At 39.8% G+C, this 208,268-nt stretch overlaps 7 protein-coding genes across 9 annotated transcripts; 4 read left to right on the top strand and 3 right to left on the bottom strand.

Annotated features, from left to right (window-relative positions):
• Positions 1-239: 239 nt before the first annotated feature.
• On the top strand, positions 240-2,802 carry LOC145429919 (E3 SUMO-protein ligase ZBED1-like). Its single transcript, XM_080304051.1, has 3 exons — positions 240-1,158; positions 1,785-1,812; positions 1,857-2,802. Exons 1-3 carry the CDS (start codon positions 240-242, stop codon positions 2,800-2,802), a joined length of 1,893 nt encoding a protein of 630 aa, XP_080160177.1.
• A 1,759-nt stretch (positions 2,803-4,561) lies between these two features.
• chrna7a (cholinergic receptor, nicotinic, alpha 7a (neuronal)) lies at positions 4,562-29,486 on the bottom strand. Its single transcript, XM_026162679.2, has 10 exons — positions 29,197-29,486; positions 26,518-26,657; positions 26,048-26,092; positions 21,645-21,754; positions 18,450-18,529; positions 13,103-13,270; positions 12,799-12,993; positions 7,699-7,785; positions 7,192-7,301; positions 4,562-5,758 (listed from the first exon to the last, which is right to left on the bottom strand). The coding sequence occupies exons 1-10, from the start codon at positions 29,402-29,404 to the stop codon at positions 5,216-5,218; spliced, it is 1,686 nt and encodes a 561-aa protein (XP_026018464.1). The 5' UTR covers positions 29,405-29,486; the 3' UTR covers positions 4,562-5,215.
• Positions 29,487-30,672: 1,186 nt separating this feature from the next.
• On the top strand, positions 30,673-40,838 carry cln6a (CLN6 transmembrane ER protein a). Of its 2 annotated transcripts, XM_026162705.2 has the most exons (7): positions 30,673-30,903; positions 32,783-32,903; positions 33,036-33,134; positions 34,147-34,335; positions 37,073-37,128; positions 39,189-39,311; positions 40,053-40,838. In XM_026162705.2, the coding sequence occupies exons 1-7, from the start codon at positions 30,857-30,859 to the stop codon at positions 40,321-40,323; spliced, it is 906 nt and encodes a 301-aa protein (XP_026018490.2). In that variant the 5' UTR covers positions 30,673-30,856; the 3' UTR covers positions 40,324-40,838. The 2 variants fall into 2 exon arrangements, with proteins under 2 accessions (XP_026018490.2, XP_080163391.1); XM_080307265.1 differs by lacking the exons at positions 30,673-30,903; positions 32,783-32,903; positions 33,036-33,134; ... (1 more) ...; positions 39,189-39,311; positions 40,053-40,838 and adding an exon at positions 34,800-35,699 and having other exon boundaries at positions 34,196-34,335.
• A 2,519-nt stretch (positions 40,839-43,357) lies between these two features.
• Positions 43,358-47,150, top strand: calml4a (calmodulin-like 4a). Its single transcript, XM_026162708.2, has 5 exons — positions 43,358-43,484; positions 43,592-43,622; positions 43,837-43,977; positions 44,370-44,558; positions 46,575-47,150. The coding sequence occupies exons 1-5, from the start codon at positions 43,482-43,484 to the stop codon at positions 46,670-46,672; spliced, it is 462 nt and encodes a 153-aa protein (XP_026018493.1). The 5' UTR covers positions 43,358-43,481; the 3' UTR covers positions 46,673-47,150.
• Positions 47,151-52,336: 5,186 nt separating this feature from the next.
• adamts7 (a disintegrin-like and metallopeptidase (reprolysin type) with thrombospondin type 1 motif, 7) lies at positions 52,337-132,210 on the bottom strand. Of its 2 annotated transcripts, none has more exons than XM_026162719.2 (24): positions 131,245-132,210; positions 127,452-127,819; positions 120,627-120,810; positions 117,289-117,488; positions 109,037-109,120; positions 108,254-108,378; positions 105,347-105,496; positions 101,825-101,968; positions 91,845-91,989; positions 87,736-87,828; positions 87,060-87,205; positions 84,670-84,839; positions 84,438-84,571; positions 82,394-82,514; positions 81,458-81,702; positions 80,984-81,125; positions 75,560-75,686; positions 73,482-73,695; positions 70,746-72,515; positions 70,305-70,457; positions 67,490-67,663; positions 66,396-66,542; positions 65,577-65,739; positions 52,337-52,553 (listed from the first exon to the last, which is right to left on the bottom strand). In XM_026162719.2, the coding sequence occupies exons 1-24, from the start codon at positions 131,369-131,371 to the stop codon at positions 52,411-52,413; spliced, it is 5,469 nt and encodes a 1,822-aa protein (XP_026018504.2). In that variant the 5' UTR covers positions 131,372-132,210; the 3' UTR covers positions 52,337-52,410. The 2 variants fall into 2 exon arrangements, with proteins under 2 accessions (XP_026018504.2, XP_080163283.1); XM_080307157.1 differs by having other exon boundaries at positions 131,625-131,726.
• Positions 132,211-132,629: 419 nt separating this feature from the next.
• Positions 132,630-134,488, top strand: rxfp3.3a2 (relaxin family peptide receptor 3.3a2). Its single transcript, XM_026160576.2, has one exon. The coding sequence runs from the start codon at positions 132,825-132,827 to the stop codon at positions 133,953-133,955; it is 1,131 nt and encodes a 376-aa protein (XP_026016361.1). The 5' UTR covers positions 132,630-132,824; the 3' UTR covers positions 133,956-134,488.
• Positions 134,489-142,110: 7,622 nt separating this feature from the next.
• itga11a (integrin, alpha 11a) lies at positions 142,111-193,733 on the bottom strand. Its single transcript, XM_026162768.2, has 30 exons — positions 193,586-193,733; positions 187,055-187,169; positions 174,481-174,593; positions 173,921-174,012; positions 173,556-173,670; positions 172,911-173,038; positions 172,569-172,717; positions 172,336-172,480; positions 171,696-171,861; positions 171,098-171,168; positions 167,784-167,928; positions 166,775-166,923; positions 165,411-165,554; positions 158,981-159,184; positions 157,907-158,037; positions 157,578-157,744; positions 155,655-155,794; positions 155,304-155,414; positions 154,870-154,955; positions 154,542-154,752; positions 154,283-154,381; positions 150,362-150,438; positions 150,106-150,189; positions 149,780-149,870; positions 149,581-149,694; positions 148,388-148,471; positions 148,177-148,287; positions 147,950-148,045; positions 147,169-147,282; positions 142,111-143,414 (listed from the first exon to the last, which is right to left on the bottom strand). Exons 1-30 carry the CDS (start codon positions 193,632-193,634, stop codon positions 143,337-143,339), a joined length of 3,579 nt encoding a protein of 1,192 aa, XP_026018553.1. The 5' UTR covers positions 193,635-193,733; the 3' UTR covers positions 142,111-143,336.
• Between the last annotated feature and the right edge of the window lie 14,535 nt (positions 193,734-208,268).

Raw genomic sequence — 208,268 nt, forward strand, 5'->3', positions numbered from 1 at the left:
TATAACGATATGTATTGCGATATAACTTCTTCTCGATAGGAAAATACAACTATCGCGATAGACCTCATCTCTCTCTCTTCCTCTTTAAAAAAAAAAAGAAAAAAAAAAAAGGAACAGCCAATCCAAATTAAGTAGCGCAGAGCCGAACCACGTCACGTGACTTGTTACGTACAGCACAAGTGCCAAGCCGCACGTGCTTATTTGTTTGCGAAGCAGCTAACCGCCGTGTCGACCGGGTAATGGAGAAAATGAGTGTACCAAGTAGAGAAAAATCAACCGAGAGCTTGGGTGACCACGTTACCGAAGAGAACACAGATGACGGTTCAAATGCCGAAGAGATTGTCGAAAAGAAGGGCCAGAAAAGTTCCGTAGTGTGGCGATATTTCGGCTATTTGACGTCTGACAAAAAACAGAGTAGCACGCACTGTAAGTCGTGCCGAAAGCATGTTCCCACCAAGTCTGGAAATACAACAAACCTTTTTCATCACCTGAAGCAGTGCCACCCACTAGAGCACGCTCAATCACTGACTGAAAGTGCTAATTTGTCATCGAAAACAACCAGGGGAATCCCTGCGAAGCAGCAACAGTCAATTGAGTCGGCTTTCTCCAGCGTCTTACCATATGACAAAAAAGCTAAGAGACATAGCGACATAACGAATGCCATAGCCTACTGTCTTGCTAAAGACATGCTACAAATAAACACGGTCAAAAATGAAGGATTCAAGCAGCTAATTAAGGTACTGGATCCTCGTTACCAACTCCCTGGACGTAAACATTTCTCTCATACAGCGCTTCCAAAGCTATATAGAGAGTGCCGTGAGGCTGTTGAGAAGGAGCTACAAACTGTATCGTTCTTCGCTACTACATCCGACATGTGGTCAAGTCGCACGTCAGAACCTTACCTTAGCCTTACTGCCCACTATATCGACCAAGACTGGAATCTGAAAAGCAAATGTCTTCAAACTGCCTACCTTCCCGACGACCACACGGGTGAAGTAATTGCATTAGGACTGTCAGAAGCGCTTGCATCCTGGGGACTGAGTGAAGACAAACAAGTCTGCATCACAACCGATAGTGGGACAAATATAGTGAAGGCCACATCCCTGAATAACTGGACCCGGCTGCAGTGCTTCGGACATCGACTTCACTCAGCTATCGGTAAGTTGGGAAGCAGAATAAAATTAAAAATGCCTCTTTTAATTGTGTTTTTGAGCCCATGTAAATATATTAAAAGCTAGAGATCTAAATCACTTCCATGGTTATTGTTAAAAAAATAAACATCAGAAAGAATATTCTTCATGTCAGCCTATTTATTTGAGGTAATAGTTGCTGTTGGCATGCATAACAGGCAAATATTCAGTCACTCTTCAGTGTAAATCAAGTTGACAAAATGTGCCAAATAAAATTTAGAATTTTGGGGTTCTATCAGGATCCCAATTGGCTAATACAGAACCTCAGCTGTTTTTCCTATAAAGAACATTAAATTCTGATTCCACCAAATGGGGCAATTCAAGAAAAAAAGAACAAGTGATGAAAACGTCAAATATAACAATGATGTTGATAACACCAGCCTCTGTCACCTTTTTAAATATAAGGGAAAAAAATTGGTCAGTCTGTCAGCAAAATTTAAAAAAGTAAAAGTACAATAAAAAAAAAAAGTACAATCATAGCAAGTAAGTGGGTTTTCAGGGCAGTGGATTTTATTTGTGACTGAAAAAAAAATCCAAAATCTTAAATTAATTTCTGAGGTTAATATGTGCTATTATTTACCTTTTTATCCACAGAAAAAGCCGGCAAAGACAAGAGGGTGGAGTGAGCTGTGGCCGTGTGTATTAATATTTTGTGGCCGCCTTCAGTTTCTCTTGGAAGAAGAAAAGGGAATTGGCTGCTGCTCAGGAGGAGCTTCACCTACCCCAGCACAAGTTAGTGACAGAGTCGCCCACCAGGTGGGGCTCACACCAAAAAATGGTTAGGAGGGTTCTGGAGCAACATAAAGCTATCTCTCAGGTCCTCAGTGCAGATAAGAAGACCAGGCACTTGGTTCCCTCCTGGCAAGATTTAGATGTTCTGGAGTCTGTGCATGTGGCCCTGAACCCACTACTGGAATTCACAGATTCACTTTCTGGAGAGTGTTACGTGAGTGTGTCCTACCTCAAGCCGATGCTTCACCTTTTCAGAACACAGATTCTGAAACCATCTGAGGATGAAACACAACTTACAAAAGACCTTAAGATGACAGTCATGACATACCTTGATGAAAAGTACAATGACCAGATTACAAATGAACTGCTTGATGTTGCAACCCTGGTAGATCCGCGCTACAAAGTACAATACATTAATGCAGAACACGTTGATGCCATCAAAATGAGAGCAGTGTCTGAGATGTTGGGGCAAATTGAGCACCCGTCCACTTCAGCTGGAACGGAGGAAACAGAAGATGGTGGAGCTGCTGCAGTACTACCAACCCAGAAGAAACAGAGAAAGTCACTGGGCAGTTTCTTTAAGAAATCCCACCCCACCAGCACAGGGCTCACTGAGAAAGAGACAGTTGAAAAGGAGCTTGAAAAGTACTTGCTGGCATCTGATGCAGACAGTGAAATGGACCCACTTGAGTGGTGGAAAATCAACGACAGAAGCTTCCCAAGAGTTAGCTGCCTGGCAAAGCACTACCTGTGCATCCCCGCAACCAGCAGCCCCTCTGAGAGGGTATTTAGTACAGGGGGTAATATTGTGACTTGCCACAGGGCCGCTTTAAAGCCTGAAGCAGTGGATAGACTTGTCTTCCTGTCCCACAACCTGTAGGCTTTTGTCAGACTAAAGTTTTATTTATATATAATGTTCTGTTAGCATCTTTATTTTAAAACTGTTTGAAAAGCTAAGCTATACAACAAGGAGATTGAGAATTTCCTTTTAGTTCTCAGTTTATTTGATATTGATAAAGTTAGTTAGTCAATTTTGTCTGTTCTTCTGTAAAACAAACTAAGATTTATTTTTAGAATTAATATTTTGTTTCTAAGTGGAATTGACAATTGAGTCTGTTTTGTTTGTTCTATTTTCAAACTTAAACGCTTTAGCGGCTGCCTTTTGTGTAGTTTGCAATATTTGCCTCTATTTATCTGAAACTGAAGTCTCATTTTCCTTAAGTACATCTGCCCTGTTTAACTTATTATGGGAAATAAATATTTAAATCAAAACAAGCTGCTGATTATTTCACATTTTACTTGTGAGCAACGGCACATTTAAATCTTACAAATTTAGTTATTTGGCTTATATCGTGATATATCGTTATCGCCTGAAATGAAAAAAACACATCGTGATATGAAAAAATCTTATATCGCCCAGCTCTATATGGAACTGATTACCCTCTCACTGTGGCTACAGAAGGAGAAAGGAGAGAGACTTTGGGAACGATGGGATCGTTATACGTCAAGAGACTAGAAACTGATACCTCTGTGATGCAGAGGGACAGCTGCGAATTTGTTTGAATGGAACATGCACCTGTGTAATATGTAATATGTGTACGTAAAACAAGGCGTTGTGTATTTTGGAATATGTGATCATTTGTGAATGTGTTGGTTTCCCTTGCCCTCTTTAGTTCTGTATGTAAAATAAGATGAAAATCAATAAAGAGAAAGTGTTAAAAAAGAATTAAAAGTGTAGTTTTGTTGTTGTAGTTTTTTTTTAAAAACTCTGCCCATGCAAGCAACACGCTTTTAAATGTGGAGGCACTGTTTACCACTGTGTTGCATCACCTATTCTTTGATCAGTGTAAGTGTTTGGGAACTGAGGAGACCGATGCTAGATGGATGGATAGATGCATGTTTGTCATGGTACATTAAAAGAAATGGTACACTCCATCTCACATGTTAGATTAATAAAGCATAGTACAATCACTATTGCTATGCATCCAGTGTGCACTAATGTAACAACATTTTTTCCACTGAACTGATGGACATAAGGATGAAATCCGTGATTTAACAAGTGATGTGTGAAAGCTCAGTGGTATTAGGCAGAAACTGAAATTCTTTCTGGTGAAAATATGAGCATAATTACCACAAGGAGGTAATCATCTCACCTCTTTGTAATCACCTGTGACCAGCTGCTACTTAGGATGGAGGAATTCCTTCAGTCTTTGCCTCATTCATTGAATCAGTGAAGTCTAGCGTTTGCTTCCCGTTCTCTCTATTCACCAGCTTCTCCTTTGTGCAGAAACTCCAGTGTGGAAAACTGGGGAGATCTTTTGGAGAGAATCCTACTGAAAAAAGTGGACTCACCTGTTTCACCAGGCCTCGGACCTCACTGCAAGAAAACGTCTTCATTGAGAGTAGTGCATTTGAGTTTGTTGGCTGTGACGTGTGAAAAACGAATTCTGGGGTTTAAGATGACACGTACTATCCTACTGCTAGAACCTCTGTCTAGTTTTCAGAAGGTTAAACTCTTGCTTCATAAACAGCTCCACATTTGCTTTACGTGTTTGGTTTTTAAAAAAACACTGAAAAAGTGTAAAAAAGGACATTATTCCCGTTGTCCCATGTGAGCATCTGTCATTGACAAGGGATTGTTTTTGAATTGAATGAATTTATTTATGAATCTTCAAAGTGGACAAGAATCAACCCATTGAAAGTAACTGATAAAAAATGAAACATACAACATTTTGAACTATGAGAAATTCTTAGTGATCAAATCATACAAATATAAACAGTAAGTAAAACCAAGTAAGAAGACATTTAAATCAAAGCTTTTGGTTCTACTTATGATTGTAATACAATGTAATGTATGATATAGAAATGTGCTACATGAAATACATTTGAATAGAAGGTACAGTAGCCGTTATGTATATGGACCACATTACACATTACAGAAACATTATAATACACAGTAATACACAGGTAACACAGCATAACTAATAACAGCATTCTTGCCAGGTTAGCAAATTGTATCATTGAAGCAATACTATGCAGTTTAGAGAATCATACAGTACAGGGTGTGAAGCCAGGCTGTGTGATAGAAAAGAGAAAAGCTAGTTTTCAATAATGTAATGTGATGCATATATTCAGCTGTTTATGTATCACATACATTCTACATTTAACTTTGGATTAAGTATGGGTAAGTGTATCCAAATGACTACCCCGTGTGTTTGAAAATGGTTACTTTGTGAGAACAGTGATTGGTGTAGGCTTTTATATTTGATGAATCATTTATTTCCTGGGAACAACTAAGTGAAAAAGTCTTTGGAAATTGCCTCTACAAAGTTGGGTGCTGACATGAGGATACCAATAGTGCAGAGGATAGTGAAGAGTGAGAAAGCCATGAGACAAAGCCTGTCGATAACGGAGGCGGCGAATTTCCACTCGTTGCACACAGACTCACCCTCGTCTTGGTCGCGGAACCTTTTCGCGATGTAGCGCACCTCATCCAGGATCTTGGCCATCTCTAATTCTAGGCTTCCAACTGGGGTGACCTGACCTGCTGGGATGAGCATCTCGTCCTCGCCTGCCCGTCCAACCAGGCGTCCGCAGAGGACCCCGGAGTCAGACGAGGTGGCAGCAGTGGAGCAGTGAATGCTCTCCAGGCCACGCACGCCGACATAGAGCATGTTGCCATTGGTGCATTGGGAGGCTGAGGTGCTCATGTTGAGGTCTATGCTGGTCAGGCTGCTCCGTCGAGGCTTGTTGTGACAGGCTGAACGCACTCGCTCCTCACCCGGACGCCTCATACGCAGGAACCAGGCACACCAATGCAGGAGGATCACACGGGTCTTTGAGATAAAACGGTGAATGAAAGAGTGGATTAAGGCTGCAATTCACTTTAAATCTGCCATTGAAGAAATAAGAATGAGTGCAGAATATCAGTCTCATTTGTATGGGTTAGACACAGTAATATTTACAGAGATGCTCGATGGCGCGGTGGCGCCAGTGTCCGGCAGCCTCACCTCTGTCAGTGCGCCCCAGGGCAGCTGTGGCTACAATGTAGCTGCCATCACCAGTGTGTGAATGGGTGGATTACTTGTTGTGTAAAGCGCTTTGGGGTCCTTAGGGACTAGTAAAGCGCTATACAAATAGCGCTTTGTCATATTAACTTTTCCCAAATTGACAAATCACAGTAAAAAGTGGACTGAGTACACACTCACTGGCCACTTTATTAGCCACACATTGCTAGTACTGGGTTGGACCCCCTTTTCATCTTCAAAACGTACATATCTAATGAACTGTGAGTATATAAAACATGCAGGTGTTCACTCCACTAATGTTATTGCATTCTTTGGCTCCATACCTTTTCATTAGGTTATTACCAGTTGCTCCAAATAAATTGGGAAACTGAATGAAATGTAAATAAAACAGGATGATGTAACAATTTGGAAATCATCTAAACCCTATATGTATTTTGACAATAGTACAAAGATAACTTATCAAATGTTAAAAATGCAAAATTGTAGTTTCTTTTGAAAACTCTGCCCATACAAGCAACAAGTTTTTAAATGTGGATTCACTGTTTACCACCGTGTTGCATCACCTGTTCTTTGAAGCGCTTGAGAACTGAGGAGCCCATTAGTGCAGTTTTGAGAGCTAAATGTTTTCCTATTCTTGCTTCATATAAGATTCCAGCTGAACTCCTCTGGGCTTTATTTTTCACATTTTTCATTTCATAGTGCAGATAATGCAATATTTTCACCATGTGACAAATCCTGAGTGCAAGCAGGTTATTGTAGATTGCTGAATAAAGTCATCTGGATGGCAGCATATGTGGAATTTATATATTGTTCTAGCATGGCCTTTATAGATGATTACTGTGAATTTGTATCCAATTATGTTACTAATCTGTTTCTTAGTAACCTTAATTTTGAACTGTTAGAGATTATTCTGTTCCTCTTTCCCAGGTTTCTGAAATATCTTTCAAATTACATACATTACTTACACTACATACACTTATGTTATATTTGTTACATATATTATATTTGATATAGTTTTAGCCCTTATGAATTCGCATATATATGTTTAATCAGTGTCATATTTGCTATATCTAGCATTTGTTTTTCAATTCATTACTTAAAAATGTGCATTTTATTTAGGTTTGTCAACAGTTTGTTTTTAATGTATTCCATATTTTTGCGTGTGTCTATAATGAAACGACATAAATAATAATGCCAGTAAAATTCACGAAAAAGTTATTACTGTTTGAGAAAACACTCACCCATTTTGGCATCTTGCCTCCATCAGGGTCGTGGTGATGATATTGCAGGACCAGAACTGTAGCAATCACTGAGAGACCGACAATGACCATTGTAGTGGCAAAATATTCGGCTGCATAAAAAAGAAATGCAGGCGGCAATCAGAATGGATCAGAAAGAAGTACTGTGTAGTAAAAAACAATGAGAAAACTAGATGATAACATCAAGGTTATGCATACAAGAAGAAAGGCCGGGCCGATCATTAAGGACAGCAAATATGTCTTCATCCCTTGAGCATTACTGCTCACTTATGTGCCTGAAGAAGTGCTTTCATTCCACTGATTCAAACAGACTGACTCAGATCCCTAAACCAAAATGAAATCTAAATACTGGGTAGCTGCTTGAATTTGGCTACACTGTGATATAAGGAAATCCCTGATGAAAAATGACTACAGAAAATTTCACCCTTTGCTTCTCTCTGATAGTAGTTGACATCCATAGGAACTGCTTTTAACTTTGGCCTGGCTTACCTATTAAAGGCACAGAGTCTGAGGTGGCAGGCATAATCTCTGCAACTAGCAGCATAAAGACAGTCAGAGAGAGCAGGACCGTAATACCTGGGGAGGAAACCAAATCTCAGTTATCAGCTGACAACAAAACGTAGTTCAACAAAAGTATTCACACACGTATGTTTTTGATCTTTCAATCAGCTACAAATCACCATAAGCTGGATGTTATGTCACAAACAGACACAAAGACCCTCTAATATTATAGCAATAAATACTGTTGCAGACGTATTAAACATTAAAATGACTGTTTTATCATTTTCAGGTGTTTGCAGTTGCTTTGTACCCAGATTTATTCTATTATTCACATTTTGTTCCTATTTCGCACAAAGCCATTCAATTTATTCCATGAATTTGTGGCACCTTATACTCTTTTAGTCTGCTAATTCTGCTTTGTTTTAAAGTTTATTCTACTCCACAGCAACTGGTTAATTCACAGTAGTCAAATGTGAAAAATTGAAACATATAATCTCTGTAAATCAAAATTCGGGAGTGATCAAACCTCACTGTGTCACAAGATGACCTGAAAAGGTAAAAGCAAGAGCAACACGTATCTTTAGCTATGGGGAGACAAATTTTCACTTCACCACTGGCTCTAATGACTAACTTCACAACTTCCCCCATGCATGCCCATGTGCGTTTGATACCTCTGAAAAACACTTTAAAAGCGGCTTGAGTTTGTCATAACTGCTACTTTAGTCCTTTCTTTGGATCAGGGAAGAATATTTAAATCTGAGAAGGACTGAGGAGAGTATTAATGTTCTTCAACATCTTCAAAAGTTATTTTTTGAATTTCTTAGATAGGGAAAAAGACCAGGCCAGTGACACAGGAATGAGGATCAAATAAGTAGCAGCCAGATGCCGTTAATGTACTTGATTAATCTATTGTTAACAAGTGTGAGCTCATCTATAAAACAGAGGTTTTGGTAGTTTGCTGGTCTGGAGCCTTCAGGTGTTTTAGGTATCTCAGGTGTGTTTGGTGTGGCTGTGGTTTAGCAGGTAGAGCGTGTCATCTACTAATTGGAAGGTTAGTGGTTTTTCCAGCCTGCACCCTTGGACGAGATACTGACCCCAAGCTGCTCTCTGATGCATCTGTCAACGTAGAAATATGTGTGAATGTTAGATAGAAAGCACTTACGTGGAAAACTGTATGAACGGGTGAATGAGCCAAGTTGTATAAAGTTGTGTTCAGGTAGGCTAAAAAAGCGCTGTATAAGAACCAGTCCATTTAACACAAACTTATGTGTGGACAGCCCAGCAAACTCATCCCAGGGTCAGACCATGCAGTACTCAGAGAAACTGCAAAAAACCAAGAGCTACATCACACACACTACAAGCCTCAGTTACTGTGTTAAATATGACAAATAGGAAAAGAATGAACAAGTATAGGTGGCTTGGAAGGATAACTAGGAGAAAGTCTCTTCTTTCTATATGGCAGCACAGCTTCAGGTTTCAAAGTTTCTGAACAAACTACAAGACTTCTGGAACAATGTCCTTTAAACAGATGACACCAAAGTGGAAACTGACCATAGTGCCATCTACGGTGAAAAACAAACACAGCATATTGACGCAAACACCTCATTTCAACTGTCAAGCACTGTGTTTTTTGCAGCCACAGGACCTGGGCACACTATCGACCATATATTCCTCTATGTACAAGTATTCTAGAGTCAAGCACAGTGATGTGAGGCCATCAGTTCAGCAGCCCAAACTGGGTCATGCAATGAATCATGGGTTGTGCTCTCTTCTTTGCATAACTACATACACAATAATCTTTCTTAAAAATGTCATACTGTAGTTTAAATAGCATAATATCAAACAGTTAGCTATTCAAACATTCAAAAAATAACTAGTTTCATTTTATTTGGCTATTTTGTTGTTTTTCTTTAAATTTTCATCTTACCATTAAATGCACTATAATGTTCCTGTTGATCCATTTATAATATCACAAATCACACTTCTTATGGCAACTCAATTTAACTGAAATTAAACCAGGCAATAAATGCTGGCATTAAAACACATTTCTCACTCTGTGTTCGCCATTCTTAAAAATGCTGACGTTGAGTTGGGTAACTAGATATACTGATTTCATTTACAGTGGTTTTTATGACATAGTCAGCACACACATAGATTGAGAAGAAGCTATGAGACATTGAAGTGATATAAATTTTTTATACATAAACAATTTTAAATAAATTTTGTGTTAAAGAAGAATTCATACTATCATAGAAACTTATATCTTCACACACCCAATCCTCATTTCTCTTTCCTCTATAAGCTTTGAAAACATAAAAAGCAACATACAGATGAAAATGCACACAGTGAGCCCACACATTAGGCATCATTTGGTTAATGAAGGAATCCAGCTGCAACACAGGACTCTAATCATTTGAAAAAGGCAGAAACTACATAAATTAATAGCCTCTACTGAAACATGCAGTACACACACCTCAGATACTGTCTATATAAAGCATTTATAATGAATGAATGAAACACTCAGGCGACTCTGACAACTGCGATAAGATTAAAGGTTTTCAAAGGTCTTCTGACAATTCTGTTCGTCAATCTGTGGTTATAATTAGGTCACTTCATAAAGCCACGGAGCAATAGGATTGCTGGAAAGCCATTGGTTTTCATAAAACCACTGATTACCCAAGAGAATATGGGTAAGCAGTGGTTTTGAAGTTGTCTAAGATGGAGAAAAATTAAAGAATAATGAAAGAAGGTTTGACTGCGTGTCAAAACTACTTGGGCTGCAAATGATGTAACCTGGTTATGATCTCATTAATTCTTGGCCATTTTGCTTCATTTTTCATATCATAGTTATCACAAAGATCACAGTCACGTTAGCATAAGGTCGTTTACAAAATGATCAAACTTTCTGTAGCATGGGGGTTTAGGAACATTTGATTTTTTTTACAATAATTGTGACATTGAAGCTTCTTGGAAGGACTTGCAAAAGAACAAAATTGAAAATGTTTTAACAAAATTACCGTTGTAACCTGAGGATGGAACACATCATCGAGAAAAGTCAGTGTTCAGAAATAGGTTGGTGGATGGGCAGAAACAATACTGGGGTCACTCAGGACCTAAACAGAACACCTAAACTCTAAAGTCTAACTGAAAAAGATGCCACGGCAATTGAAGTATCAAAGGTGAAACAATGTCTGAAAGGTACACTCTAAGTAGCAGAGGTGCAGACATGCCTCTGAAACCCCAATTTAAATTGATAACGTCTTATGGTTCTGGCAACAAACGCATATTACAGACGGCTGCTTTAGAGTCACGCAGGATATAAATCTGGAATATTGCACCACAGCAAAATTAGCTGCCCAGATGAGCTCATCAGAAGAGAATGGATCTCGATTTCATCTTGAAAAAAAAAATGAAGCTAATGGAATTTTAGTTTAGTGTTCGGTGATACGACAGCTTAAAAATAATGTAGCGTATGGCTTGATTGGCACAAGGATTTCTGCACTAACAAAATGCATTCCAACTGAGAGTGATATCCCAAATCAATTCATATTAAAAAGGAGTCTATATCAGTAGCTTTGCTAGAGTTGTAATTTGAGTGGAATAACAACATTGGCAAGCTCACAATGACAATGCTGATACAGTGAGTTTAAACATATACAGGGTTTATTGTTCTCAATGTGAATTGATGCTCTGGGTTATTATTGTATTCGACTCTATTACAATTAAGGTTATGTCTTCAACTCATAGTAACTTTGCTTGGTAGCTCAGAAACTTAAAGTTTTAATTTTCTCAGCGTGGCGGAGAAAATATTTTATCTTTTCACTAATTGCAAAAGCACTACTGCAATTAGTGACATTCTGAAATGTGCAACTTGGAAATTCCTGGTTTCTAAACTATCTGCATTTTTAATTCAGAGCCACATCTTTAGGTAGATTGTGTCTAAAAAAAGTAGAACCACATTTGGCGCTAGCTATGTGTTCACAGAGTGCGATTAAAGCTTTCAATATTGGTTAACAGACTTATCAGTATGGTTGTGATACTGAGGTGATTTGCATTAACTTGCTGCTTAAAGAACATATTGCAGACAAAGAGTTTTGGAGTAATTTTAAAATAATGGCATCACATTGTTTCCCCAACTTTATTATTTAATACTAACCTCACGATTGTCTTTAGCACATATAGCAGCTGAGAAAACAGTGGTAAGAAGTCAAGAAATGTCTTCGCTGTAAACTGTCCACTTAGTTAATATGTTGTTTTTCTGTGGTTGCTCTAAAATTCTGCCACCAGTGCTATCCTTCGGCCTCCTAGCAAATGCACCTTTGGTATAAATTTGAAAATCCTAGTTGACATCTTTCTGAGTTCCTGTGTTCAAAAGATTTTAAAAAACAACAACTTGACCTTCTATCTTGAGGTGAAGGTATAAGATTCAATGAGATTCAAACTCATCTGAGATTTTTAGTAGATGTACCATTTGTATCAATTTGAAAATCTCACATACCCTCATTCCTGAGTTATTGCATTGACAAAATACCCAAATAGCTTTTCAGGCTGAGGGGTGAAAAGCACAAGGAAATGGATCTGACTGTGTGTCAGGTATCCAACAATATAACCAAAAATGCATGGTGGTTTCAGTAATGTGAGCACAGTAAAGGGACTTTCACATAGTCTTTGTCGCTTGTGGTTTGTTGCTAGTGGACATTCCAGGCTCCGGTTACCTAGGTAACCCTGTAATGTAGGTAACTGTGGTAGTTGCTTAAATCACTCATCTGAGGGTTGAGAAAAGATGGGACACACCTTTTTCTACTATCAGAAATTTATTTTGCCTGGTGTTGCCTGAAGTAGCTGGATGTAATTCAATTTTTATGACCTCTGGTTGCCACGTACCTGCTAGTTTCTTAATATGTGGACTCCCATTAGCGTATCATGGCCATCCATTGCTTGCTAACTTTTGATGGGTTTCCATCTATAATGCAGGTTCTTAACTTTGCAATTGAAGTCTTGAGATTACAGTTCTTACAAACTGGTGTTACAAAAAATTGCTGTCAAACTGAACTTTTTGGGGTTTTTTTTGAATGAAGCTGGTTTTACCCAGGGAGATTTTCTCTCCAGAGTCAGCAGGCAGGAGGAAGACAAGCAGGGCCAGAGTAGAGATCAGGACGCATGGGATGAGAAGATTGAGGCCATAGTAGAGCGTCCGTCTGCGCATCACCACGGTGAAGGTGACGTCAGGGTACGGTTCCTCACAACAGCCGTAGAAATGCTCATTCCTTTGTCCTGGAACCTCTGATTCAAAACAAGGCACACATTTACTGTGGTCCGACGGGTTACAGAAAGTTGGAGAGAAAGATTAGAGCAAAATATTTTCAATGATTTTACTGACAACCTTACTTACCAACAAGATCCCACTCTCCGTTGGCAATGTAATTGCTGATATCTGCATCCATCACCTTTAAGTCCAGAGACCAACCCCCGTATGTCCAGGAACCAAACTTCAGGTCACATCTTTGGACATCAAACGGGAACCAACGCACATCGATGTGGCAGGTGCTCTTGAAAATCCCTGTTGTGGTGAGAAACACTGAAAGATGCCGAAAGACTTGCTTTCATACATATTGTACTTCACCTGTAGATAGAAACGGACACATGAATATTCCAAGCTTAGTTAGAGAGCACACTCGATTACTCTGGTATATAGGAAGCAGAGAGAAACTGAAAAATGAAAAAGAGAGGCAGCAAAGAGTTTTACTCTGAGGAGATGTGAAGTCAAAGTGCCATCCATCCGAGAAAGAGTACAAAATCCAATATGACAATGCGATGAAAGTGGAGGGTGATTCTTCAGGACAGGCAGCCACCAAACTATTTTCATCCATATTTAAGAAATATAGAAGACACTGGCAGTAAACAATGCCTCTGCTAGCGGCATTAAGGTGGCAAACGTGAATATGAAATGAATATAGACAATACTGAAGAATGAGTCCGATTTACTGTAATGAACCTCAGTCACAAAGACAAATGTCTGGAAATTCAAATGATTTGTCCAATCTGCATACAGTTTTATCCACATAATGCAGTTGTGTTCAACTCAAGCATGAAATGATTATTTGGTACCAATAAGGCATCCAATGAGGAATCATTTGGAGAAAAGTTGAGAGGCAATTTTCTTGAGACAGAAGTAATCAATCCAGAATAAATCTAGTGATCAAGCTGTATTGATTAAAGATGCTAAGGGAAAGCCAGCCAGCACTTTTGCTGGGTAAGGAAAAAGGGGAAGAGCTTGGCAGGGAGAGCAGTAATCACCAGCTATGACAGGAAGGCACTCTGTTTCAGTGTGCTCCCTTGAATCCATGCTTATACTGCATATGTAGAGTGATCAGCCATGTCATTGAAACCACAGGTGATGTAAATAATTACACTATTATTTTTAGCCATTTTTTTTAGCCAGTTACACTGTGTCACTTCACATCATATTTTCCTTTGTCTAAAGAAAGCAACGAAAGCTTGTAGCTTGTGACTTTTTGGTGACTTCTTCCCCTGATGGGCATAGGGGCTGACCTCCACTCGTGGGTACAGAGGGACACCTTGTCATACTTTTGTTATTTAGGTTTTTATCTTTATTTGTGGTTCTCTTTTGATATTTATTGTGTGTAAATGGTTGTACAGTGCTATATAAAGAAACTTTACTTTCTTACTTACCCTATGATGGGTCAGCGATAACCTTTGCAATATTTAAGCAGTCGGTTTTAACTTTATGATTGGTAGGCGTGTGTGTGCATATGCACTGATGGTTTTAGAGAGAGATTTATATATATAAAAACATAAGGCCCGTGGGCAAGAATCAGCCCAGCAAAAACTCCAATCCGTCCCACAGTATGGCTTTGGAAAATGTGAAAGAGGACGTAAATTTCAACTTTTAAACTGCATTTTCACAAGTTCGACAGCTTTTCCTACAGATAAAGACCTCCCTCATGGACATTCATACTACACCAGAGCAATTAAATGAGACATTTCTTTCTTTTACAACAGCAGCGTGTCTTTATCGTGTAGAAAAACTGAGACAAACTGGTGAAATTGCATTTTTTTTTCTTATGTTAAGATATCTCATTGAATAAATATGTAGTTACATTTCTGTACATTGACAGGATGTCTGGGCCACATAAGATTAGTATGTGACCTGCAATGTAAATTGAGTTTAACATGCCTAATATATAGCATCAAAATGTGAATGGTGTCTCAGAACCAGGTGGATTTGGAAAAAAAAAATGTCATTCTGCTCTAAGAAAAACATTAGAAGATGACACTTTCTTTGCAAGAATGAGATGAAAAGAGTAATAACACAGTTAAACATGTGACCAGACTTGCTAAATGAAAAACCACATTTTTATGCTAGCCTAAGTCGAGAGCTCCTGGCTCATATTTCATACTTAGCAATACTAATCTTCTCATGTAACACGTCATAGAAAAGACAAAAAAAAAAAAAGAAGAAGAAGAAGAAGCTAAAAACCTAACATATTAAAATACATCTGTGGGGCATTAAGTTCAGGAAATCAATTCAAAGCTGCAGCTTATGAGAGCTCATTAGCATCTGCTATCCCCAAGTCATAGTTTGTCATGTTACTGCACAATGGTAAGAATCTGCTCGGTATAATAATAATAATAACAATAATAATAATAATAATAATAACAGGTTTGTTTCAGTTCATAACCAACTAAAACCTCTTTTTGTAGAAAATAATTCAACTTAAAGTAATTTATGAATCAAAGACAGTCATCCACTCTCTCAGATTTTATTGTGAATACTGCAAAAATAATTTGAGTTCATTACAAAGCCAATATGAAAAAATAATGAGACTTCTTGTTCTTTATGTCAAATAATGATATACTATCATAATTATTATGTACAAGTATTCCAAAAGCCCTCCAGGGTTAAAATTTCATATATTTGCAAAGCCACACCAGACCCACATTTGTTCACTGCTCTGAATTATTAAAGTCGGGTACTTGTCGCTACAGAGAGAAGTGACGAGTACCTCTACAGTAATACTCATGGGGGTGTAGATGCACATTAATGGCAGCGAGTCGCTGTCCTCTGAGGACGAGTGTAAAGCAGATGTATTTTGATAATTAAAGAATAATGAAACATTTTCAAAGGTTTGGATTTTAGTCACACAAACAACAAATATAGCACGGGTATTTTCTTTTTTAGCATCATATAAAATGTCAGTTAATTTTTGCCATTACATGTAGGTTTTTAGTCACAAAAGACTCTTCAAGTCTTGAAATGTGATCGAGTGGTTATCTGCAGCCTCTAAACATTGGCCTGTTCTGTTCTGTAACTGTGTTTGACAAAAGGTTTTATTAGGACATCATTCTTACTACCTGTGTTTATACAGGGAGTGCAGAATTATTAGGCAAATGAGTATTTTGTCCACATCATCCTCTTCATGCATGTTGTCTTACTCCAAGCTGTATAGGCTCGAAAGCCTGCTACCAATTAAGCATATTAGGTGATGTGCATCTCTGTAATGAGAAGGGGTGTGGTCTAATGACATCAACACCCTATATCAGGTGTGCATAATTATTAGGCAACGTCCTTTCCTTTGGCAAAATGGGTCAAAAGAAGGACTTGACAGGCTCAGAAAAGTCAAAAATAGTGAGATATCTTGCAGAGGGATGCAGCAGTCTCAAAATTGCAAAGCTTCTGAAGCGTGATCATTGAACAATCAAGCGTTTCATTCAAAATAGTCAACAGGGTCGCAAGAAGCGTGTGGAAAAACCAAGGCGCAAAATAACTGCCTATGAACTGAGAAAAGTCAAGCGTGCAGCTGCCAAGATGCCACTTGCCACCAGTTTGGCCATATTTCAGAGCTGCAACATCACTGGAGTGCCCAAAAGCACAAGGTGTGCAATACTCAGAGACATGGCCAAGGTAAGAAAGGCTGAAAGACGACCACCACTGAACAAGACACACAAGCTGAAACATCAAGACTGGGCCAAGAAATATCTCAAGACTGGTTTTTCTAAGGTTTTATGGACTGATGAAATGAGAGTGAGTCTTGATGGGCCAGATGGATGGGCCCGTGGCTGGATTGGTAAAGGGCAGAGAGCTCCAGTCCGACTCAGACGCCAGCAAGGTGGAGGTGGAGTACTGGTTTGGGCTGGTATCATCAAAGATGAGCTTGTGGGGCCTTTTCGGGTTGAGGATGGAGTCAAGCTCAACTCCCAGTCCTACTGCCAGTTTCTGGAAGACACCTTCTTCAAGCAGTGGTACAGGAAGAAGTCTGCATCCTTCAAGAAAAACATGATTTTCATGCAGGACAATGCTCCATCACACGCGTCCAAGTACTCCACAGCGTGGCTGGCAAGAAAGGGTATAAAAGAAGAAAAACTAATGACATGGCCACCTTGTTCACCTGATCTGAACCCCATTGAGAACCTGTGGTCCATCATCAAATGTGAGATTTACAAGGAGGGAAAACAGTACACCTCTCTGAACAGTGTCTGGGAGGCTGTGGTTGCTGCTGCACGCAATGTTGATGGTGAACAGATCAAAACACTGACAGAATCCATGGATGGCAGGCTTTTGAGTGTCCTTGCAAAGAAAGGTGGCTATATTGGTCGCTGATTTGTTTTTGTTTTGTTTTTGAATGTCAGAAATGTATATTTGTGAATGTGGAGATGTTATATTGGTTTCACTGGTAAAAATAAATAATTGAAATGGGTATATATTTGTTTTTTGTTAAGTTGCCTAATAATTATGCACAGTAATAGTCACCTGCACACACAGATATCCCCCTAAAATAGCTAAAACTAAAAACAAACTAAAAACTACTTCCAAAAACATTCAGCTTTGATATCAATGAGTTTTTTGGGTTCATTGAGAACATGGTTGTTGTTCAATAATAAAATTATTCCTCAGAAATACAACTTGCCTAATAATTCTGCACTCCCTGTATACAACACATTATGTGTGTTGCATTTATGTTTAAACTGCACCCACAGGAGGCTTATGTAACATGATGCATCATTCTAATACACACTTCACTGAAGACTCGCACAGGGAAATGTTTTTTTGTTTTTTTGGATGATATGTAGAGCCTATGGACCACTTTGTGCTTACTCTACTGCTGTATAGAAAGCATTACCCACACATGAGCCGGGACAGAGGTAAAACACTTGGACTGGATCTAGAGTAAGGTGTAACAATTAATGCTTTAACATACAGATGAATGGGTCAGAAGATTCAGGAGCCATGTATTTATTTTAAATGTACCCAGCTAATGTCTGCTCCTGACAGGACAGGCCACCTCTGTGGGTTGTTTCCACATATCATTTGTTATCGTTTTTGTTTTCATATTTCATACAGTAAGTGTTGCTGCTCCACATCGAAAGGAGCCAGCTGAGGTGGTTCGGGCATCTGACAAGGATGCCCCCTGGGCGCCTCCTGGGTGAGGTGTTCCAGGCATGTCCCACCGGGAGGAGGCCCCGGGGCAGACCCAGGACACGCTGGAGAGATTATATCTCTCGGCTGGCCTGGGAACGCCTTGGTGTTCCCCCGGATATGCTGGAGGAAGTGGCTGGGGAGAGGGAGGTCTGGGCCTCTTTGCTTAGGCTGCTGCCCCCACGACCCGGTCTCGGATAAAGCGGATGAAGATGGATGGATGGATGGAAGTGTTGCTGCGAAGGTAAAAATGTCTTTTTCCCCAGTCAATATGTGTCAGTGACTAAGATATGGCTTTTACCTGGAGGTAGGTAGGAACAGGTGCCCGAGGAGTTGACCAAAATGTTGGTACGGAACGTAGCATCGAACCTTTCGTCCGCACTGTAGACAACATGGAACAATTCCAGCATTTAATGTTGAGTTATTTGCCACCAGTATTATTTCAGTGGAAGTTACCAAGCGAGGAGGGGCAGTTGTGGTAGGAATATATAAATAATTCTCTAAGTCATTATTTCTGCAGATACACAACAAACAAGGAGTCACATCTCATGCAAACCTTCCCAGGAGATGAGTATTTAGTTGTTACCCTGCTACCCACAATGCACTCCACCTAAATAAATTCCCAAAGGCTGGGGCACGGTTGAGCTAAAGTTGAATAAAGAAAATGACATTCATATGAAGTACAATGCTCTCTCTCTCTTATTAGCTGCCAGGGGAGTAAGGTACCTTTAATGTATTTTGTTCAGATGTTCTAGAGATTGATTAATGGTGATCGCTATAGCTTTATTTCATTTGGGACATATAATGAAATGCTCTTCCTACCATTTCTATACAATTTTATTAATTTGTCTAAATGATTTATTGCAAAGTGCTTTTCTAGCTTTTTACTTAAAGTGCACAGCTCCCCTATCCTTGAAGTGTAATATCCCAGCCGTGTAACCAACCTACCAATAAGATAAGAAGATAAAGTTAAAATCTTTTATTTGCCATTTGTACACATACACTGGGTGTGGGTACTCAGGAAATCTTGTGCAGAGCTTAGAGCCAGAGGGGAAAAAATGAAGATAAGAAAGAAAGAATATGTCAAATAATTTCAAGTATAAAACAGTAGTTTCTGTATTGCACTTACACTAAATGACTGTGGCACGGAAAAATATCACACGTTATTAAGATGTATATTGCACAGTAAAATGTGTATTGCACATAAGAATATATGTTACAGTGGATAAAGCCAAAATACACACAAATACTAACTAACTAACTAACTAACTAACTAAAAAATATATTTGTGTGTATTTTAGTTAGCCTTTATTTTGTTTTTGACCTCAGAATGACTGTGACAGCGAAAACTTCAAAAATGGCATTGGACTGCATTTTTATAACAGATGTATTTAAGCTGAGTTTCTCATTGCAAAGAAAAGGGATATAGTTTAATAGCAAAGCCCATCACCTGATCTCAACCCAGCACAGCATGCCTTTTAGTTACTTAAGACAACACTGACATCAGACAGACCCACAACAGCCGGTGGCTGCAGTAAAAATCAGGCAGAGCCTATCAAGGGAAGGAAATATCAAGTGCTGATGTCTATGTGTTCTGGACTTTAATGACTGTAGAGGATTTTCATCCAGGTATTTAAAACCATCCTGAATTTAAAATGATGTCAGTTTGCCCAATTAATTTTGAGTTTCTGAAAATGGCCATTCATTTAAAAAGCTATAACTCCTAAACAGTTAATGAGACACTCTGTTTTCCTCAATTCAATCGCGTATCATTCGATTTAAAATCAACTGTGTTGGTATACAGAGTTACAATTACAAAAACAAAAAACAGAAAAGGACAAGGACCGAGCTGCATGTATCTTTAAATTCTCTGCTTGTCTGTCTCAGCAAGACAGTCATAATAATGCCTGTGGCAGCACGGGGTCTGATGCTTTCCAGAGCTCATGAGCAGAAGCCTGAACACAGTATCTTTTCACATGTTGCCACTTGAATACAGTTATTCTATTCAGGCACTCCCACTCTCTTTGGGAGCTATGTCATAGTAAATAAAACAGTCAGTAGTATACGCTCATTTTACATTCTTATGTGTCCTTGTTTAATAAAATGTCTAAATGTTTGATGGGATATTTGTGCTGGTTGCGCCCAATCAGTTGTAGCCATCTCACTCTGCAGCTGGAAATCTGATGGCGCCAGGGTTACATTTTTAACAGCATACACACACATAGTGAACGTTTAGGTCAAAAAACAGATGACAGCCTGCCAAATACAGCAATGTTCGAACTGTAATTTGGGAGACAACAACATATATAAAGTTGGAGGCTATAATTAAATATACTTGTACTTAATGTCATGGTCCTGGGTCAGTGACCCAGCGTTTGAGTTTATTGTTATTATTTTCTAGTTCACTCTGATTTTGTATTCTGTTAAACAGTCTGGGAACTTCCTGTTTTACTTTGTAGATCCATGTGTGACTTCATTGTGTTCAACTTATGTCTCCCTGTCTCGTCATGTCAATTAGGTTCAGCTGTGCGTCCCTGCTGTGAGTCATTTCCTGATTACTTTGTATGGTGTTTGTCTGCCTGCTCGTCTGCATTTGATGGTGTTTTGTTCATCACTCTGCATCTCTTGTCATGTTTTCAGGGTTGTCTTTAGTTTTCCCAGTGTAGGTTTTGGTAGCTTTTCGTTCCTCATTCCCTGTTTTGCCACTTTGGTCACTTAAATAAACGCTCACTCGCATCATAACCTTTGCCTGCATTTTGGATCCTTTTCTACACAAACACCACACCGTGACACTTAATACCATAAAAATAGGAGGTGTTAAAAATATTACTAGCTATTTATGTTTAATTTAGTAACAAGTTTAAATTTCAAGTTTACTCACAGAACATCCAATAATTACAAAATTTTACAGGTAACTATATTAACATTTTGTTCATACCAAAGATATGCTAAAGATTATACAGTATTCATTGGATTTTGTATCTCCTGTACATCACATCCTTCAAAACGAATATAGTAGAGGATGAGGCACAACAGTTTTCTTTATTCGCCATTTTTAAACCACAAGATATTGTTTACAATATTTGGTCTTTAGTGTATCAGACAGCGTGACTGCAAACAACCTTGTTTAACCTCTGGAGCACCAAAATCTAAAAATGCATCACATCCCTCTGAGATCCCTGTGCGTTATGTAGAAGAAAATGCATGCACACTAATACTTACTTAGGCTTCTTGGGGAATCTATATTGTAACCAGAAACCCCTTTTAACCATACACGGTAATCTTCCACTAACCTGACGTGCACATCCAGAGAAATGTAACTACTCTTCAGGTCGATGGAGTCTGTAGAGACTGAATTTCATGGAAGCGTACGGGTTAAAAGTAGCTTCCCTCTATGTTGTAAGTTATGATGTAGATTTGCTGCAGAGGTCTAAATCAGGCACAAATCTAACACCATGTACAACTACAGTTTACAACCCAGCAGATCAGTGCCTACCTGTTATACAGCAGAATGTCTGGTTTCCAAATGAGATGGTCAGGAAATCTCACATTGGACACACCTGGATAATCCAATGGATTCCACTGGAGGTAATAGTCAGTCCAGTACTGCAAAATGCAAACACATTTGACACCTTGACTTTCACATTCCACTTACTTATTTTTAATACATTTAAAGGCCTATGGGCTTATTAAGCCTTTTTAGAGGCTCGGGGATTTAACACGGTTTCCTCGTAGCAGTGACAGTTACTATAAAAGCCAAAATAAATGTATGTGACAACATCACAGAGTGACATGGAACAAGAATGAGACTTGATTTCTGTCTGGAAGGTTTTCTGTTCAGAAAAAATGCTGCTAAGCGCATTTGAAATGTCAACATAATTGGAAAACTCAGAGGATGATTACAGTTCCAGCTTGTAGCTGTTGAGACATTTCAACCCAAAATGTCAGAAGATTATTATATTTCAGTTATAATAAGCACAAGTACTGTTTAAAGGGCTCTTAATACCTGCTTTCTGTGACATCAGACCTGGCCTGAGATTTATGGTGATGGTGATGGTGATGGTGCCTTGGCCAGGCTGAAAATATGAGTTTACAGTTGTGTTGGTCTTTACTGCAATGTCTATTATATGTGACTACAGAGGCTGAAAGACTCCAGGATTATGCAGAAGGTGATGCTGTATATGGGTGAGGCAGGCTGTTAAACATTTAAACTAAACTTTGGTACTTAGTGGATACTTGGTTTACACACTGTAGGAGATACAGTGTCTATTCATTTATAGACAGTATATATGTAAATATCAGAATGTATAATTAAAATGGATAAATATGATGAGCTAAATAGCTTAGTAATTAATAAGCATTTGATTCCTTTTACTCCATTTCTAACTGAAAATTGTCAATATTTTTCATCTTGTGAATATGATGGCTTTCATTTATTTCATGTTAATTTTTTTCAAAGGTGCTTCAACAAGCATTTAGCATTTTTATAATATATTTTTAGTTTTTTAAGAAATTTAGACCGTTTTTTTTTATAGATTTTTTAATAAATTTGTGAGAATTTTAAGCTTTCTTCCACTTGTCATTATGAGGTATGGTGTGTAGAATTGTGAGGTGAAAAATGAATCTGATCCATTTTGGAAAAAGGCTGTAACATGAAAACATGTGGAACAAGTGAAGCGGCGTGCATAGTAATGTTAGAAGTTTATGCCTTTGCTTTATCATTCATATGCATCTGGCTCTTATCTGTGCACACGTGGTTTTACATCTTTAGTTTATTTGATTGTCTGCCTGGAACTGCAGGAACAGCAGGAACTGCAAAACAAAACCGAGTCTGTACTAAATCTGACCCTAACTAAGTGGAACTAAGCGGTCAAATTAATTAATGTTCATTCCCTTTTCAGATAAAACATATTTTGCACTAGAAAAATGCGCCTGAATTTTGGAATATCCTTTCCTTTAATGGCAGCATATAGTTTAAGTAGTATGAATTCCAGATGTTTCTGAAAAATCTGATAATCTAAAGCCAAACTGTGGGTTACACAGCCCTGGGTTCAAATGTAACGGGACAAAACAATATAAGGCACAAGAATGACTTTTGTATTACAGATTATTTTCTTAAAACACACTGTGAAGTGTGGAGTAAGTGCATATGAGAGCATGAGGGTGGGAATGGATGTTTGTATCTGTGTGTGCCTGTATGTCTGTGTCTATATGTCAGGTTGGGTGTCAGGCGCCACCTCTCTGGGGACATCTCAGGCCCTCCAAGGTTTGGAGGCCTATCTCCCCCTACCACCACTTCCCCTGCCAGTGGCGGACTCCCTCAGGTGTCGGTGCGTTGGAGGTTCTTTGTGTCTGGGGATGGGCGTCCAGGTACACACCGGCTCACTCCTTGGCGGCCGCTTATCGGGGCCTGGAGCCTGGGGCTCGCTCGGACCACTTCGGAGGTGGGGTGCCCCCGGCCTCTTGGCCTGGGGCTCGGTCACTCTGGCACAGCTGGCTGCCGGCGGAGCTCACGGGCACATCACTGCAACCCCCCCTGGCTTCTGCTCCGCGGCTGCTGAGTGAGCCCTCATCTGGGACTCTCCTCAGCTCTTTCTGGGACAGTGGCGCGGCTGCCCCTCTGTTGGTCTTCCTTGGTCTCTTGTGTTCTGGGGGCCTCTGGATGTCTGGAGTTTTGATCTCCTCCATACCTGCTTCATGCCCTGGAGGACGGGGCTGTGGCCCCCCCACACCCTCTAGCAGATCATCACATGAAGGAACCTTTTAAAAAACAAGCGCGTCCATGCTCACAGGTGTACACACGGGTGATCACACCCACAAACTACACCCTTTTTGGCTCCTACCTCAAAGCACACTGTGTTCTGTTGATCTTATGTGCTGCACAATAATGTTTAATATTTAGTATTTACTGTCATATTCCCATATATCATTGTGATGCTGTTTATTCTATTACTCTTGTTCTCTTCTGCTTGTTTTCTTTTTTCTTTCTCAACAGGTGATCCAGGTGATTGATATATGCATTTTTTTTCTTTTTTTTCTCTGCCCGTTCTGTTGGTTTTTGTTTTTTGCCCTTCTCCCCCGTCCCTCTTCTCAGCGGTTTCTCCGTCCTTCTTTCTTTCTCCCCTTCTTTCCTCCAGTCAAGTCTGTCCCGTATTCAGTAAGTGAAAATAAAATAAACAATAAAAGGTGAATCAAATGGACCATTATGGGAAGGCTGGGATGGTCAATTTGGTAAAGTAAATCCGTTGGGCATCTTTCTTTGCCTTTAGACAACAATTCTGATGGCAAAAGAGCCAAACGGGACAGGCCAAAAAAAAACAACACACTGTGAATGGCATCTATCCCTGAGGATAAATGAAGGTACTGATTACACATAATGTTTAAAATGAAGCTCCAGAATTTCTTTTAAAATATAAATATGAATAGAAAGGTGAATATTTCACTGAATACAAAACTCCAACTCCAGGTCCACAGCCGTGGTGATATGTATGAACACATACTGTGAAGACACTTCTCTTGATTACATGGCTTTCATAAGGAGTTTTCTAATCCAATCTATAATTCACTTTTAATTAACTCAAAGTGCCATGTTCAAGTTCCCAGTATAATGAACCATAAAGGTCAGTTAATGATAAAGGCAAAGGAAAACAAACTGAGGAAGGATATAATTGCCTGTGCATCTCACATGGTGATTTTGGAAAATGGCATTTCCACAGCCAGGGAACCCTCTTTAATTTGCATCACTGTTTAACAAGAAACTTTCCACCTACTTTTTAATCTTTACAACAAGTCTTTCATTCATTTAACATCTACAAAACTTGCTGATCTATTATTTCATTTGAAAAATAACTGGCCTTAAAATGACCAGACGTAACTCTACTCTCCGTTTTGTGCTTTATTAGTATGTGTAAACGACTATGCAAATTTGTCCATGTCTCATGCCAACTTCTGCCTGCAGGCTTAAATGCAGCCCTGTGTCTTAAGACAGCTGGTATTACATGAAACACAGCACTGCACAAGAGTATGAGGGCATAATCGTGCTTAATAATCAAAATACTTGTGTATCGAAGAGGTCATCCAGTTTGTTGGGCATTGTAAGATTTATAGTACAATTACCCAGTGGCACTGATGGAGGGCACTAGATAGGTCGATCACATTTAATGTTTCAACATGTAATCTTAAAGAATCCTTCTCAGTATTTCAAAGTCGTATATGTAGCAATGTATACATCTTGTATGCATCTTTATGGCATTTTCCTTTTTTCCCCTTTTACTTTTCTCAAAACCTACGCAAGTAAAATAATCCAACAGATGCTGGATTGATGCTAAAACAAAGTACACTGTGGATGCTGTCGGCGCGATCATGTGCCGAAGAGCTAAAATGAATTTTGCAGGGAGCAGAAGGAGAGAGAGTGAACAAAACTCCCGCTGCGATGCCCCAGAATGATTTAAAACAGACCAAACAGCCTTGGTTCAGCCTTAGTAGAGCTGCTGACGATGCAGCAACAGGGATCTATTGTCACTGTATGGACAAGCTGTAATAAAGCATCTGCGTTAATACACTTCATCTCACTGCATGAAGGACAAAGTGCTGTACTGCCCATGAGGAAGACGAATAGAAAGTCTGGGTAGCACTATGCGTGAGTTACACAATTCATTTCATCACATGCTCACAATATGATAAATCTCTTTGTGGTACATGTTTGCATAAACTAAATACCAGATTAAATGCCAAAAGTAAAGGTACAATGTAACACTTAGGGTGAAAATGGTCTTAGAGTTAACTGAGAGGATTTATATAAAACAGATGGCTCTATGATTAAAATGCATGATGTGTGTAAGTGCGGCCGTAAAGCTTCGCAACTCAGCTTTTCTGTGACTTTACATAAATTATACTTACCAGCTGTAGCCAAATGTTGGTTGTTAAAACCTGGTTCTTCTCATCCTGTTAGAAAAACAGAATTATTCATGTTTGTAATTAAGTACATTTATTTTATTTTTTTCTTTTTGATTTTTTTTAAATGAAGTGTATGCTTCATAAATGGGAAATCACACTACTAGAAATGTACAGATCCACAGAGGCGTCAGTTTTTAAACCTTTTATAATGCCTCACTCACACTAGAGAAAACAATGTTTGTAGACTGTGGCAAAATCAAAACTGCTGCATCAGTATGCACTAAACTTGGGAGCTTGCTGTTTTTGGAATAGTGGCTTCAATGATGGGGATCAGGTCTGTCATCTTTAAATATATGAAAATTGCTTACATAACCATGCATGACGTATCACTTTACTGGCATGTACAGTATATGTAGTAGACTACTATGTAGTATGTATAAACAGCTGTGTTTAATGGGCAATCATTTACGCACCACATCCATTATTTGCATGAGGGTGAGGCCGAAGGAAACAATGAGACTCTGAGAGTCATTCTGGACTGGTCTCACTAGTGGGTTGTATCCATTCATCAGGTCACTGTACAGTCTGCGCTGGTTTGGCCCTTGATGAGAAACTACAGAAAAAAAGAGAAACAGGTAACCAGGACTCCAACGAACAATTAATAAGTAAAATAAATTATAATTATAAGCAAGAAAGACATTGTTAGTCACATCAAATCATTCCTTAACTTCCAGCAGCCATATTGCAAAACAATTCACTATGCAGTATTTTACATCGTAGAATATGAAGTGTGAACAGTTATTTTTTTTAGATGTTACTAAAACCTGAGTAAAAACAGTGATATTTCTAATATGCTGAAGTTCAGACAGCGACGCTAATTTATATCAAACATCAAGTACACACTTCTTTGCGTATTGTGCAAACTGAAATAAGGATCCCGTGCAATGTGAAATGCACAAAAGTCATGTTCATTTATTAAACATTATAAACTCTAATGTGGCTGACAAAAAAGAAGTAAATAAATAAAAACATGACCTACAGCCTGTCTGTAGCTTTCTTTTCTACTTTACACACTGAGTTGCCTCCACCCTACACACACGCGCACACAACTGTAATGAGAAAGAGCCCCACCAAGTAACACTGCTACACTGTACCTTCACATGCAAGAAGAAGAAGAACGTCTGCACTGATCTACGGAACAATCCATCCAACAGCTGTTGACATCTTCTAGTCTGGACTGGTGTGACAAGACTGACACACAACCACTGCCCTTAGATACGCAATGCTGCCGTGGCTCAAATGATCAATAAAACAATTTATTTGAAGTGAAGTTTACATATATTTGTGGATGAGACTGAGACAGCTAATTGAATTTAACTCAGCCTCTCCACTCTCCTGCAGCCTTTTACATCTTCCCCTTTTGCAGCCACTCACTACTACTCCACTTCTGTTCTGGGTCAGTCTCACTGCGTGGTGCTGATCCACCTCCTGCTTCATTCAAGTTGTAAATCTCGCACTTTAGAATAATTTTGCAATTGATTTAATGCATCTAAAGTTGGTGTTGGAGTTATCAACATTACCTGGGGTGGTGAAACAAATGCAGCCCAGACATGGCAATCTTTCAAATGCCATATTTGGACATGATTCATCTCCCAATCTCAAATCAGACCCGTCCCTCATTTTAACACACTCTTAGTTCCTCTCCTGAGTTATGGAGCGTTTTTGGCAGCATTTCTTCACTTCACTAATGGCCCAGTTTTCCTAAACCTCCTATGAGAAGCACATTATCCTGATGGATTGGCACAGAGCATACTGTCTATCTGCATATCCCTATTCCTCTGTTCTCTGTTGCATCCACTTCTTTCATTAAAAAAAAGGTTAGCTGAAAGCTTGTCTTTGTCCATATCCCAAGTGGATATCCCCCCACTCCTGATCTCACCGTAATCAAATTTCAATGCAAGGTGACATTAATGTGTTGTATTGTCCACATACTGTTATACACCCCAGTACCATGCTGTCCGAAAAACCACAGCGGGTCCACGAGAAATGAGCTTGGAGCCATAAAAGGGAGAAGGAAAGTCTCTCAACCTCTTAATCAAATTTATCAGCCTTAGTAATATCAAAGGGCTGGACAGGGCCTATAAGTACTCCACACATGCCCTGACATTTATATGTGCATGCACCGTATGCACACACACCAACAACACTTGCTTCGCTCTCAAAGAAACCTTCATTAACCCCTGCCTGTAAAGTGCAGACTAAAGAGCCCCAGTCAGTGATTATTATTAAATGAATTGCCTCAATTAAAATATTCAGACTCAGATCAGATTTGAGTAAAACCGATGAGAAGCAGTATTCAATTAAAATAAAACATAAAGCATTGAAGATTTTGCACGGTTTGCTTATTTCCCCGTAGAAGGACCAGAGCCAGGATGGCAATATCTTGTGAAAGAAAAAAGACTGTTATTCTGTTTTGTTTTTTTAAACATAGAAGCATCTGTCCAGTCACTGTTTGCCCCAATCTCTTTATCACTCATAAACCACAATATTAGAAATGCCGTGATCTTGCAGCTCTTTTTATTCATTTTGCATAATATTTTTTCTAGTTACATCACGAGAAACCACACAGTTCAACAGCAAAAGAAAGTTCAGAGCTGACAGACAAATCAGCCACACGTAACATGTAGTATAAGACATTATAACATGTTTGTTCTCTGCAAGCTGCATATCGGACCTTACTTTAGTATAGTAATATTACGTCATAGCTTCTGAACCCATGAAAAACACACTTAATATCAAATACTAATAATGATGACTATAACTACAGTCACACCGAATCATTTGCACACACACGCACGCACACACACACGCACACGCACACACACACACAACACTTTCATATGATTGCTAAGGCATCTAGACCAAAAGTGTCTGAAACTCAGTGTTTGGCACAACAGGTCTGCAATCTCAGCTAGGGAACCGCTAAAATCAATCCACAGCGGAGCAAGGTTGAACGCACATTAACACGTCTCGTTCAATAACACACACACAAAAATTCTATTACTCCTAATCATTTAAACAATAATTGTTATTTTTAACATGCATGGCGCGCGATAGAGTTAATTAGCCAAATGAAATGCATGCAGACATACCTTTCACTGTGCAGGCGGTGACTGCAATAGAAAGCAGAAAATTTACTAAGTCCATGTTGAAACGCGTGAGGAGTGAAAACAGAAAGACTCTTCTGGATGCAGGAACGGGAGCGATAACACTGTGGGGCGGTGTGAGTGTGAGATGAGAGGGAATTCTGCCAATAAATAACTCCTCCTCCCAATGAAGAGCCGCTGTTTGGCAGCCCATTAATGATTTAAGCTGAAGGATCAAAACTTTCTGCCCACAGTAGAATTTTTTATCCTTACCTTTAACATATTTTGTGGTACTCTGTCGTTTTTACAAGTGAACATTTTTGACTTTCAACACTGTTGACTGGATCTCCGTGTCCCCTTTCTGTTTTTTTGCGCATTGTAAACTACACAAATGACTAAATAGGCTACACTAAATCTATTGAGTTTATATAATTTATATTTCGTTTAAATATATTGTGGTTTTATATCAACCCACACTACCTCTTGCGTAACCTTTTCAGTCAAAAGCACGAGGACGCGTCTGCGTAACTAGAGGCCATCTACTGGTCTGTAAAAACCACTACAATTATATTGCAGTTGTGGGATGGAGTCTGTTTAATTATCAGTTTAATGTTGCAAACACTGTACAGATTGTTTTTAATTTACCCCTATTTTAAATTCCTACACACAGAATGTGTTTAACATATCATTAAGACACACTCATGCTGCTTTAGGATAGAAACTCTAACAGGGGTGGGCAATGAATTGTCCCAAGGGGCCAAATGAGTAACTGGGAGTTCAGGGTTGAAGTGGAGCAGCAGGAAATCTCAGCTGACACTGGGTGAGAGGTAGGGTAGGGTAAACAATGGGTAGGTCACTAACAAAGGACCAACAATCCCACCTCGCATTCACACCCGTTAACCTAACATGTATGTCTTTAAACTGTGTTTTCCTGGTTTTTAACCCCTTTAGTATGGAGGACCACGAGAGCCCTCCATATAATCCAGCTGCTAATTCAAATGTTAATCCCTGAGCTAATCTGTGAGCGAACAGGAAAGGGAAATGGATTTTGAAATGAGGAGTGGAATCGCCATTTTAAAATGCATTTTGAAAATCAGTTAAATTGGAATTCGAAAATGGTTTTTGAAATGAAGTTTGTTTTTTTTTTATATTTTGAAAATCAGTTTTTTTATGAGGAATTCAAAAATGAATTTACAAATGCGGAATGTATTATACAATTCATTATTTAAGCACAGAATTCTGTATTTCGATGTGCGTGGCTCCTGAATCCTTACATTCATTATAACAACTTTGAACTTGATGACTAAAAAACGTCCTTATAAGTTCACTTATTTGCTTATTTATTTATTCAGGCTTCGAAGATTGTATTTTATAGTTTTTAATCTGTAAGACTGAAGTTGGTAATTGAGCTGCCTAGCCTACAAATCACAACTCGGGGTGAAGTGTGCCCTCTCCACTTCTAGTGTCTTTGCTGCAGTTTGATTGGTGGATTCTCCTGATGGGCGGAAACAAGGCGACAGCCCGGAAGCGACAGCGCTCGTGACCATTAACTGTACACAAAATGTTTAGGGTAGTTGAATCCCGCTAGCTTTCCACACCTGTGACCACGGAGCTGTATGAGTAGGTAAAGTAAACGAGACCATCGGCTGCCTACACGGAAACAACGATGCAGACTGTACGAAAGCGTCAAGGCAAGGATTTACACCTGAAGAGGTTTGTACTCTAAACATGAAGATGTCGCTGCTGTTATCGTCGCCTTGCTGAAGGGCAGTCGGTTCATAAACACAGAAAGCGTAAAGCTTAAAGAAACGAACGTCTGTAAAACCCGGAGAATAAATGTTTTCTACAGTACAGGATCTGCTTATCTCTTCTTCTCCTGCATGTATCCAGGAACAGATGCTGGAGGCTGGACTGCGCGCCAAGTGAATGATTGGACGTACAAATGAAAACGGAGGCGCGCATGCTCCGTTTGATAGCGCCAGTTAGGCGTTATTTCAAGCCAAATGTTGTAGAAACAAAATCCTGGCTTCTTGCGGGGAAGCCTGTTGTTGTATTTACCTCGCTCTTGTCTTCAGGCTTTCTGATGACATGACAGGAACACCAGCTAACTCTGGAAAATCTCACACTGGCTGTGTAGCTGATCTGGATGTAACTAGTCTGTTTTCAGTCTTCAGACATCTGGCCAGCAAACACAATCATGTAAAAAGAAGACAAAATAGATCAGGTCAAGCAAAAGCAAAAAATCAAAAGGGGCTATAGGAAAAGAACACGTGGAACTACAGCATTTGAGACCTTAAGTCATATAAAGCCTGACTTGTGTCTTTACAGGTCTAGACCAGTGTTGTCAAACGTCACAGGCCATAATCGGCTCTGCAAAGACTCCACTGTGGCCTACTGGATCCTTTGGAAAATGGGAAGGAGGGCATAAATTCTTGGACTATTAAATGCATAAGTTTTGAATGTTTTCCTATTAATAAAGCCCTCCCACATGGGCATCTTTACTACACCAAAGTAATTACAACTTTTACAATTGGTCCACAAAAACTGGGCAGTTTTTGTGACTCACTTACTCCTGTGAAATTTTATAATCACAGGGCAACGAGCTACCTCAATTCCTTTTGTAATTTCACACATTTAGTTGTTACAATTTAAGCTCAAAGAGTCAAGCTGAAAGATCTCTTTCATATATTACAGCAGCATTTCTTTATCATGTGGAAAAACTGACATGTACCATTGAAATTGCCTTTCTTTTTCTTATATTAATTAAAGCTCAGGGATGAAATGTTCAACTGAACTTCTTTTTCATTGACAGAAAGGGGGAGTGTCACTAGTCCAGCCCACTTAAGATCAAAGTGGGCTATATATATTCCATAATATATAATGAGTTTGAAATTCCTGGTCTAGACACATAGGTTAGACTGACACAGCTTTAAGCTGAATCAGCAGTGGTTGCTACTAGCAGCAGTATGTTGAACTGAAACCAACAAGTGGCTGCAAAAGTTTCCCAGCAGCTGAGTTTTGCAAAAAAATTTGTGTGGCTTCATTAATTTTTGCAGCTTCATGATCAATATGTCTGGATGGCAAGAAAAAGGATTTCAGGCAGATGCAGATGGTCACAGCACTCTTTGCAGTAAATACTGGTTTTGCTGGTGTTACAAGGGAGCCTGTAATCCTTGAGGAAGGCTGAAAGCCCATGGGGGATTTATCTGCACTCATCTTCCTGCTTTCCCAGTGCATATGTTGAACTATAGGGACTGTGCTCAACATGCTACAGGAAATTGCACAGCTGCACACAATAAACAGCAGGTTGGATAGTTCAGCAGTTTCACAGCTGCTGCATAATTATTACTCTGAAATCAAAGAGTGGAGGATGCAAGGGGGGGTGAAAAGAGAATAAACTTGTGTTTTAAAATAACATTTTAAAATACTGTAGTTTTACCATCAATATAAAATACTCGAATTCAAGTAAGGAAACCACGTGCTCTTAACCTGAAATAAATGCAGTAACATGTCTGTTAAGGGCTCGGCAGCTGTGTTGCCCTTTGCTTTGGTAATGCTTGCTCTATTACAATGACTTACTGTATGTTTACAGCGCTCCTGGTGTTTCAAAGGAAAATGTGCCACAGAAGAAAAAGCAGCGCTTCCACTTTGACCTGTGGCTGTGTCTCACTGTGCAGAACTGGATATTAGACTTTGGAAGGCCCATTGTTATGGTAGGAAGGCTCAGTGCAATTTCTTCGTACCTCTTGTGGTTTAAATCTAATGAAGGAAAAAAAGGCAAATGGATGGTTACATCAATATTTTCAATTTCAGTGGAAACCAGTATTTTCTTACATATGTTTCAGATCATTCTTCCTCTGGAGTGGTTTCCACTGAACAAGCCCAGTGCTGGAGACTATTTCCACATGGCCTACAATGTCATAACACCATTCCTAATGCTCAAGGCAAGTCTTAATGCAGCAGAGTGTCTTAGTGATTGTGAAGACAACATCAGGTCTTCTGTATTCTCTCCAGTGAATAATTTCTATGTGAACACTTGACCTACTGTGTAACTCTTTATTTCAATATTGCTTTTACTGCAGTTGCATCAGGACAATCTGGTTTTCTGTTGCTTTACAGACTGAAATCTGTGCTGACTTTTAATGTTTCGTATCTTATTGCTTATGTGTGATTCCTATACAGTTAGGACAGTTCAAGACTCTCAAGTCTAGGAGAGGCAAAGATTTCAGCATTCCAGATCTTGTCATTCCTTTTCTGCTCTGCATGTTGTGACTGCTGGCCATGTTTTGATTTTTGATAGTTTAGTTTTCACCAATAAAAATCTAATTTTGGGCAGGCCCTAGTTAGAAAAACTTTCCAGGGATTACTGAGCTTGTTTAATACCTGCTTTAAGAGACTGTAACTCAACATGGCAACATTATATCCAACATCATTTTGGGTTAATTTTTTTTTCTCAGTTTCAGGAATCAGAATTGCATCAGTTAAAATGTTGTGTAATAATTTTGTGTTATGATTTTTCAGGTGCATTTTGAGGCAGACTATTTAGGTTCTTGCAAACCAACATAAAAACCCATAATTCAATGCCTGACTGGCAAAGAGACAGTGTTACTTCTAGTCAGTGTAATGACGCAAGTTGCATGCTTTTGTTAGAGGATGTAGGTCATCCGTGTGGTTGTGTTATGAAACAAGCTATTTGCCCCGTAATATCCATTACCTTTAAGGCAGATCTATATTTAAGAGACAGGAAGAACTAGGCAGGTGCAGCTGAATAGATAAAAACACAAACACACCTAGATAAAGTCAAAAACATATTCAAGAAAAGAAAAACGGCACATGTAGGCTGTGTGAAAAAAAGTCTCAGAGATAACGCACAGGCGCTGTGGTTGAAGCCAGTTCTTAAAGGTGTCCCCAGAATAACTCTTTTAAGGTATACATGTTTGTTTCTGCTCCATTCAGCTGATTGAGCGCAGTCCGAGAGTGCTGTCTCGCACAGCCGTGTACCTCTGCATCATCACGTTCGTCATGGGAGCCAGCATCCACCTGGTGGGAGACTCCATCAACCACCGGCTCATCCTGAGTGGCTATCAGCTGCACCTATCAGTGAGGGAGAACCCCATCATCAAAGACCTTAAACCAGCTTCACTGGTAAGATGGCAAACAGCTAAGATCCATGGTGGGCTTAGTGGGAATACTGGAATACATGGAGAAGGTTGTCAAAGTGTGTCGTTGTATGTTATTTATGTAAGTGGGACAACTTCATGCATGCTGCTCGTACAAAAAATATTGTTTGTCTTCAGCAGTTTAAAAAAGCTGTTCTTTTTGAACTGAGAGCACACCGCAGAAACACGCGTCACCGCAGCTGTTTAGATGCAGCAGACTTTATCCTGCTGTGTGGGAGTGGAGCTTATTTTTCTCTCTGCTCCTTCGTCGTCATCATCACATCTTTTATTGTCACATCGACCAGAAGCAGAACATCGTACCTTTGATAGTGTGGTGTTTGTCAACGCTTATATACTGTGGGTTAATGTAGCAGCACAACAGCAGTCATGTTAAGATTTTATACCCTGGCTTTATTTGTTCCATGTCCCTATTGCTGGAACGGTTCGCAGCCGAGTGTGAAGCAGCGGGAATGAGGATCAGCACCTCCAAATCTGAGGCCATGGTTCTCAGCCGGAAAAGGGTGGAGTGCCCACTCCGGGTCGGGGATGAGTTCCTGCCCCAAGTGGAGGAGTTCAAGTATCTCGGGGTCTTGTTCGCGAGTGATGGGAGAAGGGAGCCGGAGATCGACAGACGGATTGGGGCTGCGGCTGCAGTAATGCGGACGCTGCACCGGTCCGTCGTGGTGAAGAGGGAGCTGAGTGTAAAAGCAAAGCTCTCAATTTACCGGTCGGTCTACGTCCCTACCCTCACCTACGGCCACGAGCTGTGGGTAGTGACCGAAAGAACGAGATCGCGGATACAAGCGGCAGAAATGAGCTTCCTCCGAAGGGTGGCTGGCCTCTCCCTTAGAGATAGGGTGAGAAGTTCGGCCATCCGGGAGGGGCTCAGAGTAGAGCAGCTGCTGCTCCTCATCGAAAGGAGCCAGCTGAGGTGGTTCGGGCATCTGACAAGGATGCCCCCTGGGCGCCTCCTGGGTGAGGTGTTCCAGGCATGTCCCACCGGGAGGAGGCCCCGGGGCAGACCCAGGACAGGAGAGATTATATCTCTCGGCTGGCCTGGGAACGCCTTGGTGTTACCCCGGATATGCTGGAGGAGGTGGCTGGGGAGAGGGAGGTCTGGGCCTCTTTGCTTAGGCTGCTGCCCCCGCGACCCGGCCCCGGACAAAGCGGATGAGGATGGATGGATGGATGGCTTTATTTGTTCCTGATTTATTTCCCTGCTGATTCCAGGGGAAGAAATCACTACGGATCTTATTTATTACAAAACCAAGATTCATATGTAGTTGTTCAAACATCTGATTGATGCACAACTTCTTACCCCACAGTTAGACCAACAGAGAGTCAAAGAAGGTTTTTAAAAACATTTTTTTACACTGGTTCATGTGAATTTCATTGTGAGGTTTAAACCCATTTACTGCCTACAGAAATGTACGTTTGCTCTCATCTTTCAGCGTAGTACTTTGAGGTGTCGACTGATGTTCCAGATCTCTACTTTTATATGTTTTTTTTTCCAATTTTTATTATACTCCTTTATTTATCCAAGTAAAAGTGTCATTAAGATTTAAATCTCATTTCCAAGAGGGACCTGGCATCGTGGCAGCAAAAGTTACAAAACATGACAACATAGCAACAATTCGTACAAACATGGGAAAAATACGCAATAGCAGATCATTAAGAGCCACATTTAAAACGGTCACACTGACTAAAAGAGTTATTCTCTCCCTTCTTGAAATGCACTTAAACTCCTTTACGGCAACCATTTCTGACAATCAGTTGTATGATGTTGTGAGAACGAAGGCTGTATTAGTTGCAGTTTAAACACATGTAAACACACAGACAGGAGGAAACGAGCCAAGGAGAGATTTATAGTTAAAAACCAACCAATGGGAAAGTCTGTGGATATACTGTACAGAGATGGCCATTTAACAGCAGCATACAGAGAACAGTGATGTACACAATTTCCACAGCCAACAATAAAACATGGTAGATAGTATCTAATCTCTTTAGGTACTGGACTGGTGCATTCATAAAAAGCAGATCGCCGTAATCCAATAAAGGAAAAAAAAAAGTGCATAAATTTAAATGTTTTCTCACTTTGAGAGAGAAACAAGATTGATTTCTAAAAAGGTAACTTTGTCCAAGTTTAGTTTCAACTTAGACACAAGCTTTTGAATGTGAGTTTTAAATGACAAATTCTGATCTATAATGATACCTAGATACTTGTAAGATTTGACCATTTTAATTGCAGTCCTTTGAATGGTTTAATCTTAGGAAATGCAGACAACAACTCTTTGCCATTTGAGAATAACATTAACTTGGATTTCTCTAGATTTCATGTCTGTAATTGGCAACTGTAATCAGCAGCTTTTGTGTGTGTGTGAGGCTTCATCAAATGCTTAAAGTCCTCGGGTCAACAGCTTTCAACAACTCATCATCTCATGAAATGTGATTTTACACATTCGGAAAAACATCAATTGCGTGAAATCTTTTCTTCAGTAAGTTATAACATTTTTAATATACAGTCACTTCAGGTAAAGCCAGTGTCTTTTTATATTTTTATATTATTTAATGTTGTTCACAGCTGTTTTTTTAAATCTTGTTTTGCTCTCTGTGAGTTCTGTAATAAAGTTGAAGTTACACACCAAAACACTAGGTGGCACTGTAGCATAAGGTTGTGTGTCTGGGAACGTTTTAATGAATTTAATTTGGTCCTTCTCCCTCAGATTGACTCCTTTGAGCTGCTGTATTATTATGACGAACACCTGGGACATTTAATGTGGTATGTTTACAATAATTATGTTGCATGTACAGAAATGGATCGCTTTGAACCACAATTTCCCCTGGTGGGGCGCGGGGTTATCATGGATGTGTTTTGAAAAAACATACAAAGGCAAGTAAAGTAATCAGAGCAGAGATTTTGAGGAAATCTGTACACAGTTAGCATTAAGCTTTAATGTGTGACCAGTTTTTGTCTCTAATGAATCCTAATGAAAATGAATCCTATTACGTGCAGGAAAACGGAGAATTTTTCCAGATCACTTGGTTTTATCTTAAAATGAAGAAGAGTTATAGCTCTCCTGCTATTTCTTATTATTGCACAGACTTTTAGTTTTATGGGTTTGTTTATGTTTTATTCCCCTCATAATGTTCCAGCATTGCATTTTCACTGCTGAGGTAAAGGAATTACAGTTTTCAGTGGACGAGTCTGCTGTTCGCTCAGTAATGCAGATATGGGTGTGGTTTGAGTATTGCAGTTCTGGAAAGAAGATAGAGGGTGAGTAGGGAGATTGCTAATATGTTGAATCAGGATGAACTGTACTGTAGTTGTCTTTTTATCCCCTTGCTCTCCGGTGCTGCCAAAGAACTCATATGAAATTAGATGAGTGAGTTGAGACAGTGTTTAAGCTTCCTCTGCTCAGGCGTTACATAAGCAGCCTCATGAAGGGTTGAACTGCTTTGTGACAGATGACAGGGCACGAGGGAAGGTGCAGCTGTGAAGTGTTCAGCGCCTTGGCCCCAAAACCAACAGGTTACTTTTATACACATTCTTTTATTTATGTTTTAATATCAGAATCAGAATACTTTATTGATCCCTGGGGGAAATTATTTTTTGTTACAGTGCTCCATTTTAAACCAACATTAAGACAAGACAGACAATACGCTAACTAAGAATAGTACAATATATACATATATATACATACATACATACATAAGTCACTTATAAATAAATATTTGGAAAAGAAACATGTGTAGTTGTAGCAGCAAACAGTGTGTTAAGTGGATGCGTTGTACAGGGAGATGGCCACAGGCAGGAATGATTTCCTGTGTCGTTCAGTGGTGCTTTTCGGTAATCTCAGTCTCTCACTGAACGAGCTCCTGTGACTGACCAACATGTCATGGAGTGGGTGGGAGGTGTTATCCAACATTGTCTTTATGAAGAACATAATCTTTTAAACATGAAAATATAAATGAGTACACAAACCTGGATATGTGCACTTTCGTACACATATCCAGGATCCTTTGAATTCTAAGTTGCAAGCATAAATTGTAGTACTGATGTGATTTGTGATACACTAATAGTAGTACGCAAAAATCGGTGTAGTTGTTAAGGAAGCAGGAATATGAGCAGAGACTATGTTAAACTCATATAGTCACTTGCTGTTCTCGCCAAATTAGTTTGACAAATATAATGAAAAGCCGTTAATGGAGCAAATAAGTGGACCTGATGGGAAAATAATGTTCCTTTTAAATCTTTGGGCTCATCCAAATGGAGATAATCATTTTACAGGAGATGAAACATATTTACAGTCGGACTAAATTTACACAAATAAAAACCATCAATAATAATTACAAACTCTGGGTGGTATGAAAGACTCTAGCTTGAGACCAGCTGACAGTTTAATAGATTTCAGAGGTGTTATTAACTGACCATGTACAGCACATCCCTGTAATATTTACTCTGAAAATAAAATGCAGTTTATTTTATCACATTCTTGATCAGCGATTAGATTCATTTATTTTTACAACTGTTCTGCTAAATTGCCACTTTCATTTTAATTCACTGCTTAAAAATGTACTAATAATTTTTGCAGATGTTAAGTTAAACAAATGACCTCATTATCGTTATCATGTCTAAACATTTAATAACAAAAAGAGAAAGAAATGGGGTTTTTTTTCTCCTTCTGCTTTTGTGGTTTGTTAAATACTGTTTACTTTTTTTAGGGTTTCATTGAGCCGAGCTCAATAATATTTTTCATTGCCCGTTTATAAAGATGTACTTGAACATAATGTTCATCCTGTGCAGAGGATAAGGGTTTGCTTCTTTTTTTTTTCCGCCAGGTATATTCCTTTCTTTATCATTCTGTTCATCTACTTCACTGGTTGCTTCTCCAGTGGTGAAGAACAGAAAAAGGTTCCTCTTGCTGGTTGGCTGTTGCTGGGACCAAGCGCTCTCTACTATTGGTCAGTCTATCCTTTAGACACACTACATAGATTACCAGACACACAAACTCACCATGAATACATTCAGTTGTTATTAAAGTGATGAAAACTGTGAAGGACATCTGAAGTCTAATCATGGGCTTTAGAGAAGAAATGCTTAACACTAATTGGGATGATTACAAATAACTTTCATAATCTAAACTAACTGAGATAAAGAAAAGAGTAGACGGACAGCAGTAACGCTCACATTTAAAGTAAAGCCAGGGAAACATTCAGTACTACAAGTGAAGTTAATAGCTTATGAACAGTCCCTCCAATTATTCTGCACTTCAAACTGTTTTAATTTTTTTAGAATGACCTTTAGTATTCTGAACTCCAGTATTTTCTAACCTGTTTCTAAAATCAATTTCTTTCTGTCTAAAAAGTCTGACAAAAATGAACATGCGACTAAACCAGATAAACAAACATCTAACAATTGTCCAAATTGAATTTTACACACAAAGAAAGATATAGACGTGCTTGAGAGCAGCTTTGACGATCCTCTGAAACCTGTGCCATTTTGGAAAAGCAATTACTTTTCTTATCTGACATCTAAACGGTAATATAGTTAGTAATGTGAATAGGATTGTTGCAATATATAGCAGTATTGATGTTTCCATAAAGATTGCAGTTTCCTTATAATAATATTTTGTTGGACATTTAGTATTTGGTTCTCCCTGATGTTCTGACTTCTCCTGTCTCTTTTTTTTTAATTTCTTCTAGGTACTTGGTCACTGAAGGACAAATCACTGAACTTTTCCTCCTCACCTTCGTTGCTATGGTTGCTATGGTGATATTCCAACATCATAAAGGACTTGGCCCCGACAGTAACGGTCTGTTCCTGTTCTATAGTTTCGGTGTTACCGTGTTCCTTGTGGCTCTGTGGGTGGCCTATCTGTGGAATGACCCAGTGCTACGCAACAAGTACCCCGGGCTCATTTATGTGCCGGAGCCCTGGTCCTACTACACTTTGCATATAAAGAAGAGCCACTGAAAGGGTTCACCAGTGTTGTACGTTTTTATAAGTGAAAGAAACTGCTCTCTTTTCTTTCTTTTTAAAAAATACATTTTCTCACATTTTGTGTGGCAGAGACATTAGCTGTGCTTAACTATGGCACTTAATAAAACTCATTGATGTGCACTGGTTTTCACTGTTAAACTCAAGGATATTCTGCCTCCTGTCCCAGTACTGAGCAGGGAATTTGCCTCCTTTGTAGATTTTTATATTGATGTATGTGAAATGTTTCGCTCTTTGTCTCTTTTTTAATGCTTGAATCTTGTGGCATGAGAAATCATAAAAGAGACCAGCACTGCACACTGTCATGCATCATGTTATCAGTATTAGGGTAGATTTTGCAATTCTCATGTCATACATGTTTAATTTACTAATGCAAATTGGGAATAAATCTGTTCATCATTTTTAAAATATTTTGGCCAAATGGGAATGTGTTAAAATTAAAGATATAAATACTGGACTGGGATTTAGCCAATAAAGACAAAGTGAGCCCCTATGGTCCTTTATTTACCTCTCAATTACCATTACACATGTTCTGTTTTACTTAGAAACCAATCACTGCCTCACGACTGCAACCAGTCATTCAAATATAACTTGTGAATGTGTTGCATTTAAAAATCTATTGCACAGGACCCTAAGATCAGGCACAAATTCAAGCCTCGCTGTTAATTCAAATGAATTAAGTGCCACTTAAACACCTGTGGAGCATTGACATTTTGGGAATGTTTGGTAATGAATTATTTTTAAAGAATTCAATTAATCTGACATATGACGGTGCCACGAAGCAACCTGAATGGAAAAAGAGAAAGCTGACGTTGCATAGCCTCAAAGAATCCAGTCTATTAACAGCTGAATGCTGTAATATTGATCTTTAACACCCCTGAAGAAACAGGTGCTATGGTTACACATGGTCCTCTCTTGACTGTGGGAAAAGATAAAAAGAAGTAGTTACAGTATATAAGTATATTACTTTATCTTAAAATATGCATATTTATAGAAATTTAGTTGCATGGCAAACAAAAAACCCCTTAATAATAGTTGTTTTTTTAAAATGTGGAAAGTATTCACTCATCTGCCTTCAAATTTGAATTTCAGTGACATCCCATTCTTAATCCATAGGGTTTGAATATGATGTTGGCCCACCCTTTGCAGCTATTACAGCTTCAACTCTTCTGGAAAGGCTTTCCACAAAGTTCAGGAGTGTTAATGGGACTTTTTGAACAATCTTAAAGAAGTGTATTTGTGAGGTCAGATACTGAGAAGCCTTGGCTAATTTACCCCTATTGGGTTGAGGCCATGGCTCTGTGCAGGCCAAAGTTATCCACTTATCCATGTCTTTGTGGACGCTGGTGCACAGTCATGTTGGAACAGGAAGGTGCCATCCCCAAACTGTTCCTACGTAATTGAGAGCATGAAATTGTCTATGATGGTGATGTAAGGCTTGAATGCAGCTGTTCAGCCATGGAAGCCCATGAAGCTCTCTACACACTGTTCATGAACTAATCTAAAGGCTACATGAAGTCTGGAGGTCTGTCGTGATCGACTGCACACTAAGTGCCTAAGCATCTGTTGACCTCACTCTCCTCGTGGAGTTGCTGTTGTTTCCAGTCGCTTCCTCTTTTTATAATACCACTAACAGTGACTGTGGAATATTCAGTATAGAGGAAATTTCATGAGTGGACTTGTTGCACAGGAGGTATCATGTCACGGTACCATGCTGGAAGCTCCTGAGAGCGACCCATTCTTTCACAAATGTGTGTAGAAACAGTCTGCATGCATAGTTACTTGATTTTATACACGTGTGGCTGTGGCAGTGATTGAAACACCTGAATTCAATGATTTGGATGGGTGAGTGAATACTTTTGGCGGTATAGTGTATATGGATTTATAAAAGGTAAAAATAAATAGCAACACAATGACAAAATATTAAAATAACAAGATTAAACCTGACTAATCTTTAAGTGGAGGCCACTATAAGAAGTCTCAGTTTAACATGAAACATCAGCATTACATAAATAACAGGCTCTCTGTTGATTGGTCAGTCAGTCTGGGTCATATGACTGGCTGGCATATGATCCAGCTTAAGTGATTTAGCATCTTTTCACACCTTCTTGTATCACCTAGTCGAATCCCATGCAATGTCTTAGTAAGAAGGCTTTCTATTTCGCCTGCACCCAAACACCCGAGTCTTTTGCACCTCCTGCCTTTTAAGGACACTGTGAATTACAATACAATACAACTTTATTTGTTTATTTATACAGCAATAAAAGGGAATATAAGAACAAAGTTACTAAGAACAGATATAGCTAAAAGATGAAGTACATAAATAAGAAATTGAACCAAATATAAAATAGGGACACTAACTACAGTAGATGGAAAAGCTATGTTGAATAAATGAGTTTTTAAACAGGATTTAAAAGATAAAACGGAGTCTGACGCACGCAACAAAACATCAACTATTCTCTTGTTGATGTTTTGTTTCACTTCAGAACTAAAGCATTAAATATAAACCTCAAGCTGAAGTATATTTAATCCCCTGCTGAATTTCTATGTTTGCTCACTTAGAAAAAAAAGTCTCTAATTTTTACGGTAGTTTGATCTTAATGGAGCGAAACAGAATATCAGCACAAATCCAGAAAAAATACATAAATGTATACATTTATTTGCATCATTACAGGTGGGTTCAGATGTCTGCAAATATTTGTTCCTGCACAGTTTGTTATTGCAAAATTTGGATTCTAATATGATTTGTATAGCACTGCTCCATGGTGAATGGGATTTTTTAAATGTGCATTTTAAATTAAAAAACAAAACAAAAAACGTCATACTATCACTTAGATATTTATCTGAAGTTATCTGGGAGTTTTAAATCTTGCTTTTAACTTGATGTTAGACAACGTTTGTATGATGTGTCACTGTGGTAACATATGGTAGTTGTCTAGTAGTAAGCGGTCCCTTTTATGGGAGGGGTGGTAAGAGGAAGGACAATGCAGCGCTGTGGATCCGATATCTGTGTTTCCACAGCAACAGATATTAAATTACGACGGGTGTTGGACTTTAAACAGAGGTGGAGGGACAGGTGACGCAGGCTTCAGTAAACTGTCTTCTTCCTGAACAGAAACGCAGCAGTCTCAGACATGGTAAGAAATTCCATTTTCCATTGAGCCTTTTTGTGTATTTTCTTACACAACAGACCATTTTTCTGTATTTACCTAACAAGTGACGCCACACTATTGTCACCTTGCAGGCTAAATTCCTCTCACAAGCTCAGATCAATGGTAAGATTCATCTACAGGTGCATGTTGTCAATCACTGTTTCACTCTGTTACTGATGTTTGAAATTATTTATTTGTACAAAACAACCAAACTCTCTTCTTTTTTAGTCTAATTAATTCCTGTTTACCGAAGATTTACTGTGAAAGCTCCTCACTAATTACAACAAGGGGGGAAAAAAAGTACTGTCATTCAAAAACTTTGTTTTCCCCACTGCAGAGTACAAAGAGTGCTTCTCATTGTATGACAAGAATCAAAACGGCAAGATAAATAACAATGACCTGATCACAGTTATGCGCTGCCTGGGTACAAGCCCCACACCTGGTGAAATCAGGAGACATCTACAAGTCCACAAAATTGGTAAACTATAACATGCAGTAAATCAAAGTCTTTTTGTCTTTGAATAACAGCTTGTTGTGGGTGTAGCATAAGGGACAAGTCTGAGAGGTGACGTTTAAATGACAGTAATTTCAAATTGCACTGACAGTCTTTACTACTACCGTTGAAGCATAAACTGGTGTTTGTGCTTTAAAATTCGTGGTTTTGTACATTTTTCTTACAGCCTTCTTAATGTGTGCTACATACAGTATAACACTATATATCCTTAAGAAATGCAGGGAAAAGACAGCAAATAAAAATAACAAAGGGCCTAAAGAAGTACAAGAGCAAAGGGCATTTTCTTTTTAAACTTACATTAATCATCAAGTCAAGGTTAAATAAAATGTACCACCTGATTTCACATTTGTGTTTAGAAAAGTCTGCTGAGGTGGAGTTCTCTACGTTCCTGTCAATAATGCACAGACAGATGCAACAGGAGGATCCCAAAGTGGAAATCCTGGAGGCCTTGAAGATGACGGACAAGCAGAAGAAGGGATACATCGAGGCATCTGAGCTGCGGGCCAAGCTCACCATGTTAGGAGAGAAACTCACAAACAAAGAAGGTAGAGCAAGTGAGGTTTCTAATTAATGAGATGTTACGTTTTTACCGGCCTACAGCTGAGCCTTTTTACTGATACCTCGCAACAATACTGCCAATATTAGATGATTACGTAGTGTTTCATAATCCAAAGTGAGTCTTAAGGTCTCTAATAAATATCTTGAGGACGTTTCGATCTGAGCTCAAATAGCTGAGCTTGTAGGGCATTGCACGACAGGAAGGACACCACTATGGTCTGTCTCTCCACAAAGTTTGTGAAATTCATTTTGGTAGTTTTAATCCTGCTCACAGGAAGATGCAAAGAGATGCACCTCTCACCTTTGCAGAGAAATAACCAATAAACCATTTCCATATTTCTATAAGTACAAAGAACTTATTCTTTGCTTCAGTATCGAACATCGAAACGCCAATAAACCACCATTTATCTGAATACTTTATGACTGCAGTAAATATCAAATGTTGAATCAGGAGAAAAAAATGAATTTATAATGAACTCTGAACCTGATAGTTTTCCACAGTTGATTTCTTTAATGATACACGTGTTCTGCATCTTGACACAGTAACTGATCCACCCCTCAAAAAGTGACTAATCGCAGGAAGTTTGTCTTTAGAGCTGAGCTCAGAATCTCGTAGGTAATTACAATAGTTTCTCTCCTGGTATTTACTCTGTGGCTCCTAAAGGCCACTCCCTCCTTCCTGTCAGGAAATGCATTTGCTGTTGTGTTGCATGCTGATTAAGCGACAATTCGTTTTCCCATCAGAGAGATATTGTGTGAAATATTTCACTAACACTACCCGACAGAATATTATGAATACTAGTAAAGCCCTAGCAATAGCAATGTCAACAAAGACATATGTTGAGGACTATTTATAAGCTTTGTTCTCTGAAGGGGTTACAGCACAGAGGTGTGTAACATCATCTGTGACCTCTATAGAATTTTTTTTTCAACCTTGAAATCATAGCTGAAGTCAAACCCTGGCAGATGTCTGACCGTACAGGTCAATCCAACAGGGGGCACAAGTTTTGTGACACCAGGGGGACGGACTGGGCGACACCACCTTTGTACTGAACTTGTTCCCCTGACAAGCTGCTGAATAGTTGATCCTCAGGCTTTGTTTTAATTTCCACAAAAAGCTAAAATCTGTGACTGATTGGCATATGATGCAGCTTAAGTGATTTAGCGTCACAACTTTTTGTATCGCCTAATTAAATCACAGACAATGTCTTACTTAGTAAGAAGGCTTTTTATTTTTGCCTGCACCCAAGCACCGGAGTCCCTTGCACTTCCTGTCATTTAAGGACACTGTGAATTCTCTTGTTGATGTTTTGTTTCACTTCAGATGTAAAGCGTTAAATATGAACCTCAAGCTGAGAGTTTTAATGGAAGGACTCCTGCTGGGATTCGGATATCTGGTTAAATCTCCAGGGTGGATTTTTAAGTTTTTCAAAGCCACCTCATTCACACAGTGACAGGTCTCAGAGCAACATAAGCTGTATTTCAAAGTCTGTGGATGGGTTCTGTGTACATTAAGCTGTTTATAGTTAAATGAAGCTCAAAAGGCTTCTCAGTGGGGAGACATTTATCAAGTTTTTGGATTCCCGAACTGCTGAAGAAGATAGTAATGCCAATTTCCTAAAAGAAGAGACAACAGACAACCATTTTGAGTATTCAGGACATTTTCAAGACATGAAAAAGTACTGGAATGAAAATCTTTAACTACACTTTTGTAGTTAAGTCAACAAGGGTCCATGGTGTATGATATGAAGAGACATAAACCCTTAGGAAACTAGTATGAGTACAGCTCACAGATAAATACTGGAAGGGAATATTTGTGACTGAAATATAATGTGTTGTGTTGCAAAATATTATTTTCAGTCAATATTGTTTTTCTTTATTTCATCCCTGTTAAATATCTCACAATAGCAACAGCAATAACACTAATTATAACCATAATTTATGGTGCGATTTGGCTGCTTATTCACTTATGCTCTTATGTTTTCTCCATCTTCCTCGTGTAGTGGACGACCTCTTCAGAGAGGCACACATCAAGTCAAATGGGATCGTCAAATACGAAGAGTTCACAGCGATGCTGACGCTGCCACCTGTTGATTACTGATTTTTAAAAAAAGAAAACAACTACGTCAAACGTCAGGACAACAGGCTACGTTGGAAAACTGACTCTGAATATCAAGAAGGTGACATCATAGTCACATTTTGCACATGAAGTTCGGTTGTATTAAATTTGCCTGTTGGTACAGCAAAAGTTTTTCACAATGATTATTTCTTGAATATTTTATGATTAATACACAATACTTTAATTTCTTTCCATAACTCTCCTTTGTAACTGAACACTACACAGTACGTGTTAGCATGTGACCCTGGTGTAAAGCCATTAGATCCTCAGCGCCATAGCTGACCACGCTTCACCCAATTAAATCCTATCCCTTGGGTGTTAATACTGACTAGTGAGTATGTACCAATCTCATCTTTTATGAGAGTTTCAAGTGTTCACACGTTGTTGTTCAACAAGCTTGTATGTAAAAGTTGTGGAATTTGAAAGAAAATAAACTGTAATTCCTGCTGGTATTTAGAAACTCTGACAGCTCCAATTTCTCTGTCCTCTCAAATCTTGCATGCATAAATAACTGTCTCACATTTGACATTTATTAAAATTCTATTTAAATAAGTGACATCTCATATTTATATTTCCTTTTATTAAGGGCTACAGCCATAAAATCTTTGTGTTTCACACGTTTTAATTAGTAGCGTTTAGCACAGTGTAGCACTATGCATACTTAATGACAAAACACTCACAGACTAATTCAATGAATGCCATTTTCTCCACATTTATTGTATGGGCTAAACTTTAATGGTTCATTAAAGTTAATTATACCACGGTGTAAGTGCTGTGAAAAGATGCTACTTAACAATCTGATTGCTTCAGTGTGAACGTGTTTAATGACTACTACACATGTGGCATTATGTCCATTCAACATAAGTGGTTGATCTTATGATTGGAAACCAACAATTTCATTAAATGTACAGAGATGAATCTTTAAAAATAAAACAAAGTACAGGAATAAATCACTAACAAACTAAAAATAAAAAAAAAACAATAAAAAACAACTATGCAACTAAACGTGGCAGGTATGTAAAGTTCTTTACTCATCTAAATTGTCTGTAAATATAAAGGTTGTACATGTCGAAGTACTGGCTTGTTTTTGCCTTCAAAAATAAGAAGAACTACTAATGAGAATAAATGAGCAAAGGTGTGAAAAACAGAACATTTTATCTTAGTGGTAACAGCAAGGCTGATATCAAACATATATTAGTAAAGTCTGAGTTTCATGCAAGTGTAACCTGAGTTCACCTGTGCCTTCCCTGTTATGACATATCAAAATGTTGTAAAAATACTATGTCTGCTCCAAGATAAACAACTACCATTAGCATGCCCAAATACTACCTAAAGTAGGCCAGGCATAATATCCATTACTTTGAGTTGCGATATAAATAACCCTGGTCTCTAGGCCTAATGTTTCAGTGGTGTTAATTGGCCCCAAATGCTTTTATGTCAGTGCTTAGTGGTTTTGTCCCATCCTTTACTGGAATCAGACAGATTAGAGTCCTCATCCATTAGCCTGTTGTTTGGTAAAAAATGAAACATGCTCCCTTCTACACACATCAATAACCACCTGGCAGGTTTACCATCTAGGCTTCATTCGTCATGGTTATATCTTAAATTTATCTTAAATGTCACAGTCCTTGGCTCTTTGTCATGATCCGGGCAAAGACTTTTCCCTATACAAAGTTAGGAGAAAAATCATTACATGTGTAATCCAGCAGCATGCTTCAGAGGTATTTCAATGGCCTATTTCAATGGCCTTTGCAGTTACCAAATTTTGGTAACTGCAAAAGTAATTTACGAGTTCTTTCATTTCCCAAGAAGCTGCTGCTTTGAACCACAAGTGAGTCCAGCATTAATCTCGTTGATAGTCGCACAAAACACCAAAACGTTTACATGTTTACTTGATATCAAGTTGGTAAATCTGCCACTGCATACATGTTAATGCTACAGTACTGTGCAAAATTCTCAAGCAACGCCTCATTTCTTTATATTTTGTTAGGAAAATAGGACGTAGGTGCAGCAAACACATGGAAATACAGTATATAAGGCAAAGCCAGTCTGTACCTGTACTCTTGTACAATTAATACATTTTATATTTGGTATGAGCACCTTTATTCTTCAACTGAACTCTTAGGCAAGCTTCCTTCTCATTTCTTTAAGTAGTCTTCTAAGAATAGTTCTCCAGGCTTCTTGAAGGACATTCAAATCTCTTCCTTTTTTGTTCCATTCTGTCAAAAATCATCCCTCACTACACTAAAACTACACTACAAGAAAATTTAGGTGTTTGGAAGCAAATTTTAAAAGGATGAGGGGTAGATCGAGACATTTGCACAGTGGTGTGCAATAACATTAAAAATGTGTCAAACAGAGCAACAAGCAACTAAAAAGCCAGGGGTACACAATAATCCTCTGTAATTGTAAAGTCATCATACATTCTGATGATGTATGAATCTTTGATAATAACAAATATATAAAAACTTGGCATTCACTGGACAGAATTTTAGGTATTACAATTCTTTTCAGCTACACTACATACATATGTAATTTGGTCTTTTTATTGTGATTTTTGACAAAAGGATATAGATATGTGGTGATTTTTCCCCTTTACTCCTTATCATCACTTGTTTAATAGCTTTACAGAAGCTTGCTTATTCGTTTTTAATCATTAGATATGTAAGACCATATATGACGGCACTGAACTGAGAAATCTGAGTTACTTTCCAGTTTCTGAAGAAAGTTTTTAATGAATATGTAATTATCATGAATTCTCATAACAGAACATGGCAATAATTAAACACCTAGAAAAGTATAAAATACCACATATTACTGATTCTTCCACTAATTTACCCTTCTGAATCTATTGTATTATGATGTGCTATGTTATCTTAATTTCCCTCCATTCGACCATTATTTTAATCAAGAGTTATTGTTGACATCAAATGATCCAGTACTCAAGAAGTTAAGGCACTGGGCCTGCCAATACCTGACACAATGTTTTTTTTTTGGCTATGTGGCCTCAAGCACCAGGTATTGACTGCAGCTTTTCCTTTTGAAATTTACATTTTACTTTGTAACTTTAAAGTCACAAAGTAAAAGTTTGCTTAAACTGTCCCTCGAAGCGATTACAGTATAATAATCACAGCATAAAACCTAAGCTTCACATCTCTGCTCGCTTGTCAAAATTTGGAAGAGTATTTGCTATCTTGGAACCAAAGGTGACCCTATTTGAACAGTAGGAACACTATGTTTGCAGGTAAAGCTAGCTAGCTCGATTAGCGTAGTGTATCCATAGATTGGATAACATATAAACAAAATTCTTCGATTTAGTTTAATAAACTGCAGCAGAGACTTCATGTGGGCAAGTTGCTAATTAAATAAAGCCATGCACCGCCATCTGATTATTTATTTTCCACAAAATTTTCACAATAAAGGCTCGATATCCTTTTGAGACTTTCCAAAATAAAAAAGGAAATAAATACAAATTGCGCTTGCAAATTCTGTCAGTGCAGCAACTGTTTCTCTGTGCTGACAGAGGGAGAGCATTTTTTGGTAAAGGTCATTATAAATAGAATTTCAGAGACTAGCTTTAACTTTTTATTGAAATCATTTTTCATGTTCGCATGTGTAAACATTACTGGGTTGCACACATCTCCTAGCCACAACACAGCCACATTCAACATGTCTAAATCCAGAAGTAGCTCCTTCAGTCTTTTCTGGACAACACTGATCAGTTATGAACGGCTGATCTGAATAAACTGGCAGATGTGTCGAGTTCCTCTGTTATCAGGGTCATGTCTGTGGGCTTTTTATCAAAGGCAGCAACTGCTATAATGAATGGTTTATTGCTTATAAGGAGAGCATTTAATGTTACCAGTCTTTGACATTTTTTTAATCTTGATTTTAAGTGCTTTTCAAAGGTGTTTAGACACATTCTGTTTTCAGTAAACTCTCTTAATCAACTAAATTCATCATGCTTCAGAAGAGAAGTGCCAAAAACACAAGCACAGGTCTTTGGTAAGCCATCTTTTTTCATGACCTTCAGGATTTTCCCACCTATTTGTCTTCTTCCTATCCACAGAAAAACTGAAGGCTAATATGCATTCTCTTGTTTCCATTTAACTGAAAACCACAATCAAATGCAGATTTTGTGATGTAACCAAAACTACCAGTTGCAAGATAAATGCAGAGAGTGGGGGCGTGGTCACTAAACAACGGTGGCCTTCATAAGTCATGATAAATGTTAAAGGTGTAGGATTTGAAAAGAATGAAAATATTTCTGAATTTTTAACAGCCTGCATTGGTAGGAGAGCACATTTATAGCATGTCTAAACCTGAGAGCCAAAACACCCACAAAAAATTAGAAATATAGCTGGTTAAAATAAACTGAAATCACACTTTAAGGGACAGGGCTCTGCAAACAGTCAGTTATTTGTTACTTAGAAAATATGCACCACTTATTTTTTCTTTATGACATCTGTACCACTTCATGCTGTATGTAAAACCACAGTGAGAGCTATATCCTGTCGGTTCTAACGTGTACAGTCTCCGTTGCTGTCCAAAAAATTAAAGCACTGTACCAGCCATAAAGATACAATAAATGAGTGGTTTGTCTATCCGGTTGTTCAGTCTGACGTCACTAGCCGTGTCTGGGTCTAAACTCCGCTGCAGGTCCATATATCAAACGATCACCATGGCATTACTGAGAGTTGAAAAACTGTCTAAAGTCTTTCATCTGTAATAAAATGATCAGCGTTCTGCTGTACCAGGTGTAACAATTGAGTATAACATCCAGGCATCCATGAAAACGGAATTTATGACATTTAACGGAGTTAGAAGTTAGCAGGGAGTTAGCTCGCTAGCTTCTATCTAAATACAATATAGCATGTCCTGACTGCGGGGTTTTGGAAACAAATTAAAACGTACAGCTCTGTTATCACTTCCAACATAAATGAAGACAGAAAACTAAACAGCAGTGACGTTTGTAGGGTTACTGAAGTTTGGCTAGCTGGTATATAATGATGTGCTACGTGACCGCTAGCGACACAGCTATGTTAGCATAATATAAACAAGCTAACTTTTTTTCCACTCGATAAAAGTTACCGTGAGTGTTCTCGGTGGTCAGGAACAAATGTAATCGCATGGCAGGATGCTGTAAAAGGACCAAACTTCAGCCAGGAGAACAACTGAGATAATCCATCCACAATACGAGGTTAGTCATTCATATACTGCTGCATGGGCTGGGCTGTAGTTACATCCTAAGGTTTTAAAAACTGAGCTTAAATAAATGATTAGTGGTAATAAAAGCCGAGGGAGGTCAACAGTGATCACTGACTGTTTTAGGAGCTTTTTGAGATCAAATAGAAGAAAATACATAACATTAAACATGTTAACAACACAAAAGCCATATTAAACGCAGACTACTTTAGACCCGGAAGTAGGATTCGTCGCGTCATCACTGAACAACCGGATATCTAAAAATGCATCATACTGCTGGCTACATTGATTGGATACTCCCATGTCTAATGTAACAAAGAAATGTGCAGCAAACAAATATTTACAATCTCACTACTTTGCTTGTTCAATTTCATCAGCACAAACATGCAGAGTCCAGGTGTGTGTAAGATTCATAACCAGTCCGTAGTTCAGAAAAAGGGCTCAGATTGTTGACTTTTAATGATGATTAGATTACATCACTCAGTGGTACAATCAGTGTGCTTGTGAGCTGCACCTTAGCTGCGAGGCCTGCTGAAGTGGGAGTGCTGGCTGCAGGATTTACAGCACTGTGCTTGTACGTTGGGGAGGTGGCAACGGCCGAGCCATCGAAGTGTCTGACAGAAACGAAATGTCAGCCGATCGTGGAGACAGACTGTTCCTGTGTAGGTGAGAAGCAAACAGAGGTCACACACGCAAAGGTTAAATACAGACCTCATTCGGGACACACAAAGTCACATTTACTGACAATTCAACAAGCTGATATATAAGTAAGCAAGACCCCCTGAAATGACACAGAGTGGATACAAAAGGGGATTAATAAAAGGAATCAGTAATTTTAATTTGTTCTTAAGTACAGGAGAAATAGTTTAACCTCGATTCTGAACTCAGAAGTATAAAACACGAACCAGAGCTCTTTGAGAAAGAAATGTGGAGATGAAATCAACTAGCGGCGTCGTGTGATCTCGTAAATGCCTGCTTTTAAGCATCAAAAGCACAATAAGTGTATTAAGGCAACTCTTAACACTAACGTGGGACTTCAAGTAAAAACACAGCTTTATGTCTACTTAGGAAAATTAACTTTTTTTCAGCTCCAGATGTAATTATTGCCTAGCATTAGTCCGTGCTTTCGTAAGCATATTTCTAATATATTTAAAGACTGGGATCACATTTTCCACAAAACAATCGGACTTTGAGGTGTCTGAGATGTAAGCTGATAAATCCTGAAAGAATGTTAAAAAAAAACCATCAGTGTTGTCAATCCAAACTAATGGTCTTTTTATGCTGGAGAAATAGTTGATCAGCGGTACTCATGTGCCCCTTTATTAACACTAATTCTAGTGCTCAGTGTTGCTGTTGCATTGTCTTCATTTGTTTTAGACAAATTAAGAGTTTCCTGTGACTGTGCTAAAGTACTTCTTGCACCAGACCCTTAGATATTCTAGACCCAGTGCATATTGTCAGAAATTCTTATTTCATCCACCAGCAAGGCACCCTTGTACCATTTCCTACATTTTGTTTCTGTCTACTCTCTATATCTATATCCTGTCCAAAAAAGGCTAAAAATGCCCCCAAAATAAAAGACTGGGATTGTTTGTGACTGAATGTGGTTAAGTTGGCAATTATATCCCATTTGCTATGTGATAAAACAGCAGTTAGCTTTGATAGAGAAACTTTCTAAATCTGCTTCCATCTACATATACAGAAATTCATCACACAAAATCCCTCCGCAGTGATGTAGCTGCTGGAGGATGGCAGGTAAATGCGCCTCTGTTTAATGACACTTTCATATAGAAATCTAGCCCGAACACAACGCTAACTAATGCCCCTATCGAGATGCAGACTGACTCAGATTGATTGCAACATTTTGACAATCTGTCTGTGTTTATAAATTAGAAGCTGAGCTCCATTTCATGTGATGACATCTAACGACTTTGTATAAGCAGGAAAAAAAAATAAAGATGGATCTCACACAATGGAGCTGTATTAAGCACAGAGTTAGCATGGAAAGGAAGAACATTGACCAAAAAAAGGAATGTGTTTACCTACTTTAGCCTGTGAAGAAAGCTTTAAAGTGATAAATGGACCGGCATTTGCATAACAGATTTCTACTGCTAGTATGCACTGAAAGCACTTTTATAATGCAAGTTACACTTGATTGTTGTGCGCACACGGTCATACCAGTGGATGCATGGGTAACATTTTTTAAGAGCATCTGAGGAGCTGGGTTTTTTCTGCCTACCCTCCTTTTTTAAACACCCACCACTGCTGAAAAAATATTAAGGAAGAGAGGGACGAAAAAAGAAAAGCAGAAAGAAAACAGCCCACACACCGCTGCTGAAATCTCCGTTTTGGTGGTTAATATCAACATTTTGGAGCAACAAAGGCAACTATTAATGGCTTAAACAGACAAAAATATTTCAGTGCTGTAGATCCTCCGCCTTTGAGCCCATCCCCTCAATCGAGATGACTACAGAGGGAAAGCAGATGTTAAAGGCAAATGTGAAAGGGGGGAAAATGGTGTTAGATAAAAATCACCATTCACTCAATATATTTTTATATATCGAGGTGGCCTATCAAGATAAAAATGTTACTTTTTCTTAACAACACACTGTACTAGTCTGTACTCTAAATATGGTTATACTATTTAAACATTTTCTCTGCATAATATAAACCTAAACCCACCGCTCGAGGTTCTCAAAACTCCTCTATGTAGAATTTGCAATGTCACTCAGTTCAGTTCACAGCTGCCTCTCAGTGCACAGTATTTCCTGTTTACTGCGCCTCTCTTTCTATTCCTCTTTCTGTAAAGAATAATAAACAACAAAAGAGAAGAGTGGGACTATGGGACTCTTCAGTTATATGTATTTTTTCACGGTCTGTGAATGCAGGCTTTGGTTGGATGACAGTCTGCAGTGGATGTGTCTCTGCATCTGTGAGCTACTATCTATAAACTGTACAGACATAGATATTCTAGAAATATATTTATATTATAAAGCTAGTGACAAATAAAAAGATAAAAATGAAAATAAGAGTTGAATGACCTAAAATATATAGAACTAAAACATTTCACATATAATAAATAAATGGAATAAAAGTTGGTATTTTTTTATTATTATCACTTTATTAAACAGTGAAAGTTAACAACAGTTTTGCATAATGTAGCAAAAGCAACGTTCTGAATCTGTTGGACTTTAAATGACAAACTTTCTTTCACCACTGACAAACAGCTATTTGTTTAAATTAGTTTGGGGTAATTATGTTTTTGACACTTATGGGAGAATTAGAGCCAAGCTGGGAAAAAAGATTATCTTTTAAATTTCATTTGCATATTAATTTCAGTTCTCAGTTTTCATTTATTTAGGGCTTTTTCTGTGCACTTTGTCAAGGACTCACTCTTGTTTAGCTCTGAAAGAGATGCCTGCCAAAAACAACATTATGTGACAAGTGAAAGTGAACCAGAACACTAGTTATGCCTTCAATATTGTCATTTTCTACAGTACTAGTGCAGTTGCAGTTACACTGAGATTGTGTGTGGATATTTTACATTCTCGCGGCCGCCTGACCTCCCACATCTTCTCATTACCAAACACCCACTGAGTCTGAAGTAAATCTGATGAACGAGCGATTACAGTTCTCTCTGTAACACCACCGATGATGTCGATGTCACAGCACAAGAGATTTTGATGACGATGCCTGATTGCATTGGACTCCCAGGAACATAAAAAATAGTTTTTATTCAAATGCCATAAAGTTTGAAACACATGAGGGAACCGTTGTCCTACATTGTGATTTCAAATTGAAGACTTTTTTTCCTCTCACGTCAAATGAAGAAACGGAAAATGTTTCTGCTTGGTCTGTGGAGTTCAACGGCAGCTGGAGAATCGTTTCATGTTTTTGTGGCCTCCAAACTCCTCCACTGGTGAATGATATACCATTTCAGTAAAGTATGCATGCTCTCTGAGGGGCATGTGGGCTGCTAGTTTGCAGATGAAATTGAGGAGCGGACCCCACTCCCACGCCCTGCCCCATATATGGCACTTATCTATTATGTACTCCAAGTTTCGGTATTTGGATTTTAATTTTCAGTAAAATATGACAGATATTATGAAACCAAGACAGATACTTTTGCATGCAAAAAGTTATATGAAAACTTCATTAGTATCCTGCATTAACTCTGTGCTTTGGGAATGTTTGTCTGCAGACAGACGCTTAGACTGTATGTAGGTCATGCATCTGCTTGACCTCCCACTATTCTCCCTGTGGCCTTTCCCAGACAACATGCACAGACTGCAGAACTTATGTCACAATGTTGCTGTGCTGGCCTACCAAATCCCTCTGCCCTGCCCTGAAGATACAACAAACAGCAAACAGCACATGTCTACTGAAGCAACAGTCCAGCATTACTTCAAAATGAACTCGAGACTGACAGATCCCCATCCAAAGACCAGCACCCTCTTATTTACCTAACATTATAATTGTTGCTGCCGTCATAGGCAACTCTCGCATTTAAGTTCATTTTATTAGATAGTTAAGGTTAAAACAATAAGTAGGTGAAATAATAAATAAATAGTAATTCATGTTTTGTTGATTAGATTTATATGTTTAAATGTGTTATTTGTGCTAACTGTGCAATTAGGATGGAACCTTTTCTATAGTTCCGTCTGTTGTTGCAAAGAGGGCTTTTTTTTGGCTGTCACACTCAGCAAGCTAATTAAGAGAAGAGCCGCGAGGTTTGCACGTCTACAGAAAGTTATAAGAGAGTGCTTTTTTGGAACTCCCCACGATGTAAAGATGAAAGTTTATTCCCTTTGAGTGAGGCCAATGAGATAAATGTTTTATTTTGTTTATTATCGTTGTATGTAAATACGCGAGTGTTGCGTGATATTCCAGTGCAATTACCGCAGTTTGAGGTGTAATGTGTACTTTATTGATCATTTTGTTGGAATGTCTCATCAGATATAACACTTAAGGACTTTATTAAGAATATTCATTTAAGTTTGTATTTCTTTTAGTTCTGATGGCATTCTATCGGCTGTGGTGGACATCATTACATGTTGAGGCATGTCGCAGAATCCTCCTGTCCAAAATAAATGTCAGGTTAAACGCAAAGAACAAGTTGAGCTTTAATAAGACTCGAGGGGAGTAACAATAATAGCTAATATCTCTGAAAGAAGTGGTGTGCCATTTAAACAGACAAACAAAACCACAAGAAATATAACCTGCAGGCTGTCAATACTTAATGAAAACAAAGCGGCAATTAATGTTTATGCTTACAAAAAGTAAATGAAAGAAAAATCTCCAGGTTTAAGTGTAAATTATGATCCTACTTCAGGCTACACTCATACCTTGAAGTAGGCCTTATATCTTGGGTTGCTTTGAAGTTGTGATCGTGCAAAGCACAAATGCAATTCACTTATGACAACATGACAATAAATAAATAAATAAAGTCAAGATGAGAGAAGTGTCTTAAAAAATTGGCAAAACTGTGTCACTGACTACGTGCTAGATCTAGATTTCACAGAAAAATATCTATTTCTAGCACATCATCAATCTGCTGATTTTTTAAGCTACTTCTGACAGTACTTGATGAGCTCATACAATCTGGTTGACCTCACCAAAATTAGACTTGAGATGTATAGCGAGTTCAGTAACAAAAACCTGACATATTCAATAAAAGAAAAAAACAGTAAAAAAAGTAAAATTTGATTATTGACGTCCAAGGAAAACATCCATATTAATTCTGCAGTCAGAGTTCATGATCAGGACTTCAGAGCCTCTGCTGTGGTTAAGGTTGTGTGTGTGTGTGTGTGTGTGTATGTGTGTGTGTGTGTGTGTGTGTGTGTGTGTGGGGGGGGGGTGTACGGTAGACTGAGCTCTTAAAGAGAGCATAATTAACAAATCCAAAGGGAGAAAATGCCACGCTGATTTTGTCCCAACGAATGCATCCCTGCTTCTAAAACACGTGTAATGTCCATGTGAAGGATGACCTCGCATCAATTTCATCTCATCTTGGTGAGAAGCACCCACTGCTTCCTAGTAGGATATTAATGACACACAGCCTCGGTAAATTGTCTGGCATACAGGACTCAAAATATATCTTGGTTTCACGCAGCTCCACACATGTTTTTACACGTTTTTATGCCACAGCACAGCGCATTCACAGTGAAAGTCAAAGGGGTTTTTTTCTTCTTCATCTTCCACTCCACGTCTCATCGGATTTTAATTAGAGAAGCTTTTGGAAATCATGAACTGAAATCAATCATGAAAAAAAAAAGGGTTTGATTTTTTGGTTTGATTAGACCGTCTGTTAAAATATCACAGTGATAAATTGACATGAATCCAGATTTCGTAAAATTTCAGATGGCTTGTTGTCTAATTCATATCTGAAAAGGTTCCCGTGCTTCCCCATCACTGACCACGCGAACGCACACCACACCTTTGAATTTGTGGCTGGAATTTAATGATCGTAAATCTTATCTTAAGAGATAAAATATATAGATCACTGAAACGCGTCTCCTCCATCGCTTTACATTTCTGTCACGCCTGGTCCCCTGTTAGCAAGAAATGTTTATGATCTATGTCCAGTTTATATTTGTGATCACTCTCGCTGAATGGCACTGAATTAATACCCGTCTCTAAGCTCTGATGTGGAGTGATACTTCAAGTGATTAGACAGGAGAACTGCTTTATGTCACAAGAAATGGGCTCATTTGAACAGATGCAAAAACAGTGGTGCAAGGTCAGACTTAAATCCATTAAAATCTATTATACTGCACACTCCGAATATTTTTTTTGTTCATCATCTTCAGTATTTCCTTCAATATCATCTGTTTAAAAAGGTCATGATTCAAGCTTTGCTGCTTTTATGTTTCCTTGGTGATCCTAATAATTGTTTACAATAACATCCTTTAATGTCATATTTAAAAAAATATCATAAGTCAACATTTAAAGTGTAGTATCATTAGGTTTTCTCCACTTCATGTTAGCTAGCACACAATGAGTCACTGGTTTTAGTTTGATATGCTATAATTACACCCTGATAACGACTGTGTTTAGTCTGTTCCTTCCCATTCCATGCAAGGCCACCTGGGTTGGCTGGAAGACTGTTTACTGTCTCAGCTGAACTCTGGACACGTACACACATACATATACACTGATATGCACACACTCATCCCCACTACCTTTCCAAACGCCTTCGATGCTTATTCCCTTCCGATGCTGCATCCTTTACCCACCCCTGTTGCTTGTCATGTGTTTCTTTGGTGTATTAAGAGTTTTTTCATGTGCTTTGTGCAGAGGTGTTTTTTTCTGTTCTCAAACTGATCTCCCTGCTGGAGCTCAGTCTGGGGGGAGTTATTTTTTTCTCCTTATCTTTCCTCGTGTGGTGCATTTTCCATTGTTGTACCTCTCTGACCTGTCTTCCCCATGTGATGTTTTGTGTAATGTATGTATGGTCGGAGGGTAAGATGGCGCCGCCATTGCGTGCAATAGGTCGGCAGCCTTATGAAATTTCCCCTTGTGGGACTAATAAAGGTATATCAATCAATCATGTGCGCTAGGAGCTGAGATGTTCCTGCTCTGTACTCCAACACCCTGACAGGGCATTAATCAGCTCAAACAGGCTTTATTGACAACAGGGAGGAAAAAATAACCTTTGCCACCATCTGATTACCTTATTCCAATGAAAATCCACAAACACATTATTGACTGTAACTGAGGGTGAAACACAAAGCTAACATGGCCAAATATTTGCTGCCACGTTACACAAGCCTCAAATATTTATCATTACACTTTTACTCCTCTGTGCTCTCAAAATGTCAGCAAAGATGGCATTCAGACTCCAACAGGCTGCCCTCTGAAGAACACTGTGATTTCATTTCTGATATATACAGCAGAAATGCCAAAGAACTGAATAGTTGGGAGTGAGAGAACCACTTATGTTATAAAACGGCTGCTATACCTCACTCTGTGTAGGTGACCTTCGTCTACAATCACCTACAGTAATGAGAGGCTATTGTAGAGCCAGAATGTACTTAATAAAAAAGATCGAAAGTGAAAACTTTGATCCAACAAGAATGAGTAAAAAAAAAAAAAAAGATGATGCACAGCCAGCAATTCTCCAGTTTTGAATGGAAGCTTTGAATGTAAATATCTCCTTCTTGGCTTCGTTTGAAAAGGAAGTTTCAGTTCATCTTGTGCGTGCCCGGTTAACAAAGAAGGCCTTTCAGGCTAACGTACTCAGTCTTTCCACTTATTTTGTGATGTGGCACCATTAAAGAAACGCTGATAGATCCTCTGTTGCAATGGTTTTTTGTAGATTTGCTTCGATATCACCTTGTATATCGAATGTAGCATCATGTAGCATCATGATGCTAACGGAGTCGTGGCTAACATCGCTAACTCCGGACACAAGCGTGACACTACCGGGATTCCAGCTGCTGCGAGCGGACAGGACCAGAGACAGCGGTAAGAGGAAAGGAGGGGGACTGGCAGTTTTTGTGAACGACAGATGGTGTAACCCTGGGCACATCACTGTAAAAGAGCAACTCTGCAGCAGAGACATTGAGCTGTTAGCCGTTAGCATGCGTCCGTACTACCTGCCCCGGGAGTTCTCGCATGTTATCGCGATAACAGCGTATGTCCCCCCCTCGGCCAACGCGGATGCAGCCTGTGACTCTCTCCACTCTGTGGTCAGCAGACTGCAAACACAATCACCGAGAGCCCTTCTCATAATATCAGGGGACTTCAATCATGCCTCACTGGACTCCACACTGCCCACCTTCACCCAGTATAGAAGAAGAAGAAGAAAGAAGAAAGTGTGTACATTATTGTACTTTATTGAGCCCCGTGGGGAAATTGCTGACCTGTGCCTGCCTGTGACCTGCCTGTGACCTGCCCAACCAGAGTCAATAAAACACTGGACTTACTGTATGCCAATGCAGAAGAGGCATACAGTTCATCACCTCTCCCTCCCCTGGGCAGATCTGATCACAACCTGGTGCACCTTGTCCCTGTGTATGAGCCCTTAGTGCGCAGGGAGCCACCAGCCACCCGCACAGTACAGAGATGGTCAGAGGAGAGCGAGGAGGCTCTTAAGGATTGTTTTGAGTCGACTGTGTGGGAGGTGATTTGTGATGACCACGGTGAGGACATCGACAGCCTTACTACATGCATTACTGACTATATAAACTTCTGTGTGGATAACACTGTACCTACCAGGACTGTACGGTGTTTCTCCAACAACAAACCTTGGATTACCCCAGAAATTAAAACCGTCCTCAAGCAGAAGAGGAGGGCCTTCAAATCCAGAGACAAAGAGGAGTTGAAAAGGGTGCAGAGAGAGCTGAGGGGACTGATAAGGAATGGGAAGGAGAGCTACAGGCAGAAGATGGAGAACCAGCTTCAACAAAACAACGTTGGTGAAGTCTGGAGAGGCCTCAGAACCATCTCGGGCCACAAACAGCAGAACTCTCTGCCTGGGAGGGATGTGAGATGGGCAAATGAACTGAATCATTTCTTCAACAGATTTGACTCAGCCATGAGGCAGTCTGCAACATCGGCTGCAGACTCACCCACCCCCACTGCTGCTGTTCCACCTCAGACACTTCACACCTCCTCTATTCACCCTGCTCACTCCCCCCCACCCCCAACAACAGCATCCAATACACACTCAACACAAGGCTCCAGCCTGTCTCTCTCAACCACCCAGGTTAGGAGGGAACTGAGGAGGATTAATGGCAAGAAGGCAGCGGGTCCAGGTGGCATCAGCTCGAGGGTCGTCAGGTCCTGCGCGGACCAACTGTGTGGGGTGATGGAGCACCTCTTCAACCTGAGCCTGAGGTTGGGAAGAGTCCCACAGCTCTGGAAAACCTCCTGTGTTGTACCAGTGCCAAAGACTTCACGCCCCAAGGACCTCAACAGCTACAGGCCGGTGGCTCTGACATCCCACCTGATGAAGACCCTGGAGCGGTTGGTCCTGGCTCAGCTTCGGCGCCTAATAAGCTCATCACTGGACCCACTTCAGTTTGCCTACCAGCCTGGCATTGGAGCGGATGATGCCGTCATTCACCTCCTACATCGTTCCCTCGCTCACCTGGAGACCGCTGGAAGCACTGTGAGAATCATGTTCTTTGATTTCTCCAGTGCCTTCAACACCATTCTTCCCTTGGTTCTAAAGGACAAGCTGGTGAACTCTGGAGTGGACCATCACCTCACTACCTGGATCCTGGACTTGAGGTAGTCCAGGATCCAGGTAGTGAGGTGATGGTCCACTCCAGTGAGGAGTGAGGTGAGGTGACCGACCACAGTATGTGAGGACTCAGGGCTGTGTGTCGGACAGGGTCGTCTGCAGTACGGGGGCCCCACAGGGAACGGTTCTGGCTCCGTTCCTCTTCACCATCTACACTGCAGACTTCTCCCACAATTCCACCCAGTGCTTCCTGCAGAAGTTCTCTGATGACTCTGCAATAGTCGGCCTCATCACTGATGGGGACGACAAGGAGTACAGAGGTCTGACCCAAGACTTTGTGGACTGGTGCCAGCTGAACTACCTCCAGATCAACGCCAGTAAAACCAAGGAACTGGTGGTAGACTTCCGCAGGCACAAGCATTCTCCACTGCAACCACTGAACATCCAAGGTATGGACATTGAGGCTGTGGACAGCTACAGGTACCTTGGTGTTCATCTGAACAATAAACTGGACTGGACTCATAACTCAGACGCCCTCTACAGGAAAGGGCAGAGCAGGTTGTACCTGCTGCGGAGACTCAGGTCGTTTGGAGTGGAGGGCCCACTCCTGAAGAAATTCTATGACTCTGTTGTGGCTTCTGCTATCTTTTATGGCGTGGTCTGCTGGGGCGGCAGCATCTCTGCTGGGGACAGGAAGAGACTGAACAGGGTGATCCGAAGGGCCAGCTCTGTTCTAGGATGCCCTCTGGACCCAGTGGAGGTGGTGAGTGACAGGAGAATGGCGGCTAAGCTGTCATCCCTGATGGACAACATCTCCCACCCCATGCAGCAGACTGTGACAGCACTGAGCAGCTCCTTCAGTGGGAGACTGCGGCACCCACGGTGTGGGACGGAGAGATTTCGCAGGTCTTTCCTCCCCACTGCTGTCAGACTCCATAATAAAGACTTTAACTGATCAAGCACACACATCCATACATATGCAATAATACTAAGTGCAATAATCCTTTCTGTCATCGTTGTATTTTTACTCAGTTGTATATAGTATTTGTATTTGTATTCTATTTTTATCTTATTGTATATTTATTTTATTTTATTCTACTGTGTATAGTATTTTATTTTATTCTATTCTGTACTAGTTTTTGCCTCATAACTTTTGCACTGTCCACTTCCTGCTGTGACAAAACAAATTTCCCACGTGTGGGACTAATAAAGGTTATCTTTTCTTATCTTATCTTATCTTATATTATTTTGTACTATAAATAACAATTGTAATTGAATTTTATTATTATTTTCATCACTATTTTGATGGCACAATACAGGTGGGAAATTGAGCCAGCTATCTAGCCACGCAAGGCTCAACTGCGAGAAACAGACATCACATAAAACTAAGTCACCCACATCACTGGGTTTGTTTTCTTTTAACCCCTTATGCATTTTGTTCCGCCTTAATGTCACTGGAGATTATGTCGGAATTACAATCTTAACTCATGCTGAAGCTCCACGTAATTGCCATTTTAACCAGTACCCTCACACCCAGAAGAAGAAGCAGTGGTGGATGCTAGATTTGAATTTCATGTAAATTACACATTATTTCTGTCTGATCACGTGTTGCATATGAGTTTGTTCTGTCACAATACATGACGCAGACCTACATTTTGCCATTTGGCGTGCAACTACTGTAAAAAAGCTGATTGGTTCGGCTGGAACAAGAGAATCGTTGCTTTGGAGCGCTTTTAAAAAAAATCATAATATGACATTTTGAGTAATTTAACATGTTTAGAACCAATTATTTGCTATCAAACACAAAAGGAAACACACCAAAAAACAACCCACATCTGCTTCTTAATCAGTTTCCTCTACTTATTTAAAATATCAGATTAGCTCGGGACTGGAGCCGATCACACAAAGATATTTAATGGCTGCAGGACATTGGCAGTGTGTTTTGATCATTCTTAGTTAATATTTCTTTTGTTCATCATCTTCAGTATTTCCTTCAATATCATCTGTTTAAAAAGGTCAAGACTTAAGCTTTGTTGCTTTTATGTTTCCTTAGTGATCCTAATCATTGTTTACAATAACATCCTTTAATGTCATATTTAAAAAAATATCATAAGTCAACATTTAAAGTGTAGTATCATTAGGTTTTCTCCACTTCATATTAGCTAGCACACAATGAGTCACTGGTTTTAGTTTGATATGCTGTAATCACGTGCACTACTCAATAAACCAGTACTATGCTAATAAAAAAAAGGAGCTGAGATTTGATGTTCCTGCTCTGTACTCCAGCACCCTGACAGGGCATTAATCAGCTCAAACAGGCTTAAAATTGAATTAACACTGACATATAATATTTAGGGAAGGTTTAAAAAAAAATCCTGTCTTAGTGAGAACAACTACACTTGCTGGCAGCAGCAAAATATAAATCTGTTAATCCTCACAATCTTTTTAATTTAATCTTTTTAATTGAACCGTCTGCAACAGGCGCGCAACAGTCTTTAAGTGCTCTTTGTAATCATTGATTATCACAATAATTCTGTTAGTGTGTTACATAAATAGAGGATTAGCTGGATAATCATTATAATAAACATAAACACACATTATGCAACACTTAATTCCAAAATAGTTGGGGCACCGTGTAAAATGTAAATGGCAACAAATGGATGATTTGGAAACCTCCTGAGAGCAAATTTTAATCACAATCGAAAACATGGTTAAAGTGAGACATTTTACTATTTCATACATAATTTCAGCTCATTTTGAATTTGGCAGTAATATATCCCAACAGGGTTCACTGTGGCATCCATAAATGCAGGTTAAACCTTTATTGTGCAGACAAGCAGCCAAAGGTGAACACAATCCAGAAATGCTGTCGTCTTCTCTAGAAAACCATTCTGTCATTAGTTATTTTTATGTTTTTACACTTTTTTAAATTCTGAAAACATGGATGGAAAGAGACCATCTGGCTTGTTCTCAGGCAACAGTCCCTATGACATTTGCAGTTTACAAAAGGGCCATCAGTGCTAAAAGGTATATAACGGCTTTAGAGGAAAATATCCTCCATAATGTCTTTTTCCAGGGAAGGCTGTGTGCGTTTAAGCTTGACAAAGCTAAACAAAAGTTCCTGCTGCAGCTATCGTGGCACGGCTTGGCAACAGAAGACTCCAGATTCGGAGCATCATGATACAAATAATACGACAAAGAAGACATGGGACTGTTTAGCAGCAAGAATCCTCTATCAAACAAGAGTGGACCAACATTCATCTCCAAAACTCCAGCAGCTGGTCTCCACAGCTCCCAGATGTTTACCGACTGAGGGGAGATGCTTAAAATGGCACATCTTCTTAATTTAAACACTGACTGTTTTATATGTTGTACTGTGGACAACATATAAGATTCGGCTTTTATTTACATTTTTTACAGCGTCCCAACTTTTGTGGAATTGGGGAAATATTTAACCAAATAACCATATTTTTTCCTTTCGAACGTACTCACCAGGCTGTACGCTCTCACACTCTTGCGTGTTACACTTTCGGGTGCTCTCAGGCGGTGGCTCGTGGTGACATTGAGCTTGATCAACTTCTCCATCTGTCTCAGCCCTGGTGTCAACACATTTAATAAGTCGATGCTGCACTCCAACTCCGCAAGAAGTTGAACACTGCAAGAAGAGAGGGAAACAATTTTAATGTGTTTTAAAGGCAAGTAAAACAACGTTTATCTTGTACAATAATATCAGTGTTCCCCAAACTCTTCTCCGAGTTTATGATTGACAATTAAGGGCCACATTTCAACTGACACCAGTTAGACTATTACAAGACGTGCAGAACTGCTTCAGCTGTCAGTTAGGAGGATAGTATATTTTTGACATTCTCAATCTAAAAGGTGAATCTGAGAGGCTACACTGCCTCAGCGCTCCTGATTGGCCCTGATTGACTGATTCTGACCTTACTGATTCTCCCTAAACTCTACTCAAACACTTGTGCTCATGTGGGTGTCTCATGAAATCCCCTGAAAGATTCTGGTCGTGTGACCAGGTTACATTGGCAATACACCGTGAATAGTCTGCAATGAACTCTTTTATAGGATTGCAATTTTTGTTTAAGGATTTCTACTTCAGGAAAAAAAACAAAAAAACGCTGTATGAAATGAAGTATGAAATATCCATGATAGCAGGATGGACATCAAATTATTTTGTAGCCTTCTATGCAAGGTAATCATGATCCTTTCGTACCTCAAGCAATAATGCTTCATCAACGACAGGGATGTTCTCGTGATTTTGGTTTTTAAATGCAATCAGCAATGCCTTCGTAGTACCTGTCCCCATGATCCGGTAAGCCACTGAGCACAAGGATGGCTATTACATGACTGGATGGTGCTGGGCTCGTGGTCTCTGTCGCATTGATCCTCCTCTGGACAGGTGACGATACGCTGCTGCTGACCTCCTCCGCACACCTCAGAGCACTGAACAACCCAGAGCACAACAGCAAACACATGGAGGCTGTAAATCTCAGTGTTTAGGTTGACTGATTGATTCTGTGGATTTCAGACATTAAACAAATCCAAGGGGATGTTGAAAAATCCACAAAACACAGCACCGAATTTTAAAAAAGAACAGTAATCCCCCCCATCAAAAACACCGAGTACAACAAAAATAATTTGATGGCTTAAGTAAAAATTGAAAATAGATTCCATAAATACGCCACAGCCTGACACCTATAAGGCTCTTTGGTTTTCAGCATCTAGATGTGTAACCACAGCCTTTCATAGCATTGTTAAAAGAAAATAAAACATCACGGCTGTGTTACTGGCACAACACACCTACACCAAATCATGACAGCCATGTGGACGCACCTCTATTATCTGTCAACTATATTGAGGAGCATGGCCATATTGTACAAGTAATAGAAACTCTGCTCTTATACTTTGAAGTGTAAAGCCTTACAGCCTTGACTGAGATGACTGCAAAGCTTAGATGCAAGAAGAAATTTAAATTCAACAAGGAGTTACTACAGATGACATTTAATGCCCTTTTTTCCCTCTAAACTTTCCAAGAAGCTAATTTTTTAAAATTGATTTGATAAAAATTTAATTGTGGAGGCTTCTTCGACATTGATAAGCCATTAACTGTGACCATTTTTGTTACGTAAAGATTATCAGGTAAACCACTTAAAAGAACAAAGTCTTTGTCTTTAACCCTGCAGCCAAAGTCATATTCTTGAGTGCAGGCAATTATAGACAAACACAGTGTGTCTACCAGCTGACTCTTTCAGATTTTTTCTTTTTTCCACTACAATGATAAAATCTAATGTTGCATTGCCTTCAATTTTATTGAATTGAGAAATTTTATCTGTGTATACAGAACTGCATTTCATCACAAAGTCACTAACCCTTTGTTTTATATTACTGACCTGACCCCAGGAGGAGGTGTACCATTCAAGACATGGCTGAAGGTTACAGGGCATCGTTGTTTGGGGCCTGGAGGACATGGCTCGGCAGTGGAAAGGTCGAAGGGGTCTTTGGTCCCTCAGGTCAAAGCACTGAACCTCCCGCAGTTTAATGCCGCCTTCACAATTCTTGGAGCACTGTGAAAACACATGGCCCAACAATTAGAGACAGAATAGTCTTCTGGCACATGCGAATTTGACCATGTGTTTTTTGTACCAGCAGACTTGCTGCAGTTTCTCTACATTTAAAGGCCTTTAAGCCAAACTGTTGTCTTTTCCACTTTTTGTTCATCTTTTTTCTGTTGTGCCTGAAAGAGCACATGCCAGTAAGCAGTAACTATGTGTTGTGTTGAGCTTACCAGTAATAGTTTTGTGTAACAGTTGAGAAACGGCTGCAATTTCAGCGTGTTAGCCCATTTTCAATGTAATGTTAGCCTTGAGCTAACTGCTAGATACCTGGGGCAAATATTCAGTAAAGTTTTCGGGATATGTTTTGTGTTTAGGTGAGATGTGCATGAAGTTTAATGACTCAGTGTTTGATATTGTAAAAGCAAGTCAATGACATCATAAATATAACGTGTTGTTTTTTTCTTTCTGTATCACAGTGCTTCTGACAGTAAACACTTAAAACGTACCAGCTGACTCCTGGATGCGGACTTGTTGTTAGAAATCAGCTTCACACCTTAGTGAAGGCAGAAAAGGCACAACTTCACTTACTTCCAAGGTCTGCAAAGAGCAGAAAGTCTAAAGAGGATGAATCATCAGCAACACTTTCAGTATAAAGGGCAGCTTTATTGTCTTGCTCTTTATTAGCTTGTAGCCTTCATTAGGGTAACCCATGAATATAAAGAAGCTTATTTGCAATGTGATTTTAATGAGTTTTTTCCACCCCAGAAAGCTGGTATCTAGTCAGGCTAGTCAATGGATGGCTTTAAAAATGGATTACCAGCAATTCTTGTTGCCTTTAATTTAGTATAACTTAAACCAGATGATCAGAAGTGTATTAATCCATGAAATCTTTAAACAAGCACAACTTTCTTCTCATTGCCCAACCTGTCCAAAAAGGTACAACTTTAACCTATCACTCTCAGTTTTACACAGAGAGCTGGAAACAAGAAGATTTAACACAAACAAAATGATGGTTTTCTTCTGCCTTTTGTACCATTTCCATATGGCGCTCGTTTTCTTACCCAAATCTGCGTTTACAGAACTACACAACTCGATTTCTTCCGTTGTATGGAACAGGTCCATTGCAAAAATATTTTCACATCACTCGTTTCTCTAGTGCTGGTTTAGCTTATTGGGTTGGACAGACGACCCATAAGTATACATGCATTGGTCTTTCTTCTGTCTTCTCTCTTCTACCCCATTACAACAGAGTCAAACTGTCTCTGTATGTATTATTGTAGGGTCTACCTTACAATATAAAGTGCCTTGAGGCGACTGTTGTTGTGATTTGGCGAAATATAAATACAATTGAATTGAATTGAATTGGGCACAGAAACAATGGTCTAGCTCTTTTTTAAGAAATCTTTTTGTAAAATGAACACTCGTGTTTACTTGAGGCAGATTTATTTATGAATTGTTTTTTTATAAATATTTTATAAATTAGCAGTTTTCTTAGTAAGCATTTCAGGCTCCAATATCTAACAGCCAGTAATGATATAGATGAAAAACTTGGTTTACTTCTATGAAAAGGTAATATGTCTAAAGTCTGCACTAAGATTGAGAGTATGAATCCATCCTCATGGGGAAAAACAAAGGTGCCATGGCAACAGGATCTAACACTGACCTCCCCGGGGAATGTTTTCATATTTCTCTTTGCATTAAACAAAGTCCGATTCAGTTTAAATTGGTACATCATTTGCACTGGTCAACGGTGAAACTTGTAAAAAAACATATCCTAATGTTACCCCAGCATGTTTACATTGCCACGAAGCTCCAGCTACTGTAGCTCATATGTTTTGGGACTTTGGAATTTTTGAAGATTTTCTTTCAAAGCCCTGTCATTTTTGTGCAGAAAAAAATAACACTGTACATACATCTTCATTTTCAAGGTCTCTTTTTTTAGAGCTCATGGTTCCTGCAGCACAACCAAAAACAATCGCTTTTGCATCTTTATTGGCCTGAAAACATTTTCTCTCTGACAAACCTCCATCTTTCAACATGTGGATGAAAGAAACCCTTTCTGTGACTTTTCATGGAATGTGTAAAAAAAGAAAAGGCGGCAAATCACAATGCAATGATGTTTATTCCTTCCATAAATGTATACTAGCTTTATCTTATTCATATCCACCTCCATGTATTATATCAAAGCTGTTTTCTTTTTCTTTCCATCGTGTATCTGTAATCCCAGGGGGTGGGGAACATTGCATCGGTTTGTTTGTTTGTTATTGAAAAACTATAAAATACGACTGCAAAAAAATAAGTCTACAGCCACGTCAGAGTCTGCATGAGGCTGAGTAAACACGACACTGAGCTCAATGCAAACAAAACATCAAAATGCCAACATGCCCACATTTATTACACCATGCATAATGTTAGCTGTTGTCCAACTTTGAACTAGAATATCAGACACAAAGCTTTGACTTGCAAATCCAGTCGGAGATATTAGAGTTCAGTCTAGACCAAAGTCGTAGACAAATCACCGTTGCCTAAAATCCTGCCGTAATAAAAAATAGTAAATAGAAAAGTCCACCGTATTACAGTTTTATTTATTTAACTTTTGATTTGTATATGATATATACATATATATGATATATAAAACAAGTAGTCTCACCTTACTCCATTCCCCAATTTTCCATGTAGAGCATGGGCGCAGGTAACACCTCTGGGCAGGTGCGGGCCTCTTTGCGGGATCACAGTCCGACTGTGATCCAGTACTGCAAGTCAAAGTTCTCCAGATAGCACCGAGTCCACAGGTGGTGGAGCACTGCTCGTAAACATAATAACTCATATTAGAATCATTTTGTGCTGCACAATTTGAGGCTGGATGCACAAAGAAAACCAGCACGCACAAGAAAAGCTTGTGGATAAGAACACATTTGAAATTTAGAGATGTTTTCGGTATTAAAGCAGTTTATTATGTACGTTGACGCTTGCTGTGTTAACCCTAGCTCAAATCCTGTCCCTAAAGAATGAAGATAATGCTTTTATTTTGTGTTTTTTATTTGCCTGGAAAATAAAAGCAGGTGTAATGTGTAAATTATTTCATACGTACAGCACTCCAGTTGCCAGCAATCCAGTAGGCAGCTGCAGTGTTTTGTGTGTGGACGTAAGTTTGGACAGATGTTAGGACAGCTGGAACGGTTGGCAAAAAGGCCACAGCAGGTGTGGGCGACTCCGAGTCTTGTGCTGATGTTGTGCTGTGTTGAGGAGTGGCTCCTGAGTTTGTTGAAACCTGGTATGAAGAGCCAGGATCACTGTTAATGCCGCTCCTCACCACGGGTGGAAAGGCTATTTCGTTGTAGTCATAATTCACTACATCAAACAACGGAGCTTGAGATGTGGGATACGTTCCAGTTGTTTTAGTGAACTCTGGCTTTGACGGAATCGGTTTCATCATATGCGTTGGGAAATCAGCTGGAGAAAACTGAGTAGGAGGTATGATTGCTGTTCCAGTTAATGATGTGGAGGCCTCTTGGTTACCTGAGATGAGCAAAGAGGAAACAGGGGGAGGAATGGATTTCTCAGAGGCAGGAAGTGAGGTTGTGCTGAGGTCTCTGTCGGTATCCCGTGAATAATTCTCGGTAGTGGCATATAATGTATCAAAATTAGTCTGATCCGTGTTGACATCATCCATTGTGAAGGCATTTGAAAATAATGTTGACCCACTGGCTTGAGGTATTTCTGCAGTATTTTCATCCAGAGGAAATTCAGTCTTAATCTGAATTGTAGTTTCTGATGTGGGGGGACCTGAAGGTTCTGGACTCTCGACATTATCTTGGTCTGCAGAGATATAGTCATAATTATCATATTCCTTTGTTTCCTGAGCCCCTTCAACAGTAGAGTCAGGAGTATTGATAGCTGTTTGTTGTCTCGGAGTAGAAACAGTCTGCTTTGGAGTCATAGTGACATCCTCAGTGTGATTTTCCTCCTCACTGAAGCTGTCATAGTTATTTTCAGCCTCCTCTGCATATTGCCCCCATTTCACATCCTGTAAAGGCTGCTTTGTAGTGGAACCCAGACTAGGCACTGCACTAATGTTTTCAGGCAGCCACAGAATGCCATGCTTCTCTGCCGCTGGTTTTGATTGCTGAGCTGTAGACAGTAGTGGAGAGTGAGTGGTCGACACAGGCAGAAGAAAATCCTCAGAAAGATAGTCATCCAAGTTTTCAGAATTTGTTTGCAAAACCTCTTTTGCCGCTGCATTTTTACTGTCCTTTGTTACGTTCACTTTTGTGTTCTGAGGATTTTCTGTTTCCAAAGTGTAGGCAGTGGGCTTTGGAACGGCTGAAGTAGCTGTGGGAGTGGCTGCAATTTCTATGTGAGCATCTTCTTTTACACTGTGGGTTGGCTCGACCTCCTGCGAAACACTCAAACCGTGACTGACTGAAATGTTTCCATTGCTCTCAAAGTCATCTGACAAGTCTTCATGGAAGTTGATAAAGTTATAGTCATAGTAAAAATCATCCACCGGGACATAGTTGTCCTGAGAGTGATCAGTATTTTCAATGTTGTTGTGGTAGTGGAAATCTCCCTCAACGATGTCATTAAGGTCGTTATGAACTCTTGGCTGCTCTCTGGTGGTGCTGTACTTGGCAGGAGGTTTGACTTCGGGTATGGGGTTTATTTCATTAAGCACTTCTTTGCTGGACCAGCCACTTCCAGACCAGTCGAAACCTCCAAAATTATCGACAATCTGTGGACATTCCTGGATGTAGCAGGTACTAACAGCTAAAGGTTTCTTTTGGGGGTCACAATCAACCCCTGTGTTTCTAGAGCAGGTAACATTACGGTGACGTACTCCACTTCCACAAGACAGTGAACACTGTAAGAGGGGGAAAAAAAAAGAAAAGCCCAAAGCATTATTAAGCCATGCAACAGCTCTGTAGATTTACAATGTGCTTAAAAAACATAACAAAGACTATAAAATGTGTAAAGCTCTGTTGGAAAACAATATGATGATGTCTTCCATAGCGCTGGTACCCGCATCAAGCTCAGGTTTAAGAGCTGTTCCAGGACAGCTGGGCAGCACAGGACTTCAGGACCTTAGGACTGATGAGATCAGGGGTCTAGACTTAGTGTAGATGATCCAGCTGTCACCTCACCAGTCATGACAGCCATGTGTCTAGGCAGGTTAATCTGAGAGGAGGATGGACAGCAGGGAGTTCTGAAATGGAGGTAGCTGAGGAAGGCTAAGGAGGTGTTAAGATTGGTACTGTGTGGGGAAGGGCATCAGCCATACCTTCACTTAATGCTATATCTTTCTCAACTAGTCCTTGTCACAAACAGGCTGAGCAGTTAAGACTGAAGGAGATGACTATCTAAACCATACATTTATGGTCATCCTTCAAACAGCTGTGGAGAAACAATTTGGTCTGGACAAAAGATTTTCATATATCCATTCAAAAAGGCCTGGCAAAAAAAAAAAAGTACAGAGAAATGCTGAGAATAGGGAGAGGTCAGGGTATAAATGCTCACATTTAAACACCCTTAAATCTGGCTTCTTGCCTTATTCCACACTGTGTCTATGTGTAATAGAGTCAGAGAATAGTTACACAAAAGACATTTAAGCAACCAGCAGTGTCTTAAATGATCAGTAACACTAAATGTGTAAAACAACTGAATTATACTTCAAAAAGCTTGAGATGTGAAAATTTTCTGTGTGAATGAATGCTTTCAAAATAGAAAAAACTAGAAAACTTTCTCCACGATTAGTAAATAATTCATTTTCCCCAAATGTGAAGGTTGCTGTCTGGTTACACCTGAACCTCAGATTCTGACCCACACTCACCTTTGACCAGCTGCCAGTGGTCCAGTCTGCTGGGCAGGGGATGTGTGTGTTGCAGGAGGATAGTGACTCAGGTTTGGGGATGTGTTCACAGTTACTGGGCTCCAGGGCTTTCTGCTCCTCCGCACTTAATGCTTGAATGCAAAGAACTGTCCTCTTAGTTTGGCCTGAGCTCCCACAGCTCGCTGAGCATTTCTGCCACTCCCCAACCCACCATCTACACAACAAGACACAAAGATTACACTGATTTCAAATGCAATGCTATGCTTTGTGTAGAATAAGAGTGTATTTAATGACTGTGACAATAAAGATGAGTCTTGGTGGTTTTAGATGGCTGTACGTATGTACGTACGTACATACATATTTTTTTTTAATTATCATGCAGCAATGTAGTGAGCATTCATTGTATTTTTTTTTTCTTTTTCTTTTTCAAAGTTATGTTTGACATTTAGTTTCAAGCAAAAAAAGGCTATGCATACATAACAGTATTTTTACCCTTTATATTGCTGATTTTTTTACAGTGAGAATGTATCCATCCATCCATTATGAATATAAACCTCGCTGCCTGTATTTGATGTGTGTCTGTTGTAATTGACTTTTATAGATTACCATCGACACTGGAAATAAATATTCTCTAAAAAAACTGTTATAGAGTTTCTACATGCAAAATCTTTACTGGCATGTTTTACATCTAACAGAGAAATAAAGAAGATATTTTTCACTCACTTTTTAACAAAGCATGGCAACAGCAGGGAGCTCTGCATATTTGATTTGTGTAGATTTATTTTATTTTATTTGTTTTACATCGGACCTTTTTCCTTATGCAACTCCAAAGTTTCCTCACAGAAAACTAAAAGTGGCAAACTTTGTCTTTGTAAAAAAATCTAAACATTACTAAATATAGAAAAAAATCATCTCCACATGAATATGTCTGTGAAGGTTCTCTGTCATCCAGGTCATTGTAGTCTAAGGAGCTTGGAAAGAAGGCGTCTGGTCCTTGAAGTTGGTTCACCTCTCATCCGAAGAAGCTTCTTGGATTAGAGGTGAAATGTCTTTAAGGACGCCTTCTTTTCAAGCTCCTTAGACTCTCCACATGAACTGAAACAAACAAACAAATAAATAAATGATTAATTATTTCTGCAAAAAAATTTTTTGTTATTCATAATTCAAGCAGCACGGTGGCACGGTGGTTAGCACTGTTGCCGCACAGCAAGAAGGTCCTGAGTTCAATTCCTCCATCAGGCCGGGGTCTTTCTGTGTGGAGTTTGCATGTTCTCCCCGTGTTTGCGTGGGTTCTCTCCGGGTACTCCGGCTTCCTCCCACCGTCCAAAGACATGCAGCTTGTGGGGATAGGTTAATTGATTAATCTAAATTGTCACTAGGTGTGAATGTGCGAGTGAATGGTTGTCTGTCCCTATGTGTTAGCCCTGCGACAGACTGGCGACCTGTCCAGGGTGTACCCCGCCTTTCGCCCTATGACAGCTGGGATAGGCTCCAGCGCCCCCCGCAACCTTGAAAAGGATAAGCGGAAGCGAATGGATGGATGGATCATAATTCAAGCACTGTCTTTTGAACATCAACTGTAACATCCCACAAAAGCGTAAACAATGGCACTCCTGCAGCCTCCATAGAGAAGGGTTGATCCACTGGCCAAACATCCTTTTCCAAGAAGACACTGGGCTCTTAAAACAAGATGATAGGCTGTACTTTGGTGGTGTAAAATGCATGGAAGTAAAAATGCCTGCTGGCTATTTCACTTCTCTTGTCTTGTCCAATTAAAAAAAAGTCAAAAGGTAATTTTTTTGAAAAAAGAAAATACATAAAAAACAATTTGTCTTCAAAGGCTTGAAAAAGTAAATTAAAATAAATGTCAAACTGCAATTTTTGAGTTAATTAAAAACTGTTACAACATGGAAATTTATTCTGTAGAATAATATTAAACTTGCTGTAACTTTAGGTTTGGCAGCTTTGATTGTTTGATGATTGTAGAGCACGCAGAATTTTTTGTGTGTGCGAGGGTTAAAGTACCAACACTGCACGTGTCCTTTTGTAAAACTGGGAGACAAAAAACCCCAACTCACATGGCTGGACAAGGATCCTTATTACAGCTGGTTTGGTTGTGGTCAAGTCGGGTTAAGTGGTCACAGAAGTGCTCCTCAACTATCCCAGTTGTCTTTTCCACACAGTGGATAATCTGCCTCTGAACACCTGAAATACAGAAGAGAGAAACTTTCTGTGACATCTAGTACACAACTTATAAATGATTATAAGAAACAAAACAAAAAGTGGCAACATATTTATCCGTTACACATTTTAAAAACTGAATCCGATACCAAGGGCTGTAAAAAGATGTTAACAGACTAAACTAAAGGATTACATTTACAACATAATTAAAAATATGGGTGGAAGTGGAAAAACAGAGCTGCCCATTTTAATGTACATTTTATTTGCAAACCCGTTCCATAGCTTTCACAACAAAAATAATTTTGAACCATTTAACATTAAGAAAAAAGACTGCTACACTGGCACGTTTGTGTTTTGATTCATTCACTTCATTGTGAAATGGTGTATGCTGAGATAAATGCTGCGAGCAATGTAAATGAGCCAAAAAACGAAGACGAAGAAGAAAAAAACGTATGAAACACATTTTGAATCTTTGCTTTAAATCCATTTTTCAGAACATCACTTTAAACCCTAACATAGTCAAAGCCTATTCCAGTTGATTTTAGTTCATGGAGGGGTTGGTAATACGTTTACCAAACACGAATTTACTACAGTATCACACAATTAGTCTTAAAATCCACAAAAAAACCCAGTATTTACAACACTGTCATGTTAAGCCACCATGTTGCAACTGACTGAAGGCGACTGAGGCCAGACTGGTGGCTGAAAGCCAGCACTGCTGGCAAGCCTGACTGGACAGAGGTACCAAGATGAGGTTCTCCAAGCTGTAGCTGTGCCACTCTTGTGGCTGCACACTGTCCTGTGGCTATTTCAGCAGGACAATGCCTCCTGTCAGAGTAGCGCCAGCCTTTCAGGATGACTCATATCCAAAACCTTCCTTGGTCAGCATTCAGTCCCGTTGTTCCTCCTATTGAAAATACCTGGGGACACGCTGGCTCGAGGTGTTCATGAGAAGCATCACAGTCAATAAACCATTTTGCAGATAAACCAAGAATCTGCATTTTTGTGACTAATATATAAATATTTGATCTAAATCCATATGCCTGTGGTTAGGCAGTTAAGAGCTATCGTTCTATTTCAAACATATGGACAACCAATAACAGATTTATAAACAAACACACTAGTAAAAGTAATTTAATGGCAATGATTAAAACAAGGTAAATAAAAATAGTGACTCAAGATGAGTTAAGAAGAAAGGAAAAAAGAACTGTGAAAAAAAATTTAAAAAACATTTTAATGATGATAGGTTTCCTTTATTTAAGCGATATATAGAAAATTTTAAAGCCATTTTTTAAAAGTCTCTGTAGGCAGTGTTTGAAATATGTGCATGTTTAAACGTGAAAGGATTCTGATTAAATATTAAACGTTTGAACAGTCCTGTTGAATTTTAACAGTATGCTGAGTACCAACTGCTCCAGTTCCAGTGCTACCTTTGCTTTTACGTACATGTAAAAAATATAACGAAAAATCGACCAAATTCTCAAAGCTTCTCGAAGCCCGTGTCACGTAGCTCTTCTCATCCAATATTTTACAAATTTGTTGGTTGTTAATTTTAGCCACCTGACGCTAAATGGTTACACCACAAGAAAAGATATCAACAGAATCGTGGTGTGCATTTACGGATGGTGAGTCTTTATGGTTTCAAAAAGCACTGCACTAACTGTACCTAATAGGCTGACAACAGGTTTATCTCATGTGATAACGCTCTCCATCATTCCTCTCACTCTCCTGAGGGGACTTTCATCCTGTCGAAGCAGAAGACAACCCTCAGTTCACAGCGCCCTCTGCTCTGATCCTGCTGAGGGCCACAATGCACATTTGATAGCTAATTTACACCTTCAAAGATACATCTTAAGGGTCATGACAGCTATGTGAGATTGGAAGCTGCACAGAGAAAAAAAGAAGAAAAGAAATGATATGGGGGGAAAATACAGAGAAACACCCCATATTGATGACATGATGTTTGTGGCTAAATTTAAACACTACTTGGACAAATAATGTTGTCTTATCATGAATTCTTGGTACACCGAGAAGCTTATGAATGTGGGTAAAACAGGGACACCCAGGGAAGATAAAGAATCTCCAGCTAGATATACCATTGTACTGTCTTTTTATCGTGTACTAACTAACGAATACTAAAGCAGATGAGGTTATTGTATTAGCTCTTCTGTACTTCTGCTGCTGCTGCCCTTATGGCATTTTCAGAATTAAGCCTTTCACTTCCAAATCTCTGAATCCCACCAAGTCTAGACAGCCCACTCAGTAAAATGATTTCCATCAACATATGCAGATGTTTCAGCTTTGGTGATCAGGATGAAGAAACTGAGTGGCATCCAAATATCTCTGATGGAAAATGAATCATGGTTTAAAGCCAGGAGTGATCTGAACTCTGGGAAGAAATGGTCAACAAGAAGAGCGCTGTTATATCGTGAGGCTCAGACTTTTTTCCTGCATAGCGGCGATATTTATCACTGAGTCACCATGCTATAAAAAATTGTCCTCTTTGAAAAAACAAAACAAAAAGACTAAACAATAAAGCATTATCAATGCTTTAGTAAAGGAACACAATTTGGTTTGTGTGCAGTTTTTACTTGAAGCGAGGCTCAATAGGAATTTCCTCGCTGGTGGTTGTAAAGTGATATTTATGAAAGGATCAACAAAGGCAGTAATGAAAGACACTCGGTGAAGCTTGTTATTGTTACAAGTATTGGCATGATTAAATTCATCCAAGGCCATCACTCTTGAAAATGCATTTGAAAGCAAAGTCAAATCTTATTTTTCATTTGTCTCCGAGAACAGGACAACAGTTTCACTGATTTAGTTTCACTATCATTGAAAAGGCTCTGACTGATCTTCAAGCTCAAAACAACACCCCTATTTGGGAGGTTAATACAGATTTCCAGGTTATACAGATAAATGATGTCTAATAAAATAAAAGCCTGAAAAAAGAAGAGGAAAGAAATATCTAAACACTGAGACTACTTGGCAAAATTGGACAAGCTTTAGGGGTTGCAGAAGCTTGTTGTTATACCCATTTGGCAGTTTAAAATGGATTTGAACTTTGAACACCATTCAATTACGTATTTTCATTTCCTTTTATCTTATTGAAAAAGAAGACATACACTGGTGCTTTCCAGAAACAGAAGTCAGAAGGGATAGAGTCATTTTTATCCATATTTAAAACAACATTTAAAGAGCTATATGACAAATAAAGAGTTACATAAATGAGGAATGAAGTAAACCACATGAAAATACCAAAGATGCAATCCTGAAAACACACAAAGAAGTAAACACAGAAACTCTACACCTGGTATCGAAAAAATCTCCCAGCTTTAATCTTTATGTTACAATCTAACACTAACCAATCTGAACTTCAATCTTGTTACCAGATCATCCAAAACCAGAGGCAGACTGGTGCTAACTATGTAGTGACTTTAAAACAACAACAACAAAATTACACAAAAAAAAGTAACGACAGAAAACCTTTCATGCCCACATTCGCACTGACGGGCAGTCTGGAATCAGCAATAAACCTAAACCCAACTAGCTGGATGTCTGTGGACTGTGGGAGGAAACCCGATTACGCAGAGAGAACCCACACAGACACGAAGAGTCCACACAGAAAGGTCTCAGCCAAATGGTGGATTCAAACACAGGACCTGACTGCTGTGAGGTAATATTGCCAACAACCATGCCACCATGGTGACATACAACTGACAAGTGACATTTGGGGTTTAAATGTTATGGTATACAGCAGCGGTCCCCAACCCCTGGGCCACAGACCGTCCGTGAGTCGTTCGGTACCGGGCCACGAGAGTTGAGGTTCAGATGTGAAATTTATGGTTTTCATGGTTTTTATCGTTAGCTCAGATTCCCTGGGTCTTTTCCCGTGTTGTAGTTTTGTGTCTTATTTTGAAGGAAATATTTACGTGTTACCACAGCGACCAGAAAGTATTAAGGGGCAGAGAGGAGGACGTTACTCTCAATGTTGTTGGCGCATTTCAGGAGGACACTGCTGATAAAGTTACACAATTACACAGCGAATTCCTGTTTATTATTATATTTGCAGCATACCACAGTTTTTGTCTTGGTTGTATCATTTTATTTTGGTGTATTTATCCGCATCACCTTAAAGGCCGGTCCGTGAAAATATTGTCTGACATTAAAACGGTTCGTCGCGCAAAAAAGTTTGGGGACCGCTGCTATACAGCATCCAACTGGGCACTAAAACTCCTAAAGCCCCACCGACTCCCTCAGTGTTTTCTTGGATACATAAAAATACAGCTTCAGTGCTACGACAAGCTTTAAAAGTTGAGAAAATCAATGTCAAATCTAAAAGAACCACGCGGTCAAGGTGTCCGCGAGTATATGTAAAAGGGATGAAAGGACTTGTCAGAAAGGCATTTCTTTCTTCTTTATGAAACTCCCCACACATTGGGAAATGCATAAATCCTGAGTGGGGTTACACAAGGCTGACAAAAAAAGGTCTCCACCTCCACCATAATCTTCTGTATGTCTCATCTTTGTAACCTGCAAAATGACTTTGATTCATTACGCGACAATTTGACAACCTTGTGACACTCAACTGAAAAATGAGGCCATTACAGTACAAAAGGAAGATGAGCAGATGTGAGAAGAAATTAAGAAGGCGAAATCAACTGCAGGGCAAGGCTCTGGGAGGGGGTCCATCCATCAGGGCCACACGGGAGAGTGGAAAGCGATAAGAAGCAAAAGAGAAAACAGGACGGCACAGCGAGGGCAACAAATAGCAAACAATTGATCATACTGGCCTCTTTAATCTTAACAAGATTTTTGTATTTGAAATGTGTGAAGCAACAGCATAAATGCTTCTTCATCATTCTTCATTCTTTTGTTGTTTCTCAGAAACTATTGACTGTCTTGTGACAAATTAAAGTCACCTCATGTTTGACCCCTATAGTGAGCTGATGTAGCTCTGGTTCGCTGGCTAGAGCAGAATATCTGTAAATCAATACAAAACTGTTCTGAACAACCACTTTTATCCTGTGAAGAAACACTTCTTGTGTTGATGGGAACAGCCTCGTCCAGGATAACAATGTCTCCACGAGAGCTCACTCATGGGTTTAATGACTCTGAAGATGAATATAAATCATCGATTTCACTGGTCTTCACATCATTAAACGCCTATGGGAGATTTTGAACAGTACGCTCCACCTTCATCATCAAAACGGTCTCTATTCCTCCACATGCAAAAATAGTGGCATGTGGCACATTTTACGCCATAATCTCTCTCACTCCCCGTACGTTTGCCCACTTATGTATAGCAAAGCTGTTTCTCTTACCTGTTCCGCAAGTAACGCTGCATTCAGTCCACGAACCGTATTTCCAGTAGAAAACTGACAGCGGGGTGTTGTTCTTTTCGGAGACATTTTGACTGATGGTGTACTCGTACCTCACTCCTGGATTGGCCTCCTGAAAGAGAAGCTGTAACACACGAGAGGAGAAATAAGAAACGTTTCATGGCAACAGAAAGTGAGGTGCAAGGTAGAATCGAAAATAGTTATGCTGAGTGGTGAAATTTTACTTCCCTCACCATCTCTTATTTGCACAGCTATAGACTATTTCCAGTGTCAACAAAAATTATTATAGTTACTACATTTGCTTATTTGGAGCAGAACTGTATGCAGTTTAAAGACTTGAAAGTAATCAAAATGCAAAGGACTTTGTTTCCCAGCCTTTTCATATGGGAATAAACAGAGTCTTTCTCTATGACTTAGAAAGGGATAATGCATTTAAAACCGTGGGTTTACTCATACCTGAATCCACAGAAGCTCTGTAGTGGGCCCTGGAGATGTCAGGTTTTCAAGCTGTCCGGTCCTCTCATAGGTGAATACTGTTCCAGCAGCCTTGTATTCTCCATTCCACTGGATCGTCCAGCCACCATTCAGGAAATACTTGCTGGGATTGTCACTTCGGAGTGCCAAGAAATTTCCAGCTGCTCCCAACTCCTCAATGTGAATGTCCCAGGCTCCCTCTGGGATCAGTCCAATGTCTACATAGCCTAAAAAGACGTGAAATTTTAGTGAAAGAACAATCTTTGTGAAATAGAAATACAAGTATTCTGATAAGATAAGATAAGATAAGATAAGATAAGATAAGATAGAACTTTATTAATCCCTCGGGTGGGTTCCTCTGGGAAATTCGATTTCCAAAAAAGCACAGCACCGACAGAAGTTACAGAGTTATACACACACATATATATAAATACAGAGACAATATAAATAAAATATACGAAGGGGATAAATAGAATAAATAGGAATAAAAATAAAAATACAAGTGAATTGCACATTTCAAGTATTGAGTCTATTGCACCGTTGACTATTTACAAAAGTATTGCACAAAAGGTATTGCACAGTGAGGTGAAGAGGCACTACAGCTTAGTTGTTAGTTGATACGCGGTGTTTTAAACGATGTATCCACAAAAAAGACATTCAAAAATGTTACAACTGTAAAAAACATACTATTTTGGGAGGTTATAATCTGTTTTTTCTCCCACAGCAAAGACTTTGTGGAATAATATGTTAAGACAACAACAAATAAATCCTGAACTCTGAAACAGAAACAGCTCGACTCAGTTTACCCATCATCCCTTTTGATTTCTTACATCTGTTCTTTGTACACATCTTTGTGATATGTCAAAATAACTTTTGTGAGTAGGGTTAATGTAAAAAACAGAAAAGAAAACAACATACCCAGCCCTTCACTCTCTTCAAATGTTTTCCTCACAGTTGTACAGGTGGAGCCGTTACCATTGCACACTCCACAGCGATCCTCTACAGCAGTGGAATCTATCACGTAATCACAGCCTATATTCTGTTAGAAACATGCCACAAAAATGATCAGTATCACGATAACGGACATTATGTAGCAAATGTGACTTGGTGACCCTTTGAACTGTGGTAGTTCCTGTTACATCGCTTTCTAAAAGCCAGAAAAACAGCAGAGGCTGTCTCATGTACCTTTGACTTGTTTGGAGTGGGCAGATGATGCAAATGAAGCTCAAAGTAATCCTTAATATTATAGTGTAGTATTTATTTATTTACTTTTTAGGTTGGGTTTGCTGGATACTGTACTCTGGCATGGTGCAAATGAAGGCACAACATGTAATCCAGATAAACAAAAGGCAGCAGTTGAGCTGCATCAGGTGGTTCTCTTACTTAAGTCCATGTAAACAAAGTTTGACTTTGGTAAAAGAGCAAACACAATAGCAAGAAAACATGGCTATTTTTAAGCATGCATTATGCAGAATTGCATCTATATAATATATTAAATAATATATCCATTAATGTTTAATTACATCACTATCTTGCTACCTAACTTATGGATTTAGCTGCCAAATCAATAAACTAATTTTAACTGTGCATTTCAATAGTTTTCTTAATTATGCACGTGCAATGGCAGAAGGCTATTCAATTCTATTTTATTCTATTCTAAAGTTAAAGCTAGGCAAAATAGCAAATAAATAGATATTCATAGCACAATAATACTACTGAAAGAGTTGAAAGCAACAGAAAACTGAGTACCTCAAAGTTGCATTTATATACAATACTTGAAAAAAGGTATGTACTTATTTTTTAATTAATTAATTTGACCAAACTTAGGATGGGAACATGCTTCCCGTGGTGTTCCTAGTGTTACGGCCCTAGCAGGGCCTCTCTCTCTCCTGAGGGTGCCTGTGTGGGCGTGTCCCACTACCTCCTACCTGAGATGCCACCTTTCCCTCCGGCGCAGCTGACTCCCATCAGCAATTAAGGGTATTTAAGCCCAGAGCTCAGAGTGCCATTTGTGTGGGTACAGCTAGTGAGCTGAGTGTTTCTGCGGTGTTTCCAGCTGGTGAGCTGTGTTTCCCTCTTGTTGTCCATTTTCCTGATTGCTCCCTCTAGGTATTTAAACCCTGTGTTTCAGTGTGTCATGGTCGCGATCTCCCCCCGTGTTGTAAATAAATAGTTTGTTGTAAATAGTTGTGAATGGGTTTGTCAATACTTTCGTTATGGGATACTTTCGTTTTGGGATTTTGGTGGAGAGCCTTAGTGGGGTTTTTTTTTCCTGTGGGGTTTTTTTTTTTCTTTATTTTTACTTTTTTCGTGTTGCACTCCGGTTGCCTAGGCCGGGGTGTAACATATGGGGGCAAGTATTATGTGAATAATACTTGCTTTTTATGTTACGGAGAATTAATTTTTTTGAATCAAAAACCACAAATGGGTCATCTTCGACAAAGAGAGTGTGGGTGTGTGACAAAAATGTCACGAAGTCAGAGACTGCTGTCCACTCGGTACCCAAATAGTGTCTGTTTCAATGACTGGCATTTTAGCCCAGGGCGATAGGCAAGAACAGGCTGCTATCTTAAGATAACAGCCTCCAGATTTGTTTCCCCGTCTTTCCTTCTTTCTTTTTCTATTTTTTTTTTTTTAATCAGCATGCTTATTGTGACCCAGAATGTCAAATGTACAAAATTCGCCAGCGGAGAAAACAAGACGAGCACCAACTCAGTTTACTGCATGAGCGACAAAGCACAAACGCAACAGAAGAAAAAAGATTCCCATCAATCAATACAAAGTTTTTTCAGTCAAAAGAAGAAACACCTTCAAACCTGAGGACAGTATATATATATATATATATATATATATATATATATAGAGAGAGAGAGATAGATATAGATAGATATATAGATATAGATAGATATAGATATATATATGTATAGAGAGAGATATAGAATGCCTTGTATTGCTTTAATACCTTACAAATGCTGTTGATGCATATATCTCGCTTTTTGTTGCCTTCATAACAAGGCGTCCCATCAATGACAGCATCGCGCATCTTCTCAGAAAAGTTTTCATTCAGTGGACGGCAGTGCAGCTCACAGGGGTTCACTGTTTTCAGAGAGAGAAGCGGTAACAAAGTGTTGGCGTGAAAATGGAAATTTAAAAAACAGAAGCAACAGCGGCTGACTCAAATTTAATCCGCTCACCCGTGTTGATGACTGCCTCCCACTTGTAGAACTTGCCCTTGTATGGCTGACTGTTGAAGTGACTACACTGGATGTCCCTGAACGTGGGCAGGTGATGAAGACAAGGTGTGGTGTTACAGATCTTGTATCTCTGTCGCTCTCCCAGACAATACTTCCCTCTGTACCTAGGACTACAGAACAGGGAACAATGTTATTTGAATGCTTTTGTACTTTTTTTTTTTTTTGAACAAGCATAGGAAGCATTTGTCTCTGAAGCACAGAACCAGTAGACAAGCAGCGGGTAAATTTAGACATTACAAAGGCCTATTAGAATAGGTCACATAAACATGTGAATAACAATTATGGGTTCGCGGCATAAAAAGGAAGTTTATACTTTTATCTAATCACCCTAAGATCGTTCACCTGTCCAATTTTATGAAACAAGCAGTCAAATGTACAGAATATACTTTTTCAAGCTGCACTTATTTGCATTTTCACTGCCAGGCTTTAGCAGAGCTTCAAATATGTTTCTCAGTTTTGGTGAATAGCAAAAACATTGCATGTTTAAATCTTTGCAATGAAACTACTGTAAGAACTGGGGTTCTGCAGTTAATTACGTTTATCGTCTATCGGAATATTACATGACATCATCCTTTGCTGACATTACAACATTTGCTGACATCCTGTTGACATATTCCAGTTATTGGATTTTCAATTCCACAATTACATATTCAATTATATATTTAAAAGAAATTACGCAGCTTAACCCAGATCACCTATAGAGCATGAAACTGATCTGCTGCACATAGAGAGCTTTTAGATCAGCTATAAATGCAAAACTACAGGGCGGGCCATTTATATGGATACACCGTATTAACATGGGAATGGTTGGTGATATTAAAGTCCTGCTTGTGGCACATTAGTATATGTGAGGGGGCAAACTCCTCAAGATGGGTGGTGACCATGGTGGCCATTTAGAAGTCGGCCATCTTGGATACAACTTTTGTTTTTCCAATAGGAAGAGGGCCATGTGACACATCAAACTTATTGGTAATGTCACAAGAAAAACAATGGTGTGCTTGGTTTCAACGTAACTTTACAATAAATACACATATTATAAGAATTTTATATAAAACAGTTGCCTGCATATGAATTTTGATAATTATATTTTATTTGAGTTCAAAAATATTTTTTACTTTTACAAAGAAAAAAACAAAATCGCTCCACCATGTATTTTTCCTACTTATACAGAACTAGTCTTTGCTCGTCTTATGTGTAGGGTTGAAAAGTCACATGCCTTCACCTTCAGTTTCACTCTGCCTCACTGCCCAAACCCATCTCAGGTCAAATAAGAGCTCAAAGCCTTAACATCAAGACTTTTCTACATTTCGGTATCGAACCGGATCCTTAAATCACTTCACAGAGTTCAGAAGTTGTGTTTACTCTGCAGAGTCACACACAGATCTGCCTGTACGAGCTCATCCTCACCAGAATGCGATCCAGGTTTACTGCAGCTACGCAAGGTTACCTACAGGATCTATGTGTGCACTTAGCCATATGGCAACAGTATAACTTCAGTAATTAGTTACAGCTGTTAAGTATTACTGACACAGAGATCTGACTGATGAGGATCATTGTTGTAAATGTACGCAATGTACAAACAACCGCTACAGAGTTACACAGCAGGTGTCCACACACTGAGTCCTAACATTTAATGCCATTAACATGAAAATATCCTTTTGATCTTAATACAACTAATTAAAGTAATTTTTTCTTGTTTATTTTTTTTGTTCAAAGTCAGCATTTGGAACAAGGATTATTGTTTTATTACTGTGTAGCATAACCAGATATAATGCATGACCTCAATTAATCTAAAGTAACTACTACCCTAATAATAAAGGCATGCATATATATCCAGTATGATGTATTGTTTGGATTCTTTTGTTCCAAATTAATCCACAGAAGGCTACAGGAGAATGAAAATGTATGAATTATTGCTGCTACTTTCATTATTTACACATCAATCAAATTACACTGTGGTGTTTTTTTGTTATTATTTTATTTTTTGCTCAGAATCGGTTCGCCTCTTCATTTTACTCATTACTGTCTGAAAGTGTGTCTTCTTGGTAAAAACAAGCAGCACTCTGTTTTACAGGACTCTACTAATAAAAACATGATGTAATTTTTTTAAATAGTATTTTTTTGGGCATTTTTGCTTTTGTTGGCAGGAAAAATCAAAGAAAGAATAGGAGGAAGACGTGCAGGCAAGAGCTGTGTTATAGCCGTGCGGCATATAAACACCTACAGCTTACTTTAAATTTAATCAAAGGATCAGTGTTTGTGTTCTTTTCTTCTACAAAAAAGGAAAATATCAGGACTGCATGCACTAAATAAATATCTAGGAGTCTTACACTGGGTTATCACACTCTCTTTCAGCGCTCTGGACACCAACACCACAGGTCCTCGAACAGGCTGACCACGGGCTCCAGGACGCCCAGCCGCCATTTATAATCTCAGGGTAATATCCAACTGCAACGCACTGCCCACCAAAGCACCACTAATGACAAAGGACACAAAAGTTTCATCATTAAATACATGAGCACAAAAGAAAGAGTTCCATTGTTTTGTTCTGGTAAGATCATAAGACAGTTTGAACTCAACATTTTCAGTTTTCTCTTGTGTATTTTGTCTTCTAAGTAATGCGGATGATGGAAAAGTGGGAGTACTCTTGCTCCATTGATTTAGTGTTATTTACTACATTGAATATGACACAAGATGTGTCAGTAAAAAAATTCACGCGTATAGCTTTTACACTCCTTTCTTTGAGGAATAGAAATTTAAACAACTATTTGCAGGAATGGGCGTTGACTTTCTAAGGATGCTTCACCAATCAGACTGTCCTGTTTCCATATGTTGACTCCAATATTCTCAGTCAAACAAAGATACAAATCAATACTGCAAACAGAAAAGACTACCCAGATACAAAACTCTTCTTCCTAGATATAAAAAACTGATAGTTGTCAACACCAATATAAGCAATCTCATCACGATCATCTTCCTGTCTCGGTCATGAGAGGAAAAACTCACTTTGTCCTCCCCACAACTTGTTCCATCCACAGCCCCATCCAGCTTTGAGTGGCAGGTTGTTCCCACAGTGCACCACAGAGTGCTGCATACATTCTGGAAGAGCAAATAAAGATTAATATCTCACACCCACAGCACTTTTTTTTTGCTTGCTTTTCATATATTTTTAGAGTACATCACACAAGTAAATACTGTATAAAAATAGTGGACAGGCATAACTATTGCATTTTACTGAAAATGTTGCATGTAAGAATGTTGATTAATTTTCATATTGCCTTGCAGATAATGCGTGTTTGATGCTCTTCTATGAGTAACTGGAGTTGCTAGCATCTTATCTTATATGCCAAATATCCATATTTTTAACTGTAGTTCAAAATAATATTATTAATAACGATAGCCACTCATAAAGCTTAATGTTTGCTCTTGCTCTGAGTGATAAGATGTGTCCTCTCTTCAGACACGGCAGATCAGATGAGGATTACCGGCTGCAGCTATCCAGCAGGGATGCCTGATATCGACTTTTTCTAGAAATGCACCACAGTGCCTTATATGAACGGATTTCTATTCTTTCACTCTGTCATCCATTATGCATCATATACTTCTGAATGAATTTACAATACCATTACTGAGAGTTAACCTGATGTCCATGTCCTGACTTTGTCTTAAAAAAACCCAAAAAACTAAATTATAATTGACTTATTAAAATATGTTTGTTTGCCTGGTCCAAAAACTAAGAACTCTTAATCAGGTGGCTCGCCCAAGCAATCCTCAGAACTCCAATGTTGATCAGATATAAAAATCAATGAGCCTTAGAAATATCTGGCTGATCAACCCTGATTTCAGCTAAGCTGAACATCCCCTATAGCGACAGCATCATATTTCCTGTACAAACATGTTCAGCTTCACAGCCAGCCTCTGACAAGTGAGTGTGTTCCCCAGAATTGTTAACTCTTCTGTAATGCTGGTCATGCTGTATGCTCTGACAGTGTGAAAGGAACTCTGACCTGCATTTGCACAAATAATCAATCCAAAGACCTACAGAGGTGGAAATTTATAGCTGATAACACACCAAAAGGTCAAAAATATCTAGGAGGTCCCCGACTGATTGGTCCAACTGTCTTGACCCTTTCCCCTTTGCATCTCTTGACATTTGTGATGAATATGTGGACAACACGATTATGATGTAGACATTTCTGAGATTTCAGCTTCTGAAACACTCAGGTTCTTACCTGGTTAAGTCACAGTTAAAACCAAGGAAAGACTAACAAAGGCATGCATAATTAATTCTCAACACAGAGATAAACTTCTAAGGGAAATGGAAAAGTGACAGCGACTGATAATCCCTTAATGGATGAAATTTGAAAGACTTGCGCTTTCAAAAATACAACCTGGATTAGAATCCTGGACTTCGCCACGTTTAGCTTTCAGCATGCAATGTCATACAAAAAGCGCAGAGAGTCAATACAAAACCCCCCCCAGCAACCTCTCAAATTATTCAATCTGTCTGAATCGAGCAATATATGTAATGTATATGTATGTATATGTCTTTATCTCAAAGCAATTGAGACTTCCTTGAGAATGACCCGAACTACTTTGAAAGGTCTAAAAACCCAAAACCTCAAATGTGTGATGCCAGAACAGGTTTGATTTGCACCGCACAACTAAAACATTTTTTAAGGAAACATTTAACTCAAAATCAAGTACAAGTGACAAATATTGTGCATTTTTGTGTGTGTTGATATCGTATAATAAACAAGTATGAATTTAATATTTAAAAACACAGACCATTTCATGCGTTACGTGGCCCCAGATTCCTCTAAATATACCATTTTATAAACAGCAGTCATTCCATGAAAAGTCTGTCAGTGTTAACATTAATGCATGTGATTACAAGAAAACTCAGGGCACTCCAAGAGCTATGTAAACAAGCTGTAAAAAAAGAAAAGGGATTTGTTGAATTTTCATAACAGTAGGCTGTAGGTGTTGTAAATCTCTAGGCCTCCCACAGTCGTTTTTCCAGTCAGGATGGCGCTTGTAAAATCCACACACTTTACTGCTCTTGCATTGTTCGTATAAAGAAAATGCATGTGTGTGGTCCTCATCTGTCCAGTCTTTTCAAGAACCTGTTGCTTGAGGCTGTATAGGATTTATTTATATGTGTTCCCAGACATAAAGAACAGCAGCCCTGCTAAACTTTGAAGGACTCAAATAATACATCACATTTATTTTGCACAAAAAAATCTCCCCATGAAGAGCTGTTTTTTTCTTCCTCTTTGTCAAAAAAGGTGGGAGGGAAACAATGCCAAGTGAGTGCCGGACACACAAATGCCCAAAGGAGCAAGACTTCCCTGCTGGCTGGATCATTTGCTGCATGTCATTCCACTATTGTGTCTTCATGTGTTCCCTGACTAAATAAAAGCATAAATGTATTATTTTCCTTACCAAAGTTAGATAAATTGGCTTTACCGGTGTTAATGAAATAGAAAAATATAGCACTTGCTGTGGTTCTAAATTAAAGGTTAAAAAAACAGAAGCAAAGTACAAAAAGCTCAAGCCATTGATTTTCAGTCCTTTATAATTAGCACACCTCAGCCTCGTCTCCCAGTTTCCCCTCCTTATGAATGGCTTCTTGACAGCCTCCCTTCCACTGAGACCATTTCTGGTGAGGCTTCAGTGAACAGTAGATGGATAAATTCAAGAGCCAGATGGATTTCTCAGGTCTATATAAATAGACTATATAAATAAAATTGAATTGAATTGAGGTCCTGTGTCAGGTCTTTTGTGAATTTGTTCCCATGTCTCAAGAACAAGACTACATTGTTCATCTACTGTAGATATTTTTTTAGGCCTTCCACTTTATTTTTTCTCCTCCAATAGTCCAGTTTCCTCAAATCCTTTTAAAGACCCACTGGACATCATGCAGTGATATACCAAGTTCTCTGTTAGGTTGTCTGTTATGCACAGACAACACTGGTTCAGCCTTTGTATACTTGAATGATTCATTGGTCAGTGTTAAATAACTTAAGAAGCAAGGAAACCAAAACAAAAGGTCAGGTCAGGTACAAACAGAAGAAGGACTCACCTTGTCTATGCACTATCAGCGACACACTATGTTAGATTCAGTCTTCTCTTCTTTTTGTAGCAACACACTACTTTCCTGCAGTACAATACTGTTCAACTGATGCTCACGAGGGTATGGTACCACGGTGTGCTGCCACACTGCCTTTATGCAGACAGAGGGGTTTGTAAGTAATCCAGAAAAGTTGGAGTGCCTGTAGGAATTAGTAGCGCCAGTTTTCAAGGCTTGATCAGCCTCCATTGCTGCAGAACAGATTTAAATTGTTAACATATTTTGCGTTCCCTGAAAAAGGCCTTTTTGTATGATTCAGAAATGTAAATTATTTTGAAGTTTTGGAGCTTTGAAGCTATTCATTGGACTTGAACGACTTGATTTGCAATAAATAACTGGAAAAATTGAGGTGTTCCAAAACTTTTGACCGGTAGTGTATGTATGTTTACACAACGTAAATGTCGTGGACACAAAATTAAAGCAGCCACATGGAAGAACTCAATAAATATTAAACTGACTGATACCACAGTTATTTTAAAATGGCTGTTTAGTCCATTTAGATTAGTTCTTTAGGCTATTTTTTCGCCTTGTGTGTTATTAAAAGGTTATAACTGTAATCAACACATTGTTATTTCATTGTACTCAGGGGAATGAGGTTAAAGAAACGCAGAAATTGGTGCAGAGCGGAGAATGTTTTCCTTATATGTTCTCTTAGTTTAATTCAAGCCGACAGACAGTTCTGAGGAATGGCCAAAGATATTGCCAAAGTCAGTTTATGTGGGGTAATATTTTAAATCACACTATTGTGGTTTAATGTCCTTAAAATTTGTCAGAAATAAGACAGTAAAACCAAGGAAAAAGATGGATGTATAGTGCATAGAAAAGAAACTCATGTCAAGAAAGAACAGAAGATCTAAAAGCTCTTACTGAATCAGGGAACAGTCGTTAAGGTTTTGGGGTTGATCAAAAACATCATAAGAACATTTTTAAGGATTACGGGACAAAGACTATCATTTAATTGTGTAATTTTAGAGAATCTTACATCCATGTCATCACAGAGCAGGGATCCTGATCCATACTGGAGCCGACACTGATGGACAGCACTGTACAGAACGCCGGGAAGCACCGTAGATAGAGACAACCTATCCTTCACCGGGGCATCATCGAGGCACCAGCCCCAGCCACGGCTGTGAGGGAGGAGGAAGGTAGAAGTTAGAGAAAAGAACGAAATGATTGCAGTTTATAAAAATGTCAGCGGCTGTGGAGTATAGTACAACTTTTCTGATTTCTTTATATAGGTGACTGAAGCAAATGTACAATAACAAAGGCTACATTGGTTATTACTAAACCCTGAGGGTTTCATTTATTGATTGTTTTTAGGAAACAACATGCCGAACGTACAAATTTTGACAGGTTATAGCTTTAAAAACTTAATGTGGGAGTAACACTAGCCCTTGCACAACTCAGTGGCTATACAAATACCTACAAACGACAACTTAGATGAGGGCACTGTAATTAAAAGGCGGAAACGTTTCAGAAAACCACAGTTGATACACAGCTACAAAGCCCATCTGAATATAATAATCAACTGCAGGCATATATTCTCTGCATGACATTTCATTCAAAAGAGCATTTCTCTTTCCCACTCCATCCACAGCTTGACAATCAACGTGCGAGTGTTTAATTATGTGATTACAGCAGTCAAGTATAATTATAGACTCCAACAGAAAAATTATTTACAGGCATCACAGTGTCAAGTGGAAGATGAGGAGAAAGATAAGTGATTTGGTTTACTTCGTCCTGTATTTTGTTTTTAGTAACACAAGAATTTCGAGCCCCATGAAGGTAATGCAAAGAAGGATGCTCAGAGTAAGGTCATCTTCCTCTACTACTCCTTGTTACGACCCATCTAGGGCCAGGCCATAACATGAGCGAGGCACTCGCTTCCCCCCCAAGACCCAAGCAGTCACACGAAACAAATCCGTTAGATATGAGGTGATTTATTTACAATGTGAATAAAGAGAACCAAAACGGGAGTGTCAACACTTCAGGGTGAGCCAAGGCCAAAACAATAAACAAAACAAACCTACACAAATCCCGCACCCCTGACCTTACCAAAACAAAGTCAAAAATAAAGACAGAGTCTGACCTCCTTAACTAACTCAAAACAGGAGAAAACGGGTGATCAAAAGAAACGGCAGCTCACCCCTACCCACTCCACTTCCACAACTTTCAAGCGTATACTGCAGCCAGCGGCTACCACAGGACTACTGCTGGGTGATGAGGAGAAACGCGAGGACCTCTCCCGCTGTAGCACTCCAGACTCCTTTTAATGGGCGGGTCCTCCAGCTGGATCCAATCACGCCGGGGCAGTATATCCACGCACCAATCGGAACAGGGCCCTGGCACAGCTAAATTAACATAGAAAAAAAACACAACACCTGCACAAACAAACACATGGACATACAAGTTCGTAACACCCCCTTCCATAAGAATTAAACAATCCTCCTATTGTTTAATTCCTGAACTACAAAATTGCTCTCGACAGGGCGTCCGTGATGACATTTTCCGTCCCTTTCTTATGCTTGATCTGCAGGTTGAAGTCTTGCAAAAGAAGGGACCAACGCATAAGTCTCTGATTTGAGTTTTGCATCTGGGAGAGAAATACCAATGGGTTATGGTCAGTGAACACTTGAACAGGGATAGAGCTGGATCCGATATACACCTCGAAATGCTGTAGGGCTAACAACAAGGCAAGGGCTTCCTTTTCAATAGTACTGTAGTTCATCTGATGTTTGTTGAATTTTTTTGAGAAGTAACAAATTGGGCGATCCACGCCGCAATGGTCCTCCTGCATAAGGACAGCTCCTGCACCAGCCGCACTAGCGTCAACCTCGAGCTTGAAAGGGGACATGAAATTTGGTGCCGTAAGAACAGGGGAACTGCACAGTAATGCTTTCGCAGACTCGAAAGCAGTCTGACAAACAGGCGTCCACACAAAAGGCTTCACCGGACTGATCAAATCGGTGAGAGGAACGACAACAGTGGCAAAGTTCTTACAAAAACCTCTGTAATAACCACACATTCCTAGAAATCGGCGCAGCGCCCTTCTCGTTTGTGGGACTGGAAACTCAACGATCGCCTGTATTTTCGCGGTCACCGGCAGTATCTGTCCCTGACCCACCTGTTTTCCCAGATATGTGATGGTGGCTCTGCCAAATTCACATTTGGCTAGGTTTAGTGTAAGCGAGGCTTTCTGAAAACGGCTGAAAACGAGGGAGAGTGTTTGTAAGTGGTCAGACCAGGTGGATGAGTAAATGACAACATCATCCAAGTAGGCATCGCAGTTATTCACGCCCGCCAGTACTTTGGCCATAAGGCGCTGGAAAGTAGCGGGTGCATTACGCAACCCAAACGGCATAACCGTGTACTGGAGAAAATGATCTGGCGTGACAAAAGCAGATATTTCAGAGGCTCTGGGAGTTAAAGGTACTTGCCAGTAACCTTTTAACAGATCAAGTTTGGTTACAAAAGATGCCGATCCCACTCTATCAATACAATCCTCCATTCTAGGAAGAGGAAATGAATCAGGTTTGGTAACAGCGTTAACTTTTCTGTAATCATTACAAAACCGAGGAGTGTTGTCAGGTTTTGGTACTAGCACACACGGTGAACTCCATGCGCTGGCACTCGGAAAGGCTAAACCGTGTTCTAAGAGATAGTCAACTTCCTTCTGCATTATCGCTCTTTTCACTGGGTTCACTCGATAAGCATGCTGCTTAATCGGTTTATGTCCTTCCACGTCAATGTCGTGGCACAGGACAGCAGTTTGACGAGGATGGTCAGAAAAGAGTGATAAATTATCCTCTATCAGATCAGTGATGTCAGCTCGAGTGGGTTCAGACAAGTGGACTAAATATGTTTCTATATCGTTTAAGATCTCCGAATTTTTCAATCGGCCGCTACCCAGCGCTTCACTTTTCTGGAGTAGCCCGTCATCAGAGGGTTCATAAGGAGAAACAACACTAGCGGCGCACACTGGAGACGGCGCACCCGAAGGACTCCTCGAGTGATACGATTTTAACATATTAATATGACAAACCCTAGACTTTCTCCGGCGGTCTGGGGTCTGGATCACATAATTGTTGTCACTGAGTTTCTGTTCCACCACATATGGGCCAGCGAACTGAGCTAATAAACTGGACCCTACCACAGGCAGCAACACCAACACTTTCTCTCCCGGCTGAAAACTTCTACGAACAGCCTTTTTGTCATAACGAGCTTTCATTTTTGCCTGCGTATGTGACAGATTTTCTCGAGCTAACTGACATGCAAGGTGAAGGTTTTCCCGAAGTCCGCTAACATAATCCAGAACATTATGCTGGGTTTCAGAAGTTTCTGATAACCACTTCTCCTTCAGAAGGCGGAGGGGACCGCGGACCACGTGTCCAAACACCAGATCCATCGGACTGAATCCCAAGGATTCCTGAGTGGTTTCTCTGACGGCAAACAACAATAAGATAAGATAAGATAACCTTTATTAGTCCCACACGTGGGAAATTTGTTTTGTCACAGCAGGAAGTGGACAGTGCAAAAGTTATGAGGCAAAAATTAGAATACAATAAGAATAAATACAGTACACAACTGTACAGAATAGAATAAAATAAAATACTATATACAGTAGAATAAAATAAAATAAATATACAATAAGATAAAAATAGAATACAAATACAATAACGGCAGACCCAATAACGGCAGACCCTCATCCCATTCTCTATCCGACTCTGCGCAGAACTTGCGCAGCATAGCTTTGAGGGTTTGATGGAATCTCTCCAGAGCACCTTGACTTTCTGGGTGGTATGGACTGGATTTTACATGTTTTAGGTGCAACTCCTCCACAACCTGTGCAAACACTTTTGAAGTAAAATTCGTTCCTTGGTCTGTTTGAATAACCTTTGGAAGCCCGAAAGTAGAGAAAAACTTAAGTAGTGCTTTTATCACCGGTTTTGCTTTCAGCGTGCGTAGTGGAATTGCCTCCGGGAACCTTGTTGCTGAACACATTATTGTTAGTATGTATTGGTGTCCGGATTTAGTTTTTGGCAGGGGACCCACACAATCCAATATTACTTTTTCAAACAGCTCACCTATTACTGGAATAGGATGTAACGGAGCAGGTGGGATGGGTCTATTAGGTTTCCCCGCCATCTGACATGTGCTACAGGTACGGCAATATGCCACCACATCAGCTTTCAACTCTGGCCATAAGAAGTTGCGCAACACCCGATGATAAGTTTTGTTCACCCCAAGATGTCCAGCCATGCTGGCATCAAGCGCTAAGCTAAGCACCTGCCCTCGATGTGGCTTCGGCACCACCACCTGCGTAGCACCAGGCAAACCACACCGGTCAGAGGACCACCTCCTCATAAGAACTCCATCTTGCACAAAATAAGAAGTGGGAGATTCACTTCCTGCACTCTTAGCTGCAGATAGAAAACAGGGAGCCAGTGATGAGTCATTCTGCTGAGCAGTTATCAATGCATCCCTATTCAATTTCTCATCCAGCTCTGGCATCAGTTTTGTTACATCATTTCCGCTTCCTATTCTGCCAATCTCACGGCTGGGAGATTTTCTTTCGTCTAGCGTCGCCATAAACGTGTCAGCAACATCCACAACATCATCAAATTTGCGCGATTGCGCACGAGTAATAGCACAAACAGGAAACACACTTGATAAAGGGGCGGCAACATCAGTGACAGAAGAAATAGGCATTTCCACCACTTCAGGCGGTGGAAAAACTGTTCCCCCAGCCAAGTCATTTCCTAGAATAAATGAAACCCCTTTAATAGGCAACTGGGAACTCACCGCAACTTTAACATGCCCCGTTTTCACTGGCGAACGCAAATGTACTTTGTGTAACGGCGCCCGAAGAACGCTCATCTTAATTCCCCAAACCAACACATCTGAATCACAAGCAGTTTTATCTGACAATGGCAGTACACTATCCAACATAAACAACTGATGCGCACCTGTGTCCCGAAGAATAGTAACAGGCACTTTATCCCTCTCTTCTCCCGTCACAGAAACAAAGCCTTTCGTGATAAATGGTTTAAAACGTGGCTCTATTTCCACATCCGCATGGTGCAAATCACGGGTGAGAGTGGAATGCGATTTAGGCAAAGGGACAACTTTGATGAGACCTACGCCCGCTGGATTTTTAGAGCCTTTGCGCTGCTCTTTCCTCCGGAGCGCAGGACAGACAGCGATCAGGTGTCCGGGTTTGCGACAATAAAAACAGTCGCGATTAACACCATCCTCCTGTCTATCTTTCAGTCCTATCTTTGGTGACTTTATTTTCCTTTCCTGTCCCACCCTGATATTCTGTGAGACAGCGGCTGAAAATATAGTTTTGTGGGTGAGAGTAAACTCATCAGCCATCACTGCCGCTTTAGCAAGTGAGGTCACCTTTTGCTCATTCAGATAAATGACTACTTGGTCCGGCAAACATTTTTTGAATTCCTCTAACAAAAGAAGCTCTTTCAGCCCCTCGAGATCCTTTACTTTACTGGCCTGCAACCATCGTTCAAACAAGCGACTCTTTTCACGGGCAAACTCCACAAATGTCTGATTGGCGGTTTTTTCACACTTCCTAAATCTTTGACGGTAGGCTTCTGGGACGAGCTCATATGCCTGCAACACAGTCTTCTTCATGATGTCATAATCCAGGCTATCTTCAATTGATAAACTGGTACACACCTCCTGGGCTTTGCCAACCAGTTTGCATTGCAACAGCAGCGGCCAAAATTCCTTCGGCCAGCTTAACGCGGCCGCTATACGCTCAAAAGCGTTGAAATAGGAATCCACTTCGGCCTCATGAAACGGGGGAACCAGTTTAACGTGCTTAGTGATGTCAAAACCTGTTGGGACAGCGGTGGACGTACCAGGATGACTAGAGGCAGATGTGGAGGGCTTTCGCTCCAGCTCCAAAGCTCTGACACGGAGGTGCATTGCTTGTACCTCAAGCTCTTTAGCACCTCCCTTATACGGAGGGTCAAACGGAGATCTTCCGTAGACCGCCCCGCCAGGGGTTCCCCGGCCGTACCAGACCCAGCTGCTTCAATCTTTGCCCCAGCAGCATCAGAGTCCGCCTCGGCTGCATCAGAGTCCGCCTCGGCTGCATCAGAGTCCGCCTCGGCTGGTAGCACGTTAACAGGCCCTTTGGCATCCGGCCCCGGCTCAGCCTCCGGAGCCACCTTCACACCCCCGCCATCAGGCTGCTCTACAGCTGCCTTCGGGGCAGGAAGGATGCCTCGCTCCACCAGCTCTGCACACAAAGCGTCCCTAACCTCCGCTTTGCGGGCACCATAGGACACTTGAATATCATAACAACTAGCAATAATAAGCAAATCCGCTTTCCTGCACTTCACTATTTTATCCCATGAAGGCGAAGTAACAAAATCATCCAAAGAAAACTCCATAATTCCACACACCTACCACCCCCACACCCAAGAAAACCGCCAACAGACCAAACACACGCGAAAACCCACAGAAAAAGGCAGAGGACGAGCCCCCAATTCATGTTACGACCCGTCTAGGGCCAGGCCATAACATGAGCGAGGCACACTTTAATGGGCGGATCCTCCAGCTGGATCCAATCACGCCGGGGCAGTATATCCACGCACCAATCGGAACAGGGCCCTGGCACAGCTAAATTAACATAGAAAAAAAACACAACACCTGCACAAACAAACACATGGACATACAAGTTCGTAACACTCCTCTACTAGTAAGTTTTACACTTACTAGTTTTCTACTAGTTACTAGCAGATCTACTCAATCGTCTCACACTGGTTTCCAACGAGCAGAATGAGAGGTTCACATCATATATGTCCAGCCAACAAATCTTGCATCATTTTAGGAAACTCTACTTATCCTAACCAATCACTAAAATATATAGAGCTTGAACACTTGGCAACACTTGGCCTATGTTAGCCTGGCGATGGCGCTAAATAGCTAATTGATAGTGCTCCTGTCAAGCTTGTTGGACCACGTGTTCATCAAAATCCTGGTTTAAGAGTGTCGGCCAAGGAAAAAAGTTGTTTGATGTACGGATGAATCACTTTGATTCTTTGGATCTGTCGATTTAATTGACCAGGACTTTGATCTCTGCGAAGATAAAGTTGTGATGATGTTAAGTAATGTGAGCTTTAGCTACATCTATGGTCAAGCTGCTAAATAACTGCATTTAAAACTGCATTTCCCAACATTCATATACTGACACTCGAAAACCAAAAATAACAGTTCTGCTTTAGTGAACCCAAAAGAGTTGTCCTGCATTGGTCTTTAATGCTTTAATCAAAATGGTAATAAGCATGTGAACTGGCTAATGAGATTAAATGGTAAATGACTGGTACTTATACTTTTCTACTCCAACTGAGCACTCAAAGCACTCAAGAGAGTCAAACAATCTCATGTATGTGCAGTAGCAGAAAAAAAGAAAAGAAAAAACATATACACAATAGAAAGATGAAAAGTGGCCTCTGTCACATTACAACAAGTAGTTTCATTCAGTCTTTGATGTCTCCAGAGTTGCTGTCTTTACCAACCAGTCAGGTTGCAGCTTACATCAAAGTCTGTCCAGATTCATAATAAATTTAGCTGTTTTCACACATGCACTTCAGGCTTGAACTTTTTCAGACGTAACCCTGCTTAACTGCACATGAGAACATGAATGAGTTTTAAGTAACTTGGTTCCTGCGTGCTCTGCTCAGGTACCACCCCCCATAAAAATGCAGTTCAAGTCCTGTAAATCTGTGAAAGGGCAACACCTGGACCTAGTTGTGGAAAAATACTCTTTGTACATTACAAGTCAGCGCTTGCAATTTGACAGAGGTCACTTGTTTTTTGCCCAGTATGAGTAGAAAAGTGCTACAGAGGCAGCACCCCATTTACCATTTAATCACAGTTTTAGTGACACATGCTTATTATCTTTTTAAATTAAAGCTTTACAAACAAGTGAAGGATGACAGTTTTGGTTATTTACTTTTGTTATTTTTGATTTTCAAGTGTGTTTCCAGGCTGCATTATTTAAAAGCATAACTAGATACATGCAGCTAAAAATCATGTTACAAAGCTCACATTACTTAACACAGGGCCATCATAACTTTATCTTGATGGAGACTCTTATTTTAGCGCTAATAAAACACCAGCTCTTTCACCATCTAGAACTTTTAAGAATTCATAATTGAAAACAATGTAATTGTCAACAATCCAGTGTCCATATATATATATATATATATATATATATATATATATATATATATATATATATATATATATATATCCATCCATACACTGTTATGTGTGAGCTATCTTAGGGCTTCTTTCAGCAGTCTGGACATTTAAGCGAGGCTCTGTTTAGTAGCCCATCTATGTGATTATATCAGTCGTTAGCTCAGTGTGACCTTTCACTTTCTACATGAAATGACACCTACAGATCAGACCTCTGAAGCAGTGCGAGCTATGGAGGCCTGCTGGGACAAATGAAGCTATATATACAATAGAGGCTTTGTCTTTCAGTCAGCGGCAGAGACGTGGCAGAGAAAAATGGGGTGAGATGGGTAGAGTTAAGTGAATAAAATGGAAAGAAAAATAAAACCTCACGTTAACCATGATTTAATGCATTGTGGCTTTGAGCACAATGCTAAAATATATGCTAACACACTATAGTCAAAATATTGCAAAATACATATAGGCGAGTTTGTTTTGATTAAAACACATACTGACTGAACTAACTGGAAGTGCTGGTTTTAAGTGGTTTTAGACTTTTTTTCCCCACTTTAAACTATCTGTCATAAACAGACACACAAATAAACACATAACTCATATAAACACACAAACCACTGGCTTTTGTGCCGCAAACTCCCACAAGTGTAAATATCACCGTGAACTCCCACAGTGGAGTCAAGAAGACGATACTGTCAAGTAGCTGAACACCCACTAAATGAATTCCAGATGCTCGGAGCAAAGAAACTGGGGCAGTTATGGTGAAATATTTCAGACGTTCAGCACATGTGCTGCTGAAGCAAGAATCAAGTCTTTGATGGTAGCAGCTGTCTGTACAGCTGAGAGACACTGGCAGACTGTAGTGTAAAAGTAGCCAGATGGTGGAACGTATGATGGGGTATACAGCCATATACTGAAAGTTACACTATTGAGTATACATTGTTTTTATCAAATACTATTATCAATAATTTAATAATATTGAGTATAAGTTAATATTGGCAAGACAAGCCCAAAAACTGCACAGTTCAACAGGAACATTGCAAAACTGATATCAGTACATGATGTAAAAAGCTCACTAAAGACTGTCACAGACAGAAATGTCTGTTTCAAAATCCATTTAAACAAAGCGTTGATTCAAGAAAAAGAAGTACTCTATTTAGGCTTTTACTCAACTTCATCACATATGAATTACTGACTGTCCAGTGAGCTTTAAATGAAGTTAGAAGTCACAGTTACTAGTCCTGGGTCACTATTTGACTATCAGATGTAGAAGAGAGGTGGGTTAGAGGGCCTTTTTTTAATGTCAGTCACTAAAGTAAGTGGGCGGCATTAACTGTGCTGCTGAACTTAAGGGGTTTAACAATGAGGTGGCCATTGCCCTTCAATAGAAATAATTTTCTAAGATAACATTGCCACAGTAATAAAAGCATTCAGCAGTGAAGAACAGCCTCTCTTCTGTACTAATGTGAAAAGCCATTATTACCCAAAGGGCTCTAATGTTAAAGGTCATTTGAAACAGTGTTATGTAACTTATTTTCAGTGTATCTTGGTCAGGAAGTTTTATTTTGTAGTGATGGTTTAGTTTTGTGATCTGCTAATGGTTCTAGATGTTGGTGACAGATGACAGCAAACAGGGAAACTGCAGGGAAATCCAAAAATGTTTAGGGCACGTGAATCCTCAAGCCTATATACATGTATGTTACACAGCAGCACAGTCATACAGAACAAACAGGCACTCACTCTAGGAAGCGGGTGATGTATTGGCGACTGCAGCGTGACCACCTGGGCAAAGAGGTGCCGTACAGGAGCTGTGGAGACATGACGAAAGGTCGTTTCCCAACGGGTTCACAGTCATTACCGCTGCCATCATGCTGAATCCCAAAACTGTGATAAAAAGGATTCACAAAAAAAGGGAAAAAAGTGAGGGGGCACAGCATGTAACATGTATATCAAGGCAAAGCGCCGCATGTGTAGTATAACAAAGAATTATGAGCACTCGACATGTTTAAAATACATCAAAACAGGCAGAACTTGTGTTTTTTTTATTCATGTAACCTTTGTTTATCCAGGTAGTCCCACTGAGACTTAATGTCTCATTTACAAGAGACACAGAGTTTCTTTCTTCTTGCAGAGAGCATGACTACACAAACATTACTTATGTGAATATGATGAGGAAAAGGCCATTCACCCCTTCTTTTTAGCCTGAATTTCTTTTTCTCTTCATCTGGAGCTCTAGGATCTATTTTCTTAGATACTACCATTGCACCCTGAGAGAGAAAGTGAAAAGCAATAGATTTAAAATTATAGGGCGCTGCCAAATACAGAAAAGTTTACGAGCGCTTAGTACTTTTCAAGGTTGAGAATAGTAATGCCAATGAAAACTTCAGCGATGACTGGCTGCAAGTTTTTCAACATCTGATGGATGTCGATTAAGAAAAATCCGCTTCTTTCAAGTACAGCAAATGCATTTCATCATCATTTTCTAGGAATTAATTTTTAAAGGAAATTGGGGTTTTAACATGTAACTTCTATTAACATGTGACGAGTTCCAAGAACAAGTTTGGATTTTAATTTTGAATTGAAAAATCTGCGCTTTGCTTATCGATGAATGAGCATGAAGAAAACCTTAGACAAACTAATCTGACTTCATTAAATCATTAAAATCATAAATGAAGCTTGATCAAACAATTACATGTATGATCATGTGTATTTCAGTATTATAGTTGTTCTTCGTTTCAACAAAGCATAGCAGCATTAATTTTCTCAATTTTAGCCAGAGACCCTGTAAAAAAGAAAAGGCTTTCTGTTATACTCTAGTAGACATATTCCATCTACAGAATAGCTGTTTTCCAGGGTAATAATACAACTTTACAATACAACAGCTTTTTTTAGATGATTCGCAGCACCATGTTTATACAATATAGTAGCAGGAGACAGTGATGTAGGATTTTCATGGTAACTGGAAGAAATACAGTACACTTGCACCATGTGTATCCTTATCAGTAATATAAAAAAGACCCTCAATAAAGTGGCAAAAAACCAAACAATCAGACCAATCACATAATATAAAACACAGGCAATAACACAAATATATACAATATTTTCTTTTTACCCTTTTAAGCAGTCTAATTGTACCATTGTGGTTTTGAATAAAGAAAATAACTTTCATAGCCTTTCATGCTCTGAATTTAGTTTGTCGTCATAATAAGAACACCCTTGTGTTCACAATAGGCTCCCTTCAGCCTAAGACCTGTTCAATCCTTCAAGAAAATAACCTCGACATATATTCAAGGGTAAAACCAAACAAACCATATATATAAATTGTGAAAAATAGGGTCTGTTCAGCACATTTTCAAGGACAAAGTTCCTAAGCTGACTTAATAAAAGTAGTACAAGTACACACTTGTAGTATAGGTTGATCTGAGTACAGTAATTAAGACATAAATTAAGCTATCAACCACTCACTCTTTCAAGTCACAGGAGTCAAGTTGAATTAGCTTGAAGAGGGTGTGATTTATGATTGTATAGATGCAGTCAAGGTGACAATAAGACTATAATGAAAGACTCGACTCCTTCGCGTGTCTCTTGTTTGCTTTGCTCAACAGCAGTCCGTCCGATCTACCTCAGACCTGATGTGTGTGTGTTGACGTAGATCCGAAAACATGCAGGACTTTGTTGTTGTTGTGTTCATCCTTTATTCATCTCAAAGAATAATAAAATACATTTTTAAAATACATTTTACGTTATCTATAACCAAGCTGGTCCTCGGGTTCACTTTGGAGATTTTGCTATATCATTTACCTGCAATACACACACACACACACACACACACACACACACTTTTTTGGTGTGTATGCTCATAGCAGTCGCCTTTTCAAAACAGCAAGGTTTTGTGTAGTTGTGTGTAGATGGAGTCCAAGCGACAATAAGAGCATAATGAGAGACTCAGCTCTTGCGTGTGTGTGTGTGTGTGTGCACCTGTTGTTTACTTTTCTGAACAACAGCTCATCCGATTCACCGCAGATTTGATGTGTGTATTGCTGTGGACCAAGGACAGGCAGCGTCGGGCATAAAGTTGTTTGGTTGTGCAGTCCTCCATATTTTTTATGTCAACAAAATCTACTATATAAGTTTATTCTTTATTCACAAATCTTGATTATAAATGTTGTTTGCATAAGCTGCTCTTTATTAAACTGGACTTATTGGCCTTACAAATTCACACGAGCACTGGCTCGTTCTTTCTTCTGGGCACATTAACGAGACTTTTCCCTCTTTTCTGCTTTACAACTAAATGTGGGCAGCCTGAATCAGCTGCGAATTTAATAACACGTTGTATTTATGCGGCGACAACTGACTTCAAGCACTCGCTCTTACTTTAAGCCAATAACAGCCAGTTCTGAGCAGACACACTTTGAATGAGTGTTGCACTAGCCGAATACAAATAGCAGTCTGTCCTTGAGGATTATGCGGCTGTAGCAGCAAGGTAACTTTTTTTTATTTTTTTTATTTTATGTTAATGTTTAAACAGTTTGGTTAATTGACCAATAAACAAACAGAGGGCAAAAATCAAATGAAATTAAAATAAGTTCAAATTGAGCAGAAAGCACTAATGTTCTCAGCAAACTGGTTGCTTTGGAATATCAATTATTTTGTCTTCCAAGGTTGTTTCATCCTGTTAAAATTAATACCTGACGAGGGCAACTTTGGTGAGTTTTATAGAGAGAGCAGAGTGGTCTAATTACATACATAATTAAACACTTAGATACACAATTTTCAAATATCATTTGTTTCAGAAAACAGGAAATGTGTTAACACCCTGACTTGAGATCACTTTAGAGTGTTGCTTTTATTTCATGTGTTAATCTATTATTTAGCGTCTTGTGTCGTACTGTTTTTCTTTATTGCTCGGTCTATTGTTATTAGACCAGCAGTTAAAAGAAGAAAGGGTGATATTTAAGAAGATCTTAGTAAAGTACAGTTGTAATGTGTAATGTTGTAATGAAAAAAATGTATTGATGTTTTTTTTACATATCCAGTGTTATAATGGATTTATTTTAGAATATGAAAAGTCGACTCCAGGATCAAGCTTCATGTTTTATAAAGAGGCTGATGAACAAGACACTAACAGAGCGTTTGTGCTGACGAACATGACTTTGGCTCGCTGGTGAAACTCTGGGCCTGAATGTTTGCACTGACTGACCTTCCAAAGACTAGAATGCCACAATGGTTGTGTTTGTATGTGTGCATGCACCAAAACCTTACTTGTGTCCTAGCTCGTGTGCTACAGTGAAAGCCAGTGGGAGGCCCGTGTCCTCGCTAATGCTGCAACTGCGATGCGGCTGACACATTCCTGCCACATGCGACAGACCCAGGGTTTCACAAGGTGTGTTGACGGATGCGCAGATGTCCTTTCTGTGGAAAGAAGACGACAGACTGTTGGTCACATATCAGAAGAAGGGGGTGAAGCAATGATTAAAAAATAATAATAATGATCTTTTTATGACTGGAAGCATTCATTCATTCGAGACGTGAATGAATGAATAAAACGCATAACTGGATTTTACATATGCATTACTTTCTACTCAGATCTTATATTTAAAAATATTTAACATATGCAGATAACAGCTCAAATTGCAAATCCAGCTTTTTAAAGCCAGAAGAGTGTTTTAACATTTTTGCTATCACGCTTCCTCCCCTTACAGTGACTTTGTGCTGTGTAGACACAGGTGGAGCATATGAGCTGCTGCTGCTCACACTACTACTTTACTTAGACAAGGTTCATTAGCTAAACAAGGTAGAAAAAGAGAGCAGATCATCTAGGGAACAAGAGGAGGACAGAGGAAATAAAAAAGATATCTGAGTGGTGGGATCATGAAAAGCACAAATGTTTGCCTTCCTTAAGAATGGCTTCTTGAGAGGCACCATTTCTGATGAGGCTTCAGTGAACAGTAGATGGATCAATGTGAAAAGCCAGGTGCATCTCTCGGGTCCTGTGCCAGGTATTCGATTCATTTTTCCCTGTTTGTTCAGAACATGACTCTCAGATGCTGCTCTCCCGCTCTAGATAGTGTTTTTAGGCCTGGCATTAGGGCTGGGCGATATGACCCAAAATTCATATCTCGATATTTTTTAGCTGGATGGCGATATAAGATATATATCTCGATTTTTTTTTTAAAGCCATAAGTTAATAACAAAAAGAGAGTTCTTAGTCACACTGTGTCCCAGATGTCACACGGGCACTTTTATTTACATACAGCGTAGATGTATATGAAGAAATTACTCAAAAATAAATTATCAGCATTTATTAAATAATCATGGTCCATAAATAAAAGAAAATGTTGTTTTTGTGCATAACAAAAAGCTCACAATTGTGCAGTCAAAATGTAAACTAATAGACGCTGAGTGTAATAACAAAGAGACAGATTTCACAGCTGCACCACGTCTCTGAACAAGTGCCATTTGTGGTCCTTATACACACACAGTACGTATCACTCCGCGAGGCTCCTCCCCGGTAGCCGTAATCCTCCGACATCAAGCCGTGCAGCTCCGTAGCTTAGCAAAGTCATATTAAAACATTTTTTGACAGATTGCTGAGCGCTGTGTACCACATAAAATCGGTTCGCGGTCAGTAAGCACAACCAGAATTCATACATAAGGCGCACTGTCGAGTTTTGAGAAAATGAAAGGATTTTAGGCCGTGCAGCCCCTCCGGGCTGCATGTCGTTAGCGCGGTTAGCTCGCTAACACGTTGACGCCGTCCAGCCCCACGCACGGGGCCATCCGCGGTAACTCGCTAACGGAGATTTTCCGCTTTCATCTTGTCATTGCCTGCAGGTGAAGCTATGGGGGAGGCGGAGTTGTGTTCAGTGAAGGAGAGGCGAGGCCGAGTAACGTTGCGTAGAGACAAAAGTGGACGAAAGAGAGGCAAACCTGCGGCTCCACAAGTATAATTATAACGTAACATAGACATATCGATATAAACGATATTGCCACATCTTATATCTCGTATGAAAATATATCGATATTTTTAAAAAAAACTCGATATATCGCCCAGCCCTACCTGGCATGTCTTCTTTAATCTTCCACTTTTGTCTAGTTTCCTACATTTTTTAAGGACACACTGCACATTATACAGAAATATGCCAAGTTTTTGGGTAACAGCTCTTCAGGAATCACCTTGATGTCGCAAAGATACTGTTTTATGTCTGTCAAACAGTGTTTTTTTCTTTTGGCATATTTCATAGATTTCGAGTAAAGAAATTGGAACAAACAATTTGTTTTTTGGCAGGTTGTTATTAAATTAGTGCCTAAAGATACAATTTAAAATTGGCTCTTTGCTAAGTTGTGTGAACACAACACTGGTTCATCCCTTGAGTTAAGTGCGTCACAGGTCATTATCAAGCGGCTTAACTAACAAAAAACATTCCTCTGGAATTGGTTAGGTACTGCTTCAAGGCAAACTACCAAAAAATGTGTGGGCACAGTACTTTTGTATCAGTGTCTTTTCCAAAAAGTCAAACTATTACTTCTGAACTGTGACAGTAGAGAAAGGTCGTGCAAACAAAATCTCAGTCATATCACAGACGTTTCAATCTTGGTTGAATGTTATTAACATTGAATTCTAAAGGGAACTAAATAATTTTAGTTTTAATAACAAAATCAGGCATTAGTTGGCCTTTTGTCATTGTCTTGAGAAAAAAAACATGATCTGATTTCAAGCTGCACAGCCCATAAACTGCAGGGCTGAGTAAAAGCAGTTCTCCCCGGCTACTTTTCATGTAAAAGCTGAGGCTGCGTCTTCTTGTTCCATTACGCCTTGCAATATCACAAATTGATGCCCTGTTGAATAATGCAGAAATGACTGTGGTACTCTTTGGTTCATTTTTGATATTCACCTTGCATTAGCTGTAAGGGTCGCCATAGACACTCGCTTTGCAAAACTGCAAGTATATAAATTTAGCAATATCCTAATCAGTGAGCCATAGGTTTAGTCACCATTGTGTGATCTCACGTTGCCACAGGGCTTAACAGACTAATTTAAACAGGAAACTTTATGATTGCCACTTGCACATCAATATTAACATTACACGCATAGCTGGGCTTTGGGCTCAAACAGTAAAAAGATAAATGTACTACGAAGGAAAGCAGTGATTCGGGTGTATATAGTACCTGGTGAGCAGAACAGCGACATCGTGGTGGAGCGGGTGCTCGTCCCCTTTCATGTTGAGTTTCTTTTGCCACTTACAGAAGCTGTTTAAGCTGTTGTCAGCGTGGTGTGTAATCTTCAAGTCATCCTATCAGCGACATGTCACAATCAGATGAAGAGAAGAAAACATAACAGCAGACAAATCAATCATTAGCAGCTAATGCACTCTAAGTACACAAAATTGCCCAGAATAAGTGCACAGCACAGAGATAAATATGGCTATAAACTGAAATGGAAAACCAAATTGCACCATGACTTTCACATTCGATGAACATAAGGTGATAGCGTCCTTGTCAGTGTTGTATATCTCGGCTATTACTAAGAGTGAGTTTTGTAATTCTAACAGCTGTCAGCAAAACATTTCTGTACATTTTACTGCTTACAATCGGTTTGTACATACAGTACAGCAATCAGAATGACTAAGAAAACCCATTTTCATTTATTTATTGCATAGTTACAAATTGCAAGTATTGACTGCACCCAAGAACCTAAAAGCAAGTAATGTTTCGTAGTTTTCAGTCATTCTGAATGGGATTTCATTCATTAAATGGAAAGAAACCCAGAGAGTAGGTAAAACGGGTCATTCTGACCCACACTTGAAAAAAATAAGAAAACAAAACTGGTAAAACTAACTTTCAGGACACCAAACTATTGAAGAATTTCTGTGGTCAGGAATTTTGGATTTGACTCTTTATATGGAAACTAATAAAACCACCCTTCATTAAAATACAGAAATCTGTTTTTACCTCGTCCTTCTCCAGCAGGATGAGTCGAACAACCACGATGTTGATTGCATTCCCAATACTGGCGTCTCTGTAGAGACCTGCAACCTGGAAGAAAACTTCTTTTAACACTATATTAAAATCAGGGCAGTGGCTAGAAAAATAAACTTGACTGCTGGATTTTCATTTATTAAACACATTTATGCTCAAACTGTACACCCTAGCTAAAGTATCAGCCTAGACCTTTTCAGTTAATAATTTGCAGTTTTCAATCCTTCATTTTCAACATGAATTATCATTTGCATTTTACAAATATTTATTTTTTTTAGAAACCTTTTTCCCCAGCCTTTCATTGTTTTTCTATGCGTGAGTCATGATCTGAATTTTCAAAGAGAGTCTGTGAGCGGGGACCTGTACAGCTTTTTAATACTTTTAACCTCTTAACATCAAAGCTTTCAAATCTATTTATTACAGCTAGTCTCTTTAACTATCAAAAGCCTAAGTACCCTGGTATTTAAAAAGAAATAATTATAGCCTGTAATTATGCACATTTAAAGCAAAACACGTCAGTAGTGGTATGCACACAAACAGCAACACAACATCTGACGTAATTTTTCACCTTTGGATTTCTGGTTTGCACTCAGGGAATATGGAGGATGTAAAAAAGTATTACCCTAAACTCTTCTAGTTTTTTTCAAATATGGTTCCCTTGAGCACTTTGTCACAAGGTTATTTATGTCTAAAGTGCCAAAATTTAAAGAGTTAGTCAGTAGCTTTAACAGTGGCACAGTCACCATGCAGCAAAAAGGCTCTGGGTTGGGGTAAATAAAGTGCTTTTAGTGCAAAAATAAAGAGCTGGATGAATGCATTAGTCAGTGTTCTTATGGCCAAAAGATCTCTGAGTGCAAGTAGAAAAGCTGTATATAAATGGTAGCCTGTTTTCTATTCCCACAAGGAAATCCTTTACAAAGGGCAGAAAGCAGCATGAGGTTAATTACTACAGAACAGGGAAGGATCAATTGATTCGTGAAATCTGAAGTGAGAAGCGTGAAAGGAAATCACCTCAGATCTTTGTTGGTCAGTTGATTTGAGAAACCAGAAATGAGAAGCATGAAAGAAAAACCTGAGAGGTGGAAGGAACTCGCTGGGATATAAAACTCTAAGCATCATTATCAACAGAGACTGATAGAGCAGCAGGTTTCAATGCATTTTTTGGGGAAGAGCATGAAAAGCTGCTTACAACAGGTTGGGATCGTGGCTCAAGAGTTGGGAGTTCGCCTTGTAATCGGAAGGTTGCCGGTTCGAGCCCCGGTTTGGACAGTCTCGGTCGTTGTGTCCTTGGGCAAGACACTTCACCCGTTGCCTACTGGTGGTGGTCAGAGGGCCTGGTGGCGCCAGTGTCCGGCAGCCTCGCTTCTGTCAGTGTGCCCCAGGGTGGCTGTGGCTATAATGTAGCTCGCCATCACCAGTGGATGAATGGATATGTAAAGCGCTTTGGGGTCCTTAGGGACTAGTAAAGCCCTATATAAATACAGGCCATTTACCATTATTGCTTTAGCATTAAAAAGAAAGTGTGCTTCAGACAGTATGCTTTTCGGGACGTAATACAAGTCTGGAACTGGGGTGTCTGAATTTGACCATTTGTTTCCTAACTTAGCACCAGGTTAGTTTTGCAGAGGTGAAGCAGGAATTCAACTCTTCCCTCTATATTGCCTTATTTTCTTCCTCACATACAGCACCATGAATGCCTCTGAGAGGAGACCATTGAAACACACACTCGTGGTTTGTACAAAAATCACATTCTGCCCCGTTTACAAAAAGGTCAACCTTTCTCCTGCCTTTGACTACCTCTCTTCTGAACAGCTATAAACAAGCATTCTGTAACTATGATTGTTTATTGGATGCGGTTCGTTCCACTGCTACACTGATCCAGGCTGCGAAAGTCATTGTAATTCAGATGGAAGTTCATTTTAAAGGACGGTTTTCTAGCAGTTTTACAGATAGACCTCGAAATATGCTGTTGATTATGGGAAGCATTTACGTTTGAGCAAACATAGTTAAAAGGGGGAAAAAAATAAATTGAAACCTCATTTTATAATGTACTTTATTTTATACTTTCACCCCAGTTTAAATCCATTGGCGTGTTTTTTCGTACATGAATTGTGTATTCATGGTTCATACTATGTTGAAGAAAGGGCATACGTCACTGGACATATCCCTTCATTTTCTTGCTGCTGGACAAAATCCCTACAAACTAAACCTTCTGTACAAATCATAAAACTGAGGCACTTCAGACAGAACAACTCCGGCACCGATAAAAGACTTCATTCATCAAAAATTATTTTTATAACCTCACTTGTGTCATTCAAAGATGTTTTCAGAGCATATAACAAACAACAGCAGCATTTTTGTTAAACAACCTTATCATCATTTCATATCATCTTTATCCACTTTTTCATACTCTGTGACTTGTGAGTACAAACAAAGCTGTGGCTTTTTAAAGCTCATGTATTTTTCTCCACAACAATGTGCTGTTGTTGTAACACGTTTCCCCTCGGCCCACAGAGTGCTGTGCTAATGTTTCGCTCGACTGTTAGCTCAAAGTGATACGAGGGTGTCATCCTTGTGAATACACAATGATTTTCCATTCGATTGGCTGCGCTGTGGGTTATGAATTTTTTCATAAATCCTTACTCTGTGTGCACAGAAAACAGCAGAAGACAGAAAACATGAGCCTCTTGCATGGTTGACGATTTCAAGACATCGCTGGTGAGGAGACAATAGAGCAACTGGCGGATGAGGAAGATGATGACATTGTTTGAACGGTTTGTTTCCCTTGAAGCTCTGCAAGCTTGTTTGGGCGTTTAAAGTTCAAAGCTATGTAAGCTGCTATGTAACACTGTAAAGAAATTTAAAAAAGAACCGCAGGAGGATGTGGAGAATAATAGCTGCTTCCTCCTTGTATTGCTGTGTGCTAGGTCAGTATATCTGTGTCCTTTTCTGTCAGTGAATTGCATTTCCTGATATTATGTCCTCTGATAGAACTTTCAGGTGCTGCGGTCTGAGTCAACATGGCACTAATTTGGAAAACTCCCTCATGCGCTACTCAGTAATAGTGAAGTCACTTTACTAGATCCATGAATACGATATAGTAATAACATTGATTGCAGAGTTGTGGCGTGACATGGTTGGAAAAAAGGAGAGAAAGAAAAAGTCTTTTTTATCATGATGCTTTAAAGAAAATCTGAAAATTTTCAATCAAAATGCACCAGATATTCATCCTTCAACTCTACATTAAAATAAATTCTAAAACTATTCCTCTGTGTGCTAGTATTAGTTTAAATCTATCAAAACATTTGTCCAATAGTGCCTCCACAGTGTAGTTCTCCACATTCCCTGGAGACACAAATCCCCTTCCGGGTGAGATAAAATGGCCTAGTTGCGTCCTCCCTACTTACATTAATAACTGTTCATTTTTATAGATAGTTCCCCTTTTTCAGAGGTACAAAATGAATTGGTCGATTTATTGACAAGCAGTATTTGGTAGGACTGGGCGATATATATCGAGTTTTTAAATATATTAATATATTTTTTTGCGAGGTATGAGATGTGACAATATCGTTTATATTGATTCAGTATATGTTACATTATAATTCTACTTGCGGAGCCGCAAGTTTGCCTCTGTTTTGTCCACTTTTGTCTCTACGCAACGTTACTCTGCCTCACTTCTCTCCTTCACTGAACACAACTCTCCCTCCCCCATCGCTTGCAGGCAACGATAAGATGGACACGGCAGCTATCCGCTGCCGGCGGAGCTCACGGGCGCGTCACTGCAACTCCCCCTGGCTTCTGCTCCGCGGCTGCTGAGTGACCCCTCATCTGGGACTCTCCTCAGCTCTTTCTGGGGTAGTGGCACAGCTGCCCCTCTGTTGGTCTGGATGTCTGGAGTTTTGATCTCCTCCATACCTGCTTCATGCCCTGGAGGACGGAGCTGTGGCCCCCCCACACCCTCTAGCAGATCATTACATGAAGGAACCTTTTAAAAATCAAGCACGTCCATGCTCACAGGTGTACACACGGGTGCTCACACACACAAACTACACCCTTTTTGGCTCCTACCTCAAAGCACACTGTACGCTGTCGATCTTACGTGCTGCACAATAATGTTTAATATTTAGTACTTACTGTTATATTCCCATATATCATCGTGATGTTGTTTATTATGTTGCTCTTTTTTTCCTCTTCTGCTTGTTTTCTCTTTTTTCTTTCTCAACAGGTGATCCAGGTGATTGATATATGGATTTTTTGTCTGCTTATTTTGTTGGTTTTTGTTTTTTGCCCTTTATCCCCGTCCCTCTTCCCCGCTGTTTTTCTTTCCCTCTTTCTTTTCCCCAGTCAAGTCTGTCCCATGTTTAGCAAGTGAAAATAAAATAAAATAAACAATAAAAGGTGAATCAAATAGACCATTAACCCTTGTGTGATGTTCTGCTACAACTCTGAATTATGCCACATTCAGAAGTTTGCAGACGACACAGCCATCATGGGGTGTATCTGGGATGATCAGGAAGAGGAGTACAGAAGTCTGGTGAGGAACTTTGTCGCATGGAGTCACACAAACCACCTGCAACTCAACACCTCAAAGACTAAGGAACTGGTTGTGGACTTCGGGAGGTCTAGAGCAGGTCCACTGCCGGTTCAGATAGAGGGGGAGGAGGTGGTCAACAAGTACAAGTACCTCGGGCTGTGGGTGGACAATAAACTGGACTGGTCATGCAACACAGAGCACCTGTATAAAAAAGCCCAAAGCCGACTGTACTTCCTCAGGAGGCTGAGGTCTTTTAACATCTGCAGGAAGCTCCTGAGGATGTTTTACCAGTCAGTGGTTGCTGGAGTACTTTTCTATGCTGTGGTGTGCTGGGGGAGCAGCACAGCAAAGAAGGACTCATCCAGGCTGGAGAAACTGATCAGGAAGGCTAGCTCTGTGGTCGGCATGAAGCTGGACACTCTGGTGACAGTGGCAGAGAAAAGGACATTAAAGAAACTGATGGACATTATGGACAATGCTGGGCATCCTCTGCACACGGCCATTAACAACCAGAAGAGTCTGTTCAGTGACAGGTTGCTTCTCCCAAAGACAAGAACTAACAGACTTAAAAACTCCTTTGTCCCACACGCCATCAGACTGTTTAACTCCTCTCTGGAGGGGAGAGGGAGGGGAAACAGGAGGACAAAGGAGGGAACAACTAAGCTGTAGTGCCTCTTCACCTCACTGTACAATACCTTTTGTGCAATACTTTTGTAAATAGTCAACGGTGCAATAGACTCAATACTTGAAATGTGCAATTCACTTGTATTTTTATTTTTATTCCTATTTATTCTATTTATCCCCTTTGTATATTTTATTTATATTGTCTCTGTATTTATATATATGTGTGTGTGTATAACTCTGTAACTTCTGTCGGTGCTGTGCTTTTTTGGAAATCGAATTTCCCAGAGGAACCCACCCGAGGGATTAATAAAGTTCTATCTTATCTTATCTTATCTTATCTTATGTTCGTATTTTTGTTACTCAGCCAGTGTTCATGGGTCTGGTGGACCCGCTAGAGTTTTGGCTTTCCAAATTAACACTATCAAACAATTTTATGTTAAATTACTCAACAGATGTTTACTTCATCCCAATTACAAGACATATGAACAGCAAACATGGTTAATTTTTTCCCTTTACCTTTGTTAGATCACATTTATGAATTAATGTGCTTCTCGTTTTTCTTTTATATAAAATGTTATAAATAAATCAGTTATAATCAAGTGGAGTGAGTGGAAAGACACAACACATTTACACGTGAAAAAATAATTAATTGTTTAATTTTTCTTTTGAAAAAAACTGAACACGGGTCTCACAGACCCGAACACCATACAAGGGTTAAGGCAAGGCTGGGATGGTCCATTTGGTAAAGTAAATCCGTTGGGCATCTTTCTTTGCCTTTAGACAATAATTCTGATGGCAAAAGAGCCAAACGGGACAGGCAAAAAAAAAACAAAAAACAAAAAACAAAAAAAAACTATCAAAGAGGATCTGGTCGGTAAAAAGAAAACATTTGGAGATTACTATTTTAGTGCTGGTAGCGTTAATCTAATTAAAATGACGTTAACGCCATAACGACGTTAACGCCATAACTACATTAACGCGGCAAATCTCTGTTAACGAGTTACCGCAGATCGCCCCGTTCGTGGGGCTGGACGGCTTCAACGCGTTAATGAGCTAACCACGCTAACGCGTTAGCGCCATGCAGCTTCACTTACGGGGGCTGCACGACCTAAAATCCTTTCAGTTTCTCAAAAATCAAAAGCGCGCCTTTTGTATGAATTGTGGTTGTGCTTACTCACCACGAACCGATTTTATGTGGTACACGGCGCTCAACAATCAGTCAAAAAAAGTTTTAGTACGAGTTTTGTAAGCTACAAAGCTGCACCGCTTGATGGATTGTCAGAGCATTACAGCTACGGTAGTCAGAAGCCTTGCTGAGTGATACGTACTGTGCTTCAACGTAATATTACTGTACTGTGTAATATTATAAGGACCACAAATGGCACCTGTTAAGAGACGTGGTTACGAAGCGGATTTCAAACTTAAGGCTGTCAGTCACGCAGTAGAACTTGGGAACAGAGCAGCTGCGAAATCTGTCTTTGTTATTATGCTCAGCGTCTTTTTAGTTTACATTTTGACTGCACGATTCAGCCAAAGAATATCGAGATATGAATTTTGGGTGATATCGCCCAGTCCTAGTATTTGGTAACTTATCACTGGAACTCTCCATAGAAGGTCCAAAAAGATGTAAACACAAGTGAAGAAGACTGAGAAACCAAAATAAATGTATTAGAGTGAGAAATCTTTTGTACCACATCGTTGATTTGGCCTTAAAAAGGAGTGAATGTGTCAACCAGCTCAGCAACACCAAAAGACCTGAAAGACCACGTGATCGAACACTTCAGTCTCTGATTAAGAAAATCCCTTCACAACGTCTAGCCAAGGCAGGAACACTCTCAAAGAGAAAGGCGTATCATTAGGAAAGCCTACAATCAATGGAACCAGTGAAACAGAGTCAATAGTGTTTATTGATGACGTGACTGCTGAAGGAAGAAGCAGGATGAATTATTTAGAGGCAAGAGTTTCTTTTTTTAGATTCAGCCAAATATGATGAGGTGTTGCTTTACAGTGGAAATGGATAATGACATAGAAGTAAACTGCCAAAGATGCCCAAGTGTCAGGGACTGTCTGTGACCCAGATTTTGAGTTTATTTTTGTATTTGTGATTGAAAGGATGTTAAGTTCTAGTATTATTATCAGTTTGCCTTGAGTTTTAAGTCTAGTTTAGGTTCATCTATGTCTCCTTAGTTATGAGTCTTTTCTCAGTGTTTTACTTTCAGTTACGCCTGTGTGTTTGTCTCTGCGTGTTCTATGTTCTAATTGTCCGGCTGGTGTTTTCATGTCTACATCTGTCCATGTTTTATTTTGAAAAGTCTGGTGTGTCCATGTTTAACGTGTTTAGTTTTTCTTCCCCTGTGGCGTCATTACGTTTATTCCGGTCAGCTGTTTCCCCATGTGTTTCCACTTGCCCTGATCACCTCCTGTGTGTATTTAGTCTGTGTGTTTTCATTCAGTCTTTGTTAGGTCGTCTGTTTTCCTTCCCTCCACATCACATCAAGTACCATGTACTTCATGATTCTGCTCAGGTCATGTTCACGTTTCATGTTCTTGTTTCTTCATCATAGTTTCTTGCACATTCCTGGTCAGAATCATGTTCACGTCTGTGTTCATAGTTACCACAGTTTAGTTTTTAGTTTAGTTTTCAACCCTGCTGTTCGCCTTTTGCTTTATTTTTGTAGTCATGTCTAACTCGCCATAATAAACGCCTCGCTTTTTGTTTAAACCCAGTTTGGTTTCCTTCTGTGTCCGCGGTTGGATCCTCCTTCTCACTCCCACCAAGAGCTTCTCAAGGCAAGTGAATGGTCTATTATCCAATAGCCAAGTCAGTCACCTGATCTCAGCCCAGTGAAGCATGCTTTTTAAAGACCCTCAGACAAGCAGCAGCTGAAGGCTGTTGCAGGAAGGGGCTGGCAGAGCATCTCAAAGGAGGAAACGCAGCATTTGCACAAACACATTAAGCTACTACTTCATCTAAAGTCTGTATATAAAGACACAGGCTGGCAGTCATCGCTTCATTGTTGATGCCTATACCTGTAGCGTAATAGTATTATTAATATCGAATACTTACAATATTCATGACAGCAAGTATGTAGCTTTCCACAGCTTTGCTCCCATGATAGTCCACCATTTTGGGGTCAGCCACCACCAGCGTTTCCACCCATTTCTCTTTGCTGACAGAGCGTTGACGAATTCTTCTCCTCCTTCTCTGCTGCCTGCGCTCCCAACGCTCCCGCTGTCTCTCAATGTCTTTAAAGCTTTGATGATAATCTGCAGAAGGGAAATATAAATAGATATTAAAATCTTTCACACTGACACACAACAACAAAGACTAACTGTGACTTTACCTTGTCACATGTAGTACACAGTGCTGTTAAACAAATCTTTGCCCTTGGTCATCCTCTTCAGCAATCTCTAGCTGATCTTTCTGAGTATTTTCTGATCGTGTCTTTATTGGATTAGACAAAAACACATATAATAGATATACACATGCATACTAGGAAAATGCTTAGCACTTGGGCAGGAACCTCCAAGCACATACAGACATACGGATGACAAACACAGCATACAAATGAACACAAGTGAAGCGAGCTCAGAGAAAAGGTCACGTGTTGTTTGTTTGCACAATAAAGGCCACTCTGTTTGTCAGCTGCAAAAAAGTCAATGTTTCATCCTCCTTATTATATTGTTAAAAACTTTAACATTTACATACTCTGGGACAGGAAGCACAGTGGGCACACCTACAGCAGACACACATATATTACTGTTGCTATGACGAAGCCGAAATATCAGCTTCAGAAATGAATGAGAATTACCGGCTACACCTCAGTTCACAGACCACTCAGACTCAGATCATTCTGTAGTGTTATTTATCAATCAGTTTAAACTGACATGGATGCAACGGTTAGCATTTTGTGCTGCGAAAGCCAAAAAAAAAAGTCTCAGTCAGGCTGATCTAAGGGTGCAGTGAAGCCTGGAGTATGTAAAATGTAATGTAGCAGTTTACGCATTAGCCAATTCAATTCAGTTTTATTTATAAAGCACCAAATCATGACAACAGTCATCTCAAGGTACTTATAAATAAAGATAAAGACCCTACAACAGGGGTGCCCAATCCCGGTCCTCGAGAGCTACTGTCCTGCAGCTTTTAGATGCATCCTTGTTCCCACACACCTGAATCAAATGAATGGCTTGTTATCAGGCCTTTGCCAAACATGATGGCATGCTGAAGAGATCAAACCATTTGATTCAGGTGTGTGGGAACAAGGATGCATCTAAAAGCTGCAGGACCGTAGCTCTCGAGGACCGGGATTGGGCACCCCTGCCCTACAACAATACAGAGAAAACCTCAACAATCGGATGACCGGCTATGAGCAAGCGCTCCCCCCCTCCCTGTGACTGGTAGGGGGTGAGGGCAGGGGGACAGAACAAAAGACATGTTATGGAAGAGCGCCAGAGATTAATAACAGCTAGTGATTAAATGCAAAGTGGTGTATAATCACATTTTGAGTGAGAAAAGGTGAATGATGGTGCTGTCCCCAACGACATCTAGATGAGTTGGATAGAGATGAGTCTGCTGTCAGATGCTGTACGAAGATCATGACATCAAGGAAGACCCAACAAGTGAAAGACTCTTAGTCCTGATTTCAAGAGGACACAAATCCTTTGTTTGCATCAAAAAGAGCATCAAACATCAAAATGCTGCCAAATAGGGAACAATCTGCTGTAAGTAAGCAGCTGAAAATAGCTTGAGCAGTTGTTCTCAAACCATTTCTTCCATTTCCTGCTTCAGAAGCTAAAAAAGTCTTCAATTCAAAACATGACCCTATCATGGTTATATGTATATAAATGTACATATAACCGTCATAAGGTAAGAACGAAACTAAGCTGAAGGTTTAGTGAAATAATAAGGCATTTCCTCCTACATAAATCATCTTCATTCAACTTACTCTCAGTTCATATTTGTGGTTCACACACCCTCCCAGTTTATGAACCACAGCCACACAGAAAGAAAAATCTCTAGGATTGGCTGACATATAGCGATACAGTGATTAAGTGCACAATTTAAACACAGGCCTAGAGGGGACGCGCTTAATGATTTGAAAATTCTGATATTACAGAAACTGCTTAAATCAACGTTCAGACCTTATCAGTCTGTTCAGCAAGCTGAAAAGAAATAACAATATAAATGCTAAATGTGTATTTAATCAATTAAAACCATACACAAGCTTCTTTGTCCTTGAAAATGCATCTGTGCTATCATTCTTTAGAAATCAAAACAAGTAATTTACTTTGCAATTTGGAAGATGCAATGAAGTTCATGTATTTCAGTGCAAGTAATAAGCTAATAATACATCTTTCCAAATACAAAAAACTGAGCTTGATTGGTGTTTAAAGTAGTGTTTAAAGTAATACTTAGGCACAACTATAACTCTGCCCTGATATTTTGTTGTTGGTGTTGTTGTTAAGCTGATTCTGAAAGCAAACCCTCAAATCCTCTGGGACATCTATTTTTTTTCCAGGGCCAATTAATTCAACTCAGAATTTTAAGCAGCTGGTTTACGAACGTCTGCATTTCAGTGGCTTTATTCTTCTAACCTCTGCAGATTATTACCAGGAGACAAATGAAAGACAAGAGATTACTTATAATCATCTTTCTCATCATTCAGTGCTTAGTAGCTAATGAGTTATCAGTATTTTGACTTTTAAATTAAGCATTTTCATTGAACAAGTAAAGAGATTTAAGGCCTTAAGATATGTAAATATAGTACTTATCTCCACTGCTGTTACAAAAAAACAAAAACTTGCACATCACCATGACCTTAATCACACTGGGAGCTGTTGGTATTTTGCGGCTTCTGTATTTGCAAGAAAAAAATAATGTACTGACGCAATATGAGGGCTTACATTTTAGCCACAAATGTTGTCTTTACAGTACAAACATTGATCATTTAGTTTTCAAACTGCCTCCTCTTGCTGCACGCCACACACAGCGACCTACTCGAATGGGGGAGACATGATAAGATGATGGAGGTCAGCTGCATGGGTCAGGCTCCCCTGGCACCACACTCTGAACCCACTGCTCCTCGCCTTCCCTGCAGCTGAGCCACAACCCACACCCTGTCACACTCATTTTTAAGATATTAACAGATATTAGCTTTGCCTTAACTACAGAAAAAAATCTTTCGGTAATGCATCCGTTTACGTGTTTCCATGAATGCTCAATCATTCAGGGAAGGAAGCACCGGAAAGTTAATGGTGTTCATCTGGATCCAGATGAAAACAATCAACTTTCTGGTGCATCTGTTTGTACTACAAATCGTTAGTTTGACATCCTGTTTAAAAAAAAAAAGTATAATTTCTATGCTGTGCTTTCTTTGCTAATGTAAGTAAATGTGCACGATTTACCTTTGATTCCACAGGTACCGTTGAAAGGTCGTTTCCCTGAGATGGGCTGTATGACTGGGCTCCAGGAGGGAGGAGACACATGCCGTTTGTAGATGGCATGGGCCTGTGGTGCTGATGTTTCATCACTTGATGTCTCCAGAGGCTGAATAAAGAACTCTTCATCAGATAACTTGAAGAGTCCCGTCTAAAGAAACAAAGAGCTGTAAGTCAGTTCTTCAAATCTCTTTAAACTATTTTAACTGTTGCCAAAGAGCGAACTGCTGAAATATTGAGAAACAAAACATTGCTCTTGATTTGCTCTTCTGTCGTCAAAGATACAGTATGTAATGGGTAGGCAAGACATCACACAACTGCATACAACATTGATTAGTAAGTTAATCCAAGTTTTTGACAAGAAAATTGATCAGAAGCATTTTTATATATTATGCTCTGCAATAAGGCGTTTTCTCTCACGGTGCCATATTTAATGATCTTACTTTAATGAACTTACATCATCTTACACCATAAACAACTGAAGATGTCCGCTTTTGAGTATTTTGATTGGAGAATTACAAAAAAGTGGAGACACTGTGTTTGCAAAGTATTTAAAATCTACATGTAGCCAGCAACATCTTTTAAAAAAAACAAAACGTTGGAATAAGAGGATTTCTGCCAGGTGTTTGGAAACTGAGATCAGCTGCTCCAGTTCTCTAGAAATTGAATTGTTCTTTTTCTTGTTCCAGCTACTCCAAACCTTCTTTGTCTATTTTTCCCCCATTTCATAATGTATCAAATGTTTGCAGTGGGAACAAAATCTGGGCTGCAGGTCAGCCAAGCAGCACTCTTTAACTATGCAGTCTGTTACTTTATCTGCTGCAAGTGTTCAATCCAAGTCCCTAATTTTTATGGTAGTAAAATGATGCATTTGCATTTTTAAAGGCAAACTGGCCCCAGAGTGTACTCCACCTCTGACCCACTAACAGCTGAGAGGCTCCAGCCTGGCACAACCCTGAACTGAACAAGCAGTTAAGAAAATACAACCTGAATAAACGCATTAAATTGGAAATATTTAATATTATTAAATACAAATATTATTATTAATATATATAAACATTACATACAGTACTAAAGACAAGTGAATAAAAATGCACAAGCACGTGAAAACACATCGAGTAAGCTCCCACTGAAACAGCAAAAACAGCCCCAAGTCATAATTTTTCTGTCGTACGACTGAACCGGGGAAAAGATCAAATGTCTTTTAAGCAACTGCATAGTGAATCAGGCAGGCACTAGGCCAAAACCAAATTCCCCTAGGCCCCCCGTTGACCATCGCTGTCTTATATTTCATTCTTATCCACCCTCTGCTCCAGTTAATCCCTTTTTCATCTTACACAGTGTCCAAGTGAAGCTCAGGCAGGAGGGCTGGCCGTTATATCCGAAGCCCACACACTAAAAGCTGAGCAGCAAAAATTGTTTTCATCTCATCTCCAAAAAAATACAATATCAAAGATATGCTGGCTTTAAAGGTTGGCTGTTGGTTGGTGCTGACATTTCCCAAAATGCTGCATCATTCCAATTTAGAGTCAAGTGTACTGACTGAGGTAACAGGTTGAGTAAATAACACAGAACCTTCAAATGTAATATTTGAAATGTAAAATAAGCCATTAAACACGTCAGTTAATCTAACATGTTCTTGTTTTAATCTGTCTTAGTAAATGCAATCACAGCTCACTGGATAACAATTTCAGTGCTCACTGGACCAATGCAGTAAATCAGGGGTGAAATGAAATCCAGTCATTAAAGTATGTTTCTATTGTAACCGAGTTTCCTTTTCAAATACCTGCATACCATTTAAGCTGTTTTAGCCTGACCACAGTGGAGGTGCGTATGGAAGCTGATCTACAACTTCGGCCCAGCTCCTTTTCTTTCTCTCTGACTCAGTTGGTGTTATTTGTCTTGTGTACTATGTTAAGTGTGGGAGGCTCTTTCTCCAGTTTGAAGGAAATGCACGGAGGCAAGAACAATAGTCATGCCGGGAAATATATTGTGGTTGGAATAATCTTTTGTGATTTCGTATTTGGGAGGAAACTTACACACATAGTTAACATATAAATATGTAATATATTTCAGTAAGAAAGGGAGGCTTGTTGATCTGAAGTTTTGAGTCATTTGGGAAGTGTTGCAGTCTGTCAACATGATAAGAGTCACAACCACAGGAAGAAACCGTCCTGAAACTACAGGTTTCTGGCTGTGATCTAAAACATGAGGACTTATGGGACTCCTTTGCAAGATGCTCTTTTGTGCAGCACTTCAGCTTTGAAAGTGAAGAATAATCTGCAGACAGTCAAAGAAGATGACGCACGTAAAATCGACTCTATCAACGTTAAAGATGTGTAAATGAATTTTCTATCAAAGTTTCTTCATATGTAATATCAGTCAGCTTTGAAAAACGAAAAAAGGATCACATTGGAAACATGTTTTACTTTCATCAATATACTTGGTTCTTATAAAGCAAACTAATAAGTGCCTTCAATATTCAAAATACTCTTAATCTCATCACTGTCTGTGTTTTACCAAAAGCAGACAGGCTGAGCTCTGGCAAGTGAACCAAGCTGAGGTGCTGGCAGAAGTTTACTTGCTGCTTTGCACCACAATAATTAGTTACCTGCATAGACTGTGTGCTAAAGATCAGTACTTTGAACCTGCATTCTTTCTTGTGAGTGCCAGCAGTGAGCAGCTCCTCATGTTGTGAAAAAGAAGTCCAGTTGTATAAAAGTCTGAGAAAACCCCAGTAAACACTTTCCTAATTAAATTATGGCTTCGGCTGTCGGCCTAAAGTTTCACTCATTACATGGATGCAAAACAGGGCATACTTTAGGGCAGGCCAACCTTATAAATGTCAAGTCGCTATCGTGCGAGTGTGGAGTGTTGCTCCAATTTTTTCACTCAGAATCACCAGATGTGACATCTGGTTTCAAACAGGATTTCACAAACTAATGTGTGACGTCACTTTGGCTGTGTCAGTCTTTTATATATGGTCTGTGGTTGTCTGCAAACACTTTTTTACTTTGTTTTATGTTTAGATCAACATGCTGAAGTGTTGAAAAAGACACAGTTATGTATGTGAGTTACCCAAGAAATAAAACTTTCATTTTTATTATTTAATTAGTTTCTTTATCTACAGGGAACCATCAGGAAATAAAAGGGTTTGAATATATACCATCATACTCTTTTGCTTTTCTCAAAGAAAGTTAATTTCACTGGAACATTTAAGGGCATTTCAAGTCAGCTGTACAATTTCTGGACTAAAATGCAATCAAGAAGTCTTTCAAGAACCAGCGGAAGGATGATCGTAATCCAGCTGATCGTGTGTTTTACTTGATGTAAATCAGACAGGCAAATAACCCAAATCGTGCAAGGAGCCGGCAGAGCGCTGGCAAAACACCAGCAATGTGGATACCATATGTCTGCTGATGTGTTTCTGACTTAAAAAAAAACAAATGTCAGTAAAGAGTCTACCACTAATTATTAAATAAAATAATTTATTTAGTTTTTTTTCTACATTAATTAAATGTTACTATACCACATACCTAAGAGTTTTTGACTGATACTAGTGCTGCAAAGCACTGCATTGTAAAATATGCAGTCCCGCCAGTAAATAAAGATGTGGAGGAAGATTAGAAGCAAGAAAACATGATTGCTTTTTAAGAGGAACCTGTCTTCTGGGAGGAAAATTTTTCTCATTTTATTGTAATTCAGCCCTGAGCTGAACAACTTCAGCTACACAGGAGACACACACACACACACACACACACACACACACACACAATCATCTGAACAATAAGACAGCATTTGTGGCTTTTACTATCACACAAATTCTTGTTGTGTCATGTTCAGCAAGAGAACATAATGAACTTCATCCATGTGACCATAGAAGGCATCTCTATCATCCATCCATCCATTCGCTTCCGCTTCTCCTGGGATCTCTATCAATTACACTTTAATATTTAAACCAGAGTGAGTTTACATATGCGTGGGAATTCTGCTAAATAGGTAGATACTCATTGACTACTTCATTAGGTGCACCTATTCGACTACTTGTTAATGCCTTTAGGCATGCAGACATGGTCAGGACAGCCTGTTAGGCATCGGAACCATAAAAAAAGGCCCTTTAAGTCAGCGGTCTCCAACCTTTTTTGCGCCACGGACCGGTTTATGCCCGACAATATTTTCACGGACCGGCCTTTAAGGTGTCACGGATAAATACAACAAAATAAATCTAGTACCGGTACCGAAAAAAGAAGATTTATTAATAACACACGTGAAAAGACCCAGGAAAACCGAGAGAAAATAACGCTGAAAACCGATAAAAACCTTGAAAACCATACATTTCACACCTGAGCCTCAACTTTCGCGGCCCGGTACCAAACGACTCACGGACCGGTACCGGTCCGAGGCCCGGGGGTTGGGGACCGCTGTTTTATATGACTTTGAACATGATAACTGGTGTCAGACAGGCTCGTCTGAGAAACTGAGAAAAGTCTGTCAGCATTACAAGAGAGTAACGCTTCGCTTTTGAGATCTGACTTTTGTTTCAAAAGTTGCACTGCAGTTTACACACTCACTTAGGCACAGGGCTAAACAGCTTCTAGCTAATCTCTGAAAAAAGTGCTCTCTTTCTAAAACTACAAATCAAAATGAAGAACAGCTTGGAGCATATTATAATAAACGTGAAATAGTGATCTATGTTGTGATTATTTATTATTGTGATCGATGTGAATAATATCTCCATTTGGAAATTTCAGACAGAGAAAAGAGAGGTGGTGAGTAAGTATCTTTTGAAAGCCCTGGTCCAGATCTAATTTGGAGAAATACGACTGCAGCATTGTGATAATGCAGTGTCAAGGATCTAAGTGGTCTGAATGCAAATCATGCCCACCGTATCCACTTGTGGTCTAAATAATCTCTCTTTTATGAGCGCACATCTGTTACAGACAGACACAGTGGAGAGCATAAATCACTGGCCTAATTTTGAACAAACTCAGATAGAGCAGGACTGCAGGATTGCTCCGTGATTTTAAAAAATGCACTCATGAGAGTGACACTTCTGGGACAAAAATGGAAGTTCAATATACATTTAGTACAAAATATAAAGGCGGGCTCCATTACTCGCAATACTCAAGTTTAAACCCTGCTATAAAAGGAAGTGCATCAGGCACAATTTTCCGTCTGATGGAATACGCTTCCACGAGAACGTCTGCAAATCAGGGAAATGCTGCATCCTTATTATGTGTGCAATGCAAATCTCTAAAAAATGTTACAACCAATATATACATCTATATATTTTATATATGGCTGAGTCTCTTTATATCCACTCGTTGTGTATAAATGTGGAGCTGTGGTTTCAAAGTGTCTTCTAGGCTTCTAAGCACAATTAGCTTTCAAGTCTGAAGGTCCTCCTTTTTAATGCTCTGCCAGGCTTTCACTGCAGCGGCTTTCACTGCTGTTTATTTGTGGGGCTTTCTGTGCAAAGTTTAGTCTTCAACAAGTGAAATGCAAATTTAGTTGGCTTAAGATCAGGTGGCTGGCTTGGCCATTCAAGAATATTCCACTTGCTTTAATAAACAGCTGGTTTGCTTTGGCTGTATGTTTTCGGTCACTGTCCATCTGTATTATGAAACGCCGCCCAGACAATTTAACTGCATTTAGCTGGATTTGAGTGGACACCTCAGAATTCATTCGACTGCTTCTGTCCTGTGTCACATCATCAATAAACACAAGTGTCCGCGTGCCACAGGCAGCCATGCACGCCTAAGCCATCACACTGCCTCTACTATGTTTAACAGATGCCATCATTATGGTACAGGTTGATCTTGGCTTCATCTGCCCAAACAATATTTTTTCCAGAACTGTGCTGGCTTTTGTAGGTGTTATTTATTTATTTATTTATCTATCTATCAATCAAAGTCCAATCTAGCCTTTCTATTCTTGAGGCTTATGAGTGGTTTGCACCTAGCATTGAACCCTCTGTATTTACTTTCATGTAGTCTTCTCTTTATGGTAGACTTTAATAATGCCTACTTCCTGGAGAGACTCCCTCACTTGGCTGGCTGTTGTGAAGGGGTTTCTCTTCACCATGGAAATGATTCTGCAATCATCCACCGCTGTTTTCTGCCGTGCACGTCCAGGTCTTTTTGCATTGCTGAGTTCACCAGTGCTTTCTTTCTCAGTATGTACCAAACTGTAGATTTTGGATGGCTTGTTTCACCTGCACGGAGAGCTTCTTTGACCACATGTTGTCCATTCAAAGCAAAATCTCCCAAATTTAAGCACCACACCTCAAATCAGTGCCAGGCCTTTTATCTACTTAACTGATAATAACATAGCTAAGGAATTGCCCACACCTGCCCATAAAATAACATTTGAGACAATTGTCCAATTACTTTTGGTCACCTTTAAAAGAGAGTGGCACATCTTAAGGAGCTAAAACCTTTAAACCCTGCATCCAATTTGAATACGAATGCCCTCAAATTAAAACTGAGAGTCTACACATTATGTCCATTTCCATTATATAACTATAATAGGAATGTGCTTCATAAACAGGTTAAAAACAAAACAAAACTTGTGTCACTGTCAAAATATATATGGACTGAACTTTTCTGGAAAAAAAAGAAAAAAGAAAATCACACCAGGGCATGTTGCTGTTTAAATGACCCTTAAGTGAAGATGAAATTTCACAGTTTTGAAAATAACTTCTTGTTGCACCCAGCTCTGATGACAGCTGCCTGGTCACCTCGCCTGCTTATGCTTTTCAAACAATTTTAAATAGTTCGCTTATCCACTCACCAGGCCATCACAAGTACTTATAGCTGCGCTCCCTTTCACAATGGCATCATCCCACACTTCGCCCAAGAAATGACAGTGGGAGGATCCAGCAGGTTTGATCCGTGCCCCCTTCAGGCCACCAAACCTCCTCTCAGTCATGAAGCCTGGAGCCAGCAGGTGAGGATTCAGAGTGAGGTTGAAGTGCAAGTTGTGGCCGCCGTGCCAAAACTGGTAGAAGATGCGATCTAGTCCTGCTGGTTCCACTGAGGCTTCCCTGCGCTGTAAACGGCGAGCATGGTGAGACAGGAAATTGGACAGGAAGTGACCCTTGGCATCCAGTCTCGTAGGGTGAACCACCTCGTACAAAGGGAAGTCATCCTGAAATCTTTCTGTAAAAGCGGTGATGGGAAGAAGACTCATTATTAAATCGCAGGAAACTGGATTGAAATTAAATAATCATGTGGCTGCAAAGCTGTAAACAAAACCGGGGAAACTCTAAACACACACATATGTGCTAATCTGTCACTTTATCTTTGAATATAACTGACATATATGCAGCACTTCTTAAAAATATATTCTTTGACGCTTCACTCTCATGTTTAATAGTTTGCATTGTTGCTGGAAGACTGAGTTTCACAAACCATCATTTGCTCTGACCTGGAATAGCTTTGTCCAATGCACGGAGAACAGTGTGACAAAAAATATAAGGACTGCGCCTCAAGAAGCAGGATGAGCAGTTTTTCCATCTTATTTCTATCCATACAATTTCATTGTACCTAGCTAAATCTTGCTAAACAGTGTTTATTTCTTTTAGTTTGCAATACTCAGTAATCACTGTACGTTTAGTATCCACTGACAGTACACCCCCCACAGCTGCTATGCTTATCACCACATACAGTCACATGAAAAAGGGGTTTTTCACAGGACTCCATGCAGTCCAGTGAAAAACTAAGTACACCACATGATTCAGTAGCTTCTTTAAAACATTGCTTCAGTTTATTAAGGTTTGCAGGCATTTATTGTGTTGAGGTCTGGACTTCACCACTTTAATTTTCTTTTCTTTTTCAGCTATTCTGTTTTAGATTTGCTTCTGTGCTTTGGATAGTTATCCTGCTTCACGACGTAATTTGTGACATGCTTTAGCTGTTGCTCTCACTCTAAAATACTCAGAGGAGCTCATGGTTAACTCTATCAATGCAAGATGGCCACGACTTGTGGTTACACAACAGGCCCAAAACATCACCCCTTCACTACCGTGCTTCACAGTTGGTATGAAGTATTCATGCTGATATGCTGAGCTTAGTTTTCGCCAAGTGTGCCGCTGTGCGTTAGGTCCAAATCTCCACTTTATCTCGTTTGTCCAAACAACATCGTTCCAGAAGTCTTGTGCCATGTGATGATGCACCTTTGCAGACCTAAGATGTGCTGTCTCCCGTCTCCTTGCAACCCTTTCAAAGACCTCATACTCGTTTTGTCTGTTTCTCACTGAACTGTCATAAACGTGAACATTTAACACACTAATGGAGCCCTGTACAATCTGAGATGTGGCGCCTGCAAGGTCTGATTTTTGTGTGACTTTGTCAGGATGTCCACTCCTGGAGAGAATTTAGCAAACTGCTAAAAATTTTGCTTTTATAGAGGTATTCATGTTTGCTGATGATCAATTAATCAACTTCATTTGATTAGCATAGCTTGGCTGCTACTTGCCCTCTTAAATCCTATAGAAGCAGCACTACTTAGTTATTCACAGAGTGCACAGAGTCCCCTGAAACCTTCTTTCTCACGCGACGTGTGTTAAAATGCATGAGAAGAGTTTAAAAAGTTGAATATTTAAATGATTTTAATGGTATATTTGCACTAAAGCTAAGTCGTAAATCAATTACAACTTTTTTTCCAGTGATAAGAATTTTAATGATAACAACACTGTGAAATATTGATGTTTTTATCCATGTGATGGACACTGTACACATTAAATAATAATTATTACCACTGTCAAAAATAAAATAAAATCACAGCTACTATCTGTTTCACATTCTTTCACTTATTCTGTGCACTCAAAGTACAAGGGTGCAAACCCTCACACTATCATCATTGGCTTTATCTCATTCAAGGGAAATGAAGGAGTGATTATACACAGCCTTGCTGACTCGAGCTCTTACCCTGTCTGCACTGCACAGGATTATCTGCACAAATATTTTCAAGCATACAGCACTTATAGATGATTTGGACAAATATTTGAAATGTCTGACTGAATGAGGAGTTTTCACCTTTCTATTGGCACTTTAATACCGTACCATCATTTTATCGACTTCTCACTTTACCACATGCCTGAGTATTCCAGCCATGCACTTCTTTGATTTGCACTTTTGCTTTTATTTATGAACTTCTGACCATCAACAAATGCCAAATAGTCTTGGATTGATTTGAATTAGTGTAAAGACATGGCTGCCTAAAGCAATGGGCTTGACTGGTTTTCATTTATGTGTATTACTGATGGCAAGAGATTGCTGGAGAAAAAAAAATTTCTTAAAAAATATCTTATCTTCTACTTAAGGTCAAAAGAAAATATAAATATCTTCTTGTAGCCTTAACAATGCACAACAAAGGCATGGAAGGCATTCTTCATGAAAGCAGTGACTGCATATCCATTCCTACCTTTGTTAGGGAAGCAAAAAGATTTTTAGATTTTCTTGTGACCTTAAGAAGATATTCTTTAAGCAATTGAAACAAATATTTTCTGCAGCTCTTCACAAAGGTCTTTCTCATCTAGAATGAGCAAACTAGCAAATTACTCTCCTGAGGAATTGGACTGTGGATTCGTGGTGATCAGAAACCCTCACATTCATCAGAAATAAGGTTTTTTTCATTGGAGTGATTGTGATAAATCTAGGGATCCTTAAGAGTCTTCTCAGATTTGCTAAGACAAATGAACAACACTGATCAGGTTCAGTTAATTTACTTTTTATTCTTTAGTCTTACAAGTAGGTAAGAATAAAAAATGTCTTTAAACATTTTGTCAAGCGGAAGCCCTTTGCTTATCAAAGTGCTTTTCTACTTTGGGAAACAGTTTCAGGCAGACATCGATATTCCTGTGCAAACATTTAACACCTGAAACATCACTATCTGACAGGTCCCTCCCTCAGTGAGTCATCCTTGCCTAGAATGCCAAACAGTAGCTAGCACACAGTTGATTTGTACAGGATGAGACAGAGTGCACCCACACTTCTTGATCTGTTTGTTTGCCTAATCTCTGGAGAACCCGGGAAGTCTGAGTGGATGAAAGTGCATGAGGTGAAGGCAGGGGGTGCTTCCTACCAGACATGAGGGGTTTAATCCTCTGATGTGATGATATGCACTGGAACAGCCAATACACTTTCTGTTGAAACTGGGTGTATTAAGAGAATAACAATAATGCATCCTGTCTATTCCCCTAAGTGAAACTCTGTTTCCTGCCCTTGACTACTGAAGTCAGAGGTCAGTATCAGTCACACAGCAGCAGCACTGCACTGGGATTCTGCGTTTTGATGAAGGGCACTACAACAAGGGCGGACCGGGCTTCAGCCTCTGATGATTCATTCAGAAACAGCTCTCTCTACCGCACTTGGTTATAAAAGTTTGAGCATAATTGCTATGGCTGTCCCCAAACGTTGTAAGCAAAAGTTCCAGCTGGCTTCTCATCAGGGAGGAGTGTGGCTGGATTCACTCACAGAGCAAATGCGCACAACAAAAGCAGGCAGTGTACGAGAGCGTTGTGGCATTCCATGTGTTTGAATCTGAAAATGTTTAAAATACTTTAGTTTTCAGGCTCACTAACCTGGTTCATGTGATAATCCCAATCCCAAAGTTTTGCAGTTTTCCAGGACCACCAGGACCGCGAAGAAGAAGTGAATGGAAGACGCTCTTTGTCCGAAAGCGTGAAGCCCGCAGTGCAAACGGGTCATTTTGTCAGGACGGTAACTTATATTTTCGAAACATTTAACGCCTTTCTGACACCGCGTCGACTGTCAATTCAAATAGTTCAAATCCATCTGTGCTGGGTGCGTTTCTCGCTTTGTTGCGCCCGTGCACTTACGCTGTGACAGCAACAACAAACTTCTTCACTTCAGGCCTGAGCATTGTCTGCCTCCGCGGGGGGGCTTTTGCTGCATCTTTTTGTGTGTGTTTTGTTTTATGTCGGTGTAAATGTTTGCTTACAAGTTGCTGGTCCCCCTGTCCTCCATCAGCCTCCTCCCGACAGCCAGTGACAGCTTAAAACTTTGCTGTGAAAACTTTCGCAGAGCCACCCCCACAGATGGGTGGACTTAAGACAATGGGCTCAAGAGAGAGCTGGAGGGCTTAAAGGGGAATGCTACTCCAAGAGATCGGATACAGAGATGCAGTCCAATTGGAAGTTCCTTGGGGTGATTCGGGTTCTCAGTGGGTCAGATGAGGACCAGACTGTTGCGTTCACTTGGAGTAAGACAAATGACTACGCATCGGGGGTCGCGCTCTGTACGTTTTGACCAGAGGTTCAAAGCATAAAAAAACAAGTGTTTCCCAGTGGGAACTGTGAGAAAAGCCCGAGTAAAGTCTTAAAAAACAAAACAGCGACTGACATCATCGAGTTCGGGAGATTCCTGATTTTAAAACACATCTGGAAAACCCAGATCTATATCAGTTATATCCCCAAATGTTTTACCACCTTAAGCTAAGCTGGAACAATTAAGAATTATGCCTATTTGGAGGTGGAACACGGCGTAACCAAACTCTATGTTCGACCGTTATTATCCCTCTCCAAAGTAAGCGCGCCCTCTAGTGGAAGAAAAATGTGCCACTATTGCTTGAGCTTACGAAAGTTCTACATGCTGGCCATCATTTTTGACCTATAGTATTCATGTAATATTACTTATAATGAAAGCATTTAAGAAGTACGTTGACATTCCTAAAGGCACGCTCATCTTGGTTTATTGTGTTTGCAAAGTGCGTGAACAGAAATCAACAGGTGTACCGGGTGAGAGAGGCAGGAAGAGGTCTACATCTTGATTGATGTATTCGTTTGAATTGTCTGGATTAAAAGTAACTTTCATCATTTATTTTCTTTTCCTATTTTGTGCATTTACGCACGATTCCTGTGACAAATACAATCCTTCATGGCGGATAAACTATAACAAGAAATTTAACCTGTTCTTCCTTAAAAGCTGCCGGGACCGTAATCCTTTCTGTCACGTCTCACTCGACCAATCGTGGCTCAGCAGAGGAGCGACACACCTGTATAAAAGCAGGTTTCTGGCCAGCTGTTATTCAGAAGGGTGTTATGACTACGAATTTGCATCTAATCTAAGATGAAAGGCTAAGGCTTTTTTTCATGGCGTGCCTCGTAGAAGAAAATGTTGTGAGTCAAGCTTTATAAATTTAATGATGGAGGAAATGTTTAACCACAGCGGAGCGCTCAACCGAAGTTCAGTGCTCGAAGACATCGACGTGAGCGCGGATGGCACCCCCATTCTGAGGATACTCATATCGGTTGTGTACTCTGTAGTTTGCGCAGTGGGTTTAGTGGGCAACCTCCTCGTCTTTTTTCTAATGAGGTTACGACAAGGTCGAAAGAGGTCCACTATTAATGTTTTCATTATCAACTTGGCAGTGACGGACTTCCAGTTTGTTCTCACTCTGCCCTTCTGGGCTGTGGACACCGCGCTGGACTTCAGCTGGCCGTTCGGAGACGCCATGTGCAAGATCGTCCTTTCGGTCACCGTGATGAACATGTACGCCAGCGTGTTTTTCCTCACCGCCATGAGCGTGACCCGCTACCTGGCCGTCGCCTCGGCTCTAAAGAAAAAAGCGCACAGAAGGTCACGGTGTGTGAAGTGGGTGTGCGCGGTGCTGTGGGTGGCGGCGACAGTTGCCACAGCTCCAACAGCTGTCTTCTCCACTGTGACTGTGGTGGCTGGCGAAAAACTCTGTCTCCTCAAGTTTCCCGAAGGACACGACTGGCTCGCCCTCTATCACATCCAGAAAATCTTGATCGCTTTCATTATCCCCATGCTCATTGTCTCCGTTAACTACCTGATGCTGCTGCGCTTCGTCAGACAGAGGAGCATGGACAGCAGCAACCCTAAACGGAGATCCAGAGTCACCAAATCTGTCGCTATAGTAGTTTTGTCTTTCTTCTGCTGCTGGATGCCAAATCATGCCATCACCTTCTGGGGCGTGTTGGTCAAATTTAACGCAGCAAACTGGGACACGTCGTATTACATGGTACACACCTACGTGTTCCCGGTCACCGTGTGCTTGGCGCACGCAAACAGCTGCTTAAACCCGGTGCTTTACTGCCTGATGAGGCCGGAGATCAGGAAGATGCTGAGAGGATTGTTTTGGAAAGCCTCCACTCCGTCATCCACGAAAGGTTGCGCCACGCGCTCCATGACACAGGCAGAAACCCAGGGAGCTACGCCTCTCCAGATTATAGACAATGCGGAGTACACGCTGTCCATCATAGACCGTAAGGGTTTATCAGCCTCTAAAGTCCTCCCGTATACTCGTTAACTGTAGCCTCGTGATAAACAAGACGACGCTTTGTGGTCCACCTGTAGATGTCTTCATTACGCGTGCGTAAAACGCTTTCGCATCGGTCCCAGTCTAAGTGTTTGGATGGGTTGCATCGCAGATTCACACCGTGTGCGCTTTTTTTTTGCACCGCGACGCAGAAAGGCGCAGAGTGTTGTTTGTTTCACTGTGACAACTAAACTTTGAATTTCTCCCAGTTTTGCTGTCCAGCTCCCATTTCTCCTTGTCGTGATTGTTAAAGACAAACAAGAAATAACCGTGACGAGAGGGAGACACGGGACAGCAGAGAGAACGTCCTCGAGTGGAAATCCAGCTGGGGACATTAGGATGGGGGTCTGGGGGATTTTGATTGTATTTTTAATTTTCAGTGGTTTTGCTCGTGTTTGCTACCATGATTTAATTTAAAAAGTGCCATGTTCATCAGTCCTGAGGCACCTCTTAAAGGACTGACGTGTACTGTATAGTGAGCCTGCAGTCTGTGAAAATAAAATAAACCATGTTCTAAAAGTGTATGCGCAGAGGAGAGTCTATTATTTGTTTTCTCACTTAAACTGACATCAACTAAAACTGTGTTTTAACACTGAATTTTTCTTTCAGTCAGCAAAAAGTGTGTAACCAGTTTGCTGTCCTGTGCTTACGTTTTTCTAAAGGTGGATTCTTTTCTTTTATCGTCCCAATAATAAATGAATTGATCCTTTGCCTTCAATTCGATTCAATCAGGAAACGGCTACAATAAAATAAAGAAGTCATGTTAAATGCATTATATAGTGTCAGCACCTCCAAGACGCTTTTCATCACATTCAGTCCTTTCTGTTGTAAATGTTGAATTCCTATCCTGGCACATGTCAAAAAACAAAAAACCCTGGGCTCTCACAGGTAGCCCAGGAGGAGAAGCTGACAATGGCTGCAGAGGTTCCAGCAGTCGCTTTGGCAGCCGTAGTGACGCAGATCTTCGTCAGACGATTCAGCTCACAAAATGCAAAATGAATTCATACAGTCCAAAATCACAAACCGGGGGGGTTAGATTCTAAGTGCCATCTTCTTTACCAGGACAGCAATATTTATTGAAGCGCTGATATAACAATGAATTATTGGGAGGAAACATTTCAGCAAACTGACGCGTGCTCATTTGCATTTGGGATTTGAGCAAACTGTTCAAACTAAGCATGCATTTTGCAGTTTTCCTTTGATGATTCCTGCAATAAAGGTTTATTTTTGCTTTGTTGTGGTCACAGGCAAAAAGGAAGAAACCCCAATTAATACATTTTGCACTTGACTGAATAAAAACGAGCACCTATTTCCCCCTTTTCACAAAAAACAAGTTGCTTAATTTTTGTGAAAATGCTCAGACTTTAATATTTCATGTCTACTAATCCACATTTGCAATGGGATGTGGTAATATATGTTAATGTAACCGCACTTATATTGTATGGTAATATATTCTGCTGCTTGCCTTGGGCTGTGTTTGTGTGGCTGTTTTCTTTTAGCTACCTCTGTCTTTTTTTTTCTTTATCAAATATTGCGGCTTTTCCTCTTCGGGGGTCAATATGCTTTCACGGCAACACTCTTGATGTCAGATTGTGCCCATGTGTCCGCTGGTTGAATCCAATCTGTTATCACAAAATACCTAATATGATGTAAACACTCTAAAGTTAATTTAGTTAGTTATGTTTTTAAGTCGATATGAAGCATTTGAAATGATTCTTCTTTGTTTATAGATTCAAATTTATTTTGATTTATTGACAGCACCTAAGCCTGGCAGAAACCTGTAGAATTTAAATTGCTCTGACCAGCAGGTGGCTATGTAGTCAGTGCTGTTTAATAAAATGCAAATTTCTTACTTTATTCTATTCATTTCAGTTATTGGTTGGCCTGCTGTTTTTTTTTAAATTGATATTTTGTGTAATTTACTGACTGCTAGTACTGGCTTCGATCCCCTTTTGCCTTCAGAACTGCTTTAATTCTCCGTGGCACAGCTTTAACATTCCTCAGAGATTTTGGTTCATATTGACATGGTAGCATCACACAGTTACTGCACATTTGCAAACCCATGATGTGAATTTCTCATCATGGCTTAATGTGTTATCCTGCTGAAAGCAGCCATCAGAACATGGTTACAAAGCATGCCAGAAGAGCGCAATCCCGGGAAAAGCAAAGATACTGCGTGGAATCCTCAAGATCCCAGGAGGACTGATTGCATATAAGGAAATATGGAATCCGATAAGTCACACACTTTAATGAATGTAGAACACAGAGTTAGTCAGAGTACTGCTTTAGGCTGATAAAAGAAATAGGTCATTATTTTTGGGAGATATTTCTGTCTTCTTCATTTTCTGGCAAAGATGAGAAGAGTAAATATGAAGCTAGCAGCAGGTTATCTTTGAATGAAAAATATAGTTGTTGGGCTCCCTTTAACCCCCAGTATATGTGACTTTCAGTATTTCCCCTGACGCACAGAAGCATAACCAGATCTTCTGAGTTTGTGATGATTAATCAACTTCGAGCAAAAGAATTCAGCCAGGCTGGTCAGGGGTCTCTGATGTGAATATTTACCTAACCAAACTTCAATTGTGTTTTCTCACTGTTAGTCAGAGAAACAGCGAAATATATTCACATGGGCTTTAGGACCTGTCCTACTTGATATTATGCATTAGTGATGAACATTTAAAGGAACTGGACTGAATCAAGCAGGAATACAGTAAACATGGGCTGCTGGAGTTTGTGTGCGTCTGGTAAAATTGAGGTTATGCTACTGTCTTTAGTTAATAGTGTGGTCCTCCAATTTAAGAGCATGATTCGTTGTTTTCACTTGTGGATGTTATAATGATCCCTTTTTCTTGAATACTCGAGTTGTCCCTGTCCAGTGTTAAAACTGAATTTTGTGTCATAAGCAGTGTTGGTCAAGTTACTTGAAAAAAGTAATCAGTAACTAATTACCGATTACTTCCCCAAAAAAGTAATCCCGTTACTTTACTGATTACTTATTTTCAAAAGTAATTAATTACTTAGTTACTTAGTTACTTTTTAAAAACACAATTTACAACCTGAAGAGGTGATAAAGCGATAGATCTTTCAGCCCAATTCTACTTTGTCTACATAATCCATCATACAAAATGTAATCAAATGGAAAAGTCTCTTTTTTTAACTTGTTTTATCAGTTTTAACCTTTTAACTTTATGCATCAAGCAAAAATTTAATTATATGCAACATTCTCTGACTGGAAGAAATTTGTTTAATATTTAAACCTATTTTCTGCACATTCCAGCACATAAAATATTTTTTTTGTGTTTACACTCACTCTTTCAAATAGATGCAAGTAAAACACAGCAGAAAATAAATAACATCAAAGACTAGCGGTCCTGTTGCTCTATTTTCACCTGTAAAGCAGGAGTAGCGTAGGCGGAGGCTTGCCCTGGTGCAGGTGTGCCAAGGCGGTCAGTTGAAGAATCCACGAGTTTCTCAGCGCACTTGGAAGTTTAGGGTTTTTTTTCGCTGTAAAGAGAAGTTTTCTTCCCACGCACAACGGACGCTAATGTTTTTGTCACTTTTTATGGAATTAAACTCAAAATAAGGTCAGTACTTCCACGCTTTAAACGCTGCACGCTCATACTCTCTCCTGCATTCCATATATTATCCATTGTTGATCTGCGCACAGCTGTTGTCATGAACGTAGCACTTGCTTACATCACTGTCATGAGACATTCTGGCAAAAAAAATCACGGTTTTAGTAACGCAGTAACGCAGCGTTCCTACGGGAAAGTAACGGTAATCTAATTACCGTTTTTGCAATAGTAATCCCTTACTTTACTCGTTACCTGAAAAAAGTAATCAGATTACAGTAAAGCGTTACAAGTAACGCGTTACTGCCCATCTCTGGTCATAAGTTATTTCCTTCGGGTTTGGGTATGCACTGCATAAGTGCAATTTCTTGAGGAGTAATCCCCCAGTTTTAGTCATAACAGTCCTCTAATTCTATTCTCTCAAATTGCTCTTTATTCCTGAATTCATCACGAGTACTGTACTGCTCAAAAGTCATGATTCACCCCAGATTTCTTTATATTTTGGGAGAATGGGAGCTGGTGCAGTCGTCTATTAAAATGTACAAACACCAAAACAGAGATTGTACAGTTCTTTTTTTGATCATTTTATTTTAAATGTCCAAAATATAACACAGAAACAACCCCCCCCAAGTCACCAACTCCAAGTATTATAACATCGGACCATAGCCCCTTAACAAGGTTTTCGCTTGGCGACTTAACGCTAACCTTCTTAAGGATGACATTTTTGTTAAGAATATAACCTGTAAATTGAAGAATTACATAGAACTAAATGATAATGGTGAGGTATCCGATTCAACTTTATGGGAAGCACTGAAGACTGTTTTGAGGGGCGAAATAATCGCTCATACTTCAGCTCTTAAAAAAGAAAGAGAGAAACGTCTATCGGAAATCAATAGTGTTCTTGGCCTGGAAAGAACATATCAAGTTTCTAAATCTCCTGTGGATTATAAAGAGATAGTGAAATTAAAATATGAATATAATGATATAATGAGTGGCCTAGTCAGTAATTTACTTTGGAAACTGCGACAAAAGCATTTCCAGTTTGTGGATAAACCTGGTATGTTGTTATCACGACAGTTGAAGGGTGTTCAAGCTACAAGAGCAACTCGCCTCAGAACGTTTCTTTAAGTAGTCTTCAGGAATCTCCAGGCTTCATGAAGGATATTCAAAGCTCCTCTTTAGATGTTGGCTGCCTTTTGTTCTGTTCTCTGTCAAGATGATCCCACACCGCTTAAGTATTGTTGAGGTCCGGGCTCTCGAGAGGCGAGACTTTTTTTCCCCTGTTCCTTTCTTAATAATGGCTTTTTGACAGCCGTCTACTGTCCGCTGAGACCATGAGGCCTCAGTGAAGAGTAGATGGATCACATAGCATTAAATCCAAAGCAGGAACTCTTTTAACTAACCCAATTGATATAAACCGTCACTTTAGTGAGGTCTATAGTGAGTTATATTCTCTTAAGCATAATGTGTTACAATTAGAGATGGACCGATCCGATATTACGTATCGGTATCGGTCCGATACTGACCTAAATTACTGGATCGGATATCGGAGAAAAATAAAAAATGTAATCCGATCCATTAAATATCACGAAAGCACCTCACAAAACTTGCAACACGCCGTAACTCACCTCAGAACGTTAGCACTCGGAGCAGTATGCATCACGTGATAGAGCGGCTGTGGCATGCGGGACCTGTAGGTGGTCTGGATAGCATGTGGAGCTTCGCTAGCAACCCGGCATTGTTGTTTGCTTTTGGCCCACTTTGCACCAGAAAGAGGAAACCAGCGGCTGAACAACAGCAGCACGTTTAAGCTTGATAAGCTGTTGTTAGAATTTATTTAATATTACTTTCTACACCAGGATCTTTTTCTACGTAGCTGACAGCTGGTAACTGTGCAGGGGCGGATCTAGCAAAGTTTAGCCAGGGGGGCCGATAGGGCATTAACAGGGAAAAGGGGGCACAAAGACATACTTTTCTTTCTTATTCTCATTTAAAATGTCTAGCTTTTAATAAATAATTATCTGACACCCAAAGTTTTAATTTGATGCAAAATGAATAGAAGTCCATTACTGTATATAGCAGTGGTTCTTAACCTGGGTTCGATCGAACCCTAGGGGTTCGGTGAGTCGGTCTCAGGGGTTCAGCAGAGCCTCCACCGTGACATGCACGGCTCATTTTGTGCACCAATAAAAAGCATATCTATGTCTTGAATTTGAAAAAAATCATATTTTATTTTTCACTAAAGAGGGGTTCAGTGAATGCGCATATGAAACTGGTGGGGTTCGGTACCTCCAACAAGGTTAAGAACCACTGGTATATAGTAACTATTAAGTCTAATATATATACCCTAGTAAGCTATAGTACTTTTTCCTTTGGGAAGGTACCATCTGTGCAGTCTGCAATTTTGTTGAAGAAAGATGTTGAATCTATTTAATATTTTAATATATTGAAAAATAATTTATTTCTGTGCATTTTTTTTCACACTGCATCAAATTAAGGTTGTTTACGTCAATTAAGCATCATGAAGTGGTTCCCTATTTTTTATTTATTTATTTTTGTTGTTGCTAGGAGTTGGAACCCTATTAGTTAGGTTGCTTAATATTTACTTAGCGTAAATATTAAGCAACCTAACTAACTCTTTAAAATACCAGAATAGGGAGGATGGTGTAGGTTTAAGTTTATTAGATTGATCAGTATTGCTGAACTATGAAATGTTTTTTTTTTTGCATACAGGTATAACAGAATAGCTTTAGTGTAGTTGTTGTTTTAAACTTGAGTATGAACCTATACAAAATTAATTCTTACTGTCAGATACTCTTCACCTGTGGTAGATATTGTTTAGGCCTGTCACTTCTTCTTTTCACCTCCACTTGTCCAGTTTCCTCAATATATAGGGACACGCTGCACAACATGCTGAGATATTCCAGGTTTTGAGCTAATAGTTCTTTGGAAATCACCTTGTTGATGCAAAAATAAAAATGATGGGTTATCTTTGGCATGTTTCTGCTGATTCAGCTAAAGAAACAGGAACAAATGATGTTTTTGTGACAGGCTGCTAGTAACAAAGTGCATAAAGTTACAATTTTAAAATGGGTTCACATAACAGAGAGTTGTCTGCTATGTGTAGACACAACACTGGGTGTGTTGGCTGCATTTTTAATGCTTGAATGATTCACCATTCAGCATCACAAATAAAAACTCTGAAAGCCTTTCAAAAAACTATTGCTTAAGAGCACTTAAAAAAAAGAATGAAAGTCTGACTCATTGAAGGTAAAATATAAAGAAGCAAGGGGCGACTAAAGACTTTTGCACAGTACTGATGAACTTAATGAACTTGTCTTTCTTATTAATCTATAACCGTTACATCTTATTCATAGTGATGGGTTAAAATATTGTCCATTGCTACTTTAGGTAACAGAAGTAAAAATATGTACACACACACACACACACACACACACACACACACACACACACACACACACACACACACACACACACACACACACACACACACACACACTTAGTATGCACATTCAGTAATGCACATACAGTCTTATATTGTACATATATTTATTCATATAACTTATTTACCCATTCTTATAATTTGCTTGTTCTTATGTTATTGTATTTTTGCACAACTCTGTTGCTTGTGAAGCTCGCACACAAGAATTTCACTGGCATGTACTGTACCAGTGTACCTGCACATGTGATGTGACAATAAAAGTGATTTGATTTGAGCTGGTAAAGGCTTTCCTTGCTTTCCTTGTGTCAGGATCATATTCCTTCCACTGTGATGCTCAGAAAAAAGATTTAATGTCTATTGATGCCCTGCCATCTACTTCCTGGCTTTTGCCCTTTGACAACTGTGATAGACTCCAGTGCTCCCGCAGCACTGAATCGGATGAACAGAAGAAAATGAACAGATGGATGTCTATTTACTTTTTTCTCTCTGTTATTCGTCAATCCCAAAGACAAGAACTAACAGACTTAAAAACTCCTTTGTCCCACACGCCATCAGACTGTTTAACTCCTCTCTGGAGGGGAGAGGGAGGGGAAACAGGAGGACAAAGGAGGGGGGAACAACTAAACTAAGCTGTAGTGCCTCTTCACCTCACTGTGCAATACCTTTTGTGCAATACTTTTGTAAATAGTCAACAGTGCAATAGACCTCAATACTTGAAATGTGCAATTCACTTGTATTTTTTTTTTATTCCTATTTATTCTATTTATCCCCTTGGTATATTTTATTTATATTGTCTCTGTATTTATATATATGTGTGTGTGTGAATATATATATATATATATATATATATATATATATATATATATATATATATATATAATATTCTGTAACTCTGTAACTTCTGTCGGTGCTGTGCTTTTTTGGAAATCGAATTTCCCAGAGGAACCCACCCGAGGGATTAATAAAGTTCTATCTAATCTAATCTAATCCCAGCTTCTGTTCTTCCTTTCTGTATGTGAAGAATTGGAATCTCAAAAATGGTGACTCATGCTTGTTGAGGCCTGTTTCTATGCAGCTGAAAGCGCTCAGATACTTGTGAAAAAGACACTCATAGACCTATATCGTTTTATTTGTAGGCATATTACAGGTCTTCACACTTCTTCAAAGAGAAAAAAACTCCAGACATTGTGCAATCACTGGACTCATGTTTACGGCTTCTGATTATCATTTACTTACATTTCTGTTAAGAATTGCTTCAAATGTAAAAAAAAAAAAAAAAAAAAATCCCATTAATATTATAAGCACACCCTTTGCTCTGATGCAGTGCATGTTAAAAGGCACGCAGCTGTCTCGTATTGTAACAGGTTCAGTGAAACAAAGCCGACGTACTGAACTGAAAAAAAAATAATGCCATGAACCACGCTGAAAACTGTCAGAAAACCATTATAGTACTGAAAGGATATAAAAAAAGCTAACTGACTATTTACAAAATTCAAGTTAATTTTATACAAAGTAAAAAGTGCATCAAATGTTTTAAAAATCACCCTGCATGATTCCCAGGATGTTAATCTTAAAATGAACGAACTCTTAAAGAGATGATGCATTTAGAGGATTCTTCTCCAAAGATTAAGAAAAGTCTCTAAAAGTTAAACATCACGAATCTTCTTCGTTCTCTGGTGACTTTAGTTCAGTTTTCTGTCGTCATAAATTATTATGCAAATTGACTGAATAAATGGCAGATAAAAATTTCTTAAACTTGGAATTTTTAATATACAGTATAAGAGCTTTACATTTTGTTGTAGCTTTTGGGTGGGAAAACACCCTTGAGGTTTTTTTTTTCATGTACTTTACCATAGGAGTTAAATAAATAGCCTACACATCAGGAAAAGACAAAAGAATGACTGGCTAACATTTGCCTCAAATGCAAATAGTGGCCTGAAAATCTTGAAACAGATCGACTGAAAGTGGCTCTATTCTTCTGTAGAAAACGGACAGAAAAACCACCAGAGCTCCGGCCAGAAACCGACGCAATTAGAGCTCCAAGATCTCTGAAGAGATGACATCCAGGCCAGTGGAAGACATAGACAAAGAAGGCCCTAATGTCGCAACAGTGCAGGAATGCTAAGTGAGTGTGACAGTGCTGATTGTTGGGGGTCAGGGGTTGTGGCGCAGGAAAGATCCAGTGCACTGAAAAAGCCTTTCTTCAGCAATAATGATCGTGTGGTGCTGTGTACGCGGTGCCACTGCAGCGGTGGGAGCAGGTGGGGTGAGGCGGATTGGTCCCTGAGTGTCGGGTCCCCTGTGGAAAGGGTGTCTGCTGGGGGCCCTCAGCCTGCGTTATCGCTCTTCTGCCACTTTGCCGTTGACCTCCTGCTCATCCTCTTCTTTTCTCTTTTGCCTTTGGAAAAATCCAAGCTGGGTGGGAGAGCAGAGATAAGTTAGATAAGAAGTAATGCTGCAAACACAAATGTGCTACAAATATTGTGGGCACTGTGCAGCACACAGATTGCATCACTTCCTTGTGACTGCAAATGTAAAATTTATGCAAACTTAAGAAAAAGCTAAGAAGTTTCAGAGTGTGCGGCTGTGCTTGCAGATCTGTGAGGCCACAATTTTAATGCTGACATACTGACGTAGTCACCATGTAAAATGCTGACTATGTTCCTAATCTCAAAATAGCATGTTACCCATGTGGCACCAAACTGTAGATGTAAAGTCAGTAGATGAGGTTATTAGTCATCACCCCCTAAGGATAAAAGTAAGTAAAATTTTATTTATTGACCAGCTTTCAAGAAAAATATCATAAAGTGATTCACAACAAGAATGTAGAGAGCTCTGGAGTCTGTGGACCACAAAAACTCTGTTTCCTTTAGTTCTCAGTCTTGCATAAAACCAGCAGGTTGTGATCATGTGACCTCAGGAACGCAGAATATATGGACACAAAACTTCACTATTGAGATGATGAGATGAGATGAGATGAGATAGCCTTTATTTGTCAGTTGCAGGTCTTTTGCCCACAACCGAGATGACAGACCTTGCCGACTGTACATACAATACACAAACATCACATTGGGTGGTGGTGTATGGTGCTTGCCCATGCAGAGCTCTAAAGGTCAACATCAGAATCTTAAAGTGACATTAATGGGGATCCAGTGCAACCGAATTACCAACCGTGTGACACATGAGCACTTGGTAGACTTTAGTCAGAAGCCTCGCAGCAGCATTCTGAACAACCTGCAGACGTTCCAAAGGAGGTTTTGTTAAGACAAGTGAACAAGGTGAATGCGATAATCCAGACGTGAAGGTCCCAATAACAATTTCCAATTCAAAGTGTGACACGATGGAACTCAACTTGGAAATATTTCTTAAGTGACAACAGCAAGAGCGAAACGGTGATTAAACGCGAGCATCCAAAGTGAAGGCTGAGTCACAAGTTACACTTTCAAAGTAGAAAATGTAGCAAAGGTACCTGGGGTTTCCATTACCGTAGGCACAAATCTGTCAGGGGCACAAACTTCTGTTTTCTCTTCGTTAAATTGGAGAAAAATGTCAGCCATCCAAGTTTTAATAGATTCTAGATGCAAGATGTGCAGGTTAGAAACATCTCGGGGCTTAAAAGATATATGACTGAAAATCGTCTGCACGGCAATGATAAGAAATGTCCTTAAAAGTGCTGAAAATGTGCTGAAGAAGGAGCAGATACAACAGAAACAGTACAGGCCCACCAGTGTGCTACACAGTAAGCAAGAGAAGTGGAAGATGAACTGAAATTAGAAGCAGCCACAGATAAGGATCTTTCAGACAGATTTGAAGAGACCACTCCAAAGCAGACCTCGATACACCCACACAGTGTCTCAGCCTGTCAATCTCAACGCGATGATCAACAGTATTAAAGCCAAAGATCAAGTCAAGTCCAGAAGATTATCCTGTGTCACTTCACATCAAGATGTCTCTGGAGACTCCCAGAAGAGCTGTTTGTGTGGAATGAGCTCTGGAAATGATCAAGGCTGCTGTATTTGTCCAAGACAGCTGTAAGCTGCTTAGGCACAGCCTTTTCTAAAATCTTAGCAATAAATGTGAATTTTGAGATTCATTTGTTAAAACAGGCACAGCAGGTGGTGCAGGAATACCAATTTCACTAATACAGTGTTGAATACCATCACAGGATTACCTCTGCTCTTTGAAACCAGGTTTGAAAAATCAGCAGCCCTCGCATCTCTCCCCGAAGTGTTAAAAGACACTGAAAGATCCTTTAAATGAAGGAGATGAATGCGTAGATGACTTGATCTCCACAAGTGCTCATTTTTTTCAACAAGAACGCTTTAATGCCGTCATTTATCCAAGGAGAAGAGTTTCAGGAGCTAATCTCAGTCAAACAGGACAGACTTATCTAAAATAGAAAGACAGTTATGGTTAAAATGATTCAGTGAGAGCTCAACATTGTTATAAGTGGATGTAAATAAATTAGAGGCAGAAAATTTATCAGCAGCTAAGATGCTGGAGCTAACCAAATATAGAGGCACATGAAACAAGGTCCAGTCTGTATCCCTCGGGGTATGTTTGAGGTCAGGAATATACTGGGGAAGATTAAAACCACAATGCTGATAAATCCAGTCAATGTCTGTGTGTGTGTGTGTGTACTGGAATCCCCAGCTAGCCTGCCCAAATATCATGACAGTTCATCAGATCCTTTAGATATCTGCTCATGGTGACTATCACTAAATATCATTTAGCTTTTTAACATCTAGTGGATCATATTTAATACATGTGATTTTGTGATTTTTTTAAAATTTCTGCATCATCAGTGGCATTTTTCTTCCCCCTGAAAAACCTAAATAAATAACACACAATCCATTTTTACACTTTAATATGATACAGAAACATGAGGCAGATGCTTCGGTTCAAACTGACTGACCCTTTTCCCCATAAAACAATACATCAGGAGATCTTGTGTAAAAGATGACTATTTAATTATATTAATATAAGCACTGACGCTGGTGCTAGATTGATGATTTTCTTGTGTGTAGAAATACCACAAAATTAAAATAAGGACGTGCTTTTAAACAGTTTTGTAATATATGATGGGAGACTCGCAGCTTCTTGTAAATGTAAGCATTTCAGCCAGTAAACCCCCTCCCCCAATCACACACATACATACGTTGGGTATTCATATGTTGTGGGGACATCTAACTGGCATTATGTTTTCTCTAGCCTCTTACCCTAACCAAGAAAAATGGATCCCTAACCCTTACCGTCATTTTGAGTCTCAAAATATGCCTTCAAACTTGAGGGGATCAGGATTTTTGGTCCCCACAAAGATATGAATACACGCTCACACACACATACACGCAAAACAAAAAGCGCAGCTCCACATATTCAGACAGATTCTTCATTTCTGTCAATGCATCCTGTGTTGAGCATAAATATGAGGCTGCCTTTATTGCTGGCTTGACCTTTACTTGACAGTAAAGGATCCAGGTAATGGATATAAAACAGCCGCTTCATTATTTCTACAGGAATATGAAATAAAATAGAAAACATGCAGACAAGAGTCAAGAAATGGAAGAATCTGGCATTTTACACAGTTTTGGTACATAACTATGGCATTTCTGTCAGACTCTTATTTAAAGACAATATCTTATTCTCAGCCACATGATGGCAGTCTAAACCTACACTACAATAACCATCTGACCATAGCTCACATTTACAGATGAGGTAGTAGAAAAATGAGCTGACTGCAGGTTTCGACCAACCTTGTAAACAGTCATGGCAATTTGCATATTAATGAAGAAACTGACAGCTCATTGTTCGCCAGTGGTGCTAGTTTCAGTTATTGTGCACATGTACTGTTTATAAGGTTGGGGAAACTGAAGAAGTCACATGGATAAGTGACAAAATATTTCTCCCACTTAAAACGTTACATCCAGATGAACAGTATCAACTGTTTGTGGGGCTTTGTGCTTTAAGGAAACATTTTAACCCCAGAGGGTGTGGTTTTTTTTTCCAGGATGGGAAAACCATTATCCTCATGAAAATGCTGGGAATCACATGCTACAGCTCCCCCCAAATTGTCACTCGTCAGTGACTAAAAGTGGGTATTTAGATAAATACCTCTAATAACTCAATGGCTGTTAGTCAGCTAACTAAAAAACTGCACGACGTAACTTACTTTCCATAGAGCGAGGCTGAGCAGGGCTAACAATAAGAGTCCTCCCAGCGTGCTTCCAACGATAATCCAAGTAGGAATTCTGTAATCTCCCTCCTTCCTGATCTCTAGTATTATCTGTTGGACATGACAACACATAAAATTTGTTTTCTCTTAAGCACGCAGGCTGAATTGTACACACAGGCAGTGATAAATGGTATTTTTGGCTTAAATATATAGCTTTAAATAAATATGATTTTTGCAGAATAGCATAACGACAATTCATGAATTTTGATAAAAAAGCGTTTTCACAGACCGATCAAGTACATCCATTCACCTTTTACTTCCACAAATACAGTCTCTTTAAAAAAAAAAACAAGATAATAGAGTCTGACAGTTTTAATGACCAATAGATGGCAGCACAGATTAGTGTTTGAGTCCTGACTCATACATGTTGTGCCGCTGGTCCTTTCGGTCCCTAAGCACCACACAGCCATGAGTGCTCCAATACTAACATTTACAGTGTGATTATTCCCTGTTTCAGTTCTGTGCTCATGAGCGCAGCTGAAGCAGAAACTTTGTTTTCTTTTCATTTTTTAATAAAAAGAGGTGCTTGATGGAAAATTTGTTTTTTTCTTCTTCTTAGTTTTCCATGAATGGTAACATCACATACGAGACGCTATTTGAATACTTAAAGTCCACTGAAAGAAATTTTAACAGCTGATCTCGAGAACCGGGCACATGGTAAGAATAAAATCCAGACGAGGACAGAAGCAATTTAGAGCACTGGTTGTTGCCGACTCACATGTCTGACAGGCCTCTCTTCATGTAAAAACATGGGGCTGGAGGAGGGGAGCTCCACTGATGCACTGGTCACCAATTCCAGGATTTTAAACTTCAGCTGGAGAGGAAATCAAAACAAGCAGGCGCATTTAACGAACAGATGACACAGCTACAAGCACTGCAGAGCCAAAGTTTTGTAAAAAGTGATAAATAATAATTCATGCAGCCATTGATGAGGTTTAAGCTCACCGCGTGTAAAGTATCTATTCTAAGTGCTCCAGTGATTCTAAAGGCAGCGTCTCTGTAGTAAGCCACATTGACTGTGCATTGAATTGGAAGAGTTAGTGTGTTGGATCGGTTCTGTGGGAAGAAGCAGATCGAAAAAAAAAAAAGTTAAGAAAATAAGTTGAGAATTAAACTTTTATCTGGGAAAGAATTTGATAGGTTTTATTGACTTTACCAAGCTGGAGAAGCGTGACAGGTCTTCAGGTGATGCCCTGCTCTGTGCCACATGCTGAGGTGGTAAACAGTGCGTACCATCTCTCTGAGGTGCGACATGGGGGTAAGAAATTCCTCTTAGTGCAGTAAAATGTTATGTTTCCAGAAAAGCAGTGAAATAATATGCTGATAAGCTGGAGCTTATTAGATCATGTTACTAAAAAGAATGATTATTGTTCAGCAATTAATGTAAAGTAAATGTAATGCACTGATAATATGTGATTAGGTTTGGACGCTGTGTAGCTGAGGTTAGTCTGTCGAGCTGACTCTGTCCTTCTTTTGGCTGCTCCCTTTAGGGGAGTCCACAGCTTCATCTCACCCTGTCCCCACATCCTCCTCTGTCACACCAACAATCTGCATGTCCTCCTTCGCTACATCACATAATCTTCTCTCTGGTCTTCCTCTTTTCTTCCTGCCTGGCAGCTCCATCTTCATCATCCTTTGTCCAACATATCCACCCTCCCTCATCTGTATATGTCCCAACCCTCTCAGCCTTGCCTCTATTACTTTATCCCCAAATGGCTCAACCTGAGCTGCCCCTCTCATTCCCAATTAAAAACATCAGAGGCTGAACCTCCAGACTCGAACATGTTAAGAGTTTCAGCATGCTGACCTTGTCCAAAATTTTAAGAAGACCTGTGAATCTGTATTATTCCAGAAAAACTTTCCAGAAATGATGAACTTCAATAGTAGAACAGGTCTGCTCAGGTCAAACCAAACAATCTTTCCCCTAAACAGTAGCAATACCACCACTGCTCTTCTGTTGTTATTTACCGCTGATATTTATGTGAGTTTTAGCAGAATAATCGCAAGTACCAACTGACGATACAGGGTAAATGCAAAAAAGTAAAAAAGCAGCATAGGTGGAAAGGAAACTGACTGAAACCCAAGTGGCAGCTCGTCAGCTCCAAAGTGCCAAAATCTCACTGATTACATTATGTCAAAGCTTAGAGTAACAAATGATTTAGTCCTAGCCACTCTAACAATTACGCTGCTAATTGTCTGCAAGGCATCTTTTATGCAGCGTGTTAATATTAGCCACTGTAAGCGTCTGTTATCACACCATGGAGTGCTATAATATAAAAAAATCTGCCACATGTCCCTCATGTTCTGTTTTTGTATTAACTGATAGACAGTTTGAAGCTCTGCACACACCTGGTTAATATGGAAGTCGGATATCTGAAGGAGCTGGTTGCCGTTTTTTGTCATTTCTGGGATCTCGATGTTTAGCTGCAAATCCTTTACCGGAAAGTATCCAAGATTCTGGATCTAAGGCACAACAGGGGGAATCGTGTAAACTATTTCCAAGCTGTACTTTGAATTAAGCTCATGGTGGTGATAGAACTGGTCTCACTTGGAAGGTGAAGTTGAAAGGAGGACCGATGATGCCTGGCTCCTCCAGTGACAGCTCTGGTTTGATTTCATATCGAGTCGGATTAGAATCCCTGTCAAAGCAAATAAAGAAAAAAGTAAATAAATAAACAAGCAAACAATTAACATAAAGTTCCCATTCCGGCTGCACAACTAGCGACTAATTTCCCCCACAGTTACATTCAGTATCTTCCAGATTATGCCAACACAGTTTGTTGTAGCCCACTGCACTTCTAAATTCCTCGCTTGTATTGTTTGGTAAAAAACAAAACAACAACAACAACACCCACCCCCCGAAAGCTGACTAACCTGGTGAAGAGAAGGTCTGCCTCGTACTTCAGCGAGTAATAGATATCATTGAAATTATCGGCTTTGCTATTTTCTTCACCGTCACTGTTGAAAAGACAAAAATATTCCACAAATAGAAGTGATGATCTTACAGCGAGACGCTTATCCTTGTATTATTTTTTAAATATTTTTGTTGATCATTAAAACACAGAACATTTGTCTACATGCAAAGCAAAAAGTAATTGGGATGCCAATAGATATAAAGTGATGTCCATACCTGCTGGCCTCCAGGATAACCCGGAGATGGTCAAGGAAGGTAGTGCGACTGAATTCGAACTCCAGGCGAAATGTTACCTACAAAGAAGAGGAAGTAAAGATTAGAAGCACACACTACCCATTTATTGCTTTTCCTAAATTATATTTCATCTTGCTTTAACAAAACTCTAAAGTACTCCAGATGCTATGCTATATAGCATTCCTAGAATAAAGGACACAAAAGAAGTCAAGTCCGCAATAACCTACTATAATTCCTGGGCTTTGACCCCAGGCAGCTGCTTGCACAGTTGTTGCTGCTTAAAGAGAGCCTGGGAATTTCCCCTCAGTTGAAGACTATGTCCACTACATACACACACATTCACTCACTCAAAACTTCCAGTGGAAGCCAGATTCAGGGCAAAATAAAAGCAGAGCAGTAAAAAGGAGACAGCCAGAAAGAGGAATGGGTATGTATCAAAATTGGAACCCAAGTCTGCAAAGGAGGCTTGATTGGCAGAAGAATGCCGATCTAGGAGAGCAGAGTTTAGCTGAGCATTGTTTACAGTCCTCCATGGTGTAATGAAATCATGAAGGATCCAGTCTGACCAGACTGGAATGCATAACGAGGTTTCCTCCTTCCCTCTTCCATATAGATAGACTCATTCTCAAAGCAACCACAGATTTAGCACAAATATAATGATCTCGTTGCGTATCATCTTGTCCCAGATGTGGAAAATGATCCCGGTCCTCCTTTGTTAGTCCTATCGCATATCCTGGTGAAGAATGGTTAACCTTGACTTCAGCCCACTGTTTCTTGAGAAGGATGGCTGGATGAAACACAAACATAGGAATCCAGACACGCGCACACGTGCACACACACATGCACACACACAGTTGTTCTGGGTTTTGAGGGCGTGATTGTCCATGGTTGGAGAATGTTCGTGCATCTGCATAGCTGAACACAGAAATTCAAACAGTGCATGTTTCTCCTCTTCCTCCTCTGTGTTTCTTCAGCCTGTCCGCCTCCTTAGGCCACATTCGTTGTCAGTCGTCAAACCGCTAGTAACTAGAACCCTTCTCTCTGCATACACCCACAAAACCTAAAAACACATTTGCTTCCACGATCACGTGCAAAAGGAATCGATTTTTAGACGTCTTGTCGCTGTTGGTTGTAAAGTTTACTGAACAAACTTGTTTTACACGGGTCAGAATCACCTGGTAAGATCCAAACAAGCGTGATAACTGGCTAATTTAAAAAGCTTGCACTGAAGTTCCCACTTTCCTTCAGCTCTACGGTGGTTTAGGCTGGCTTGGCAGTGGCACTGGTGTACAATCAGCCTTGTTTAACTCTGTGCCACATTCTTAAAAGGCTCTCGACCAGAGCACATCAGTTTTGTGGCTCTGGATGCTGTTTAGGGTCAATGAGTGGGTATGAATCATTCAGTGAGCTCTAAAGGGTGACCAGGTCTGCTCGGTTCAGTTGCTTGGGAGCATTACATAGAAATTTGGGTTTACTTGTTGCCCAGGAGATCACCATTGTTTGCGATAATCACATGGTTAGGACATTTCATGAACTCTTTCAGTCACCTTCAGTCCTTCATTCCTGCATTATTAGTCAGCAGACTTTGTTTCAGTATAGAAAGCTGAAAGATTATTGTTCAGATGTCAATGAAAAACACATTTAAAAAAGGGATAACAGCTTTTAATTGCACTTACTGATGTACGACCGGTGTCATCCCTATCAAAGTCAACACAAACATCACCCTCCTAAAAATAAAAAGTAATGCCTTGCTGTAAAATACCCCGGAAAGTGCACAGCCTCATAAATATTGTTGACTTTATAAGCCTGTGGAAAAGCTTGGTACAGCAGAAATGAATGTGAGAATCACTAACAGATGAGGAAGGAGAAATGCATCTCGGTGTCTTTCGTTCAGTCTCACCTGAATAATGCTGAGAGAAGAGCAAGTCTTATCTGTTGTGTTTACCCCGTTGCTAAGATGCATCTTCCTAATGCAATAACAATTAAATGTGATGTTTTTATAGTGAAAAGAAGAAGAGGGGTCCAGACTGGCTGATTTGTTTGTCTATATTTGGGACAGCTACTTTAACCTTTAAGACACGAGTAGCTGTTCCAACACGAGACACGAGAAGTCACTGTCATCATGAGTGACGACAACGGATAAGCTATGAATGGTGTCCTAGAATCTCCATATTGCACTTTCTTTCCATAACACTGGTATGATTTCCTCCAAATGACAATGCGCCCTCTTTCTTACATTGTGGAATTTAATTCTTTACATATAAAAATACAACATGATGTCAAAGTAGTCCAGGTACTTTGATCCAGGTACTATCCCTGCTGCTTTGCTTTTCAGTTGGATTCGGTGGGTGGATAATCATGTAGGTAAACAAGCACATTTAAGATGAGAATCTCCCGTTCCAGCACATCCCAAAGGTGCTGTGGAGGCCACTTAAGTGCAGTGAACTTGCTGATACAAAGGATAGATTCATGTTTTCAAGTTGTTTAGACCAAATTCTGAGTCAACCATCTGAATGTTGCAGCAGAAAAAAGACCAGGCAATATTTTCCCAATCTCCTACTGCCCAGTTTTGTTGAGCCTGTGTGAGTTGTGGCATCCACTTGGTGTTCTTAGCTGACAGGGGTGGCGCGCAGCGTGTGGTCTTCTGCTGTTCGTCTGTTCAAGGTGTTGTGCATGCAGAGATGCTCTTCTCCATACATCGATTATAACAAGTGGTTGTTTGAGTTTCTGTAGTGTTTATACAAGCCTTTGTCCTCTGACCTCTGTCATCAACATGGATTTTCACCCTGAGAACTGCTGCTGGCTGACACATATTTTCTCTTTTTCTCTGTAAACCCTAGAGATGGCTGTGTGGGAAAATCCCATTAGATCAGCAGTTTCTGAAGTACTCAGGACCAGCCCCCCTAACAACATCAGACATGTCACATTCAAAGTCCATGCCAACAGTTGTGTTAATGTTTCAGGCTTGTGGCATTCATCAGAGCACTGATGAATATATGCAATATGATATGATGAAGGGTACAGGGCTGAAACATTAGCATGTTAAGTTGGTGTATTTGATATTTGTTAACTGAGCTGCTGCCACTTTACAGGTTGCTCACATATTTGCATTAACGAGCAGTGGAACAGGTGTGCCCAATAAAGTTGCAGCACGTGTTCGTGGTCCCCAATGCACTTCGTGCTCGCATTATACATGAACAATGACGCATTCAGGTTTAATACGGGACAGGTCTGGGGAACTATGTTTATTATTACATATAAATGTGCTTTCTGAGGATGATATTGTTCTCGTAAACATGTTTTGGCAGAGTTAAAAGCCTGGATGAAACATACTAAAACAGCAGTTGGCTGAAAACTCTGGAGAAGAGCAAACAGGCAGAACATACAGAGCCAACATCTGGCATCTCCACCCCTTCTCTTCTAAGCAAATACAACCCGATGAGCACAGGCAGAGATACTGAAAGAAAATTAATGCCGATTTCTGTTTTGACATAGGGGTTTGAGTTCTCTCAGATTTCTAAATCCTGAAATCAGAACCCAGACGAGGAGCAAGACTTTAGTTTCTTCTTGAATGATGAATTACTTTATACTGGTGTTTCGCATCAATTTTCTCCAGTGGCACCAACTAATCTTATTTGGGAATCGGTACAAAAACTGGCATACGGATGAATTTCACTGGGCTGCATCAGCTTTATGCTTTTCCAGACACCTCTTCAAAAACACCTAAAACATTATAGTGTAATAAAGTTACAGCTTTTCAACCTGAGATGTTTTTTAGTTAACTCTCCCATGGAAATGAATCCAATTTATCCTTTTGCTGCCAATGACAATAAGCCTTATCTTATCTTATTAAAAAATCACAACGACACATATGAATTACGTGAAGAAACATGGTTAACTCACCTGTGTTTTGGCCCTCATGAAGGGTGCGCTGACATTGCAGAGCTTCTCGTTCCTCAGTTTGTCCTGACTGTAGCACTCTATTTTGATGTCCGAGTTGTCCTGAATGAAAAATGTCACTGCTAGTCATAAATGTAGAATTTATTTCGCCTTACCTGATGGTTAAACCTCGGACTCTTTGGAGTAACATAGACCTTTTAGGCTATTTGAGAACATCTGTCCTGATAAACCACATGAAGAGTTTAAGGTCATGATAACACACCTTGACAATGAGGCTAGAAAAGTGCAGATTGGGTGTGTAGGTGATGTTGAGGCGAGCGTTGTATGCGTTCTCTCCTTTGTTCTCCAGCCGAACATCCACCACCATCCTCCGCCTGGTTGCCTCTAGCACCCTGAGAGATCCCTCCATCTCCCCTTCACTTTGACGGCGACAGAAAGCACCACGAGACTGTACGGACTGTGCACAGAACTGTCTGGGAAGCAGCGAGGAAGGAAGATATCGCATTATTTATTTACTCGTTGCGAGTGTGCAAATAAAATTTGTCCCACTGTGCGACTGTAGGCATGGTGATGAATATGCGTATACCTACTTTGGAGTCATCAGGTCATTCATGCTCTGCAGCGCCAGGTCAGGGATGCAGCGATCGTCTTCGTCACAGCCGTTCCAAAAGGGCAGCTTACCAAAGAGACAAGATCTTTTTACATCAAAGGAACTACTGCTGCTTCATATTTCACCCAGATGATGATTGATTTTCCTTGTTTTCTGTTGTATTCTCTTTCTCAGGAGGCTCATATTAATCATGGCCAAATTATCTAAATATTGAGGTCAGTATATGTGTTAAACATCTACTGCTCAAACTACTTGGTGGGAGATATTTTTCTTTACAGGCATACAGCTCTGAAAAGCCTCATCCACCTGCTGTCCAAACCTCTTTGAACTATGCATTATGCAAAGCTAATAGCTATGTAGCTGTGTAGCTGAGCAGCATGTTGAAATATAGGACATTGCCAGATTGTCTCTTACCTCAGTCTTCACCACAGTAGGCCAGCTGTCATCTAGAACTGGTGCGTTTTCTGGATCTTGTAGTGCCACTTGTACAGTGAACACTATGGGTCTGGCGTAGTCTGTCGTTTCCTAATGTAAAAATGTTATTTTCAGAAATTAACCAGCAGATTTTCTGTATTATGACACTTTGTCTGTGACACTCAAATATCTGTTTTGCTTTAAACAAGTCTATAGATGTATGTTTTAGATTTTAGCCAGTGACTAATAGCCATAGTGATATTTTCTGAGCAATTCTGCCAGAACTGTTTTGATTATGAAATGATTTGTAAGAAGAAAAGCAACCAAAATAACATTAAAACTGAATCTCACCATGACGTAAAAGTAGATGTGTTCGCAGGTCTCTTCTCCCGGAAGGAGGGTCAAGTTTTGAGGCTGCATCTTATTCGGGTTATCCAACATCGCCCGAGGATTGTAACGTTTCTCCGCGATAGAGACATTGTACTTGATCCCTAGTGGGTTGTAGGAAGAATTAAGATATTACATTTCAATATGAAACCGTGAAAAATCCTGTTTGTGTTTTTAAGGCCGACACGCTTCTGTTCTTACTTATGTTAGTAAGTTATGTTAGTACAGAGTAATTGATAAATGGCAGCAAAAGGAGATGGTAAATGACATCATTGTAGCACTGCAATGCAATATCAGCTTGGCTCCTAACATACGCTACATGTGTGACCAACACATATAAGAATCCAAACCCTTTGGCCTCAGTACTGACTCATTTCCAAACCGCATTGTTTCAGAGGCTTTCATGGCATGAGGAAAAATCTACCAAGGCTAAACTCATGCATGTGTTATGTTTGAGGTCAGCTAGAGAAGCTGACAGAGCTGCAGAGATCTTAATATGTTACGCAAAAAAGATCCGTGCAGATAACGGATATGACATTTGGAACTTTTTCTGTCCCTTTCACCACATTGCAATTACCAGTAAAAGTTTTTCCTCTTTAGATGAGGAGAACTGCAAGTTCCAAAGCAATTTTTCATCCTCAGTCTTTAACTTGTACTTTTCCACTCTGAAAAAGTGTTGAGATACATAGCAACGCAGTACGCAGTAAGTCAGCCTGTCTGTTTAAAGAGCTCGCTATAAGACACTCTAAATAGATATTTGCATAAAAATGAATGGCTGAAAAAAAGAACCATTTTATGCAACAGACCACAGAGATTTCACAAACAGCAGCACATCTGCCATCCATTACTACCCAGACACGACAATGAAAGGAAAATTAAATAAACGTGTTCCACTGTATGCAACCATGAAGGGTAAGTTACCTCCCTCTGTTCCTCCTCTCCTCTGTTTTGGCACATATGATAGATATGATAAAGATGCCACGGGGTCAAGAGGTTAACTCAGAACATGCTCCACTACACCTCTCCTTCCTCCGCCACTGAGCCCTGCTTCACTGTGAAACTGGACCCCGTCATGATAGCTATTAAAACAAACTGCGAGCTGAAAAAAACGCTGCACTTAAATGCATGTGGGTTGCTTTTGGTGGCACAGCACATTTTTGCAGACTTGAGTTATCTGGGACCTTTCACCACCATCAAACAAATCTCTCTATTTTGAGGAAGCCGAATGCAGCCGAGCAGAGATAAACTTCCAGATGCATTCCTAACAGTGCTCGCGCACGAAAAGGAACATTTGATAGCGCCACAGTGGCTCAGACACGGTGGTTTTTTTGAAGGCAGCAACATTAGCTTTGGCAGAGAAACAACAGTGAGATCAGAACCTCTTATGCTAGAAAAGAAACATTTTACTTTGGCACCATTAAAAGTAAAAGGAGTCGTCAGAGTTTTTATGGGCAGCCATATGCTGAAAAGTGCATTGAAGCAAGGACATGAAAGATATATAAATATATGCATACATGAATTGCCTTTTTTCACTTGAAACCAGTTATATTTCATCTTGTCTTGAACAAATATCCACATTGCTGAACTATTAAGTAACTATGGGTCCAAAATATACATGAATACTGTTCAAATACATCAGAAAAAATGATTTGATAATGACGTGATAATATCCAGAGCCACTAACGTATACGTCTTTTTTGTCTCAAAATCTAAAACTGAGCGCTCTACTGTGAAACAAGTTTGTGTTTTTGTCTTTCATAAATCTTTTTTGTAACCTGTCAGTATTCTCGGCTGGGTAATAAGTAGTTTTATTCACCTTGCCAAGTGCCAATCTTGTCATGTGGAAGAACTAGAGAACTTTGCAGTGGATTATTTTTGCTGGCTTACCAATTTCCTGTGTGGGAGAAATGGCTGTCCTGGCTGTGATGTTGAAACATACAATGGCTGACATGCAGGTCACGTCTTTGCCACCTCTCTGGCAGTCTTTCACAAAGATGTTGATCTTACTGGGCTCAAACCTCACAGTGGTATAAATACGAACAACGCTCTGGGACCTGTGAGGGCATAGAGGGCGTGACAGATGACAGACTTTTAAAAATTGCAGTTAAAATGCAAAACCAAGGATCATGAAAATCTTTCAATTAATTGCCAAAATAAATTTATAGGAATAACTACAATGTCTATTTTATTTATTTATTTATTTTTAAAATACTGACCAAAGTAGAACAGCAGCACCGAGGGAACCTACAGCCAGGTCCACTAAACCATCATCGTTCATGTCCATTACGCCATGGATGCTACGGCCAAAGTACTGCAGGCCAGGAGCCAAATCTGCAGCTGCTATTCTCTAAAACAAACACAGACGGTTCACAGTGACAACAATCAATGCTTACAATAATCTGCTTAAAATTCAGTGCACTCATATATACGATTTTGCAAATGAAAACAAACTTTTTGCAAAGCTCCAGTGTTTGAGGGGTTGGGTTTTTATTAGAGTGAATATTTCCTGCAAATATTGTCTTTGTTACCTACAAAACAAACAGTCCTCTTCCATGGAGTCTTCTATGTTACTGCCATTTTTTCTACAGCATCTCTAAACAGACAAACCAAACACTGACTCTAAAAACAGGCTTTTACCTGTTTTCTAATGGAAAGTTGATATCACTTGATTTCAGTTGGGAACCATACTGCTATACACCAATAAATTTTACAAACTGGTCCTTTAATAGCATAGGAGTATAGGAGTATTTAATAAATACAGAAATTACAGAAGGGTCACTCATAATAATTAGCTTACAGTACATGCTGTAAGTTTCACCTACTAAGATAAAGTAGATTTTAACCCATCTGTCTATCCATCCATCCTCATTCACTTAATTCAGGGTTGCTGGGGGGAGTTTGAGCCTAGCCCAGCTGTCATACGCCAGGTAGAACCTGCCAGTCTGTCACTGGGCTAACACAGAGACAGACTACCAACCCCACATTTTTGTACCGTGTGGAGAACTCACACAGACACAGGGAGAACATGCAAACATACTGTGCCACCATGTCTTTCAGCTTTTAACCCACCTCTTAAACTTGCTTTTAATCTATCATTTAATCCAAGTTTTACAGTTTTACAACTTGTTGCATATTTGCACAGTCAGTGCATTCATCTAAGCTGTTATGAGTAGGAAGAATCAAGACTTTCACAGGTTTTCGCCACAGTGAAATATACATAAATCCACGGCTGCCCAGCTTTGGGAAGGTTTACATGTATGTGCTACAGTGTAATGCACCACACCACCTACCTGTTTATATTTGCGTAGTATTCTGTTTTGTTGGCTAAAGAAAATATAAATGGCTCCTTTATGCTCATCTTCCAATGGAGCTCCCACCACCAAGTCATTGAACCCATCACCATTCAGATCAGGGACAGGAGCGAGGGAAGAGCCAAAGCGAGCGTTTTGGACACCGTTGTGAATTTCCAACGATCCTTCAAGGAAGAAACGATTCTGAGGGGGAGGAAAAAAATGACAGTTGTAATTTTTACTCCTAATACAGTGGTCTTGTTTCTGTCTTGGTTCCCACACATAAATATCTAGAGGCTACTGTCCCATGGGGGAGAATTTTAACAGTTTGTTTTTATTCACACAAACATTCGTGACTATCCACTTTGTTACTGGTGTTGATAAATAGACATTAGCATTAGTGGGGATTCCCATAGTGGGGGATCTGGCTGCTCATCCCCCCCAAAAATCAACTACAATAAACAGAGTTAGTGAAATAAAACACTGTTAACCACAGCAAGAGATCAGAATGCTTTTCATTCCTTTCCAAAGCTGGATTCTCCCCCTAGACACCAGCCCATGTATTAGCAACTGGAGTAAATGACTGATCATGAGAAGTCTGGATTATTTTAGAGTTATTTGGATATTTTCGAGCCTCGCTTTTGTTACGTTTACTCACATTCATTAAAGGAATTCTTTCAAAGTCATATTGGCTTGTTGCATTGGTTTGTTTTGACTGTCTTCATGACCTCTTCTTTGCTCAGTTTATCACAAACTCTGAGTGGGCCAGAGACAGCAGACAACTGCTGCACTTGAATAATAATCTTTAAAGCTGACCTTTGTATGAGAAATAATTTGGCTGAGGTTTGTATGTGTCATTCCAACTTACTCACACTGTAGCACAACTAACAGCACTATAGTTTAAAGCAGTGTTTCCCAACCACTGTCCCACGGGATATAGGTGTGCCGTGAGAAACGATCACGTGTGCCATTGATGCTTGTCTGGTCCCAGTCAATTAGTACTCTAAGCGACCTGCGTGAGTAATGGGCAGAACAATTACATTCTCTACCACTAGAAGGCAGTAAAACTACCTGCTCTAATTAAACGGGTTGCCAACTGCCAGTAAAACAGAAGAAGACCAAGAATACGTCACATAACAGTCATCCTCTGAGTGAGAAAATGCAGCGGGTAATAGCAAGAGATAAATATTTGAAAAGAAAAATTAGTTAGTATGACCTGGGTCCTGGAGAAAATTCTGACCTAGATGAAGACAATAGCATGAGTAGTGGTCAGAAGAAAGCAAAAAAGGTATACTGGGGACAAACCGAGCATATTCCGCTATACCTGGTGCTCGGGGAAAAATGTATCAATATGCTTTTTGTGACAGTTTTGTTTGGTGGTGTGTCGTGTGATTTTTCAAATGCGAAATATGTGCTGTGGCTCCAAAAGGTTGGGAAGCATAGGTTTAAAGCAATGATGGTTTAAAGGGTTAACGGGGTTGACAGAATGGCTGATAATTTCGATAATTCAACCAAAACATAATCATGACCAGAGATGGGCAGTAACGCGTTACTTACGAGTAAAGTAAGGGATTACTATTGCAAAAACTGTAATTAGATTACCGTTACTTTCCCGTAGGAACGCTGCGTTACTGCGTTACTAAAACCGTGATTTTTTTTGCGAGAATGTCTCATGACAGTGACGTAAGCGAGTGCGACGTTCGTGACAACAGCTGTGCGCAGATCAACAGTGGATCATATGAGTGCGGGAGAGAGTATGAGCGTGCAGCCTTTAAAACGTGGAAGTACTGACCCTACTTTGAGTTTGATTCCATAAAAAGTGACAAAAACATTAGTGTCCGTTGTGCGTGGGAAGAAAACTTCTTTTTACAGCGAAAAAAACCCCCCTAAACTTCCAAGCAAGCACCGAGTGCGCTATGACGTAATGGGAAACTCACAGAGAAACTCGCGGATTCTTCCACTGACCGCTGCGGCACACCTGCACCAGGGTAAACCTCCACTCCTGCTTTACAGGTGAAAATAGAGCAACAGGACCGCTAGTCTTTGATGTTATTTATTTTCTGCTGTGTTTTACTTGCATCTATTTGAAAGAGTGAGTGTAAACACAAACACACAAAAAATATTTTATTTTATGTGCTGGAATGTGCAGAAAATAAGTTTAAATGTTAAACAAATTTCTTCCAGTCAGAGAATGTTGCATATAATAAAATTTTTGCTTGATGCATAAAGTTAAAAGGTTAAAACTAATAAAACAAGATTTAAAAAGAGACGTTTCCATTTGATTACATTTTGATTACATTGGATACTTGTATATGGGCGAAGGCACCAACAATGCTGGACAATGCCATGTTTCTCTGCGCTAAACTAGCCTTCCTGCTGTCCAGACCTGTCGGCAACAGAAAACATTTGGTGCAATTTAGCTCTCACGGTTCCTAAATGCCTTTGACTGTTATTAAAACTAAATTTCTGAAATCATTGGAGCAAAATATTGTTATTTATATTCATAAATAGCATACGTAGATATAAATTATATCTACGTATGCAAAGAGTTCCAATCTTTTTGTAAATGAAGAGCTTACTGTGTCAAAAAGCCATTTTTACAAATAGCATGCAAAAAGTCCCAGTGTACCATATGTTCCATTTAACAGAATAATAAATGCCTTCAGGCTCAGCACATTTCTCCATTAAAAGGACAGATCTGCTCGTTAAATCATCCGCAGTTCATTTATTTAGGCATCTCATAATAAGAGCAAGGACGTTTTTTTGTTCTCTGCCCTCGGTCCAGCTGCGTTTGTTGTTTCAATTACACCAAAACATCTTTAGTTAACCAATCATGTCGTGCTCTAAACAGAAAAAGAACCAATATTTTCTTCTAATCAAACAGAAGATAAGGCTTGGCAACGCTTCAGTGTTTTCTGCATAAGCCTTTAATTCTTCCTGTTTGAACTGAAATATCTTAAACATCTGGCAAAAGAGAGAAAACATGGAGGAATTTCACCTTCGGGCAGTAAAAGAACTAAAGACTGTCATATAACTTTAGTATATTTATTCTGACGCTCTATTCTTAGTAAGTGTTGAGTCAGATGGACGATAGTCACATCTATGAAAGCAACCACCCGACTGGAACATTTTTCAAAGAGGCAATCTGACAGAATGGAGCCAAATAATGGAGTCGATCAGTAGTCATGCATATCATTGCTCCACTTGGCATCCCTGATCATAACATAATTCAGGGCTGGCAGACGAAACATGATATCACTTGTTTTTCAGTTGAATAAACGTGAAAGGAGTTGATTTAGGATGGTAGTTTTAACTTCTCGGCTACCTGATGTGAGCATGTGTGACACAGAAGGAGATTGATAGAGAAACAGGGAAAAATACAGTCAGCAGTGTTTAAATGTGAAACACATGGCTCAACCAGAAGGCCGTGAAGGGTCATAACCAGTCTGTACTGGCTTAGGAGCAAGTTTAAAAAAAAAAGCAACCATTTTTCATCGGCTGCCAGATTTTAGGTAACTTTGGTTAGATTTGGACAAAGTTTTCTTTACTATTTATTTCTGTAATATGGGGAACTTTACATCATTTTCATCATCCCATCTGCATCAGGCAAACATTTCTTATAAGTGAAGTCATACTAGTCTATTCGTTTAGATGATACTCGGGATAGTGTTTTAAAATACAGGGCGAAAACTGCATGAGACAAAATCATTGCCAAAAATTACACACAAAATAAAAATAAATATATAACAAAGGAGAAATTTTGAAATTTCGCATTCGTTTGTGTTTTTATTTTGTTTTCATTTTGTGATTTGAAATAAATTTCAGTTTGTTTCCAGAGTCCGTTTAGTTTAAGTTTAGCTTCTATTAGTTTCAGTCTTGTCTTTATTTATTATTATTGTATGGAGGATATATGTCTAACATCAGAACAGCTACTACAATACACAGGGGCGATCGTGGCTCAAGAGTTGGGAGTTCGCCTTGTAATCGGAAGGTTGCCGGTTCGAGCCCCGGCTTGGACAGTCTCGGTCGTTGTGTCCTTGGGCAAGACACTTCACCCGTTGCCTACTGGTGGTGGTCAGAGGGCCCGGTGGCGCCAGTGTCCGGCAGCCTCGCCTCTGTCAGTGCGCCCCAGGGTGGCTGTGGCTACAATGTAGCTGCCATCACCAATGTGTGTGTGAATGGGTGGATGACTGGATATGTAAAGCGCTTTGGGGTCCTTAGGGACTAGTAAAGCGCTATATAAATACAGGCCATTTACCATTTACCATCCAACCGATACATCACTTTTGTATTAAGCCTACTGTAGCCTCCAAATTACCAGATAGGGGATAGAAGTGGTAACGATAGTGGTTAGAAATTATACTAAATGTCATGGTCCTGACTCTGTGGACTCAGTGGTTTTTTTTTAAATTATTATTATTATTATTATTATTATTATTATTATTATTATTTTATTATTATTATTATTATTATCATCATCATCTTGGTTCTAGCTTATTCTGATTATGTATTCTGTCAGTGTTTCCGGTTTTACTTTGAAGGTCTGTGTCTCTCGTCTGCTTATGTCAGTTAAGATCCGCGAGTGTATTGTGTGTTTGCCTGTGCTCGTTGTCGGTCCGTCGGCATTTCTTGGTGTTTGGCATCTCTCTGCTCATCATCCCGTGTTATTATGGTTTTGGGTTTGTTCATTAGTTCTCCCAGTTTAGGTTTTTGGGTAGCTCCTCATTCATTATTTCCTGTTTTTGCCACTTTGCCACCATTGTCAATAAACGCTCACTCGCATCACAGCCTTTGCCTGCATTTTGGGTCCTTCCTCCACAAACACCACACGGCTTGCCCCGCAAACCGTGACACTAAAAGAGCACAGAGTGACCTCAAAGTGAAAAGAGACTCCACAGAGCTGAAGAAGATTGAGCGCTTTAATTCTGCACACTTCATTTACAAGAGGCGTACCATTAAAAACAAAAGAAACCTGACCACTGTTGTTGTAAAGGCTCACCTTTCAGCACACTCACTTCACCAGATGCACCTTGTCTCTTTTCCTCACCTTTGATTGGGTGTGCTGCTTGCCCTTAATTGCACTCACCTGTCACCTGTTATATAAGGACTGCACTCACCTACAGCTCACTCTTTCACTCCCACATGGGGCAGCAGCTGAGGTGAGTTTCTGTTTGAGTCTCCTGAGTTCATGCATTATTTTGAGTTACTTAAATCACACTTTATTTCCTTTCAGAGATCGCAGTCCATGTGTGTCTTTCCTTTATACGCGTTATTCAAATAAAACGAGAAACCTGTAAGTGATTGATGACTGTTCATTCTCATCCTGACCGGATGAGCCATGATGGTAACAATCTCCAACCTCCTCTGAACCTTCCTCCAAAACAACTGTGGTGCTCTCAATCAAAATATTAATTATCAAGTAATTAAAGCTTCTTTCAGCTTCTCCTGTACTCACAAGCAAATAATTTACATACTTTATTTGGCAGATTTTCACACCAGATGTCATTCTTAATGAAACATTTCCTTCTTACCACTGATTTGTGTCTCCTCTCAGTTGCTAACCGTGTATCTTTCATGTGTGAGCCACCACATTGGAGCTTCTATATGAAGCAAAGTTAGAATAAAAGAATATGCTGGTCATCCTTTAAAAAAAAATAATTTTGGTGTCTACTAAGTGGCCAGCACTAACCTTTCTAAAATAATACATTCCTGGTTGCTGAGGATTGGTCTCTGGACAATTAAAAATGCATTAGTGCAGAATCACATTTTTGACTATAAATATCAACTATATGAGCCCAGCTGCATTTTTTTTTTTTTTTTTTTTTTTTTTTTTTTTAAACCAAGGAATTCCAACTTAAGAAATTTTCCAGGACGATATGACTGGGCAGCATCCTGGAGCGACACCTGAATCAACCACATTATTAATTATCCAGAACATGTGGCATTTCTATCCTGGTGAAGAGAGACTTTTTTTTAACATGTGATTTCTGTTTGTTTAGATTTTAAGCTGCCACCTGTGATGTGGTTTGGGGGTGCACTGGATATTTAAATACCCCTTCTATGCCTGTTCAATGGATTTGAGACAGCTGAAGACATTCATTATTCCAATGAGCATGACAGACCTGGAACACCGGGAAATTTCCTTCTATTAAAGAAAAGTTCTCGCCTCCAAATGGTTTGCTGGAAATGGGTTCAGAGGAGAGAGAATACTTTCCTCCTGAGTTCATGCTGCACATCAAATAAAGTCGGCACACTGGCATGGCAGGCTGTCATTTGATCTGCGCATTTAATCTGGACAAGATCATGTGTCAAATGTTGACAGTGGTGCTGGAAACCAGCAGAGTGTAACTGGGAAATCTGGGGATTGAACATGTGTCGACCCAGTTCTGTGCAGTCGTTGGCTAACGCTCGCGTGCATTTATATACCTACCAGCTCTGTGACTCTGTAGATGTAGACCTTTCCTTTCTCCAAGCCTGCGCTGAAGAACATCGGTGCTGACACCAGAAGGTTATCAGTTATGCCGTCTCCGTCGATATCCACAGGTGCAATCTCACTGCCATAATAGGAGCCAATCTGAAAGAAACATTAGTGCGTGCAGTGTGAAGATCTGTATGATTTATCAGTTTAAAAACATTCAACCAGATGATGACATTGCCTGCATTTAGTTTGGTAATTAAATCCAATCACCAATGACACAATATACAAAATAAAATACTCTTAAGTTGTGGTTTTTGCACCACATGATGTTTGGGTTTGAAGAGTTGCTCATGAGCTCGAGTGGCTTTTGAACTTCAATATTGTCAGCAAATGGCAGCTTGCTAGTGGTCAAAAGTCCTGACACTTTTGTAGAAGCTCAGACTGTGGGAGCTTTCCAGAGGGAGCGTAGATCAGTCACCGAAGTAGATAAAACATCATTAGAAACATCTGCCTTGTAAATTTTTATTTTTTGTTCAAGACTTCTCAGCTCAAGAACATTTTCTAAAAAGAAACATCTGCTATTTTGGATGAGCTGCTGCTGACAAGGTACAATGTAAGCTGCTGCAAGATCACTTCAGGCTTGCAGTCTGTGAACCGCTGCCAGTTCTGAGTGTAGTGGTCATTAACACACGGAGCCACATCCCCTTGAAATGATGACCGTCTTAAAACGTACTGTGACTCAGACGGATTAAATTCATAGCACATGATCTGTAATCCAGTCGAAGTCGTAAAGTTAAAAATGATATAACAACAATGACACCAAGTGAAGCACAAAATCATAAAAAACAATGAAACAGTAATGGAGATTATATACAGCCTTTTCTGAAAGGGTACTGCATGTCATGATCGTTTTCCCATTCATTTGATCAGATTTTATAGATTATTGAAAATCCAATGGTTTTGAAAGCTAAATTTGCAGGATATACTGGGTAACAAAATGTCTTTAACAGAGACAAAACAGTCCATCCCTTTGATCTGAGATAGAGTCCTGCACTGCCAGATGTGATCCTGATTTTTATACAGTGCTATACACATACACCACCGCTAGAGTTTATTAATATACACCCACTTTTGTGTTTTATCTATGAGTTTGATGTTTGAGTGGGTATCATTTAGGAATGGGTGGCATCAAAGGATGACGTCCTGTTCTAAAACCTTAACCAGTTAGTCTGCATATGTAAGGCAAACTGTGGTTGCTATAGCCTCAATGACTGTTATACTTCCAAGACCAATATTAGGATTGCATCATTGCATCAACTGGCATACAGCTGCTTAAGTATGAATCAGTCGGTTTTTGGCTGTGGATGCTTCTGTACCTGCTGGCCTTTGAGGGAGTGGAGGATGGTGAGGTTGCCTGAGTTCTTGAGTGTGAATATGATCACTTTGCCGGTGTGGTTAAATCGCGGAGCACCCGCTACGAGCAGACGACCATTTCTGGCTGACACCACAGACGTCACAGTGTACCCTGTTTATGTAAAAGAAAAAAACATGACGTATAAAAATGCAAACACCACTCACAGACTAAAAGCTACCAGAGTATGCAGCTTATACGTATCTTTTTGTAACTATCCGTTCTGTATGGCTCTTTAAAAGTCTTTTTTTAAGTGATCTTTATGTAAATTTAAAGTATAAGGAACAGTGGAAAACTTTATGTTCAATCTTACAGCAGTGATTTGCATGAGTCAGGGAAAATGACGATAGTGATGCAATTTGAGGACTTAAATCTCAGTAAGCTGGATTCAGTAAAAGCTGGTGTTCTGGTTTCTCAGGTTTCTCCGATTTCATCTTCTATTTCATTTTGTCTTTCCCCACTAAAAATTCCAATTGCTCGCTGTATACTTTTCCACCTTCATCTCCCATCTTCATACCTCTCTTTCCCCCAGCTTTAACTTTCTCCCTGTCTGTCCAGAATTCTCCTTCCACCTCATATTACGATTCAGACTAGAATGCCTTCTATTGGCGGCCTGCTGGATAAGCTCAGAGACAAAACCACTGATGGCAAAAGCAGAGGCCTGTGGTCATGGAGTGGAGATGGAGCTGGATATGGTGAAAAGCACTGGAGAAATGGGTACACTTAATAGAGATGGTTTGCAGCTAAAACAACTGGTACTATTCCACAGCAGTCATACATCTCAGCACCAGCAAAAACAAAAAAAAGGTTGGAGCAGAAACTAAACACCGATAAGAGAAAATTGCTCAAAGGTTCTTTGATCTAAAAATAACATTTTTCTTTCCTGGATTTCTTTTATCTTTTCAATCATTTCTGTAAAACGTGTCCAGATTTTTCCACTTTTTAAAACTCCCTTAGGCTGTTGCAGTACTTACCCAAGTAGGCACCGTGGTTTTTGAGCTCTTCGGGAAACTCCTGAGCGTAGGACAACTTAGGAGGGACCACCTTCCCCTGTCGTGTTTCCTTCAATACAGCTCCGTTCCAATCATAAGCCCCAACAGCACCCACCAGAGTCCCATCCTGTATGTGACGTTAAGTAGTTAATAAATGGATGTGCATGCATGTACTTCATTCACACAGCAGAGCAACAGAGAAAATCCTTCTTGTGCTGCACATGTTGCATATAGATGCAGCACAGTAATTTCTGTGTGACGATGATTGTGAGGACACAGTCATGGAACATAAAGGTTTCCAATCAGCATTATGTGGCAGAGTCTGAGTGTTTGGCTCACCTTAGCTAGATTAATGACCGTTCGACTCACTTATGGTGAAATTTAATCTGGTGATAACTCTGAGGGGAGTTATGAACTTTTTGTACTACTTAAAACAATACCAGGAAACTCTAATTAGGATATACAGTACCTCTGGCTCCCTCCAGCAGGTCATGGGATAACATTCATGCAGATATCAGGATAACAGTGGAAAACTTTCAACCTCACAAGCTCTTGCACATTTACCAAATGAGTTACCATACTGAAGGTATTATGGTCTGTGGGATTTGTGGTGTTTGTTTTTGGACTTTACTGCTATTAAGCGGTTTGACTTTTTCATGGTTATTCTTACGCTCTTAGGTTCGTTTCATTGTTTCCGAGTCGAGTTTGTGATTCTTGTTTTTATTCCTGGTGCGCTATCAGATACTGAACTTTTGGTTCCCATATTTTCTATCTTCTAGTAATGATTCTTGGTTTTGGCTTGTGTAAATTCTTAAAATCATTAAGCAGTAGTTCCTCTAGTGTTTCTGTTTGTGTCTTGCTCTGTGTGTCTTTTTTCTCTGACTTATTGTTAAGGTCTGTGTCTGTCCCATGGATAATTTTTTATCCTTTTACTTTGAAGGTCATGTTTCTGTTGTTGTTCCTGTCTGTCCTCCCCCGACTTCACTGAATGGTTTCACTTGTGTCTCATTCCTCACCTGTTTGCCATACCTGGTCAATTTTCAGTGTATTTGATGTCCTGTCCTCCCTTTATTCTTTATCATATCACCTGCATGTCAACAGTCAGGTACTCCTCATTTAGCCTGCTTCATTTTTGATTGCTGTTTGTTGGGATTTGTGAACTCTGCTTTTACTCTTCCTGCTGTGAGTCTGCATTTTTCTCCCCTTGTGATGTGAAACCTAACAGAATGTCTCTATTTAAGCAACAGCTTCAGACAATTTGGACACTAATCTTTATCAGCTCGACCCTCTTTGTCGGTAAACATTTTTATTAAACGTTCAAAATAAAAATGGATTTTCTTTCTTATATTAAATGTACACAAGTTTTTCCAGAGCCCCTGTTAATTCTTTTTCATTTTTTGGGCTCTCTGGTATTGCCCCTGTGGATTCTTTTGCCCGCTGAGCAACTATAACAAGCCTTTCAGGGAACACAAGTTTATCCTAACCTCATATTTCCTGTTATCCCTGAACTTCAGAGCTAAGTACTAATATAAAATAAATGAAAGCACGCATAGAAACCAATCAGATCTCTGCTAAATATGGTATTTGTAAGTTAACATTCAATGAAGGAAACAAAGCTGTAAGTAGAAATCAGCTGTAGCCATGAGGAGGGACTGAGGGGCGATTTTCTGTATTTCGTAGTTCACCATACTTTGTATCAGCGACACTGAAATTATAGGGTTCCTTGGTTCAGTCGGCCCATTTTTTTTCTCTCTCGCTGTACAGAATATGCCGACAGCACACTTTCCAGTATTTGAGCATGAGTTGGAAGGTTTTCTATTTCTTCCTAAAAAACGGAATTGTGTGCTTACCGCGCTTGCACTACGTCACTCTGTAACAGCAACGTTATGCCAGTGTGGTTATGTGTTTTGGTCAAAACGGTCTCCATGGCATATAAATGAAAGTCCAAAACAATTCAACCTCATAATCCAGTGACCTATTTCTACTGCAGATTCATTTTTGGACATAAAGTATGCCTTGCTTTTATTTTGAGATTGCAACCCTGTACTCTTGTACTCAAGATAGTCAGAGCTGCACAAACACACAGCTTTGTACTGGGGATGTACATTTTATCCCAGCTAAAAAACAAGTAATGGATATTCTGAAAAGTATTAAACACCAGAAACAGTTTTTGTGCAGATATGACTTTTTCTGTTTTAATATTAACTTTTATTTAACCAGCAAGTAAAACTCATCAGTTTAAGTATCCGTCAGCACAAACCTAGACCCGTCTTTTTTAGAGGGGCGAAACCGGAGCTCCTTTAGGAATCCTTTGCTAGCATAGGGAGAGTATTCAAACCACACAGAAGCACCCTGTGTGGGTTTGAACTCAGGAGCCTCTTGCTGTTAGGCAACAGTGCTAACCACTGAGCTCGAGCGCTGCTCAGAACAGAAAAAAGGCACACTGAGAAACTGCTCTATAAGAAGTTGCATGGGATGGCTAAAAAATATGTGACATACAGTAAGAACCCTTCCTAGCTGGCACTAGTTCAGCAAAACCATCGGGGACCTTAAAGCAGTTTTTCTCCTTTAAAGCACGGACATTCTTTCCAATGTTATCCTGCTCTCAGCACTCTGAATGGCGATGTCAAGCATCTTTGGAATCCAGCCTTGTGGACGAAATTTCCAGCTACCCCTGCCACCCAGCTGCAAAGGCTGCATATATTTATTTTTCAACATATATATGTGTGTGACATATTTATTTCTCCCTTGATAATCCTGCTGTTAAGGCGAACTGGAAAAAAAATCAAAGCAGTTGCATCAGCCAATGTCTCTAATGAGCCAGAAAGCAAGGAATGAAAATCGATGAATTGGTACTGTATGAACAGCAGCTGGAGGAGACTGACTTATCGTCCTCCTCCAGCTGTGTGTAAATCCAGCACACCTGCGTCTATCTGCTCTAAGATACAATCAATGTCTATAGTGAGTAAAAGCGAAAAAACCTGAGCCAGTCTACACCACAACTGTCTCACTTTTGTCTCAGCGTTTCAATAATATGCTTCCTTAGGGAGCGAGGGCTGTCTTCACTGCATAGCTGAAGTGGAAAAAGGGCCTGTTTCTCTTGTCAGTGGCTTCTAAATCAGGGTGACCTAAACCTCCTGGGCCACACATCACCTCAGCACCTCAGGAGGGACTGGAAAGTAATAAATGACAGGTTTTGGGAAGGAGTTATGATGGACCTGAATTTGAGACGATGTGTGTTGTCCTACGCAGTGACAGATGGTGCGAGACTAGGAGGTAGCAGAAGTTAGACTTACCTCAAGGCTGTGAGCGGAAAATCCAGCCTGAGACATCTGGAGGCCAAACGCCGTCCCATTCTTACTGGTTCCTGTGTAAACAAGTCAGTTTTTAGAGTTTTGAACCACTGCAGCGGCACAGACGTTTTCGGAAAGGTGAAGGAACTGGATACTTTTGTAGCATGACCACTAGGAGTGTAACAAATTATTGCTTTCAGTTTAATTTAAGACTTTAATATGAGATGTTTACAAGATGATGCCCGTTAAAAGGGGAAAGATGATGTTATCAAAAAGCGCTTTTTAACAATATGTATTTAATTTAAAGTTACACAACAGAGGAACAACGTTTTTGTGCATATTGCTATTTGTGTAGTTTCTTTTTAACAAAAGGACATTTCTGCCCAGAGACCAATACATTTATTAAACTCTGCTATAGACAAGATTATTGTTTGTTATTTATTAGTTTATATTAATCATTTATTGTTTATTATTATTGTTCTTTCATTATTATTTCTGAATTTTGCCACGTAAACTTAATCGTACCCACAGTGTTGTGAGTGCATCCCTAAAAGCCTCACTTTAACCATGAAATTTTGGTAAAGTAAAAGTCTTGTAAAACCTTCCAAACTGAAGATTCGCTCTCCGAGTGCGTCCACAATATCCTTCAGCGCTGACTCGTCTGTCACATTAAAGAAGTGTTTGTCATCTGGATCGCTGGCAATGTACTTGATTTCATTGAGGAAGGCCTCAGGGTTGATTCCTCTGCGGTTGTAGTAGCCAAGAACCTAAAAGGGTCAGATTAAACAGTCTGTCACTAAATGCATGAAGCCAGGACCAGCATAACAAATCTCCCATCCTTTAATTGCCCTGAACCGAGCTGATATTCGCACTCATTGAGCAGGTTTCTGATAACCAACTCCAGTTGACTTTCAGCCAAATGACTCAAAGGGTTTAGACACTGAATGGAAATATGTGTGCCCTATCTCCACAGGAGTAATGGCAAAAACTAAAAACCACTGCGGCTTTGAAGAGATCATTCACGCCTTCGTGTGTGTTTGGAGCTCTTGGAGGACTCTGAGTGTTTTGGCTCCATTTGTAACTTTTGAGAGAGCTGCTATAATTGAACCCCATGAAGTCACCTCATTAATGTTTATGGTGTTTCATTGCTCCACAGGGAATTTACTGCCCTTCAGAAAACCAAGTTCAACCTCAACTGTAAGCCATGTAATCCAGTTCAATAACTGATCTAGCAGACTCACAGCGATGGCATAACGGGTGATCCCGTCCTTCTCACTGTCCTCAATGGCTTGCTGGAGATCAGCACTGTCATGTGACTCTCCGTCAGTTATCACAATCATCACCTTCTTGGCTCCACGTCGTCCTCCGTGTTTGAAAGCTTGGGAGCTGTAAACATGTTTACTATGTTTAGTAAAATGCAGTACAGAACGGAGGATTACTGAAGTGTTCGTTTGGACTAACGGAGTTACTGTACCGTGCTGTGTTGATGCCAAGAGCTGTGTTGGTCTCCTCACCACCCCGCTGGTCGATACTGCGTGCCCTTTTCACTACTTCCTCTACTGATTTGTAGTCACTGAGTTTGAATTCATGGACAACCTTCTCACCATACTGCACAACTCCAACCTACACAAAGAAATGCAATGACAGTGATCTATAGCAACAAAAACATCGTCTTCATATTAATGAAACATAATTCTGAGGACACAAAAACACGGAACAACATAAAATACATTAAAGACTATGAACGAAGAGCAAAATGTAGATCTGTTTAACATACGTTCTCTTAGTATTTTTTTTGGTTTGTTTTTGTACAAACCTGTATTTGACCGGGCCCAATGTAGAACTTCTGAAGAATGTTGATGAGAAAAGCCTGCACTTCATACCAGGGATAGATGGAGTTTGAGCCATCGAGAACAATCACTATGTCCATGTAGGTTTCGCACCCTGGAAGGATAAGGTACAAGCTCCCAGATAAGGATCTAATCCTTTGCAGAGACTTAAAACCATCAACAACAACAACAATCTTTATTTATAGAGCACATTTAAAAGCTTTGGGCATACCAAAGTGCTTTACATAAAACAATAAAAGGTTCAAACATTGATAACGGATAAATAAAAATAAGGAGTTATGTTCATAGATAAAAGCTACCAATAAGAATGACTACAGCACATGGGTAATAGCAAGATAAAAGCTGTACCACCATAATAAAAAACACCAATAGAAAGATAGGAGGGAATTAATACAAGAGGTCAATAGGTCACAGCAACCAAACAAACAAACAAACAAACAAACCAGCAATTAAAAGGTGGAGAAGGCAAGTTTAAAAAGATATGTTTTAAGCTGTGATTTAAAAGAATGAATAGAATCAGATGCCCGGATGCCAATCGGGAGATTGTTCCAAAGCACAGGAGCAACAAGAGCAAACGATTGATCAATGAATCTCATCATTTAAAAACGTACTCTGAAAGGCAGGGGCGATTGTTCTGGAGAACTTGAAGCTTGCATTGACTCTGGAGCATATGCCAGTGCTGTAGTACGAGCTTCCACACTCATACGACCATAATGGTCCACAGGCCTGAAAGAAAGCATTGATACAAGCAAGATTATTGACCTCAGCATAATACAAAAAGCAAGGTTCATGCCAAGAACAGCAGCATTAAAACCATGTAATCAAAAGACAATCTTGTGGGAAGTTTTTCTTTTCCCCCTTATTTGGACAACTGCAATCTTATGTGTTCTTACACGCTCAAAAAGTTCTGCAGCAGCAGGCCATTACTGTTTGTTATATTTCATAAAACATAACTAATTTTTAAAGGGGCTCTCACCACAAAGCTGTTGTCTTTAGGGTTAGATGTAAGCGTCATTCCCAGTCTCATCTTGTCCTTTCGCTCTGATACGTTTGTCAGAGATATCCTTCCTTGAGGGAAAATAAATTTCACTGAGATCTATGATGGACTGTTTCAAACACACATAAAGAAATACGCTATCCACAATCTGGAACTTTGGTTTGTGTCAGCAACATCTACATCCTCAGATCTAAATGTTTACTTCATGAAACTTCTTGTGAGTACCTAACAAGCACAACATGTGCAACCCGTATGAAGAGGCATGTGGTAACATTTTGCGGCAAATCACACAAGTGGAAATGCACATAAACTGTTTAAAAAAATAATAAAATGTGGAATGCATGGTATGGTACCCACATTTCTGTCTGACACATGTCATCATGATGTTTACTGACACATGAGGTGAAAAGCAAGCAGGAACCGCGGTAAACAGCTTTACAAAGCATGCATTCATTTTGCATTTATGATGGTCCCTGTCAATGTTTGGACTCTTTTCGTGATGCTCTTGTAAAAATGAAGAGGTGTTTTTAATACTGCACCTAAATTGAGCTTGGCGCAACCGTTGCCGTTGGTTCGTTTGCTCAGTGAGCATTTATAAACATCCCCCGTCTGGTAAGCACCGTTCATTTCATACGGGGCACCCACTAATAACCTGAAAAACAAAAAACAGAATCCAAAAGTTAGTCACTTAAATGTTTAACAGCAACAACATCAAACTTTCTTATTTTTGCCCAGTAAGCAACTTTCTGAGGGAATATGATGGTGACTGTTAACATCAAAGAGGAACAAAAAAAACACATGGGCTGACCTAAAATGCTTAATCATTCTTTTTTCCATGGAAGTCACTACGTGTAATCTAATCCAGCACTGCCCCGTCTCATAATCATTAACAGTTCCACGCAGTCACACCTAGAAGCTGGCCAGTACAACCAGTCACTGCTTATAAGCAATATCTTTACAACAGAGACATCAGAGGTGCAGGTTCAGTAACGATAGGAGGAAATGATCTTATTTGCATTTAAGAATCTGATCAAAACACTCAAGTTGCTGCAGGACATAGCATCAAATTCAACAGCAAGGCTAGAAGCCATTCATATTCAGACGTTATCGTAGTTTTTAGCATCGCTTTTTCTACGTGCTGCAACGGCTCACTGTGTGACAATCAAAACTACCGACGCAACAGCAAAGGAAACAAAACCCTTGCTTATGCTTTATAACATGTAAGACAACTTTTGAAGAGTGGAGACGTGAACATTATTCTTATTGCAGGAAAAGACCATGGTGGTAAAGTGCAAACTGCAGCCAGGGCAGAAACAACTGCATTACACTCAGTGACGTTAATTTAGTTTGTTGGGGCACTAGGGGACCCCTCCAATTCATCACCACTACAGTATGATATAAACAACTGACAAAAATTTAAAAAAAAAAGTGCACTTTACTTAAAAGTTAGATTATTCAAGACTCTCTCTCACATAGTGAAGGCTAGAGTAGCAGCAACTGGAGAGAGTGGACTAAGGTTAGACCCTTGGGTGGGCTAGTTTCTCTTATTGTGACTGAAAGCTGCTGGAGTCTAGAGTTTGTCACTTTTCGGGGAACCCTTGCTGAGCAAATGCTCCAAAGAGTAAGCTGCCTTGCAAGCTATGCCTCTGATTATGCAGCTAGCACAATATCAGCTACTTGGGCGGTCGTGGCTCAAAGAGTTGGCAGTTCACTTGTAACCAGAAGGTTGCCGGTTCGAGCCCCGGCTCGGACAGTCTCGGTCGTTGTGTCCTTGGGCAAGACACTTCACCTACCGCCTACTGGTGAAGGCCAGAGGGGCCGATGGCGCGATATGGCAGCCTCGCTTCTGTCAGTCTGCCCCAGGGCAGCTGTGGCTACAACTGTAGTTTGCCTCCACCAGTGTGTGAATGTGAGAGTGAATGAATAGAGAAACTTAAATAATGTTTTCCAAGAAGGAAGCCAGAAAAGGCTGTATCCACAGAGCTGAATACATTTTTTTAAAGTAAACCTCAGGCTGAACTAACAGGGCTACTTGTTTCTCCTGAGAAACTCATGACAGCTTGGGTAATACAAAAAAGACAGAAGTTTGGACAATAAAGGTGACCGCGCAAATATTTAATACTCCTGCTAAGTGTCTTTGGATTTGGAGACTTGCTGAAGTCTGAACGTCTTAATGTTAATGTGTTAACGCTAAGGTCTAATCACTGCTACAGTAATGGTTTCACTGGGACGTCCGAGAGGAATAACTGACTTATTTGAGAGCTGTCACATTACTAAACAGAATTTAGATGTCCTCAAAGAACAGTGCTGAGTGCCAAAGATTCTTTTCACATGACGAATGTTTGTGAGGAGTCACTCCTGTACTTGACTTCACAGTAGGTTTCCTGTGTGGGGTCAGTGAGGTCTAATAAAAGTCACTAAAAAGTTTTAGACGACTTCATTTGATGGAGAATATAAGTTATCTGGTGATTTTTCTTCAGGGCTGATGGAGGGCGTAAAGATCTCAAGGAGGACTATAAATCAAAGGAGTTTCCAACAAGTCCTCCAAGGTAAACAACAATATCAGTTTCTTGTTCCTACCTTTATATGTGACCCATTTGCTGAAGCCCCCCCCCTCATATAGCAGAGCTATAAGAAAGAGCAAAACAATCCACAAACGGAGGGTGGAGGTGTCGTGGAGGCATATTCCCGCTGATTTCCAGCCAGGAAACTGGCACAAGATTTCCATTTTGGACCATTTCTTTTTCATTGTTAGTTTTTACATTATTTCTGAACCAAAGTTTGTTTGACTGGCTTTGTTTTCAATTTAACTTAACATTTGGTAAGTTTTATCCATCAAGGCTTGCTGTTTATAGCTACGATAATATATACTACTGTGCAAAAGTTTTGAGCCACATCTCATTTCCCACACACTGCACACCATGTCTTTTAGCTAATAGTTCACCTTTCTGGTATCTTTGGCATTTTTTGTATCTTTAATAAAATGGCAAGAGAAGATGTGCTTTTGCAATAGTCTGCTAGCAACAAAATGGGTTTATCTGCTAAGTTGTCTGTTATGTGTAGATGCAACACTGGCTCATCCCTTGAGTTAGGTGCCTTTTTTAGGTTCGAATGATTCATAGGGCAGTGTGAAGTGGTCTAACAAACAAAACACAAGAAATTGTCAGATACAAGACTGAAATGCAAGAGACAACTAAAGAAATATTCCTGAAGAAAAAGAAAAATACAAGAAGGCCTTGGTCATTGCGAGTGAAAAAGATTAAAAAAGGAATGACAAGGATGCTTTCTGTGTACCTGTTACAATATTAACTCCACTGTGACATAAATACAGTGGTCCCTCGCTTTAACGCGGTTCACCTTTCGCGGCCTCGCTGTTTTGAGGATTTTTTTTGGGTGCAATTTTGCATCCTTTTTTTTGTACAGCGCATTGTGTTCTGCGTCCTGATTGATTGACAATGGTCTACAGCCAATCTCGTGTCTCCTGTACAGTACAGAATGCGTTCAGCTTGTCAAATTTACATAAATCTTTGATCGCTAGCAGTGTGACTGTGACGTGCTGTACTGTATTTTTGTAAGTTTTCTCCCCAACAAACAACAATGTCAACAAAACGTTTTGCACCATCAAAGGCAACCGCGGGTGTCTTTGGTTTCATTCTATATTTCTGGACTTATTTTTCTACGAAGGTTTGAACTTTGAGAGTCGGTCTGAGCAAAGTGTATAAAGTGTGTAGTGAGGGGTTTTACAGCCTGAAAACATCTATAATAAGTTAACTACTTCACGGATTTCACCTGTCGATAAATGAGGGACCACTGTATTCAATCCTCTGTTATTATAAAACACCCTCTGCCGAATGTAAAATATCTGGTATCTGAGATAATGATGTAAAAGAAAATCACCCCCCTCCCTTGTTTTGAGGAGGGGGGTGATTCAAATGAAAACAAACAACAAAAAAACGTGTCAGCTCGACAACATTTTTTATTAATGATCTCTTAGAGTCAAGCATTGGGGTGTTTTAGGTTTTCAGTATCTCTAACTGTCATGATTGTGTTAGATTTAATGGCACATCATTTCTACATAATTTAACCTCAGACTGCCATTAGCTCAATCTTTAATTTTCACATGCAGAGCAGAGTCACTATGTACAGCATTAAACCTGCAAAAAACCTGAACAGCACCAGTCAGAAGCAAAATTTCACAATACATACACTGCCATGATAACACTGGAGTTTACACGAGACAGTTTTATTTAAACTCCACAAATAAATCAAACCTAAAGTACTGAATTAAAAAAACCCTCAGCATTAGTGGCAAATACCTACAGTTTTACTGTTACTCAGATTTCCTGAGCTCAACTAATTCGGGCATTAAAAGGCAGGTTGTATCCTAAAATACTCACATTCCTGGAAAGGCTTCGGAAAATTCTCTAAGTCTGCGACAAAATTAAACAACATTTCAGTCCAAGTGAAAATAACAGGCAAAGCAGCTGGCAAAAAACAGCTTTGGTGCCCCAAAGGAAAGATACCGTACACCACTTTATAGCAAAAACAGAGCAGGATCAACCTCCTGCATGGACCTTTAGGCCAAAATCTCACAATTAAACGAGGACGGATCTTTAGCTTAAGTACTTTGAGGTTAGGCTCATGATTGTCAGACTTTCTACCTTGTTCCAGTACTTGACATTACATGATGTCCATGATTTCAGTGGGAATCAAAGGCTTGCACTACTAGGCACTTCATTAATAACAACATTGTAACACTTTGACTGCACATTTACCATCTCAATCAGCAATCACAGCAAGAAGGTCCTGGGTTCGAATCTACTGCCTGGCTCGTCTCCGTGGAGTTTGTTTTATACTTCCTGTGTCTGCGAGGTTTCTCTCCAGCTTCCCCCCACAGTCCATAGAAATGCATGGGTTATATTAATAGGTGATTTTAAAATAGCCATAGCCTTTTATCCCATAGCAGCTAGGTTAGGCTCCAGCAACACCTGCCATCCTGAACTGGATAAAAGGAAGGAAATGGATGGATGGGTGGCATGTGTCTGATATCCCCATGTTGGTGTTGTTCCTACATCATCATAATAAAGTTGATCTAAGATCAACATTGCAACTGAACAATCACATTGTCATGATGTTATAGCTTTGCAATGTGGAGGAAAAAGAAAAAAAAGTGAAATCCTGCAAGTATTCCTACATAATCTGTTATAAAATATATAAAAAGTACCCAATGTTTGTCCTTTGGAGAAATGAAAAGTAATGGTTACATTTTTTGTGTTTTTCCTTTTTATTCGTATTTGTTCACCTGGGAAGCTAGCTCCCAATTAACACAATTCTTCTGTATTAACTTAATTGACTGTATTGACAACAAAGTTCCCAAGCTGAACCGGACTTTGTGGTGGGAATGTTTGATTGTGAGCTTTAGTTGGGAAAGTTCTTCTTGGGCAGCTGTAGATTCACTGTAGCCACATTGTACAATCAGGGCACAATCACTAAAAACTTAGCACCAGCTGTGATTTGACATTTTACAGCAGCGACTGCAGACAAGAGGAAATGTTGTTGTAACAGTCCATCACTGCACATCAAAGAGGACATCATATGGGATCAAGCTTCAGTGTTATTGCTCCTGAAGCCAACTTTAAAAGTCTCACAGACTCTGGAAGTCATTTTACCACAGGGGCTCCAGCAGTGCTCATATTTTCATAGCTATTAATATCACGATTATTACTTCGGATATTGCTATCCCTTGGCCAGTGGAGACACAGCAGCTTAAGTTCAGGTCAGGATACATCTACCTTGATGAAAAGGGACCATTGTTGCCTTTGACTTGGATGCCTGCCTTAGGACCTCCTGAATTTCACCAGAAGCTGTTCAAATAATCATGTTCAGGAGCTCATTATGGTCAAACGCTAGCTTTGGTTCATCATCACAGCAAGAATGCTAATGACGATGAAAGAAAGTATTTGACCCAAAATGAACACATGGAGCTTTTCTACCATGGTTACCAATGAATACAGGATTTGGGGGTTTGAGGAAGTGCCATCCCCAAGCCCAGCCTGTCATTAATGTGGTCATTTTTTTCATATTTGGAAGGCGGAGATGTATTTGCTGTGAAACCACATCCATGCCCCAAACATGAGTGTGCTACTCCAGTGTCACGCTTGCTCATCACATTCTGTCCATTGGTATTAACAGGATATGTTTCCTTTTGTTAGTGCTGCCTCATTAATTGAGGGGATTGTTATGGTCACATAATTATTTTTCCAAGACATTTATTTCCCATATCTGCTCTGCCTGGGAGCATTGAGTTGACGGTAGCAGTAATCAGAGGATTATGAGACATTAACAAGCTCTTAATAGTTTTTTTTTTTACTTACTGTCCTCAAGTACGGAGAGGGAGTGAACATCCACATCCACCTTTTTCCACCAGAATGGATTATCTCAACAGTTACTGAATGGATTAGACTGGATGACATTTGGCTCAGATATTTATGGACTCCACCAAACTTTGCTGACTTTTGTGAGGACTTGTCTTAGCATAACCAGCAGGTCCAAATTTTCAGTTGTTCAATAAGCTATTGTTATATTTACTTGGCACTATTGTGGTTTGGGGATTCAGATGATCAAATGGTGACCACAGTTATACATGTTTGTTTTACAGGCATTTATCATTCCCTGACAATGTAAAGGCAAAAAAACTCAAAACATATAACTGAATCTAAATATCTGAAAACTACAAATTTGTCTGCAGACACTATGGTTCCCAGATGATGAATCGTAATGGATTTGGTGGTAACTTTTCCTCTGGAAACATGTGGTTGACATTTGTGAAAACTGAACATTTAAATTTTGCCCTCACGATCAAATGCAATTTTTTTTTCTGAGCCTTTCACTCTGTAGCGCCATGATAAAAATATCCAACTTCTCCAATAGCTTAATTTTCAACTAAACACCTTGGTGTTAATGGACTATAAATAGGGAGCAATATGCTATTTCTGTTCTTTATTTTGGGTGTTTTTGTTCCTAGTCACATAACAGATACATTCTGCAATACTATATACAGAAATTAAGTTTGATAACACATATATAACAACTATAGACAGTAAAAAATATCTGTGTTTCTTCTGGTTCAGAAAAATTAAGCTAATGTGGAAGTGCCTTAAACTGGATTCTATCTGAAGGCCACCAGATTGCAAAAGTTGTGACTTCAAAAAGACTTCCAGTCCTACAGATGTCTACAGGAAAACAGCTTTAGGACTCGACCTTTTATAAACACTTTCCTGCTGAGTCTATAGGCTCAGTCACTCATTCTGGGTCATGTTGAAGTTTAATTCTACTTAAACTATAAGAAACCGATCAACTAAATTTGGCACATAGCTTCATCTTCATCTTCACCCTGAAGGTCTTTATCTATCACATATCATGACATCATCATGCAGCCTAGCAACAAAATATCATGTTAAAATGACCTCTTATTAACATTTTTGAATCTACAACACCTTAAGAAAGCATCACAACAACAACATCTAATTGATTTTTGAATTATCATATATATATATATAATTTTTATTGCTGCATTATGCGTTGCATATTATGACGCAATAAGATTGCCTGGCGACTACGTACCAATTGGCTTAAATCACCTGTTTTTAACCTTTATGCACCTGAAATATTTTTTTGACTTCATGACAATACCATCTCGTTTAGGATTACATGCCTAGCAATCACCTAGCAACAGCTAAAATGACCCATCTACTGCCACTATTTTTATTTTCTTTATTTGTACTTTTCATGTGGCTAAATCCATCAGTTGCCAACAGGTAAAAAGCCAAAGAATATCATAGCATGGACCTTTAACAGTTGTAATAACATAGTGTTCTTTTAGTGCCTGAATCAAAAGTAGGTACACTGAATTCTCTTTTATAACCTTTTTTTTGGTGCAGTTCTGCACAACAAGTGAAATAAAAGAAGCACTACTTAAAGCAGAGGTGAAAGCCCTCACAGACACTCTGTAGTTATGTTTCTAACTGAGCTGAGGAGTAGATGTCAGGTCTCAAAAGAGCAGACCTGATATAACTACAGTAAAATAAACAGCAGAATAGACAGTGGGGGGCCTCTGCAGTGTATGGCACAAGTATGCAGGTTAGTGCATCCCATCAGATTCAAAGACTTAAGCTCTTTGCCAACTGGAGGTAATGTGGCCTCATTTCAATAACCCAATGAGTGCCTGCTGTGGCAGGGTGTTTAAATCACCCCGTTGAGCAGACATGTGGAGAAATGGTGCATGCCCTTTCCTCCGTAGCTCCATCAGCAGTAATGCACAGACCTCAATAAATGTTGTTGGGCAAAATAATGTCCTTTACAGTAAACACTTGGCAAATAAAACAACCTTAAAACTCAAGAGGACTTTTCGCAACTTTTGCACATTTTAATAACTCCAATGGTTAAAGCCTCTTAAATACTGGAGATTATTTTTGAAACCAGCCTTCATTTTGATCTTGACCATAGACGACACGTTTCGTGGCTTTATTTTCTATGGTTATGACAAAATCTGTTGGCAAAATCTGTCTACAGACAGACAGAGAGGCCTGCCAAAGTTCTTAAAAGTGCCTTTGTAACAGTTCCCAACTAGCTGTCATTCCAACTGCAGTTTTGCCAAAGCCATTTGGGAACAAGGTAATATTAGTGGACACTAAGGGCAAACACTCATGTCTGAAAGAATAACACATAGGATGTGGTTAAAGCGACATAATTCACAAGACTGTTGACCAGGAGAGTGCTGTTTGAATCCTGTGTCACTTTTGAACTTCTTTTCATTGCTTTGTTGTTGTTTGCTGTTTCACTTCTTTATCCTTTTCAACTTTCTTTGGTTTTCCTTTTTACTCACTGCTTAGTTGAGTCATTGGATCCAAAGGATTTAGAAAAGACAGTACAAATTTACCCTTTCACAACATTAAATGACACTGAATGGTAGCTACCAAATTAAGATTTTGCTAACAAAGCCTTGACCAAAGTAATGTAAGTAATGCATGTCTTTTGGCCTGTCTCCCTCAGCCCTAATCAGTCACACCAGATGGCCGCCCAGCTGTGAGCCTGGTTCTGCTGGAGGTTTGTTCCTGTTAAACGGGAGTTTTTCATTCCCACTGTCACCAGCTGCCTGCCTGTTTACAGTGATTTGTGATTGTTGAGCCTTTCTCTGTATTATTGTTGGGTCATTACCTTACAATATAAAGCACCCTGAGATGAGGGTTGTTGTGATTTTGCACAAACAGAAGGGAACTGAATGACATGCACACAAAGACTCACAAGCTGAAGAAAATACCAGCTTTGCTATCAGCTGTGATAATAACCTACCTAAATGCAAAGAACCAGCAGATATCTTTGTCTACTATTCTATTTTGGTTCTCAAGTACAGCCTTTTAAATACAGCTGCATTCTTGCCTAACTTCAGGTTTTGGTCATAAAAGGCTTTTTTTCCCCACAGAGTCACTTTCCAGCTGTGATCCTGTTCCTATCCAAACATTCACAGCTGAGGGAATGAGAATTCAGTCAAGTCTGGAAAAGTTAACTGTGCTATAGATTGGCGCACAAGCTCACGGGCCCTGTCAGTAAGTGTAAAAAGTCTAGTTCTCCTGGAAGCCTAGTTGACATGAAATCAGTTGAAGGGAAACTGGAAGCCTAAAAAGCATAAATGATCTGGAACAATCCATTGCAATTTACAGAATGTGTGTAGTTTATTTAATTGACTTATTTAAATGTTAAATGTTAAACCACATGTGTAAATATACTAAATAAAAGCAGTTTCACATGATTTCAGGTCCATGCAATCAGCAGTTCATTCTGAACATTATACATACATGGAACCCAGAGATAAGGAAAACGGCATCAGTGACAATATACTGTAGTAGATATGACAAGGATTTAGTCAAATTTATTCAGTGGAGGTAAACTCCAGAAATCACCCTACAGATGTACAGCAACTGCATAGAGGAACTAGGAACTCATGTATGCAAGTCAGTGTGGATAAAATGATAACGTAATCTAAACTTGTTTTAATGATCTGTAGCTCTCATTAAAGTGGTATTTTTACATTGGCCACAGCTCATGCGACATTCCTGCATCCAGCTGAGAGCTGTCAGACTATGTACTGTGCACACACTCCCACATGCACATACAAATATACACAGACAGTCTTGCATAAGTGCACAGCTGTTTGATCACACACCAACTCTTGCTGCTCTGACTAAACAGTCTTTTAAAACCGAAATTCAACAGGATGCGTAAGATGTCTGGTGAACAGACAGACGAGTCATAACTGAGTAAAACACTGGAACACTTACTGCTGCAGGCCACAGCATTTTCAGCCAGACAGTAGACTGAGTAGCCAATACACAGAAACAGTATTGTTACAGTAACCAAATCACTGAAAAGACATCTACCGAAACCTGCACACTTTTCACCAATTTCTATTCATCATATGTGTTATATTAGATGCACAAACACCTAACAGTGACAAAATACCAATCCCCTCAACTCTATTTTGCTGTATGTGGTTTACACACTGTTTGCACCTCGTTCTCAGACATTTACAGACAGGTCTGTTGACCTTTATTCCACATGTGTCAATCTCATCAGATCTTTTCATTTCTGGTAGACGTGATCGACTGGCATGGTTGCTAAACAAGTTGGCTTTTCACCGTAATATCTTTAGTAAGTTGCAGGTCACAGCGTTTTTTAGACAGACAGTAGCCAATACACAGACACAGTATTGTTACAGTAACTTCACTAAATCCCTGAGAAGGCATCTATAGAAATCTGCACACTTCACCAAATTAGGAGTGGTATTTAGTGTCTACTACTACTACTGCGACTACTGCTAATAATAATAATAATGATGAGCAGATCCATTGATTGGACACATACAGTCCAAAGCTCTCTGTTAGCTTCTAGCTTTGCTGAGTTGCTGAGTCGTGATTTTATCAAGAAGCAGAAGATGGTAGTTTTGTTTCCACCTGGAATATTGTAAAACAGCTTTATATGAACCATGCATGCACAAGACTAAAGGCTTCACATGCCGGACTGCCATAGAAGACGTGCAGTAGAGGATGAAAAAAGTACAAAAAAAAAAGTACACCATTGTATCACCATTAAGTAAAAACACAGGTATTTAAATTCAGTTCTGCTCTTTGATTGAGCTAACTGGAAACAATTTCCTAATGCGTTGTACTGCAACAGTAGTGAGATTAGGTTTTGATTAACCCAGTAACTTACTGGTGCCCACACTTTGGAAGAGCAGGACATGACCTACTAGTCTGCTGTTTTGCCATTTAAGCCTTGTGGCCGACTGCTGTACTACAACAAGGCAAAATGAATGAATGACTGAATGAGTAGGTGAATGCTGAGCATCCCACACACACACACACAGAAAAAAGGAAAAACAGCGTCAAGATCGCAAAGCAGTCATTTTATGTGTGTGATGCTGCTCCAATGTAAAGTATATGTGGGGCAAAGATTTTTTGACTAGACAGAACCAGCAGGAGGGAAAAGAGACCATGACACTATAAATAATCATCTTTCAAATAAATAACAGGATTTGAAAGTCTAAACACGAACCTCAAAACCTGAAAATGAACTAAATGTCTGCACTTAGAATGGGTTTATATGCTTTAATAATTGGGGTATATTCAATAATGGGGTATATTTAGAGAGCACATTTTCAGAAACACTTTAGAGAAAGGCTGCAGTGAAGATACGTCATGTAAGAAAAGCATGAACTCCAAAACATCAGTGTATTCTGTGGGAGAGAATACGTCCATTTGGTGTGGTCACAAAAGCATAATAAGGGAATTAATTATAAGAATTATAACGTATAATGTTAAACATGTAAAGCTCTATAGGTCAACATAAAAAATGCGGTCTCACTATTACAATGTTGCAGTTTCTGCTGTCATCATTTAAACAACTGCAGGAGGTTACTGTCAGAAAACTGAAAGGGAGGTCATGGAAAGCCCATCCATCCATCCATCCATTCGCTTCCGCTTATCCTTTTCAGGGTCGTGGGGGGCGCTGGAGCCTATCCCAGCTGTCATAGGGCGAAAGGCGGGGTACACCCTGGACAGGTCGCCAGTCTGTCGCAGGGCTAACACATAGGGACAGACAACCGTTCACACTCACATTCACTCGCACATTCACACCTAGTGGCAATTAGGATTATCCAATTAACCTATCCCCACAAGGTCATGGAAAGCATTTCATAAAATTCGTCACACTCGTTATTTTCTGGTGAAGGACTCTGGAAGCAACTGAAGTCAAGTTTTCTTTTTAAAAAGGACATATAATTATATATCTACATAAACAGAACTAATGGTTGTTGCACACACACATACACAGAAGCAAAACCTGAACATGGCACGGTGCCAGCACAGTGCTGGCTAAAAGATATTTTGGAAATGCCAGAAACTAATTCTGGCCACCACGTGGTGCCAGTTGGCCTAGTGCGCATCAGGAGTTTGTGCTATGAGGTAATATGATGAATGTGAGGTATTCGGTTCAGAGCTACAGCTTGATTTGCAAGCACAAATTACTGGGAGGAAACCACCACAAGAGAGGTGCAGTAGATCACTAGCTTACACAGGGAAAAAATAGAGACATCCCAACATCTTTGCCAAGTCAGCTGTCTCTCAGCTCCACATCTTGTCAGCAAGTATTTTACAGTCATTATTTCCTTGAACTCTTAATCTTAGCAACTGATCACTAAGGTGAAGTTTGACAGTTTTATACCAGGCTAAAAATATGCATTACAGTAGGAGATACTGATATTTTAAATAAAATAAAGGCAGTAAAAATTCTGCAGTGCAATAAAAGTAGCCATTGCACCAGCAGAAACCATCATAATGTCAATATATGAGATTTCCACTTGATGAAGATGTATATCACACACAAATAAAGCCAGGCCTCCTGTCACATGGACTAAACTTGACTCGCTATCACTCACCAACAGCTTGATTTGAAAGATATAATATTTGCCAAGCTACAAAACATCAGTAAAGAGAATTTAACATGAAAAAGCTGTAATATTTTGCAAAGACGCCGTGCGTAAATAACATGAGTCCTTACCATTTTTCTCCTCCAGCAGCCACATGTTGCTGAACAGTGTATCCAAACTGTGCTTGTTTAGGGCCTTTAATGATCCTGTATTTCTTTGTGTCGATGTTAAAGCAGTCGTGGAACCCTTTGGAAAAGAAAATACAAGTCTTGTCAGCAGCGATATAAGCAGGACTTTAAATACCATCTCCAATGGAATTAGTTGAATCCAAATAGAACATCTAGATTGTATGGTAAATGTTTGTGCTGAACCTCAGCATCTGGCCTGAATACAACAAAGTGCGGCAAAGTCCTCCTTACTCATCCTCAAAATAATCCCAAGTCTCCTGCTCTAGCCTAAACACAGACTTCCCTCCTAACGAAACAAATATTATTCAGATAAACTGAGCTGTCTCTCATGTTTGACTGACACTTTTCCATTAGACATCTGCAGACCCGGAGGAGTTTTGGTTAAACGTGTGTCAACATGGCCACCAACATAGCACATTTTTTTACTTCCATGGGGCATACTTGACAGACATTGTTTACTTAATACCAGTATGTCAGTCTAAGGTGAAGTAGAAGAAGACAAAATGAAGAGAAGCAATTGAAATTGATATTATAATTAATAGCCGGTGAAATATACTCGGATGCAATCTGAGGGCAGGAAGAATACATGTGCACTCGAGTTTTTCTCACATTTTAGGCATCTTATAAAAACGTCTTCTGCAAAAGCAGATTTTGCATGTCACTAACTTAACCCATTATATTTTATTAATGCTGACAGTAAGATTTGGCCTTCAAATTTCCATGAAAGAGGAGGATCTTTGTGGAGGTGACGAAACGTTACTTTTGGCAACAAAGAAGGGAAAAAACGTAACTGTAATGCAGCTCTGCTTTCCTCTCAATTCATCTCCCTCGCTTCATCCGTCTTCTGCATAATTTGCTGCCGAGCTCTTTTCCGCTAACTGCTATACTTTATACTGAAGAGACCCTGCTCAGTTTTTTTCGCTCGATTAATATTTCAGCTACTGTAAGTTCAGGACTCACATTTACCTTTGCACTACATGTTACTGATATCCTCAATCCAAAACTACACCGAGTCACGTTTTAGGGAAAAACCATCGCCTAAAGAGAAGGACATAGGAGGGAAATTGAATCACGCTTGGGGCTTAATGAGACACAGAGGTTTCCTTAAAATTAAAGTGTTTTCTCACAGCTGGAACTGCAACACTGAGCTGAGAGCTCAGAAGTCTCATCTTTTAACCACCGCAGACCTCTGTACTTCTTACTTTGTGGCTCTTGTCCTCACACTGTAGGGTTTATTAAGTCTCTCACACTCAAGCAAAAAACCACCACTCACAGTTCATTCCCCATGAATGAGACTCTGGGGTCACATTGAGCCAAGTGAGACGTTTTTTTCTTTGTCTGGGAAATCTTTGATAAATTCAAGTGAAGGAATGTGCAACAAAGCTGGACACATGTTCAATTAAAGTTACTCAATAAGAAACTACAGTTCAAAATTCAAGACAGCTGACTCACAGAGAAAGAGAGGGAGAGAAAACTTGCTGCTGCTGTAACTTAACACTATTTTTAATCTGATGTTGCCATAATGAAAACCTTTCAACATTTGACTGTCAAATGTTTGCACTCTAATTACATTAACTGGTGATTCTAAATTGCCCAAAGGTGTAAATGTGAGCTTGAATGGTTGCCTGCCTTGTTTGTGTTAGCCCTGTAGTGATCTGGTGACCTGTCCTGGGTGTACTTTCACCCTGTGCCAGCTGGGATAGGCTCCAGCACCCCAGCCAATCCTGAAGTGGATAAATGGTTGAGAAAATAGGTCCATGGAATCTTTTCTCTTCACTTGCATCAATGTATCTGTTTATGTGGATGTCCAGCAGCTGATCACATGGTCTAACATCGTGTACATTTCTTTGATACACCTCTCAACAAGTGTTCACTGTTCATCACTTTCAAAAAGTAAACTCTGAGATCTTCTTGGGATGTTAGATGGACCTGTTGGGTATTCACGTGTTCAAATTCTTTTTTTTCTTTTTTTTTTAAAGTATCAAGGTGTTGGTTTGGAAGCAAAATACAAAATTTTGTGGTCACCCAGAGCCTCAGCGCAGCTGTGGCAAGTGTGGCAGGAGTCTGTTTGCTGATTCATAAAGCTGTTTTATTGGCTTACGGACCATTTTAATGAGTGAACTCTTTTATTAAAGCAAATTAGGGAAAACTTTACGTTAGAAACCACTTTGAAGACATCAATTTAAGTGGTCAATATTCTGCCACTGCTCCAAATTTAAAAAGGATAAAGAATAGCATCACAAGTATTGTCAGAATAACAACTGAATTGCTTGTAATTTATAAAGATGTTCTATATTATAAAAATATTGCATTTTTCTTAAATCATAAATACTGCAGAATTACCACTTTAACATTGCTTAACACAGCAGAACAGATTTTAGTTCTGCTGGTGCTTTGACATGTAGAGGAGAGGCTGGATGTTGAGTCCGAAGACAAATGGCCCCTCTACAGAAATGTGAATTTGTCTGCATTTCTTAGATAGTGAATATTTGGACATGTTAATAGGTTGTCTAAACACACATGAAACTAAATATTTGCTTTCCCGGTTCCCTATCAAGCATCTGTAAACTGTGGCCAAAACTGACAGTTTGGGGACTGCAGGCAGTTTAAAAAAAATAAACATAAAAAAATAAATAAACTGAGACCACACTTCTACCACAGCTACGCTTGGATTCCCAGCTACACAATGAATAAGTCATTCATATATTTTTTTCAGTCAAGTGACCTCAAGTATCTCATAATGTGATTGGCATCACCGTAGACTGTTTGTTCTGCTTCATGAAAAGTTCTCTTAAAGTGAAAGGCCGTCTCTGCCACGCAAACTCTTCAAGTAAATATTGACACATGTGCCACATTGCTCATTTCCTGTGGCACGAATGGTGCACACGACCAGCTCTTCTTTCACCCTATCCCATAACGTCCCCTTAAAGTTTCTATATAGCTACAAACATATTCAGCAAACAAGGTTGAAAATAAGTCACTGGGATGGAGCCGTGTGGAAATAAATCAGAAGGTGCTGCATCATTTTATAGTTATTTTTGCTTTTTGTTTGGGGGGGGGGGGGCTAATTATAAAATAGAACAGAATATTTTCTGTTCTGATATCTGGTGAATAAGCAATGCAAGCAATTATTCTCCTTATCTCGGCTGAAGATGAAGCAAGGAATATTACAGCTAATAATCTCACAGTCCTTGTAATAATAATAATAATAATAATAAACTTTATTTATAAAGCACACTTAAAAACCAAGGGTATGCCAAGGTGCTTAACAAGTAAAATAGAGTATAGGAGGAGGATAATAGAAATAGGACCAAAGCAAGTACTAAATATGCAAGCAGATAACTGTCACTAATACATAGGAAAGCAACAGGTACAGAGCAAACAAGAATTTAAATGAGCATAAAAGTGCATGATATAAAATCATAAAAGAAATATTAACTAGAGGGAAAGGCAAGATTGAATAAGTGGGTTTTTAATCGTGATTTAAACAGTGCAATGGAATCAGATGCGCGGAGGTCGAGAGGAAGGGTGTTCCACAGTACCGGGGCAGCCAGAGCAAACGCACGGTCACCCCGAGACTTCAGTCGAGATCTGGGTTGGGTCAGAAGTAGTTGAGTGGCAGATCTGAGTGTTCTAGCAGGAGTATGTGGTTTGAGAAGTTCACTAAGATAACTTGGCGCTAATTTATTAATAGTTTTGAAAGTAAGAAGTAATATTTTAAATTGAATACGGTACTTTATGGGCAGCCAATGCAGGCTAGCTACGACAGGGGTAATATGGCAAAATTTCCTGGTACCAGTTAAAAGGCGGGCTGCTGCATTTTGGACTGTTTGCAGTCTAAGAAGAAGAGAAGAGGGAAGACCATAGTACAAGGAGTTACAATAATCCAACCTGGAGGTCACAAAAGCGTGAATAAGCTTCTCCAGGTCCTCATGCGGAATATAATGCCTAGCCTTAGAGATAAGGCGCAGTTGGTGGAAGCTAGATCTCACTACAGCAGACACTTGCTTATCGAGTTTGAGCGAGCTATCCAGCAGTACACCCAAGTTACTGACATAGTCACAAGAAAAACTAGCAAAGGAACCCAGGGCAGCACAGAACAGAGAGAGAAGTGTCAGGGTAAAAAGCATGAGAACTGAGATCATCCAGTTTCCATTTAAAGACACTAAAGTAGCAAAGCAATTTAATATTCTCAGTAATATTAGCAGCTTTTAACGTAAGGTCAGAGTCTTCCTGGGTTTCCTGTGTACCGGTTTCTTTGCCCAGATAAATAAACCTCAGGCCGGTGGCTGCCGGTGTGACTCACATTAGTCTGCTGCTGCTTTTGGCCCAACACCAAGCCGCTGGAGCTCCACCGCAGACCCGCTGATATAGAGCAGCAGTTTGGATGAATTGTGCAAACTGCTGGCTTGGACACATCCTCATATCACACACACACACACACACACGCGCATGATACAGCACTGTGACGTCTCCTCTTCTTCGCTGATTTAAAAAAAAATCTATCCTGACAATCAATTCTGATGTGTGTGTGTATGTGGAAACAGCATCCGACTGGTGTTACATGACCAGGAGCGATATCTTTGGCATGGGTCTTTGTATAAAAGTAAATATCAGAAGAAACAGGATGCAATGACTTTCCATTGATCCATTCTGGATTTCCAGTGATCCAATGGTTTCTCTGGAAAGATACACTTCATGGTACTTCACAGTTGACAATGTACTTTCAAAGATTTTGGCGCCTTATTTCACTGTTATCTATGCCAAAGCAAATACTGTGGGAGGCATGGGGTGTGTAAAACCAGATGCTCCAAGCACACAGGAGCCAACTGGGCACTGCTAGGCTGTTAACCTTCTGAGTTGGTAAAAGGCTCAACAGGGATTCAGACTAAATCTCTGTAGCTGAAGGTGGAGCATAAATTGCTATCGGTCAGTATAGCATTAACTAACTGTAACTAAAACATGAGCAGCTTTTAAATACAGATATAATGGATTGAAATGGCTTTTCATTGATAAGTAGGTATCAGCCTGCAGGAATTATAGGTCTTGTCCACTGATAACAAAGGAGGAACTTAAGTAAAATGAAAATCTGTGGAGGGCAATTGAAACAAATTATTTAGCCATTAATTATAGGCAAGATGTGTCTTCAAACCATTAAACCCTGTTACAGTTTCTTGGATGTGGACACACTGAAATGAGGTCATTTTTTCACACAAATACACAGAAAGAAAAATAAACAGTTCATACTGTATATTCTGCTGGCAGAGTGAATCTAAGGGACATGTTTACACCCTTTATACATAATAGAAGTTTCATATTCATCAAATCCAAACCAAATAGACATATTTAAAGTTATCTTCTTTCAAAAGTCATGTCAGGCCACACACAGTAATCCACAGCCTCTTGCTTGCTTTCCAAAACATCTCCCGCTACATCACATCTTCTGCCGCAGACTCCAGCTACAAGGTCAGTGTCTCTATTACTGTGGCATCAATCCAGAGGTTTGCTCCAGTGAATTCCAAAACTGATACAAATATTTACAATAGACATTTCCTTTTCTCCAATCTTCAGTTTCACATTATTTACCAAACTTGTAAATTAAAGACCAGTTTGTTTCCTCTTCCAAATAGTTTGAAAAGAAGTGAATAATGCCTTTCTGTTGAGGAAAAAACAGGCAAAACATAATGTACAGCCACAGTGACAAGTTGCCCAGAATTTTATGGAAATGTGGCTGCATTGTGACTATACTGAGCTCAAAACGTAACCATACAGAAATCTTCAGCCCTGCATCGGTTACTGAAGCTTCTACAGGCCATTTAAAGGATGCGGTTGATTTAATTAGCTTTACTAAACATTGGGACTGTATATTACTTTAGACGATAATCATAATAAAGGTCTGGCTTTGAAAAGTACATGCATTTGATGCATGTCATCCTGTTTCTTTCACCCTGTCTGGATGTGGTGCTGCTAAAGTGATTACACTGGTAATTGACCACATTTCTGGCTGAGCACCACTAGTTCTCCAGTCTCTGTAAAGTTGACACTGAAAAGATGGCACGAGTTTTAAGAACATGCCTGCTTCCAGTGTGACACAGAGCTTCTTTGTGGACCTTTAAGAGACAGCGTATCTTTCAGTAAAGCAAATGACCTTTGCCTTGCAGTTTCTTGATACTCATGTGCACAAATAGCCTTTCATCCACTGAAGATACTCAAATCTCGCTGCTTTAGTACAAAGCACACAGATTTGCAAATACAATATCATAATACTAACAAAATAAGTCATCTAATGTAGTAAAAAGAGAAAACCTCTTTATTTTAGAAATGTTTCCTGCTGCTCAATTGAGACACAGTACGATTAAATAAGCATCGTATTTCTATTATTTTAAAGCTACATGAGGAAAAGCGGTTAGATCCACACATTAGTCTGATAGAAGCACACATATATAGTTACAACAATAAACTACTTTCACTCACCCAGCTGCTGGCTGTAGATCCAAAGCAGGAGAAAGCTGTAGTACTCCATATGGTCTGCGGTGCAAGCGTGCCTCAATGTGATGGTGTACGAGTGATGACTGCTGTGAGGGTGTAAGTGGTGGGCTGAGGCACGCACGGTTAAAGATCCCACTCTGATTGACTCGGAGTTAAAGTGCTGCCTATATCTCGGGGAAGTAGGAGGGGACTGTCGAAGAAGAAGGAGGTACACAAACAGCAGGGCAGGGATTCTCCGTCTCTCACAAACTCATTCAGCTCTGTTTGGCCTGACAAATGCTTTTGAAATGATTTAACTTGAGTTTTCAGTAGAGGACTTTTGAATGTGGGTTTTTATCATAGCATACATTTGGAGATTTGAGGTGTTAAGGTGAAAAGGAGATACACACATCTAGTTTCCGAACATATATTAAAAAAAACAATAACCGGTCATATTTTTAGAGTTAACTTGATTTCCAAAAGATTCTTTGGAAATAGCGTAAATCACCAGCAGCACCACCTTTCCTTTTCTCAATACAAGACTAAATGCGCTTCTTTCAGACTCGACAGCACAAATGCTATCATCATGGCACAACCACAAACTGACAGGTATATTAACAGTGGCAAGTAATTGCGGGGTTGGTATGTTACCTCATGTGCTCTCACTTGAACCATGTTCAAATGCAGAATGTAGACTGATCTAATTTTTGCAGTAAGGCAGATTTTGTGTACATTAGCTTTCATGAAATCACTCTGTGGTCACCTGGTAGATTTCCATGTCGAGCCCCGAAGAGTTTATGTTTCCACACAGCTAAACTGTATTCTAAATAAAGGGAACATAGTTTCTGCCAGGTCCAAACTGTTTTATGGCATTTTACAAATGTAAGCTCATCAATATGCGGTAAATTTGTTATATATATTCTTCATTTCCTTCTGGTGCTTTACTGGCAACCCATCCTAAATAAAGTGGAACAGTGCACATGACCCTGGTGACCCAGAAAATAGAGGAGAGATTTTATTATAACCCAAACCCAAAGATTTTATTTTCTTAAACATATCTAAGTAGTGTTGCTAGCAAACTTTCCCAAGTGTTACCTTTTGAGGCTCCTGGATTGACAAGGTGGAAGCTTTCCAACTCCTAGCCATGAGCTTGTAGTCAAAGCACAGTCAGTTCAGATTGCGAGCAATTAGGCAATAAAGTTGCTGCTACAGACACATTTTACTTGTTAAAATAAATCTGATCCAGCAAGAGGTTTCTTCAGTGCTCAAAACACCTCATTTAGCGGGTGTCCAGGAGGCTTTCTAGACAGGTGCCCAGAAACCCAAAAGGAGCCAGCTCTACTCTGAGCTGTTTGTGGGACCAGATGTCCTTTGGAGGAAGCTCATATTTGCTCCTTATATCCACAGTGTAATTTTTCCTCTCACTAAATGCAGCTAGCAAGCTGCAATTTGTTCAGAACGCTGCTGCAAAGCTTTTGACCAAGTCCTCCAAGTACTCCCATGTCACACCCCTGCTGATTCAGCTGCACTGGCTCCCTATTAAACTCAGAATCGACTAAAAACTCATCTTTTGCTTTTGGTTGATTTTTATTTTATGTTTTAGCTTCTTTGAAGCACTTTGTGATTTTTATCCTGGAAGGTGCTATATAAAGAAAATGTTACTTTTACTTTTTTTAATAGCAGCTATAGATCAGGTTAGGAACTTGGATCAACAACTAATTTTGGGCTAGGCTCTCTTTTACTACCATTAACAAGCTGATTGTCTCCCGCTTCAATTCTTGCCCTACTAGTGAACAATATCCTGTGGTGCATTAGATAAAAGGTTAGCAGACCATCTGGTCTTAATGCTGTTGGAGCTGTGGTCCATGGTTACTGCTTTTGGCCTCACCACCAACAACTTGAAGGCGACCAAGTTGGCCACTGTGTGTGGGTACAAAGAATAAAAATGTTTCACTTCATTGCATAAAGTTAACTAACACGTGTTAGAATTTACACTTACAGAATAACAGTTTTACCAAGAGTAACATATAAATAAAAAAAAGTAAAATAAAACTCTTAGCAAAGGCAACAGCTGTTCTGCATATCTTTCCAGCACAACGCATGCACTATCTTCAAAAGTCAAATGGTCCATGCGAGACTGTGAAATCCTGGACAAACTCACCATGGAATTAATCCAAGCTGACTTGTTTATATTTCTAGATTCGACACGTATCCTGTGAGCTGCTGTCTATTTAAAAATCTGGGAAACGCACATCTATGATTCTAACAGACACCTCCTCTTAGTTTGCAATCACAGTCCCTTTCCTTTTCAACACAGAGCAGCCACAGTTCACACAAATCAAGCCAGCGAGTTGCACTCAAAACCGCTTTAACCAAAGCTTTAAAAAACAAAAAAGAATCAAGACTTGCTTTCATTAAGGGTGCTTAAAAGCTCATTGGACTCATTCCTCCTTCATCACTTCTTTTCAGTAGGCTGCTGGCTGCCTTGCTTCTTTGAAGTCAGGAAATTAAGCCCTTGCCTACTGTGGCACTGCCTGTGTGGATGTGTGTCCGCATAGCATTGCTGATATACATCTTAAAATTACACCAAGACTAGGTGAGTGAAGGTAAGTGATATTCCATGGTCCAAATAGTCCACATGTCTGGATTTGATGGTGTGGACTTTCACTCAAACCTACACTGACATGCGATTGTGCTTCCTGCTGGGATTGTACTGTTTTAAAGGACAAACGGGTTACAGCAGCTTACGTTGTGAGCAGACAGTAAATTCTTCATGCAGACTACCAAAATAAAAGTACAAATTCCTCCTCCATCATAGAAATGATTTTCCATATTGGTGGTAAAATTAAAATTGTACAGAGGTTTGGCAGTCAATGTAACATAAAAAAAAGCTAAACATAAAAAGTTTCATAACATGAATTGTTTTATTCAGTATCGTGGGTAAAACTCACAGCTCAAGAATCTCCCACTGTCAGCTTGTAAGACAAATGATAGAGAGAGGAACCTGCAATTATTGGTGCTCTGAATGGAGGCTGTGTGCCAGTGGCGTTTAAGGACTTGGACTTATTTTGTCAGTGTTTCAAGTCCAGGGGGTTGCGAGCATGTTTTACTGCTTACCAAAGCTGCCATGAGGATTTTTAACTCCCTGTCTGTAGGGGAGTGTTAGGGTTAGGAGGAGCAGATGTGAACTTAACAGAGTGTGAAAAATTAGGTTTGAAAATCCTATTCTTTTTACCATATATGCCACACAGAGTCCTGCTGTGAAGTGCAGCCTGAAATCAATATTGAACAGAAGCTGCACTTACCTCAGCTTTTCAGGGCACCCCACCACAACTGCAAGCAATTACCTCAATCACCCCTGGATTATCTGCTTGTGTGTGATATATGGCTGGCTCCTCAGGCTATAATGGAACAAGTCCTATGGGACCAGACTTAAAGAGCCAACCATTCTCAAGGTTCAGGTTGGGTGCATGCCTCGTGCGGATACCCAGCATGTATCACCTATCATAATGTTGTCAAATTCGAGACCTCCAAGGTTGGCTTCTGGGGCCTTCTTTCAACTGATTCTGTCTGTGACGTCAGCGGTTCAGTTAAGTATTAGTTCAGCGGCCAAGGTCAGAGTTGATTGAGAGAGATTTTTCTTTATGACTGTTCCCACAAACATCTTCAAATATGATTTCTGTTTTTTTTTTTCATTACTGACCAGAAAAACGCCGGAGAGGGATTTTTGACTGATTTGGACATTACAGTTTTGACTGGCAGCACTTTAAAGCCGCATTAACAGATGTTTGACCACAGGGTGGCAGAAAAAACACCCAATCAAGTCAGTTAAAGTCAACATAATCTTCCCAGCATCTTAACTTACAATAGGTGTCATCACCCATAGTAAGTTCAACAACCCAACAACTTAAAGACCCAGTGAGTCTTATTGTGAAAACAAAAACACAAAAACTAGTGCTGTCAGCGTTAATCTGGTTGGAGCTGCACGGTGTCAGCGCGGTTAGGTCAGTAATGCGTTAGCGTCATCCAGCCCCACTGACAGGGCGATCCGCGCTAACTCGCTAAGGGAGATTTGCCGCGTTAATGCGGTTATGGCGTTACCGTCATTTTAACCAGATTAACGCTGACAGCACTAAAAAAACCCATATCTAACTCCTTGGCTTCTTTTTTATTTCTGTCTCTCTGTCTCAGCGGATGGATTTTCCAAAGTACATGAGATCTGATGGAAGAAGACAATGCAAGTGAGTGTTTAAGTGAATCAAAAAAACGAAACATGTTCAGATTCTCAGATTTGGGCGTGAACTTCGGCCCACTAGCGACAGCGGAAGTTCTTTATGTTGTTCTCAGAAACTGTTGAGGCCTGAGGCATTTCTTGGAAATCACTCTTGAAACAATCACCTGTATGTACTGAGAGTTACTGTCCACAGGGATGTTACTTTCCATAAATCATGGCCAAGTAAGTCAGGAGCAAGATAAAACAATGAATGCAATACAGCCCACACTCAAACTCCTCTAAGGACCTTTTTTTAAACATGTTGCTGCTCCAGCAGCTGGTTTTCGGGCCAGATCATCGGCTACAGGGACAGCAGGGAGAGATCACTGCACAGATCCAGCGAGTAGCCCTGGATAAACCATTAACCTGGAAAAATGTTTCGGAAGAGCCACTCTGCCAAATAATATGTGGTGTAGCATACAGGAACCAAACAAGACTCAACACTTTTCACACGTAATTATTTACTTTTAATTAAATGAAGAATAGATTCAACATGTGTACATTAAAGGCAATTTGAAGGTATTTACACTTGTTTATTTTTCACCCTGAATAAATGGCAGTAAAGCGTTTGTGAAGCACTTTGTTGTACTTGTGACTTTTAAATGTGCTATAGAAATAAAATTGAAATTGAAATTGAAATTATATTGAAACATTTTTTAACAAATGCATCCTATTTTCATTCAAACAAATTATTAATCATTTTAATATTCATTTTCTATTGAAGCCATTAAATGTGGATCTGTAGCTTTTTTGTATTGATCTGTTAAACATTAAATGATGTTGCAGAGTTGTGGTCAAAGGGAAAAGCTGCTATAGAAACAAGACATTCAGTTTCTGGATATCCAATCTAGTAATGACTGAATAAAGGAGGTCTCTGTTTCAACAGACCCCATAGAAAAAACCCTGGATTAACGGAGATGTTTGCGCGGCACGGAGCACCGCCTTTGCCTCCGCGAACACATCGGACTACAAACACGCACATTACCAACTCCGGAAGACGATCAAAGCAGCCAAACGTGAGTACAGGGACAGGGTGGAGCAACAGTTTGACAACCCTCGGAGTATGTGGCAGGGACTAAACACGATCACAGACTTTAGAGGGAAACCCAGCACACCGCAGACCACGGCCTCTCTGTGTGAGGATCTAAACGTATTCTACGCTAGATTCGACACAGCGAACACCATGAGACCGGACAGTGTGCGCACCACGGATGACGTCAGTGCGCACACTGTGTCTGAGGAGGATGTGCGGAAGTGCTTCAGGAAGGTGAACGCACGCAAATCTACTGGTCCGGACGGGATTCCCGGCCGCGTCCTCAGGTCATGCGCGGCTCAGCTGGCTGGAGTGTTCACGCACATCTTCAACCTTTCCCTCTCTCTGTCTGTAGTCCCAGCCTGCTTCAAAATGGCCACCATCGTCCCTGTACCCAAATCCTCCACCATCTCCTCATTGAACGACTGGCGACCTGTAGCCCTGACCCCCATCGTAAGCAAATGCTTCGAGAAGCTGGTCAGGGACTTCATCTGCTCTGCACTACCCGACTCACTGGACCCTCTACAGTTCGCATACCGCCACAACAGGTCCACTGATGATGCCATAGCCCTGACACTACATACTGCCCTGTCACACCTGGAGAAGAGAGACACGTATGTGAGAATGCTGTTTGTAGATTACAGCTCAGCATTCAATACCATCGTTCCCTCGAAGCTGGACAGGAAACTGCAGGATCTAGGACTGAGCAGCTCCCTCTGCAGCTGGATCCTTAGCTTCCTGTCTGACAGACGCCAGGTGGTCAGACTGGGCAGCATCACCTCATCCCCCGTCACACTGAACACTGGTGCTCCACAGGGGTGTGTACTGAGCCCTCTCCTGTACTCACTCTACACCTACGACTGCACAGCCACTAACAGCTCCAACATCATTGTGAAGTTTGCGGACGACACTACAGTGGTGGGTCTTATCACCAACAGTGATGAGACAGCTTACAGGGAGGAGGTCAGCGCCCTGACCCACTGGTGTCAAGACAACCATCTCACCCTCAACGTCGCAAAGACAAAGGAGTTGATAATGGACCTCCGGAGGTGCAGAGAAGTACACACCCCCATCACCATCAACGGCGTGATCTTACGTGGTCAGTACACACAAACAAAACAGTGAAGAAGGCGCAGCAGCGCCTCTTCTTTCTCAGGAGACTGAAAAGATTCGGCATGAGCCCCCGCATCCTCAGGACCTTCTATCACTGTGCCATTGAGAGCATCCTCACTGGATGCATCACCACCTGGTATGGCAACAGCACCGCCTACAACTGCAAAGCTCTCCAGCGAGTAGTGCGGTGCTCTGAACGGATAATTGGAGGTGAGCTTCCCTCCCTCCAAGACATCTACAGGAAGCGGTGCCTGAGGAAAGCGGGGAGGATCATCAAGGACTCCAGTCACCCCAGCCATAAACTGTTCAGACTGCTTCCATCAGGAAGGAGGTTCTGCAGCATCCGGTCCCGTACCAGCAGACTGAGAGACAGCTTTTTCCATCAGGCCATCAGACTGCTGAACACGTCATAGACACCTCAGCTTCACTACTGGAACTTTAACATTATGCACTCCATACTGTACAGTAACGCCACTGTTTTGCACATGTCTCAACTCTGTATATTTTTATATATTTTATTTATTGTTTACTCTATTTAATTTGTAAAATATGTGTACACACACACACACACACACACGTAGAAAAATATTTAGTATACACATCCAGAAATGCATATACTATTATATATTGTACATATATTTATTAGTTTCAGATGTAGCCATTCTTGTATTTTGCTTGTTTACATTATTGTATTTTGCACAACTCTGTTGCTTGTGAAGCTCGCACACAAGAATTTCACTCACATGTGCTGTACCAATGTACCTGCACATGTGATGTGACAATAAAAGTGATTTGATTTGATTTGATTTGATAAAAAACACAAATCTGTGCGTCCTGCAGAGCTTAAATATTTTCAGCACTAACGCTGATGCTCAATATAAGATTGCTGTACTGCAAACTATAGGTAATTCAAGTCACTTGGTACTTTTCACAACATTAAAATGGAGATGTTAATTAAAATAACCTAAAGTCTATATCTTTACATTTTTAAATGGTGTCATATTGACACAGACACTTTTCAGACAAAAGACAACATCTTACTGTCATTTTCTTATTTGCCAAATTTTGATAAACCTTCATCAAAATGTTTGATAATGGATGTGAAATTCTAAATTTTATTACCAACAATTTCAACTGTAAAGCATTCAACTCAATGCATGACGTATGTGTTCGATTTCTCGTTATGCTCAGGAAGTGTGATCAGGTCAAATGTTAGCAACCTGCTTCAAAACAGATTTGAGGCTATATTGTCCAAAGTGTCTTGAAACCTGTGGCTTAAGATGATTTGTAGGAAAATGATGTGTGTACTTCACATTTAACCAAGGCCATACTGTGGTGTGAGTAAATATACATTGCAAGGATCTATCTTATGCACATGCATGCTGTGTGTGTGTGCATGTGTGCGCACGTGTGTGTGTGCATGTATGTGTTAAAATGTAAAAATATTTACTTTTTTTGCTCCACATATGTGCTGTGGATGTTTTCTAGAGATGACATTTAGAATAAACAGTTTATCCTGGATGTAAACTGGTTTAAGATGTAGGGTTTCAAAAACCATCTTCCCAAAGCTCAGTACTGGGAAAGATATAATGAATCCCACATATCATTATGTGCACTGTGGCATCTTTGAGAACGGCAACTCAGAAACACAGATTTGCATGCTGAGTTTCTGTCAGTTTGGGGGTAGCTTAACTGGGCTCGCACCTGACTAAATGTTTTGTACTGGCATTGTTCATTTTTGTTGCCTAATCACTCCTGTCACGTCTCTCAAGATGTGTTAAACTGAACGAAAGCTGTCATCATGTGCAAGAGCCTTGCACAAACAGACAGGCACAATTCCTAGCTTTTGTCAATGTCTCCAATCAGACCCAAGTCTTGATGAACGTCAAATCTCAAAAAGTTAATAACTATGCGCTAACCGTGTACTTCATGGAGCATTTGTTTCCTCACTCACTGCTATTCAATTGGAGAATTTTTCAAGCTTGAGTTCGCTAGACCTCGATATTAGGCTGTTTTTATATAAACTTACCAGATACTTTGTTAAGTACATGTGGTCCATGGAAATATTTCATCAGTCAATCACATATCAGAAATTCACAACCTGCTGAAGTTTAAACTGAGTTAAACTTTGAGTTAATAGGGAGGCAACAGTGACTCAAATAACAAATTAATAATAGCCTAGGTATGCAGATGAGCTTCTCTGAACGCACAACACATTCATAGTTCATATTGGCTTATCAATGCTGCATAACAGAAGATTGGAAAAACATTACCTAGTTTGATGAGTCTTGACTTATACTATGGCATTTGGGTGGTAGGGTCAGAATTTGGTGTAAACATCTGAATCCATGGATCCGTCCTGCGTTGTATCCTGGTGGTGTAATGGCGCGGGGGATATTTTCTTGGCACACTTTGGGCTCACAGTCGACCTGAGTATTGTTGCTGGCCATCTCCGTCCCTTGTACCCATCTTCTGACGGTTGCTTCCAGCAGGTTAATGCACCATGTCACAAAACTCAGATGATCTCAAAATGGTTTCTAGGACATGACAGCGAGTTCTCTGCAGTCACATGGCCTCCAGCCACCAGATCGCAATCCAGTAGAGCACCTTTGGGATGAAGTGGAACAGGTGATTTACATCTGGACTGGCAGCCAACAATTATGCAGCAGCTGTGTGATGTTATCATGTCAGTAAGAACCAAAATCCCTGAGGAATCATTTAAGCACCTTGTTGGATCCAAGCGATGAAGGATTAAAGCAGCTCTGAAGGTAAAAGAGGTCACTAATTCAAAGATCATGAATATTTTCATAGACAGAAGTGAACTAATAGGATCAGTTCAAAAGCACAAAAACCGAATTAAGAATCTGCCGTTTAGTTTTGATCACTGTTTCACATTAAAAGCTTGTGGCTGCCAAAACCAAAATGGCACCATTGTGCTCATGACACAATACAATAAACAAAACTAAGAAAAACATTGATGAATCTACAAAACTGTGTTTTTAGACACTTAATATTGTGTTCTGGGATGCAAATACATCGGTTTCCATCTCATGATCTTGCTCAGCATTTCTGTGATTTGGCCACCAAGGAGGTCCAAATCACAATTTGATTAGTGTATCACAGGAATAATAGAAATGCTTTTTCATCCATATCAAGTTCTCTCCTGACTTTTGTAAGAAGCTTGACAGTGTACTCCCATTATTAGGTAACTGATACAATCTCATTACTACTCGAATACCAATGGAAAATCCCTTTATAGATGAACGTATTAAAGAGCTACATCCAACGAATGAGAGAAGTAAATGTTACTGTCTGAGCTTGAGTGAGTCATGCTAACTTTTCCAGATCTCTGGCGGAGCTTTGTGCAGGTTGAGTTGTGCCAGTAGCAATAGTGGGAAATAGACTAATGTGGAAACTAAAGCCACACGCCACAAGATGGACGACAATGGAACACTGCAAAGCTCACACGTCCAGATTGAGGGCAAAGCCATGTCTCTCAACACCCAGCTTAAACACAAAGCCCATATGAAAATACTTGCACGGACGCGTGTGCTGTAGTGTACGTAAGTGAGAATTTTTTTCCCCGTCTTGAGGCCTAATATGGATACAATACAGTAGTCGGAGGCATATAATTTTCACTCTCTCTCATGCAATTCACATTCTGGTAGTATTACTTCCCAGGACAGACATATAAGAGATCTATTAGGGTCACCGCATTCCTATACCCAATCAAGCAACTCAAAACTGAGGTCATTCTGTCTTGTGGCTCAACATAAATTTCTGCCTTCGTCATGTCTTCTTCATGAGAGAGCACACGCTCCTGTTTCATTGTGTTAGGATTTACGTTCATTGTGACACAGATGGAAAAATCGAACCAGGCTTTTTTTTTTCTCCTCTTGGATCTCGATGGAAAACCAGACTGTCTACAATTTTCTGCTTGTAATTATTAGGTTTCACGAAGCTTATGTGCAATTATCTGTTGCAGGTCTACCACTCAAACACCAAGTTAAGCCCTTCTCACAGAAATTTTCAATGCAATCCTTATGACAACACATTAACGGTTAATGCAACACATCTTGTGGCATAGCGTTTCCAAAGGGGAAAGTCTATGTGTGATGTTATTTTCTGTTGTTTTACACCCTGGCAGCTACTGTTCCAATGAGAGACTGAACCTTCTGTTTATTATTTGACCACACTTGGCAGTTTCTTTGCTCATGAGAAGACAGATTCTGTTTCCCAAACTATGTTTGTGTTTTTTAAAGAAGAGTTTAATTTGATATTGCTTAAGGTGTCTGCCGTAAAAAGGCTATAATTCAGTTAAACGTTGTGCTATACATTGTGTTTATAAAAAATCTGCAGACATTTTTGACGTGCAATTTTATTGCTTACCCAGAGATTTTTTTTTAAAAAGAAAGAAAACATTATCTTATATTAAATTGTGCCTGATTCAGGTAGAAACATAAGCTAAAGTCTCTGAGATACAAGAATCTAAATGGCTCAAACAATATCCACATCATATATTCACGAGTAGTTAGTTTTAGTTTAGTGGCTTAAACATCTCATATATGTTCATGTTTTGCAGTTCTCTATATACAGACTCAGTGGGCACTTAATTAGGTACACCTTATAAGTACCAGGTTGGGCCACCTTTTGCCTTCAGAATGCCTTAATTGTTGACGAGTGACTGAGACTGATGTATTTACATCCTGAAACGCAATACTAAGTGGCTAAATACACAGTGTTGTAGATTCATGTTTTTCTTAGTTTTGTTTTGTGTATTGTGTCAACAGTATGAGCACAATGCTGCCATTTTGGTTTGGCAGCTATAAGCATTTAATTTGAAACAGAGATCAAAACTAAACGGTGGGTTCTTAATCTGGTTTTCATGCTTCTTGAACCAATCCCAGAGGTTCTCTCCACTCTATGAAAATATTCCTAATGTTTGAATAAGTGGGATACTGATATATAAAACTATAACTCGCTAGACATTTCATTGGGTACAATCTACTAGTATTGGGTTTGGCGACCGCGGCTCAGGGGGTTGGGACATGCATCTGTAACCGGAAGGTTGCCGGTTCGATCCCCGGGCTCTCTGTCCTGGTCGTTGTGTCCTTGGGCAAGACACTTTACCCTACCGCCTACTGGTGAGGGGCTGATGGCGCGATATGGCAGCCTCGCTTCTGTTAGTCTGCCCCAGGGCAGCTGTGGCTACAATTGTAGCTTGCCTCCACCAGTGAGTGAATGAATAATGGCATTGTAAAGCGCTTTGGGTGCCTTGAAAAGCGCTATATAAATCCAATCCATTATTATTACTTCTTGGCACAAATCTGAAAACACTGGTCAGAGATTCTGGTACATGTTGACATGATAGCATCACACACTTGCGGCAGGTCTGGTTTGAGCTCTGGTGGAGCCATTTGAGTACAGTCAAGTCATTATCACAAGCAGCAAACCAGTTTGGGATGATTTGAGCTTTGTGACACTGGAAGCAGCCATCAGAAGGTGCGTACACTCTCATATTGTTTACACCAAATCTTGACCCTACAGTCAACATGTCAAAGCAGAAACAGACAACGTTTTTTCAATCATCTACTGTCTGATTTCGGTGTGCCCATGCAAATTCTAGCCTTTTCTTAGCTGACAAGGGTGATTTTCTGCTGATATAAGCCAACTGCTTAAAGCTTTGACAAATTGTGTGTTCACAGATGCTCTTCTGCATACTTTGCTTGTAACCACTGGTTATTTAAGTTAGTTTTGCCTTCCTGTCAGCACAAAGGACTCTGCCTATACTGAAATATAAAGGTAATAATCAAAAGTGGTAATCAACTGCCAATTATATCCTGGACCCAAAAGGATTAAGTTAATTTAAAAAGATTTACTTTTAGTTATAATGCTAGTTAGTATCTGGACTACTGTATATCAAATGTATTACGCTCAGTACACACAAATACATCCCAGCCTTGCCTATTATAACCGACATGTTACATTAAATATAGAGTATCCTGAGACGGGAGCTCTGGAACATCAACCTAGAAGAGCTAAGTACAAAAATACAATCTAAGCACAGATATTCTAACTGCAAATGAGATGTTTACCTGGAAATACCAACTCAGACTTTTACATTTTTTGAACAAACCCTGATTTACTGTAAAGGGACAACATGATTCCTGGAGCAGGGTCCAGAGCCGCACAGAGTTCATGCGTGCTGAGTGTTGTTGCTCTGCCAGGCGCAGGTAATTATGCTCCCCGTGGATGTTTGAACTCCCTGTACAGCCATGCATTTTATGACCATTCTGTACCTCAAGACTTCAGGTTACAAACATGTCTGCAGTTTTATAAACTGTTCCTGCTGCTTTTGTATTGATGGCCACATGCCTTTGGATGTCTCTAGAACAATGCTTTGATCAGCCTCTCGGCCCGTCTGATCAGAGAAATCCAACCAGAAACACGTGTATTTAGAAAATTAGTTTGTTCCTGGTATTCAACACAGAAAAATATGGAGGCCTTTCATTTAATTAGTGTGGTTATATTATTTCTCACAGCTTCAAACATTTGTTCCTAACACCAGCTGCTAATACACAGATGTGACTATGTACATGCGCTATTAGCAGCCACATGATGAAACAGAATGATCTCATGCTTTGGTCCGAAGGCTTTTATTTATTTATTTATTTTTAGCAATGATTAGTTTCACAGCTCTTCATAACTGTTCCCATTGTTTTTCTACTATGATGAGCTTCAGCTTAATATTTGACTTCTGTTTCTTGTGCTTCTCAAGTGTTTATGGAGTTTTGATCCCCAAGCAAAACATGACTTAGTACTTGGTGGAAAAACCCTTTCACAATGATAGATGTCTTTTGTAATTGGTCACCAGGTTTGCCCACATCTCAGGAGGGATTTTGGCCCACCGGTCTTTACAGGACAGGGGTCAGGAGAGCTTTGGTTTCATCTGACCACAGCACATTCTCCCAAGTCTTCCCTGAATCATTTAAATGTTAAGTGGAAACTTAGAACAGGCCTGTACACGTGCCTTCTTGAGCAGAGGAACCTTGTGGGTGGTGCAAGCTTTCAATTCATTAAAGCATACTGGTGTTCTTGGTGACTGTGGTCCCAACTGTCTTCAGATAATTAACAAGCTCCTCCCATGTAGCTTTGGACTGACCCACCACCTTTCTTATGAAGATCCCTCACCCCATGAGCTCATTTAATATTTCATCCACTTCTGAACAATCGCACCAACAGTTGCCACGTCCTCACCAAGTTTCTTGCTTCTTCTCTTTCATTTTGCCATGAAGGTGGAAATGTTGGAATGGAAGAAATTTTGTGGACAGCTGTGTTTTATCCACATAATGAGTTGAGATCATGACATCTATAACTGACTGTTTGCCACATGGGTGCACAGCCAGTCTGCGGAAGCCAGAATACTGGCTGGTTTGTAGGCGATCAAATACTTATTTTATTCAGTTACAGGCAAATCAATTTATGACTTTTATTAAATGTGTTTTTCTAGATATTTCACTGATGTCTCGCACCATTAAAGTGAAACTACCAGTTTGCTGGTACTGTTAGGATGCCTGGGTCGTTGACCCAAGGTTTTTGAGTTTATTATTTATTATTTCCAGTCTTTGGTTTTTTTTGAGTTCTGTCTTATGGTTTATGTCTCTGTCTTCTCTAGTTGCTCTGTCTCCCCTGTCAGCTGTATCCCCTTGTCTAGTTCGCGTCTCTGTGTATCCTTAGTTGCTATATCCCCGTGGCCAGTCAGTGTTTGTGTCTGCCCTGGGCCCACGTCTCTGTTCCCTCTGTTGTAGTGCCTGCATGTGAGTCTGTGTCTTTTGTTCAGTCTGTGTTATGGGTTTCCTGTTTTACTTTGAAAGTCCATGTCTGATGTTAATGTGTCTGGTTTTGCTTCCCCTTGTCTCGTTAGGCCTGATTTGCCCCAGCTGTGTTTCCCTCCTGTTACCCATTCCCTGATTGCTCCCTCTGTGTATTTGAGCCCTGTGTTTCTTTGTGTCTGTGTCGTGATCTACCATTTACCTAGCTGTGTGTTCTGTCAGTCCTCCGGTTTAAGTTTATTTTGATTTTTTCCAGTTATATTTTGAGTTTTACATTAAAGCTGTTTTGAGTTACGATTGTCTCCGGAGTCTGCACCTTGGGTCGTATTCCTGTCTGCACACAGCCACTCATAACAGGTACCAGCTTGCGTTGTAAATGAGCAAACTTACAAATTCAGCAGGGGGATCAAATAATTATTTCACATCACTGTATCACCG

The sequence above is a fragment of the Astatotilapia calliptera genome, chromosome 1 (genome assembly GCF_964374335.1).
Source record: "Astatotilapia calliptera chromosome 1, fAstCal68.1, whole genome shotgun sequence".
Classification (NCBI taxonomy): Eukaryota; Metazoa; Chordata; class Actinopteri; order Cichliformes; family Cichlidae; genus Astatotilapia; species Astatotilapia calliptera.

Excerpts from the sequence above, each read along its gene's own strand:
- LOC145429919 (XM_080304051.1), top strand. The coding sequence starts at position 240 with ATGGAGAAAATGAGTGTACCAAGTAGAGAAAAATCAACCGAGAGCTTG. Across the intron at positions 1,159-1,784 it reads TCGACTTCACTCAGCTATCG|AAAAAGCCGGCAAAGACAAG; the intron begins GTAAGTTGGGAA and ends TTTTATCCACAG. Across the intron at positions 1,813-1,856 it reads GGCAAAGACAAGAGGGTGGA|TTTCTCTTGGAAGAAGAAAA; the intron begins GTGAGCTGTGGC and ends GGCCGCCTTCAG.
- chrna7a (XM_026162679.2), bottom strand. The coding sequence starts at position 29,404 with ATGGGCTGCCAAACAGCGGCTCTTCATTGGGAGGAGGAGTTATTTATT. Across the intron at positions 26,658-29,196 it reads CACCGCCTGCACAGTGAAAG|TTTCTCATCAAGGGCCAAAC; the intron begins GTATGTCTGCAT and ends TTTTTTCTGTAG. Across the intron at positions 21,755-26,047 it reads CCAACATTTGGCTACAGCTG|TACTGGACTGACTATTACCT; the intron begins GTAAGTATAATT and ends TGCATTTTGCAG.
- cln6a (XM_026162705.2), top strand. The coding sequence starts at position 30,857 with ATGCAGACTGTACGAAAGCGTCAAGGCAAGGATTTACACCTGAAGAG. Across the intron at positions 32,904-33,035 it reads TTGGAAGGCCCATTGTTATG|ATCATTCTTCCTCTGGAGTG; the intron begins GTAGGAAGGCTC and ends CATATGTTTCAG. Across the intron at positions 37,129-39,188 it reads CACCTGGGACATTTAATGTG|GTATATTCCTTTCTTTATCA; the intron begins GTATGTTTACAA and ends TTTTTCCGCCAG.
- calml4a (XM_026162708.2), top strand. Across the intron at positions 43,623-43,836 it reads CTCACAAGCTCAGATCAATG|AGTACAAAGAGTGCTTCTCA; the intron begins GTAAGATTCATC and ends TCCCCACTGCAG. Across the intron at positions 43,978-44,369 it reads TCTACAAGTCCACAAAATTG|AAAAGTCTGCTGAGGTGGAG; the intron begins GTAAACTATAAC and ends ATTTGTGTTTAG.
- adamts7 (XM_026162719.2), bottom strand. The coding sequence starts at position 131,371 with ATGACCCGTTTGCACTGCGGGCTTCACGCTTTCGGACAAAGAGCGTCT. Across the intron at positions 84,572-84,669 it reads GGAGGCAGTCATCAACACGG|TGAACCCCTGTGAGCTGCAC; the intron begins GTGAGCGGATTA and ends CTCTGAAAACAG. Across the intron at positions 72,516-73,481 it reads CCACTGGCAGCTGGTCAAAG|TGTTCACTGTCTTGTGGAAG; the intron begins GTGAGTGTGGGT and ends CCCCTCTTACAG.
- rxfp3.3a2 (XM_026160576.2), top strand. The coding sequence starts at position 132,825 with ATGATGGAGGAAATGTTTAACCACAGCGGAGCGCTCAACCGAAGTTCA.
- itga11a (XM_026162768.2), bottom strand. The coding sequence starts at position 193,634 with ATGGAGTACTACAGCTTTCTCCTGCTTTGGATCTACAGCCAGCAGCTG. Across the intron at positions 154,956-155,303 it reads CTACTGTGGTGAAGACTGAG|CTGCCCTTTTGGAACGGCTG; the intron begins GTAAGAGACAAT and ends CTCTTTGGTAAG. Across the intron at positions 148,472-149,580 it reads CCGACTTCCATATTAACCAG|AGAGATGGTACGCACTGTTT; the intron begins GTGTGTGCAGAG and ends GTCGCACCTCAG.